General features: G+C 40.6%; 1 protein-coding gene across 3 annotated transcripts; it reads left to right on the top strand.

Annotated features, from left to right (window-relative positions):
- The first annotated feature begins 170501 nt into the window (after positions 1-170501).
- Positions 170502-287286, top strand: neurl1aa (neuralized E3 ubiquitin protein ligase 1Aa). Of its 3 annotated transcripts, none has more exons than XM_047365760.1 (6): positions 170502-170744; positions 243026-243276; positions 243375-243696; positions 270514-271236; positions 281644-281793; positions 283746-287286. In XM_047365760.1, the coding sequence occupies exons 1-6, from the start codon at positions 170663-170665 to the stop codon at positions 283985-283987; spliced, it is 1770 nt and encodes a 589-aa protein (XP_047221716.1). In that variant the 5' UTR covers positions 170502-170662; the 3' UTR covers positions 283988-287286. The 3 variants fall into 3 exon arrangements, with proteins under 3 accessions (XP_047221716.1, XP_047221718.1, XP_047221717.1); XM_047365762.1 differs by lacking the exon at positions 170502-170744 and adding an exon at positions 224388-224595; XM_047365761.1 differs by lacking the exon at positions 170502-170744 and adding an exon at positions 225138-227303.
- The last annotated feature ends 1072 nt before the right edge of the window (positions 287287-288358 follow it).

Below are 288358 nucleotides of genomic sequence, written 5' to 3'. Positions count from 1 at the left end.
TCTTGTAGCTGATGCCTTTTAGTCATGCAACAGTGTGGGTTATGGTTTGTCATATATCATCAGGATTAACACTCTTGCTGTTGGTTTTAAGCTTGTGTCTTATGTGCATTGATGTGGCGCAGTACACTCTGTTGAAGTGCAGAGCTCCTGGGTTCTTTGCCAGAATATTTTTCACATGTTTGAAGGAAAACTGTGTAAATGTGTCACTGAGTTTCACAGCTCTTCAAAAACCGTGTCTTATTAAAAAAAAATATTATAAACATCTTCGCTTTGATAGTTTTTAATTCATGAAAGGTGATAATATTGAAAGTGTAATGATGAACTAGTTAGTCTTGGTGAAAATTAGGAAAAAAAATATTATGTGCTGTGTCAAATATATTTAGCATATTTGTTGTCATCATCCAAATGTTTTTTTGTCTTCTGTTTGAAAAGGGTAACTTTTGCAGCTATTCTCTCATTAATTTTACTGTTTGACAGAACAATAAGGGTACATGTAGGTCACAACAGTCCCAGTATCTTAGAAAGGTATCGATACAATTTATCAACTTTTTCACATTTTGTGATCAACCCTAAATGTACACTGCTCAATAAAAAAGGGAACACTCAAATAACACATCCTAGATCTGAATAACTGAAATATTCTCATTGAATACTTTGTTCTGTACAAAGTTGAATGTGCTGACCACAAAATCCCACAAAAATCATCAATGGAAATCAAATGTATTAACCAATGGAGGCCTGGATTTGGAGTCACACACAAAATTAAATTGGAAAAACACACTAGAGGCTGATCCAACTTTGATGTAATGTCCTTAAAACAAGTCAAAATGAGGCTCAGTATTGTGTATGACCTCCCTACAACGCCTGGGCATGCTCCTGATGCGACGGCGGATGGTCTCCTGAGGGATCTCCTCCCAGACCTGGACTAAAGCATCCACCAACTTAACTATGCGGCCCTCCAAAGAAATGCCACCCCTCCTGTTCCTCCTTGCACAAAGGCGGAGGTAGCGGTCCTGCTGCTGGGTTGTTGCCCTCCTACAGCCTCCTCCACGTCTCCTGGTGTTCTGGCCTGTCTCCTGGTAGCGCCTCCAGGCTCTGGACACTACGCTGACAGACACAGCAAACCTTCTTGCCACAGTTCACATTGATGTGCCACCCTGGATGAGCTGCACTACCTGAGCCACTTGTGTGGGTTGTAGAGTCCGTTTCATGCTACCACAAGTGTGAAAGCACCACCAACATTTAAAAGTGACCAAAACATCAGCCAGAAAACATCGGTACTGAGAAGTGGTCTGTGGTCCCCACCTGCAGAACCACTCCTTTATTGAGTGTCTTGCTAATCGCCAAAGATTTCCCCCTGTTGTCTTTTCCATTTGTACAACAGCTGTGAAATTGATTGTCAATCAGTGATGCTTCCTAAGTTGACAGTTTGATTTCATAGAAGTTTGATTTACTTGGAGTTATATTGTGTTGTTTAAGAGTTCCCTTTATTTTTTTGAGCAGTGTATTTTATTAGGATTGTATTTGACAGACTAACACAAAGTTGAGCGTCATTGTAAAGTGGAAAGAAAACTTTAAACAGTTTTCCTTATGTTTGCAAAAAAAGCAAAAAAATGAGCTGGCAAAAAAGCAATTACAGCTTCAAGTGTTTTGGTTTAAGTCTTCAGTAGATTTGCACATCAAGAGGCAAGATCTTCTTAGCTCAAGCTCAGTTAGATTAAATGGAGAGTGTCTGTAAACATTTTTCGAGTTTTGTCTCATATTTCAGTTGAATTTAGGTTTGGACCATTCTAACAGATGAATATGCTTTGATGAACATGTTTTGATCTAAGCCATTCCATTCTTTGAAGGTACTTTGAGTTACAAATAATCCAAGCAGTTAACTTCCCTATTGGAACTGATAAAGTAGCTTTAAATGAACTTGGATTGAGTTAAACAGACATCTGTTGCTGTCTCTAACAGGTTTTCTTCCAGGATTAACCTGTATCCAGATGATGGATTGAACAGAGTTGTTGGGACTCCAGTACACACTTTTCTGGAACTTTCAAAATAAATTGCGTTTTACTGACTTCCAGCAACTGAGGGAAGGGCGGTAGCAACAGACATCCCATGATGCCTCTGTCTGAATAAGAGCACCCCCTCTCCAACAAGCCGACCTCTTCCACTGTTCCTCTTTGCGGGACCGGGATCGGAGAGGCAGCGCGCTGATGTCTCTTTGCTGGCAAACAGACATAAACTCTTTACCTGGATCCAAGAGTGTCATAAGATCACGCGATCATATGCACCAGTTAAGTAAGAGTGAATTACTGTTTGTGTCCCCAGTATTCATTCATAAAAAGGGGATATTAAGGTATAAGCATTCCCTGACTTTCTCTCTGAGGCCTGCAGAAGCAAACGGTGTTCCAGAGAAGCCCCTGCAGAGACGCGGTCTCCCAGTCTGGAAGGAAGACAGCAGAGACCACATCAACGTGCAGTTGGTTGGCGGACACAACGAGCTGTCTTTCATTCACAGCTACGGAGGTTAGCTGAAAGCTAACCGTTTGTTGACTGTGGACATTTCTTCAAACTTCACCACCTTGGACAACGGTCCTCACCACAGTTCATGAGGTTAAGTGTTTGGGCAGAGAAATAGAAGGATTTAGATTGAAATGATCTAAACGTTTTCCATTTTATGAAGTTTGGTTTTGTGTTAAACTCAGCTATCTTGGTGCTAGCAGAATATCTGCAGCACATGTGCTCAGGTTGTGTTCTTTGTTTGTATGTTTTTATAGTTAAGACAAACTTTACTTGAAGGGTGATTTAAACAGAAGATTGATCATAACGCACCGTCCGCGCTTATGCATTTTAACCATTTTATTAACGGTATATTTAAAGGTGTGTGTTTGATTCTGGTGCTAAGCTATCAGCTGTTTTGTTAGCTTTAAATGCTAACAGGTAATGAAACACCATTAAGCCCCATTTCTCCAGAAAGATTTGGCTCTTTCCCAAAGTATTCACTTAATAATATTTATTTGAATATTATTTCAATAAATAAAGGCAGCTAATTAGACACCGTTGAGAATTAGTCATCCAGAAGGTTGGTTTTATTCAGCAAATCACTCTTAAAGCATTATTTTATTTAAATAATATTTTATCTGATCTTGCATTGTGAATGGTTGTCTAAATGTTTGCTGATTATTGCCTAAGTTGGTTCCAAGACTAACTTAACTTCATTTCCAGATTCTTCAAGATAATCCTTGGTTCTCAAACATAAACATTGCATGGTAATGTTGCATCACTCTTTTGGTCATGATTTTCAATCATCTTTAATCAACTTGTTTTTGTTAATAAATTCTTGTATTTTAAGAAATTGTGTGAATTCATTCCATATATGTGCAGAGTTTATGCTGTTCAATAATGTCAGAGCCCGTCTCATACCTTTCGGTACCATCGCCTTACTGGGCTGGTATTCACAGGACAACCCTTAACAGACCGAAATATTATTTGTTAAAATATTAATATGAAATATTAAATAATATTCTCAGATTAATAATCACAACAGAGCTATGTGAGATGAGCAAAGCTTAGTATATTGTTTTAGAACCTAACCCTGCTTTATATTTCTCCACAACTTTCTCCCTGACCTGTCTGCTGCATTTCTTGGTCTTCCTGGTGCTGTCTGTTCTCTAATCTTCTCTAAGAAACCTCCTGGACCTCCTAGAACAGCAGTCACTGAGATCAAATTACACAGATGTGGGGTATACTTACTAATTAGGCGACCTATGGAGGGAACTGGTTGCACTGGGTTTTATTTAAGGGTAGAGTAAAGGAAACTAAATATAAAAGCACATCAAACTTTTCATATTTTTATTTATAAAAAGACATTTAAAAAACTGAAAATTTTCTGTCCAGTTCACAATTATTAACAAAATTGTCTTGGTCTGTAAAATCCCACTAAAATATATTGAACTTTTTGACTGTAACCTGACAAAATATGAAAAAGTTGAAGGCATACCAAAACTTTTGCATGTTACTTTATACAAATACTCGATCAGTCCAGAGCTTTACAAAGATAAAATCTGGCAATCATTGCATAATGTACAATACACTCAAATATCTGGTGCCATCTGGTTCCTCAGTCTGGTTTTAAAGGTATCCCTTACAATTAAAGCAGATCTTTTCGGGTCATTTGTGGCAGGAATAGTCTACTAAATCAAAGCTACAGCCTATTAAAAGTGTAATCAGACACACAGTGGTGAGATTGCAGACCTAGTTTGACCCCATCAAGTCTTAATGAGGTCCACTGAGTCGTTGACCTGCACATTTAAATAACACGCATCAATATTAACAGGTCATTAATGACCTTAAGCAATTATGCATAGAGCAAACTGGATGGAGGCTACTGAGTGGAGACACTGAAAGCACAACAGAGACTGAACAGTGGGTACTTTTGTCTGTCGATAATTTGATGTGTGTTTATCAGTATGAAGAAACCAGAATTTTTGAATGAAAAGCTATTATCTGTCTATAAATTGCAAATTTACATAGTGGTGAACCAACTAAAACACAAGCTTTGACAAACTGAATTTTTCTATATGGATTCCTGGGCTCAATATTGGCTTCACTATATCTTAGTTCTTTGCATGAATGTTATACTGTTTGCACAGTCAACTTAATGGAGTTATGAGCAAAACCTATTTGAAAAGTATAAAGTAGTGACACTGACAACAGTTGTGAGTTTCTATGTTTTTTCAGCCCATCAGAAGGAGTGAATAACTTCTGTTACATATTTCTGTTATTGTTTTGGTTTAAGTACTGCTTGATAATTGCAATTCCTTTTATGTGAATTTATTACCAAACTACTGTAAATAGAGAAGTGTTTTTACCCGAGGAAAAGAACCCAGTCTTCAACGTAAACCACCTGAAATGCAAGACTTTTTAAAATTAGTTTTACAAATCAAAGATGTCAGCATCTCCTCAAAAAATTATTTTCTCTTTTACCTGAATACAGCTTTACTCTTAGGAGGAACACACAAGAAGAAGGTTAATGGAGACTGAAGAATGTACGACAAAGCATGAAAGCAGATCTGCTGTTTGGTAAGCTTTAAAATTAATAAAACCATTTAGCTCTCCCACTGAAGACCGTTCAGTACTTCAGTCTTTTTCCCAAATTGTGGTAGAACGGAGTAGAAGAAGATGGAGGGATGGCGGAAGCATCTGTAACGGTCTGTCATGGTGAAGAAAGGGTGCGCAGAATAGTATTGAAAGGAGGCGGTTAAGATGGTTTGGGCAACTGCTATGAATGCCTTCTGAACATCTTCCTATAGAGATGGGTCAGAATGTCTCACTTAAAACAATGTGGCCTCAGGGATGACCCAGAAATCATAGGAGAGATTATGTCTCATGGCTGTCTTGGAAATGCTTCAAGGACATGCTACACGCAGTAGCTGGAGAGGTCAGTATGGAGATCTCTCAACAAGCTGTTGCTCCAATGATCTGGTCTTGCATACAATGCTATAAAAATGCATTACTCCTTAACAGATTTATGTTGTTTTAAACCTCATCATCATTTAAATAAAACCTTTCTGACAACATGCAGTAGGCTAAAAGATACCAAAAAACAACACATCATGCCATGATCTAAAGAAATTCAAGAACAGATGGGAACCATCAGTATGTACATAGTTAGGAAATTATATGGCTTTGAGGGCTATTATTCATAAAAAGAGAAAATATTGAACAATACAAAACAGTGATGAACCTTATGGTAGAACTAAACTAATATAATTAACACATCAGCAGGTCCACCTGTGAAGGGCACAAAAAACATTAAGGTTTTGGAGTGGCCTGGTCAAAGTCCTGACTTAAATCTGATTGAGATATTATGGCATGACATGAAACAGGCCAATGGTAAATAATTATGCAACAGAGATCAATTAGAACACAGGTTTACTTTGTAAAATGCCAATTCAATTTGCCAAAAGACTAAAAAGAGCATACTCTGTGTTATTTTACACTGATTACAGATTCACAGTGTATGCCTTGGGAAACATTTAGCATACTTGTAAAAATGGGTTTTCCTTGTTAAAATCTGATCCTCGTGAATTTAATATCCTGCATCATCTCACCTTTTGAGGTGGATGTAACATTACATCCCAACAGAAGGCAGATGGAAAGCTTGAAAATTTTAATTAGGAATTTTAATACGAATTCAATTACAGTAAAATGGCATCAAACATTTACTAGAAAATGTGAGTACTGGCTTGTGAAACAAAGGGATATTCTTAATCCTTACAATTGGAATGGGAAATCACTGGTCAGAAATCAATGTTATTCCCACTGACATTTTTGTTGCTCCTCATCCCACAAAAATGTAATTTCAATCCGATTTCAATCCCCATCATGAAGCCACCAGATCACTTTTATAGCACACTAGTCCTATTTCAGTTTAAGCATTTTTGAACCAATACAAAACTGTTGATAAAGCTGCAGAAAATGACTTTATTTTTAAAAATTCAATTAATAAAGAAGTTTTTAGACAAAAAAAGTGATATCTGGAAATTTTATTCAGTTTATTTATATAGTGCTAATTCACAAAAAATAAAATCTTTAGGCATTCTACAAGACAGATAGATCAAATCTATATGCATATTTCTGTAATCAACGTATTAGTGAAATCTTTCTGTCCCATTTTATCATTTCATCATAGACACAAATTTTATTTGTTGTTTCAGACTCAGTTTGAGCTTCAAGATGAGGAAATGTTCAATAAGTGAAATAGAAGGTATATTTTTAAATGAAATTCACCTGGTCTGACTATAAAGTCTCCTGTACAGAAACCAAGATCATAGGGAGCAGCTCGCTGTTACCTTTGTACAATGATTTGTAGGATCCGCACCTTGCTCATTGTCTCATGAAGTCGGTTAATCAAAGCAGATAGAATGCTGTCTGTAATATTCCTGCTCTAACATGACTTAAAAGATTCAAGTGAGTCTTGGGGCAAGCTGATCTGAAAAATTCTCTTTATAACCTGTGCTGTCGGGGGCCACATTTTTTAACCAGGTTCTTCGGTAATTTCCTTCCTCTCAGTTACTGGTGATAGATTATTTCTGAAAGGGGGTTCTATTCTCAACCATAAATGTGCTATATGCACATTTTCATCCTCAAAGCTAGTATTGTCTTCATGTGATTTGAAAGAAAACTGCAAGCCATGGATCTTAAATGCTAAGTCACCAATAAAAATTATTTTTTATCATATCATGGTAACCATTTTAGAATGGAAAACTGTCTAAAACAAAATTAGTTGGATTCAGAAAAACTTTGGTCTGTAACAATTATAAGAGTCTGGCTTGATACCAATAATTATCCTAATTAACAATAAGAAAAAAATCATTTTTGTGTTTTTTTGTATGCTAAAGATTAATACGCTTTATTAACAGTGTCTGAATAATTTGAAAGTGCACTTACAGTCATGATCCTGAGTTGTTTGAGTATTGATTTTCTTTTGTTTGACTATTTTTTGCTGCTTACTTTGTTGTTTTGGTCTTGCTTTCTTATGTTTATTTTCATATGTTACACATGCATTTTTGTTAGTTCATTCTTTTGTGGTTTATCCTAGTGTTCTTTACACACATCAAGAGTTTTTTCCTGTTAGATTCTTCCCTGGGTTTCTTTGTATTTCTGTTCAGCTTCTTCCTGGTGAAGTCTCCCTCCTACAGGCGCTCTGCCTCTCTCTCTGCCTCAGCTGCAACTTATTTCTTCTGATGAGCTCATTGCTCCACCACGCTTTAGTATATAAGATCACTGGTCATCATCGTTCTCTGCTAGATTCTTCTGCGTGACTGCTTTTCCATGCCCGGTCCATTTCTTGTTCTCCATGTCCTGTTCTCTGTGAGCAAGACCATTTCACCATTGTGTTACTTCTCCTTTTTTATTATTAAAACATTCAGCATCACCCTTAACTCATATGTGCATTAGAGTCCTTCACAATCTGGAACATGACACTGACCTTCTTGCTGCAAGGCAACAGTGCTACCAACTGCGCCACCGTGCATCTCATTCCAATTTAATACGTGCAGACTAGCAATAGGAAACATATGTAAGTAGAAAGGAAAATGTTAAGCACTCATAAAGAAAAACATAATCCTGAGTCAATTCAGTTTGAGATACAGGTACTTTTTAAAGTTGTTTTTCTAACTTGAAGTAGCCTCATAGATGCTGATGATGAGGTCAGATTCTCGCTCTGAACTCATATAGTCATGTCTGGGGGTCAGGTAGCAGTCAGCTCATTCATATGCAGGATTTTCACAGAATGACTGTTTGGAGCACACAAAATAGCCTTTCCCGCTGTAGCTGAGATAAGTGTGCTTTCTAAACTTTTTGTCTTCACAGCACTAAGGTAAATATAATAGTTCTGAGCAGCACGAGCTGGCAAAAAGTTCATGGGGATGGGGCAGTGGGGCTAAACACTTCAGACAGGAGAACATAGCACAGAAATCTCAAAAGCTGGTTCGAAGCAAAGACTTAATCCTTTTATGTGAGGCCTCTTTTCATGTTGTGTGTGACAGATGCATGTGTGAACATCTACTGTAAGCAAAGCCTTATTTTTAGTGGCACTTCAAAGTTCGGGAGCTCTTTAAATCTTTGTATATTTCTGCATAAATGCATCCCAAAACATCCTCAGATAATAATTAAATCAGATATTATTACTAAGAAAAACTGGTAGTTCAAGAGGCCTGCAGATGCAGGAAATCTGCACAGATCTATAAGGTCATAGGCCATTTGTCTTTTGTTTTGTTTTTTATACATTTTTTAGCATTTTAGTTTCACAGCCTACACTCAAAATAACTTGTTCATGGAACCTAAAACAAATATGGACATAGTTTCCACCTAATTAAAATGCTTTCATTTAGCCGGAAACAATTTTGTTGAGTGATCTAAATGTATGTTATGTTATGTTATGTTATGTTGGGCAAACATGATGGATGTGTTACTGTTACTTAATTACCAAGGCTCCATTCCACTAGATGTGGACGTGTAAATGCTCAATTCAATTCAATTCAGTTTTATTTATATAGCGCCAATTCACAACACATGTTGTCTCAAGGCACTTCGCAACAGTCAGGTTCATACATTCCTATTAATCCTAACCATTGAACAGTTCAGTCAGATTCAGTTATTTATTCAAATTGGATAACAAAATTTTCTGTCTAAGGAAACCCAGCAGATTGCATCCAGTCAGTGACTTGCAGCATTCACTCCTCCTGGATGAGCATGTAGAGACAGTGGACAGTCACTGGTGTTGACTTTGCAGCAATCCCTCATACTGAGCATGCATGTAGCGACAGTGGAGAGGAAAAACTCCCTTTTAACAGGAAGAAACCTCCAGCAGAACCAGAACCAGGCTCAGTGTGAGCGGCCATCTGCCACGACTGACTGGGGGTTTGAGACAACAGAGCAGAGACACAAAGAGAACAAAGAAGCACTGATCCAGGAGTACTTTCTATGGGAAGGAAAAGTAAATGTTAATGGATGTAGCTCCTTTAGTCGTTTCACCTAGAAAGAAAGAACAGATAAACTCTGAGCCAGTTTTCAAGGTTAGAGTCTGAAAGAGAGCACATAGAGTTAGTCACAGTAGAAGCTCAGTCAATCGCCATGTCTAGGAGAGAGAAAGGGTTAAACACTAAAAGACAGGGCCAAGTGGATCATCGGTAGAGGGTGAGCATTAAGTTGTTGCCAGCAGAAGCTCGGACGATTCCCCTCTCCAGGAAGGTGTCACAGGTAGACACAGAGTCAGGCCAGGTGTAACTTCTAGGAAGAGAATAGAGAGAACAAAGTTAAAAGTTGAAATAACAGCAAATAATGCAAAATTGGAGAGTAGTGTGAGAATGTAGCGAAGGGGGTGAAAGTGATCATTATGTCCTCCAGCAGCCTAAGCCTATAGCAGCATAACTACACAGATAGTTTCAGTTCAGATTATTTAGTTAAACAGCGCTTATTTACAACAATGTCGTCTCAAGGAACCTCACAAAGGGTCCCACTGATGGTCATTGTTATACTGAAAACCACAAGGATTGGGATACCTCTCTCTGTCAGACTGATTATAACCATTGGAAAAGAGAAGGGGTCATACAGGTAGCAGAAATGGAGGGTGTGTTTGCACCTCAACCATAACTGAGCCGGTTTAGGCTAAACCTGACTCCCCCTTACTCCAACCATCAGAGAGGGAGGAAGGCTCCCTCCCTGATAACCTATGCCACTCTAGCTATAAGCTTTATCAAAAAGGAAAGTTTTAAGCCTAGCCTTAAAAGTAGACAGGGTGTCTGCCTCATGGACTAAAACCAGGAGCTGGTTCCACAGGAGAGGAGCCTGATAACTAAAGGATCTGCCTCCCATTCTACTTCTAGAGACTCTAGGAACCACCAGTAAACCTGCAGTCTGAGAACAAAGTGCTCTGTTAGGAACACATGGAACAATCAGATCTCTGATGTATGAGGGAGCTAGATCATTAAGGGATTTATATGTGAGGAGGAGAATTTTAAATTATATTCAAATTTAACAGGGAGCCAATGAAGGGAAGCTAAAGTAGGAGAAATATGATCTCTCTTTTTAATTTTCATCAGAACTCTTGCTGCAGCATTCTGAATCAGCTGAAGGCTTTTAACTGCATTTTGTGAACATCCTGATAGTAAAGAATTACAATAGTCCAGCCTTGAAGTAACAAATGCATGGACTAGTTTTTCAGTGTCACTCCTGGATAGGATATTTCAAATTTTGGCAATGTTCCGGATATGAAAGAAGGAAATCCTAGAAACCTGTTTAATATGGGATTTAAATGACATGTCCTGGTCAAAAATAACACCAAGGTTTTTTACTTTATTATCGGAGGTCAATTTAATGCCATCCAGGTTTAGTGATTGACTAAGCAGTTTCTTTTTTAAAGACTCCGGTCCAAAGACGACAACTTCTGTCTTGTCTGAATTTAGAAGCAGAAAATTTAAAGTCATCCAAGTTTTTATATCTTCAAGACATGCTTGTAGTCTATCTAACTGGTTGGGTTCATCAGGATTTATGGATAAGTAAAGCTGAGTATCATCAGCGTAACAGTGAAAATATATTCTATGCTGCCTCATAATTTGACCTATTGGAAGCATATATATAGTAAAGAGAATTGGCCCAAGTACTGAACCCTGTGGTACTCCACAATTAACCCTGGAGTTTAAAGATGATTTATCATTTACATGAATAAACTGGAATCTGTCAGACAGATTAGATTTAAACCAGCCTAGAGCTGTTCCCCTGATCCCCACAGCATATTCCAGCCATTTTAAGAGAATATAATGGTCGACTGTATCAAATGCAGCACTGAGATCTAACAGAACCAGTACAGACACAAGTCCATTATCTGAGGCCATAAGAATATCATTAGTGACTTTCAGCAGAGCAAAGCACCTTTGCCAGGTTTTACAGGGTGAACGTCGCCACGCCGCATCCCCTGCAGGGAATACTGGAGCAGCCGCCTTCTGCGTCCCGCTGAGGTTAGTGGTGTTGCTGTGTTCCTTGGGGCCTCCGTAGGATCCCTCGGGACCCTGTTGGTATGCATAATCCAGTGCTTGAAGCACCGCCTCTGGCGGTCAGTAGGGATGAAATAGGATGACAGTTACGTATGTAACTATGGTTCTATGAATCCCGGATGACCGCCAGAGCGCTCGGTCCCTCGGTCTCCACGTGCTTGCGAGAAGATTGTCGGGACTGGGCTCCCGGTGTCATGTGACTATATAGACTCACGTGAGCCACCGGTAGGTCACATGTGACCATGTTGTTATTAATTTCTCGACCTGCGCATGTGCAAGAATGATCATTCAGTGCTTGAAGCACCGCCTCTGGCAGTCATCCGGGATTCATAGAACCGTAGTTACATACGTAACTTTCGCTCTGTGTTGGTGCGCACTGTATGTGTGTGTGTTTCTTTTCACCCTCTGCTCTAGAGCATTCCCTGGCAGGTGCTGCTGATCAGGGCCTAATCACTGGCCTTCTCAAGGTGCTTAAGCTGGGTCATCACTTAAGAACTAAGGAATAGAAAAGAAACTGCTGCCTACCACACTCATCCTGCCAACCTCCATCTCAGAGGAAGGACATACCTCCCCAGCTAAACCACTTCCACTCTGGCTGTAAGTCTCTGAATTAATCCTTCTGACAGAAAACATCTTTAAGTTCTCCTTGGATATCCATAACCCTGTCACTTTCCCTTCCAGAGAAGAACCTGTCTCCTGCTGTCGTTGCCTGGGTCCCTGTCTTGTCCTGTTCATTTCTTTTCAGTAAAATAAATCTGTTAAAACGCTGTCCTGAATTTGTGGTTGTGTTCTCCTCAGAGCTTAAAGAAACGTTACATTATCACACTATGAACATTTCTTTAGACTGGATTCTTGGATCATGACCAGGTAGACATAAAAGCTCAAGTTGCCGTAGAGAAATCAATCTGTAATATACAATTTCCTATTTATAGACACATAGGCACTTTACTGCCACCTACTGTTTTGGAGTTGTAGAAATGATCTGCAATCATAACCCACTGGAATTAAGATGTTATAAGATTTTCTGGTACACTTTAAATTGTTGTATTTTAAGCTAAAACTACATGTTGAAACACAAAATACAATTTCATATAGTAGAAGCTCCATATTAGACTTGGGATTAGGTAACTGACACCCAGTTTTCTTTTTGTGAGATAAATAAATTACACACAGACACTGTCACATTTGTTAAGTGTAAGACTATCACAAGCAACTATCAAGGACGCAGAAGAAAACTTTGAAAGGCTTATTGAAACTACTGTGCAGGAGGAGGGTTCTTCTGAGTTTATTGTGGAGGTCCAGATTGGCACTGAGGAGGAGAGGCCAGTGGTTATTGACATTGGAAATGATGAATAGTGTTGCATAATGGATGAAGAGAGGTTCTTATTGTTGGATGTAAAGACAAAGTTCCAGGGAAGGTAAGTCTGATCCACAGAGTCTGGGGCTGGCAGGTAGTGGTGAATGTCAGCTGGATTATTGTTTGCTTTCTCGTCTCTTCCCATACTAGGTGATCGTGGAACGCAAGAATGTTGAAGGGCGGACAGGCAGGTAAGTGAGCGAGGGTGTCGAAGAAATCTAACAGCTTTTAACATGAGGGCAACCAGGGAGCAATGAGGAGATTTGCGAGGAGAGCGTTGTGAGGATTTTTCTAATAATCACAAGGAAACACAGCACAGGTGGCGAGGAAGTGAGCATGACACGAAAGAACTGGTTCCACACATATGAGCAGAACAATCTACCTCAGGGAGTCTGTTTCCTTTAATGCTCCTCCTGATTAAGCTTGATGAGCAACAGCTGCAGGAGAACACTTGCTAGTCACACCCTGAAGAGATAGAAGGTAAAGAGAAACAAACATAAACACACCAACCTACACAAAGCTCTGTGGATTTGAGAGACAAACCATTTTCAAGCCTTTTTTTCTGTTAAATATGATGATTTTCTGCTTACAGCTAATAAAAACAAGGCATTTAAGATTAGAATATCATGTTGGACCAATGAAAAGAAACATTTTTAATACAGAATTGTGGGCCTAATGAAAAGTATGTTTAATACCTGTCGTTATTTTAAAAGGTACTTTTAATCTGACAAACGAGCCTCATCTTAACGCATATTCTAATTTATTGAATGTTACTTTATATGGCATAAATGTCCACTATATTTATCCTAAAGTCTGATAAATCCAACAAGTTATTTAGAGTACAAACATAAAAGTCTGAGTGACTGTTCTTTTAAATTCAGACAAGACACAGGTTGTAGTATTTGAATTACATTATCAGAAAAATAAACTGATTAATCAGAAACATACTGTGAATGGCAAAAAATCGGCCTACAGTAATAATGTAAAAAACGGTGTTACCTTTGATCAGAACTTGTAATTTTGAAAATATAATTTTAAACAGTTTATCTGACATCCTTCTTTCACCTTAGCACTTCTGCCAAAATTCTAAATATAGTTTCCCAGAGAGAAGAAAAAAAATATTGTTCATGCATTTATAATTTGAAGGCTGGAATATTGTAATTTTGTGAAGTCAGAAAGTTCCCCAAAATTGTTGGCTCACTAGTAAGACTAAAATGCAAGGGTTTACCCTGGATGGGATGCTAGTCCACTACAGGGCGAGCTTCATTATGTTCAATAAAGTGATGGTGATAAGAACATGTTGAAAACAATGCACGTAGTTAACAATGCAATAGTTATTTCTCTCTCTTATTTATAACTGTCCCAAAAATGTGATTATTCCATTTACACATATACATACATGTTAAAGATGTATTGATTTTCAAGAATAGCTGAACACATTGGCAAATTTAAGATGTTATTAAGTTTGAGAGAAGAAATTCAAGTTTTTTTTTACAGCTCATGTAAAAGCAGAGGGTACAAAGTACCTATGCTATATAAGGCAGACAATAAAGTCAGAGATGTGCATAAAAGAAAAAAATCAGAAGTCAGAAAAAATAAACAGCCATAGGTTGACACGTAGAGATGAGACACTATATGATAAGCTGTGTAAATGATCCTGCAAGAAGAGAGGCTGCCTTTTCGTTCAAAGCAAAAACACAGCTGCCTGCACAGATTTAATTGAGATATGAGTAACAGGGAGCTTTAGTAAAAGGCCCAGAGTCAAGTTGTAATTTCAACAAGAATGTAATAATGCTGAAATCAGACCAGAACTTTGAGATGTTATGAAAGTCAAAGAATAAAAAACAAAGATCTATTCAGAATTTTTGCAACTGTCTGGTCCCACTCCAAACACACACAACCTAAGTTCAGACAGGAAGGAGGTATGACCATAGTGATAGTTTAATAATAAAATAGAAAACATACAGAAGTTGCAAGGAGACCAGGACACGAAGCATGGATAGAGGAACAGGAAGATAAAAGGGTACTGTAACGGGTGGATTCAGCAAAGAACAAAACCAGTAAGAAACAAAAGCAAAAAACAGAATTCAGGCAGGTGACCCGTAGATCATCCTGAGGTGGCAGTGGTGTTGCGGAGGATGACCTGGAGGTCATCCAAAGCAGGCATAGAGGTCTTGTGAATGTCAGGTCCAACAAAACCCCAAGCTGGAATGGCTTGGGCTTGAGATAAAGGAATCGTAGAAGCTGACCTGGACACTGATGGCACAGGAGGTCTGGAGGCTAGCAGCACTTTGGCCACTGGAACCTTTAGAGGCATAGTTAAGGAGAGCCGCATAGATGCCGGAGGGACTCTCAATGTAGCCTGGGAGACCAGGGTGTCCACCAGGAAAACCCAGGATGGAAATTGGGAGAGTGGCAAGGAAGCCAGAAAGATCCCACAATGGAGCTCTGGAGAGCATTGTAGAAGCTAGACAGAGATAAATACAGAGACAAGCCCATGTAGACCCCCTTGTCTGAGATTTCTGGATCAGGAGACAGAGGCAAGCCAACCTAGACCTCCTTGTTGGAGAACTCGGGAACAGGAACACGAGGGAACCCTTTTGTGCCCCATCAGGAACGTGAGGGTTGAGTAGTGCCAGAGAAGCCTAAACAGGATTGACGATGATGATGGTGGAGTGGAAAAAGGCTCAGGTGCTCTGAGATAAATAGCAAGCTCTGGTGCTCGGAGGAGACTAGGAGCTCGCTCTGTTACTCTAAGGAGATGAGGAGTTGGCTCTAATGCATTGAGGAGCTGAAAGCTGCACAGAGGGAGTCGTAGGAGGCGCTGGAGAAGTCTGGGCCTGGGAATGCTGAGGTGTATCTCGTGACGCGGAGCCGGCTTGGGATCTGGAGGTCGAAGAGGATGTCAGTGAGACTCGGACAGGAGTGAAGGCATCGACTAGACTCTCCAGAACAGGAATGGAAGTGTGTCAATGACAGTGTCTGCAGTGGAAGGAAGAGAAAACAGAAGGCCCTGACACCGGTGGGGGAGAAGACTGAAGTGATGGCTGAGGCACAGAGATATGCTGATCCCGACAGAGGATATGCAGAGCATCAGGTAATGGTTCTGCCTGAAAGATATAGTGGCTTTGCTGGCGTCCTTGGGACTGGGCTAAAGGTTGGTCCAAGGAGTGGGATGCTCTTCAAAACACCTAGGACCGTAACCTGGTGGCGCCAACGCTGGCTTACATCTGTGAAAGGTCAAGTTACGTTCCATTTCATCCAACAGCAGCGGAGAAGGCATAAAATAGAAAACGTACAGAAGTTGCAAGGAGGAACTGATAGTAAAACAGGCAGAGTAACGGGTGGACCCTGCATAGAACAATGACAACCAGTAAGCTTAACATACTGAGGGAACATTGAAATATGACCTTGAATGCAGGTGAGTTAATCAGGGGATCATGAGGAGCAGGTGAGGCAGAATGAGAGCATGGCGACTGAGGAAGGGAGAATAATTAACACAAAGGGGACTAAACTAAGACAAAAATTAAAGTCTAACCAGGGGGAAAAGGGAGATGAGGAGGGCAAAAAGTGAAGGGAAGAAAACATTCAGGATCATCTCATCATTTACCCAAACAGCCCAACTTTGTCTCATCTAACCATGAAACCTTTCTCCAAAAGGCCTTGGGGTTGTCCATGTGGGCAGCTGTAAATTTTAGTTGGGCTATAAAGGTGTTTATGTTGTGTTAGGTTTAAACACCAAACACTTTCACAATTCTGCACAAAGAAAGACACAGAGAAGTTAGTTCATTTTAACCTGCAGGTGAGAGTGTCTCAGAGGCTGCTCAGTTACAAGCCTCCACACCACACTCTGAAACAGCCCCTGCTCTCTCTGCCTTTTATTCATAAGAGAAGAGGCCCTGGTTACAGAATGTTCCAAGCACAAAACAGGGAGAGATGCACACTCATATTGATTAGAAACAGCTGCACTGACAGAATGTTCTAGAACATCCTGTCTCTATCTTGCAGCTCTTGTACATATAAGATATAATCACTCTGAACAGCAAGCTTCACTTCTATTAAAGTTAAAACATATATAATCATTAATTAACCCTAACATTTTCCTCCTCTTTATAAATGTTTTAAACACTTGATACATCAATCATTAACCTTTTCTTCTCAGATTTTCAGTTAAGACATCATGGTGTGTTTTATCTGTACATGTCATTAAAAAAGTAGCAGGAGGTCTTTAAGTTTACTGTATACAACTAATTGTCGTTAGGGTCAGGATAAAGATCAGGGAAATGCAGAGAAGTCTCTTCTTCTTCCTGGTCATCATCATCATCATCACTGGCTCCTTCTGTCTCCTCAGGTCTCAGGAGGGCATACATCTCTGACATTTCTGTTTTGACTGGCTGAATAGCAGAGGTTATTATGCGAGTGCACAAAGCTCTTATACACGGAATACAGCAACATCCACACAATGTGAGAATAGCTGCAAAGACTGCTATTGACATAAGGATAGACAACACTAATTGTTTATATTTACCAAACATTTCTCCAAACCCATCCCACATTGTGGTGTCAACTCCAGAATGATCTTTCATTTTGCTGTTAAGTGACCTAAGGCCCTCCAGGGCCTTGGTGAGGCTCCCATCAGCTGCGGTGTTATTTGGAATAAATGTACAACATTGATGCCCAAATATTGAACATACTCCACCTTTTTCAGCTAAGAGCATATCGACAGCAATTCTATTTTGGAAAGCCATTAAAGAGGTAGCTGACAATTGTTCATGGATGGCTGAGAATCCTTCTTCAGTTTTATTTCCTAGTCGTTGCACATTGTAATGGATGTAATTTATTCTGTCAACATTTTTATTTATTGTGCACCACCAGCATATGGTGGATTCAAAACCTGCTGCTACTTGATCTGCTAATTTATATTCATCAGGAACTCCTCTTGGTATTCCTATGCTATCTATATAAGTAGGGTCGTCTTTACTCCATCCTGATCTTTTTTCTCTATTTTTCCAGGTGTGTGGAAATATGCTGGCTACTGTACCCAACAACTCTGCTACTGAGAGTGGAATAACAGACACGGGAAATATTAATGACACTGATGCACACAATCCAGTTGTGTTGTATGGCAACCTGTCATACAGTTTATCGTCTCCACACCACCACCAGATGTCGCTGCGTGCTTTAGGTTTAAAGCTGACACCTACTGCTATGATGGAGTGACATTGATCTTTATTGAGTCTGCTTATGTTTGATCCCACACCTGTTCGGTTTATACAAGAAAAATTTCCTGGAGCAACCTTATTTGAAAACATCGGTTTTTGTTTTTCGGCGGTAGTCAAAGGATAAATCTTATCCCACATAGTACAGTTTGTTGAGAGTCTTGTGCTGTTCATTACTTCTACTAAGCATTTTTCTGTCAACGTTGAGGGAACCACTTGTAGCAGGGGTCTGGCTCCCATGCATACTACACAATCTGTTTTTGCTGCCTGGGCAGCCTGTTCTGCCATTAAAAGCCAGTTGTTATCTATTTTAGATATTCCTGTAGATATTTTGAACCAGTCATCTGGGGTTACTGGTTCTGTCTTGAACTCCACTAATAGTTTTAGCCCCATATGCCATTTGTTTGTTTTGTTTTCAGGTGTGGCTGCATCATGCCGTATTACCGCAAGTGGCTCAGTAATGTTTTTAACGCATATTTGAATCTGCCAGTAATATTGGCCTTGGCTAGAATCTACATATGGTGCCGCCACAAAGTCTGTACATCCTGTGTTGTTGGGGGAGATTACAGTCAAGGTTAAGCCTCCTCCATCTTTTATCAGGGTCAATTGTTTTCTCCATTTAATTGCTGGACCTGTGGACCAATCAGACCAGTCCTGTCCTGTTTCTGCTACTAAGTATTTCCAACTCCACCATTGCACATCTCCATAGGTCAAATACCACTCCCATTTCTTATACATTGAGGCTTGTTCATTTGTGCCATCACGTGCTGTTCCAAGCGTTCCCCAGGGTATTTTTACTGTAGTGGTTTTCTGTACTGGTACACATAGTTTTGTGGTTCTGATGCTTACATCATTTGGGCAGGAATTAACATTTATTTGTCTTTTACTCAAATCTTTTCTTTCTTCGTAAAAACGTTCCCATAGTAAAATAGCTCCTACAATTACCACTGAGATTATTCCAGCTACTAGCACTATTTTCTTGTGTGTGGGGGTGTACATCTTACTTATAGATTGGAACCTTTCCTAAGCACCTTTAAACAGAGTTGTGGAGATCTTCACCGGTTTGAGACAATTGTAAACTATAATTACAATTCCCTTTGTAGCCGGACTTTCCTCTGTAGGTTTGTTGAAAAGTCACAATGCTACAGCAGATACCACAATGCTATGACCACAACACAAATTATGATGGTTAGAATATACACTGCTATTAAGAAACTTATTTTAGTCATGTTCTATTATTCTTTTACAATGTGTCAGATGGATCCATGAGTTTCTTTCTGCAATCTTAATTGCAGTTCCAGTGGTCAACAACACCTGATAGGGCCCTTCCCACTTAGGTGAATGCCAATGCTTCTTCTTTATGCTTTTTATCAGGACCCAGTCTCCAGGTTCAACTAATGGTTTTTCCTGTGTAGACACAAAAGGCTCATGGTCACTTGCGTGTTCATCTGTTTGTTGTTTTTGCTGTAACATTTTTCTCATGTAATCTGCTAGTGTGCTTTCATCATCAGTTTCCCATTTATTTTTAAAGAATGGTAATCTATATGGCCTCCCAAACAGGGTTTCATAGGGTGTTAGTCCTCCTGTGCTTGTGATGTTTATGTAGAGCTTTACTAAGTCTAAACATTTAGTCCATGGTCTTCCTGTTTCTTCCATGCACTTTTTTAATCGATTTTTTATTGTTCCATTCATTCGTTCTACTAGACCAGCGCTTTGAGGGTGATAAGCGCAGTGATGTCTAAGATCCATTTGTAGGGCTTCTCCTATTTTTTCTATCATTTGATTTACGAAATGAGTTCCATTATCACTATATATTTTTTCTGGAATTCCATATCTAGGTATGATATCTTTACATAGTGCTTTTGCTACGGTCAATGCATCAGGATTTTGTGTAGGAAATAACTCTATCCATTTAGAAAAAGAGTCTATTATTACTAAACAGTACTTTTTTCCTTCACTTTTATTTAATTCTATGAAATCCATATGTATGTGTTGGAAAGGATATTTTGCTTTGGGGAACTGTCCCCTTTTTGGTCTGAAGTTCCCTTGTGCATTGTGTTTGGCACAGATCAAACATGTTCTACAAAAATTTTTTGAATAAGAGTTAAATCCATATGTTGTGTATATTTTGTTCACTAATCCTACCATTCCTCCTCTCGAGACATGAGAAACTCCATGACTCGAAATTGCTGCCCATTTGTATAGGTTTTTTGGTAGGATAGGTTTATTTTCTGGTCAGGTGTATATCCCTTCTTTAAGTTGAGCTCTCTTTTTTAGCCAGGTTTGTATTTCATTTTGGGGTGATTGTTGTTGCATTTCCAGTAATGTTTCATCTTTTAGTTCCATTGTTACTAGGAGAAGACTACTTGGTTGTTGTTCTGCAGCTGCTTTAGCAGTTTTATCAGCAAAGGCGTTGCCTTTAGTCACAGTGTCTGTTCCTGTGGTGTGTGCTGCACATTTGCATATTGCAAGCTTTTTTGGCAGTTGGACTGCTTGCAATAGCTCTGTTAATAGTGCTGCATGTGTTACAGGTTTTCCAGTGGAGGTAATCATACCCCTATTTTTCCAATGTTGTGCAAAAGTATGCGTTGTTGCATATGCATACTGGCTATCAGTGTATATTGTTGCACTTTTTCCTGTCATTAATTTGCATGCTTCAGTTAAGGCTACTAACTCAGCAGCTTGCGCTGAGTAGTGTGAAGGGAGTGCTTCTGCTTTTAGTACTTTATTAAGAGTCACTACAGCATATCCGGTTTTTGTTTTACCTTTCTCATCCTTTTTGGAAGACCCGTCTACAAATAATATTTCTCCTTCTGTCAAAGGAGTATCTTTTAAGTCTTTTCTGCTTTTTGCTATTTCCTCAGATAATGTTTCACAATCATGAGTTTCTCCATCCTCCTCTGTGGGGATTAATGTTGCTGGGTTTAGTGCTGTACACCGTTCTATTTTGAGATGTGGTTGTGACAGCAAGATAGACATACAGGAAAGATGTCTTGCAGGTGACAGAAAACTCATTTTAGTTTGCAAAAGCAGTGCTGAAACTGCATGGGGTACTTTCAAAGTGAGTGGATGGAATAGTACAACATCTGCGCTAGACGTGACTGCTAGGGAAGCAGCCACCACTGCTCTAACGCAATGTGGAAGGGCACACGCCACTGCATCCATTTTGGTTGAATAGTAGGCTACTGGTTTATATTTACTTCCATGTAGCTGTGTCAACACGGAGGTCATGAAATTTCCTTTGCAGTCTACCATTTGTACAAAGTCTTTGTTGTAATCTGGTAATGCTAACACACAACTTCCCACCATAGTTTGTTTCAATTTACAGAGTGCATCTTCTGCTTCAGAACTCCATTTTAGGTAGTCAGACATTTTAAGTTCCTCTTTGTACATCAGGCTTTGCAAGGGTGCTGTTAGCTCTGCATAATTTGGCACCCAACTTCTACAGTAATTAGTGAGTCCTAAAAAAGACATCATTTGTTTCTTTGTCAATGGTTTTGGTGCTTGCAGAATTGCAGTTTTCCTTTCTTCCATTATTGTTTTTCCCCCTGAACTGAGCTGATGGCCCAGATATTTCACACTTTCCTTACAAAACTGTAATTTGTTTTTGCTGACTTTGTGGCCTTCTTTAGCCAAATGTTTCAGGAGTGCTATGGAGTCTTTTTTGCATTTTTCTTCGGTTTCAGATGCAACTAGTATGTCATCCACATACGTGAGCAATTGGCTCTGTTGTGGTGGGTCAAAAGTGGCCAAGCTGGATGTAAGAACTTGGGAGTAGATGGTGGGGCTTTCACAATATCCTTGTGGTAATCTGGTATAAGTGTATCTTTTCCCTTTAAAGGTGAAAGCAAACCAGTATTGACTGTCTTTGTGTAGTGGTACAGAAAAGAATGCATTGCTTATGTCCACCACAGTGAAGTATTTTGCTTTTGGGTTCAAAGAGTTTAATAACGTGTGTGGATCTGCTACACACGGAGATCTTTGTATTACTGCATTATTTACCGCTTGTAAATCTTGAACCATCCTCCATCCCACAGATGGGGGTGCCTTTTTTACAGGGAATATTGGTGTGTTACAGGGTGATTCAGCACACTCAATTAATACTCCAGCCTTCTTTAAATCTTCAATAACAGGTTCTATTCCCACCATTGCATCTGGTTTTAGAGGATATTGTTTAACTCTGGGTCTGTACTCTGTTTTTGGTCTTATCACAACAGGAAGTGCTCCTTTTACCAGGCCAACATCAGTAGGTCCTTGTGACCATAGTCTCTCAGGAACTTGTTTAAGTAGTTCCTCTTCTTCTTTTGTGAAAAAGATGTGTCATTTTTGTTTTGGGTCTAGGTGCACTCCAGCCTGGACAGTTACTGTCCAGAACAATGCCTTTTTGGTCATTTCAGTGGACTGGCTATACCATGTGTTCATGCCGGTTACCACCCAATCCCTTGCTCTTTCACCTCTGTCCACTAGTTTTGCTAAGTTTTTCCATTCTTCCTTTTTGTCTTTGCATAAGGATATGTGTGGCCCAGAAAGTTGTCTGAACAGTGGTTTGACAGTTTCTGGCAATATTACTGCAGCTGCTGCATTTGCTTCTACATCTGAGTACACATATGAGACTGTTATCTTTGTTGGGGTCATCCTGTTCAGTTCACTCATGTACTTGGTGTCTGGCTTTGCAGTATACCACATTGTCACATGTAATTCATCTGGTGACATAACATCTTGTGGGCTCCGCATTGATTGTTTGCCTTCATCCACTAACGATGCCCCTGTTGCAGTTGGCGGTTTGTTAGGGATGTCTAAAGTGTAGTAATAATTTGGTGTTCCCGTCCCTTGTACTACATAGACTTCCTCAGGTTTGCCTCTGACCACTCTCAAACCCTCTGGGGTTGGTGTTAGGCTTAGGCAGAGGGCTATTAAGCCATCTCTTCCTAATAGGTTCACTGGACATTCTGGTAACATCAAAACTGATAACTGACATGTTTTTCCTTCTGGATCTCTGATCCATAAGGGTTCTGTTTCATTTACTTGTTCGATTTTACCTTGTGCGGCCTGAACTGTGGTACATTTCCCACTGGGTCTCACATATGGTAATTGTTCTCTAATTGTTGTCCTGCAAGCTCCACTATCACAAAGAAACGTGATAGGTGTGCCTTGTACCAGCAGGGTTATTTCAGGTCTTATTTTTTCAACATAGAATAGGTCATCTAAATTTAGTATTTCCTCATCTTCTGAGGTGGTTTTCTCTTGTATTAAATTTTGATCCAATTCTGTCCCGTTTGTCTCACGATCTAGTCATGCATTTTTAGTTTGTGGGGGAGGACCTCCCCTACAATCCCTGGCTAGATGTCCTTCTTTACCGCAGGACCAACATGCTCTAGGATTTTGTGCTCCAAAGTGTCCTCTACCTCTTCCTCTACCTCGGCCTCTGCCTTTTCCCCTGCCCTGTGACTGTTGATAGTACACAGTGTTGTCCTCCTCTTGGTAAAACACTGCGTCTCTGACTGTGTCCTTTTTACCCTTTTTACTTTTTATAACTTTTTCAGCATGCAGCGCATGATTTATGTAGTCTGCAAGCGAGCCCCCACTCATTCCTATGTAGTGCCGGTTCACCCAGCCATGTATGTCGGGTGTTGAGCCTGAGTGGAGTGCATTTTTTAGTTGCTGCTGATAAGCACCATTTTCATCCTCGCTTGGTTCCAGTCCACTGTGAACTTTAAAAACTTTCGCCATTCTTACTCTGTATTCATCAAAAGGTTCATCTGGTTTTTGTTTACATCTTCCTATTTCAGTGTAATTTGCTCTCTTTTTATATTTTCCTTTTACTCTATCCAGGAGAGGATCTAACTGGGTTGTTAGCTCTCCGCTACCAGCTGCAAGAGGTGCTCCTAATGTAGTTGATGGATTATAACCTCCCTTCACGTGATACCAGTCAGGGCCTAGTTTGCACATCCATGCTTGTTGGACTTCCATTCCATTCAGATGGTAGGCTTTTCTAAGATCCTCCATCTGCCTCACACTCTCATCCACATCCTCTCTAGGGTGTGGGATTCCTTCTACAGCCTTTTTAACATCATCTTGGGTCCAAGTTCGATAAACTCTAATTATGTCTGATTGGCCTTCTGCGCCTGCTCGTGGGTTAGGGAGTTCAATGAGGGGAAAAGTTTGCACATCCCCTCCTTCATCTAGGGTCATGGGACTAACCCTAGGTAATGGAGATAATAAATGTCCCAATGTTGCAGACCATTTACCCACTGCACCAGTGCTTCGAGTAGCAATTGGTGTTCGTGGTGTATATCCAGGTGGTGATGGTGGTGGTGGAGCAGTGGGTGCATCTATATCATTTCTCCCCACTGCCCCTCCCTGTTGCTGCAGTAACTGCTGTTGCAACGCTAAGTAGGGACCAGAATATTCATTATCTTCCCTTCTGTGAAACATTATGTTCTCATGTCCTGCTTCTTTCCATTTTGATTCCTCTTTTTCTCTCTTTTGCTCTTCTTCACTTGCTTTTTTTTTCTCTTTATTTTGTCGCTTCCTTTCCTCTCTTTCCTGTTTTGCCAGTCTTTCTCCTTCCTCACGTTGTTTTGCTATTTTAACCCAGACTTGAGTCTGTGCATAACCTTCCTTTCTCATTTGTTTTTCATTATTTTTGCATTTAATTTTTATTTTATTCTGTAATTCTGTTAGGGCACTTGTAGACAGCTTTCCATTATAATTATAGGTTTTTATCCAATAACATAGGGGTTCTACTGCATCTTGATTTTCTTTTTCTACCGCTTTCCAATCTTTGCATGTAAGGTTATCAAGTAACTTTTGTTTCTCTTTACTTTGCCCCTTTCCCATTTTGAACTAAATTTAGATCCAGTATGTTTTTTAATACCTGGTGTATTCTAAATACTGGATTTATGTATTTGAAAACAGGATGGTGATCAAGAAGTCAGTTGTGGTAAAATCCACTTCAACCCTGTTCAGGTGGGATTTTCTTGCCTACAAGCATCCACAAAGGCTCACCATTTACTATCTGTTTTCAGTTTATATGAAAAGTAAGGACCTAATGGTCATTACGATTCCATTCACTCTTCCACACGTTTTTCAGTCACACTTTTTTACGCGTTTTACTCTTACTGTAATTACTTTCACAAAAACATAACAGAGGACTCCGCCGTCCTGTGTAGAGTTTAATTAGTCTATTTCAACTAAGGGAGTCTACCCTCCTGCGGAATTTAACTGTCTATTTTAGTTCAACAGAGGACTCCGCCGTCCTGTGTAGAGTTTAATTAGTCTATTTCAACTAAGGGAGTCTACCCTCCTGCGGAATTTAACTGTTTATTTTAGTTCACCTGATAGTGTCTAGAATTGTCAGGGTTTCTCTATACTGTACTATTTTAGGTCATTTGCATTTCATCACTCATTCCTTTTAAATGAAAGACCTACTCACTGGTTCTCTGTGTCCTCGGGAGTACCGTCAGCCGTCAGACCCCAGCCTGTCAGGGAGGGACCAGTCCCGGAAAGGGTATTAGTACTGTGGCCACAGATTTGTCTGGAATCTCACTCACCCACTGGGATCGTCAAGCGTCTTGGTATCCGGCTCGAAGGACCATTTATGTTAGGTTTAAACACCAAACACTTTCACAATTCTGCACAAAGAAAGACACAGAGAAGTTAGTTCATTTTAACCTGCAGGTGAGAGTGTCTCAGAGGCTGCTCAGTTACAAGCCTCCACACCACACTCTGAAACAGCCCCTGCTCTCTCTGCCTTTTATTCATAAGAGAAGAGGCCCTGGTTACAGAATGTTCCAAGCACAAAACAGGGAGAGATGCACACTCATATTGATTAGAAACAGCTGCACTGACAGAATGTTCTAGAACATCCTGTCTCTATCTTGCAGCTCTTGTACATATAAGATATAATCACTCTGAACAGCAAGCTTCACTTCTATTAAAGTTAAAACATATATAATCATTAATTAACCCTAACATGTTGGAAGCCTTTCTGTTGTTGTTGGCTCCTGCTCAACCCATGGTGATGTAAAACTGGCTTCAATATGGACAGTGACTCTAGTGTTCAGGCAGTTTACCCTTGATGGGTCTCTCTGATTCCTGGGTTGTCCCTGCTAGTTTTCAGTGGAGATCAGTTTGGGATCAAAGGTTGAAACTTGGACACAACTGGGTGTTCTGTCAGAAGAATGAGCCACAATTATGCTATTAGCTTATGTCCTAAAGGACATTTACCCAAATATTAACAGGGATGTATTATTTATTTTATGTTTCCAATATTTAGTTTTAAAGATTGCGTTGCATTTGCTTGTTGTGTACATATTCCACCCTGGGAAAGGAGCAGTTCAAATTAATCATTGAAAGCCCAATCATTAATATGACATTCATGCCTGTGATGAGTGGGTTAGACCTATCGCTGGAGCTGTGTATGATACAAGCACTTTAACTAAGAGATATCTTACAATGCATCTTCAACATTTTGTCAAAGGTTCACCATATACGTGTGGAAAACAGCCATTGAAACCAGCTTTATTACAATGCACTCTCTAAATCCAGGTTTCATTTAAATGATGTGGAAATCCAAAATGCAGAGATCTGATGTGATTTTCCTTGTCTATGCACTTTCTGCCTTCCAGAATACAAATGAAACTCAGTGTTCCTTCACTGCAGGGACAGAAATCCCCAACTTAAAAGGCCTCAGGGCAGGTCTTAACTGACAAGCAATTTCAGCACTACACAGATAAGCAAACCTGATTTTAGGTTTCATTCATATTTAGGTGATTTAGGATTGTACTTACTTAAGGTTGAGGAATAGCAGTTATTAACTCTCTTATTTTTCACCTTGCCTTAACCGCCCAATTTAGTCCTATTGTTTTTCTCATTGCCCCAACTACAAATCTAGGGATGTAAGGAGAAGGTAACTGTTTTCGACTGTACTAAGAAGCTTCAGAGGCACAGATCTGATTTCCTTTTCTTTTTTTTTTTTTTTGATTTTTTTGCAGCAAATTAGCCTTTATTTTTGTTATTTTTCGGAAGTAGACAGACAGGAAATGGGGTGTAAAGAGAGGAAAGATTTCCTGGACAGGTCTCCTGGGTTTAGGACTTGGACCCGAGTCAGCTGTCTAATTACATTGTTATTGTTGCAATTTATTGTTACAATGCAACAATGAAAATACCTTAAAGCTACTTGTTTTTCTCTAAATGCAGTTTTGGGTGTATTCTAACAGGGTGCATGGTTTTCCACTGATTATTGATAAGGACATCAGTAATTGTGAACATAATTTTTTAATAAAATGTAAATAAAAACAGTTTTTATTCTAAATTGACATTAATTGTACATTGTAGTCATTTCCTATCAGAGAGAATCTTCTGAAGATATTGATTGAATTCTAGATAGTGCCACTCAATGTGGCAGCAGGTTGGAGTAGCTCTGTTACTTTTCATTCCCTCCTTTGACCCACAGCTTTCCTGTCACACCTCAAATGTTTTATCTGCCACCACAGCCATGGACCTTTCTGCTTCTACATGTTTACCTTTCACCAAATCAGAAGATGCTGATGCTCCATTTGCCTCCCCTCTCCACCTATGTGTTTTTAAGGAGTGTTGGGCATGTTACTTTAAAAAAGTAATTAGTTATAATTACTAGCTACTTCTCCAAAAAAGTAACTGAGTTACTCCACTATAAAAATAACTACAGGGGTTGGACAATGAAACTGAAACACCTGATTTTAGACCACAATAATTTATTAGCATGGTGTAGGGCCTCCTTTTGCGGCCAATACAGCATCAATTTGTCTTGGGAATGACATATACAAGTCCTGCACAGTGGTCAGAGGGATTATAAGCCATTCTTCTTGCAGGATAATGGCCAGGTCACTACGTGATACTGGTGGAGGAAAACGTTTCCTGACTCGCTCCTCCAAAACACCCCAAAGTGGCTCAATAATATTTAGATCTGGTGACTGTGCAGGCCATGGGAGATGTTCAACTTCACTTTCATGTTCATCAAACCAATCTTTCACCAGTCTTGCTGTGTGTATTGGTGAATTATCATCCTGATACACGGCACCGCCTTCAGGATACAATGTTTCAGAATCAGAATCTGAATCAGCTTTATTGCCAAGTTCGTACATACAAACAACATACAAACTCCGGTAACCGTTGCTCTTTGGTTTTGTTTTTGTATTACAGAATATACATATTTACAACGTACAATATACAAATATGCACATATATAATAAAAAAGGTGCATTTGCAACATCTATATTGCTGTTGTTTTGTACTCTATTGAATGTTCAACAGAGAAACAGCCTGGGGGAAGAAACTGTCTCTGTGGCGGCTGGTTTTAGTAAACAGTGCTCTGTAGCGGCGGCCTGAAGGTAAAACTCTAAACAGTTAATGTGCAGGGTGTGTGGGGTCTGCAGAGATTTTAGCAGCTCTTTTCCTGACCCTAGACCTGTATAAGTCCTGGATGGAGGGAAGGTCAGCCCTGATTATTCTCTTTGCATTCCTGATTATTCATTGCAGTCTGGACCTGTCCTGTTTGGTGGATGAGCCAAACCACACTGAGATGGATGAAGACAGGACAGACTGAATGATGGCAGTGTAGAAGATGACCAGCAGCTCCTGTGGAAGGTTGAACTTCTTGAGTTGCCTCAGGAAGTACAGTCTCTGCTGGGCCTTCTTTCGAACAATGTCTATGTGTGAAGACCATCTCAGGTCCTCAGAGATGGTGGTTCCTAAGGACCTGAAGTGGTCCATGGCCGATACAGTGTTGTTGAGGATGGTGAGTGGGGTGTATGGGGGTGGTGTTCTCCGAAAGTCCACCACCATTTCCACAGTTTTGAGTGGGTTGAGTTCAAGGTAGTTCTGACTGCACCAGTGTACCAGCCGATCCACCTGCTGTCTGAATGCAGACTCATCACCGTCCTGGATCAGTCCAATGACAGTGGTGTCATCTGCAAACTTAAGGAGTTTCACGGACGAGTCCGATGAGGTGCATTCACTTGTGTACAGGGAGAAGAGGAGTGGGGATAGAACACACCCCTGGGGGGCACCAGTACTTATTGATCTGGTTCGGGAGAAGATGCTCCCCAGTCTCACCTGGACTCTCACCACAGACGTCAGGGCTACAGGCCTGTAGTCATTTAATCCTAGGACGGTGGGTTTCTTGGGCACCAGGATGATGGTGGATCGTTTGAGGCAGGAGGGGACCTCACATTTCTCCAGTGATTTGTTGAAGATCCTTGTGAAGATTGGAGCGAGCTGATTTGCACAGGCTTTCAGGCATGATGGGGAGACGTTATCAGGTCCTCCAGCTTTCTTTGTTTTCATGCGCTAAAAGAGCCTATTTACATCTTCCTCGGAGATCTTTAGTGCAAGCAGAGGATCTGAAGGCAGGGGGTTGGTTACTTTATGGGAGGAATTTGTTCCTGAATGGGATGTGGAGATGATTTGAGGTGTGAATGGCTTCCTGTCATGTCTGCAGTAGAAGCCATTCAGATGGTTGGCCAGGTGAGGATTCTGATCAGGATGGGTGAAGGGGCTCCTATAGGCAGTCAGGTTTCTCAGACCGGTCCATATAGCCGAAGCATCACCAGTAGAAAGGCTGTTCTTCAGCTTCTCACTGTAGCTTCTCTTGGCTGCTTTGATCTCCTTTGTTAGTCTGTTCCTGGCCTGCCTGTACCGCGCCCAATCTCCACTGCTGTGAGCTTCTTCCTTTTCCCTGCGCAGATTCCTGAGGTGTGGAGTAAACCATGACTTGTTGTTCCCAAAGGTGCAGAAGGTCTTGGTCTGCACACACATGTCCTCACAGAAACTGATATATGATGTCACCACATCAGTTAGTTGGTTTAGGTCAGTGGCTGAAGTTTCAAAAACAGTCCAGTCTGTGCATTCAAAGCAGGCCTGTAGCATCTGCTTTGATTCCTCAGTCCACTTCTTAACAGTGTGACCCGTAGGTTTGTAAGCTCTTAGTCTCTGTCTGTAGGTTGGGATGAGGTGGATTAGATAATGATCTGAAAAACCCAGAGCAGCCTTGGTAACTGCATGATATGAGTCCTTTAAAGCTGTGTAACAATGGTCCAGTGTGTTTTTGTCTCTGATGGGACACTTAATATGCTGTCTGTATTTGGGGAGTTCATTTGAGAGGTTTGTTCTGTTAAAATCTCCCAGTATTATGATGAAAGAGTCCGTGTATTTTTTCTCCACATCTGTAATCAGCTCAGCGAGATGTTTTTCAGCGGAAGTGCAGCCATGCGGTGGAAAATATGAGCCAATTATTCTAAACGAGGAAAACTCTCTCGGTGAATAAAGCGGTTTACAGATTATGGAAAATGACTCCAGATCCGGACTACATGTTTTTCCCAGCACTTTTACGTCTCTGCACCAACCTTCATTTATATAAAAGCAGATTCCGCCTCCTCGCCTCTTCCCCGATAGCTCCGCACTGCGATCCGCTCTCAAGAGCTGGAAGCCCGGCATCAGCAGTGCGCGGTCCGGGATGTTTTCACTCAGCCATGTCTCGGTAAAGCAGATAACCGCTGATCCACAGAGGTCCGTGTTTTTACTGGTGAGAAGAAATAGCTTGTCCATCTTGTTGTTTAGAGAGCAGACATTTGCCAGGTGGATTGAAGGCAGTGGTGTGCGAAGTCCACTTTTGCGGAGCTTTACCAGCGCGCCAGCACGGTTTCCCCTCCAACGCTTTTGGCGCGGTGTCCCGTAGTGCCGCAGCTCCGCTTGCCAGGAGCTCAGTGAACCTCGGATCAATGAAAGATGGTGAAAAAATCCCAAGAGAGCACTCTCTGATGTTGAGAAGTTCCTCTCTACTGAATGACACCACAGTACTGCGGCTCGAAAAACATAAAAACACACAAAATACAAAAACAAACAGAGAGCGAAGCTCCGAGGCTGCCATCGTCGTCGGTTGTTATCCAATGTTTGAACCATTGGATGCACATGGTCCTCAAGAATGGTTCAGTAGTCTTTGGCACTGACATGACCATCTAGCACAAGTATTGGGCCAAGGGAATGCCATGATATGGCAGCCCAGACCATCACTGATCCACCCCCATGCTTCACTCTGGGCATGCAACAGTCTGGGTGGTACGCTTCTTTGGGGCTTCTCCACCCCGTAACTCTCCCGGATATGAGGAAAACAGTAAAGGTGGACTCATCAGAGAACAATACATGTTTCACATTGTCCAAAGCCCAAGATTTGCACTCCTTGCACCATTGAAACCGACGTTTGGCATTGGCATGAGTGACCAAAGGTTTGGCTATAGCAGCCCGGCCGTGTATATTGACCCTGTAGAGCTTCCAACGGACAGTTCTGGTGGAAACAGGAGAGTTGAGGTGCACATTTAATTCTGCCGTGATTTGGGCAGCCGTGGTTTTATGTTTTTTGGATACAATCCGGGTTAGCACCTGAACATCCCTTTCAGACAGCTTCCTCTTGCATCCACAGTTAATCCTGTTGGATGTGGTTCGTCCTTCTTGGTGGTATGCTGACATTACCCTGGATACCGTGGCTCTTGATACATCACAAAGACTTGCTGTCTTGGTCACAGATGCGCCAGCAAGACGTGCACCAACAATTTGTCCTCTTTTGAACTCTGGTATGTCACCTATAATGTTGTGTGCATTTCAATATTTTGAGCAAAACTGTGCTCTTACCCTGCTAATTCAATCTTCACACTCTACTCTTACTGGTGCAATGTGCAATCAATGAAGACTGGCTACCAGGCCGGTCCACTTTAGCCATGAAACCTCCCACACTAAAATGACAGGTGTTTCAGTTTCATTGTCTAACCCCTGAAGTTAACAGGGAAAGTAACTATTGCATTACTTGTTTTAGGTTTAAATGAATCCTGTCATGATTTGGGGTTGTTTGGTTTTTGGTTACGGATTTTTTCCTTATGTTTTTCACTGTTCAAGTTTTGAATCATGTTTCTGTTTATTTTCCTGGTCATGCTTTTGTTTTGTCGTCTTGTTCATGTTTTGTCAAGTTTGGTTTGCGGATCTGGTTATGCTTTTGCTTCATGTTTTTCTAGTTTGTGTTCAAGAGTCTCTGTTTTGCTCCTGTCACGTTTTGTTCTGTTAATTAAGTTTATTCAGTTCACCTGCTTCAAGTTAATCTGTCTCCTTGCTCTGCCTGGTTTTCACGCCATATATTGACAACTGTTCTGTTAGTCGTCGCGGAAACATCTCTCATGCTCATGTCTTGCTCTCATGCTCATGTCTTGTTCTCTAACCAAGTCTTGTTTTTTTTGTGATCATGCCATGCCTGTCTTGCCTGCCCATTTGTTTTGTTCCTACCTCCTCCTAGTTTTATTACTTGCTACTAAAAAAAAGTAACTCCGTTAGTAAAGCCATTTATTTTAATGCCGTTATTCTCATCACAGGTCAGGTGAGTCAGGTGAGAGGCCAACTAGAGAGACTGAACCAGAATGAGGCCTGAGGTCCAGATGGTGTCAGCTCTAGAGTCCTGAAGGCCTGTGCAGAGGAGCTCTGTGGGATTCTGCAACACCTTTTCAACAATAGCCTGGGCCAGAAGAAGGTTCCAGTGTTGGGGAAGACCTCCTGTCTTGCTTCGATACCAAAGAAAACTCACCTATCAGTCCTCGATGACTATAAACCTGTTGCCATCATCTCCTGGGGTAGCAGCATCAGAGCCAGGGATTTAAAAAACCTCAACAAGCTAATAAAGAAGGCTGGCTCTGTTCTGGTGACTCCTCTAGATGCTCTGGAGATCATTGTGCAAAGAAGGATTCTTCATAAAATGAAGAACCTTATGGAGAACCCTGAGCATCCTCTTCATAAGACTGTCCTACAACAACACAGTGTCTTCAGTCAGAGGCTTCTTCACATCTGCTGTAAGACGGAGCGCTACAGGAGATCCTTCCTGCCCACAGCCATCAGCATCTATAACGACTCTTTGAAGAAACTTGTGTAAAAAGAGCTACAACAGCAATTAATTTCCCTTGGGGATTAATAAAGTATTTTGAATTAGAGTGAATGATAGGCCATTTTATTAAGTCAGATTTTAATTAAAATCAAAATGTCGTGTTTCAAAGCAGTGAAATTGTCAAAAAATCCTGAAGACATCAGGCACACCAGAGAGACAGGTGTATGTAAATTTACTATTATATCTCAAATTTGTGCAGGAATGAAATTGTAGAAAAATGTATACATGTTAGAGTCTGATTTATACAGACAACCGTAAAAATAAGACACAAGTGAACCAAGTCAATTTGACTTGCAAGGGAGAGACAGTATAAGCATGTCATGTCCAGAGAGTGATCCACTCCAGACCGCATTCCTTAACTTTCCACAAACCCCTTTACACACTAAAACCAATCACAGGAATCATCTTAACTAGAGTAGAACTCCAAACATAAACATAGTTTAAACTAAGCAATAATAACTTATATAAATTTTTCCAACAATACATACAACAAAGCTTTGCCTTTTTATGGTGCAGGTTTGCTGTGCTGTATTTACATGTTAATCATCACTTCAAGTCACAACTACAAAGATCAAAGCCTTTTGTGTAGATGTGTTGTTGTGTTTACCACCATAAAAGCAGCTTTATTGTTCTCATAGTGGGAGAGAAAAGTATATGGTCCTTGATGATTTAGTGTAAGTTTCAGACTGTAGATTTCTTGGAAGGAAGAGGGAACTGTAAGCTTTTACCATTATTTCCTCTGACTCACTGCCATTAGCATTTAAACTGTCGCTTCAAGCTCTGAAGGATATGGCAGTTACTAGAAAACTTTCCTCTTGAATTGTGTCCGGTCTCTAATTACTGCATACCTCTTGATGTTTACCAGCTGCATTTACTTACCTAACACCCAAACATGCTTAACATTATGTGTCGCCCTGGTTTGTTTGAGCTCTTTATCTCTGCGTTTTGTTTCTGGTTTTGGTTCTCTTAGTTGGATTTTCCTAATCAAGTCCAATTATCAGGCCTTTGTCTTTGATAGTCTTCCTTCCAACCATCCACTTTTACACAACCTGGAAAAGGTTTTTACAAGGTTACAAAGACATGTTTAAATAAAAAATCTTACAGAGATCTTTAAATCAACCATGCAGCTGAACATTGGACTCAGTCTGCTCATGTCAACGAAGAAATTAAACCAATGGACCACCACCAGAGTTCTGCCTTGCTTATAAGACAAAACTTAGGATGTAACAATACATTCTGTTCATAATGAAACAATGATATTAACAATATTTCTTAGAGAAACACACAATCCTTCCTTGTTTAACATCTTTCACCATCTGCAGATTGTAAGCACAACTTCACCTAAGCCTTTTATAAGGCAGCATAACAAAAAAGCTGGAAATATTTTCTGTGTTGTGTTTTTGCAGATAACAACCTGCATTTTTTAAACAAGTTTTGGAAAGTGTATAATTATCCACTTCAGGTTTTATCAGTCTCTTGAAATACTTTGGGTTTTCAACTTAACATGATTAAATGCAATGCAGATTCCTTAAAAAACAGTAAGTTAGCCCTTTAGTTTAGAGCTAAATTGGACACACATACAAGTGGTGTGACTGCATATCAAATCATAAAATTTGTTTAAAGGATCTGTGAGCAATGTAAAATAATTTAGGTGAGGCAGGAAGTTATCGCAGCAAAGTCAATGTCGCCATGGTTCTTTAGATTAAAAACATTTGACCAACTTGCATAATAAACTGAATTTGACTGCATTGTGTTGTATTATGACTGTGTTGTATTGTAGGTAATTTAATTAGTCTAAATTATTAGTATATTAGTCTAAATTATAACTGGGTAGTGTTTTTTTTAATTAAATCCCTCAATACAAGAACTATTGTAACACTTTCAAATGAACTTGTTACATCCAAAATGGGAACAAAAACAAGAATTAACATAGCAAAATGGAGTCAAACTAATGTTATTAAGGTGGAAGCTCAGGCTGTCATCACTGGCCTTTTAAACTCTGCTCTGTGAATCTCATGCAAAAAAATAAATATAACTTAGTAAAACTTTGTAGGCCCATACAAACTTATTCATTAAACAGAAATAAAACAGCAAGAACTGAATCTGGACTGAATAGTCGTTTACAATCTGGTATTAGCACAGCTAGCTACCACAAGAAGTTAAAATAGTGTAAGTTTAAAACTCCATGAACCGTTACTTCAAACATTTGTTTATTTATTTATTTATTTTATTTTAGGGTGAAAATGTATTTAAGTTTTGGAGTGTGATGGAACATGCATTCATGCCAAACCATCTCAGATTGCCAAGTATGTAAACGCTGTCACAGGTGATCACCACTCTGACAGAACAGTATGCACATACATTTGATTTTTATTACTTTTCTGTTACAAAGCATCAAATCTTTAAAGGGGACATATACAAAGTCCACATTTTTAGCCCTTAAATGTATTTTGTGCACTTAAGTGTGTAGGAGTGCCAGATAGTTGAATTTATTCTCTCCAGGTGCTGCACAGATATCTTTATATTCTGTTTGGGTTATATTTTTCAATCCATATTCTCTATCATCTGTTACACATTTTGAGCCATTATGTCACAGTATTTGCTTTGGAACTGCTAAACAAGGTCATGCACGTTTGGCTATCAATTTTGTGTATCCACCATTTTTGTAGTACAAGCCTATGTATGCTGAAGCTGCAAGTGGATAAGTCTTAATGTCCAGTTGTTCATTACACCGCCAGTATCAGAACCTCTTCAAAGTGCCCAGTTTATTTTTCATGGAAATGTTCCTACATCAGCTGAGCACTTTAAGGAGGAGTTCTTCTTCAACCTCTTCCAGTTTCAAGAAGGATTTGCTAAAAGACTTCATCTTATTAAGCGGTCAGTTCCTTCTGTCTATGGAAATGATGAACACAGCAAAGCGGTAAGCAAATAACGCTGATATGACAAAAAACTTTATTTGTGACATGAATTCATTTTGTGTTGAAATGACATCCTAGCCATTGTTCTGATAGCAGGGACCTTTGAGGACATAACCGTATGTAGTGTTTTGAATATTATTACATTAACATTTTAGCATTGTTTTTGATGTTTTCGCATTGGTTCTGCTACAGAAAACTACAAAAATGGTTGAAGGGCTTAAAGTGGAGCGTTCTTGGTCCTGGAGGGGGGTGGAGTGTGAAATACCTTAGCAGCATGTAAAGAGACAGCACCAAAATGAGTTGCTCTCAGACGCACCTCAAAACAGGGGTAAAAGAGGAGCCCGGGGATCTACAATATCAAGGAGTTCAGACCAAAGCTTTGCAGTTCACTTTATATAGACCACACCTGAAGCATTTAAGTGTGAAAAGAAAGGATATAAAAGCATTATATGTCACATTCAGGACTGGGTGCAGATTTCAGAGAGTCCAAAACAAGACAGACGATGACCATGTAACTCCTCCCACTGCAGCAGTGTTAACCAAGTTCTCATTCAGCTCTTGAAAGTAGGAAAGATGCTTCCATTACAGAAAGAAACATCATGATTTTATCAATAAAATTGTAATTAAAGATTCTGACAGAGCAATTACACTTTGCAACTTACTTAAAGTCACTACAAACTCCACAGAAAGGTGTAATTGTAACAAATTGCTTTTGAGGCCAAAGAAGTTCTGGCTATATATCTGTGAACATTTTACACCATTTACCCTGTAAAACTGAATTATACTCATTTAAAGTCAGATGAGGTTTGTAACTTTTACAGATGTTAAATAAGTCTAGCCTGAGAGATGTGTCACAATAGAGCACAAACCTTATTCAAAATCTGTTAATGATCCACTGAGTTTCTCGATGTTTAACTGTGTTTCTCAGAACACAAACATAAATATGGTTAGATGTAGCTTACTTATTTAAGGACTTACAAAAGAAATCCAGGATAATTACAAAGAAAGTTTGAGATTGTTTAACTCAGGCTAAACAAATGATATTCAGTGAGTTTTAAGGTTCTCAAATTTGCTAATCACAAGCGTGTGGCCAGATACATGTGACAGACCTTTCAAGACATCACCAATGAGTGTTGTCCTTTCCCACCTGGAGTTTAAACAGCAAAACTGCATGAGGGCTGACTTGACCATCATTTTCGAAGTGGAGGCTGGCTTGACCACAGTAAACAGTGGTAGCCACCATGGCAGCAACGTAGAGGTTTTTACAGCTGGTCTGGCACTGTGTGGCACCCTCGGACATCTTTGTGGCACCTTCGTGACCAGATCCAAAGCAGTTTCTGGATTTTCTGAAACCTTATTTACCTCAAACCACTTTATTTAAAGCACAAACTAAGAGGTCCCAGTGACATTGGATGGCCTGAAATGTTAAGCAAGGTGCTGACACTTCAGTCAGATTGGTGAAGGTGATCAATACGATATCAAGTAAAAGTTCTGTGATGCTGTCACGAATGCAAAATCCAAATCTTGTCTCTGCAGTCAATCTTCCTAGGAACTCTGATTTGCTCCTCATTGGAAGCCCACAATGATCTAGGCTGTCAAACTGTCAAAAGGAAAGCAATTTTCACAAATACATTTAAAATCTGACTAACTGCACTGCTGTTGCTTCTACAGGAGGGAAAGAGAAAAAGGAAATAAAGAAAGCAGCTGAGAGAATTAAACCACTGGCTCCATATAGACTGCCACTCAGAGAGGAAAGAGAAGAAATGAAAATATAAATTGCTGCATTGTAATTTAGTGAGGAGCAAACAATGCATTCAGAATATGAAAATGGCAAATATAGCTTGCACTGCATCCTCAGCAATCACAATTATGGATGTTTATAATCACCATAATGCATCTGGATGCCTCTTCACGCCTGGTGGCAGGTTAAGGGGATCTACATGTTGCCAGTTTGATTGATGATTTTAGTAGTGGACTTTGGGTAATCATGCCAACAGTTGCATATCACATATGACTTGTGTATGGCCATTTTTAGATCTCTCCAGAGATTTTTAATTCTATTGAAGTCTGGACTCTGGCTTGGCCAGTCCAGGACATTAACAGAAAGCTCTGAAGCCACTCATTTGGGAAATTGGCTTAGGTCGTTGTCCACTCTGAGGTCAAGAGTGCTCTGGAGCAGGTTTTCATCCAGGATGTCTCTGCCCATTGCCACATTCATCTGTCCCTATATCCTGACTAGTTTGCCAGTTCCTGCTTCTGAGAAACATCCCCATAGCATGAGGCTGCCACCACCATACTTTATTTTAAGAATGGTATTGGCCTGGTGATGAGCAGTGTTTGGTTTCTTTCAAACATGAAGCCTGACATTCAGAACAAAGAATTCAACCTGTCTCATCAGAACAGAGAATTTTGTTGGTCTGAGTCCTTCAGGTGCTTTTTGGAAAACCAGATGGGCTAGTATAGGCCTTTTGTCAAGAAGTGGCTTTTGTCTGGCCACTCTACCAGACAGACCTGGTTGGTGGAGTGCCGCAGAGTTGGTTGTCCTTCTGGAAGGTTTTGTGATAACTTGCAATTAATCTTTTCCAGTGCTGTGGAGGAATTTTGGCCTATTCATCTTTGCAGAATTGCTTGAGGTCACGAACAGGCAGATTTTTTGGTAGACAGCAGAATTCATGGTTCCAAAAAAGTTAAAGACCTTGCAAAGGGAATTCAGCCATTTTCTTTTAAACACATTATAAATGTCATAAATGTATTTTTCTAAATGTGTAAAAAGTTTCCCAACCATTGAGATGTTTTATTGTGGAGTTAGAATTCAGTTTGGGTTTCAAGATTTTTGTGTTTCATGATGTTGTGCTTGTGTCTGAAAGGGCGGCCATGTCTCGTCACGCAGCTGCCTTCAGCATAACCCCACCCCTGCTGCTCCAGCGGTACAAAAATGTAAAGTGCGGTAGTCTCAGTGGTTTTCGCAACCCCTAACATTGGCATCGCCGGTATCTCCGAAGGCGGGATTATACGCCCAACAAATGGAGTAAGTTTCCTTGTGTGCTTATGGTTTAAATATTGTAAGTGCTGCCAGCCTTCGCGAACATTGTCTTCTCATACAAGACACGGATGCGGGATCACTCCTGCGCGTTGGCTTAGTTTCATGACCTCTGGTGGACATGCCCCCAGTGTTTCACAGCAGAGAAATCTGATGTTTTCTCATTACTTTTGAGACCTTAGTGTTTTTAATCATTCAAATTTGGCTGGATGATTAATAACACATATTGCTTCGATGTGACAAACTCAGAACACAAATTTATTGCTACTTTACATGGATTTTAAACTTTTGTCTTACTTTTTTACACAGGGTCATGGAGGTTTGGATTTTTTTTCCTCTCCTAATAATAAAAATTTTCATTTAAAAACTGCATTTTGTGTTGACTTGTGTCGTATTTGACTAATATTTAAATTTGATTGCCAATCTCAAACACGTACAGTACAGACCAAAAGTTTGTAAACACCTTCTCATTTAAAGAGTTTTCTTTATTTTCATGACTATGCATATTGTAGCTTCACAATGAAGGCATCAAAACTATGAATTAACACATGTGGCATTATATACTGAACAAAAATTGTGAAACAACTGAAAATATGTCTTATATTCTAGGTTCTTCAAAGTAGCCACCTTTTTCTTTGATTACTGCTCCATACACTCTTGGTATTCTGTTGATGAGCTTCAAGAGGTAGTCACCTGAAATGGTTTTCACTTCACAGGTGTGCCCTGTCAGGTTTAATAAGTGGGATTTCAAGCCCTATAAATGGGGTTGGGACCATCAGTTGTGTTGTGCAGGAGGTGGATACAGTACACAGCTGATAGTCCTACTGAATAGACTGTTAGAATTTGTATTATGGCAAGAAAAAAGCAGCTAAGTAAAGAAAAACGAGTGGCCATCATTACTTTAAGAAATGAAGGTCAGTCAGTCCGAACAATTGGGAAAACTTTGAAAGTCTCCACAAGTGCAGTCGCAAAAACCATCAAGCGCTACAAACAAACTGGCTCAAATGAGGACCGCCCCAGGAAAGGAAGAACAAGAGTCATCTCTGCTGCGGACGATAAGTTCATCCGAGTCACCAGCCTCAGAAATCGCAGGTTAACAGCAGTTCAGATTAGAGAACAGGTCAATGCCACACAGAGTTCTAGCAGCAGACACATCTCTAGAACAACCGTTAAGAGGAGACTGTGTGAATCAGGCATTCATGGTAAAATAGCTGCTAGGAAACCACTGCTGAGGACAGGCAACAAGCAGAAGAGACTTGTTTGGGCTAAAGAACACAAGGAATGGACATTAGACCAGTGGAAATCTGTGCTTTGGTCTGATGAGTCCAAATTTGAGATCTTTGGTTCCAACCACCGTGTCTTTGTGTGGCGCAGAAGAGGTGAACGGATGGACTCTACATGCCTGGTTCCCACTGTGAAGCATGGAGGAGGAGGTGTGATGGTGTGGGGGTGCTTTGCTGGTGACACTGTTGGGGATTTATTCAAAACTGAAGGCATGCTGAACCCGCATGGCTACCACAGCATCCTGCAGCGGCATGCTATTCCATCCGGTTTGCGTTTAGTTGGACCATCATTTATTTTTCAACAGGACAATGACCCCCAACACACCTCCAGGCTGTGTAAGGGCTATTTGACCAAGAAGGAGAGTGATGGGGTGCTGCACCAGATGACCTGGCCTCCACAGTCACCGGACCTGAACCCAATCGAGATGGTTTAGGGTGAGCTGGACCGCAGAGTGAAGGCAAAAGGGCCAACAAATGCTAAGCATCTCTGGGAACTCCTTCAAGACTGTTGGAAAACCATTTCAGGTGATTACCTCTTGAAGCTCATCAACAGAATGCCAAGAGTGTGCAGAGCAGTAATCAAAGCAAAAGGTGGCTAATTTGAAGAACCTAGAATATAAGACATATTTTCAGTTATTTCACACTTTTTTGTTCAGTATATAATTCCACATGTGTTAATTCATATTTTTGATGCCTTCAGTGTGATGCTACAATATTCATAGTCATGAAAATAAAGAAAACTCTTTGAATGAGAAGGTGTGTCTAAACTTCTGGTCTGTACTGTAAGTGTGACAAACATGCAAAAAATAAGAAATCAACAAGGGGGCACAAACTTTTTCACACCACTGTACATAAATGTGATTTCTTATTTTTCTATTTGTGATAAATTTCCAACAATCTCAAGCAAATGTCTTTCACATTGTCATAATGGAGTATTGTATGTGGAAATTTAAAGAAGGAGATTAATTTGATACAATTTGGAAACTTAACTTAATGTGAATATTTTCCGGATGCACTGTAGGACCGTCTCAATAAATTAGAATATGATTAAAAAGGCATTTAATGTGCTTATTCAAGTAAAAAATTGATACATATGGATATAGTTAGAGCATTATTTTTGTGGTGGGATGTAATTATAAAAAGTTGGTACACAGTCCAGTAATTTCCCACAGTCCAAAGACATGCCTCTTAGGTTAATTGGTCTCTCTAAATTGCCGTTAGTTGTATGAATGAGTGTGTGCGTGGTTGTTTGTGTGTTGTCCTGCGATGGACCGGCGACCTCTCCAGGGTGTACCATGCCTCTTGCCCGTAGACTGCTGTAGATAGGCACCAGCTTTCCCGTGACCCACTATGGAATAAGCGCTAGAAAATGACTGACTGACTGACTTTGTATATAGAATTTATAAAATTTTATTTAATATTATTTTCAGAGTTTAACCTTTAACTCAGAATAGATGTTCCTGCGACACAATGAAGGACTGATATGTACAGATTTGTTCTCCCTGTGGGTTCTGTGATTCTTTAACTAATAAATTATTGAAGAACCTAAAAGCATCAAACACATATTCAACAACTAATCAAAAGGCGACACAGATTGTTTAAACTCAGTGTGTGCATACGAGAGGTTGGCCGGTGTTTTATAGCCTATAATAACTTCATATAAAATGGGATATTAAATGTTATAAGAAAAAATACATTCTGTTGGATGTTACAATTAGTACTGATTGCATTGTTTACATTACATACATGTTTATGTTCCCCCTTTTTGGTCCAAAAACCAATAAGTGGTGTTTCATGGACTATAAATATTTCCGGAGTTAGAAGTCAAACTGTGTCTTTAAATGATGGCGATTTCAGTCTAAAATGCCGACTTGGTCCGTTGAAGTAGATTCTACCTGATCTGATGACCCCAATAGGTATTTAACAATGGTAATTATTATTATTATCTAAAGGGTTTAATTGTTAATGGATTACCATCATATGTCCATATAATTAAAACGGGGTGGCACCAAGACTGCAAAACCTACTTTTCATTAACGACATGACAACAAGTTTAAGTATTTATATGAGGAACCAAAAATGCGTTAAAAGATCTAGTACCCTTAGACAAAACCTTGCCCTTTATTAACTCCAAGTTTATCAACTGCATGATGCATACGTTTTTCTGCACTTCACATCAGCTTGAATGTAAAATGTCCAAAAGTGCTGCTACCAGGAATTCAGTCTCCAATCTTTACCCCTTCACTCTGAGTGGGAACTTTACCCCTGTGGCTTCCATGTGTCATGCAACACATTTTAGAGGCGCAGCAATAAAAATGCATTGTGTTAGGGAAGTAGCTGAGGCTGTTTAACTTAATGGGATCTGGAGGTAGAAGGAGTGTGTGCTCAGCAGCTTTGACTGATGGTGTCATCTAAGACAAGTCAGGCAGTTATGTCAGTTCTGGACAGAAAATAATTGACTACTCAAAACCAGTCATGAACTGCAGAGCACAGCAGAGCGAGATGGAGGAGCACTAAGTTAAACTGCATGTTGTTGTGTTGATTTCCTGTTTTGGTAAACTGCTCAAACTCTTCTCACCTCATTGCATCTGTTTGTGCTAAAAAAAGGAATTTGTGTCCTTTGCATCTCTTCGTAATGTGTCCGTGAGAAAAGCAAACATGCAGATGGTGGCACTTTTTTCTGTCTGTCTGCGTGTGTGTGTGTGTGTGTGTGCGGGGGGATGATAGGGCTTCATGTTCCATTACTGCTGCCATCTTTTCCCTTTCATTTTCACTTTGGTCAAAGTCAAAATGAAGCTCTAGTCCAATTCCCACCACACGGCAACTTGTCAACCTTTCATGTCCATGTAGACATTTCATTTAGTACCTCCCCACCATCAGTGGGTTTTCACTTACTCCTGCTGCATGTTTTTGTTTTTATCCTTGTAGTCAGTCAGTTTGGCAAATCTCTCTATGGTGCCAATAACATGCTTGTTGAAGCTATTATGCTCTAGTCTCATCTCCACCGAAGCTAAAAGTTTTTCACAGCAACTAGTCATAGTCTGTAAATTATAGACAGATCAGATATGAATGATGAGTGAGTCTAGGAGAAAGTGTTTAAACCAGTGTATACAGTCAAGTTATTATGAGTGAAGCTGTGAAAAAGCCCAGCTCAAATCAGTCTCACCAGCAGACTAATATTTATAAAAGAGCAGTAGATGTGATGAAATCATTGTCTTTTTATGTTAGCAATTTTTACCTTCAAAGAAAGTTATGCAGTCATCATTGTTGTTTTAAAGTGGTCTCAAATACAGGAAACTGCAGGTTAGAATATTGCAGCAGAAAGAACAATTGTCTGGATCCTCATGGGTGTGGGAGCATTAAACACCCTTTTCCACCATCTCAGGAATAGTCAGGTCACTGATTTGTCTATCAGGAAGGATCAAAATGTCAAAAAGCCAAAGTGATAATAAAATGGATGTACAAAATCAGAACCATGACATTGTCTACTTGTGGTCCAGAAAGCTCCCATATCTAAAGAACCTGTGGTAATTTGTCAAAAAGCATATTAAAAGACAGAAGCTAACAAACTGGGATCATATCCAAACTCTAAGAAGACACAAATGGGTCAACACAAATTCAGATTTGCTTTAAAGGTTCATATCAGGCACATCAATGAGAATTATGAAGAAAGGATGATAAACCCCTGAAAGAGTCACTCTCCACACACGTTTGATGTATTTTCTGCTAAAACCACTATGGAATAAGCAGTAGAAAACTGCTGACTGACTGACCTTCTGGAACTAATACTATATTTTTTAGTTGTTCTTTCCTCTACCATTGAAATATGTAAAAAACACCTAAAACTGTTCAGGTGAAAGAACACTGCAAAAACACTGTCCAGGTCTTTAGGTATCAACCTTGAAACCAGCTGCAACAGAGCAACATAAGCAGAATAATTTTTTATCAATATCATAGTGTTTTGGCAGTGGCCAGTTAAAAATCTAAAATGACAAACAGAACAATCATTTTTGGCAGCAGAGAAATTAGTGATGTTGATGCAATCTGTTGCAAGCCTGTGGCTGAAGAAACCCATGAGCGAAGCGGCGTGGTCTCAGTCCAGCTGTGTATTTAAAATGATGATCTGCTCCAAACACACAAGAGACTATGGGAATAAACACACTTTGTTAGACAAGAAACATAAAATCTTGTGGGACACAAGTCATGTCAAAACAAAAAAAGGGATCCAAACCATGACTTTGAAGCTTCTGAGCTGTCCTTTGCCACCATCAGTGCAAAACAACACCAAAACATCATGCTTTGCTGTCAAAGTACTTCAACAAATAAAAATGTTTCCTACTATTCACTCTTCTGAGCTCTATATAACTAAATATGATCTAATTAATACTCCTTAATTAAAATATAAGATTTTAAATCATGAGTGTCATAACAGAGAACCATCATAAAATTGTGGTTCTCCTAAAGCCCGAATGGGATTTAAAACAGTCAACATGAGATCAAACATACTGTTTCCTAGTAAAATGCAAAGTGACTGAGGAGGTGAAAATCAAACGTTATTGAGCACAGACAGAAGAAGACAGCACAGAAACTTTTAAAAAGATGACCAAAATACTTTAGAAGTCCTTTGGATTTCACTTATCTTTGCTTGTTCCTCAAGCCTACAGCGGGATCACCCCCCTCTTCAAATCTCTACCATCAACTTCAGCACAGTAAGCTGTTTCATTCAATCATTTACTTCATAAATCACCTCTCATTGTTTTCCCCATGCCTATTTTTCCATTTTCACAGATGCTGCAGAACTGAACCACTGAAACCTCACAATTGTGTTTACAATTTGTTCTTTGTTGTAAAAAAGAAGATTTTACACACAATCTGAATCCTGATTTAATTCTGCATGTAAAAAAAAAAACATCCACCATGAAGTACACCTTGTTGTTATTAATAAACAAAGAATAACACAACAATGAAAAAGACAACTACAAGTTATGAAAAAAACATTACTTTTAGAAGGCGGATATTTGCTTTTTATAATGACTGTATATCTCATGTCTGGCACCCATTACATTAAGGAGATGAAATATGCAAACGATCAGTTTGATGCTGCAAATGTAAAATACAAAGAATCACTAAAGAGGATAAAAAAAAGACCCAAAGAAAGAAAAAAAAAGAGCTGTACAGACTAAAAGTATTTTAAAGGAAATAACCAGTAAGGCCTTAAAGGTACAAAATAACAGAACAGTTCAGGAACAGACAGTAAACACAAGCCACAAAGAGATAAAAAAAAAAAAAAAACTACAAAAAGACATAAATCACACCTGTGTCACTCACTCTGGGCGTGAGGTGCCGAGGGTAAACACCCACGACTGGAGCTAACTCTGACACTTGCATCAGGAGACTGTTGATGTAAAGCTGCAGAGAAACACACTGCTGGCTCCCTCCTGGATAAAAGTGATCGATGATGACCCAAAAAATAAAATAGAGAACTGGTTATGAAGTCTGACACAAAAAATATAATCCATCAACGTTTGGTTGGTTCAATGGATGCAGAAATAGGATTATTCTCTTTTTCTGGGGGTATCGTAAGGAAACTGTATGGCAGTTTGTGGAGTGGTGGATCTCATATGTGGAGCTTCTACCATCAGGAAAAATTGTTCTTTGTACACCAAGCCTTTGATCTTGGAAATAAAGTGTTCTCTAAACTAAATCTTAAAATTCCACCAGTTGTTGATCTGTAGTGGTTGTGCACAAAGTTTAAAGCTGCTGCTGCTGTTAAAGCTGAAATCTTTTCTTTTCTAATGGTTTTCTGTTCTGCTGCATAAATTCATTCTGTGGTTTTAAGAAATAGATGAACAGATCCAGATGCTTTTCTTTCTGTGGAGTCATATGCAAATATTTGCCATCAAAGCGATTCAGAGTGAAATTGAAAGCATCAGTGCTGGATGATTCTCAGGAAACTGAGTGATGTTGAAAGGTTGGTGGTTTGACCCCCTGTTAAATCCACATCTTAAAATGTGAGTAAATGTAAAGTTGGCAAGAAACTAACCCAGATTTTATCCACAACAAATTTATTAAATTTCTAGATACAAAATCGCAACATCCTGCCTCCTTCACTCTGGATGAAGAACCTGTTTGTTAGGTTGTTTTTTCATCACTGACTCCACTACAAGAATCACTCATCAATCAGTCACTTAGAGTGAGGAAAGCCACGTGGCTTGCCATAACACTGACCATCTTGTTAAAACTAAAAAAGGTGCAAAATTCACTTTTTAGACACTAAGTTAAACATTTTTCCCATTTGCAAAATAAACATAAAAAAATCCAAATAAATGCTTAAAATGCTTTCACACTGCATACTTTGTTGTGCAGCCTAACCATGTTTTTACTGTTCTGCAGTCTAAAGAAAAATTGAAATGTCAAATTTAAATTCATTACAATTTAAAACTGCCTTTACTGGTTTTTAGGAAATCAAGAGAAAATGATCCATGATTACAGTTTCGGGGTTTATATTTTATCTGCTTGGTTTTATAAGCTGGGTTTTTAGAGGATATTTGCTTCTAGGTTGCTCATCAGAAAGTGATGGACCAGCAAAATGAGAATTAGAGATGTAAACAATCACTTTTAGAGACATGAGTTATTTTTTGTTGTTGCAAATTGTTTCTCATACAGTTTTGATTGAAGTTGCTTCAAATCCTTGGATTTAAAGTCTTCAGGTGACTGTAAAGAAAACAAACTGAAATTACTGATCACATCCTATAGATTTTGTGCATCTTCTGTTGTTAAGAGGAGAATATAAGATAACTTGTTTAAGATGTAACAGGTAAGGCGTAGTAAAGTGTTCTGCAGGACCGATGTACAAAAACAGGAGTGTGGGTCCGCATGGTGAGTAGAATATTTCATAGCAGAACTGAAATGACCCACAACAGTGAATACAGGAGACGGAGCATGGGCGATGAGAACGGGCATGGAACGGACAGGCAGGTAACAGTCATGGACAGGCTGGGCATGACAAACAGAAGGGTCCAGGGGCAATTAATAAAAACCAGACTTTAAATACAGATGCAGGGTGGAGAAATGACCAATGAACTAGAAGAGCTAATCAGATGAAATGTGGAGCAGCTGGTGGCAGGGAGAATGCAGAGCCACTGAAGGAGGGAAGATAACGAACACAGATGTGCAGAAACACAGAAAGACTTGAAGGAATCTAACAGAACTCTAAATGTACAGGAATACAAGAAATATTAGGATGAAATAAAATCACATCTAAAGAACATAAACAGGTAAGTGCAAAAAATCCAACAAGAAGGAAATTCAAATACCCAAACAGGTGAATCATGGCAGTTCTAATCTGTAACTGTTCCTCCTCTTTATCATCATGGTCTGAGCTCAGGGAAATTGGTGGGATTGTGATTGAGACAGCAGCGGTGGTCCGATAAGTTGCTTTTTAAGATGCTGATGTTACACCCCAGGCATTTTAAATACCTGCCTCTGCCTCTGAGGGATTTCTTTTTCATGAAACATGCCTTCCCTGTACACCTTTTTCTGCAAAATGATGCATTGATGGTGTCAAGCTGCCATATGCAAACTCTTGAGAGGGAAACTCTCTCAAGCAAACAGTTGCATCTTTATTTTGGGTGAAGGAAATGCAGATTACAGTCAAACTACCTTCTATTTCATCATGATTAATCATAAAAATCTGAATTTCTGTTTTTACAGCTTTTAATTATTAGCAGGCTCACAAACTCCACCACACATCCAAGTAACTATACAAGAAACCAGTAACACTGGAAACATGCAGAGGCTGACATTAAATCTCCAGTAGATATCAACAGGAGTTTTCACAGTACCTTCTTGTTGCTCGAGGAAATAGAAGAAACTGATTTGCATGCAAAATGAGGATTTCTGCATAATATATATGTTACTCTTTTCTTCAGCTTCTAGCCTTTATGTAGACCGAGTGCTTTTGCTGTAATCATATGCACTCATTAGAAATTAGGTCTTGTGCTTGTGACACATGTAACTCAAAGTTGCCTGCTGAGGAAACACACCTCAAACTGATTGGGTAGATTTACTAGATGAGAAGAAAAAAATTAACTGTTTTGTTATTTATGTTTCTTCTTTCTTAAATCAGAGTTAATAGAATGTCAGACTTTTTTCTGTAAACAGTATGCACATACAGTACTGTGCAAAAGGTTTAGGCAGGTGTGAAAAATGCTATAAAGAAACAATGCTTTCAGAAATATAAATTTACAATTTTAATTAATTTACAAAATGCTAAGTGAGCGAACTCAAACATGCAGCCAAAGTCATTAAGAACTATCTTCAGGGTAAAGACCAAGACTTACTGGAAGTAATGGTATGGCCCCCACAGACCTCTGATCTCAACATCATGGAGTCTGTCTGGGATGACATGAAGAGACAGAAGGATGTGAGGAAGCTGACATCCACAGAAGATCTGTGGTTAGTTCTCCAAGATGTTTGGAACAACCTACCAGCCGAGTTCCTTCACAAACTGTGTGCAAGAGGACCTAGAAGAACTGATCCTGTTTGGAAGGCAAAGGGTGGTCACACTAAATATTGATTTGATTTAGATTTCTCTTTTGTTCATTCACTGCATTTTGTTGATTGATGAGAATAAATGATTAACACTTCCATTGTTGAAAGCATTCTTTGTTTACAGCATTTTTTCACACCTGCCTAAAACTTTTGCACAGTACTGTATGTTCAGCTTTGTCAGCTTTATTAAGGTGTTTAACAATACAATATTTTTTTCTCGGAGATCTTTCACACACAGAGGTTTTATTTTAAGAAAAAAATAAAAGCCAAATTAGAAATTGTTCTCTGCTGTCATTGGCAAAGTTTGTCTAATAGAAGGAGGATATCATACTTTTCAACTGCATACTTACAAGCCTTAAACTAAATAACAGGTTAAGGTTTAATTTATGCTTTAATCAGCCAGTCATATTCAGATTTGCCATCGGGGGCAGTTTTTTCACCAGCTTATGGTATTTTAACTAGCTTAGTGATGATTTCCATAGCAGACAGAGCTGTCTGATAGTAGTTTCAGGACAATGAAAATCCCATTAGGGTCTACAAAATGGTTAAAGGTTATTATTCTTCTTCTTTCAACAGTAATACACCATGAAGTAAATGTGTTAAAACGTTTAGACATGTCTGAAATATTAGGCCTGGATTTGTTTGTAACTTGAAAGGATCAGCTCCACTGCATAAAAAACTAAAACACAGGATGTTTTCTTAAGCTAACAATCACATTGTTGCTTTGGAGAACATATTGATGCGACTTTTCTCTTGGTCTTGGTGGAAGATACACGCGTTTTCTCTCCCTCCCTGCTGATCCCTGCTTCTGCTTTTTGTCTGTGTTTTTCTCAGAGCCTCACTTTGCATATCCTCCAAACTTTTAAATTATGGATTTGGTCAGCTGGACTCTCAACGTAATTGATCAAATTTTCTTTTCAATGGGAAGACAGGGTAAAGGAGACCCTCTTGACCAGACGGGACGTTCTTCTCTGGAAACACAATGGATTCTTGGCAGCAGTGGAAGATTGTGTGCTTGACTACGATGTCAGTTGAGGACATAGAAGATGTGTACATATTTGGACTTTTCATAACAGGATTTCTGCTTTTTGGAGTTGGTGGTTACCTGGCTTATCGAGTGATTTGCAAAACGTGTGCGGCTGTTCAAAGCATCCCAAAGCTGCCTGCGATGTTAGATGGAATCTTTAGAGCAATCAACACTCAGACTGAAATGTTAAGAGAGCAAAATTGCAAGCTGGACACAATTCTTAAACAAAATCGCAGCCTGGCAGCGGTTGGACTCAGAGGTTAAAGGATATAATCTTGGAGAAGTTGTACGCTCAAGATCTGCGGAAAGTACCAGAAATTTGGTTATTTGTATTCGCAATTGAGACATACCAGTAAAACTCTTACTTTAGTTGGAAATTCACAACTGCCTGAACCACAACATTTATTGTTTTTCTAAATATGGCTCCCCAATGTGGCCTTGGCAACTTCTGCTAACTGGCTATCGACAAAATATCTCCTGGATGTTATATAAACACGACACTCTTCCCCAGCACTCCCCTACCAGCTGTGTGCTGATAGGACTATGCGGCTGATTGATAAAACTTCCACCTCTCTTCTCAAGGACAATGGCGCTTCTATCAGTGTTGACAGTCTAATTCTTGCAAACACACTCAGACTTATATATATTCACACCCTCAAGATTCCACCGTACCCTTGCTAAATCTTTACTTATGTGTGTGTTGCTCACCCTGCTGAGGTTTTTTGTACTATTTCAGACTCTATTCTGCTAAGAATAGAGTCTGAAATATGATTTTTTTTCCTCCTATCTTACTTTACCTAAATGTGTGATTTCATTACTTTTCATAGATTTTCAGATTTCTCAGAAGGATTACCAGCAAAAGCCAATTATTATTAGTATTTTATTACTTTTTCATTGATTTTTAGTTTTATCTGAAGGATTACCAGCGAAAACAAAATATTATTAGTAATTTGGACTTTAGCTGCTCTTACACCAATGACTCAGCTTTTTTAATTAGACTATAATGGACTGTTATTACTTAGTTCAACTTCAGTACCAGTAAAAGTAATATTAAAAAAATGATTTAAAAAAATTATTAGCACCTGAAAATGTGGATTAAAGCTGTTTTGTACCAGTGACTCAGCTTCACTAGTTAGAATTCAGTGGAGTGATGAGACTATCAATATTACCATCTTCTTTTAGCATAAGATGCTTTATTATTAAGAGTGGCTTGGAACCAATTTCTACCAGTAAACCTGGAAGGATTATTAATTATTATTACTCCCAAGGATTATAAGTGTCTTTTGATTTGTTTTTCTGTGTTTATTTTCTTTGTGATTGTATTGTAATTGTTCTTCCTACAGCGCTTTGAATGTCTTGTTACTGAAAAACGCTATATAAATAAACTTACCTTGCCTTACCTTATTAACAGATTAATCCAAACAGACTGTCTGATTTGATTTCAAAACAGCATGTATGGTGAGCAAAATCGTTTATTTGTTTGTTTGGTTGTTGGGTGTAATCATTTTACTATGTTACTAGTTACAGTCTGTCCTTTTTAAACTGGGTTCCAATTTCTTCCCAGTCACAAAACATGTCTTCTGTTGGTTTTCATCTTGACTCCACAAATAATGACTTACTGTGATATGCAGCGATGACTGCTAATGTTCTTGTGTGACATTTAAGTAAATAACAGAAACTCTATTTAGTCTATTTGGGTGAAATATCAGCATAGAAACATCCAGCTGGTTGGGCAGTCAGTTTACCACAGACCTACGCAGTACATGGTTAACTTATGATAACAATGTTGTTCTAGTTAGAACTTAAAATGTTTGCAGTTTCAACTAGTGTTGGTGTTGGTGGTGGGGGGGTCTTGGGTTATGGGTATGCAGTTGAGAGGGATCAACTGTGGCCAAACTAATTTCTTGTCCATTTGGTTCTTTCAACTGTTGATGCAGGTCAGTTTTTGGTGTGGTCCTGTTTGACAGATCCTAGATCTGTTCAGTTTAGAATCTTTAAGAAATTCCTCCTGATTCCTTCAATGGTTTCATGATATTCTGCCCAAACTAAGAAATATGCAAACCCCTTGAAATCTTTCTTTGAGGGGCATTTTTAATCAGTTTAATGACTTGCATACGCTTATCTAAGATTTTTCAGATTTTAAATTGTCTGAAGAATATTGATTGAAGACAGGAGGAGCCACTTGGGTATTTTAGTTTTGTGTTAATGTTTTCTGCAAATAGCAACAGATCAAGAGACACAGAGTACATTGAAAAAGTGGATTAAAATTAGCCATTAATGTAATAAATATTGAGTTCAGAGGGATGCTTATGTTTGCATTAAAGGGATAATTCATCACTCTGCGGGTCAAAAGTGAGAATTGATAGCAATCCTATAAGTTTTTACTCTGCTGTTTGGAAAAGTAGATACAAACAAAGTCATTGGTGTTTTAAGATCAATAACCATGATTATCTGATACAGTTTGCTAATAAATGCAAGAAACATACAGTTTGACTCGACATCTTAGGCTATTCACTCACTTTTTATCAGCCAGACAAAAGAGACAATAATAGATCTTCTAAGCTCTGAAGCCCTCTGAAAAATTTGACATTTCTATAGAAGAGTGCAAAATAAAGAGGAGGCCGAACCCAGACAGGTGACGCAATATGGTCATTATCAACCATGAAACCTTCTACCATTACACATGCAACACTGTACCCATCCATCCACTTTGCACAGCAGATTGTGTTTTTCAACATGTGACGTGTTTATGCATGCACATATGCTTGCTTGTTTGCACATGTGAAAGTGTACAGGGGCATCTGGCGATCTCTGATAGTTCACATTTCCATTCAGGCCAGGAGCGGGCAGGCTGGCACCTAATGAGCCGATTACTGGAAGCAGCATATGGCGTGTTCGCTGTGGTTTCTCCGAGCTGCACCATTAGTGATGATGAGAGCCGGGAGAGATGTGGAGACAGGGTGGGTCATCTTATGGAGAAGATTCAAAGAGACACAAAGCTGTTTCTACAACAACACATTCTGCACAAAGAAAGAAGAAGCAGAGCTGTCCTGCACTTAGTGTTACATCGTTAGAAAGTCAACTTTAGATTAAGTCAGATGTGCTTCAGAATTTAAAGAAAGACTTTTTAATCAGGGATGAAATCCTTCTGTTGGTCCTCGCTGATGGCTATTTACAGGATTAATTAAAAGGAAGGACGTGTGTTTGAAGAAAAAATTATTTTGCTCATTAAAAATGATAACTACATTTTAATATTTTACAAAAAAATGACAGCTAATATAAGACTAATTAAGAGGTATCCATGGTGTTCAGGTAGGCTGCATAATGTCTTTTGAAAAAGGGAATTTATGCAAATTGTTTCATGGAAGATTTTTAATGAATGACTCACCTGAGGGAACTTAAAAGATTGCTCTACCTTATGGCAAGCCAACAAACAGCAGAGATTTGTAAACTGCTCTGCTGTATATTAACTTCTCTAGAATTTCATTATGTTAAAAACTTTCATGATTGTGAGAAACTTTGTGGGTCACTTTAAAGTCTTTGACTTTTTTGTAATGCTTTCATTGTTGTTTCTGCGAACAGAAGGGGCTGCTTTATGAAACTGCAACAGTCTCTTTGAGAACAGCTCTGTTCTCTGTGTGGCTCTTCTCCCTGATGAAATGATTTTATGAACACTTCTTTTTCTATGAAGAATCTATCACACTTTAGAAACATTTCATTTTTCATTAAGGGTGAGCTAAGAAATGCATTTCTCTTTTTGTTTCCAGTGACTTTTAACTGACCTGAGGTCTGTTCAGCAAAGCGGATAAAGTTTTACTCCTATTCTTTCTAACAGAACCCTGGCTGTTTTCTAAACTCCTTTCAGTCTGGGGACTGAGCATTTTGTATCTGTCAGACAAATAGTTTTGAGATGCATTTGAATAACCTTTAAAACAGAGTTCCAGTTATATCCACTCATCATGAGCATGAGTGTTATTATTTTTGCCTTTTAATGAATCACTTTATTTATTCCAGAACCCTAATGTAAGCCAACTAAACCAGTTTGGAATAATTTTCCTGGTGGAACTCCTATTTTTAAGCAATTTGTAATGATTTTTAAGATGAAGTTGAAGAAATTAAAGGTAGTTGTCTATCGTAATAGTATACATTGTACCAGTACCACTGGCATGAAACCAGCCCCACAGCGTGGTGTTCCCACCTGTATGCCTGGTTAAGTTTTCTTAGGTTTGAAAGCTTCATCTCAACTCAAGCCTTTTTGGTTCTAAAGCTGCTCTGGAATATCCTTAACAATTTAATTTACTGTGAGAGGGAACAATTTGGGTTAGATAGAGAAAACTTGGACAAAAATAAGTATTCTAAAACGATGACGATTCAAAATATATATCAAACCTGATTTTGTTAAGTGTGAACCAATCTCTGCCTGGAAGAGGTAGAAAATTCAACACTTCACTCCTACCGGGAACCGCAACTAGGCACTGGTTTAGATATATAGATGACTCCTTGATTAAATTCCAAGCCAAAGAAGTGGAAGTCTAACCTCAAGACATCAACCTACTGGAAAACAATGTCAGATTCAAAAGGAAGACAAAGTGGTGAGTTTGAGTTTGGATTAAAAAGTGTGACGAATGACTGGGGGTCATTGTGTGAAATAAAACCCTGTGAATCCAAGGCCCTAACAGGTAAAAGTAGGACCGCGGAGTCCTGAAAAAGTATTAAGAAGTAATACTAAAAATTCTGTATTTAAAGGACAGCGGAGTCCTGTTTAAGTATTTAAACAAAAATACTAAGAAAATTCCGTGTTTAAAATGTGTGCATGTGAGAAATGAATGCAGGATTTAAACCACTAGGTTTTGCCTCATACCAAAGCAGTAGGATTGTAAGTGACTAACTTTTGGGGAAGCAAAGGCAAGAATTTTCCACTCGAAAGAGTTGAAGTGAGAATTACCACAAAAGGAGATTTTTCTGTCAACCTACTGAGCAGAATAATCCAGCATTTAGAATACCCTAGGTATTTATATGCTGGACCAAATTTAAATAAAAAAAAAATGGTAAAAGGGTCGAGTAAAAATAAACTAAAAATAAATAACAATGCAAAGATTGGAAATTTATAGAAGCACAGGATCAAATAAAAATATTAAGATTCAAATATTTAGATAAATATATAACCACATATCATTATGATGGTCGTTTAAACTCTAAAAATCTGTTGATCTAGAGGATGCAATAATTAAAAGTACACTTGATTTAAGAAAAATGGACAAAGAAGGTTATGAGGATGTAGATTATTAGTTAAAAGTAACTAAAAAGAGAGAGATGTGATGCAGGAGATAAGAATGGACGTTTTTGTGGAAAGCAGAAAAGGTCAGAGGGCTAAGAAGTAATTTTTGATGGACTTGAAAAGTAGAACAGCAGGACAGAAGAAAGGGAGTAAAAAGAGTTGGTGGAAAGTTTTTGTTTTCTACCAAAGATCTGATGAGGTTTGACAGGATTGGATGGACTAAAATGAGTCCCTTTGGTGAATAAATCCATCCCCACCATGGCTGTACGTACGTTTTATTTGTGCTTATTTTTTATTATTATTGTTTTGAGACGCTGAAGGCTGTTGATACAGCGTGTCACGGAGGTTCATGGCATGACATGGGTTTTTTTTTCTCTGTGTAACCTTAGAAAATATTTTACTCTTTTTAACAGCAGAACAAACAGAGTGAGGGGATTAATCGATAGGCTAACAGTTAGATACAGACGCAGAGCTGACTACGCAGAAATAGCCAGAGTGAAATAAAAAGAGGAAGAACCTTTTGAAGAATATAGGATTAGACTGACAAAAGTGTTTAAAATACATAGTGGTCTACAAGAAGATGAAAACGAGCAAGGAGCTTATTAACAGCAGTTAAAAAATGCAATACAGGCTGGTTCCAGGGATGCAATTAATACCTGGGTAAGGAGACATTTTATAGGGTTCCCCACAGCAAATCTAGAAGACTATGTTAATCATGCCCTCAATGCAGAGAAAGTAATCAAGGATAAGAAACAGAAAAAGGTAATCAACACCTTTTTTCAGCATGACTAGGACAGAAAACAAGTGAAATTGTTCCTAGTACCTCAGACACCAATGAAAACAAAAAACCAAAAACACAGGGGCAGGATGTCCTCCTAAATTTCTAGGACCTTCTCTCCCTAGATAGCATAAAACCTGAAGTTACCTTACAGTTGAATGGAAAATCAATTACTTTTTTTTGTGATACCGAAGCATGCAGGACAACCTGTAGAGAAACAATCCCAAATTCCAGACTTAGTGATCAGCAAATAACACTAAGGTCAGCTAGTGGGAAATTGACACAAGTCTGTGAGTCTGAACCAGTTTGGATAAGAGATCCCAATGGACAGTCATGTCAGCTATCTATTCTAATGTTCCCTGAGTGTCCGGTGAATCTATTGGGACGAGATGGATTATTACATCTGGAGTTAGCATTAATTCCAACCTCAGAAGGACATATTGTAGTAAAGAGAAAAGCAGAACTCAGCCAAGGAGATTATTTCGTGTTAAAAGGAGTGGGACCATCTTATTACCACTATTCACTGGATGTTCCGAATAAGCCACCCCTAGACGTAGGGACAGATTTATTAACAGAAGGAAGAAATGTCATTACTCGACTACAAGATCCGATGACACCTAATACTCCTGGACCAGATAAAACGTATGAAGAAGCATTAACTAAAGTAACCCCTACAAAAGTCATGGTAACTTTTGTTTATGCAGATGGGAACAGTACGTCAGTTGCTGAAGTAGTGTTAGCGGAAGACACTAGGAAGCTCTGCAAAATGTGGACACCTCCACACATATCTTTATTCAAGGATAAAGAACTCAAGTGGCAGGATGTAGGTAGAATAGTGCAGAGGGGAACAGATGCCACAGACTGGTTTGCAACAATAATGAATACAGAAACTAGTGCATCCACAGGATTAACTAGAAAATTATTATTTTGGACAGTGACAGTACAGGAAGGGATACATTTGCATACAAAGAAACAATAAAAAATATTCCTTACTGAACAGGAGGAACAGTTCTTGAGTGAAGTCCCTGATAAGTTATGGTCAAAAGACCCTACTGATGTGGGTTTAGTAAAGGGAGTGTTATCTATCCAAATTAGAGCAAAAACAAAATACAGGCCCATTGTAAAACAATACCCTTTGAAATATGATGCACGTGAAGGAATAAAACCAGTAATAAAGGATTTAATAACTGCAGGGGTGATAATAAAATACGAGGACTCACCATGTAACACCCCCATTTTTCCAGTTAAAAAACAAGCTCCATCAACAGGATGGCGCATGGTGCAAGACTTAAAGGCAGTTAATAATGCAGTTGTTCAGAGAGCACCGTGTGTTCCTGATCCTTATACATTATTAAATTCCCTAAGACCAGATGCTAGAATATTTACTGTAGTTGATATAAGCAATGCATTTTTCTCTCTACCTATAGATAAAAATAGTCAGTTCTGGTTTGCATTCGCTTTAGAGGGACAAAGATATACTTATACCAGACTACCTCAGGGTTACTGTGAAAGTCCAACTATATACTATCAGGTAATGAGTGCAAGTATGGCCAAGTTTGACCCTCCAGGAGGTAGTCAGGTTTTACTATATGTTGATGATGTGCTATTAGCCTCTCCTGATGAGGAGACCTGTAAAAATTACACAATAGCATTATTGAAGCATTTAGCAGAAGAGGGACACAAAGTCAGTAAAAAGAAACGTCAGTTGTGTAAAAATGAGGTTAAATACCTAGGCCACAATCTGAGCGCAGGGGGACGCACAATTGTAGAAGAAAGAAAAACTGCAATATTACAAGCTCCAAAACCAGTAACAAAAAATCAAATGATGTCCTTCCTTGGACTAACTAATTATTGTAGAAACTGGGTGCCAAATTATGCAGAAATAGTAGCTCCATTAAACAAACTAATGTATGAGGAAGAGCTGAAAATGACATCTGAACTGAAATGGAGTCTAGAAGCTGAAGAAGCATTTACCAACATAAAACAAGTTCTAGTTTCCAGTACTGCTTTAGCATTACCAGACTATAGTAAACCGTTTGTTCAGATGGTAGATTGCAAGGGACATTTTATGACTTCAGTTCTGGTTCAACAACATGGAGATAAAATGAAACCAATAGCCTATTTCTCTTAAAAACTAGACAGTGTCGCGTGTGCGCAACCATATTGTGTTAGAGCTGTAAATGCTGCCTCCATGGCAGTTGAAGTCAGTGCTACAATAGTGTTGTTTCACCCTTTAACCTTAAGAGTTCCCCATGCAGCTTCAGCATTATTACTTCAAACAAATATGACCTTTCTATCATCTGCTAGACATTTGTCCTGCATGTCAATCTTACTGTGACAACCACACTTAACTATAGAAAGGTGCACCACTTTAAACTCAGCAACATTGTTACCCACACCTGAAGATGGAATTAACATGATTGTCAAGAATTAGCAGAAAAAGAAGCAAAAACTAGAAGTGATTTGCAGGATCAACCTCTGGTACAGGGCGAAATAGTTTGTGAATGGTTCCTCCAGAAAAGATGACAGAGGGAAGACACAAACAGGATATGCGTTGGTGACAAAAGATACATTGTTAAAAGAAATGCAACAACAAAGCCCACCACAGCAGATAGAAATGTGGAAAAAACATGGAGCTGCATTAAAAGATGAAATCTATATTTGACCAGATAATAAACCTGTCCTACCAAAGAACCTATATAAATGGGCGGCAATATTGAGCCATTGTGTTTCACAATGTCTCAACAGGGAGGAATGGTAGGACAGATATATATTAATATTATATAACATATGGATTTCATTCTTATTCAAAAAAAAATTGTAGAACATGTTTAACATGTGCAAAACATAATCCACAAAGGAATTTAAGACCACGAACGGGACAATTTCCAAAACCAAAATACCCTTTCCAAAAAATTCATATGGATTTTATTGAGTTAAACCACAGTGAAGGGAAAAAGTTCTGTTTAGTCATTATAGATGCATTTTCTAAATGGATAAGAACAATTTCCAACTAAACATCCAGATGCCTTAACAGTAGCAAAAGCACTGTGCAAAGATATCATTCCCAGATATGGAATTCCTGAGAAAATATATAGTGATAATGGAGCCGATTTTGTAAATCAAATAATAAAGAAAATAGGAATTATGTTTCACATAAATCTGAGAAACCATTGCGCTTACCACCCTCAAAGCGCTGGATTAGTGGAAAGAATGAATGGGACTATAAAGAACCGCCTGAAAAGGTGTATTGAAGAGACAGGAAGACCATGGACACAGTGTCTGGATCTAGTAAAACTATATATAAACATTACAAGCACCTCAGGGTTAACACCCTATGAAACGTTATTTGGAAGACCATACAGATTACCACAGTTCAAAACATCAGTGGGAGTTAGATGAAGAAGCTAACCTAGCTGATTATATGAGGAGTATGTTAGAAAAGCAACAGAAACAAAATCAAACTAATGAAGAATGTTCTATTTCTAGCAGGAAAATCAACTACTGGAACCAGGAGACTGGGTGTTAATAAGGAGTGTAGAGAAGAAACATTGGTATTCACCTAAGTGGGAGGATCCATATCAGGTATTATTAACCACTCCTACAGCAGTAAAAATAGCTGAGAAATCAACCTGGATTCACCTTACACATTGTAAAAAGGTCGTTTCGGTTGAAAGCTCCGTCAGGGGAAGTGATTTACAGACTGATAATAGGGTGGACCCAGACATTTAGAGGCTGGAGAGACCCGAAAGTCAGTGAAGAAAATGAACACACTGGAACCACTTAGAGGAGTCAAAATTTCAGCCAAAATGACTCTTAGCAATGCTTTCCGTTGCTGGGCATTTATATTTTTCCTCATATTGATTTCTTATTTTTCTGGTACCTCTGGGAACCAGTCAAGATAAATCAAAATGTAACAACATCTGCTATGAGTCATATGAAACAAGTAGCGCTAAACCAAGGAAGGCAAGATAACCCAACTGTGTACTGAACAAATTTCTTATACTTATGGCATTGAAGTGTGCGTGAAATCTAATACCACAGCTGTAGTGCTGATCCCACTCATTAGCTTGACCAAACGAGGAAGGAAAGGACAGGATTATAGAAGTTATAAATGGTACTTAACTAATGACTAAAAGAGATTGTGTTGTGTTTATGGGTCCCAGGCATTTATTACAAGTAATTCCAGCTGTGATACCACAACCCTGTGTGATGGAAGTAATGAATCAAATTAATCTTAATGAAAAGTGTCACCACTGGGATTTTGTTTTCCTGTAATTAGAGCAGATAAGAACAAATCAGTATTCCATAAACGGGTCACCACTGGAAACTACATATGTATAAATATGACAGAGAGAGGTAATAAATTGGGAAATCTCACTGCAGTATGGTGTACTACAACTGTACAAGTAAATAAGTATTTTAAACCAGTCTCTAGAGGAGACATTTGGTGGTGGTGTGGTGACGACAGGTTGTTTGATCAATTACCTTCAAAAGTAACGGGACTCTGTGCTCTAATTACTTTATTGTTACCAGTTTAAGGATATCTAGATGAAGTAACAGATTGACTATTTAGTGTTAAATCCACATGACTGGCATGATAGAAAGTGCAGAGCCGCAGCTTGGCAGACTGAGGGAGACTCTACGTACATAGATGTTATAGATGAAGATAAATTAACTGATCAAGTAGCTGCAAGATTTGAATCAAGTATCGGTTGGTGGTGTACGATGAACAAAAACATAGACAGGATCAACTATATTCACTACAATGTTCAAAAACTAATAAATTGGACACAAAGCGGGTTTAAAGCTGTCCATGACCAATTGGCTTCAACTTCCCTGATGGCATTCCAGAATAGAATTGCTTTGGACATGTTGTTAGCTGAAAAAGGAGGAGTTTGTGCCATTTTTGGAGAAAAATGTTGGACATTTATATCTAACAACACTGCTGCTGATGGCAGCCTAACTAAAGCTATAGAAGGTTTGAGATCTCTAAATGGCAAAATGAAGGAGCATTCTGGAGTAGACACCTTGATGTGGGACTCCTGGCTGGATGTGTTTGGGAAGTATAAAATTTTAGTATCATCAGTAATAATTTCCTTTGCAGTGTTTGCTGCAATTTTTGACATTGTGTGGATGTTGTTCCCTGTCTTCGTTCTCTTAACTGTCTCATCACCACAGCTATTACTCCTATGGAAGACAGAGTTATCCAACTCTATGCGTTACTTAAACATCAGGATGATGAAGATAATGATGATCCGACTGATCACTTTTCTGACCTGTACCCAGATCCATCTCTATATGAATCTGTGATTTAAATGTCAGTAAGTGTCTCTGAGTATAATTGTCTTTGTACTCATGAAAAATGATCTTACAGTTAAAGATCCAAAAGAAGTGGCTGTTTAAGTGATATGAGAATATGAACAAATATAAGATAAACAGGGGGAAAATGTTGGAATAATTGTATATAGTTTTATCTTTTATCTTATATTTTTCCTTTTCTTTAACTTTACTATTTGATCTTTATAACCTTCCATGCTGTATGTGTGAGTAAGGATGTGATGAGTTTGTCTGCAGGCAAGGATCAAATATGGAGCTGAGGAGGAAGCAGTCACAGTTGAGGAGGTTATAAAGATGATGGCTGATTGTGCTGAACAGAAGACACACTGATCTTAAGATGGGGGAGACTGTGGAAGTGTGTTGTTACAAGATAATGATGTATATGACCTGTTTACGGTGCAGCTGTTTTTCCCATCCTTCAGAACAGCAACGTTTATTGTAACTAGGGAACCCCCAAAGATAATAAAAAGAGAGGTGCGGACATGGTTTTCAGTACGGTAGGAGATTTGTAACTGAAAGCACATCCCTATCCGTTCTCCTCGCAGCAAGTAAAATAACTAATTCTTTGTCTTTCTCTTCTTTTTGTGATGATTATAAGTATTTCAGGTTGTTTAACCTGACACTTACAAACTTCTTCACGCCACTCCACCACCAGGATCGGATTCCCGGAGGGGAAGATTTACCTAATCCTAATCCTAAAATGGCCTTTCTAGCTCACGTCATCCTCAGACTACAGGTTTTCCTGGGTCCGAGCGCCAAAATAGATCATTTTCACTAATAAACCTGCTAATAATTATCTCGTTGTTTCTCCCTTTTTTGAGTCTTACCAGGTTGAGTTATAGTTGAATGTCATCACCACAAGAACTTAAATTAACACCACACACTGTAATGATTTTATGAAGTGAACGCACATATAAACCCCTGCAGTCATAGCTAACCCCCTGCATGAGAAGCAATTACTATTAACATCAACACACTAGAATATGTCAAGACAAATATAACCCTATTACTATTAGTCAGTCAATTGCATTAAACCTCTGACATTGTTAAATAAACCCTGTCTACTGCTCTTTCCCAAAATGAAAAAAAAATTAAGTTATCAAAGCACTAGTCTCTCTCACTAGGACTCTCAGCCTTTGCTTCAGGTTCTACCTGAACTCAAGCTCACATCTTGACAGTGTTGTGATTATTGATCAGAGAATATTATTTAATATCAATATTTTATCAAATAACATTTCGGTCTGTTAAGGGTTGTCCTGTGAATACCAGCCCAGTAAGGCGATGATATCAGGACAAAATAGAAAGGTGTGAGACGAGCTCTGACATTATTGAACAGCATAAACTCTGCACACATGGAATAAATTCACACAATTTCTTAAAATACAAGAATTTATTAACAAAAATAAGTCAACTCAAAGTCAAACATATTTCAATCAACAAACTCTTTACTTTGCTAAAACAATCCAACTAAACTACCAAGCAGAATGAAAGAATAATGAAGACTAATGGGCTATGTACAATATAAACAAGTTGATTAAAGATGATTGAAAATCATGACCAAAAAGAGTGATGCAACATTACCATGCAATGTTTATGTTTGAGAACCAAGGATTATCTTGAAGAATCTGGAAATGAAGTTAAGTTAGTCTTGGAACTAACTTAGAAAATAATCAGCAAACATTTAGACAACCATTCACAATGTAAGATCAGATAAAATATTATTTTAATAAGATAATGTTTTAAGAATGATCTGCTGAATAAAACCAACCTTCTGGATGACCATTTCTCAACGGTGTCTAATTAGCTGCCTTTATTTATTGAAATAATATTTGAAGAAATATTATTAAGGGAGTATTTTGGAAACAAGCCAAATCTTTCTGGAGAAATTGGCTTAATGGTGTTTACTTAGTTATCAAATCTAGTAAATGATGTTCAGGGACTATTATTCACTAGCTTGAAAACTAACAACCTTTCTGTTAAATACTCTTTAGTAGTTCTCACCGGTTAACAGTTGAGCTAACAAAAGAAGCTAATAGCTTAGCACCAGAATCGCTCTGTGAACAAAAGGGTTAGCTCCGGAGCTGTAGCTGGGCGGCCCGTCTTGTCCGCTGACCACACGGATGATGCGGTCTCTGCTGTCTTCCTTCCAGACTGGGAGACCGCGTCTTTGCAGGGGCTTCTCTCGAACACCGTTTGCTTCTGCAGGGCTCGGAAAGAAAGTCACCAATGCTTATTTATACCTTAATTTCCCCTATTTATGAATGAAATCACCAGGTACACAAACAGTGCTTCACTCATACTTAACTTGTGCATATGATCGCGTGATCTTATGACACTCTTGGATCCAGTTTGAAGAGATTATGTCTTTTTGCCAGCAAAAGACATTAGAGCGCTGGGCCTCTCCTGACCGGTCTCACTACAGGCCATGTGGAAAGAGAGCGGATGTAGCAACAGTTGTGCTTTTATTTTGGTAGTGGCATCACAGGAAGTCCGCAGTTATCCCGTTTCCTGGCTGTGCCGGAAGAAGGTTAATGCACTTTATTTTGAAAAGTTCCAGAAGAGTTTGTACCAGAGTTTAATGTTGAAATCCATGGCAAGGTCCCAACAACAGCATCAGACCCAGTCCTGACTTTTTTCTGCATCCCTAAGCTTCACTTCCAACTTACATCCTTGTAACCATTCCCTTGCTAGTAAGTTGTGTTCTTTCATCCACAGCCCCGAGTTACATCCTCGCAGCCCATCTCTGAATAGTATGAAAGCCTCCGTAAAAGAAATTTGTGACTGCACAAATTGCAGCACTGAGTCCCGGCCCAGTGGTACTCAGGCCTGGGACACCAGCATTGAGGACTCAGCACAGAAGAGCTACAAGCTCTGAAACATTTTTATAATGTTTGATACTAAATACTTTTAGTCAGAGAATTACTATTGAGCATATTATGTTGGGTTATTTAAGTTGCTTTTAGACATTAGACAATATAAACTCCTCACTTAATTGTCTGTAAAAGTTAAACCTGTAAAAACACCTTAGCATATAATTATTTTTATATTTAAAACTTTCTTCTTCTTTGTTGCAATGTCCATAAAATCAACAACTCTTTCTGTTTCTGATTGTTTTTGTAGAAATGCTTTGATCTTTGGGTGTTCTCATTATTGAAGTGAAAGAAGCAGGAATTAATCTTGCATTTTAGTTAGAAATTACCAACCTTTGCCTCTTATCTCTGTTTTGCTTGTGTTTCACCAAACAAAGTGGCTGCATATCTTCCATATCTGCTCCCAAATAAACAGGCATTTGATTCATCCTCCAAAGAATTGTCATCTTGTACATGGTTATTTGGCTTAGTAAATTTACTTTGTATGTCATAGTTTTTTAAAGCAGCAGATTGCAGTCACCAAGAGCAAAAATGAAAAGAAACATATTAGCATTGTTAACATACAGACAACCTGCAGTCATTGGACTAACGTGTGTTTTTAATCTCATTCCTCCAAAACATATTCTGTATAATTCCGATTCCATCCAAAAACTCTGTAAACAGCACACCAAACACCATAATACCGATAAAATTATCCTAAATCTGTCAGAACCAAGTGTCCCGACACAGCACAGAAAAACTTTTAAATTCTAAACTTGAAAATAAAATATTCCAGAATGAGCCATTTTATTAGTGCATAATTCAGGCCCATTCATTATTGAACCGGATGAGGACAGGCTGCAGTCTTAGAGGTTATACAGAAAATCTTTTAGCTGCAGAAATAACTCAGAGGTGGGAGGAATAATTGCACTGGGAAATAAAGGACAGCTTATGAGAAGAGCCACAGTCATTTTTATTATATTGGGGTTAATATTAATATTCCTCGGATCATGTTTTATTTTAGGACTTTAATTGATTATTATTTTTTTTGCTTCTTTTCTGAACTATTTTTGCCATAAACTCTAATTTGTTTCTTTTTTCAACATTTATTGTCTTATGTTTGTCAGAGATGGAGCTAGGATTTATAATTTTTACCTAAAATATAAATACAAACATGAATTGATGTGACATTGACTGATTTGGGCTCATTGTTCATAATTTCCAAAGAGCTATAAAATGATTTCTGTTCATTTTAGCATTTAGTGTATTTTGGTGTTTTTAAAGATTTAATGACCAATGAATACATGTCTAGAGGCCAAAACACATGCCAGCTGCATTGTATGTGAAAGGAATTGTGACCCAGATTTATAGGGGTTTGTGTGACGCAGGCTTTGAGCCTCACATGATGTCTGGGCATTAAGAACTGAAAAAATCGACAGATGGGATAAAGATTAACTCGAGGTAGAGAGGAGGTAATGTCTCATCTCCATGGAAGATGATCTGAAGTCTCACCCACAGATTCCAACCCTCACCTTTTAAACCAATCATTGTAATTTTGTATTGTATAAAAGATGTATGCACTGTATGATGACTGATAACTTCTCATTGGGATATCACATTGGGTTTTGCGATTGCAGTAGATTAAACAGGAAAGGGGACCTTTGCAACCAAGACTAGAGCCGTTAATAAAGAAGTGGTTTTGTGGTCTGTCTCACATGAACGAATGCACACAGTTCTTGTAGTCACAGCTGTCCCCATAATTATAGCCATAGTCTGGGCCCTGAGTTACATCTTTACAGCTACAGTCTGGGCCCCAAGTTACATCTTTACAGCTAAAGTCTGGGCCCCAAGTTACATCTTTACAGCTACAGTCTGGGTCCAGCTGGGTCCCGAGTTACATCTTTACAGCTACAGTGTGGGTCCTGAGTTACATCTTTACAGCTACAGTCTGAGTCCCAAGTTACATCTTTACAGCTACAGTCTGGGTCCCGAGTTACATCTTTACAGCTACAGTCTGGGACCCGAGTTACATCTTTACAGCTACAGTCTGGGTCCCGAGTTACATCTTTACAGCTACAGTCTGGGTCCCGAGTTACATCTTTACAGCTACAGTCTGGGACCCGAGTTACATCTTTACAGCTACAGTCTGGACCCCAAGTTACATCTTTACAGCTACAGTCTGGGTCCCGAGTTACATCTTTACAGCTACAGTCTGGGACCCGAGTTACATCTTTACAGCTACAGTCTGGACCCCAAGTTACATCTTTACAGCCACAGTCTGGATCCCAAGTTACATCTTTACAGCTACAGTCTGGGTCCCGAGTTACATCTTTACAGCTACAGTCTGGGTCCCGAGTTACATCTTTACAGCTACAGTCTGGGTCCCAAGTTACATCTTTACAGCTACAGTCTGGGTCCCGAGTTACATCTTTACAGCCACAGTCTGGATCCCAAGTTACATCTTTACAGCTTCAGTCTGGGTCCCGAGTTACATCTTTACAGCTACAGTCTGGGTCCCGCTGGGTCCCGAGTTACATCTTTACAGCTACAGTCTGGGTCCTGAGTTACATCTTTACAGCTACAGTCTGGGACCCGAGTTACATCTTTACAGCTACAGTCTGGGTCCCGAGTTACATCTTTACAGCTACAGTCTGGGTCCCGAGTTACATCTTTACAGCTACAGTCTGGGACCCGAGTTACATCTTTACAGCTACAGTCTGGACCCCAAGTTACATCTTTACAGCTACAGTCTGGGTCCCGAGTTACATCTTTACAGCTACAGTCTGGGACCCGAGTTACATCTTTACAGCTACAGTCTGGACCCCAAGTTACATCTTTACAGCCACAGTCTGGATCCCAAGTTACATCTTTACAGCTACAGTCTGGGTCCCGAGTTACATCTTTACAGCTACAGTCTGGGTCCCGAGTTACATCTTTACAGCTACAGTCTGGGTCCCGAGTTACATCTTTACAGCTACAGTCTGGGTCCCGAGTTACATCTTTACAGCCACAGTCTGGATCCCAAGTTACATCTTTACAGCTTCAGTCTGGGTCCCGAGTTACATCTTTACAGCTACAGTCTGGGTCCCGCTGGGTCCCGAGTTACATCTTTACAGCTACAGTCTGGGTCCTGAGTTACATCTTTACAGCTACAGTCTGAGTCCCAAGTTACATCTTTACAGCTACAGTCTGGGTCCCGAGTTACATCTTTACAGCTACAGTTTGGGTCCCGAGTTATATCTTTACAGCTACAGTCTGGGTCCCGAGTTACATCTTTACAGCTACAGTCTGGGTCCTGAGTTACATCTTTACAGCTACAGTCTGAGTCCCAAGTTACATCTTTACAGCTACAGTCTGGGTCCCGAGTTACATCTTTACAGCCACAGTCTGGATCCCAAGTTACATCTTTACAGCTTCAGTCTGTGTCCCGAGTTACATCTTTACAGCTACAGTCTGGGTCCCGCTGGGTCCCGAGTTACATCTTTACAGCTACAGTCTGGGTCCTGAGTTACATCTTTACAGCTACAGTCTGGGACCCGAGTTACATCTTTACAGCTACAGTCTGGGTCCCGAGTTACATCTTTACAGCTACAGTCTGGGTCCCGAGTTACATCTTTACAGCTACAGTCTGGGACCCGAGTTACATCTTTACAGCTACAGTCTGGACCCCAAGTTACATCTTTACAGCTACAGTCTGGGTCCCGAGTTACATCTTTACAGCTACAGTCTGGGACCCGAGTTACATCTTTACAGCTACAGTCTGGACCCCAAGTTACATCTTTACAGCCACAGTCTGGATCCCAAGTTACATCTTTACAGCTACAGTCTGGGTCCCGAGTTACATCTTTACAGCTACAGTCTGGGTCCCGAGTTACATCTTTACAGCTACAGTCTGGGTCCCGAGTTACATCTTTACAGCTACAGTCTGGGTCCCGAGTTACATCTTTACAGCCACAGTCTGGATCCCAAGTTACATCTTTACAGCTTCAGTCTGGGTCCCGAGTTACATCTTTACAGCTACAGTCTGGGTCCCGCTGGGTCCCGAGTTACATCTTTACAGCTACAGTCTGGGTCCTGAGTTACATCTTTACAGCTACAGTCTGAGTCCCAAGTTACATCTTTACAGCTACAGTCTGGGTCCCGAGTTACATCTTTACAGCTACAGTTTGGGTCCCGAGTTATATCTTTACAGCTACAGTCTGGGTCCCGAGTTACATCTTTACAGCTACAGTCTGGGTCCTGAGTTACATCTTTACAGCTACAGTCTGAGTCCCAAGTTACATCTTTACAGCTACAGTCTGGGTCCCGAGTTACATCTTTACAGCTACAGTCTGGGTCCCGAGTTACATCTTTACAGCTACAGTCTGGGTCCCGAGTTACATCTTTACAGCTACAGTCTGAAATTCTTTCACATTTTCCACAGTGTCTGACCTGTTCTCTCATCCCACAGAGTTACAAGTGATGAACCTATTCGTGGGTTTCCAGGTGGTTTCAATAAAATATTTTTACAGTATCTTTCAATCCTGTGTTGTGGCTGAAAATTTTACTCCTCGGTGTGATTCATCACACTCCATTATAACTAAACATGGATGGTTCCATGGAAGAGAACAGTCATCCACATCATTACAGGGACCCAACCTTAATCACTATCACTGGTGAAATGAGCAACAACATGCTGCAGGATTTAATAACAGATATTTATCGACCTCTAAAAAGTCCCTGATTACATTCACCTCTAAAAACCCCACACCATCCTTTATCTGCCTTTTTCCTCGCATCGTTTTGATCATATCTGTCTCTGTTCAGTAAAAAAACGGCAACACACTGCAATTAAAAAGCATTAGGGTGAGAGTGGAGATGCAAACCTAAAGCTTAATACAGCACACACAAAGCAACAATGATGAAATTACTTTGACCATAAACACATTTTTGCTTCTTAACCTTATTTTCAAAGTGTCAGGATCTGCCATTTTGGACTTTGTTTTGGTTTTGTTTGTTTTGACTTAGCAGTTTATTTAGGTTTATTTACTCCTGCGTTGTGCTTAGTTTTGTTAGTTCTTCCTCCTGGCCTTAGACTCCTTTGTGTTATTATTTATCCAGTTGCTTGTTCCCCTTAATATTAGTTGTCCCTTCCCCAGCCTTGCCTTACAGTCAAGTTCCCTCTTGATTAGTTTTTATAGTAATAGTTCTCTTCTTTTATCCCTCATGTTTTAGTTCCTGTCGGTCAGGTATATTCTGTTATTCAGTAAGTCTGCTTATTTACGTAGTCCCTTCCACATCCTTAGATTTAGTTCTTCCTAAAGTTACTTCTTACGTCAGCTTATGTTTAGGTTTTTCCCTGTTCCACCCAGTTTGGATTAGTGTTAGTTTCCCCTCCTGTCTCTGCATTTCCTAGCTCCAGTCACAATGGCAACCTCCATTATCTCAGTTCCCTTCACCTGGCCAGCACACCTATAAGCATTCATCTGATTAATACTCCTCTCGTTCCCATTATTTCACCATTCATCTTCCCTATATATAAGCTTACCGGTTTCATTTGTTCCCCGTCGCTTCGTCCTGCAAGTTACATGCCAGACATCTGGTATCACCTGTCATGCTCCAGCTTTGCTCCAGTATCCACATTAGTCTAGTTTCTGTTCTGTTTCAGTAAGTCCTATAAGTCTTGTTTTCTGCTTCTTGCTCTACTGGCCGAGTATCCTGTGCTGTTCAAACCTCATAAATAAATATGGATCAAAAACAAAAGCACAAAACATCAAAACTCCTGTGAAAAGCTGTAATCTGTAATGGGATGCTAAGCTCTATTCCAGGATCTATTGCACTCCCCACAGTTATTGGCAATCCTGGTAATGATGCATAAAAAGTTTTAAAAATGTTTTATTGCAGAAGCATGATTGTCAGATAGTGGTCAGGTGGCCTTGGGAACTGACCTTAAAAGGAAGTCCATCTCACCTGTTCTTCGCTCAGATATCGTTCCTCATGTCACGAGCTCTGATTTGTAATGTGTGTCACCTGAGCATCCTCTTCGGTACCATAAGTATCATCCTTCCTTTTTCTCTGCCATCCTCGTTGGTTTCCTGGACAATTTGTAACACTGTCTCCTATCCTAGGTCCATGTTAAGTCCTTAATGTGTTACTAGTTTAAACTGCTGATTTCCACCTACCCACTGCCAACTCCTACCGCGTTTGGGTATAACCAGCATGCAACATCCAAACATCTATGTCAGCATCCGTGTGTTCAGTCTCACTGCTGACAGGATCAAAGCTCGTGACATGAAAGAACAATGTCTGAGTGTGGACCAGTTGAGAAGGACTTTCTTTTAAGGCCAATCCCCATGGTCACCTGAACATTTTCTGACAAAGATCCTATATTAGAAAATTCAGAAAAATCCAGTCGTTTGACTATATTTATTCAACAGGAAAAAAAAAACTATATTGAAATATATAACAATGTACTGTATATCTCACCTTTTGCCATTGGCACTTAGTCTCCTCTAACATTTTAAAAGGTTGGAGCATACAGACAGAGGAATCTTTGACTATGAATCGAGATGAGTCGTGGATCCTCTATTTGGCTCTCTTCTCTTTAGCTGATCCAAGATACTGTTTAGGTTCTTTTGTCATGAGACACATGATTTTTTGTCCCCAAGGACATACCTGACATGTTTCAATGAAGACTTCCGTCTTCATCAAAGGTGTCACTAGTTGGTATGTGACGTGTCAAAATCAGCTGTTGTTCCCTGAGACTCCACAAGATTTTGATTTAAAAGGTTCTGGTATTTTAAAGAATTTGTGATGTAATGCTATCTAACAAGGTTGACAGGACCTTTAGAAGAGATAAAAGCCCACATCATCAAAGCGCCTCCACCAAACATAACCCTTGGTGCTTTTCCCCATATTCATTCTTTGTTTCGCTCAACACACAATTGGAGTGTCTGTTGTCAAAAAAAGTCTAATTCTGAAAAAAGCACATGGATCCATGTTAAGATTCAAGTACATCTTTGCAAAGTCCACATTTTTATGTTTGTGATGGTAGGACTGAAAATGATTTTCCTGCCACGCCTCCCATAAATCTTGTTTACAGGACCATGAAAAAGAATGTGTTATATATTTCTTCTGTTTTTCCTTGTTTGTTACACGTGGAAATTTCAAATGATCAAAGAAATGTTAATATTACACAGAGAAAATTGGAGTAAAAACAAAATGCAGTTTAACAAAATTTTTCCCATGACATGTTAAATCATTATTTTAAACTGCATTTTGTTTTTAATCCAATTTTCTCTGTGTAATATTAACATTTGTATTGTATTGGTCAACCTCTAGTTTTAACAAAATTTTTCCCATGACATGTTAAATCATTATTTTAAAACTAGAGGTTGACCAATACAATTGACACTGATATTTAAAATTCAGGGCATATGATTGTTGTGTCATGGTTGGTGTTGAGGTCAGACCAGGATGCAGAGAGACGCAAGCCAGTTAGATTGTAGCAGAGGTCATGGTTTAATGGAGGATGTGGATAACTTACAGGAGATGGTAACTTAGCATGAGACACTGGAATGAACTGGAGCATTACTGACTGGAAAGCAGATACATTGCCAGAGATACACTGGCTGAGAATCAGGAACATTGCAGACGTGGCGACAGGGAACACAGGGAACAGGTGAGTATAAATACAGGGGATGTGAATGATGAAACAATGGGCAAGAGAGAGGCAGGTAATCAGAGTGAATGATTGCAGGTGCGCAGACCTAAAGAAACCTATGTGAATAAAACCACTAACATAAAACACAAAACTAAATCTGGAAGAAACACTAACTAGACAAAGCAGGAACATGAAGAACTATACTAAAGAGCAAGCCTGGAAAAGAACAACCTAAAACAAATAACCTAACAGTAAACAAGCACAGAAACACTAAGAGAGAAACTAAACTAGAAAACCCAAAGAAGCAAAGAGAACTGTTCTAATAATAATAATAATAATAATAACCAGAGGAGAAAACCATTCTAAGTAATAAATAAATGAAAGGCAAACACGAAGGTTAGGCAAGGGGAGAAATAACTACTAAAACTGGGAGGCAGGAGAGAGAAGAAAACTATCAGGAAACACAAGGAATAAACAAACATAACTACTAAACCCAAAAGAATAGAAATATCCAACTGAATAGTAAACAAACACAAAACCAAAACAAAGTCCAAAACGGCAGATCCTGACATGTTGATATTTTGGGCAGATACTGTGTATTTTATTTTGTCGACATGATTTTTTGTCACTTAGTTGTTGACATAGTGAGCTGGTAGAAGCAGTGCCTCCTTTTTCCTCATCATTTTTCCATCCTTAAAAGATAAAGTGCCAACATAAAATAAGTTGTGTTGAGTATAAAAAACTCTGATCATTCATTTATGTGAGACAGACCACAAAACTACTTTTCTACATTGGGAATTTATTGGAGGCTCAAGGTTCGGTTGCACGAGGTCCCATCTCTTTTCAACCCACTGCACTCGCTAAGGCTCACCTATCTCAAACAGGAAGCCTCGATTTTATAGAGCTTACTTGTTTTATGGAGTGGATGATGTTACACAAAATTATTGGTTCTACACAGGTGAGTTGGAATCAGTGGGTGAGACTGATTGGTTATTAAAAAAGGTCGGGAGGAGTGGAATCTGTGGGTCAGACTTCAGACCTCCCTTCATTGAGTTGAAACATCCCTTCAACTATGCTCCAGGTTAATTTTGATCTGAGCAGGTCAGTCCGTTTTGTTCCCCTATTAAGATAGTTTGTTGATGCAGCAACCCTTGCATCAGAGCTTGCATCAGAGTAAGCACAAACCAATTTAGATCAAACTGTCTGCTATTTGACCTCCTAAACTAGTATTTAACTCACTGCTGATATTCACCCTCCGTTTTGACCGTTGATAACAACAGTTGATAACCCAAAAATGTAATTGTTTATCTGTATAAAAGTATATTTACATCCATTTGACATTTTCCTCTCAGTAAGCTTTTTAGTTGCTTTAATAACTTTATCAGCTGTTTTTAGCTCCTACTTGCACTACACAAGCCTTAAGGAGAACATCACAGAGGAGCTGACATTTTCCTGTGACTCACATAAATCTCAGTAAAGATCAGTGGTTGGAGCTCAGTTCACTTATTTAGCAAAACATGTCAGTAACTAATATGTTCCCCTTCATCTCATTCACACTGCAAGCTGCATTTATGTCAACATCTCCAGTCCAGTGTAACTAGCTTTTTACTATTTTTTAACTATTGTTCTGTTGATATATTTCATGTTTTCAATGACTTATTTATCTTACTGTTTTTCTGCAAAGCATGTTAAATGTCCCCGTGTAAGAACACTGCTTTACAAATAAGCATCCCTTACTTTGCCTTGCCTAATGGTTGTTATGGTGACTTGATGTCATTCCTTGTTGCAGTTTTCTAAAAAGAGCTTTAGGGATTCTTTTTCCTCATCTACCATCCTCCTCCATCTGCATGGTGGCAAGATAAACATGGATCCTTGTGAAGGTCTTGCAGACATTGCCTGACTTATGAAGATCAACTTGCAGTACAGACCAAAAGTTTGGACACACCTTCTCATTCAGAGAGTTTTCTTTATTTTCATGACAATTAATATTGTAGTTTCACACTGAAGGCATCAAAACTATGAATTAACACATGTGGAATTATATACTGAACAAAAAAGTGTGAAACAACTGAAAATATGTCTTATATTCTAGGTTCTTCAAAGTAGCCACCTTTTGCTTTGATTACTGCTCTGCACACTCTTGGCATTCTGTTGATGAGCTTCAAGAGGTCGTCACCTGAAATGGTTTTCACTTCACAGGTGTGCCGTGTCAGGTTTAATAAGTGGGATTTCAAGCCTTACAAATGGGGTTGGGACCATCAGTTGTGTTGTGCAGGAGGTGGATACAATACACAGCTGATAGTCCTACTCAATAGACTGTTAGAATTTGTATTATGGCAAGAAAAAGCAGCTAAGTAAAGAAAAACGAGTGGCCATCATTACTTTAAGAAATGAAGGTCAGTCAGTCCGAACAATTGGGAAAACTTTGAAAGTGTCCCCAACTGCAGTCGCAAAAACCATAAAGCGCTACAAAGAAACTGGCTCACACGAGGACCGCCCCAGGAAAGGAAGACCAAGAGTCACCTCTGCTGTGGACGATAAGTTCATCCGAGTCACCAGCCTCAGAAATTGCAGGTTAACAGCAGCTCAGATTAGAGAACAGGTCAATGCCACACAGAGTTCTAGCAGCAGACACATCTCTAGAACAACTGTTAAGAGGAGACTGTGTGCGCAGAAGAGGGGAATGGGTGGACTCTATATGCCTGGTTCCCACTGTGAAGCATGGAGGAGGAAGTGTGATGGTGTGGGGGTGCTTTGCTGGTGACACTGTTGGGGATTTATTCAAAATTGAAGGCATACAGAACCAGCATGGCTACCACACCATCTTGCAGCGGTATGCTATTCCATCAGGTTTGCGTTTAGTTGGACCATCATTTATTTTTCAACAGGACAATGACCCCAAACACACCTCCAGGCTGTTTAAGGGCTATTTGACCAAGAAGGAGAGTGATGGGGTCCTGCGCCAGATGACCTGGCCTCCACAGTCACCGGACCTGAACCCAGTCAAGATGGTTTAGGGTGAGCTGGACCGCAGAGTGAAGGCAAAAGGGCCAACAAGTGCTAAGCATCTCTGGGAACTCCTTCAAGACTGTTGGAAAACCATTTCAGGTGACGACCTCTTGAAGTTCATCAACAGAATGCCAAGAGTGTGTGGAGCAGTAATCAAAGCAAAAGGTGGCTACTTTGAAGAACCTTGAATATAAGACATATTTTCAGTTGTTTCACACTTTTTTGTTCAGTATATAATTCCACATGTGTTAATTCATAGTTTTGATGCCTTCAGTGTGAATCTACAATATTCATAGTCATGAAAATAAAGACAACTCTTTGAATGAGAAGTTGTGTCCAAACGTTTGGTTCGTAGTGTACATCTGTGTTACTTTAATGAGATGTTCTCTAGTCTTTCGTATTTTCAAAAGTGGCCTCTGTATCACTTGAAATTTCTACACTAGAGAACCAGGAAGTGACTGATTGCTAAATAAAAGTCCCTAGACAGTAAAGATTTTTAAAATGCTTCAGTTATATTCATTTTATTGAAATCATTAGCACAAATAATTTTGGTAAAAATGTTTCTTCAGGTTTTTTTCCTACTGAATATTTAAAGTAAAAGATTCATTTGTTTCAAAGCTTTATACTTCATTTATTACCAGGGGTACCGATAAATGTAGAAGGCTTTTACACATTTAAAAATATCAAACAGATTTTAATGAGACAGAAGTAAAAATATATTATCAGTCTCTCTCTTCATATTGGAAAGGTTGTTTCATTATCAGATATTAATTTGGTATATTTTTTGATTTGAAACAAATGTAATAAAATTATCAAACTAAATTGTAATAACATGACAAATAAATAAAACTATTGACAAAAGTAACAATTTAAATGTTTCCCTATGGATGCTGTGTTGTGATGTGATGCATATGTGTGATGGAGATCAATCACTGGAGAGTTTTATGTCCGAGGAATATTTTATTAAAGAAAGAGGGCAACCCTCTCAGCCTTATTATTGCTTATTGCATCAATCAGGTTCAAAGGCCTCAAGAGACCCTCTGACAGCACAGCATTAAATCTCAGCAGGCGAAACATTCTGGGTCTTTATGTCAGACACCAATGCTACTAGTGTGGCTGTGTTTCTATTGTCAGCGTTTACAGTCAAGATTCATTACCTAAATTAAGCAATGATTTAAGCCTGAGGAAGGAGAACATCGGGAGCCTCGTCAACACGCTTATATTTGGCTCTGTGTAAAAACTCTGCATCACAACTGCTCTGCTAATTGATGGGAATGACTTGTGCTCTTGCCATCTTCAAAGAGGAAACACGCAGTCAGTTACGCTCACAGTCGTATCCAAAATGCGGGTGCAAACCCACGCAGACAGAAAGCCAGAGGGAGGCCGGTTACAGTGACATTCAACATCAAAATCAACGCATCTCTGTAACTCTGCTCAGCCTGTTGTGTCTGTCTGGCTGGGGTGCCCTTGGTCAACGGCTGAAGCGGCACTCTGCATGACAAATGCCCCCTCCAGTGTGTCACAACAGGGAAGTTTGGAAGTTGATGCTGCGTTTGCATGGTGGAAAAGGCCTTCAGGCTGGCTCTGTGTTTAATGAGCTTGGAAAGAGCCCACACTTGGGTTTCTTTCATCCCTGTCATTGCTAATGCAACCAGTTAGCTCAGTAAAACATGAGCCCTCCCAAAGCTGTTCCATGTTCTTCACATCTCTGCCTCTCCTGAGTCTAACTGCACCTCTCGGTCTGTTTCCTCACCTGGTCCATTTGTTTTCTCTGTTGGATCCACTCCTCTACCTCCAGGCCATCAGTAATGCTCCATGTCCCTTCTGCTTCCTGCTTCATTAGCCATATTTCCCTCAGAATCAGAGTGTTCATATCCTGTGTGTGATTTCAGCTTCTGCCTCATTACAAACAAAAACTTCAAGTGTTGTATTGTGATTTTATGTGGTTGATCAAAACAAAGTAACTTATAATTAAGGAATTAAATGATATATGGTTTTTACCATTTTTTATCTAAAAAAAAAGTATGTCAGGCATTTATATTCAGACTCCTTTACTCTGATACTCTTCAATAAAATCCACTGTAGAAATCACATAACTACCTTTATTAAATATTAACTCGGTTTTTTCAAAGATATTTTTGTGCCACTAAAGGCCTTTATTTTTGTTATTTCTTGAAAGTAAGCAGGGAGAACAGAGGGGGAAGACGAGCAGCACAGGTCTCTGGGGTCGGGACTCAAACCTGGGAGAGCTGCATCGAGGACTGAGGCCTCAGTGTATGGGTCTCACTGTAACGTTACGCTACGCACCACATGCCACACGCAGGGTTTTGTTATCAAACTATATCCCAACTTCTGAAAATCACCTAATCATCAAACAATAGAACGATTACAGGTCATCTAAAATCTAAAAAAGAAAATGTGAAAATGTTTAATATTTTTAGTCACTTTTATCATTAAATGAAACTCATAGATTTATTTGCAAATAGATTGAACACCTTCCTCCAGTAAACAGCTGGAGGAAGATGTTCTGTTCAGATCCGAAAACAGTTGCATATTCTTGACTACATACAACATGGTAAAGATATCAAGCTGAGAGGGTGGCAGCGCTATACTCTTTTGTTCTGTGGGGATACTCTTCTTCAGCAGAGACAGGGAAGCTGGTCAGAGTTGATGGTAGGACGGATATAGCTTGTTAGAGGCTGTGGTGGAAGTGGAAATTACCTCTGTACATCCCCCTGACACATCATCCCTATGATGAAACCTGGTGGCAAAGAAGAATGGACAGAGAAAAATGTCTAGTCCAGGGGTAAGCAGCCTGCAGCTCCAAAATGCTCTTAATAACTTTGACTTAAAAATGATAAAGCCAACAATTTTTTTTTAAATATAGATATACTAATAAACGCAGGTTTTAGCACTTGTTCAGTTCATTTTCAGTTAATTCATGGAACTTTGGAATTAATCTAAAAGTATTAGTAATGTTTTTTCAGATGTATTTTTATTCTCATCATGTTTCTTTTTTTACATAATGTTTCCACCCTTTGTTTGCAAAACTTTTATTCATTCATTCATGTTCTATATCGTTTATTCCATAGTGGGTCACGGGGGAGCTGGCGCCTATCTCCTGCAATCTACGGGCGAGAGGCAGGGTACCCCCTGGACAGGTCACCAATCCATTGCAGGGCATGGATGGCGGAAACAATGTTTCCATCCTCTTTTTGCAAAACTTTCATATTTTCTTTATTTTCAAACTTAAAAATAGAAACACAGCTATGATTAATTGTGGTTAAAAATTAAAATTTTCCTATGGTAGATATTTATCAAAATTTATAAGTTGTCTTTATTCAAAATTTGAGGTAACATTTGTGTTTATTTAACCAGGCTGTGGGCAAAATTGCTTTTTGCATTGTAAAGGTTATATAACCCTGACCTTGATGAACAGAAATGCACACTACATTTGTAAAATATGTGAAAAAGCATTTAAAATTTTTCTTCCACTCCACAATTTTGCAATACTTTGTGCTGATCCATCACTTCAGCTCCCAAGAAAGTACAGTAAAGTTTAAGTGAATACTTTTACAAGGCACTGTAGGAGGTTTTGTATTATTTCCAAAGCTATATTCAACACAGTGAACTACAGCAACTTCACCAGGATTCCTTATTGCATATAAACATATTACAGAAGTAGCTGGTGTTTAAAAAATGTAGAATGGAACTTTAAAAACCATCTGCACTGAAATATTTAGCTTATTTGTTGCCTTTTTCCTTGTCTTTTTTCTTTCCTCAAATAAACCGTTCTGACATGTGATGCAGTTTGCAAACATCTGGAAAAAGTGATGCAAGAGTTCCTGAGACAGAGAAGGTGCAGATCAAACAGAGAGAGAGGAAAGAGGGTGATTTCCCTGTGTCTAATATGCTCCAACCCTTCCACTTTCATTCATCCATCATAAGGAAGCAGAGCGGGAGGCTGCAGGCATGAGACTGCCAAGCTGATAGAGCTAAAGCTCTTCGTTAATGCCTAGATCAGGTCAGATCCTGCTGGCTACCTGTGGTCAGACCGGGGATAGGGAGAAGGTCCAAGGCTTTAATCTTATCCGTTAGTATCAACCTTATCAACATTTTGATTTGCTCCACCCTGTGGTCCACCCTATAGAAGAAGCCAACATTTTTTCCTGAATGCAAAAAAGGATTTTGCAGTCGATTTGATCTGACGATACAAGCAGATACCCATTGCAGGTTTTCTTGCGAGCCTTTCTGATGCAAGCAATCATCCTTTAGTATTTATATCAGCAGTAGAGCCCACATCAAGCTGCATTACAGAGCAGTGGCTGTTATTGTGCAACAAAACGTTTGGTTTGGCTACGAAAATAAACAAGTGCCAAAGACAAATATTAATAAAGTTGGTAGTTTTAGTCAAACTTACCTAGTCAGGACACAGCTCTCAGTCTGTGTCAGATACTCTTTTATGAATACCTTTATTAAGAAAATCCTTCAACGTCCAGTTGAAATACTTTAGATAAGAAACTCTTTAACTAGGCTAGTAATGCCGGCCACCCCGTTCCCTATGCGGTGGGGTGGTGGTTTTGCTCAGAGTACCTCACAGAGTCGTGGAAATGCCACCCCACTCCATTACAGACCCACTGCCAAACCGGTTATGCTGAATGATGTTTCAGGCCGCAGATCATGTCACATCTGTCACATGTGCTCAGTGTGAACCTGCTTTCATCGGCAAAGAGCACAGGGCGGCAGTGGCGAATTTGCCAATCCTGGTGTTCTCTGGCAAATGCCAAGCGTCCTGCATGGTGTTGAGCTGTGAGCACAACCCCCATTTGTGGATGTCGGGCCCTCATACCATCCTCATGGAGTCGGTTTCTAACCGTTTGTGCAGACACAGGCAGATTTGTGGCCTGCTGGAGGTCATTTTGCAGGGCTCTGGCAGTGCTCCTCCTGTTCCTCCTTGCACAAAGGCAGAGGTAGTGGTCCTGCTGCTGGACTGTTGCCCTCCTAAGGCCTCTTCCACGTCTCCTGGTGTACTGGCCTGTCTCCTGGTAGCGCCTCCAGGCTCTGGACACTACGCTGACAGACACAGCAAACCTTCTTGCCACAGCTCGCATTGATGTGCCATCCTGGATAAGCTGCACTACCTGAGCCACTTGTGTGGGTTGTAGAGTCCGTCTCATGCTACCATGAGTGTGAAAACACCACCAACATTCAAAAGTCACCAAAACATCAGCCAGAAAACATCGGTACTGAGAAGTGGTCTGTGGTCCCCACCTGCAGAACCACTCCTTTATTGAGTGTCTTGATAATCACCAAATATTTCCCCCTGTTGTCTATTTCATTTGAACAACAAGATGTGAAATTGATTGTCAATCAGTGTTGCTTCCTAAGTGAACAGTTTGATTTCACAGAAATTTGATTTACTTTGAGTTGTATTGTGTTGTTTAAGTGTTCCCTTTATTTTTTGAGCAGTGTATATTGTCTTTGTAGCGGATTCAGTTGCATTTAGTGTCAGGTTTAAACAACCTACAATACTTATAACATCACAAAAAGCAGAGAAAGACAAAGACTTAGTTATTTCACTCGCTGCGAGGAGAACGGACAGAGATGTTTTCAGTTACAATCTCTCTACCGCTCTGAAAAACATCTGTCCGACCCTCTCTTTTTATTATCTTTTCGGGGTTCCCTAATTACAAAGAACGTTACTCTCTTAGGATGGGAAAAACAGCTGCATCGTAAACAGGTCATAAACACCATTATCTTTTAACAATACACTTCAACAGTCTCCCCCAATCTTGAGATCAGTGTGTTGTCCGTTCAGCACAATCAGCCTTCATCTTTTATGACCTCCTCAACTGCGGACTGCTTCCTTCTCATTTTTACACAACTGAAGTTTCTTTTTACTGACTTTGTGTCCCTCTTCTGCTAAATGCTTCAATAATGCTATTGTGTAATTTTTTCAGGTCTCCTCATCAGGAGAGGCTAATAGCACATCATCAACATATAGTAAAACCTGACTACCTCCTGGAGGGTCAAACTTGGCCATACTTGCACTCATTACCTGAGAGTATATAGTTGGACTTTCACAGTAACCCTGAGGTAGTCTGGTATAAGTATATCTTTGTCCCTCTAAAGCGAATGCAAACCAGAACTGACTATCTTTATCTATAGGTAGAGAGAAAAATGCATTGCTTATATCAACTACAGTAAATATTCTAGCATCTGGTCTTAGGGAATTTAATAATGTATAAGGATCAGGAACACACGGTGCTCTCTGAACAACTGCATTATTAACTGCCTGTAAGTCTTGTACCATGCGCCATCCTGTTGATGGAGCTTATTTTTTAACTGGAAAAATGGGGGTGTTACCTGGTGAGTCCTCGCATTTTATTATCACCCCTGCAGTTATTAAATCCTTTATTACTGGTTTTATTCCTTCACGGGCATCATGTTTCAAAGGGTATTGTTTTACTCTGGGCCTGTATTCTGTTTTTGCCCTGATTTGGATAGATAACACTCCCTTTACTAAACCCACATCAGTAGGGTCTTTTGACCATAACTTATCAGGTACTTCACTCAAGAACTGTTCCTCCTGTTCAGTAAGGAATATTTTTTATTGTTGCTTTGTATGCAAATTTATCCCTTCCTGTACCGTCACTGTCCAAAATAATAATGATTTCCAAGTTTATCCCGTGGATGCACTAGTTCCTGTATACATTGTTGTTGCAAACCAGTCTGTGGCATCTTTTCCCCTCTGCACTATTCTTCCCATGTCCTGCCACTTGAGTTCTTTATCCTTGAATAAAGATGTGTGGAGGTGCTTCCTATTGTCTTCCGCTACACTACTTCAGCAATTGACGTACTGAGTTCTGCTTTTCTCTTTACTACAATATGTCCTTCTGAGGTTGGAATTAATGCTAACCCCAGATGTAATAATCCATCTCGTCCCAATAGATTCACCGGACACTCAGGGAACATTAGAATAGATAGCTGACATGACTGTCCATTGGGATCTCTTATCCAAACTGTTTCAGACTCACAGACTTGTGTCAATTTCCCACTAGCTGATCTTATTGTTATTTGCTGATCACCAAGTCTGGAATTTGGGATTTTTTCTCTACAGGTGGTCCTGCATGCTTCGGTATCACAAAGAAAAGTAATTGATTTTCCATTCAACTGTAAGGTAACTTCAGGTTTTATGCTATCTAGGGAGAGAAGGTCCTGGAAATTTAGGAGGATATCCTGCCCCTGTGTTTTTGTTTTTTTGTTTTCATTGGTGTCTGAGGTACTAGGAACAATTTCACTTGTTTTCTGTCCTAGTCATGCTGAATCATTATTTCTCCTCTCAGGACAGTCTCTAATCAGATGTCCTTCTTTCCCACAACACCAGCACCCTGAGGTGTATTGTCTGTAATTTACTGTGCTTACTCCTCCTCTCTGACACCTGCGGTTTTGTCCTCTGCCTCTAAATCCTCCTCTTCCTCTGCTGTTTTGATAATAAATCTGTTCTTCTTCTTCTTGCTGAAAAAGGTGTTGGCTATCTTTTTTATTAATTTTTTTTTTTAATCCTTCATTACTTTCTCTGCATTGAGGGCATGATTAACATAGTCTTCTAGATTTGCTGTGGGCAACCCATATAAAATGTCTCCTTACCCAGGTATTAATTGCATTCCTGGAACCAGCCTGTATTGCATTTTTTAACTGCTGTTAATAAGCTCCTTGCTCGTTTTCATCTTCTTGTAGACCACTGTGTATTTTAAACACTTTTGTCAGTCTAATCCTATATTCTTCAAAAGGTTCTTCATCTTTTTGTTTCACTCTGGCTATTTCTGCGTAGTCAGCTCTGCGTCTGTATCTAACTGTAAGCCTATCGATTAATCCCCTCACTCTGTTTGTTCTGTTGTTAAAAAGAGTAAAATATTTTCTAAGGTTACACAGAGAAAAAAAAAAACATGTCATGCCATGAACCTCCGTGACACGCTGTATCAACAGCCTTCAGCGTCTCAAAACAATAATTAAAAAAATAAACACAAATAAAACATACATGAGGTACAGCCATGGTGGGGATGGATTTATTCACCAAAGGGACTCATTTTAGTCCATCCAATCCTGTCAAACCTCATCAGATCTTTGGTACAAAACAAAAACTTTCCACCAACTCTTTTTACTCCCTTTCTTTTGTCCTGCTGTTCTACTTTTCAAGTCCATCAAAAATTACTTCTTAGCCCTCTGACCTTTTCTGCTTTCCACAAAAACGTCCATTCTTATCTCCTGCATCACATCTCTCTCTCTTTAGTTACTTTTAACTAATAGTCTACATCCTCATAACCTTCTTTGTCCATTTTTCTTAAATCAAGTGTACTTTTAATTATTGCATCCTCTAGATCAACAGATTTTTAGAGTTTAAACGACCATCATAATGATATGTGGTTATCCATTTATCTAAATATTTTAATCTTAATATTTTTATTTGATCCTGTGCTTCTATAAATTTCCAATATTTGCATTGTTATTTATTTTTAGTTTATTTTTACTCGACCCTTTTACCATTTTTTTTTTTATTTAAATTTGGTCCAGCATATAAATACCTAGGGTATTCTAAATGCTGGATTATTCTGCTCAGTAGGGTGACAGAAAAATCTCCTTTTGTGGTAATTCTCACTTCAACTCTTTCGAGTGGAGAATTCTTGCCTTTGCTTCCACAAAAGTTAGTCACTTACAATCCTACTGCTTTGGTATGAGGCAAAACCTAGTGGTTTAAATCCTCCATTCATTTCTCACATTCACACATTTTAAACGCAGAATTTTCTTAGTATTTTTGTTTAAATACTTAAACAGGACTCCGCCGTCCTTTAAATACAGAATTTTCAGTATTACTTCTTAATACTTTTTCAGGACTCCGCCGTCCTACTTTTACCTGTTAGGGCCTTGGATTCACAGGGTTTTATTTCACGCAATGACCCCCAGTCATTCGTCACACATTTCAATCCAAATTCAACTCACCACTTTGTCTTCTCCTCTCTCTCAGAGTTCCGTCAGCCGTCAGATCCCAGCGGTCGGGCCGAGATCCAGTCCCGGAAAGGGTCTGTGAGTCTGATAACAACTGCCGTGCGCACGGTCTTACTGGTATCCACCAACCCGTTGGAATCCTCAGGCGTATTTGGAATCCGGCTCCGACCAAATTAATGTCAGGTTTAAACAACCTATAATACTTATATGGCAGAAATTGATTAGCTCTGGCTTCATCCTCTTTCCTTTCCTGCTGTTTTGGTTTAAACAGTAAAAGTGAATAGTAAAATACCAAAATAAAAACCTAATTCATAAAAAAAGCATTAGCAGAGCTTTAGCTTTAGCATTAGTAGCTGTGATAAGGGAGACACAATTTAGCATGCTTATATTGACTATATGGACATATGTTATGCTGGCTACTAAGAGGAGATGAATGGAAAACACAGATAAAATAGAATCAGGTCAAGTAGCAGCCATTAACTTTACAAAACACATTTTGTGGCAAAGTGTGTTTTAACTTGAAGTGTGTTTTAACCTGAATTAGTTTTCTCTACCCAGACACAATCTCCTACTGTGGACCCTTCTGATGAACAGTGGAAGGTTCCGCACATCCGATGGGCCAGTGTGTTGCATGGCGGCCAGTCTCTTACTTGCGCCCGTTCAGTGACAGGGCAACTGTGAAGGGGGCAAGAACTGCATGAACTGAGAATAATGAGAAGAGATAATCATCTGGGTAAATGTGCATTTCTTACATTGTATGAGCTTGTAGCTCCAAATGCATATTGATTTTTGCTAAATATAGCATTTTTGGCATTTCATCAGCTCAGTCTCTCTGTGCTGGAAGTAAGATTCATGCGACTTCCCCTAACTAGAGTTCGCTCACCTCACACACAATATTCTGCATGGAGTTTGCATGTTCTCCCCGTGCATGCTTGGGTTCCCACCGGGTACTCTGGCTTCCTCCCACAGTGCAAAGACATGCCTGTTAGGTTAATTGGTCTCTCTAAATTGCCCTTAGGTGTGTAAATGAGTGTGTGCATGGTTGTTTGTGTGTTGCCCTGCGATGGACTGGCGACCTGTCCAGGGTGTACCCCACCTCTCGCCAGTAGACTTTCACCCTCTTCGCTACATTCTCACACTACTCTGCAATTTTGCATTATTTGCTGTTATTTCAGCTTTTATGCTTGTTCTCTCTATTCTCTTCCTAGAAGCTACACCTGGCCTGACTCTGTGTCTACCTGTGACACCTTTCTGGAGAGGGGAATCGTCCAAGCTTCTGCTGGCAACAACTTAATGCTCACCCTCTACCGATGATCCACATAGCCCTGTCTTTTAGTGTTTAACCTTTCTCTCTCCTAGACATGGTGATTGACTGAGCTTAACTGTGACTAACTCTATGTGCTCTCTTTCAGACTCTAACCTTGAAAACTGGCTCAGAGTTTATTTGTTCTTTCTTTCTAGGTGAAACGACTAAAGGAGCTACATCCATCAACATTTACTTTTCCTTCCCATAGAAAGTACTCCTGGATCAGTGCTTCTGTGTTATTTTTGTGTCTCTGCTCTGTTCTCTCAAACCCACAGTAGGTCGTGGCAGATGGCCGCTCACACTGAGCCTGGTTCTGGTTCTGCTGGAGGTTTCTTCCTGTTAAAAGGGAGTTTTTCCTCTCCGCTGTCGCTACATGCATGCTCAGTATGAGGGATTGCTGCAAAGTCAACGGCAGTCACTGTCCACTGTCTCTACATGCTCATCCAGGAGGAGTGAATGTTGCAAGTCACTGACTGGATGCAATCTGCTGGGTTTCCTTAGATAGAAAAACTTTTTATCCAATTTGAATAAAAAGCTAACTTTGACTGCACTGTTCAATGATTAGGATTAATTGGAATGTATGACCTGACTGTTGTAAAGTGCCTTGAGACAACATGTGTTGTGAATTGGCGCTATATAAATAAAACTGAATTGAATTGAATTGAATAGACTGCTGGAGATAGGCACCAGCTACTCCCCCGCGACCCACTATGGAAGAAGTACGGAAGACTTTTTCTTACTTCATTAAACATTAAGTACCTCCATACCACATGTTTATTAGGACATGTGGTATGGATGACAATAAATCGTTTTTAGTAAAGGCTTTTGTCTTGTAAGAAATACCAAATAAAGTTTGCTAAACTGCTCTCTCTGCAGTCCAGAGCTGTCACCCACTTTGGAATGGGAAACTATATTTAAAAAGGGGGTCAGATCTATTAAGCAGCCAAAATGCCACATAAAGCACAAATGGAAAAACATGTTGCTTTGAAAACTGCAACTGTTGGTTTCCCCAATTCCCAAACACAACGTGTTCCTTACAGCAGGGCTGACGCAACAAGGTGGTAAGCATGCCGCTGTCCAAACATGTTAAAAAGATGCAGCTGGAATTAAAATATAATGTATATAAAGTTTTCTGTTTAAAGAGCAGGAGTCTTTTGTTGTATTTCTGTAACTAAGAGTCCTTCAGGATTTTTAAGAGGGGAATCTTAAAAGTTAATTATTTTTAAATTTGCCTTGTGTACAGTGACTTTCAAAAGTATTCATACCCATTAAGCCTTCACACATTTTGTCAAATTACAAACACAACCCACAATGTATTTTATTAGGATTTAATGTGATGGACCAACAGAAAGCAGTACATATGTGTGAAGTGGAATTAATATTGATACGTGGTTTTTGAACTTTTTTATAAATAAAAAGTTACATTTACTCTGATACCTCAAAATAAAAATCCTACGTAACTGTTGAAGTTCTCCATTTTGTTTGGACAGACCAACTAGGCTGCGTAGTTCGACATGCGCAGCTCAACAGGCGTTGCAGCTCTGACATCACCTGGGATTTTAAAACCTGCGGAAAACCAAACTTTTGTTGAAATTTCCAGCATGTCTCATGGGACGATGCAACAGAGGCGCATTTCTGGAGAGACAAAAACTCCCAGGCGAACCTTTGCTCCACAAGGCCATTCCCGGAAGAGCTTGAAAGCTGGAAATCTGTCTGATACAAGAAGGTTAGAAGATTCATAACCGATTGAAGTCCCCGCCGACACTTCGCCGCAGGTGAAAACACACAGAGTTTTGTTGCCAAGGAGATGAGTTTTCTTCTTGTTCATTCAGTCGACTGCAAATGTTCCTCATATTTTCCTGTTTTGGACGGATGAGAAGTGTACCGTTTTTGAGTTGATCACAGACACATGACACTCTTGTCCTCCCCCCTGTTTTTCTTCAGACCTACCCATCCTCACGCCGGTGAAGAGAAGAAGTCAATGTCAAAGTAATTTTGTTCTTTTTATATTAAAGCGGATAGGTATATTTAGAGGTCTGGGCAGTGTGAGGCATAGTTATTGTGATTTAGAATAACCAGTACTTAATCCAAGGTATCTACTTGTTGCATGCAATATTGATTGAAGTGTTATGCTTAGCAGTTTGATCTGCCGTGTAAGTGTTGCTTGATCGTGGAGCGCAGATGTGATCAGCAAGGTTTATGTTTTTGCCAAGCTGATCCCAAATTAGCCAGGAGTTAGAAGTTGGACTTTTAAAAGTTTTTCATTCAAAGCAGCTGCGGTGTGAGCTTTGTGGCCTGACCTCTCCTTTGTCCCAGTTTTATTACTGGCGTTTTTCCACCAAGTTCCTGCCTCAGAGTTTTATGACCCTTTGTTCGAGATTTGGGGCAATTAAGATATTAGCACACCAGGAGGGTTTTACTTTCCAAGTAAACCCAAATTGCACATTTTGTCCATGAAACTGCTGGTTTGATCTTCATAGACACCCAATGTGTCATATATTTTCCTTTGTTATTTTTTTTAGATAGTCATTTTACCCTCTTCTGTAGAATAGTGCATATTTAGTTAGGTGAATATTTTTGGTCCAGAATAGTAATTGTATTACAATATGGTCAATAAATGTTCGCATTTATGAAGAGAAGAGTTTGTGTTTATTCTGTGCAAGAGTGATTTATCTATCAAAATAAGGTCAAAGTTGGTGGAGCAGCTGATTAAACAGGGACATTTAGCGTGGTTTTGGTAAATAATTACCAATTGTTAATGAGAATCAACTAATTGTAATTATTAAGTGCTTCTGAGCCCATAATCACAACACCAGAGGACATCTGATTTCTATTCGTAGGCAATGATTGTTGGTTGAGAAATAATTTGTTTGAATTATGATTTTTAATAATAATTTTTGATGGATATTAATTAATCAAGAATCTTAATCCTTACATAACCAGTATATTAGTATATTAGTAAATAAATTAATTAGTGATTTACTGTCAGTATAATTCCAGCCGTCCTCTGAAGGCCACAGTGGTTTGTTAGAGGACATTGTTGAACAAATAGCATCATGGAGACCAAGGAACACAGCACATAGGCCAGGGAGGAAGTTGTAGAGGAGTTTAAAGCAATGTTAGATTCTGAAACTATATCACAAGGTTTGAACATCTCACAGAGGTCTGTCTGAATATGGAATATGGATATGCAGTTGGTTGGACCAATATCTACGGAGACATGGCCGTCCAACTAAACTTACAGGCAGGAAAAGGAAAAGAAGCCAAGAGCCATGATAACTCCGGAGGAGCTGCAGAGATCCACAGCTCAGCTGGAACAATCAGCCCCACCAGGCCCTCTTACAACCACAGGTGGGAAAGGTGGGTTAAGTGTTTTGCCCAAGGACACAACAACTGAGACAGACAAAGAGGGGGTTCGAACCTCCAACCCACTAGTTAAAGGACGAACCTGGGATAACAACCACAGTTGCCCCATAAGTTTGCCATGTAGGGGACACAGCAAACACGTGGTTGGTGTTCGGGTCAGATGAGGACATCTTTGAATTTTCTCACCACCTTCATGCAAACTATTATGTGTGATAGAAATTAACCCTCCACATGCCCCTGAGATACCATCCCTATGATAAAACATGGTGATAGCAGCTTTATGCTGTGTTGGTCGTAAGAAAACCTGTTAGAGGCTGCAAAAGATCAGACATTAGGGCAGAAGTCCACCTTCCAGCAGGACAACCATCTCTAAACATACAGCCAGGGCTACAATGGAATGGTATAGATCACAGCACAGTTACCAGAGTTGGACAATGAAACTGAAACACCTGGTTTTAGACCACAATAATTTATTAGTATGGTGTAGGGCCTCCTTTTGCGGCCAATACAGCGTCAATTCGTCTTGGGAATGACATATACAAGTTCTGCACAGTGGTCAGAGGGATTTTAAGCCATTCTTCTTGCAGGATAGTGGCCAAGTCACTACGTGATACTGGTGGAGGAAAACGTTTCCTGACTCGCTCCTCCAAATCACCCAAACGTGGCTCAATAATATTTAGATCTGGTGACTGTGACGCGCCCATCTAGCACAAGTATTTGGCCAAGGGAATGCCATGACATGGCAGCCCAAACCATCACTGATCCATCCACATGCTTCACTCTGGGCATAAAACAGTCTGGGTGGTACGCTTCTTTGGGGCTTCTCCACACCGTAGCTCTCCTAGATGTGGGGAAAACAGTAAAGGTGGACTCATCAGAGAACAATACATGTTTCACATTGTCCACAGCCCAAGATTTGTGCTCCTTGCACCATTGAAACCGACGTTTGGCATTGGCATGAGTGACCAAAGGGTTGCCCATTGCAGCCCGGCCGTGTATATTGACCCTGTGGAGCTCCCGACAGACAGTTCTGGTGGAAACAGGAGAGTTGAGGTGCACATTTAATTCTGCCGTGATTTGGGCAGCCGTGGTTTTATGTTTTTTGGATACAATCCAGGTTAGCACCTGAACATCCCTTTCAGACAGCTTCCTCTTGCGTCCACAGTTAATCCTGTTGGATGTGGTTCGTCCTTCTTGGTGGTATGCTGACATTACCCTGGATACCGTGGCTCTTGATACATCACAAAGACTTGCTGTCTTGGTCACAAATGCGCCAGCAAGACGTGCACCAACAATTTGTCCTCTTTTGAACTCTGGTATGTCACCCATAATGTTGTGTACATTTCAATATTTTGAGAAAAACTGTGCTCTTACCCTGCTAATTGAACCTTCACACTCTGCTCTTACTGGTGCAATGTGCAATCAATGAAGACTGGCTACCAGGCTGGTCCTATTTAGCCTTGAAACCTCCCACACTAAAATGACAGGTGTTTCAGTTTCATTGTCCAACCCCTGTATGTGCTAAAATGGCCCAGTCACAGTCCAGACCAAAATCCAAATAACAATCTGTGGCAAGACCTGAGAATTAAAGTCTACACATCCTGATCTGGAGTGACTGAATACCAATGCACCACAATTCTCAGGCTGAAATAAAAAAGTTTAAAACCAAGTAGTATTTTTCTATCCCTTTACAGTTACACATCAGAACCCAACAGCATATGCAAGTACACGATTGTATTGTGACGATGTTTAAAAAAGATAAAGAGGTATGAGTATTTAGTGCAGGTCAATGTAACCTATACAATCAGGACATGACTATAAACATTATAAAGTAGAACAAAAACATATTCTAGTATGTATGCTACTGAAAGGTTTGCCAAGAACAAACTCACATTTTAAAAAAAGTGAAGACAAAATCCTTCATTGAGAAAAACCAACTAAAACATCTTTGAGCCGAGCATCAACTGTAAACTCTTTCTGAACTCCCTGGGAACACACCATGCATAACTGAGGGAATGGCAATGGTAAATGCATCTAATACAGCAGAGTTTAAAATATTTCTTGTAAGGTTACACACATTGAGACCCACACACAGTGGGTCAAAAACATTAATATTAACATAATTAACTTAAATCAGGAAAGTATATTTCTGAGATTTTAATGAGATTGTTTGGCAGTTTTTTGTTAAGTTCCTTACATAACCAAAAGTCACAGTTTTTCAATTTCTTTAATTTGTAAACCTTTTCAGGACCCAATGAGCAGAAAGAAGCCAGGCAGTCTTGTAACTAACAAGACTGTCTGGCTATGGAAAGGAAGCCAGATGCGAAAAGGGCAAAAGTCAAGTATTTCAGATCTATTGTAGCATCAACTAATGTCTGCCATGACTGTCTTACATTATGAAAGTCTGTGCAACATTGAAGAGAATGAAAATCATTTTTGTGGTTTCAGAATGATTTACAGACCAGTTTGCTTTGCTAGGACAGTGTAAATGAAGCACGTGGGTGCTGTTGGCGTTTTACGACCACACAAGTGAACCTAAACTGTGTAACGCTCACTTTGGGGTAATCCACTTAGAGTTGAAGTGCTAGGAAATAACAAGAGCTTTCATGCAGGCTGAGAAAAACCTGCTGATGGGGATGCTCTCTGACAGCAAGGGAAGTCAGAGCACGCTGGAAATTGAGTCTCATTGGTTTAAAAAATAACAGGATAGTAAAGGGAAGAAGACAAAGGATATTTTCCTCACATTTTATTGGACAGCTAAAGGAAAAGTGTCCGAACACTGCTCTCCTGCTGGAGGGTAATTGCTAAGTGAAGAATGAAAGATGAGATGAGGGCATGGAGTGACACATGAAAAATTGGTGGGAAGGAATTGAAAAGACAGAAATCATCTTTTTGTATTAGCAGCCATGAAATGTCAATATCTACACTTACTGACAACAAAACTGTTAAGTACCCAGAGGAAATAGTTTGATTTGGATTTAAATTGGTACTCATGCAAACCAGCAATGGTCATGTAAGAGTGCTGCCAGAGGGCATCCCAAGTGGAGGCTGTTGCCATAGGGTCTGACCCTCAGATTCCACATTCTTCGTGTTTGCTCCGATCCGTTCATGTCCAACCGACGGAGCAGTTCCGGTGTTATGTTAAATAATGAGAACAGTTCTCCATGACTACTCCAAACGTAGTTAGTTCAAACGGACCCACTCTCCGTTGTTCATCGTCAAGTTACAGAACAACTCCAATTTTCGGTTCCGTTCCGGGCTGTATGGCTCTGGCCAGGTCAAGTTCCACAATTTCAAACATAGCAACCAAGAAAAAGAACAGCAACAACATCCAGATTGTCAAGTTAAATAGAGATCGTTAACCACATATGAAATATATTTCTTTATATTCACAATAAAGTTAACCATTTTATTTAAATATTGGATGCTCACCACTCTTTTTGCACCAAATAAGGAAGCAGATTTGTCATTTAAACATTCAATTTGAAACGTGGTAATCTTCTCCACAAAGATTTGCATCCTGCATGTAATTACGATGCCAAATAAACAATGGCTAAACTTACCTGCATTTGCTTTTTTATGGTCTATAGTTTGGTGGTACCTGGAAAAACACAATGTCTAATTATATATATATATATATATAGATCAATATATATATATTTTAATCTGAAAGGCTTACATTTCGTAACTCATGCCTCTCGCACATGCCCTCTTCGGGCTCCAAAGGAACTTGGAGTGGAGCTCGATGGAGTTACCACGGATGTAGTAGGTGCTGCTTTTCATGGACTCACGGAGGCGGTCTGGAACAGAATGGAAACGTACAGAAGAAGAGGTTGAGCAATTTTTGGGTGACAGTCAAAATGCGATGAAATATATAAAACACAGAAAATGAATAAGAGAACACTAACACCAAAGAGTTCCTTGAAAGTTGTATTGTTGTTTTGCATGAGATCATGTGTTCATATATTGCAATTCCCTACAATGTGGGGTTTACTCCTGTCATTGTGTCTCAATATTGGAACCAGTATTAAGCACAGCAATGTGAAGAGTTACAACAAAGTTCTTAGAAGTGATTTTGGCTCACTTCCCTTTGCAGAAACTTTCTAAATTCTTTGGGCTGCTTCATCGCATCTTAAAGGTTCAGATGCCTCCACAGATTTTCTGTAGGATAGAGGTCTAAAGACTGCTAGGCATGGCCTAATTGGGGTTCTCCATTAGCCACTCATTTGCTGTCTTCGTGGTATTTATTGACCTCAGTAAAGTCATCCTGCACCGTTACCAGGAAACAACTATAAAGCGTATTTCCACATCTGTACTTGACTATAGGGATGTTTTTTTGGGTCTTATTCAGAATTTATTTTCCTCCATAATGAGCAAATTGTATATTTCTTCAAACCTTCTCCAAAACCTTCTCCTAACCTTTGAGATTTTCAAAGGCAAACTTAAGAATGATATGACGTGGAGTTTCATACTGAGTGTGATTGATAGTCATTTTATGTTTTCCCATGTCCAAACAATCCCACCAACAGTTTATCACCTCACTTCTCACCAAGCTTCTTGATGAAGGCTTTACCCAGCCTTCTGTATATTTCCTTTTATGTCCCTGAAATCCTTTGAGAGCAATTTGGTTGTGCCCATGGTGGTGGAAAGGTAAAATCAATTTGTACTTGAGGGCAACCTGTGGCAGTTCTGGTTGCCTGGGAAAGTCTGGGACAGTGAGCAAATCTTTATGTTCAGCCAAAAACTGCAAGAAACTGCAAACACTGTAAAATAAGCTAGCAGTGTCAAAAATATTGGATGCTTTAAACACTATGCATCATCCTACAAAATGCCTTGATGGCACTAGTTATCCCACCCCATAACTAGGACATGGGAGTGTTCTAAGATGACTATTGTTTCTGCAACATGAATGACCATTGTTGTGACTATGAATCTGAAAATATTATTTAATATTAATAATTTAATATTTTATCAAATAATATTTCGGTCTGTTAAGGGTTGTCCTGTGAATACCAGCCCAGTAAGGCGATGGTATTAGGACAAAATAGAAAGGTGTGAGACGAGCTCTGACATTATTGAACAGCATAAGCTCTGCACATATATGGAATGAATTCACACAATTTCTTAAAATACAAGAATTTATTAACAAAAATAAGTCAACTCAAAGTCAAACATATTTCAATCTACAAACTCTTTACTTTGCTAAAACAATCCAACTAAACTACCAAGCAGAATTAAAGAATAAGGAAGACTAATGGACTATGTACAATATAAACAAGTTAATTAAGGATGATTGAAATCATGACCAAAAGAGTGATGTAACATTAACATGCAATGTTTATGTTTGAGAACCAAGGATTATCTTGAAGAATCTGGAAATGAAGTTAAGTTAGTCTTGGAACTAACTTAGGCAATAATCAGCAAACGTTTAGACAACGATTCACAATGCAAGATCAGATAAAATATTTTAATAAAATAATGTTTTAAATAATGATCTGCTGAATAAAACGAACCTTCTGGATGACCATTTCTCAACGGTGTCTAATTAGCTGCCTTTGTTTATTAAAATAATATTTAAAGAAATATTATTAAAGGAATATTTTGGAAAAGAGCCAAATTTTTCTCGAGAAATGGGGCTTAATTGTGTTTACTTAGTTATCAGATTTAGTAAAATAATTTTAGGGAATATTATTTACTAGCTTGAAAAGTAACAACCTTTCTGTCAAATATTCCCTAGCAGGCAAGCACGTGTTCTTAGCTTGTTAGCAGTGAATGCTAACAAAATAAGCTGATAGCTTAGCACCAGAATCAAACACACACCTGTAAAATACCGTCAATAAAAGGGTTAAAATGCATGAGCGCGGATGGCGCATTATGGTTAGTTCAACACAAACCAAACTTCAGAAAATGAAACTTCATAAAATGAAAAATGTTTAGATCATTTCATCCTAAATATCTCTCTATTACTCTGCCCAAACACCTAACCTCGTATGAACCATGCTGAGGAGTTGTCCAGGCGACGACGAAGTTTGAAGAAAGATCTGTGAACAAAGGGTTGGCTTCCAGCTAACCTCCGGAGCAGTGGCTGGGCGGCCCGTTCTGTCCGCTCACCACACTGCATGTTACCACGGTGATGCGTCCGTTGTCCTCCTTTGGGAAACTGCTCCACTCAGAGTCGTAGAGACAGCGTCTCTGCCGGGAACTCTTTATAACACAGCTTGATTCTGTAGGCATCAGAGAGAAAAGTCAAGCCAGGCTTGTACCTTAATTCCCGTTCATGAATGAATCAACCGGATACACAAAAAGTGATTCATTTGTACTTATCTTACTTACTTATCGTACTTAACTTTGCATATGATTGATGATCGCATGACACACTTGGATCCAGTTTGAAGAGTTTATGTCTGTTTGCCAGCAAAGAGACATTAATTAGCACGCTGTGCCTCCCCTATCCCGGTCCCGCAGAGGAGCAGTGGAAGAGAAAGGACCATTGAAAAGGTCGGGGTTTTATACGGCCAGTGGCATCATGGGAAGTCCCCTGCTACCCCCCTTTCCCCTTCTGAAGTTGTGCTGGAAATCGGTTAAATACAATTTATTTTGAAAGTTCCAGAAAAGTTTGCACCGGAGTTTTCATGTTGAAATTCATGGCTGTGGTCCCAATACCATTGTTCAGCCCCAGAGGGAGAACAATCCTCACCTTCCATGAAACATAGCCTTTCAACAGGACAAAGTCCTATACAAAAGGCAGGGCTAATGTGTCTATGGCATGCCTTGGTCATTGTGGGGTCCATGGCCAGCCATTTTTCATCTTCCTTCCCCAATAAAATGATTTAGATCAACTCAGAAATCAGCACAAACTCAGACCTAATCTATTGAATTTTCTGATGGCCAACCTGCTGCAGAGGACAATTTGAAAGTATGATTCAGTTTTGCTTCGATTTGGAAGTTGTATTCAGGCCTGAGGTGGTACCTCGCCTTCTGACAAGAGAACAATGGTGTGTCTGCAATGCCAATTCTGTTTAATCTGATATTGCAATCATCCCAATACTGTCCAATGACCTTTCAATGTGTCCAATGTCATTTCATTTGCACCACTGTGTGGGTACTTATTCTGTCAGAGAGTGTATTTTCATACTTCATGATATATGAATGTGTACTGACATGCATGTTCAACAGGTTCGCTGCTTTTTCATTCTAAAAACACTGGATTGCAACATGTCATTCTGCTTTCATACTTATATAATGCAGTTTGCCTTTTTATCCAAAGGCACAGTTAGAAAAAGAAAAAGCTCAGCAGAGCACAAATCTCTTGCTGGTTGATCAGCTTTTATGATAAGCTGTTTCTTTAATGCAAAATTCCCTTCTTTTTGCTGCGTTTTCTCCCCTACTGCCTCTACAAAACCAAGTCAGCCAACCTTGTCTGCACCAATCTCGTCTGAAGAAATGGTGAGACGGCTTCAAATTAAAGAGAAACAAAGCGAAAAATAGCTCAGGGTTACCCGCAGATCTGGCGGGTAACCATGAGGGGAACATGCCTCTAGTAGAAATTACAACTAGGTCATTCCTGCTATGACTGCTTATAAAGAACATTTAAGAAGAACTTTAAGTGAAGGTCAAAAGGTCAGCTGGACCTCAACAAGTTTTTCTGATCACAACTGAAGTTTAAAATTAATATAATAAAACAAATCCAGAATTTTTGTTGTAAGAGGCAAAAATCGAAAAATGCATTTATTTGTGTATCATCATGTTGCCCGCTTCGGTCAGGATGCACTATAATGTTTATATGACTGTAATTAATAATTTTAACTAACAGCAATCAGATGACACATGAAGATGATCCATTATTGCCTATGGATTCACGATGAGATGTTTGTAATATTAGAGTCAGGACATGACAAACAATACAAACTACAATTAATTTTCAGTTTAGACTGATTCTGCCTGAACTCTGTACCTGCTTGGGACGACCCCCTAGCCATCCCCCTAAACTCTGTTTTGTGTTTTGGGTTCTTGGGGAACCTTGCAAGTGATTGTTGTCGACTGATTTAAAGTTACCTGATGTTACAAAGAAGTCCTTGTCCTTCAAGTAAGACTCAAAACAGCCAAGTGGTGTACCAGAAAGCCCGACCCATTTCTCCAGTTGCTCCAATAATATACCGTGAACAACAGTGTTGAATGCTGCACTGACGTCCAATAATACCAGCACTGTGGTTATTCCACAGTCTTTATTTATCCGGATGTCATTGCACACCTTGACAAGGGCAGTCTGGGTACTGTGGTGAGCATGGAAACCTGACTGGAATACGTCAAAGCGGCTGGTCATTGTTAAAAAGGTATTTAACTTGAAACACTGCTTTTTTAAAAACCTCACTGATGAATGGGAGATCTGAGATAAGCCTTTTGCAATAGCAACTTGTCCAGCTTATTCTTTTTTTCTTCACCTGACATAAGGAACATGTTTATTGTTTGAATCAAATCAGACGCTGACAGGCAGAACCTTCTTAAAGAAACCTGTGGGTAAAATATCAACACCGCAGGAGTAGGAGGGCTTTGTTGATGTACAATTTCTTCTAAAGTTTTGTAGTTGATTTGTTAGAATTTTGTCATTTTCTCAAAATTGATTTTAGTTGGACACAACCAAGATATTGATGTAAAGTCTCGTCTTTTTTTTGGAATTTTGTCAGTAAAGAAGTTACTAAATTCTGAGAACAGAAAATGGTTTAAAGGTTGTCTCATCCTTCATTAACAGAAAGCCCTGTAGCCTGTAAATTAATCTGCTGAAAAACAAAATGATGATGATGATCTGCTCCTGGTTTACTGATGTGAATGGGACGGGTTTATTGATATACACATTTAGTGACCAAAATTTTAACACTTTGCATTTGGAGGTCATGGTTGTAACCAATGTCACCTGTTTCAAATGAAGACAGACCAGTTTGAAAACCTGCTAAACAGTAACTTCAATAAAACTGTTCTTTCTTTGTATTACATGTCATGACAAAGCATATACATTTACAAAATGAGGAGAAATGTGTAGAAACAAATATCTGCAAAACATAATATATTGAAGCAACATAGGAAAGCAGTTAAAGAAAAAAAAATCCTCCATAACAATGTCGGTGACTGATTGATTTGTTTGCTTATTTAGTTACTGCTGCAGTCAAAAGGGTTTGTAGGGCAGCACATTGGAGGAAATACGTATATTGTTGTGAGTATTCAGAATTTGACACTTTTCTGCCATATTTCTTCTGCTGAGAAATATGTAAATTTTCTTAAGAAATGTTATGCACAGATTGAAACAGCTCATTGAACTGGGTTGAAATAGATCCACTTTTTTGATAATATTAAAGCTTAGCAGAATTGCTGTCTCAGCTGCCAGACCAGTGATGAGAATCAGATGATTTTTTTGAATGAAGATGTTTTATGTATGCCATTTACCATAACCCAGTATCATAATTGTCGCCTGAAAGGGGTCAAACTGTGATTGACGGGTACAGAAATACAGGCAATAAAAATGAGAGTATGTCTTCTCAGATTGAACATCCAGAAAAAAAAAACAGATCAATGCAAACAAAGTTTCTACACATGAAAACAGAGGATAGGCTCATCCAGGATTAACTGTATCAAAGCCATCAGCAAATCAACAAATGGAGTCAGAATTCAAATGAATTTATCTGCATTAGCCTGAAATCATTTGCAGGAACAGCAATCTATAACAGTATCAGATGACTGAGGTTGCTTTTTATTCAGCACAAGCATCAAACAGATAAAGACTAAAAAGACAAGATTAATGGAAAACTTCAAGGTTCCTGTTTTATTTGCATATAGGAAAAAGAAAACTAAAGTTTAGTAAACAGCAGACTCTGTTTTACACGCTTTATCAGCCTTTTCATAAAGTTTTGCATTAAACTTCCTTTTACACAAACAAAGTAGATCCCTTGCTCACTTAAAGGTGTATCTACAAAAAGTAGCACATGCCTTGATTGGATTAATCCAATATAATCCACAGTAAAGTGTGAAAAGCTTTTATTCACACTTTGGAAAAGCTTTCAGACTCTGATAACCTGTGCAGCAGGAATTATGTGTTCAAACTGAAGTCACTTTTTACAATGCTTGAAGTCTGTTGATTGTACATAAAAATTTTTAAATGTCATGCAAATTTCAAGTATTTAAACACATTTCTGCACATCTACTTACACTGTGATGAAGGACAATTATAGTGGTTTCTGGTTGAGGAGTAACTGGCCTCAGGTCAGCCTCACTGCTAGTTTTATGTCCGGAGAGCATGAGCTGATAACACCAGAACTGCAGTTTATCAGTAGCTGAGGGTGCCTGGCTTGCTCCTGGCTTCCTCTTCAGTTTCTATGAGGGGTACATACATTACATACATACATTACAGATTTGCATGTATTATTCCAGTATTCCAGGATTTTCTCTTCCTGTAACTTATCCTGAGTTTCCCAGAGAGGTCATGGTTATGGTTGAGGTGCAAACACACCCTCCATTTCTGCTACCTGTATGACCCCCTCTCTTTCCCAATGGTTATGGTCAATCTGACAGAGAGAGGTATCCCAATTGTTGTGGTTTTTAGTATGACAATGGCCATCAGTGGGCTCTAGATGGACAAACTGTCTACTTTAAGGCGAGGCTTAAAACTTTCTTTTCTGACAAAGCTTATAGTTAGAGTGGCTTAGGTTATCCTGAGTTATCTCTGTAGTTATGCTGCTATAGGCTTAGGGTGTTGGAAGACATAATGACCACTTTCACCCTCTTCGCTACATTCTCACAATACTCTCCAATTTTGCATTATTTGCTGTTATTTCAGCTTTTAACTTTATGTTTTCTCTTTTCTCTTCCTAGAAGCTACACCTGGCCTGACTCTGTGTCTACCTGTGACACCTTTCTGGAGAGGGGCATCGTCCGAGCTTCTGCTGGCAACAACTTAATGCTCACTCTCTACCGATGATCCACATAGCCCTCTCTCTCAGTGTTTAACCTTTTCTCTCTCCTAGACATGCCGATTGACTGAGCTTAACTGTAACTAATTATATGTTAGATGGCAGATGGCTGCTCACACTGAGCCTGGTTCTGCTGGAGGATTCGTCCTGTTAAAAGGGAGTTTTGTAGGATCTCAGCTCCTCACCTCCTGTTTGGTTCTGGCAGCTCGTTATCAGCAGCTGCAGCTCATCTCCTGATGAGCTCACTGGGCTTCTTAAGGCAGCTGCTGGAACAGGTATTTGCTGGAGCATAACCTCAGTTATGTGGACTGCCTGTCTGCCTACCTGCCCGGCTACCTACCTACCTACCTACCTACCTGCCTGTCTACCTGCCTGCACCTTGTAAATACTCACCTAAGGACTGCACTGTAAATATACTCACCATCAGCACTCTCACCTTGGATTCCTGGATTCCGTCCTCCTCCCCTGGTTCCTGTACAACTCCAACCTTTTATCCTGGGCAAGCCTACACTAAGAATAAACTTCACTTACATCCTGTGTTTTGAGTGTGTTTTCATCCTCTGGTTTGTTCTACTTCGACTACTTTAGTGATTAATGATAAGTTTTTCCCCTCCACTGTCGCTACATGCATGCTCAGTATCTGCTCTGTTCTCTCAAACCCCCAGTCGGTCGTGGCAGCTGGTCGCTCACACTGAGCCTGGTTGTGCTGGAGGTTTCTTCCCGTTAAAAGGGAGTTTTTCCTCTCCACTGTCGCTACATGCATGCTCAGTATGAGGGATTGCTGCAAAGTCAACGCCAGTGACTGTCCACTGTCACTACATGCTCATCCAGGAGTAGTGAATGCTGCAAGTCACTGATTGGATGCAATCTGCGGGGTTTCCTTAGACAGAAACACTTTTTATCCAATTTGAATAAATAACTGAATCTTTCTACACTGTTCAATGATTAGGAATAATTGGAATGTATGTACCTGACTTTTGTGAAGTGCCTTGAGATGACGTGTTAATTGGCGCTATATAAATAAACTAAATTGAATTGAAATTGAATTTCAGCATTTCATATTTTCTGCACTTTCTTCTATAGGTAGCAAAATTATGCTGATAGCTCCTTTTTTTTTTTTTTGGCGAGTGAGCCTTAAAGCCCATCATATCTCTGGTATTGTTACTTCTGTGTAACTAGGTTCTGTTGCATCTGTGAAACGTTGTGAACTGAAAACTACAGAACCTGAGTTTCAGCTGAAACTTTTTTACTAAGGAAAACTTTTTTAACCTGTTTCCCCAAAGTGAGAGTTGTAAAAAAAATATTTGCTAACAGCCAAAACTTTTACTTCAAAGGTAAATTAAGCTTCAAGGACTCAGTCCTCAGTGGGCTTTTGCTTTAATCCATGTGAAGCACTGGAGGATTTTTGTATTGATCATTTATCATACTGATTGCAGGTCTACCAGAAAGCTGCATTTAAACATTAACTCTGGGTTCAAACTGTTTCCAAACATTCATCCCCTTAGGACAAGAGGCTCCAAACTTCCCCAAGAAGACCCAAGTATGTTCATGCTGAGTGTGTGGGCCCTTAATCTATAACCAAGTGTGCAGAGAGATCAGACACAGCATTGCACTCACTGAAATTCATAGTGACTTGACTTCTAAATGCTGCTTTTGTCTTGCAAAATGTTACAGACATGCAAACAAACCCAGACAAGAAAGTGGAATGTTTGAATATTTGGACTTTGGACTGATCAATAAATCCAGGCGTGGAAAACATTGTTTGCAGATATTATATGTTTTATTTACTCAAACCGACCATATTAGAGAATTTGGTGTTGAAACCTTACTTTTATACTGAGAAGTGTTCAACTAAAAGAAAAATGCTATAGCTTTTTCTAAAAATGGAACACCCTCATCAAATATTGACTCTCTTGTAAAGTTTGCATAAAATGCCTTGAAATAAATGTACCTGTTACCACAAGAACTTAATTGCACAGTTAAATATATTTTTAAATATATATCCTTTGAGTTGAGTACATTTATTCAGTTGTTGAGACCCACAACCATGGATTTCAACATTAAACTCCGGTACGAACTCTTCTGGAACTTTTCAAAATAAAGTGCATTAACCTTCTTCCGGTACAGCCAGAAAACGGGATAACTGCGGACTTCCTGTGACGCCACTACCCAAATAAAAGCACAGCTGTTGCTACATCCGCCCTCTTCGACACGGCCTTCGAAAGGGACCGGATAGGGGAGACAAGCGCGCTGATGTCTCTTTGCTGGCAAACAGACATAAACTCTTCAACTGGATCAAAGGATGTCAGATGATCATCGATCATATGCAAAGATAAGTACGAATGAAATACTGTGCGTGTATCCAGTATTTTCATTCATGAACAGGGGTAATTAAGCTACAAGCATTGCTTGACTTTCTCTCCGAGCCCTGCAGAAGCAAACGGTGTTCGAGAGAAGTCCCTGCAAAGACGCGGTCTCCGTGTTAACCCGTGTGGTCAGCGTACAGGACGGGCCGCCCAGCTACAGCTCCGGAGCTAACCCTTTTGATCACAGAGCGAACGCACCTTCAACTCCCCGCGAAGCTACCGAGCTAACCCTTTATTCACTGTGGATACCTTCTTCAAACTTTATCGTCTTTTGGACAACATTTCTTACAACAGTTCATGAGGTTAGGTTTGGGCAGTTAGGATGAAATTATCTGAACGTTTTCATTCTATGAAGTTTGGTTTTGTTTGTGTGAAACTCGGCTTTCCTAGTGCTAGCAGGCTATCTGCAGCACACGTGCCCTGTTTGTGTTCTGTGTTGGTGTGTTTTTAAAGTTAAGTCAAACTTTACTTGAAGGGTGATTTTAAACACAGAATATTGCTCATAACACGCCGTCCGCGCTTATGCATTTTACCCTTTTATTAACGGTATTTGTCCATAATGAACACGGATTGTCCATAATGAACACCATGTTCAAACATAAGGGTGTCCATCAGTGCACTTGGCACCAGGACACCCTAGGCAGGAGGTCGATGATCGACTTTGTTGTCTTATCATCAGACCTACGGCCGCATGTTTTGGACACTCGGGTGAAGAGAGGGGCTGAGCTGTCCACTGATCACCAACTGGAGGTGAGTTGAATCCGCTGGAGGAGGAGAAAGCCGGACAGACTTGGCAGGCCCAAGCGCATAGTGAGGGTCTGCTGGGAATGCCTGGCGGAGCCCTCGGCCAGGGATGTATTCAATGCATGTTGGACTCCGGCAGGGCTGCCCTTTGTCACCGGTCCTGTTCATAACTTTTATGGATTAAGGATTTCTAGACGCAGCCAAGGGCCGGAGGGGGTCTGGTTTGGGGACCAGTGGATTTTGTCTCTTCTTTTTGCAGATGACGTGGTCCTGCTGGCCCCCTCTAGCCAAGACCTACAGCATGCACTGTGGCGGTTCACAGCCGAGTATGAAGCGGCTGGGATGAGGATCAGCTCCTCCAAGTCCGAGGCCATGGTACTCGACCGGAAAAGGGTGGCTTGCCCTCTTCAGGTTGGAGGGGGGTTCCTGCCTCAAGTGGAGGAGTTCAAGTATCTTGGGGTCTTGTTCACGAGTGAGGGAAGAATGGAGCGGAAGATCGACAGACAGATCGGTGCGGCTGCCACAGTAATGGGGGCACTGTGCCGGTCCATTGTGGTGAAGAGAGAGCTGAGCCGAAGACTTGGCCCTGGCGTCCAACTTGGACCCAGGCAGAAACCCTGAAGACTTGGCCCTGGCGTCCGGTTCGGAGTCAGGCAAAGAGTCAGGCAAAGAGTCAAGCTCTGGTGTGTCAATCAGAGTCAAAAAGTCAGTCCGTATCTCCAGTAACACCCCCCAGAGGAAACTGAGCAGGAGGCCAATGATCCGGAGACCTGCGACGAAGTAGCCAGCGAAGTGGTTGATGATCCGGAGGCCGGCAGTGACGAAGTAGCCAGCGATGAAGGAGCCGATGTCTCGGAGGTCTGCGGCGAGAATGCAGGTGCCTCGGAGGTCTGCGGCGAGGATGCAGGCGCCTCGGATGTCTGCGGCGAGGATGCAGGCGCCTCGGAGGTCTGCGGCAAGGATGCAGGCTGCCTGGAGTCCGACAGCGGAGATGCCAGGCAAACCCACGAAGCGTGGAGTCAAGCAGTGTATGACGTGGCGAGATCCTCAGAGACTTGGCCCTGGTGTCCAACTTGGACCCAGGCAGAAACCTTGAAGACTTGGCCCTGGCGTCCAACTTGGACCCAGGCAGAAACCCTGAAGACTTGGCCCTGGCGTCCGGTTCGGAGTCAGGCAAAGAGTCAAGCTCTGGTGTGTCAATCAAAGTCAAAAAGTCAGTCCGTATCTCCAGTAACACCCCCCAGAGGAAACTGAGCAAGTGCTCAGGACCAGGTCTTGGAGACAGCCCATCCATGGGCTCCACCGAAGCATGGTGTGGGAATGGAGGCAGCCCGCCCACGGGCTCCTCCGTGTCATGACGAGGCTCTGTAGACCCGGCGGCAGCCGGCTGAGGCTCTGTAGACCCGGCGGCGGCCGGCTGAGGCTCTGTAGACCCGGCGACGGCCGGCTGAGGCTCTGTAGACCCGGCGACGGCCGGCTGAGGCTCTGTAGATCTGGCGATGGCCGGCTGAGGCTCTGTAGGCTTAGCTGCATGCTGTGAGTCCAGAGGCATGGCTGCCTTAACGGCCACGAGAAGAGGATCGAAGGGACCTCCAGCGGAGAGTGGAGCTGGAGCGTCTAGCCATCCCTCTGCAAGAAACTCATCTAGTAAAATGGTGTGCACATCAGCCAGATCCTGAGGATTGCTAATCAAGTGAGGAACACACTCTAGGCAACGTGACTTCATAAGTTCATTCTTCATTTCCTGCAACCCGTCCTGAAACCATGGCGGAGCAGGGGGTTGTACCGACAACCGGAGACCAGCAGAGGGCATGATGAGCTCAGGTGCTGCTGCTACTGCTGCGGACGTGACGAGCTCAGGCACTGCTGCTGCGGACTGCATGCGGCACCGGCGACATCTCCGACGAGGTGGGGCAGGCTCCGAACTGGGAGAGTGCGCTGCAGGCAACTCTGGCTCCGAAAACGAGGAGGAAAAGCAGACTGGAGCCAGTGACTTACTCCGGGGATGAGGAGAGGGTCTGTGGCGCAGCGGACCGGTACCCGGAAGAGGCCTAGCCAGTCTTGTGCCCCAAAACGGTGACCGCTGCTGTCTCTCCTCTGCAGCCTGACGTGCGTTCTCTGCGGCACGTCAGAAGTACTCAAACAAAGTAATCCTCTCATTGTCTGCTTGGTCCATCTGTTGGCTGGTTCGTAATGTCGGGGGAGGACTGTGGGTCGGACCAAAGCGCAGACAAGAGCTCGGTAGCCGCATCTTAGTACTTCCTTGTTTATTCAAAAAAAATCCAAAACGTAACAAAAACACTGCAGGGATGAATCATAAGTACAGTCCAAAACTTACATGAACTCTGCAGGTCACTTAAGGCAAAAACGTAGCAAAAACGTAGAATAGTCTCCAAACGAAGCATAGACAAAGCATAGACATGGTAAACGTAGCATAAAAACAAAGCGAAGCAAAACAAAGCATAGACATGGTAGGGAACGGGGTAGTAACAGAACGAACCAGCGAGGAACTAAGCAAACAGAACAACTAATATACACAGAGCACCGAGAGGGGAACAAAAGGCAGGTAATCAAAGAAACAGGGAACAGGTGTGACAAGGAACAGGTGAAACAAATACAAAGGCTGAGGATGGGTGAAAGGACTAAAACAAAAAACACAAACTAAGCAAGAAAATAAATCAGAGGAGGAAATAAAGAACTAGAATAACTATGAACTAAAGTAAACAGAGAAACTAGAAGGGAACATAGAAACAATAACTTAAGAAATAAACAAAGAGCCATAAGGAGAATCAAAATTACAAAATAAACCAACAAGTCCAAAATGTCACTCCATGACATAGCCAATCGAAGACGTGAGCTTAACACGTAACCACAAAAAAAAAAACACAGAGTTTCAAGGAGACGAATCGCCACCTTGTTTTGGTTCTAGTCGACTGCTGATGGTCAAGTCATATTTTTCCCTTTTTGCCAAGAAGGACAGAGGACGAAGATTGACTGCTTTTCCTGAAGTTAACTGTTGGAATAATTGAATATAGATTTATCTCATATATTTCTCCTATTCTTTAACTTGACTATTTGATTTTAGAACCTTTCATGATGCTTGTGTGAGTAAAGGATGTGATGAGTTTGTCTGCAGGCAAAGATCAGAGGTGGAGCTGAGCTTGCTGAGGAGGAAGCAGTCCGCAGTTGAGGAGGTCATAAAAGATGAAGGCTGATTGTGCTGAACGGACAACACACTGATCTTGCTGTTTTGCTTTATTTTGTTTAGTTAGATATTTTACTCCTTCTGTGTAGAACTTTGCATGTTTGAGTAGGTGAAGATTATTAAATCGGAAGAGCGGATTGTATCAAGGCTGTGATTTAATAAATGTTCACATAGATAAACAGAAGGCGTTTTGTGTTTATTTTGTGTAAGAGTGATTCGTCAGTCAAGATAAGGTTGAAGTTCCACACGTTTTGGCAGAAACGGTTGATTAAACAGTGACATCTCTGGTAATAGTTATTAATTATTACTGAGTATTTAACGGTTGTAATTATCAAAGGCGTTGAGCCACAATTACAACACCAGAAGACATCTCTGGTCTCGATTCATAAATGAAGATTTTGGTTAAGAAATTAATTTTGTCAAATTATGATTTTTAATTATAATTATTGATAAAGATTAATTAATCAAAATCATAATTCCAACATAGCAAAAAGAAAACTAAGTTAAAGAAATATCCAAACTGTTGTCAAAATGTCTCTGTAAGGACTGTTGAGAATTAAAATCATGTAGTTTCATGCTATTGGTTTAGTTTGCATGTGAGAACATTAAACTGAGATTTGACATGAGTGAGCCTTGAGGAGAGATCACAGATCACCGCAGGAGTCAGGATGAACGGGGCTGAAGCAGAGGTTAGAAAGATCTCAACATCTGCAAGCAGTGGCTGTAGGGACAATAAAGCAATAAAGGTCAACGTTTGGCCATGGTATAGATACCAAAAGGGAGCTTGGCTGATTTACAACACCAGACGGAAAAAGGGAAGGAACAGTCAGTAAGCTTTGAAGTCAACAGTATAAAGAGGTACTGGAACTTATAAATGACAGAGACATCTGGGTAAAGACAGCCATGCTTTGCTGAAAACCTGCAATCTCTCTCTGTAAGGCCTTATGTAAAATTTATTTCCATTTATGTAATGTTCTTTCTTGTGTTATTCGTATATTCATTTTGCATTAGAAATCATTGGACTTATTATCTTCCAAATTAAACTTGCGTTAATCTTAATTTCCTGCTCTTCATCTGTTCTTTCTCACGACATCCGGACTGGGAGAGGTTGAGGCCACAAGAATATCAGTGATAGCATTATTTTACCTCAACAGGACCTTTAGGCTTTGTCAAGCCCGCTAATATTAATCAAGCTCACTTGCATGGTTCATGCTTTGGGTGAAAGTCAGGAAATGGAAAGGTAGATCACTAACCCACCCATCTGAACAGTGAAGTAAATTTGCTATGATCAGATAATGTTTGTCATCCTAAGAATTTGGTTGTGCAGCTCAGGCCAAAACAAACAAAGTGACCATGTTGGCCCATTAACTGCAAGATCATCAGTAGAAGTGTCAGACTAGTCATGTTTTCTCTTGAGGGTTGAGGCAGAATCTTCCATCTGTGTGATTGTACAAGTCCAATAAAGTAGGGTAAAATGGGCCTGTTATTGTAGCCATTTCTGTTCGGTCACACCTCTGTTATTCACCTTCAACAACCGAAACTCCAGCTGTCCACATTAATGCTTTACCCCATAAAAGTCACATAACAAAATACTTCTCCCAGTCTTGTTGGTCTAAAAGGTTTTAAATTTCCTGAGGAGGCTCAGTAGATGAATCCTTTTTTTTATCTGTATTTAAAAGCATTTGTCCTGGTAATGTTTCGATATCTGAAGCCTGTCTCATCATATTTTCAGCTGTTATAGTTTTATCAAAAATCAGAAACTCATTTTGTCTGCTCTGTGATTAGCAGTTATGTGACTCAGATGTACAGATAGGCACCAAGTGAGTGATGATATGACACTGGATATATTTATGATTTTCAATTTAGCTCAGTTCATTTATATGGAACTAATTAACAACCAATATCATCTAAAGACAATCAGCTCCATTTTCAATGAAAACAACAACCACCTCATTAATTTTTAAAACAGACAAATAAACTTAAACACACTCAGCTCAGAGGTAGAAAATGAACATACCTCCTGACCTGCCCAGACATCACGGTAAAGCAGTGATGAATCGTCTGGGGCTTCAAGGTATTTTGAGAAGGCCCTAAGTTATCCCAGAAAAATAATAATAATAATGTTGTTATCATAATTATTATTAATATTTAAATAATTTTACGACACTAAATGTATTAACATTATCAGAGTAAAGTTTCTATGTAATGTAATGGTGTTAAAATAAACTTTACAGTGACTTTGAATTAGGAAAATAATAAACCAGTCAGAAATGTTTGTCTGTGGTTGCTAGGCAGAGTATCCAGTCCAGAGTTTTCTTCTTCCAGCCCGCATACCATCAGCCGCCTTGGAAGACAATATACCTGTGGCTAGAATATGTTTGTTAGCTATCTTTGGTTTCGTGCACCTGGGAGAAAAAAAAGATTAAAACCCAGGAATTTCTTATTGTAAGGCAATAGGGCTAACAACTGCGCTACATGCAGCTTGGCTCGGTGGAGCATAAGTGATGTGGTGGGAGCAGATTCACGATGTGGGAAAAGTTCGTATAACACTCTTTGTTTTGCTGCTGCTATATATAATGCATCCCATAATGCTCTAGTTATAAAAAGTAGCATTTTGTCTCCCAGCGCTGAATCTGTAATGACCAATAAATATAATCCACAAGCAAAACAAATACTGCATCATGCTCAGTTACTTTATTTTGCATTTTGCAAAACTGGACTCAGTTTTGAAGATGGCGCCACAGATGGTCGCCTCGGCGTGTTAGTGCGAATTGTTTTGCTTTGTTTTTTGCTTTAAAACGGTCTTCTGTGATAATACCTGGAGCTCTCTCACCAGAGAAGAACTCATGAACATCAAGGCTACTACACCAGAGGAGGTATTTCCCACTTTTCTGCCTACTGCTCTGGAATTTTTGGACATTCTACATTTACTCTCACTCACTTAAAACTGTGCACATATATTTATATTATATTGTAGATATGTTTATACTGTTTAATTTGTATTGTATTGCACCGACTACGCCAAAACAAATTACTTGTATGTCCAAAAACGTACTTGGCAATAAAGCTTTTCTGATTCTGATTTTGGGTGCAAAAGAAAGTAAGAAAGTCATGGAAACAATCTACTGCAGACATGATACCAATGGCTGTAGCCTCATGCTGGTGTGATGTGATTTTTTTAGCTGCATCTTGGAACAATCTGAGCGAGCCACTCCATGGCAGGACCCTGGGGAATGGTGCATTCATGGAGATATGGGATAGGATAGTTGTGGGAAGGTGATACTGATGAACAGGGCAAGTATGCAACTGAGGGTATCAGACATCTCGCTGTGATCCAGACACATTTTAAGAGGTCATGTTGTTTGTGGAAGGAGAAACAGGATCTTCCCTTGTAAGTCAACCTGTGAAGGGGGGCCTGTGGAAAAGGCAGTTGTAACACTGTAAGAGCAACAACATAATTTAGTTAGTGAAACAAAAGGAAAAAGTAAGAGACACTGCCTGATTTCAAAACCTTTCTAATGGTGACCAACAAGCTGCAATTATCAGTAAGCAGTGATTCAGCAGGGCCACTAGTTGGCAGCACAGCAGTGTGACAGTTTCAAAGCAGAAAAAACCAATAAAACAGCTTCTTCATGTCTACATATTGATTAGCGAATACAAGGAATGTAACATGTAGCAGGTGCTATTTAATTCTATTATTGCTTATTTATCATCATGTAGTTTTTATGATGAAGAACGTCATGATGTAAAATCATTATTTAAGGTCTAAAATACAGTTTTTTGGTATTTACATTTTCTTGTTTACTGTGTTGTTTTTTACTTCAAAGATTTAAATCTATATGGGAAGAAATTAAATGATTCAACAGAATTCTGATTTTGATTGAAAATGAAGAAAAACCTTGATTTATGTTTTGGCAAGAGTCATTCAGCAACCCCTGCACCCCTGGATTAGATGTTGGCAAACTGGAAATTATAACTCCCAAACCAGAATGAAAAACTGCCAGCATGTATTGTAAAATATTAGAATACATGAATAAAACGTTCTTACTGAAGAAGATCTGGAGTTTTTGTACACAATGTGAAACATTTTTGAGTGGCTGGAGAAAACAAATCAAGAAATTTGAATCGAGGAAGAGGCTTGACACTCAGTCCAGTCTAACCTGATTAATTTTCTTCTTTACTCTGCTGCTCGTCAAGCCCTTTTTGATTAGCTTTTTAATGTGTTTTGTTTTGTCAACTGCTAATGAATTGAACTGCATGGCTTAGGGCTCGCTCCTTATGGGGAATCACAGCCTCTCACAGAGCTCGAGCCCCAATGGAGCTCTGCCACTCACTAATTATTTCATACTGCTGCCGGCTGAGCTTCTTTTGATGGAAATCATATTTATTCCTTCCACATTTTCTCTGTCAGTGGTGGCAGTTTTCTCTCACCCGCTGTAGATAACTGAATGATGGATGTATACAGAAAGTACTGAACTTGACTTCACATGCTTTCTGCTAATGCAGCCAACAGCGCAGCGACACTCCATTTGGACTGAAACAAATTTTACTGGTTGGTGGCATTTTTCTATGATGTGCTTAGTCAGACACATCATAATTTCTTTTTCATAATCATAGCCTGCTGTTTGACAGCCAGAACATGATAAACACAAATCAAAATACAGAAAAGGCTAAATAAACCCTCCAGATGAATGGTTCAGTGGTTTAGTGTGGGGCCCTACACCATACTAATAAATTATTGTGGTCTAAAACCAGGTGTTTTTTCTTTGGTCATGATCCATATCTCATAACCATAGGTGACGGTCAAAAAACTTTGTGACCAAGGCCAATAAATCAGATTTTGCTTTAAATTGCCCATTTTCTTCTCCTCACCATAGCATATACGTAACCAATATTACAGCTGAATTTATGGTTAAATTTAGACATTTGTGCAGTTTTCTTTGTGCATGGACTGAAACTGACTTGTGTATATGTGTTCCCTGGTCTCATGAACACAAACGCTGGACCTTATTTAAGTACCATTGCTGTAATCACTCAGAAGAGCACCGAGGATCATTAATGTACTGCTGAGAAATAACTCCTAACAAGTGCTGCATTTCCTCCGGTCTGAAGAATGTTTGCCAGCCCATAATAGCTTCCACTCAGCCCAAATAACTCCAGGATTAGACTGCCATCAACATGTTCTGCACATTTTCTTTCCATCCTGTGATAATGAGATATTGATGACCTGAATACAGTTTTTCATCTACACCAGTTTAAACTGCACTGATGCAGAATCCAGACTCTGCTGTTTGTTATGGTTATTGTCAACGTATGTCCCACACAGTTTGACAGTTTATTTGGAATTTGACTGATTAATTGCATTGATCGGCTCCACCCTGGAGGTCCCTGCACAGCTTTGTATCTGGCTCTGTTATTAAAACTCATCCAGCTATTAGTTACGCATTGATTCTAAGGCTGTGATCCTTGCTGCTCTGCTAGGATTAAGATATTTGTGCTTCGCTCCTGTAACATCAGCTTTATCACTATAAATATCTAAAACACATTAACCTATATCAGCATCTAAAACATTTGGATCATGTGAAAAATACAGACGTAGTTACTGGGTAAAAATTGTACTGACTGTTGGTAGGGCATGAGGGTATATTTTTTTCATTTAGGAGATCTGGAAAGTTTTCTAATACAGTTGAATTGATGTTTTTGCTTGTTTTAACCTACAGTACACCCAAAAAATATCCACAATTGTTCACTTTTCACTTATTCCACAATGACCAAGTGAAATAGCCTCACAGCCTCAAGTCTTCTTGGATTGGTCTCTACAAGCATGGCACACCTGTTTTTGGTATGTTCATTCTTCTCTACAGATTCTCTCAACCTCAGTCAGCTTGAATAGGTAGCGTCAGCCGACAGCCGTATTGAGAGACTGTGGCTTATGGCAGTTGACTTGAAGTCGAAAGATTGTGGGTTCCATTTCAGCTTTCACCTGCCACATGTTGATGTGCCCCTTGGCAAGGCACTAAACCCCAAGTTGGCTACTGATCTATGTATTGGTGAATAAATGTGTGCATGTTTGTGAGTGCGATTGGGTGAATGTGACTCTGGTGCAGAGTCCTTTGACTAAATTCACTCCATTTAGCTCATTTACCATATTTAGGGCTTTCCAGAAACGTTCAATTAATTCTGACCTCTAGCTGGGCCACTCAAGGATATTCACCGACAGCTTCTGAAGCAGTCAATGTGTGTTAATATCGTTGAGGATTAAAATAATTTAGTTTCATATATGAGTTCAGATCATATGTGTAACCATAAAAACTGACATAACATGTATTGTGAGCCTGAGTGGGAGAAGTCAGAGGTCACAGCAGGCTTCAGGTTGGAGAAAGGGTTAATCTCAGGTTAAGATGTTCCCAGCAGCTGTAAGCAGTAAAACGGCGGCTGTATGGGCAGTAAAGCAATAAATGTTGGCTGTTGGGCATGGTATAGATAATAAAGTACTCACATGGGGTTGACTAATTTACAGCGCCGACGCAGACTTCGTAATAATTCTTGGAGGGGAGGCTCAGTCACTAAGCTTTGAAGCAAAAGGTATAAGAGGTTTTAACATTTATTGTAAGACAGACCACTTGGTTAAAGACAGCCTTGCTTTGCTGACCGAGTCTCTCCCAGAGGGCCCTGTGGTAAACTCTTTCTTTTTTGTATCATTCTTTTGTATTCAATATGCATTGGGAATTATTGGATTTATTATTTACCAAATTAAACCTGTGTTAATCCTAATTTCCTGCTCTTCATCTGTTCTTTCTCACGACATCCGGACTGGGGTGTTGAGGCTGTATTATTATATCTGGTGGAATTATTTTACCTCAACAATATCTTGACTGTGTGTTTCGACTGTGTGATGTGAGATTAATCTTCACTTTACCTTCAGGTCTAGAGCACTATGGAGCAGGTTTTCTTGAAAACAAAATCCCTCTGAATGTGACTGGTGTCATCTTACCTTCTATGCAAGCTATTCTCCCAGCTCCTGTTGCAGAAAGAAACATTCCTACAACATGATGCTCCCATCACCATACTTCACAATTGGGATGCCCTAAGTCAAGTGATGAGAAAATTCTTTTTTCTGGAGAAAAACCCACAGCTTGATGCTGCCGGACACAGAGTTGAGAATAAAAAGCTCAGAAATTTGGCTCATTACAAGGTATCTGCAGAGCTGAATGACATGCTTCTAAAAGTTGCAGGATGGTGGCTCTGGAGGACTGGACTCGTTTATCCCCAACCTACAGATTGGTTCTGTCTCCAAAAGGGAACATTGCTGCTCCAGCTTAATTGCTATTAGATACATGGTCAGTTTTCTGGCTAAAGCCCTTTTCCCTGATTATTCAGTTTGGTCTGGTGGCAAGATCTAAGAAGATTCCTGGTGGTTTCAAATGTCTTTCATTTTCAAACAATGGAGACCACACTGCTTTTCAGGACATCAAATGCTGCTAAACTGTTTGTTTGTTGTCTCTTTCCCAGATTTAGGCTTTGACACAATCCTGTCTGAGAGCTCCACAGACAATTCTTTTAACTTTGTTGCTTTGTTTCTGCTCTGCAGTGTCACCTGAGGGACCTGTTCATGTTCAATCAACTGAATTAACTACAGGCGGACTTTAATCAAGTTGTAGCAACATCTGAAGGATGATCAGTGGAAACAGCTTTCATCTGAGCTAAAGAGTGACATTTTTAGTCTTTAATTTTAAACAAACTTTTTTACTTTGTTGTTATGGTGGTACTTTGTGAAGTAGTGTGAGGGAACATTTTATTTAACCCATTTTGGAATAAAGCTCTAACTTTAAATAATGTGGAGAAAATTAAGCACTTTATTCTAAAGGAATTGTTATGGGTGCCATTTTTGTGTCACTGGTGATTTGATTAAAATCTACTTCTTGTACGCCGTCAAATAAATGTATTCCAATTCAACGCTGGATTTTTCTAAATCCTTGAAAGATTATGCTGCAGGGAAAGAGGATGAATTTATTTCAAGTTACTTTTCACATTTTTACCAAGAATGCCAATAAATGTGGCCAGCGCTGCATTTATCTTTTACTGTTTGGCCGCTGCGTGCTTTAGGAGATGAAGCTATTAGGTTGTATCAGGACAGAAAACACTGCCATTTTATAATGTTTGGGCAAAACTCTTGTGGAAACAAATATGCCAAACTTGCTGCACTTTTCAAGCAAAGACGCTTCAGGAACAATGAAGGCTCCAGCATAAGTCTTCTTCCTAAGCTCTGTCAGAGACATCAAACAAAAGGCAAAACTGTGAAGGATATCAAAAGGAGGCTTTGATTTAGAGGGCATCAGAACTCTGTGATAAACCATTTTGTCACATAAAAACCTTTCACACACCAACCTTTCGGTTTCACAGTGGCCGATATCGAGCATTAACAACAGCAGCCTCCATTGCCAAGGTCCATCTGTACTGGAACTGAGCTTTTAATGGGATGACACAAACAAACATTAGGAGTTAATGAGCTCAGGTGCACGAGTTGACCCGAATGAGGTGTGATTTTATTCAATTCAATTCAAAAATGCTTTTATTAATTCCAAAGGCAAATGAAATGTTCTTGTGGTTTTTAGTATAACAATGGCCATCAGTGGGCTCTAGTTGGACAAACTTTATCAGTTTATTATTTTACTTGGTGCCCCTACACGTGGCCCGTTCTGGGGTGGCCGGGCTCTGGAACTTGGTGGTTTGGTCCGGCCTCCCCGGCGGCCCCGTGTCGTTCCAGACCCTTTGTCGGGTGCCTTGAGACGACATTGTTGTAAATGAGCGCTATATAAATAAATAAACTGAAACTATCTGTGTAGTTATGCTGCTATAGGCTTAGATTGCTGGAGGGCATAATGACCACTTTCACCCTCTTCGCTACATTCTCACACTACTCTCCAATTTTGCATTATTTGGTGTTATTTCAGCTTTTAACTTTGTTCTCTCTATTCTCTTCCTAGAAGATACACCTGGCCTGGCTCTGTGTCTACCTATGACACCTTTCTGGAGAGGGGAATCGTCCGAGCTTCTGCTGGCAACAACTTAATGCTCACCCTCTACCGATGATCCACATAGCCCTGTCTTTTAGTGTTTAACCCTTTCTCTCTCCTAGACATGGCGATTGACTGAGCTTAACTGTAACAAACTCTATGTGCTCTCTTTCAGACTCTAACCTTGAAAACTGGCTCAGAGTTTATCTGTTCTTTCTTTCTAGGTGAAACAACTAAAGGAGTTACATCCATTAAAATTTACTTTTCCTCCCCATAGAAAGGACTCCTGGATCAGTGCTTCTTTGATCTCTTTGTGTCTCTGCTCTGTTCTCTCAAACCCCCAGTCGGTCGTGGCAGATGGCCGCTCACACTGAGCCTGGTGTTGTAGATGCCGATGGTTGTGGGCAGGAAGAATCTCTTGTAGAGGTCTGTCTTACAGCAGATCTAAAGAAGCCTCTGACCGAAGACTCTCTATTGTTGTACAACAGTCTCATAAGGAGGATGCTCAGAGTTCTCTATGTTCTTCATTTTATGAAGAATCCTTCTTTGCCCAATGATCTCCAGAGGTTCCAGAGGAGTCCTTAGATCAGAGCCAGCCTTCTTTATTAGTTTGTGAAGATTTTGTAGGTCCCTGGCTCTGATGCTGCTACCCCAGCAGATGATGGCAGAAGAGATCACACTCTCCACAACAGACTTATATAAGATATGCAGCATCTTGCTGTTTTATTCACATTGAAGAATTGATTATTGTTTCCACACCATGCCACAAAACAGTCCACCAGCTCCCTGAACTCAGCTTCTTGTTAATCTCTGATCCACCCCACAACTGCAGAGTCATCCAAGTATTTCTGCAGATGACAGGAGTCTGTCTTGTACTGGAGGTCTTAGGTGTACAGAGTGAAAAGGAATGTGGTCTCCTGTGGTCCTCCTGGTCTGCTGACTACCTGGTTAGACACACATCCCTTCAGTCTCACAAACTGTGGTCTGTTTGTCAGGTCGTCTTTGATCCAGGAGATTGTTGAGGCCTCCACTTGAGTCTTCTGGAGTTTCTGACACAGCAAAGCGGGTTGGATTCTGTTAAATGTTCTGGAGAAATCAAAAAACATGATCCTCACAGTGCTGCTGACTTTGTCCAGATGACAGTGGGTTTGTTGAAGCAGGTGTATGATGGCATCTTCAACTCCAACTCCACAGCGATAAGCAAACTGAAGGGGGTCCTGATAGTTTATTGTTTGCTTACTCAGGTGGGCCAACAGGAGTCTCTCTAGGACCTTCACGATGTAGGATGTTAGGGCAACAAGTCTATAGTCATTGAGGACTGATGGGTGAGTTTTCTTTGGTACCGGAACAAGACAGGAGGTCTTCCACAACACTGGGAACTTCTTCTGAGCCAGGCTAAGGTTTAAGAGGTGCTGCAGAATTCTGTATGGTGCTTCTGTATTCTTTGTGTGCCTCTGCTCTGTTCTCTCAAACCCCCAGTCGGTCATGGCAGATGGCCGCTCACACTGAGCCTGGTTCTGCTGGAGGTTTCTTCCTGTTAAAAGGGAGTTTTTCCTCTCCACTGTCACTACATGCATGCTCAGTATGAGGGATTGCTGCAAAGTCACCAGTGACTACACACTGTAGTCACTGGTGACTTTGCACTGGCGTACATCTACAGACTGCGACGGTCCGAGACGGGAGCCTCAGCGCTGATCTCTGTAATCATTCCTCTGCCTAAATTTAGATTGAAGGAGCTCAAAGTTAGAAACTGTATGAGAGTCGTTCATTTAAGAGTCTTTAGATAGAGTGTGTGATTGCTTCTGGGGACCAAGGACCGGAGGAGCTCCAAGACGTCTGACCACCAACAGGGTGCGGTAGCTTGGACAAATTGGTGTTTCTGCCCGTGCCCCGCAAGCGAAAACCACTTTTGGATAGGGGGGACCACGGAAGGACAAAACATCACAGCAGCGGCCGCAAACTAAAAGGTAGGGAGATTCCTATTAATAAATCTCCAGTGTTTTTTCTGAAAAAACACTCTGGCTGTGTTGTTAGTTCTGAGTGAGCGGTTTTTGTAATTCTTGGAGTAAAATAAATGGTTCAGAATAATTGTTGCGAACGCGTTAAACCGTAAGGCGTGTAGATAAGCGGTGCGACTCTAACGGTGGCAGTCCTGGAAGAAAAGTACAATCTTCTAAAAGAAACTAGAGACTAAGGGAGAAGGTTTGAATTTCCTTTATTGTATGCAAGGGAATATCGGGTACCCTCGCATACAATATAAAAGCGAACTCCCTGAATGAGGCATGCAAAAACTCGGTTAATGGTTTGTAGGGTCCCAACCCTTCCATAAGTTTCACCCACAAGTTTCACCCATAAAGATGCTTTAACAAATTAAAACAATAATTTGATGGAGCTTGTTTGGGTCCCGAAATAATTGTCGACTCACCAGAAAATGGTAAGAAATTATTTTTAACCATTAAGTGACACAAAGTGGTTCCACTCTAAAATTTGGTCTTTACAGGGTAATCGAACTTTTATGTGACCAATGTCTGTCCATTTTGTCTGTTTTTGTGAATTGAATGTCTGTTTCATGTCATGTAAAAATTAGGGTATATGTGGCAGGGTACATTTAGATTAAATTTTGGGTTTTTAGGTCTGGGGAAACAGTTCAAGCAAGACATAAACTGGGGAACCAGTCCTGACCAGGCCATGGACCGCCTGCTTGAAGGGTAAAAACATTTTAAACTGTCTGACGTTCAGTGTTATTTATTAAATAAGGTATTATCTATATGCCACCTAAGGGTTGCCACAATAATAATTAGAGACTACAAGAGCAGGTCTGATCCTCAACAGTACCATAATGATATTAGGTCAGTTCTTCATGATAAAATGAAAGGAAGAGCCAGAATGTATCACGTTAAGTGTTTGAATCGGACCAAAGTGCAGAAAAGAGCTTGGCAGCCGTATGATGAGTTAATCTTGAGGTTTTATTCCAAAACCGTCAAAAGCGTCACAAAAATCACTGCAGGTACATAACCGAGTTCAGAGCCAAAAACCTACATGAGTACTCAGTTCTCCAACGTAGCAAAAACTGAACATCAACAAGGGTAGTGACGAGGAACAGTGATGGAGAAACCAGCGGGGAACAAAGAACACAGATCAACTAATATACAGGGAGAAAACAAAGGCAGGTAATCACAGAAACTAAGAACAGGTGTGACAAGCTGGCCGGGAGGCAGAGGGGACAGGTGGAACTAATAAACAATAAAGGAAAACATAAACCTAAACACAGTTAACACAAAAACACAAACCAAGTCCCAGGATGTCATATTATGACAGAAAGGGACAATCTCTCCCCTCAAAACATGATTTTAACAGATGGCTTGACTTTTTCCAGTCAGGTTCAGAAAGATCAAATTAGACTCAAAATTAATACAAGATGAAATGCACCTTAACAGAATTACTGGACTGGACTGGACTGAAATGCAGAAAATTTGAGTTAACTGAAACAAACGTTAGTTACATGAAATAAATACAAAGCGTAATTAAAAGGGAAACTGTACAGTGTGTTTATAAAACTGGGTAAGACAAACTAAGTTTATAAGACATAACATGCCCTTCATTTTTGTGTTCATCAATTTCATTGAGCCTTCTAAACCTCTTAAAACTTGGTTTTCACCAAAAGAGGTAGCTGCATTAAATGATAGAGTTAATTTAATTAAAAACAATAAAATCCCAGGTGGATTATACATACCGATTTATGTCATGTCAAGTCAAGTTTATTTTTATAGCGCTTTTCAGCAACAAGGCACTCGGGGCGCTGTTCATAAGGAGGAGCATTGCAGTAGTAAAAAAATCAAACAACAGAGGTAAGAATAGAATAATACATAAGAAAACAAATGAAAAGTTGGATTGAAAACTTAACTAAAACTTATCTTATAATGTTTAGATGGCACAGTTATTATTTGTAAAGCTTATAGTTAGAGTGGCTTAGTTTATCCTGAGCTATCTTCCTTATTTTTTACCTCCGTCTTCTTCCCTCCCTGTTGGTTGGAGTAAGGGGGAGTCAGGTTTAGCCTAAACCGGCTCAGTTATGGTTGAGGTGCAAACACACCCTCCATTTCTGCTACCTGTATGACCCCTTCTCTTTTCCAATGGTTATAATCAGTCTGACAGAGAGAGGTATCCCAATCCTTGTGGTTTTTAGTATAACAATGACCATCAGTGGGACCCTTTGTGAGGTTCCTTGAGACGACATTGTTGTAAATAAGCACCGTTTAACTAAATAATCTGTACTGAAACTTTCTGTGTAGTTATGCTGCTATAGGCTTAGGCTGCTGGAGGACATAATGACCACTTTCACCCTCTTCGCTACATTCTCACACTACTCTCCAATTTTGCATTGTTTGCAGTTATTTCAGTTTGCAGTTATTTCAGTTTGCTGTTATTTCAGCTTTTAACCTTGTTCTCTATTGGGGGTAGAGGTTACAGGGAAGGACCCTAAAGGTCTAATTTAGGTAGATATAATCAAATTATCAATGCGCTTGAAAAGTAGGTCATCCAAAACACTGGACACCTTCATGGTAAATGATGCAAAAAGTTCTGGGGATGATTTTAAAAATTATTTCGGAAAATAACGGTTTGAACACATCTAACTTTGGCTACTAGTCAACGGACAATAAATTAGCAACTAACTGGGTTACAATATAAATATGATTTGTGGTCAAAAGTGAGAAGATGACTCTATTATAATATATTATATACATGTAAGATCTTCATAAAAACAAGTATTGGAGCATTTCCTGTTTCCCAACAAGCCCTAAAGGCAATTGCTATTGATTTTATGGGTGCTGACAACAGAGTGAAAGGATGTAGAGATGTGCTTGACACTTTCACCAGGGCAGCTGAGAGAGCTAATCACACAATCAAAAAACGATTGGTTAAAGTTTGTGCTGATGCAAAAATGAAGTGCGCTGAACATGCGCTGCCCTTGGTGATATTTTACATCAGATCATCACCCACTGAGCTCATGGGTTTAACTCACCATGAGCTGCTGACAGGAAGAACCATAACTTGACCTTTCACCTCCTCTCTTCAGTCGGGGTGTGCAGCCAGCCTGGATTCACAGAGAGAGCAGCTGACATGTTCAAAGATTTCAATCTGCTGTAAAGTTTTTGTCATATAACACACAGGAGGCTCTAACCAAAGAACCAACAGGAGAAACAAATGGAACTCTGGATGAGGGCAAAACTAAGGTAAGCAGATTATATTGCGGGAAGGGAGAACCATCCTCTGAAGGAAACCTCAGAGAAATCAGAAAGTACCTAAGGAAGAACATACGAATAGGTTTGATTGGATATCTTTTGACTTAACATTTCATTTCCAGCGAACACGTGAAAAATGTGCTTGTGAAACTAAATTAATTTATTCCAGTAACCATAACGTCAAACGGTAAGATTAACTCATCTTTTTGCTTTCAACTAACAAAATGCAATTATGTGGAACCTGCTTCATAAATGTTTGAGTGGGCTGGGTTACCTCAACAGAGGGAACGTGATAAAGAAATAAACAATAAAAATTATATTTATTGGGTTAATGGTTGAAGGAGTATGTCCCGATAAATTTCACAAAATCAAGAATCACTGAGGGAGAAGGATTTCTAAAGTAAAACTGTGAATACTCAACAAACAAATGTTTACCTCTGTGAATGTAGGAAATTGTGGAATAAATTGCATGAAGGGTTAAAGGAGTGTTCAACTATTTAATCAATTTGAATAACTTAATGAATAGAAATGATAACTTCCTATGTGCTTCTGAGTTGTTTATTTATGGATGATGTTGTTTGTAACGCACGCAGCTCAACAGACGTCGCAGCTCTGATGTCACTGGGCGTATAAACCGGCTGAGATGCAGAGTTTCAGGGCCATTTCCTGCCTGTTGCAGGACAGCGCATAGGAGGCGCATTTCCGGTGAGACAAGAGCTCGCCGGCAAACTTTTGCTCCACAAGGCCATTCCCGGAAGAGCTTGAAAGCTGGAAATCTGTCTGATACGAGAAGATCAGAGGATTTATTTGCCAATCGAAGACCGCGCCACAACCGGCGCAGGTGAAAACCTACAGAGGTTCTATGTCCAAGGAGAAGAGTTTCCTCCTTGTGTATGCAGTCGACTAAGGGTTCTTCATATTTTCCCCTCGTGGAAAAGTTGCCGTTGTGTTTTTCTTTAATTTGATCACGGATGCGTGATCCCCCTCCCCTCCTTTTCTTCAGACCTGATCCATCCTCAACCGGAAGAGAGCAGAAATCAACTTCAAAGTAATTTCGTTCTTTTCATAGTAAACCGGATAGGTGCATTTAGAGGTCTGGGCAGGATGATGCAGTTAAGGTGATGCAGGATCACCAGTAGTTAATCTAAAGTATTAACTTGTTGCATGCAATACTGATTGAATTATGTTATGCTGTGCTGTATTTTTACTTGCTGCAAAAGCGCTGCTGAATTGTGTGTGGTTAATGTTTTGTCCGACTGATCCCAAATCAGCCAGGAGTTAGAAGTTGGACTTTTAAAAGTTTTTCATTCAAGGCAGCTGCGGTCTGGGCCTCGCCCGACCACTCTTTGTTCCAGCTTTATTGCTGGAGATTTTCCACTGGGTTCCCGCCTCAGAGTTTTATGACGCTTTGTCAAGATTTGGGGCTGATCGCTGCGATTGAGACATCAACACAACAGGAGGATTTCTTTCCATTTAACCCAAATTACACATTTTGTCCATAAACTGCTAGTTTGATCTTCATAGACACTAAATGCATATATATTTTTGAGAGCAATTTTTCAGAATCAGAATCAGCTTGATTGCCTGTAAACATATGCATATATCTTAAATATACATATATACAAATGTGCATTTGCAACTTCAGGATGCAGTTGTTTGGTACACTATTAAATGTTCATCAGAGAAACAGCCTGGGGGAAGAAACTGTCTCTGTGGCGGCTGGTTTTAGTAAACAGTGCTCTGTAGCGACGGCCTGAAGGTAAAACTGTAAACAGTTAATGTGCAGGGTGTGTGGGGTCTGCAGAGATTTTAGCAGCTCTTTTCCTGACCCTAGACCTGTATAAGTCCTGGATGGAGGGAAGGTCAGCCCTGATTATTTTCTCTGCAGACCTGATTATTCGTTGCAGTCTGGACCTGTCCTGCTTTGTGGATGAGCCAAACCACAATGAGATGGATGAAGACGGGACAGACTGTATGATGGAAATGTAGAAGATGACCAGCAGCTCCTGGGGAAGGTTGAACTTCTTGTGTTGCCTCAGGAAGTACAGTCTCTGTTGGGCCTTCTTTCGAACAATGTCTATGTGTGAAGACCATCTCAGGTCCTCAGAGATGGTGGTTCCTAAGAACCTGAAGTGGTCCACGGCCGATACAGTGTTGTTGAGGATGGTGAGGGCGGTGTATGGGGGTGGTGTTCTCCGAAAGTCCACCACCATTTCCACAGTCTTGAGTGGGTTGAGTTCAAGGTAGTTCTGACCGCACCAGTGTACCAGCCGATCCACCTGCTGTCTGTATGCAGACTCATCACCGTCCTGGATCAGTCCAATGACAGTGGTGTCGTCTGCAAACTTAAGGAGTTTCACGGACGAGTCCAATGAGGTGCACTCATTTGTGTACAGAGAGAAGAGGAAAAAAGAAACATGTCTTGGCATCACCAATCATCATGTTCCTTAATTGCCCTTACACAGTTAGATGAGTTTAAACAGGGGATCTACACGTTTTGATGCAGAAATGGGAATAATATTGTGATACTTTCTTTTTTCTGCTCAATTCCATTGGATAGGATAACAGAATGAACAGCCCAGACCTCAAAGAATACAGAAAATCCAAATCGGCCAGTAAATGTGCACTGATACTTCAATGTGCTCACTGAACCTTTAAAAATTACAGTATTTTATAGAAAATAGTTCTAGGTTAGTGGAGCTGGCGATCCTGACCTGAAGCACCACAAGCTGTTGTGTTTGTTTTGTGATGGACTGACCACATAATTGCTTAAATAAGCAGACACTTAGACATGAGCTTCTAATAAAGTGCTTGTTGTGTTTGTTGATGCTCATCCTCCATGCCTGTGCACCATCAGCCATGTCCATCAGTCCCCACCTGACAGATTCCTACAACCAAGTTTTTAAAAGGCCTCCTTTTTATTTTTCTGGATCCTGTCAGATTTCTGCCATGTTGACAGCGCTGGAGGGAGAGAGCATTTCTAAACCGAGCAGTGTTGACAGCCTCAGTGTAAGCCTAACTGCTCCTGCTGCTGTTGGTTGACTTACAGGTGTGAGGTAAAGGCTGCGTTTAGGAGCTCAGGCTTGTTTCAATTTATATGAGATCAATGCTCTAACCGTCACTCTTCTGTTTTTTTTTTTATATACTTGTACTTCTATCCAGCACAAAGCAAGATAACATACCACACTTTCTGAAACTTTGACAATCAAATTAGATTTCTGTATCATACTGCTCCCTGGGCATTGGTCTTCTATTCCATTCATGGAGTGCAAAGACTCCCTCTTCCCACTCCAAGATAACATACACAGAATAAAATGTTTTTATATGAGACAGATGTATGAATGAAGCAATCACACAAAGGTTTCCTGATTCTGTTTTCTACAATCACATCCCAGTAACATTATACCATATTTTCTTTTACAACCTTTCCATTTCAAATGTCCAGGCTTGCAGCTCACAGTAGTTTTATTCATTATTATGTCTAAAACCAAGGAAAATGTAAAACATAAAACAAGGTTGCTTAGAACATGGCCAAAAGTAAGTGAAGAGTGAGGTTGTTACATTTACAATGTCAATCTTAGTAATCCATGCATAACACACAAAGAACATGTTAACAAGGAAAAGGTCAGGAGAAGTGTTGTCTGACAGGCTGTTGCTTGGAGACTTAACAAACCGCCACCCAATGGATAGATTACAGCCTACCTGTAATTTGCTACAGTGGTCATTGGCCCCTTGTGAACAACACAAAAACAAAAGATCTGGTGGGATTCAGTTTTAATTTCTACTGTGGTTCTGACCAGTACTCTATCTCCCATGTGTGCATCAGAATTTTGTTTCTTCCAAGCAGCTGTGATTATGTAGAAAACACAGTGGATCTCAAAAACAAAAGCAGAGTTGTCTGATTTCAAGAAATTAAGCCATGATTGTGATATTTTCTGAGTTTGTCCAGACATTATCGTTTTAATTGAATGGTATGGGGAGACCTTTGGAGCACAATGGATGTCTGGCATTGATGCAGCAGCACACCTCCTATCAGCCCGCACTGCCAGCTTTATTTGTGAAAGCTCACAGCTGTGAATTGCGTTTTTTTTTAATGAGCTCAGAGGTGACTGGTGTTTGTGGGTTTATAACTGAAATTTTATCTTTTGTATTTCTGACTTAAGAAACAGAGTCTAATACGGAAGCCTTTATTTCCAAAGAAAACATCTCTACTCGGCTATAATACTCTGATTGTTTGTGGGAGAATGTGTTATGGTCTGATGAAACCAAACTTAACTTGTTGGAGCTAAACTTTAAAAGGTACGTTTGACACAAAGAAATGCACTGCGCATCATGAAAAGAGCATATCCACAGTGAGACAAGGTGGAGGCAGCATCATGATCCACAGTTGCTTTTCTTCAGATGGTACTGGGTTTGTGTCAAAGTGAATGAAATTATGAAGAGAGATTTCATTTTTCAGCATCACAATGAGAGCATCTATCCAAATAAACAATAGAATAGCTTCAGAGGAAGAAACATTAGGTTTTTGAACGGCTTAGTCCTGAAATAAATTCAACCAGAAACCAGTCCTACTAAAGATATTTTATCAAAGAGTTTAATGGTGGGCATACTATGTAGTCTGTTTTTTGCAGCTCTTTTATCTTTTTGTAGATTTTACCCCCTAACAAATGTGTTTTTATGTTTGTTGAATTTTGTGGGATATATTTTTTTCATGAAAGGGCTTATGTTTTATTTTTTATGTCACAAAACCTGACATTTTCACAGGCATTTGGGAACCCTTGGGAAGCCTTTAGCAACAGTGGTGGAAGCAGCTGAAAGTCTTCTCTTTCTCCACGGTTAATTCAGGTCAACGCAACAGTTTTGGTGTATAAATGTCAAGTTAAAATGTTGATTATATAATCAGACAACAGCTGTAGTCAAACACTCTCATTTTATTTTTTGTCTGACACTAAAATGAAGAAATGACTCCAGCTAATTATTGTTTTTACTTTCACAAATCTTACATTTCCAGCTTGGAGAATATTTGGGTCAAGTAGGTATGCTCAGATGATTCTTTTTTTGTGTTGCCAGTAAGCAGCCACGCATTCGTTCGACAAATTCCCAATAGGTCTTTCAAGAAATAGGTTTCTGTTTGTAAAATATGATGATATTTAGGATTTAAAAGGAGAGTACTTTCCGTTTGTGAGCATGAATATTCAAGCTTCTGCCTTTCTGAATACCAACTAAATCGATTTTTGATGTTTTCTCAGATTCGGCTTGTCTGCAGACTTGAATGAAGTTATTATTATGCATTTTTTTATTTCAATTCAAAGGAGATCAATAAGAAGTATTCTAAATACTTGTCCAGCTGCTTTGGCAAAAGAAAAAGGACTTTAGCCGTCATCTAACTTTTTCACCATACAGCTGACCACTCCGTGCAATGAAGAAAAGGGAATTAATGCTGCTAAGAGATGATTGATTAAAGGAGGAACACTGGATTGAAATCAATAGCAGCACTGCAGAGCTCAAGTAGAATTTTATTGTTTTAACAATGTTCACCGCCCCCCAGCTACAGTTTGGGATTGATTTATCGAGCAGCCTTTTGTGCACTGAAGGCAGATTTTTAAGCAAAGGAAAATTCATGAATGTTTTCTGCTTTCAGGGACAGAAGCAGCTCATCTGATGTAAAAAACAATAAGAAAACTACTACTAGGAGGCTCTTTGCACAATCCTGCATGGCGCTTTATGACAGCATCCGTTGTGGTAGCTCAGAGTTGTAGGAGATGTTTTTCACCACCCTCAGCACTGTATCGCTTTAATGGCCAACATGGGAATACTGCCAGCCGGTTTAAAAGTTCAGACTGGAATATAGAGCTGTAATTTTTTTTTTCTTTTTTAACTTGAGTCAAAAGTGACACTTTAAAAACAAGTAGAAGTTTGCATGGTAATGTGCAGAGACATAAACAGGAGGCAGTATGTGAGCAGCAGACAGAGTTAAGAATCAAAGAGAAAGTTTGGCAGGAAGCAGAGGAGAACGTCGACTTTTGATACCACATCTGGAGAAGTGGAGCGAAACAGGAGATAAATACAGCTGAGATGATATTCCTAACAAAGAAAGAGAAGCTCTGCTCAGGTAATGGTGCGGTAAAAATAGGGGGGAAAAAAACACACTTTGAGTTTTTTTCTGTCCTGAAAGGTAGAGAGATGAGTGCTGCTTCGGAAAAAGATCATTGTATTGCTTTTCCTTTATTGTGCCACACAATGACACAGATAATAAAACCAATGAAGAACAGTAACACTGGTCCTGTTTGTAATTAGTGCATATTGACAGCTGTACAGTGGCCATTAGAAGCTGCAGAGCAGCTCTCTGCCATGAGGAATTAATGCTCAGGGCTGTAAAATTGCCTGTTACTGTTGTGTTTTACTACAAAGCCTTTCTGCAGACTGCAGCTTTGTTGAGCACTGTTCAATAGTGCTCTGGTTTCGACTTCAAAGACTGTCCTCCAGTAAAGGTTGATGCATATGTACAGGCAAAGTTAAGCCCCCAGATAGGATGGTCTGATTTCTTTCACATGCAAACCAGTACAGGGTACTGGTTTGTACATCTCCAGAAAGAAACCAGAGGGGAACAATGGCGTCCTCAGAAAAGGAATGATACTACAGGAACAGGCAGTAGCATCCGTCAGTCAGTTTGAGGTGAACCCCCAGCGCCAGTTGTCCACATTCTTGCACCCAGAATGGGCTCCTGGAGGTGGTGCAAACATTGGTACCTCCTAAAAGACTTCATGTTTTCCACAAAAACTTCTATTCTGAATGAGTCTTCTCCCTGCTCTGAACTTCTACCTCTGGGATTTACTTTCTTCAGTTGTTCCTGTGTCACTGCTAAAGGAGGTGGTCTCTTCTCTGTTTTTGAATCTAGCTTAACTGTACCTTGATACCATCTTACTGTTATTCTAGTTTTCAGCAACAGTCGATGTGGATAAACTTTTCTGCTCCTCCCCTCTGCACCGCCCACCAAAGTGACATTATGGCAGGACTTACGGTACAGTATGACCATATTTTACTAGGAGATGTTAACATCCATATGTTCTGCAAGGCTAGGCTATTGGTCAGAGCTTTTATGAAAATTATAAGACTCATTCACTAACATACAACTTCAATCACTGGTGCCACACCTCAAAGATGATATATTCTACACTATTCTGTAATAATTAACTTGTATTGTTCACAACTCTGATTTCTGGGAGGAAGGAATGCTCTGGATCTTGCAACCATAATGTGTGCCCAATAAATGCCACTAAAGTACAATGCATTTCCAGCATGTTTAACGCTGTGTCTAGTAACTCACATTTTAACCTTTCTTCCAGTGTGTAGTAGTTCACAGATCTATTGAATTCAACAAAACTATGAAAGGCTTGGTTCTGCTGGTTCTTTTTTCTCCCTTTGGGGAAGGAAAGGAAACCTAATCAGTTCTGTGCTGCACAGAAATATTAAAACACTTGTTGTTTTCTAAGATATCCCTGGCTAAAACTTTTGAGAGTAATTGGTTTTGTTAAACACATTTGCCTTGGCAAGACAAACCTTTAAAATGAGAATGAAAAAATTGGGTTATTTTTGAAGGTAAGAAAGATTCTGATTGGACAGTGGTACCACACAAAAATTAAACTAATCTCATGTTTCCTAAAAGACTGCATAGAAAAGGCCTTCAGAACTGTGGAGTTATTTCCCACCACAGTACCAAATTTTTAAGCATGCTTTTTCTTTATTTTAAAACAGATCTGTATTTTTTGTTTTTGGCTTTTTAACATGTTTGTCTGAAGCTTCTTATGAACTGAGTTAGAAGCAAATATGATCTGAGGTAAATTAGGGGCTGTGAACTAGTGATTTTTAAATCTGATTATTGTCCAAGCAGAAATAATACACTAACAGATCTGGGGATATTTAGCCAATCCTTTAAGAAAGCTAACATCATTGTTCAATGCAGCAATACTCAACCTGTGGTTCCTGGACTCCTGAAGCCCGTAAGCCATAGATTTTGGGTCCAAAAAATTATAATACTTAATTAAAGGTGGACCGATTACCTATTAAAACAGATCTAAGCCAATGATGAGTTCCAGTCATTTGGTGGCTTTGAAATGCAATAATACTCAAACTTTCTACTCTGGGGAACACAGATTGGGGTTGAAGAGTTTTGTTTTGGAACCAAGGTTAGGATTCTTTATAACGGGATAAAGAAAATCCTTCATTTTAGGAAAAGAAAAGAAATAAAGGCTCCTTGTTTGATTTCTTAGGGTTTAAAGATTAAAAGAATACATAGGAGTACAAAGGTACACAAGGTAATTTCAGATTATTAAATCATAAAATATTGGAACATTTATCAGCATTTGGATTATTAAAGAGGGGTTCTAGTAATAATTTTCTCCCCAACTCTCAAAATTTAAATAGCCAAATTAAGGAAAATTATGTGTCTTCCCTTTGAAACACTATGTGGAAAAAAGTCAAGTTTGGAGTCAAGTTTCTTATCTTAATTTCTGATTAAGTCAAACACTGCAGTTTTTGTTTTGTTTGGGTATACCATAAAAATGTCAACGCCGGCTTAAAATACTTCTTTGCATTTAACCTGAGCAGAGAAATTCTTGAATGCAGCTGCGATCAAATTGAGAAACAAAAAGAGAATTATAACAATAACTCTCAGGATTGTAGTTATTATTATTACAGAGTTACAGTACAAAGAATTGGCAAAAGGTTTCAGCATCAGTGAATTTGGATTCATTTAAGAGAAAACTGTTGCTGTGCTTCTAAATACTTTGAGATCTCTTTGGACTATGTGCACTCATCTTAAAAAGGATCCCGAAGATTGTCATAACAAAATTGATCAATTACAGCATTAAAAGATATGGTTGAGAAAACATATTCTGAAAAGAGATTGTTAAAAATTTATTTGAATTCTTGAAGCTTCAAATTTGGCCATTTGTTTGTCTTTGATGTTTTGTCTTTATTTTGTTGGAATTAATGTTTGTTTATATGTTGCATGAAACAATAATCCATGTTTAGAATAATGTTTCTAAATCCCAGATTGATTAAAACTTTGAGTTTTCAGGAGAGTTAAGAAGCAGCTTGTTTCTCAGGTAGGTGCATGTTAACAGTTTTGCAGTTTAAGGATCACTAAGATGGGTTGGAATGAAGAAACTGTGGGTCCGCCCTAAGGCTGCCAATCAGAGGTTAGTTCTGCCTGACTCCGCCCACCTACCAGGTTGGTTCATGCCTTTGTTGTCATGGTAACGCTCAGCACCTCCCTTCCTGAGTTTTAACATTGTTTAAGAGACAATAGAATCAAAATGCTTGTAGTGATTGTTACCTTAAAAACAGGTTTTTTGTGTAATAATTAAGGATGTAGCATGACATTTAGAGTTATGTGTTTTATTATTAAAAGGTTAATGAAATAGTTTAAACTGGTTTGAAGAATTAGTTTTGCATGCAGAATCATTGGTGATTTATTAGATTGAAAGTTTTCCCTGGTACCATTAAACTAGCTGACAGTTCAAGATATGCCAAAAGTAAGGAATATATTTTTGATGAAGGATCAGAGTTATGATTTCATACTTGACAGGAATTATTTATTAGATTAAATTTGTAGAGTGTATGCGTCAATATTACATTAGATTTCCATTAGTCTAATATTTATCTTCATACAAGACAAATCAGGATGATATGTGACTTATTTCTAAGTGAGATATTGATGAACTGAATAATTAAAGTTTAGTTGTTAATGGAACTGAGTTACAGTTAAAAACATCTTGATTTTCTTTATGTTGCTTTCATTAAATTCATAGTGACACATAGTTATGTCAGAATTCATTTCTTTGGTTCTATGTAATGTGATCTTGGTTACTAGAACATTCTTGTTTAAACCTTTTGCTGAATTGTCGCAGGGGTTGGACCCTGCGCCAGGAGAGGGGAATGTCAGAATAAAGTAACATGGGGATATTGCCAAGATCAATTTTTTACACATCTTTGTGTGAAGGTAGGGTGGTGTTCCCTCCTGGACTTAAACAGGAACTTTTTTCTGAGGCATATGGAGTAGGATACATTGGAATTAAAAAGATGCTGGAGAATCTGAAGGAGTGGAGGCATCCTTTTATGACAGACATGGTGAAACACTTTGTGAAATGCTGTACAGTGTGTGGGCAATTCAACCCAAAGAAAACTTTGACACCGTTGCAGGGAAAATTTCCTTTAATCCCAAGGCCAGGAAAGGAAATAATTATTGACTATACAGACATGGTGCAGTCAGTAAGAGGTTTCTGATATCTGCTTGTGTGTGTGGATGCTTTCACAGGATGGCCAGAAGCATGGCCAGCAAAAAGGAAGATAGCAAAACTGTGGTTAAATGTTTCATTAACCATTACATTCCCAGACACGGGTTTCCTGAAAAGATAAGGACTGACAATGGAACCCATTTTAAGAACCAGGAGCTGCAACAGGTGGAGTCCAGTTTGGGGTTGAAGCACAGGTGTTCAGTGAACTCAACCACAGGATACACTCCATACGAGCTGGAAACCGGAAGGAGTTTTCCGGGACAACGAGGAGTGTTTCTGACATCTACAGGTGATATACAGAATCTGTCACACAAAGTCTATTTTTCTCAGCTACAGACGGTGGTGGAACCCTACAACAAGGTTCTGGGATCTGAGAGATCAACAGGAGAGCCAACAACACCCCAGGTCGAGTGGGTGTGGTTGAAAGTCATCAAGCAAAAATGGGTGGAGCCAAGGTTCACAGGACTGTACCAGGTGACAGAGAGGACATCCCACGTAGTGAGGCTGAAGGGCAAAGGAGACACGTGGTTTCATTGGAGCCAGTGCGCCGAGGCACCGGAACAAGGGAGACCCCTGGAGGAGATTGGAGAAAACATAGCTTCATCACAAGGGGCAGAATAATCCCCTCAGCTGTGTCAGACAACTAGGCAGTCTACCTTAGTTGAGAAAGAAGACCGACAAACACCAGCGCACAAGATGTCACCTGAATAAGGGACCAACAAACAGCGAGACTGCGCCACCCAGAGGACAAAAGGACGAGAGAAAACAAACAAAAAAAAAAACAACATTTTCAATTTATGGTTTTTACTTAACAAAAGTTATATTTTATATGGTTTTGCATTTTTACTCTTTTATGATAGTCATCTATTGTTGTGCTTACTGTTCAGGGGCCATAAGGATTGTAGTGATTGAACCCAGATATTGTTTGTTTTTTAATGAAGAAACGCAATTAATTAATAGGACTGAGAAGACATCCTCCACTTAGAAGGGGTCAAGACATCCCTGCTGAGGATCAGAAGGTTTTAAGCACCCTGAGACTACAGAAGCAGGAAATGCAATAGTCCTCAGGCAAAAGGTGAGGTAGAGGCAGCAGGGCCTAAAGCATAGTTAATGTAAAAGAATCCGTCTGTCCCCTCTGGAGTAAGAGGTGTATATTGATATTGGTTTAATTCATTTTTATCTTCTCTCTGAAAGTCTTGATTAAAGTTCACAGGATGATTCAATTTCAGCGAGTTCCATTGCATTGTCGGTTCCAGGCATGCTTAATTACAGCACTAGCGGCCGCACTAATAACCAAATTGGAGGGCACCGGTGGGAGCACCAAAACTAAACAGCCCCCTTCTATAGTTATGCACTGTCTGACCCTTATGGCGCCAAATTGACCATTCATGCTAATACTAAAGGAATCACAGTAGCACAACTTGACTTATGTAACATTATTAATTGTGGAACCAACCAGGTGGGTTGGCGTGGTTATGACATCTATATGTGTGTGTTGAGAGGCCACCACAGTGAATTGTCTCGGAATCCGTGTGGAAGTTGGGATCAGGTAGTTACACTCATCATTATGACCGCAGGAACAACTTAGGACAGCTGCAAAAGAATATATCCTTGATTAGAGCCACACCAACACCTGGTGGACCTGTGAACCCCCTCATATTCACCACTCGATATCTGACATATGTCCAACTCACCCCATGATCTCTTAAGACAAGTAATGGGTATTATTTTGTCATAGGTGTCGACAAATCAGGAAAAGACCCTAAAGGCATTATTAAGGTACAACTAGTGAAACCTTCTGCCTCCCCTCAGCAAACAGTATTTAAGGACACGGCATCACCTACTCCCGGTCCTGGGCCGTCCCTTGTCCATTATGTAGATGTACATACTGTGAAGGACCTTATAACATTGGAAACAGGATTTACTGAAGCTAACCTATGGCTAGAATGGATGGCTGAGACTGCTCAAGAAAATCATATGTCTAACTGTGTAGCCTGTGCAGCTGCAAGACCCTCCCTTTACACTGAAGCTGCACCTCTGTACCCCTCTGATACGTGGGGCTATAACTGTATGCTAAATCTAACCAAGGCAGCTACACCCACTAGCTGTACCACACTAGCTACTATTTTTCCGCCCATTAACAATAAAACTCTCGCTGGACCATTTACCCCTTATAAAGGCAATGGAAGCTACAGATGTTTCAATTTTACATCTCTAAATGCTATTGTGCTTCTAGGTGAAATCCCACAGGATTGGTGTAACAGAATTGAACCTGGTTCAAACATTGGAAGGGGGGCTAGAGCTGGTTTATACTATTATTGTGGTGACAGGAGATTTTTGATTAGGATCCGTTAGGAAGCCTGGGGAGTGTGTGCTATGGTCAGATTACAGGCACCACTGATGTTAATTGGTGAAGCCATAAAAGAACTAATAGCACTCATCGACCCTCTGTCCTAACAGCTCAGAGGTGCAGACATGTGTTAAGGAAGCGTGCAACTAACTCCTTCGATCTCACGTAGAACTCTCCCACCTATATTGATGCAATCGGAGTGCCTAGAGGAGTCCCAGATGAGTATAAAGTAGCGAATCAAGTAGTAGCCGGCTTTGAAAATATCCCCATAATCTCAGCGTTTATTCCAATAACTCCTAACAAGAATGTAGACCGCATTAATTATATTCATTACAATGCACTACAACTGGCCAACTTAACCCAGGATGCCATTGAAGGTCTCTCAGAACAACTAGCCAAAGTCCAAAGTGGTCCAAAGTCCTGTTTTCAGATAAAAGTAAAGCTTGTATTTAATTTGGAAATATAGATCCCAGAGTCTGGAGGAAGAGTGGAGAGACACAGAAGTCATGTTGCTTTTAGCTGTGAAGTTTCCACAATTTGTGATAATTTGGGGTGCCATCATCAGCTGGTTCTGGTCCACAGTCAATACAGCTATCTGCCAGGAAGGTTTAGAACACTTTATGCTTTCTTCTGTAATATTTAATGTGTAATGAATCTATATAATATATAAGTTTAACTTTCTGAAATGAATGACAAAAAAATTAAACTGATATTCTTAAAATGATATTCTAATATTTTGAGACAAAACTGTAAGGAGGGATGAGACTGTTGGGTCTTTAAATTCAATGCTTAAGACTTATTTGTATTCCTTTGCTTTTTAGTCCAGCAGACTCTGAGACCTTGTAGAACATATGATGTTTCCTTACTTGTATTCTTCTAACGTCTGAGAGGTATAAAGCTTTTGGTCAAAGACTTTCATCTGAAACGGTCGCAGACAGGTCCGGCTCAAGTAACAAGACACACCTGTTCTGGTGCTGTCACATGGATTAGACAAAAACATTCTGAAATTCTGACACACAACAATTGGACCATCTTCCTGTGATAATTACTACTCTGATGGTCATTTAGACCAGGAGTGTCCAAAGTGCGGCCTAGTCACATTTGGGGCACCGAATGCAACTATAGGCAGTTCATAAGTTGCTGCAAGCATTTTTGAAGAAATAATGACCCCTATTCTGTTCTTGTTGCTGAGAAGAGTGCAAGAACTCTTTTATGTTGTGGATCGAGCATGAATTACAGATCAGTTTTCTGCAAAATTCTGACTTCTTAGTTTTTTGTTTAAAATATTCCATCTGTATGTCGCGTTATGTGGTTTAGAGTGACCAAGGCGCAGACAAGAGCTTGGCAGCACCATGTTGTAAAAATTTTCAGTTCTTTTTTTTAACAAGGTTTTCAAAAATGAAGCATGAATACTGCAGGTACAATCCATAACTCGAAAATCCAAAACTTACTGAAGTAGACTCTGCAGGAACATGGTTACACATAGAGGCATAGTCAAAGGTAATGAACGGGAGGAACCAGCAAAATACAATGAGAACCAGAGAGCTAATAAACAGAGGGGAGTGAGGTATGGACCATTGAGACACTGAGGCAGGTAATCAGATGAGAATGTAAATCAGGTATGCCCCAGGCTATAGAGAACTGAGTAAATCTGGATGGTTGCTAAGGTGACCAAACTAGAAGACAAAGGGAACACGAGGGAAGCTAGGCAATAACATAACCAAAGGAACCTGACTACAAAAACAAAACTATAAATAACAAAACTCAGGGAAACAGACCTAAGCAAAACTATGGACGAAGATAATAGACCAAAAGAAACATAAGAACCTAGAATAATCATTAGCTAAAGTAAACTGAGAAACTAGAAGGATAGAAGAAACACCAAAACCTAATAATTAACAAAGAACCCATAAAGGAACCCTGGCCGTAAATAAACAAAACCTAAAGCACAGAAAGGGAACCAGGATGAGGAGGAACAGATAAAATAAACTAACAAACTAAAGAGCGCAGGTGAACAAATACCAAAACATAAATAAACAGATATACTAAATGGGAAACTAAAGTAGAAACTACAAGGAAGGCAAGACTAGAACTAGAATAGCAACAAATATAATAATAGTCATAATCATAAGAAAACCATAAGAAATAGGAAAGTATAACAAGTAATAATAATAATAATAATAACAATAATGAGAAAACCCTACAAAGTAATAAGAAAGCAACCATAAAGAAAACTTAAGAACGAAAAGGAAAGAAAATGACAAAACACTAGGAGGCGGTAGAGGGAACAAAACTAACAGGGAGCAAAAGTAAATAAACAAACATGACTACACTACACTACATTCTGCTTCCGCCTCTCTGCCTGCTCAGACGCTTTTCTCCTAAGCCCCCTGCTTTCTTGCATTCTTTTACTCCTAACTTTTTATCTCTTAGCCAAAATTACGGAAATATTGGACTAAAACAACTTCTTACCAGCGACTCCCAAGGATTATTATTATAATTTTTTTTTTTTTAAGGATTTTGATGTTTTTATAAACAAACTCGAAAGCAGGACAAGTTGACACCAGCTAATCAGCACAAAATGCCTCCCTTCACCACAGAGGACGTCAACAAACTTTTACAGAAATTGGCTGTTTTGGAGATGAAAATCCATCGACTAGAAGTGAATGTGGAGGTGATTATGGGGTACAACGATGATTCAACTCTGCCTGTGATCCCAAACAGTGACAGCCAGCTCAACAACTCAGCCGGCAATCAGAACACTGAGAATAAACCTACCGGCAGACCCCCCTGGCATGTTTTAGGCGCATGCCCAAAAACTCAAGGTGGACGACTCACTGGAAGATCTCAGCAATTAAATAAATTAGAATGGCCAGAATTACAGAGAAATTCCCCTGGGAAAAGAAGACTTCGACAGCAAGCTGCTGTCACAACAACTGATAGGAGTGAGACAGTTGGAAATAATGGAATTCCCCTCCAAAACAGATTTGCTCCACTACAGAATGAAAACCAGGAAATGATCCATCTTCTGAGAACAATAAAAGGTTTGAGAACAACCTTCATTCTAAACAGTCTTCTCCTAAATTGCCAGAGAAAAAGCGCCCCACCAGACCAAGAACCCTAATAGTGGGCAACAGCTGTGGATGGGATTAAAAACTTCTGCAAAAAGAAAAACACAGAAGTTCTGATTGGTACCAGTAACGTGGTGTCTGATATCTCAGAGAATATTCTGGTATTCGCAGAAGAACACCCAACCCTAGAAAACCTTATCATACACTGTGGAGCCATGGATGATGACGTAGCTAAGAAAAAGTCAGAAGTATTGAAGGAGGATTTCATTCGTCTGCTGAATAAAGTTGGAGGTCTCAATATCAAGATGTTCCTCAGCAGACCCTTTGCACCAATCTTCTGTGGCGATGACATTTTTTCATGAATTCTGATCAATAAATGGTTGAAAAAAGCAGGTACTACTAGATCTGTGAACTTCATCGACAACTTAAATATTTTTTGGAAAAAAAAGACCTTTTCAAGCAAGATGGTTTCTGTTTGAACAAGCCAGGAGCCAGACGTCTCACATCTAATCTCTTCTATTCAGTAAATAATCCACCAGCAGCTTCAACCTTCAGCAGAGAACATGGAATATCAACAACAATGATAACACTGCCTCCATCAGCTCCAGCAGAAACAATTAGCCAGTTGGCTGAGAAAGAGAGGTCATCACAAAAGGTCTCCCTGCCGAATTCTACAGGAGAAGTGAACCCCCTTTGTTTAAAGATTTATTAGAGTGTAAAAAAGCATTTCTGGGCAAATTTGACTCTTTTGAATATTTGGCTCTCCGGGTAAAGAATCCGGTCCGAACCAGGTTCTTGAATATTTACAGGCCTCCTAAGTCCAAAACAAACTTTTTCAGTGATTTTGATGAGCTTTTATCTGTGATATGTGTTGATTATGACTGTTTAATTATTGTGGGAGACTTCAACATTCACATGGACAATCCTGAAGACAGAAGTGCAGTAGATCTATGTGACACTCTTAGAAATGTTGGTTTGACTCAACATGTTAAACAGCAAACGCACGAACAGGGACATATTTTGGACTTGATCATCACTAAGGGTCTAAACATTTCCAAGGTGTCTGTAACTGATGTTGCCCTATCTGACCACTTTTCTGTTATTTCTGAAAGCATCATCTGCAATGACTCAGTTTGCCAAAGAGACATGATAAGAAAACGCATCTTTAAGGATGGTGCTGCTGAAACCTTTAACCAGATTTACTCTTCTACCTCCACTGTAGATGAGCTGGTAGAAAACTTTCATTCTAAAATCTCGGACATCATTGATTCAATTGCTCCACTTAAAGTGAAAGTCGTTTCTGGGAAGAAAATGTCTCCATGGAAAAGTGCTCCACCAGTCAGAAGTGAAAAAAATGGAGTGTTGATAAGCTGAATGCAGGTGGAGAAAGACTGGACTCCAGGTTCACTATATTATCTATAAAGAGAGACTATACAGATATAACCTACAACTGAAAAATGCAAGAGAATCTTTCTTTTCTGACATCATCAGCAAAAACATTAACAATGCTGGTGCATTATTTGCCACGGTCGACAGGTTAACAAACCCTCCTGTAACTGTAGCATCTGAACTCCACTCTACCAGGACCTGCAATGGATTTGCTAAATTCTTTACTGATAAAACCCAAAAGATCAGAGAGGCAGTCAACACATCCACATCCACACCAGTACCAATGTTGTCTCCAACTAGAACTGATTTTGACAAAATTTCGCAATTTCACAAAATAAACAGCAAAATCGTAGAAGAAATCGTACAGCAACTAAGCTCTTCTTCCTGCTGTCTCAATGTTTTACCCACATCTTTCCTTAAGAAAATAATAAACACGTCCCTTTTGTTAGGTGTTTTCCTCCAGGCCCTGAAAAACAGTAATTATCAAACCTCTATTGAAAAAGAGCAACTTGGACAAGCTGCTACTACAAAACTACAGGCCTATATCAAACCTCCCCTTCATCAGTAAGATTATTGAAAAAGCTGTATTTCAGCAGTTAAACAACTTACTAACAACGAGCAACCGCTTCGATGTCTTCCAGTCTGGCTTCCTGCTCACCACAGTACAGAGACTGTTCTTGTCAAGGTGTTCAATGACATCTATATATAAATGCAGACTGTGGAAGAACCACAGTGCTGGTATTATTGGACCTTAGTGCAGCATTCGACACTGTTGATCACTCCATTTTATTAGAGCACCTGGAAAACTGGGTCGGCCTTTCTGGTACAGCACTCAATTGGTTTAAATCCTACTTGAAGGACAGGGACTTTTTTGTGTCAGTAGGTAACTTTACATCAGAGAGCACAAAAATCACATGTGGCGTTCCCCAAGGGTCCATCTTAGGGCCCCTCCTATTCAATATCTACATGCTCCCCCTAACTCAGATTTTAATAAACAACAACGTGAGTTATCATAACTATGCAGACGACACACAGCTATACGTTACGATGTCACCAGGTGACCATGAACCCATTCAAGTGCTGCGTAAATGCTTAGAAGAAATCAATGCCTGGATGGGCCTAAATTTTCTTCAGCTGAATCAAAACAAAACTGAAGTAATAATCTTTGGACCAAAAGAAGAGAGTATAAAAGTTAGCACACAGCTTCAGTTAACACAGCTAGAAACCACCAGTCAGGCTTGAAACCTGGGTGTAGTGATGGACTCAGACCTGAACCTTTAGAGGCACATAAAGATAGTAACAAGGTCGGCCTTCTATCACCTAAAGAACATCTCCAGGATTAAAGGACTAATGTCTCAGCAGGACCTTGAAAAACTAATTCATGCGTTCATCTTTAGTAGAATTGATTACTGCAACGGTGTCTTCATAGGTCTGCCTAAAAAGTCAATCATACAGCTGCAGTTGATTGAGAACGCTGCTGTCCGCGTCCTCACTAGAACTAAGAAAGTGGAGCACATCACCCCGGTTCTAAAGTCCCTACACTGGCTCCCTGTTGCTCAGAGAATAGACTTTAAGATACTTCTGTTAATCTATAAATCACTAAATGGCTTAGCACCAAAATACATCACAGACTTGTTGTCAGTGTATCAACCACCCAGACCTCTCAGGTCATCTCGCTCAAATCTACTCTGTATACCCAGAACCAGAACCAAAAATGGAGAAGCAGCTTTTATTTCTTATGCTCCACTAATCTGGAATAAACTGCCAGAAAACTAAAAGCACCAAAACCCTAAATTGCTTTAAATCAAGATTAAAAACGTATTTGTTTAGAGTGGCCTTTGACTGGGCCATCTAGGCATTGTTGATTACATTTTCAGTCCAGTTTTCCTTTCATTTTCTTATCCATCATTCTATTCTCTTTATTTTATTTTATTTTATTTAAATTACTTCTGTTGTTTGATTTTATCATTTGATTTGTTTTTCTGTGTCTGTATCTGTGTTTATTTTCTTTGTGATTGTATTGTAATTGTATGTACAGCGCTTTGAGTGTCTCGTTGCTGAAAGGCGCTATATAAATAAACTCACCTTACCTTACCTTAACTTACCTTACCTTACCTTACACAAACCCAAACTAAATAAAGTTTATTGTTGAACAAGTAAAAATAAAAAAGACTTATCACACTAAGTTAGAAATAGGTTTTTGCATTTGTGTTTAAATATTACGCTTTTGTGGCCTGCAAGTTCTTTTAACCTCACAGTTTCGGCCCACATGGCAAAAAGTTTGGTTTAGGAACTGGTTTGGAAATGTTACAACAGCCGTTTTAAAGAATGTAATTTATAAAAAGGTTTCCATTTGGGTCTTCTGTCAGCCAGATGTTGTGACAATAGTGTGAGACAGACATTTGACAGTGGAGAATGTCTGTCTAACATTATTGTCTAAGTAGACTTTTTCATGTTTATGCCGGTCCCGGCTTGTATATTTACTTTATTTTGCAGACCACAACATGCATTGTTCCCCTTGTACGAGTGGTTAATGTAAGTTTCCAGGTACTCACAGTGGTGAGTCGGCAGTTAATGCACATGTCCTTCTCTCTAACCTTGAAGAAGTAAATGTAGCATGACTCAACAGACTCACAGGGAAGTACAGTGCTTCTTCCCTCAGCTCCCCTGATGATCTTGCCGGTTCTCAGAGAAACGGTCGATCTCTTGTACGACCTATGCAGGCAATTAATACTGTAGAACATTTTGCCACCACTTTTAGAGGCTTTGACATTTGTGATCCAAAGATGTGCTCCGTTTCGAGGACTGAGAAGTTTTCTGACCTCTTTATTCCACCTGTAAGTTTATTTTGGACCTTGCTGCACCCCTGAAAACTAACTGGAAACCTTGGCACTTTCAAATATGAATTCTGGGGCACCAGTAGACAGTGGAATAAAGAAACCTTCAATGACTCTAAATACCAGAGAGCTGTTAAGTGTGATGAAACTGCCTATATATCAAACATGTCTTTGAACAACAGTCATAGACCTAATGTTCTTAGTGTTTTATTTAATCAGTGACAAATTAATGGGATTTCTGTCAAACTGCGGCATCGACTGCCCTCTGAAAGGTACTTGAATTTTTGCATGGATATCTGCTCTTGTCCATTCAGTCAGCCTAACATAGAACTGCTCCTTGCTCATCTATCTTTTAGCAGTTTGGGTCAGCTACCTTTTCTGTGTTAAAATAAATTAAATCTAAAATGCAGCCTTCTAACGCACCACTGGTCTGCCATTATCAAAGACGTTTTTTCACATCATTGGTCCTTGTATTGTTGTTTTGGTCAACATGTCTTTATTATCAGGCTCTGTGCTGAATGTTTTCAAAAACTCAACCAACTTTATTGATTGATTTGATTATTTTAGTCTCTAATTGTATTAGTGAAAAATTCCAGTGAACTTCTAAATCACATCACATCACAGAGACCACTCTTTTAGGAGTTTTTAATGACCTCCTTCTAAATGTTGACTAAGGTCATTCTGCTAGTCCTGTGCTTTTAGACCTGTCATCCGCCTTTGATACAGTAGATCCTAATATGCTTTTGGCCAGAAAAGAACGTGTTATGCAGCCCTGTCCTGGTTTAGATCTTCCCTTGCTAATTCTGATGTTTTGTCAGATTAGGGGTTATCTCCTCCTCTCTTGCTCCTCCCACCTGGATCAGTCCTAGCCCCGTTGCTTTTTTGTTATCTCCAATTTGCTTTTCGGGGTCAGTTATTAGCGAACATGAGATTTATTTTTGTAGCTCTGCAGATGACATTCAGATGTATTTCCCTCTTAAACTAGACTTCATTGATTTGCTAGAACTACTGCTTTCAGAAGCCCCATGAGCTGATCAGTTTAACTGAGAGACAGAAGTGAGCTGAGGATAGCTGTCTGTGTTTCGCCCAATAATGTGAATAAAGTGCCATCAAACAGCCAGGAGTCACTGATGATGAATCGCTGTATTTAAATCAAGATGACTCCTCGCTCGTGTTTTTTCCCTTCTGCCTCGTCCACAACACATGTAAATATTTTATGTTCACACCTCCTTCATGTTACAATTTATGGAGCACATCACTGCACTGTATGTTGGCAAGTGAAATGAATTCTAATGTGAAGACTGTTTTGTGTGAGCACACACAATGAATGATAAACTAAATTCATAAATCCAAGAGGCCATTTCTCACGGTTACTGCAGGTGATGAATGTCAAGCCCGATATTAGATTTAACTTCTAAAAATCTGCACGTAAAATAAAAATGGATGCACAGAAAGGAGCAGAACCAATTATTCCCAAATATTTAAATTTACCTCAGGTTTTCTGGTGTGATCCTGCTTCATTTTATGTTTCAGAACTTGTTAAAAATGAGCTTATTTTTAAGTTAGAAACACTATTTCAATGCTTGTGGTACACATAAGCTGCAGCCTGTTGTGTGGTGCTTTGGTGGCAGATGGAGGCTTTCTAACATATGGGTCAATGTTAGCCAAGAAAAGAAGAACAGAGAAACATGGAAAAGAATAACTCTGCTGTCACTGTTATTCTTAGATGCTGCAGACCCGTTATAAAACCTGTAAATGATTTTATTTTGCTTAACCTTGTGAATAACTGATGTGTTACAGATTGATCTTTCTCATGCACTTTTAAGCCACAATAGTCTTCAAATGATTAAATGTATAATAAATCAGCTGTTTAACTTATATTAAAACTCAGATGAAAACAGATATTAAGGATAAAACATATAATGGAGAATCTGATGAAATGACTACATATAGACACCTTACATTTGACACATTAGGTAAATCTAAAGTTAAGAGCCGATAGTTTAACCTTTATGTTACCAGGTAAAATGTTTCAGAACCACTTTTCACTCACAAACATGGCCTGCCCAAGAGGCCCTATACATTAAAAGCATTAACAAGCCTTCAACTTGTCCAGATTCTGTCTCAATGTTCCTACCTCAATGTGTTTTATTGGGATTTTATGTGAGAGACCAACACAAAGTAGTTCCTAATTGTGAGAAAGGAAAATGATTCATGCTTCGAGAAGATCAAATCAAATACAAATGGACTCTACATACCAGTTGGTGAAACCACACCTTTCAGATCAAGCATGATTTTCCTTTGACTTTTGTTAGTTACTCTTCTCAGTTAGTTGAGCTTCAACCATTGGTGTTCTAATCTGAATTTGTGAGGATCATGGAGATCTGAAAGTCGCGGTATCTGCTGGGATCCGTTCTACTTCAACAGGTGAATCTGTAAAGAAAACTTAGATTTATATTAATGTCCAGGATTATGCAACCATTCATATCTCTCAGCAACCCGGCTAGTGTCGCAACACTGCCTGAGCCAATTAAATATGAATGGCCACTTATCTCCTACTACACAACAACGATACAATATTGAACATTTGATGATCTGCGTCAGGAGGACTCTCCTCTGCCATGCTCCTCTCATTGGGCAATTAGGGCTCTTTTCGAGAGAGAACTGGGACCTTTAAGAGCTGTGTTGTAGATGTACTTCAGATCAAAGTCTTCCACTAACTGAGCTATTCTTTGGAATCCACCTTGTTTCTTGTCAATAAAATCTAGGCCACACTTGCTGTACTGCTGCAGTCACTGTATGCCTTCACAATGAAGAGAGAATGTGTCTTTATTGTGACTGCAACGCTTACGGGACAATTGGACGCAGTTCTATCATGGGCGTTTTGTTGCTGCATATTCTAAAATTGTAAAAATAAAATATAATCTAAGAAGAATTTAATTCCATGGTGGCTTGTGGGTAATTACTTTTTTAAGCTGTTGTTTTCTGTAAGCATAAAAACTGAAATTAAAGACGTAAACACTTCACTATTCTGAGCAAGACTGTTAAAATACCTTCAGGTAACATTACATTGATCTATATAATCTCCTATTCCACAAATTGTCCAAATGCAAAGTTCATGTTCTGTTGGAACAGCCGTGAAGGCATATTACCCTTTGGGTACAATAAAGTATGAATCTAAATCGGATCTGAATCTGTGATTATGAAGTTGCTATGATAGATTGTTATCTATTGTATTGAGATGCATTTGAAGACTTGTGAAATTAATGCTCCTTAAAGTTAAAGGTCAGGACACAGGTTTTAGGATTATTTTCACAAATAATCCTAAAACCTAAAGTAGCTCCTGGTGACGTCATTCTAAGAAAAATCTTCTATTTTTTTTAATTTAATTCTAAGACTTTTCTTAGAATTGTCCCACGGTAGGATAAAAATTATTCATGAAGCACCTTAGGCCTTAAGAGAGCTCCTAACGTGAGGGGATGTTGAGTAGTGAAGGGAACTTTTAGTGAGCTCAAGAGTGTCTTAAGCAGGCAATATGGCAGAAAGGAGTTTCTCCAAACAATGAATAACAGCGAATTAATAAAACGCTACCAGCTAGATCCCACAGGGATCCACCCCTAAACAGTCCAGTAAATAAGCACATAAACTTCTATAACAATCATACGATCATTAATACATTGATAAGATTAACCTTATCATCCCCCTAGGGGCAAATTAAATAGTTTCAGCAGCAGGACTTGGGTGGCAGCTGCAGCCTGTTTTCTTTGTTTTAGTGTGATCAGTGAAGCAAAACTGCAGACCATTCTACCAAAACTGTGGTGAAAACTTGTGGGTTGTGCTGCACGTGGTGGTCAAGACCAACGTTCAGTCTATGGTCTCCCATCTGTGATAGAAAATCAGTGTGAGAAAACACTGAGTACACAACTTTGACTACTGTGGCTAAATCAAATATCCAGGGTGGATTCGGACAGCTTGAATCTCACTCACGCCCGAGTGTGCAATGCACATTTTGTGACATAATAAATAATGCTCGCCTACATTTATTGTAATAATATTCGGGAAAGTAGTCTGCCAAGACTGTGAGCTGATCATTTGATTCTGAGCTGGGTGGCAGCACTCAGCGCTGTGACCTACTTCAGTAAGCTGTGATGTCACACCTTGATTTTTAAAACAATGGGGTTTTAAAACAATATATATATATATATATAAAATCACGAATGTTCATATCTTTGCAGTGAAAGCGCACATAAAATAAATAAAATATTTATCCATGTCAGATTATATTCGGATGTGTTGGTCGGGATCGGGTCAGGCTGTTATGGCCGCCGGCCCAGATCTGGTCGGGCTGGAATGTATAAGCTCGATCTATACTCAACCCCCAGCTCAAATTTATACCAGTCCACACATGCAACATTTTTTCTCATGCATAAATGGTCATCTACAACGCTCCTCGTCTGTGGGAAGTTCTCAGGTGTCCTGCTGTCTTCTGAATGCAGCAGGTACCAGAGCTGCTTCCATTCCAGGCTGGTGCTGAAGACAGAGGGAACAACGCATTGATCTGCTGGGCATGCCTGACTAAGATAGGAGCTCTCTGAGAGGACTGAAAATCTTTGAGAATATGGACCCACAGTTTAAGCGTTGTCTCTGAATTTCACAATGTTAAATCTCAAAAACAGCTAAATATAACATCTGTGTTTATTCTAAATCATTTCAGATTTTTTTTTCTTGGACAGATTTAATGTTTGGATGTTTTTTTTCGTTGAATATTTATCCATTTCATCCATCCATCGTCTGCAGTCGGTTGTTCTTGCAGGGCCGTTGGAGGGCTGGTGCCTATTTCCAGCAGTCATCGATTGAAAGGTGGTGTACAATGAAAATTTGTGAGAGACTATGGACCTGTTTTTTGGCTGAGGTCTGCTCAACCTCAGTAAAAGGTGAATCTGTTTGTAAAGACCTGTTTTTATGAACAGATCTGGGACACGCTTTCTGAAGGTCTTTCCACTCATTTCATAATCTGTTTTGTCTTGATTTAAAAGGTTTTTACTTCCACTAAAATAAAATTTTTAAATCACCTTACCTGTAAACAGTGGACTAAATTACACTGATAATTTAATGCTTGTTGTAGACAAACTCCTGTGGTAACGTATCCTGTGGTGCTGCTCTGTAGTCGGTGGGTTATGCAGATCTGAACACCGTGTTCTCAGCGGTCCCAGGTTTTACTCCTGGTTTAGGCCATTTAACTGCATATCTTTGACTTTTTTTCTCTCTCTCTCGTTTCCTGTGAAACCGCTGCCAAAAAACAGGCAACTAGTGACAAAAACTAATTTAAAAGATGTAATTCACATAGAGTAAAAATAAACAACAGGACAAAACTAATGAATAAAAACATGAAATGAAGTAAAATTATGAGTCCAGCCACGTCAATTTTGATCACAGGAAATTAAAATTTACTTCTAAGAAAGAAACTAAACGAAGTCTGAAAGTCAATATCTCATGCATCAGGTTATAGTTGCTCTTCTAAGCCAAGCAGATGCTTGTGACCTGAACAAAGTGTCAGATAAATCTTCCAACACTTCCCAGCACTTGAATAAATTCTGTGTTCTTTCTGAAAAACACATCTCACATGATTCTGTGCATGAGAAGCCAGGTACATCTGGTGGTAGAGCAGCAACTACATCACGTAACCTCAAGACTTGTGACCTTTACAGTGAAACCAGAATGGTCTTCATGTTAGCTGGAACGGAAAGAGGTAAATTGAAGTGACAAGTTGAGATATGTGGCTCTGCAGACTTCAGTAGCCTGCAGAGCAACTCAGAGCTGCTTCAGTGCCTCCTGGGCTTGCTTCTCTGAAGGCCTCTACTCTGCACAGAAAGCATGCATGAAGTTTGTACTGCAGTCAAAATATCTCAGAATGGCCAATTATTAATAATTTCTGCTTTTTTTCCCTTCCTAGTGGGACTATGAGTTGTACATTTATTATGAGTAGAATGCATGTGGAAAACCTTGATGGTCCAAATTAGAGACAACATTAAGGGACAAAGGGCAGAAGAGACAGGAAGGAACAGGGAAATTAGCCCCAGGAGATCCAGTCTTTGAAACCGACGGAAACAATTGAACATCTCTAAGTGCATCCAGTGTCAGAAAGCATGAGCATCCAGTACGTCATCAGAAATGGGCATTTCGTGTTTTCCCTTTGGACGCAGCGCAGCTGATTGTGGCTGCTGACCCCCGGTCAGGTTCTGAACTTCTGTCCATCAGGCAGACATATTAATGTGTTCTCATCTCAGCCTTGTCGCAGTGAGATGTGGTGAAGGCGCATATGCAGCCAACTTGGAGGGTGGTGTTCATGTCTGCACACTAAAGAGAGCGTGTCTGGTAAAGTCACAGGATTCAGAGGCGTGGCTGTAGGGTGAAGTCTAAATCACTCTCCGGGGGGGTGGGGGTGTAAGGTGAAAAGATGTAGAAGTTGGTTCTGGAATAAATTCCCAAACCTCTGCCTGATTATTTTAATGTCAGTTTTATGATGCTTCTTTTTTTTTTTTATTCTTTTCAGTAAATTTTTTAAATTCATAAAACTTAGTATGTTATTAGTTTTTTTAACTTTTGTTTTGTTTTTACCCCTTTATTCTCTTACTGTATTTATATACACTCACTGGCCACTTTATTAGGTACACCTGTCCAACTGCTCGTTAACACAAATTTCTAATCAGCCAATCACATGGCAGACACTCAATGCATTTAGGCATATAGACATGGTCAAGACGATTTGCTGCAGTTTAAACCGAACATCAGAATGGGGAAGAAAGGTGATTTAAGTGACTTTGAACGTGGCATGGTTGTTGGTGCCAGACGGGCTGGTCTGAGTATTTCAGAAACTGCTGATCTACGGGGATTTTCACACACTACCATCTCTAGGGTTTACAGAGAATGGTTCGAAAAAGAGAAAATATCCAGTGAGCGGCAGTTCTGTGGGCACAAATGCCTTGTTGATGCCAGAGGTCAGAGGAGAATGGCCAGACTGGTTCGAGCTGATAGAAAGGCAACAGTAACTCAAATAACCACTCGTTACAACCAAGGCATGCAGAAGAGCATCTCTGAACGCACAACACGTCAAACCTTGAGGCAGATGGGATACACCAGCAGAAGAACACACCGGGTGCCGCTCCTGTCAGCTGAGAACAGGAAACTGAGGCTACAATTCACACAGACTCACCAAAATTGGACAATAGAAGATTGGAAAATCGTTGCCTGTTCTGATGAGTCTCAATTTCTGCTGCGACATTCGGCTGGTAGGGTCAGAATTTGGCGTCAACAACATAAAAGCATGGATCCATCCTGCTTTGTATCAATGGTTCAGGCTGGTGGTGATGGTGTAATGGTGTGGGGGATATTTTCTTGGCACACTTTGGGCCCCTTAGTACAGACTGAGCATCTTGTCAACGCCACAGCCTACCTGAGTAATGTTGCTGACCATGTCCATCCCTTTATGACCACAGTGTACCCATCTTCTGATGGTTACTTCCAGCAGGATAACGCGCCATGTCATAATGCATGAACCATCTCAGACTGGTTTCTTGAACGTGACAATAAGTTCGCTGTACTCAAATGGCCTCCACAGTCCCCAGATCTCAATCCAATAGAGCACCTTGGAGATGTGGTGTGTTGGGACCACAGCCATGGGTTACCAATGAAAGGCCAGTAAGAACTTTTCTGAAACATTAACCTACTTCCAGCACAGCCATGGAAAAGGGGTAACAGCGGACTTCCTGTGACGTCACTGTCCGCATAAAAACCCCGCTTTTGCAACAAACTGACATCTTCGACACAGGTCCCCAAAGGAACTGGATGGAGGGACACAGCGCACTAATACCTCTTTGCTGGCAAACAGACATAACTCTTCAAACTGGATCCAAGAGTGTCACACAATCATGCGATCATATGCACTAAGTTAAGTAGGAATGAATTGCTGTTTGTGTATCTGGTATTCATTCACGAACGGGGTAATTAAGGTACAAGCGTTGCTTGACTTTCTCTCTGAGGTCTACAGAAGCCAACTGTGTTATAGAAGGTTGTAGAGACCCTGTCTCTACAACGCCGAGTGGAGCAGTTCTCCTGGTCTGAAGGAAGGACAACGGAATCGCATCACCATGGTTACACCTGTAACGCGCAATTCGGCTGGCCGACACAGCGAGCCGCCCCACCCCACAGCTACAGAAGTTAGCTGCAAATTAATCCATGTTCACTGTGGATGCTTTCTTCAACTTCGTCGCCCCAGACAACTTTTCCTCAGCACGGTTAACGTAAGAGGTTGTGTTTTGGGCAGAGAGAGAAGTAGTTTAGAGTGAAATAATCTAAACATTTTTTGTTTTATGACGTTTGGTTTTGTTTGTGTTGAAAACACAGCCATCTTAGTGCTAGCAGATTATCTGCTCAGCACATGTGCTCGGTTTATGTGTTCTGTGTTTTTTTTTTTTTTTTTAAGTTAAGACAAACTTTATTTAAAGGGTGATTTTAAACACAGAAGATCGGCCATAACGTGCCACCCGCGCTTATGCATTTTAACCCTTTTATTAGTGGTTGTTTAAAGGTATGTGTTTGATTCTGATGATAAGCTATAAGCTACTTTTGTTGGCTTTAACTGCTAACAACTAAGAACACGTGTTTGACCGCTAAAGATCATTTACCCAAAAAGGTTGTTAGTTTTCAATCTAGAAAATAGTATTTCCCTAAATATTATTTAACTAAACTTGAAAACTTAGTAAATACTATTAAGCCCCATTTCTCCAGAAAAATTTGATTCTTATTCAAAATAATATTTCTGTCATAAGTGCGGTATTTTGTGGTGGACCAGAGGCAGAGAAGCACGGAGGAAGCAGAGTGGGATCAAAAACTCCAACTTTAATAAAACGAGTTCACTCACATGAAGGCGTGGTGCAGGGTGACAAAATAATCCAGTAGACAGGGTATTTGAAAACAGAACTTAACAGAATCCAGAGCAAGGACAAAAATCCAAAAGAGACATCTCACGAGGACATGGAAGAGACATAACGACACCGCGTGGAACAAAGGACAAAGGCAAACTTATATACAGACAAAGGTGGACAAGAAACAATAGGGCAGGTAATCAGAGGAACAGGGAACAGGTGACACAAGGAGGCTGGGAGGCAGAGGGAACCGGTGAACCTAATGCAAGTAATTAACAAGACACCGAACAGACCTAAACAAAGCTATAAACAAAGAATAAATAAAACATAAGAATCAAGAATAACATGAACTAAAGGAAACTGAGAAACTGGAGGGAACACAACAACCTAAGCACTAGCAAACAGAAACCATAAGGAAACCCAGACTACAAAAGTAAAGAAACCTTACTAAACAATAACTAGAGCTAACCTATAAAGGAGAGGATGGAAACCATTCTAAGAAAATAAACAGGAAAGCAACGCCAAGGGAAATAGGAGAGCAAACTGGGGGGCAGAATATAACCTAAAACAAAAACCACAACTAACATAAATACAAAACACAAGTAAGAACATCTAATTAAAAGGTAAACAAAAACACAAAACCACAAAACAGAGTCCAAAACATCACATCCTGACAATTTCCTTATATATTATTTTACTAATCTTTCTTTAAATATTATTTTAATAAATAAAGGCAGCTAATTAAACACCGTTGAGAATTGGTCATCCAGAAGGATTGGTTTTATTCAGCAAATCATTCTTTAAAATATTATTTTATTAAAATAATATTTTATCTGATCTTGCATTGTGAAGGGTTGTCTAAATGTCTGCTGATTGTTGCCTAAGTTAGTTCCAAGACTAACTTAACTTCACTTCCAGATTCTTCAAGATAATCCTTGGTTCTCAAACATAAACATTGCATGGTAATGTTGCATCACTCTTTTGGTCATGATTTTCAATCATCTTTAATCAACTTGTTTATATTGTACATAGTCCATTAGTCTTTGTTATTCTTTAATTCTGCTTGGTGGTTTAGTTGGATTGTTTTAGCAAAGTAAAGAGTTTGTTGATTGAAATATGTTTGACTTTGAGTTGATTTATTTTCATTAATACATTCTCGTATTTTAAGAAATTGTGTGAATTCATTCCATGTGTGTGCAGAGTTTTGCTGTTCAATAATGTCAGAGCTTGGCTCACCCTTTTCGATTTTGTCCTAATACCACCAGCTTATTGGGCTGGTATTCACAGGGCAACCCTTAACAGACCGAAATATTATTTAATAAAATATTAAAGTATTAATATTAAATAATATATTGTCAAAATAAGGTGAGATCTTTCCATGTAATCCATGCAACATTTAGCAACTGCTCACAGTTAACTCCATAAAAATTACAATAAATACCCTTATGTGTAATCCATGCAATAGTTAAAGTAAATACACAATTGAAGCAGTAGGAAGTGAAACATGCATGTTCTCATATTCTAGAACTGAGAGACTGGAGAGGCCTGTGTGGAGCAACATATTATCTGCCACATGTTATCTGTCTTATCTTTTGCAAAAATATAAACAAGTATATTCAAAGAAATGATGCATGATGATTTTCTATTCTTTCACATGTATTAAATGAAATTAGTAACCTTTGTTTAACAGGTTAAAAGATGTATGATTGAAATGAGGGTAAGAACTGAGAATTAGAGTAAAAAACATTAAGGTTTGACATTCTCAATCAGCTATATATGAAAGATATATAACGTTAATCATTTATGAAGCATGAATAAAAAGAATGAAGTGAGGGTTTTGTAACTGTGTTTTAAAGTAAATGCAGAAAGCTGAGAAAGGAATGTGTAATACTGTGTAAAGTTTAAAACTGAGCAGATTACGGAAAGAACTGTAGGATGACTGGGAGTGATGAGAGCCAGCTGCATGCTGACAGCGAACCTTTTGAAGGATAATGGGAGGAAGGGAGGATGCGACTACAGACCAGCTCCGTGGCTATTACCGGCATCTCCAAGGCCAAGAAACAGCATCAGAAGGTCACGATGACCATGACTAAAGTATTGAGCAATAACCAAGAGGCTGAGCTGAATAGGTTGCGCAATAACTGAGAAGCCAAATAAGGGGCTGACTGGTGAAAGCATCAAGTGCTATAAAAGCAATGCTGAAGGAGGGAACGGGGTTGTTTCCTCGCAGAAGACCAGCGAACAAGATCGGACGGAGAAAAGAAGCTCAGATGGAAAAGGAACAAAGACACAGCCCAACTGATCGACTGCATTAAAAAGAGGATCAACCCATGTGCCTCAAGATTAAGAATCTGATTTCATCCAAAGCCTTTTTATCCACACAACAGAAGTTAACTTGATCGGTGAACAGCTGATTGCTCTAAGTTTCAGGCTTCTGGAAGTCCTGAATCAACCTCCTTTATGTCTCCGGGTTTCCTTCAACTCTTCAGCCTCTGGAAACTACTGTCTTCGGAGACATATAACAACAAAGATCCTGTTTAACCATCGAAGCCTGGAGCATCAGTGCCTGCCACTTAAAGGAAGAAAACTGAAGATTAAGTCATATTCCCTTCAAGAAATCACTCGTTGTTACCAGAAGAATCTTCTCCATCAGGTGCATGGATGAGCCTCCGTCTTCAAAGCCTCTCCAAACTCACTAGTTTCAGCATCAGGGAAAGACAGGTTGAGTTGATTGATTCATTTCTATTATTGAAATTATTTTGTGTTGCCGAATTGAAGCTGTTACTGACCCCTGCAAAAGCGTTACTAATTAATGAAAGCATATAAAATTCTAGTTAAATTGTGGACATTCAATTATTTTAGTCACCTTATTTTTGGTTTTTCATTGGTGGCAAAAAGTCTTGTTGCCTGGTTCTAAGATATTTTAGGAGGTTTTTATAGGTTGCCTTAGCCAAGTTTGTTAAAACAGCGCCCTTGGGGCTCATGCCGAGCCACTAAAATCAACCTAGTCCATATAATAAGAGCAAGTTGTAAAATTAGGGAATGAGCAGCCGTGAACAAAATGACTGTTGAAAGTGTGGATGACAGCAATAGGCTACTCAGACGTCCAGACCTCCAGTTGAAGAAGGGCGAGACTTTTGTATGAAGGCTGTCAGAGGCTAGGCGAGTTATTTCCTGACACCAGCTTAAACAGAACTTTCAGTAAACCTGCTTAGTAAGACCTTTCAGGTTTAGGGAAGTCCGGACCCATTGGATGGAGAGCTGGATTGAGCAATCCCTTTAGACATAGGGAAGTAGGAGTGTTGGACCACATGTTTGCTGAATATTGGACCATTTGCACGTTGCTGGACACCACCAGGCCTTCCGGCGTTTCGGCCATTTTGTATCCAGGACAGTCCATTACTACAAATCCCATCGGCCACTGCGGCTGATATGACGGGGTCGTCCCAAGTCTGACGTCACAGGAGATTATAAAGGAAGGTGACCCCCTTTAAAGAAAGCCTTCAGCTGGAGACCTTGACACGGTTACCACGCAACTGAAGCGTCCTCTGGAGAAGAAGAGGTCCCACGTGGAGTCTTCATTTATTCTCCTTCGTTGGCCAACGAAAAATTCATAAAAGAGGTTTCTGGAATAAGAAGGCCAGAAATTTCACTTTGCCGATCGAAGACGTGAGTTTAACACGTAACCAACAAAAACCACGGAGTTTCAAGGAGACGGATCGCCACCTTGCTTTGTCCAGTCGACTCCTGACGGTCAGATCATATTTTCCCCTTTTGCCAAGGAGGCCAGAGGACGAAGATTGACCGCTCTTCCTGAAGTTAACTGTGGACGCACATTAACTTCCAACTTCGCTCCCAAACTCCGTTCACCACCACATCCCTTTGTCATATTATAATTTTTGCCATAGCTGCTGGTTTGATCCCATACACACCCACTGCTGTTTTGCTTTATTTTGTTTAGTTAGATATTTTGCCCGTTTTGTGTAGAACTTTGCATGTTTGAGTAGGTGAAGATTATTAAATCGGAAGAGCGGATTGTATCAGGGCTGTGATTTAATAAATGTTCACATAGATAAAGAGAAGGCGTTTTGTGTTTATTTTGTGCAACTGTGATGTGTCAGTCAAAATAAGGTTAAAGTTCCCCACGTTTCGGCAGAAACGGTCGATTAAACAGTGACATCTCTGGTAATAGTTATCAATTATTACTGAGTATTTAACTGTTGTAATTATCAAAGGAGTTGAGCCACAATTACAACACCAGAGGACATCTCTGGTCTCAATTCATAAATGAGGATTTTGGTTAAGAAATAAATTTTGTCAAATTATGATTGTTAATTATAATTCTTGATAAATATGAATTAATCAATAATCATAATTCCAACAGGAGGGAGGGGTTAGCTCATCGGACAACGAAAATATTCATATTCATAATCACAACAGGGAGAACGGTAGATTCACATCATGGATGTGCAGCCAACAAATCTGCAGCATCTGTGTGATGCTATCATGTCAATATGGACCAAACTCTCTGAGGAATGTTTCCAGTACCTTGTTGAATCTGCCACGAAGGATTAAGGCAGTTATGAAGGCAAAAGGAGGTCCAACCCGGTATACTAGCAAGGTGTACCTAATTAACTTTTTGCTTATTTTAGTAAAATATTTTGTCTGAGAGACCTTTCAGAAAGAGTCATTCCTGTTGAGTTAAACTGGATCAGAAAGCAACACTGTTCCTCTGATTGTGTTCCTGATTTTATTCCAGACAGACAGATCAGTCCATAAAATTTAAATGTTTTCTGCCAGATGCAATGAATCCCTGTTGATGTCTGACAGTGAAGCCAAACTGAATGTGTCAACCCTAATGTTAAATGAGCAAAGATTTGCAGCCATAACTGACTTGTTTAAAACAGCAATGATGGCAAGTTGACTTTATAGTCAACAGTTATCAAATATCTGCCTCTGAAGTTGATCAAGAGCAAAATGCAGAACCGGTTTTTGGCTGAGGGGGTGTCTGAGTGTTGTGCATGAATAATTTCTTGGTATAAAGCCCAGAACATGAGGTCTTGCAGTTCCGTTCGAACCCTACATGCCTTCGGCTGCAGGAAATCTATAAATCAGCTTAGATGAGAAGCAACAAGGGATTGTCCTGGATGCTTTACTGTTCAACAAAGGTCCCAAACAACCAGGAAAATTCATCAGAGAAAATAACTGCACCACACCTCGGCTGTCCATATATTTACTTCTGGTTTTTTGCTCTACTCACACCCAACTCCTGCCAATTTCAAGCAAGCTCTGCACTAGTGGTAACATGGCTCTATCGGAGGAGACACTCCGTATGCAGAATACTTTAGGGGTCCTGATGTTTTTTTGTTTTTATTTTTTATTTGTTGTTTGTTTTGTTTTGTTTTTTACAGCAGTTGAAGCTCTCATATTTGGGCTCTTGACTGCTCCTTTATCAGCTGTATCCTTAGCATTAGCTCCCAGAATGTGAGGTCCTGGTGATGCAAAGTTATGGTGTTTTTCTTTAAGGTAACCATTCCTATCAGAAGTAGACAATGATTTCAGATCTGGCCTTCTTTGATAGCAATCAGTCTGATAAATACCGTTATTTCAGCTGGACTTGACAGCTTTACCTGTACTGTTGATATGAATATGCATAATTAAAGCCTGAATCATGCTTTAGTAATGTGATTAAGACCCATATGCAGTGCAGGAATCTTTTGAAAGAACAGAAGTCCAGATCTGAGGAGCACAAGTGAAAAGAAAGCTAAACCACAAACCAAGAGACCGGAGCAAAAAAATGCATAGCAGGAGTTTGACAGGGGGAGCTGACAGTCAGAAGGCTTTCTGTCCATTCAGGTTGTGTTTTTTAGCTTCATTGCTTCATTGTTGTTTTGCATATGATGCTGTCCTTCCATCCATCTATTGTCATCCTATTCTGAGGGATCCCCAAAAGGAATATGTAGTGCCTACAGCGTCTTTCCATCTCCCATTCCATCCTACCACCACTAGTGACCAAGACCCCCAAATACTTGAACTGTTCCCTTTGAGGCAGAGAATGACGCTGGACACGAAGAGAGCAACCCTCCTTTTTCCCATTGAGAAATGTCAGCACAAAAGTTAAAGTTCAAAAACAGAACAGTTGTGTTTCTGCAACAGCTTTGGTCATAACTAATGGATAAATATTGATTGTGAGTGTGTGTGTGCATGGTTGTTTGTTCTGTGTGTTTATATGTAGCCCTGATGGACTGGTGACCTGTCCAGGGTGTACCCCACCTCTCACCAATAACTGCTGAAGATAGACACCAGGACCCTCCACCACGACCCTCCATGACCCTTTTTTACTACCTACTCTTCATAGCAGCAGATCAGGAGGGAATCGTTTATGCAACAATATTTCTGCCTATGGATAAAAATGTTCATGTTTGAAATAAGATATTTCTGATTGTTATCTTCTAAATTTTGTTAAGATTTTATTCTTTAAGATTAAATAGTAAAAGATGTGATGAAAGATTTGTCAAAAATCTGATGATCTGGATGACTGTCTCAGTGTTTTGTTTCTGTCTTCCAGGATTATTGCAACTGTGGTATTAACTTGTAAAATCACAAGCAGGGTGACCTTTCTCAGATCTTTGGTTTCCTGGAAACAGCAGCAGATGTCAGAGGAGCTTCTTGTTGTGAACAACATAGAATGGTTGTGGTGATGCCCTGGTTAAAGTCATCCCATCTTTGTTTTTGTACCTTAAAATCACATCAGATCAACAGTAAAATGAACTTATCAAAGCAATGTTTGCCTTCACCACGAATGAGATGATCATCCTGTTTCTAAAGTGATTTAGTGAGGAACAGTGGTGCTTCTCTGCTTTAAGAGATTTAATTTCCTTTATTTCCCCATCCTCATTTCACCACCTATTACTCCTGACTGTCTTTAACTTTGTTAGATTTGTTGTCCACTTTGTACCCCCTTCAGAGGAAACGACTGAAATCCAGCAGCAGCTTAAAAAGAGCAACAAAAGTGAAATTAGAATGCACATCAGGTGGTGGCACATCAAAAAGCACTTTAGGTTTACACGCTCCTCCAGCACACCTGAAACATTATAGATGCTCGGATATTTCCAGTGGCTGATGCATCCAGATGAAATTTAAGCAAAATTGCAAATATTTTAGATGAGAAATGACCTCCCATCTCCAGACAGAGGAATGCATGAGCAGAGGAAGGAGTGTTAGCCTAACATATACAAACAGTGCCCCCTTGTGGCTGATCTGGAAACAAATTTCTAATGATGAAGAAGCACTTGGAGTTTAAGAGGTGACAAACAGAGTCTGTACACATTTATTTACAGAAGCTTCACATTAGTTTTGTTGAGGCAAAAAGCTGAAGATGGTTCAGAGCTCAGAAAGCAGAATTAAATTTGGGTTTGATGTGAAATCGGGGGACGTGGGGGTGTTTGGACACAAAGGCTGGACCTAAACATGAACTACATGAAGCTGCTCACGGATCTGCTACTCTTTGTCTGTCAGGCTGGTGCATCCATAAGCATGCATGTGTGCATGGGAAGCATCAGGCGCCCGGTGGGAGATCTCCTGCCACCATGTTTTTCGCTGAGCAGGGTTTACCTCTGGGTCATCTGCTGACATTCCGGGAGAGCAGCTCATTGGTTGACGTATTCATAAAGCGGTAGTGAATTAAATTCTGTCAGGTACAGAGCAAGCAAGAAGTGAATTAAATGAAGACCGTTTTCAGGTGTCAACTGTGCCTGCTTGTGAAATGTCACTTCAAGCTGTGGCAAACTGTAAATGTCAACAGCAAGAACAACAACAATAAAAAAATGACTTTGGCTCTCTTAGTCTGACTGTGAACCTCCAAACGATTGAGGCAACAGCTGAGCGTTTATCACCCATCATGCCAGCGATGCTTTGGATTGGCACGGAGAGAACATTTGGCTCGGCTGCACCTCAGCGCTGCCACGGGAACAGCCGGGGGGGCAAGAATTATTGGTGGGATGGAGAGGGAAAGCACTAGGCGACACACTGTGCTATCGGAGCATGTCTGACTGCATGTTTTTATCTGAGCTGAGCAACAGTCATTTCCCCTGGTTTTGGTCCTATCTTTGTGCAGCGACTGGTGGAGATAGGGCAACTGGGAGAGGTCAGTAAAAGATTTTCCGTCTGTTTTCCTTTTACTTAGAAGATACACTTGGCCCAATGATTCTTTTAATCAGTGTTTCCTCGCCTACTAATTGTTAGTTGTCAGTCATTTTGGTTTGCTGCCATAGCCAAATAACGCTCCCACATCACCAATGTAGTTTTCATTGTAGTAAATAGTTTCATCACCAGCTAACACAGATATTTTTGGACAAAAAACTTTCTTTCACACCCTATTTACACCAGACATAAATAAGCCTGAAGCTGCCAGCACTTCATCGGCTGAGTGTTAACCTACAGTGGTACATTCTCTAGCCTTGATCTAAGCTTGTATCTCGTGGTGTCCAAGACTTACCTTCTCGTGTCCTCCTTCTTAGGTTCCAGACCTGTTTGATCCAGCTTCCAGTTCTGGTGTTAAGCCTACTCTTGACCTCTGGATCTAAGTACCTTTGATGCTCCAGGATTTTCAAGATTCAAGTCTTGAGTTTCCTTCTCGGATTAACTCCTGGCCGGCAGCTACAGGATCGACAACAAACCGGACCAAGTCAGCAGCAAACCCTTTCCACCCTACAACGTGGTCTGAGGCAAGCTTCTCGGAGGGTTCTTCATCTCTCAAAGACCAAGTCATCTGGATAAAGGAATCATGGCAAGGAAACTCCCGTGCTGAGCTCCCAGACTCCACATCTCCATTCCCCCTGGCAGTTTCACTCCTCATCCCTGTAAGACAGATCTTAGTAAACTACATTCTCACCTCATGATCTCATACTCACCTGTTCTCTCTCTTCTCTGTGCACTTGGCGGTTTCCCAGTGTAAAATAAATATCTTAAATTATTGCGAGTTCTCCTGAGTGTTCTTCTGCATGTGGGTCAGATTCGGGCCTAAAACCATGACAAGCAATGGAGCACATCAACAGTCATAAAAACTTGCAAGACATGATAGAACTTGATATCCCACAAATTCCCTATTAATTATCTTACATTTAACCCCAGGTACATATTTTTTCAAAGCAACAGGAAACGTGCCATAGTGACAACAGATTCAGTGTTTGATTCTGTTTAATGTGTTTTTCCAAGCTTAGTTTCCCTGATCCCAGTGCTTCCTTGCGTATTCATTCTGTGTCAGTCTTATTTCCTCAGCGACCCACTCAGCTCCAGTGCATTTAGTTAATTCCACTCACCTGTTGCCTGCTCTGGTAACCATTGTTTCATATGTTCGCTTTCAACCAGCCTTTATTGGGTTCTTCTGTTGTGTCTGTTTTAGTTTGCAAGGTCTCATTTTCATTCCATTGATCCATAACAATTACAAATATGACACTAATAAATCTATTGTCATCGGTGTACTGTTTTTTTCTCCTGGACCAGTGCTTCTGTATTTTCACTCTGTTGCTTTCTTATCTCTGAATCTCCCAGTTGGTCAGCTGGTTCTGGAATTTTGCATTTAGAACTTTGACAAAATGTTCTATAAGCTCACATCTTCGAGAACTTTGAACGGAACAATGTTAAACTAAAGGTGAGTATAGCTCATCATGATGTCATTAAACTGTGTAGACTGTGTTTTTAAGAGGCAAACTTTGAATATTTAAAAAAAAAAGACTCGCAACTTGTAGCGGATGTGCCAGTATTTCTTGTCACCTTTCCGAAGACTCATTTTGGTAAAGTAGGTATATGAGTCACCCCACAACTTACTCTTTGCCGCCTTCAAATGTAGCTCAAGCACCAACTCTCAAAACGAATTAATCAAACTAAGTTGTTTTGCTCCCTGACTTTATTATGTAAAAGGAGATCCAGCAAAGACGAGTTTTTGTCCAAGTTCAACGTTCAGTATCTGGCAGTTATTCAGTATTACCTGTGTTTTAGACTGTGCAATAACAGTTTAAAGGGCAAAACAACAAACTCATGCCAAATCTCATCTGTGCTGGTAGTAAGTGGGTTAAAGGTGACCGCAACTACAGAGTCTAAATGAATTATGTTTTAGTCCAAATTATTAATCCTGAAATCTGACAATGAAAGGATTAAAATATTTAAATGATGCAAAGGCATAATCAGTATGCTAATTTCTGAACGATATCTTTCTTTCAGACAAAATATAATAAATGAACTAGAACTAGTTCAAGTTGGAGCTGTGAACTTAGTTCAGAATGCTTAACTTTTGAACTATGAACATACATTAATTCACTTTAACCTGCCTGAAATTGGAAAACGACTGGGTGGGAGCCTAACACTGCACGTCACCCTGGACACACCCTGGAGCTCCACCACCAATATTGGTCCATCACATAAAATCCCAGTAAATTACATTGTAGGTGTTGGTTGTAAAGCAAAAAGATGTGAAAAAGATCATTGGGTATGAATGTTATATGGTGCTGGATGTCAGTAAATCTGTGGTGAAATATGTTCAGGGGTTATTTGAGTCAAATCTTTATTTGTTCAGTGGCTGCTCCACATTATTTGCATCAAAATGGATGGATTTTAAGGTTGAGCTGCAGCCAAATTCAGAAAATCTGAACATTGAAAGGCGTACGTCACCTCGGCTGTTATATATATTCTTGTGATTGGCATGGACCTGAAACTCTGCTCCCTTTGTACTTGTACCTTTCTCACTTCACGCTTTCCAAAGCAGCATTTAGTTCCTCTGCACCAGCATTCAGCAGTTACTCATGTCCAAGGCAACATTTCCCTTATTGATCCCATCAGTTTGTTTAACAGAAAGCCCACTGGCCTTTTCTTTTATGTACTTCTTTTTAAAAAAAACAATAAACCCAAGGTGAGCACTTCTATAGAAGTGAAGGTACAGCAGAAAATGTGACTCAGTGTATCTAACACACGGCTGTGAGTTCAGGCTCATACCAATGTGCTATGACGATAAAAGAAAATGTACTGCAGAATGCTTTGTCTCTGTCTCTTGTCAGGAGTATTTTGAGTAAAAAGGAGCTCTCACCTCAGGTGATGTCATGTTCCATCATACTGCCAGTTTGAGCTTTTAATATCTTCAGTTGAAGCTGTTGGCTGTTAGGTACAAGTCCATGTTGTGAAATAAGAAATGTGTATTTAATAAATAAAAAAAGGGGACACTTCAGATAAAACATCTCATAACTACTCTCTGAGAGTTACTTCAGGTGTCTACCATGAACTGTTAATAAAGAGACAAAACAGAGTTCTTGCATTACAGTAACTGTATCTCATTAGCTGAAACTTTTCCAACATGTTCTACATGTTTGTCTTTTGTGGCTACACCAGGGGTTTGCAACCTGCAGCTCCGGAGCCTCAAACAGCTCTTTGGCCCTTCCAAAAATGGCTGCTAATAACTTTAGTTATAAATGATAAGGGATCAACTAATGTTTTTAATGATACTCATACTCATCGTCTTCCGCTTATCCGGGACCGGGTCGCGGGAGCAGCAGACTCAGCAGAGACACCCAGACGTCCCTCTCCCCAGACACCTCCTCCAACTACTCTGGGAGGAGCCCAAGGCGCTCCCAGGCCAGCCGAGAGACATGGTCCCTCCAGCGTGTCCTGGGCCATCCCCTGGGCCTCCTCCTGGTGGGACGTGCCTGGAACACCTCCCGAGGAAGGCGTCCAGGAGGCATTCGGTACAGATGCCCGAGCCCCCTCAACTGGCTCCTCTCGATGTGGAGGAGCAGCGGCTCTACTCCGAGCCCCTCCTGGATGGCCGAGCTCCTCACCCTATCTCTAAGGGAGTGCCCGGCCACCCTACGGAGGAAGCTCATTTCAGCCGCTTGTATCCGGGATCTCATTCTTTCGGTCATGACCCAAAGTTCATGGCCATAGGTGAGGGTAGGAACGTAGGGTGACCGGTAAATCGAGAGCTTCACTTTTCGGCTCAGCTCTCTCTTCACCACAACGGACCGGCACAGTGCCCCCATTACTGCGCCAGCCGCACCGATCCGTCTGTCGATCTGTCGCTCCATTCTTCCCTCACTCGTGAACAAGACCCCGAGATACAGGAACCCCCCTCCAACCTGAAGAGGACACGCCACCCTTTTCCGGTCGAGTACCATGGCCTCTGACTTGGAGGAGCTGATCTTCATCCCAGCAGCTTCACACTCGGATGCGAACCGCCCCAGCGCATGCTGTAGGTCTTGGCTAGAGGGGGCCAGCAGGACCATGTCATCTGCAAAAAGAAGAGACGAAATCCACTGATCCCCAAACCAGATCCCCTCCGGCCCTTGGCTGCGTCTAGAAATCCTGCCCATAAAAGTTATGAACAGGACCGGTGACAGAGGGCAGCCCTGCCGGAGTCCAACATGCACCGGGAACAGGTCCGACTTAGTGCCGGCAATGCGGACCAAACTCCTGCTCCGCTCGTACAGGGACCGGATGGCCCCTAATAAAGGGCCCCGATTCCATACTCCTGGAGCACCCCCGACAGGGCATCACGAGGGACACAGTCGAATGCTTTCTCCAGGTCCACAAAACACATGTGAACCGGTTGGGCAAACTCCCATGAACCCTCGACTACCCTGTAGAGCAGGGGTGCTCAGGGGTGCGAGCTACTTATAAAACAACCGAGTCAAAAAGATCAACCTACCCACAACAAAAATGCAAAACATATAACTATTTTCAAATTTATTAAGGATTCTTTGTATGTACAATGTATGTTGATGTATATATTGCACAACACACATAATAAATAATTATTTAAATTTTTTGTAATTACCTGAATTACTTGAACTTTTAATGATGGCGTGACTCACCCAGAACGATGCTTCGGTGGCCGCTTTCGCTTTTGACGTTTGTTGAGTGAAAAATGACTGCTGTCCGGACAACTGGGATTTTAGTTCCTACACCTTTCTCTTTCTCAGCTGGCTTTTTGGCGGAAAGTCCATGTCGTATTTTCCATGAACAGTCCGAAAATGCCGCTCCACATTTCATGTCATCTGAATGGTTGCACTGTATGTCAATCAAGTGACGGGATGTTTGATAGGCTGATAAATATTTTTTTTTAACGTCACGCTGCAATCGACCAGTAGATCGCGATCGACGTAATGAGCACCCCTGCTGTAGAGGGTATAGAGCTGGTCCAGTGTTCCACGGCCGGGAAGAAAACCACACTGCTCCTCCTGAAGCCGAGGTTCGACTATAGGCCGGACTCTCCTCTCCAATACCCTAGCGTAGGCCTTACCGGAGAGGCTGAGGAGTGTGATCCCCCTGTAGTTGGAACACACCCTCCGGTCCCCCTTCTTATGAAGGGGGACCACCACCCCAGTCTGCCAGTCCAGAGGCACTGTCCCTGACTGCCACGCAATGTTGAAGAGGCATGTCAACCATGACAGCCCCACAACATCCAGAGATTTGAGGTACTCAGGGCGGATCTCATCCACCCCCGAAGCCCTGCCACCACGGAGCTTTTTAACCACCTCGGTGACTTCAGCCTGGGTGATGAAAGAGTCCAACCTCGAGTCCCCAGCCTCTGTTTCCACCAGGGAACGCGTGATGGCAGGATTGAGGAGATCCTCGAAGTACTCCTTCCACTGCCCGATAATGTCCTCAGTCGAGGTCAGCAGCCCACTATAAACAGTGTTGGCGAAGCACTGCTTCCACCTCCTGAGGTGCCAGACGGTTTGCCAGAATTGCTTTGAGGACAACCGGTAGTCCTTCTCCATGGCCTCACCGAACTGCTCCCGAACTGCGGCCGAAGGTCTGATGAAACGACAACAAAGTCGATCATCGACCTCCTGCCTAGGGTGTCCTGGTGCCAAGTGCACTGATGGACACCCTTATGTTTGAACATGGTGTTCATTATGGACAATCCGTGACTAGCACAGAAGTCCAATAACAAAACACCACTCGGATTTATATCGGGGAGGCCATTCCTCCCGATCACGCCTCTCCAGGTGTCACTGTCGTTTCCCACGTGGGCATTGAAGTCCCCCAGCAAAATAATCAAGTCCCCGGGAGGGGCACTATCCAGCACCCCCGACAGGGACACCGAGAAGACCGGGTACTGAGCACTACTGCTTGGCCCGTAGGCCGACACGACAGTCAGAGACCTATCCCCAACCCGAAGATACAGGGATGCAACCCTCTCATCCACTGGGGTAAACCCCAACACGAGACAGCTGAGCTGGGGGGCAACAAGCAAACCCACACTAGCCCGCCGCCTCTCCCCGTGTGCCACTCCAGAGTAGAAGAGAGTCCAACCCCTCTCAAGGAGATGAGTTCCAGAGCCCACGCTGTGTGTGGAGGTGAGCCCGACTATTTCTAGTCGATATCTCTCGACCTCCCGCACAAGCTCAGGCTCCTTCCCCCCCAGCGTAGTGACATTCCACGTCCCTAGAGCCAGCCTAAGCATCCGAGGATCGAGCCGCTGAGGTCTCCACCTTCGTCCGCCACCCAGTCCTCTTTGCACTGGTCCCTCACGGTTCCCCCTGCAGGTGATGGGCCCACTGGGGGATGGCCTTGCGTCTCTCGTTTGGGCTTTGCCCGGCCGGGTCCGAGGAGCAACCCGGCCACCAGGCACTCTCCGGCAAGTCCCGACCCCAGGCCTGGCTCCAGGGTGGGACCCCGGCTCCGCCGTACCGGGCAATGTCACGTGCCTCGATATATTAGTCCTCATGAAGGATTCTTGAACCGCTCTTTTTCTGACCCGTCACCTAGAGCCTGTTTGCCATGGGAGACCCTACCAGGGGCATTTAAGCCCCAGAAAACATAGCCTCTAGGATCATTCGAGCACTCAAACCCCTCCACCACGTTAAGGTGGCGGTTCAAGGAGGGGTGTCCTGTACTGAGCTGAATATTTTATGATAGATATAATAAAATATGCAGGTTTTACATGAGTTTAGTGTTTTCATTGATTAATTGCATTTATTTTCCACAATGGAATGAAACTAAAAGGACCAGTAATATGTTTTAGATCTATGCTATCTATCTAGATCTAACTTTGACTCTTTCTTGTCTTTATGGTTAAAACTTTGCTTTTTTTTTACAGAATTTCCCAATGAAGAAAATCTAGCCATCCTCTTTTTGCAAATGGTTTATGTTTTTCTTTAGGCTAGGCAAGGCAAAGCAAGCTTGTTTATTTATGTTGCACATTTCAGTAGCAAGACATTTCAAAGTGCTGTACATGAAAAAAAAGAAAAAGAGACATAATAGGAAAAGTACATTACAGCGGCATAGAGGTAATTCAAAAATTAAAGAGCATATAAAATGAATAATAATAATTGTTGCAGTCCCTGGTAGAGTGGAGTTCAGATGCTACATTTACTGGAGGATTTTTTTTACCTGTTGACCGTGGCAAAGTAGGCACAAACATTATTAATGTTTTTGCTGATGATCTCAGAGAAGAAAGATTATCTTAGGTTATATCTGTATAGTCTCTCTTTATAGATGTTACAGTGAACCTGGAGTCCAGTCTTTCTCCACCTGCGTTCAGCTTTTTGACACTCCTTTTATTCACTTCTGACTGGTGGAGCACTTCTCTATGGAGACTTTTCCTTCCCAGAAACGACTTTCACTTTAATTGAAGCAACTGAATCAATGATGTCTGAGATTTTAGAATGAAAGTTATCTACCAGCTCATCTACAGTGTTACAGGGCAAAGTGGAGGTTGAAGAGTAAATCTGGTTAAAGGTTTCAGCAGCACCGTCCTTAAAGATGCGTTTTCTTATCATTTCTGTTAGGCTAACTGAGTCATTGCAGATGATGCTTTTAAAAATAACAGAAAAGTGGTCAGATAGGGCAACATCAGTTACAGACATCTTGGAAATGTTTAGACCCTTAGTGATGATCAAGTCCAAAAAATGTCCCTGTTTGTGTGTTTGCTGTTTAACATGTTGAGTCAAACCAACATTTCTAAGAGTGTCACATAGATCTACTGGACTTCTGTCTTCAGGATTGTCCATGTGAATGTTGAAGTCTCCCACAATAATTAAACAGTCATAATCAACACATATCACAGATAAAAGCTCACCAAAATCACTGAGAAAGTTTGTTTTAGACTTAGGAGGCCTGTAAATATTAAATTATTTATTTTAAAAACTAACAATAAAAATAAACTGGAGGTTCCTTAAAATGACAACAAATTCCCAAACAATTTTTTTTAGCTGGACTGACAGTAAAAATAGCTCTTTGGATTGTGAAGGCTGCAGACCCCTGGGCTAAACCAACACAAAGAAGCACAAAAATGATACAAATTAAAATAGAAATTGAAACGTGTGGCATGCATTTGTGACCAAATAATTTGTTAAAACCACTTTTATAGCTCTGGACATCTACATTCTGAACACTTCTACCATTCTTTTTTCTTTTTTTGGATGGAGAGAGTCTGTGAACAATTTTTAAGCTATGCCACTGATTCTCTTTTCGATTTAGCTCTGGAATTTAACTGGGCCATTCTAGTGCATTAATATTTCACATTAGAAGGACCGTAAATCAATTGCAAGGCAGAGTGGATTCAGATATAAACATAATCTAGGTTTAGGAACATAGAAAAACTGAGGAGAGGAAAAAACATGGATGAACCAGGACTCTCGGATGCACAATAGAAGAATCCAAGCAAGGAGTGACAGAAAACAAAGTGCTTCAGTTTTGGAGTGATTACTGGAGAACCTCACGAGTGAGATAATTAGCAGAATGCATGTCAGTTGTGAGGGGAAATGGAACTGAGGCTGGGGGAAAGAAATCAGAAAAAATTACAAACCAGAACACAACCCAGCACAAAAATTCAAACTAACTACAAGGTCATAAAGAAACTAAGAAAGAGAACTAAGAGGGAAACAGGAATTGAACAGAACGCATCACTCAAATAATAAAACTACAACAAAAATAGGAAGTGAAATGCTTAAACTGAACATAAATCCTGGAATTTTGAAACCAAAAGATAAATATGGAGTGACAAAATTGATAAAACCAAATAATCAAAACACAAAGCCAAAGTCCAAAGTATCATGACAAACATGTTTTAATCCAAACCAGTTTATTTGAGTTCTGACTGAATGTTTTGGGTCGTTGTCCAGCTTGAAGGTGAACCAACAGCCAAGACTCAAGTCTTCTGCTACCTCTAATATGTTTTCATCTCATGTTGCCCTGTACTGAGCTTTATCCACCTTCACATCAACTCTGAGCAGCTTACCTGTCCCTACAAAAGAAAAGCATCCCCACAAGATGATGCTACCACCACCATGTTTCACAATGGGGATGGTGTGCTCTGGGGGTTTTCTTGCACACATAGCAACATTGCATATTGACCAGAAATTCTGGTTTTGGTCCCATCTGACCAGAACACCTTCTTCCACATTTGTGTCCCATTGATGCCTTATGGCAAATTGCAAACAGGATCTTTTGGGGCTTTCTTTCAACAATGGCTTTTTTCATGACACTCTTTCATAAAGACTGAAATTGTGGAGTGCATAACTAATAGTTGCAATGTTGTCATGTCAACATGTCATGACATGTTGCAGTTGTGCCATACTTTTTCCTTGTTCAGATGACAGACAGAGCTCTGTGAGATGTTCAAAGCTTGGGATATTTTTTAGAACCTAACCCTGGATTCTATTTTCTTCTTAGGTGACTTAGAAAGCCATATTGTTTTATTTAGGGCTAATAGAGTTAAGGGGGTGAAAACAAAACATCCCACTTTTAGATTATTATTTGCCAGATAATCTGAGAAACATGTACAATTTTGTGCTAAAACAAAAGTTGTACCCAAGTTTCACTTTAAAAAATTTGCAGCATGCAGCGCTCATCCTGCAGCCTCCAGGGACCGGGAGGAGATTTTTCTTTGGATTGTTGCACTTTGAAACCTTAAAAACAGACACTACAAACTCTGTGGTAGAGGATACATTCTAAGAAGCAACAACACAGTAATCTGCATCTGGAGATTAAGGTGTTTAAACGGCTGACTCCGTGAAGTGCTGTCACTGATTCTTTTACATGAGCTTCAAAATAAAGGATTAAAGATGAAAAATGTACTGAACCAAATCCTTTGCATTGTTTCACCAAAGCTTTTCATTGGCAGGAAAACACTTTGTGATTTTGTAACATATAGAATGTATCTATGTCTCATTTTACTGCTGTGCCTGAATCACAGCTGTTCATCATGGAAGGAAAAATGTTACAGCAGTCTTCCGGTGGTAAAGGCAGTTCTTGAAGTCAGGAATCATCACGTTTAGGCCCCTGCCTTCACCTGCTCCTTCTTACAATGCCCCTGACCTCAGCATCTCTCTCCACAGGCAGTGGAGTCTGTGAATGTGGGTTTTTGTAGTTTTATCTAGCTTAGTTTAGATCTAAAACCTGCTTGCCTTATTGCAGAAGGAGTGATCTGTTTGTTTTTTTTCTTCCGGGGTCCTGAATTATTTTGGTCTCCACCTGCCCTGAAGCTTGTTTACAGTGGGAGATCAAACTGGAAATATCAGCCTCCATAATCAAGTGCTATGAAAAGGGGGTGGTTTAGCATGGAAGTCTGAGTCTGTGGTTCCCAACTGGAAAAAAGGTGGACTATCGCCTCTGGGTTGGGGTGCTGTGTCTGTCTGAAAATGAAGGAGTTCAGGTATGCTAGGATCTTGGTCCTAAATGATGACTGGATAGAGTGGGAGATGTATAAATGGATCAGAGCTTGGATTAATGAGAGAATTTCTTTCTAGTCGTAAGGCTGAAACAGGAACTGAGCTAAAAGTTGAAGCTCTGTATTTACAGACCCAGCAATATTCCAATCTTTACTTATGCTCATGAAATATAGAATATGAGATGAAGAGTGAGAGCCTGTGTGTGAGCATATACCCCTATAGTGTAGCCAGGCTTATATTATCGGGCGGTGGAAGGAGTACTTCTCAATCTCGATCTCCTCAATCCTGCCATCATGCATTCCGTGGTGGAAACCGAGGCTGGGGACTCGGGGTTGGACTCTTTCATCACCCAGGCTGAAGTCACCGAGGTGGTTAAAAAGCTCCACGGTGGCAAGGCTTCGGGGGTGGATGAGATCCGCCCTGAGTACCTCAAGTCTCTGGATGTTGTAGGGCTGTCATGATTGACACGCCTCTTCAACATTGCGTGGCGGTAGGGGACAGTGCCTCTGGACTGGCAGACTGGGGTGGTGGTCCCCCTTCATAAGAAGGGGGACCGGAGGGTGTGTTCCAACTACAGGGGGATCACACTCCTCAGCCTCCCTGGTAAGGCCTACGCCAGGGTATTGGAGAGGAGAGTCCGACCAATAGTCGAAGCTCGGCTTCAGGAGGAGCAGTGTGGTTTTCGTCCTGGCCGTGGAACACTGGACCAGCTCTATACCCTCTACAGGGTGCTCGAGGGTTCATGGGAGTTTGCCCAACCGGTTCACATGTGTTTTGTGGACCTGGAGAAGGCCTTTGACTGTGTCCCTCGTGATGCCCTGTGGGGGTGCTCCAGGAGTATGGAATCGGGGGCCCTTTATTAGGGGCCATCCGGTCCCTGTACGAGTGGAGCAGGAGTTTGGTCCGCATTGCCGGCACTAAGTCGGACCTGTTCCCAGTGCATGTTGGACTCCGGCAGGGCTGCCCTTTGTCACCGGTCCTGTTCATAACTTTTATGGGCAGGATTTCTAGACGCAGCCAAGGGCCGGAGGGGGTCTGGTTTGGGGACCAGTGGATTTTGTCTCTTCTTTTTGCAGATGACGTGGTCCTGCTGGCCCCCTCTAGTCAAGACCTACAGCATGCGCTGTGGCGGTTCGCAGCCGAGTGTGAAGCGGCTGGGATGAGGATCAGCTCCTCCAAGTCCGAGGCCATGGTACTCGACCGGAAAAGGGTGGCTTGTCCTCTTCAGGTTGGAGGGGAGTTCCTGCCTCAAGTGGAGGAGTTTAAGTATCTCGGGGTCTTGTTCACGAGTGAGGGAAGAATGGAGCGGGAGATCAACAGACGGATCAGTGCGGCTGCCACAGTAATGGGGCGCTGTGCCGGTCCATTGTGGTGAAGAGAGAGCTGAGCCGAAAAGCAAAGCTCTCAATTTACTGGTCGGCCTACATTCCTACCCTCACCTATGGCCATGAACTTTGGGTCATGACCGAAAGAACGAGATCCCGGATACAAGCGGCTGAAATGAGCTTCCTCCGTAGGGTGGCCGGGCACTCCCTTAGAGATAGGGTGAGGAGCTCGGCCATACGGGAGGGGCTCGGAGTAGAGCCGCTGCTCCTCCACATCGAGAGGAGCCAGTTGAGGTGGCTCGGGCATCTATACCAGATGCCTCCTGGACGCCTTCCTCGGGAGGTGTTCCAGGCACGTCCCACCGGGAGGAGGCCCAGGGGATGGCCCAGGACACGCTGGAGGGACTATGTCTCTCGGCTGGCCTGGGAACGCCTTGGGCTCCCCCCGGAGGAGCTGGAGGAAGTGTCTGGAGAGAGGGACGTCTGGGCGTCTCTGCTGAGTCTGCTGCCCCCGCGACCCGGTCCCGGATAAGCGGAAGACGACGAATACGAGTATTATTCAAATTATTATAATTATTATTTAATTTAATGTTTTAACAAGTTAAATGTTTATATCTATGTAATTGAATTCCACTTGCAGTAACTTAGATTTGAACACAAACACTGTTAATTTAGACAGACAGACAGACAGACAGACAGACAGAGAGAGAGAGAGAGAGAGAGAGAAATGTCATGGACTTTTTTCCTCCACAACCTTATCTAAAACAAGGGCGGATGCATGGATGGCTGGATTGATGGCACGCAACAAGTTCATGATAAATCAGATGAGAGCTCCCCATCCTACCATGAGGAAATTATAATTCACATCCAAGACGCAGAGATGAAAGTGTGAATAGCTGACATAAAAAAGAATAAAAGTGTTGAAATGTTCCAGGTGTGTCCCATATAATTTTTCATCAGACAAACGAGCTCAAGCTACTGCAAATAAAGTGATGATGATGATTGTGGTCATTACAGGAACTGCGGACTGAAATAAACACAATTCTAAAAAATGTGCAGGGTGATTTCTAAGTCAATTTTGCAGTATAAAGGTTTTTAACTCTGATGTCTATAGAACCTGCTAAGAGAAGTACAATATGAAAATAAAACCGTTCTGCGAAATGTTGGCTTGAGGCAGGAATAAACACAAATGCTTTCTGAGGTGCTGAATTACATTTTAGTTGCAAAGTGAGTTTTTAACCTAAATAGTGATTAATTCCTGCTGTTTCGATGTTGATTTACACTAGATGGCAGCTTCACACAATCCGTGGATCATAGTGTGTTTGGCTCTTTATTCCAACATATCTATGCAGTAAATAGCTTCTTCCAACTGTGAGCTGAAAGAGCACGCCTGTTATTGACAATAAACCACCTCTTCAAATTGAACCTTCTGACAGGGTAATAAACAGAATAAAGGTGCAACAATTTATTGAAAATGCTGGAGTTTTTACCGCTGAGCTGCTTTTAGGGAATAATGTTCTAAAACCGGTCCAGCCGCCGTTGTCTTTAGCGGATTATACAATCATCAAATCTCTCTGATGAAAATCAAATCTGCTCAGTTTCTCTGCTCACGTTTTATCCGCTCAGACTCAGCACACCTTTGCATCTCCTCCGCTCCTATGGTTGGATGAAGACGAAGGACGTCATTCTGAACACGACTGCATGTCTGGGTGTAAAGGGGAGAGTTCATGGTTTTACTTCTAGCATCATCGGTCGGATCGTTAACTTGGAATTTTCCAGCATCCCGCCATGGGGAACAATGTGTCGGGGATATCGGCGCTGCAGAGATCCCAGCAGCAGGGTTTTCACAGACTCCGGAACTCCCAGAAAGGTCAGTAACTAAAGGCTCAAACACAGCGAGCTAGCGGCAGTTTATGTTTCCTAAGTGTGTTGTAATAAAACGTATATTAAAAGCTCAGAGGGGATATTTAAGGCCGGATTATTCCGGTTTGTTCCCGCTGCTCTGGGATCAGTGCTCCGGTGGTGCTGAAGAACAGCTCCCGGACCGGGCTGCAGGAGACGGGCCTGATGTTGGGTCAGACTGAAGCAAAACTGGGAAAGTGTTAAATCATAAAGTTTGACTTGGAAAAACCTCCGTGTTTATTACACACTAAACTGTCATTTCCAACGATATATATGTTTTTTATAGAAACATAAAGGCACAGAGATATTTGTAAGAAGATATTTCTAAGTATGAGATGCCCTGTCGTCAGGTCCTAATAAGTTGTGTGAGAGAATTATCTGACGTTTAAGAAGTAATCTAATACAAAGGGGGAAACATGTTTTTTTTTTTTTTTTTTTTTTTTGTTATTTCCAAGCAGGTCGTCAAGATATAAAATACAGTATCTCATGAAGAAAAAATCAAAAAGATCAAAACCAACTATTTTGGCATGAAGAACGTGAAGCAGAGGCTCAGACATGATACCTATGGGTTTTGTACTTAAGTGTACATATTAGGATCTTTGTGAAATATGCCGCTGATGAAAGCAGTATATTGGTGGTACTGGAAAGGGTCTTAGGGTGAACTAATACCCCCACTAATCTGTATCTGCCCAGCATTTCGGTGACATGTTTAAGTAAATAGCCATCCAGCATAGCCTTCCTATGCATCGGATAATACACTATATGTAATTTGATTGTTCAGGTGAACCTGGCTGTTAAAAATCCCGCTGTTTTTGTCATGTGTACCACATGTGCGCCACTGCTACACAAGCAGCGCTCCAAACAAGTCTCAGCAATGATTTGATCAAAGTATTACTTGATTTCATGTATGAAGGCACTCAGTCTACACTGATGAAGGTTAACTCGCCTCAGCATACTTAATGTTTGGAGCGGCCCCAACTAATCTGTTCAGTTTAGAATCAGAATCACCTTACTGTGTGTGCACACAAACAAGGAATTTGACTCTGATACACTTTGCTAGTGAGGATCTGCTGGGAACATCTGTCGGAGCCCTCGACCAGGAATGTATTCAACTCCCACCTCCAGGAAAGCTTTGACCAGATTCTGGGGGAGGTTGGAGACATAGAGTCCGAGTGGACTCTTCCCCCTCCTGAGGAGTGGACCATGTTCTCCGCATCTATTGTCGATGCTGCCCCCTGTAGCCGTGGCCGTAGAGTCTGCGGTACTTGTCGTGGCGACAATCCCCGAGCCGGCGGCAGACACCGGCAGTAAGGGATGCTGTCAAGCTGAAGAAGGAGTCCTATCAGCTGTGGCTGGCCTGTGGGACTCCTGAGGCAGCTGACGGGTACTGTCAGGCCAAGCGTGCCGTGTCCCGGGGTGTGGCAGAGGCAAAAACTCAGCCCTAGAAGCAGTTTGGTGAGGCCATGGAGAAGGACTACTGGGGACATTATCGGGCGGGGGAAGGAGTACTTCAAATATCTCCTCAATCCTGCCGTCACGCATTCCCTGGTGGAAGCAGAGGCTGGGGACTTGGGGTTGGACTCTTTCATTACCCTGGCTGAAGTGGTTAAGGTGGTTAAAAAGCTTCATGCTGGCAGGGCTTCTGGGTTGGATGAGATCCGCCCTGAGTACCTCAAGTCTTTGGATGTTGTGGGACTGTAATGGTTGACACATCTTCAACATTGCGTGTTGGTCAGAGACAGTGCCACTGGACTGGTAGACCAGGGTGGTGGTCCCCCTTCATAAGAAAGGTGACCGGAGGCTGTGTTCCAACTCTAGGGGGATCAAATTCCTCAGCCTCCCTGGCAAGGCCTATGCCAGGGTATTGGAGAGGAGTCCAGTCGATAGTCAGACCTCGGCTTCAGGAGGAGCAGCGTGGGTTCCGTCCCAGCCATGGAACACTAGACCAGCTCTACACCCTCTGCAGAGTACTCAAGGGTTCATGGGAGTTTGCCCAACCTGTCCATCAGTGTTTTGTGGACCTGGAGAAGGTCCACAAAACCCCTCGTGGTGCCCTGTGGGGGGTGCTCCAGGACTATGGAGTCAGGGGCCCTTTATTACAAGTGGAGCAGGACTTTGGTCCACATTGTCGGCACTAAGTCGGACCTGTTCCCAGTGCATGTTGGACTCAGGCAGGGCTGCCCTTTGTCACTGGTCCTGTTTCTAACTTTTATAGACAGGATTTCTAGGCACAGCCAAGGGCCGGAAGGGGTCTGGTTAGGGGACCAGTGGATTTTGTCTTTTCTTTTTGCAGATGACGAGGTCCTGCTTGCCCCCTCTAGCCAAGACCTACAGCATGCGCTGGGGCGGATCGCAGCCGAGAGTGAAGCGGCTCCTCCAAGTCCGAGGCCATGGTTCTCGACCGGAAAATGGTGGTTTGTCCTTGTCCTAATGAGCTTCCTCCGTAGGGTGGCCGGGCACTCCCTTAGAGAAAGGGTGAGGAGCTCGACCATACGAGAGGAGCTTAGAGTAGAGCCGCTGTTCCTCCACATCAAGAGGTGCCAGTTGAGGTGGCTTGGGCATCTATACCGGATTCAATTCAATTCAGTTTATTTATATAGCGCCAATTCACAACACATGTTGTCTCAAGGCACTTCACAAAAGTCAGGTACATACATTTCAATTAATCCTAACCATTGAACAGTGCAGTCAGATTCAGTTATTTATTCAAATTGGATTAAACGTTTTTCTATCTAAGGAAACCCAGCAGATTGCATCGAGTCAGTGACTTGCAGCATTCCCTCCTCCTGGATGACCATGTAGAGACAGTGGACAGTCACTGGCGTTGACTTTGCAACAATCCCTCATACTGAGCATGCATGTAGCGACAGTGGAGAGAAAAAACTCCCTTTTAACAGGAAGAAGCCTCTAGCAGAACCAGGCTCAGTGTGAGCGGCCATCTGCCACGACCGACTGGGGGTTTGAGAGAACAGAGCAGAGACACAAAAAGAACACAGAATCACTGATTCAGGAGTCCTTTCTATGGGAAGGAAAAGTAAATGTTAATGGATGTAGCTCCTTTAGCCATTTCATCTAGAAAGAAAGAACAGATAAACTCAGAGCCAGTTTTCAAGGTCAGAGTCTGAAAGAGAGCACATAGAGTTAGTCACAGTAGAAGCTCAGTCAGTAGTCATGTCTAGGAGAGAGAAAGGGTTACGCACTGAAAGACAGGGCCAGGCCATGTGGATCATCGGTAGAGGGTGAGCATTAAGTTGTTGCCAGCAGAAGCTTGGACAATGCCCCCCTCCACAAGGGTGTCACAGGTGGACACATAGTCAGGCCAGGTGTAGCTTCTAGGAAGAGAAAAGAGAGAGAACATGAAGTTAGAAGCTGACATAACAGCAAATAATGCAAAATTGGAGAATAGTGTGAGAATGTAGCAAAGAGGGTGAAAGTGGTCATTATGTCCTCCAGCAGCCTAAGCCTATAGTGGCATAACTACAGAGATAGCTCAGGATAACCTAAGCCACTCTAACTAGAAGCTTTATCAAAAAGGAAAGTTTTAAGCCTAGCCTTAAAAGTAGACAGGGTGTCTGCCTCACGGACTAAAACTGGCAGCTGGTTCCACAGGAGAGGAGCCTGATAACTAAAGGATCTGCCTCCCATTCTACTTCTAGAGACTCTAGGAACCACCAGTAAACCTGCAGTCTGAGAACAAAGTGCTCTGTTAGGAACATATGGAACAATCAGATCTCTGATATATGATGGAGCTAGATCATTAAGGGCTTTATATGTGAGGAGGAGAATTTTAAATTCTATTCTGGATTTAACAGGGAGCCAGTGAAGGAAAGTTAAAATAGGAGAAATATGATCTCTCTTTTTAATTTTAATCAGAACTCTTGCTGCAGCATTTTGAATCAGTTGAAGGCTTTTAACTGCATTTTGTGGACATTCTGATAGTAAAGAATTACAATAGTCCAGCCTTGCAGTAACAAATGCATGGACTAGTTTTTCAGCGTCACTCCTGGAGAGGATATTTCTAATTTTGGCAATGTTGCAGAGGTGAAAGAAGGAAATCCTAGAAACTGGTTTAATATGGGATTTAAATGACATGTCCTGGTCAAAAATAACACCAAGGTTTTTTACTTTATTACCCGAGGTCAATTTAATGCCATTCAGGTTAAGTTATTGACTAAGCAGTTTCTTTTTTAAAGACTCCGGTCCAAAGACGACAATTTCTGTCTTCTGTCTATCTAACTGGTTGGGCTCATCAGGATTTATGGATAAGTAAAGCTGAGTATCATCAGCGTAACAGTGAAAATGTATCCTATGCTGCCTCATAATTTTACCTATTGGAAGCATATATATAGTAAAGAGAATTGGCCCAAGTATTGAAGCCTGTGGTACTCCACAATTAACCCTGGAGTTTAAAGATGATTTATCATTTACATGAACAAACTGGAATCTGTCAGACAAATAAGATTTAAACCAGCCTAGTGTTATTCCACTGATGCTTACAGAATATTCCAGGCTTTCTAAAAGAATATTATGGTCGACTGTATCAAATGCAGCATTGAGATCTAACAGAACCAGTACAGACACAAGTCCATTATCTGAGGCCATAAGAATATCATTAGTGACTTTCAGCAGAGCTGTTTCAGTGCTTTGATGAGCTCTGAAGCCTGACTGAAACTCTTCAAACAGGTCATTGCTGTATAAAGGCTCACACATTTGATTAGCAACTATTTTCTCAAGAATGTTAGATAAGAATGGAAGATTGGATAAAGGTCTGTAATTTATTAAGTCATCTTGATCAAGCAAAGGTTTCTTAAGTAAAGGTTTGATTACAGCTACCTTAAAAGCTTGTGGTACATATCCATTTACTAAGGATAAATTAATCATATCTAAAATGGGGCTGGTAATCACAGGGAACACTTCCTTAAATAATTTGGTCGGGATTGGGTCTAACATACAAGTTGAAGGTTTAGATGAAGCTAATATTTCTGATAACTCAGGAAGCTCCACAGGATCAAAGCAGTCCAAATCCAGATCAGGTTCTACAGTTACTTCCAATGTTGTCTCACTTGCTAAGGATGAAGTAATCATCTTCGGGAGTATGTCAAAGATTTTCTTTTTAATAGAATACATTTTATTTAAGAAGAATATCATAAAGTCATGACTGCTGAGAGCTAAAAGAATGGATGGCTCAACAGAGCTATGACTGTGTAAGTTTAGTGTTAGGATTATGAATCTGAGAATATTATTTAATGTTTAATATTATTATTCTAATATTTTATCAAATAATATTTCGGTCTGTTAAGGGTTGTCCTGTGAATACCAGCCCAGTAAGGTGATGGTATTAGGACAAAATAGAAAGGTGTGAGACGAGCTCTGACATTATTGAACAGCACAAACTCTGCACATATATGGAATGAATTCACACAATTTCTTGAAATACAAGAATTTAGTAACAAAAATAAGTCAACTCAAAGTTAAATATATTTCAATCAACAAACTCTTTACTATGCTAAAACAATCCAACTAACTACCAAGTAGAATTAAAGAATAGGGAAGACTAATGGCTATGTACAATATAAACAAGTTGATTAAAGATGATTGAAAACCATGACTGAAGGAGTGATGCAACATTACCGTGCAATGTTTATGTTTGAGAACCAAGGATTATCTTGAAGAACCTGGAAGTGAAGTGAAGTTAGTCTTGGAATGAACTTGGGCAATAATCAACGTACCTTTAGACAGCCATTCACAATGCAAGATCATAAAATATTATTTTAATAAAATAATAAAATCATTTAAGAATAATCTGCTGAATAAAACCAACCTTCTGGATGACTAATTCTCGGCAGTGTCTCATTAGCTGCCTTTATATATTGAAATAATATTTGAAGAAATATTATTAAGGGAATGTTTTGGAAGAGAGCCAAATCTTTCTGGGGATATGGGGCTTAATGGTGTTTACTTAGTTATCAAATTTAGTAAAATGATGTTAGGGACACATTATTTACCTTTCTGGGTAAATGTTATTTGGTAGCAAGCACGTGTTCTTACCTGTTAGCAGTTGAAGCTAACAAAGGAGGCTGATAGCTTAGCACCAGAATCAAAACACACACCTTTAAAAATACCGTCAATAAAAAGGTTAACATGCATAAGCGCGGACGGCGCGTTATGATCAATCTTCTGTTTAAATCACCCTTCAAGTAAAGTTTGTCTTAACTATAAAAACATACAAACAAAGAACACAGCCTGAGCACATGTGCTGCAGATATTCTGCTTGCACCAAGATAGCTGAGTTTAACACAAACAAAACCAAACTTCATAAAATGGAAAACGTTTAGATCATTTCAATCTAAATCCTTCTATTTCTCATCTCAAACATTGTCCAAGGCGACGAAGTTGGAAGAAACGTCCACAGTCTTTAAACGGTTAGCTACAGCTAACTTCCTTAGCTGTGGGGAGTGGCGGCTGTTCTATCAGCCGGCCAATCTGCACGTTACCATAACCACAGTGATGCGGCTCCTGTTGTCCTTCTCTCAGGCAGGGAAAACTGCTTCACTTGGCTTGCAGAGACAGCTTCGCTACTGGGACTCCTCTGGGACAGTTTGCTTCTGCAGGCCTCAGAGAGAAAGGAAGCAATGCTTATACCTTAATTTACCCCTTTTTATGAACGAATACCGGATTCTTTCAACAGTAATTCATCAGTACTTAACTTGTGCATATGATCGCGGGATTGTATGCACATCCCGTATACGATCCAGTTTAAGAGTTTATGTCTGTTTGCCAGCAAAGAGACATTAGCGCGCTGTCTCCTCCTATCTCGATGATCACCGGCGTGGAAGGGGTTGGACCATTGGAAAGGGGGGTGCTTTTATACAGCCAGTGGCATCATGGGAAGTCCGCTGCTACCCCCGCTTCCTCAGTTGCTGGAAGTCAGTTAAATGCAATTTATTTTGAAAATTCCAGAAAAGTTTGTACCGGAGTTTTAATGTTGTTTCCATGGCTGTGTGGGTCCCAACATTAGCAACTGTACTTAAGAGAAACTTAGGATTGTTCTTGTTCTCTTCTATTAATGATGAGAAATAAGCTGTTCTAGCTTGGCGAAGTGTCATTTTATACAACAGTAGGCTATTTTTCCAGATTAAGTAGGAATCCCCTAGGTGTGTAGAGCACCATTTTCTCTCCAATTTTCTAACATTGTGCTTTAAAGTACGCAGTTCTGAATTAAATCAGGGAGCTAGCCTCCTATGAATAATTACCTTCTTTTTCAAGGGGGCTGCATTGTCTAATGCACCACGCAATGATGAAGAAACACTATGAACAAAATAATCAATTTGTGGAGGGGAAGAAACAAAATCATTGCCCTCCACTGTGTTTCTCTGTGATAATGAGGAAATTAAAAGTGGAACAAATTCTTTAAAGGTTGTTACAGCATTGTCTGATAATGATCTACTATAATGACATTCTCTTTCAGGTATGGAGTACTCGGTTAAATTAAACTCAAAGGTTATTAAAAAATGGTCAGACAAGACAGGGTTATGAGAAAATATTGTTATGTCTTTACACTCAATGCCATATGTCAGCAGAAGGTCCAGAGAATGAAGACAAAGGTGGGTAGGTTTGTTAATGTTTTGAGCAAAGCCAATTGAGTCTAAGATAGCATTAAAGGCTATATTTAAGCTATCACTTTCAGTGTCAACATGAATGTTAAAATCCCCCACTATAATAACCTTATCTGTACTGTTGGACCACTTGTTTGCTGAATATTGGACCATTTGCACATTGCTGGACGCCACTATGCCTTTCCAACGTCATTGGCCATTTTGTACCGCAGGATAGTCTGTCCTACAAAACCCAGCAGCCACTGCGGCTGATATGACGGGTCCATCCCAGGTCTGACATCACAGGAGGCAGTATAGGAAGGAACATTCGAAAGAAGCTTTGCTTTTCACGCTGGAAGCCGGTCCAGCAACTGAAGCGCATCAATTTCTGGAGAAGAGTCCCAAGTGGATTTCATTTATTCTCCTTCGTTGGCCAATGAAAAATTCATGAATGAGGTTTCTGGAATAAGGAATAAGGCCAGAAATTTCATTTTGCCGATCGAAGACGTGAGTTTAACACGTAACCAAAACCACGGAGTTTCAAGGAGACGCAACTTTCCCTCCTTGCTTTGTTCTAGTCGACTGCTGACGATCAGATCATATTTTTCCTTTTTGCCAAGGAGGCCAAAGGACAAAAATTGACCGCTCTTCCCGAAATTAATTGTGGACGCACATTAACTTCTAACTCCCCCCCCTCTCTTCCTCTCTCCCTCTGCTCAGAAGGAAGACTTCAACAAAGTAAAACCCATCCTTTTTACTTTTCTTTTATTTCTTCATTAAGGATAGCGTGGGCAGGATAGAGTAGGAAATTTTAGTACGATTAGAGTCGCCATTTAGAGCCTAATGTGTTCTGAATTGTATGTGTTCTGAATTGTATATGCATGTCATTGCTTTGAAACTTGCTGGTACTTTCAGAGACCGCCATGTCTTGCAAGTGTGTCTTTACCGTGCAAACACCTGCATGCAGGTGCGCTGTGAAACTGAACTGTTATAATAACCTCATGGGGAAATTCACCGTTTTCTTTGTCTTCAACTTTGCTGCTTACTAGCTTGCCGCCAGAAGTTTTATAACTCTTTGTGTGCTCACCCCCGCCCAGAGTTGGGGGATGTTTTATGACTGTGCATCTCACTGAGCTACACTTTCTGGTGGGCTGCGCTCCCAAAGCTTCAACACCATATTCCCTTGTCATATTATCACTTTGGCCATAACTGCTGGTTGATTCCATACGCACTCACTGCTGTTTTGCTTTATTTTGTTTAGTTCGATATTTTACCACCTTTTTGTGTAGAACTTTGCATGTTTGAGTAGGTGAAGATTATTAAATTGGAAGAGCAGATTGTATCAGGCTGTGATTTAATAAATATTCACATAAATAAAGAGAGTTATTCGTCAGTCAAAATAAGGTTAAAGTTCCACACGTTTCAGCAGAAACGGTTGATTAAACAGTGACAACTAGTAATAGTTATCAATTATTACCGAGTATTTAACGGTTGTAATTATCAAAGGCGTTGAGCCACAGTTACAACACCAGAAGACATCCCTGGTCTTCAATTCACAAATGAGGATTTTGGTTAAGAAATTAATTTTGTCAAATTATGATTGTTAATTATAATTCTTGATAAATATTAATCAATCAATAATCATAATTCCAACAGAATTTAACACTAAATCAGATAAAAGGTCTGAAAATTGATCTAAAAATTGAGACTAAGGGCCTGGTAGACGGTACAAAAAAAAAAACAGAAGTGGTTTTAGTGTTTTGCAATTTGGATGAGGAAAACTAAGGATTAAATATTCAAAAGAGTTGTAGCTATTGATTGGTCTGGGACTAGTCAATAAATTGGACTGAAAGATGGTTTTTACTCCTCCTTGCCCAGTATTTCGAGGAATGTGGAAATTTAAATAATTAGTAGGAGTTGACTCGGATGCCTCCTGGACGCCTCCTTGGTTTAGTGGTTCGGGCACGTCCCATGGGGAGGAAGCCCAGGGGACACGCTGGGTGGACTATGTCTCTCAGCTGGCCTGGGAACGTCTTGGGCTCCCCCCGGAGGAACTGGAGGAAGTGTCTGAAGAGAGGGATGTCTGGGAATCTCTACTGAGTCTGCTGCCCCCGCAACCCGGTCCTGGACGAAGCGGAGGACTTTGACAACACTTTGCTCTCAGTGATTTTTTTTTTTATATATATATTTAATGGAAATAAAAAAATTTAAAATAACTTCAACATCTATACAAAAGTGACTTAACAAGAGAAGGTAATTTGAGATCAGTCCAAGGATGCATGGTGTTGATCTGGAACTTTGACTGTGTTCATCAGAGAAACAGCCTGGGGGAAGAAACCCCCTGTGACGGCTGATTTTAGCTGACAGTGCCCTGTAGCGCCTCTGTCTAGTAAAAGTCTAGACAGTTTATGTGCAGGGTGTGAGGGGTCTGCAGAGATATTAGCTTACATGACCCTAGATCTGTACAAGTCATAGATGGAGGGAAGGTCAACCACAATGTTCCTCTCTGCAGAACTAATTGTTCATTGCAGTTTGGACCTGTCTTTTTTTAATATTATAATCATCTTATAATCATCTTTTATTGTACATTGTACATTGTACATATGTACATTACAACAAAATTTGTCCTCTGCATTTAACCCATCTATTATAGGGAGCAGTGGGCTGCCATTGTGCGCATAGCTCCCGCCCGGGAGCATTCTGGGGCTAAGGGTCTTGCTCAGGGACCCAGAGTGGCAATCTGTGGGATACGAACATGGTCCTTTGTGTCCTCTCTGGAACGCAAACCTCCTGTTCTAACCGATAGGCCCTTAGTTTAACAGAACAAACAGTGGATGAGTTTTGTGGATGAGCCAAACCACACTGAGATGGACAAAGACAGAACAGACTGAATAATAGCAGTGTAGAAGATGACCAGCAGCTCCTCTGTAAGGTTGTACTTCTTGAGTTGTCGCAGGAAGTACAAACTTTGCTGAGCCTTCTTCAGCTAATTATTTGACTACTTTTATCCCGAAATGGTTTGTAGATCCCTAAAGATGGAGAAAACAATATCTGACATCACAACAAAAGTAATCTATCTGTCTTGTTGTAGTAGCACATTGAATTTTACACCATTTATCCCAGTGAACATGCACTATGCAAACCAAGAGAGATGTCATAAGCAACAGAGATTATTCCCAGACATGACTTAAAGTTACACAAAATCTGCTTCCTTTTTTTGGGATTAAAGCAAAGTGACAAAGGTCTTTCGATACACTGAAATACGCGACAGAATGAGATACAAGGAGAGCAATAGTGTGATCTGTATCCAGTGTGAGGGGTAGTGGTCTGTGTTGAATGGTTAAACATAAACACAAAAGCAAAACACAAATAATTCCAAAAATATGGAGCCAAAAATAAGATTTTAAAAAATTACAAAAAAACTGTAATCCTCAATTAAGCCCTAAAATGTTGGGGTTTCTAATTTATAGTCAGTCTGTCATTTTCTACCGCTTATTCCATAGTGGGTCGCGGGGGAGCTGGTGCCTATCTCCAGGAGTCTATGGGCGGGAGGCGGGGTACACCCTGGACAAGTCGCAAGTCCATCGCAGGGCAACACACAAACAACCAAGCACACACTCATTCATACACCTAAGGGCAATTTAGAGTGACCAATTAACCTAACAGGCATGTCTTTGGACTGTGGGAGGAAGCCGGAGTACCTGGTGAGAACCCACGCATGCACGGGGAGAACATGCAAACTTCATGTAGAAAGACCCCCGGCTTGGAATTGAACCCAGGACCTTCTTGCTGCAAGAAGGTCCTGGGTCCTGGGTAGCAAGGCAACAGTGCTACCAACTGCGCCACCGTGCAGCCCTTCTAATTTATATATATCCTAAAATTCTCTCTTTGGTTGTGTTTTCTTTGTTTATAATTTTCCGAACAGTAAGAGATATATGATCTAGCCTAAAGGCTTTTACTGAGGATTGATCATTGGCATGGTGTTCTAATAAGGGTTAGGCTATAAAAACAGTTCAGCAAATCACAGTTTTTCACTGTTGTCTGCTGCCAGATTCTCTGTTTTCATATTTGCAAACCTCGTACTCGTACTTGTACTCGTCGTCTTCCGCTTATCCAGGACCGGGTCACGGGGGCAGCAGACTCAGCAGAGATGCCCAGACGTCCCTCTCTCCAGACACCTCCTCCAGCTCCTCCAGGGGGAGCCCAAGGCGCATAGTCCCTCCAGCGTGTCCTGGGCCATCCCCTGTGCCTCCTCCCCATGGGACATTTAGAATTGTGTTTATTTCAGTCCGCAGTTCCTGTAATGACCACAATCATCATCATCACTTTATTTGCAGTAGCTTGAGCTCGTTTGATGAAAAATTATATGGGACAAACCTGGAACATTTCAACACTTTTATTCTTTTTTATGTCAGCTATTCACACTTTCATCTCTGCGTCTTGGATGTGAATTATAATTTCCTCATGGTAGGATGGGGAGCTCTCATCTGATTTATCATGAACTTGTTGCGTGCCATCCATCCAGCCATCCATGCATCCGCCCTTGTTTTAGATAAGGTTGTGGAGGAAAAAAGTCCATGACATTTCTCTCTCTCTCTCTCTCTCTCTCTCTCTCTCTCTCTCTCTCTCTCTCTCTCTCTCTATCTATCTATCTATCTATCTATCTATCTATCTATCTATCTATCTATCTATCTATCTATCTATCTATCTATCTATCTATCTATCTATCTCTATCTCTCTCTCTCTGTCTCTGTCTGTCTGTCTGTCTGTCTGTCTGTCTAAATTAACAGTGTTTGTGTTAAAATCTAAATTACTGCAAGTGGAATTCAATTACATAGATATGAACATTTAACTTGTTAAAACATTAAATTAAATAATAATTATAATAATTTGAATAATACTCGTACTCGTCGTCTTCCGCTTATCCGGGACCGGGTCGCGGGGGCAGCAGACTCAGCAGAGACGCCCAGACGTCCCTCTCTCCAGACACCTCCTCCAGTTCCCCCTGTCCAGTTCCTCCAGAGGGAGCCCAAGGCGTTCCCAGGCCAGCCGAGAGACATAGTCCCTCCAGCGTGTCCTGGGCCGTCCCCTGGGCCTCCTCCCGGTGGGACGTGCCTGGAACACCTCCCGAGGAAGGCGTCCAGGAGGCATCCGGTATAGATGCCCGAGCCACCTCAACTGGCTCCTCTCGATGTGGAGGAGCAGCGGCTCTACTCAGAGCCCCTCCCAGATGGCCGAGCTCCTCACCCTATCTCTAAGGGAGTGCCCAGCCACCCTACGGAGGAAGCTCATTTCAGCCGCTTGTATCCGGAATCTCGTTCTTTTGGTCATGACCCAAAGTTCATGGCCATAGGTGAGGGTAGGAACGTAGACCGACCGGTAAATTGAGAGCTTTGCTTTTCGACTCAGCTCTCTCTTCACCACAACGGACCGGCACAATGCCCCCATTACTGTGGCAGTACCATGGCCTCGGACTTGGAGGAGCTGATCCTCATCCCAGCCGCTTCACACTCGGCTGCGAACCGCCACAGCGCATGCTGTAGGTCTTGGCTAGAGGGGGCCAGCAGGACCACGTCATCCGCAAAAAGAATAGACGAAATCCGCTGGTCCCCAAACCAGACACCCTCCGGCCCTTGGCTGCGTCTAGAAATCCTGTCCATAAAAGTTATGAACAGGACCGGTAACAAAGGGCAGCCCTGCCGGAGTCCAACATGCACTGGGAACAGGTCCGACTTAGTGCCGGCAATGCGGACCAAACTCCTGCTAGGCTCGTACAGGGACCGGATGGCCCCTAATAAAAGGCCCCGATTCCATATTCCTGGAGCACCCCCCACAGGGCATCACGGGGGACACAGTCGAATGCCTTCTCCAGGTCCAAAAAACACATGTGAACCGGTTGGGCAAACTCCCATGAACCCTCGAGCACCCTGTAGAGGGTATAGAGCTGGTCCAGTGTTCCACAGCCGGGACGAAAACCACACTGTTCCTTCTGAAGCCGAGGTTCGACTATCGGTCGGACTCTCCTCTCCAATACCCTGGCGTAGGCCTTACCAGGGAGGCTGAGGAGTGTGATCCCCCTGTAGTTGGAACACACCCTCTGGTCCCCCTTCTCATGAAGGGGGACCACTACCCCAGTCTGCCAGTCCATAGGCACTGTCCCCGACCACCACGCAATGTTGAAGAGGCGTGTCAACCATGACAGCCCTACAACATCCAGAGACTTGAGGTACTCAGGGCGGATCTCATCCACCCCCGAAGCCTTGCCACCGCGGAGCTTTTTAACCACCTCGGTGACTTCAGCCTGGATGATGAAAGAGTCCAACCTCGAGTCCCCAGCCTCTGTTTCCACCAAGGAATGCCTGATGGCAGGATTGAGGAGATCCACGAAGTACTCCTTCCACCGCCCAATAATGTCCTCAGTCGAGGTCAGCAGTCTCCCACCCCCACTATAAACAGTGTTGGTGAAGCACTGCTTTCCGCTCCTGAGGCGCCGGACGGTTTGCCAGAATCGCTTCGAGGCCAACCAGTATTCCTTCTCCATGGCCTAACCGAACTCCTCCCAGGCCCGCGTTTTTGCCTCTGCCACAGCCCGGGAAGCAGCATGCTTGGCCTCACGGTACCCGTCAGCCGCCTCAGGAGTCCCACAAGCCAACCATAGATGATAGGACTCCTTCTTCAGCTTGACAGCATCCCTTACTGCCGGTGTCCACCACCGGGTTCTGGGATTGCCACCGCGACAGGCACCGCAGACCTTACGGCCGCAGCTACGGGCAGCAGCATCGACAATAGATGCGGAGAACATGGTCCACTCGGACTCTACATCCCCCGGGATCTGGTCGAAGCTCTCCCGGAGGTGGGAGTTGAATACATCCCTGGCCGAGGGCTCCGCCAGGCGTCCCCAGCAGACCCTCACTATGCGCTTGGGCCTGCCAAGTCTGTCCGGCTTTCTCCTCCTCCAGCGGATCCAACTCACCACCAGGTGGTGAGTGTCCAAAACATGCGGCCGAAGGTCTGATGATACGACAACAAAGTCAATCATCGACCTCCTGCCTAGGGTGTCCTGGTGCCAAGTGCACTGATGGACACCCTTATGTTTGAACATGGTGTTCGTTATGGACAATCCGTGACTAGCACAGAAGTCCAATAACAAAACACCACTCGGATTCAGATCGGGGGGGCCATTCCTCCCGATCACGCCTCTCCAGGTGTCACTGTCGTTCCAAACGTGGGCGTTGAAGTCCCCCAGCAGAATAATGGAGTCCCCGGGAGGGGCACTATCCAGCACCCCCGACAGGGACGCCAAGAAGGCCGGGTACTCTGCATTACCACTCGGCCCGTAGGCTGAAATGATAGTCAGAGACCTCTCCCCAACCCGAAGGCGCAGGGATACGACCCTCTCATCCACTTGGGTAAACCCCAACACGAGACGGCTGAGCTGGGGGGCAACAAGCAAACCCACACCAGCCCGCCGCCTCTCCCCGTGGGCCACTCCAGAGTAGAAGAGAGTCCAACCCCTCTCAAGGAGATGGGTTCCAGAGCCCACGCTGTGCGTGGAGGCGAGCCCGTCTATTTCTAGTCGATATCTCTCGACCTCCCGCACAAGCTCAGGCTCCTTCCCCCCCAGCGAGGTGACATTCCACGTCCCTAGAGCCAGCCTAAGCATCCGGGGATCGGGCTGCTGAGGTCTCCACCTTCGTCCGCCACCCAATCCTCTTTGCACCGGTCCCTCACAGTTCCCCCTGCAGGTGGTGGGCCCACTGGGGGATGGCCTCGCGTCTCTCGTTCGGGCTTGGCCCGGCCGGGTCCCGCGAGGTGCAACCCGGCCACCAGGCGCTCTCCGACGAGTCCCGACCCCAGGCCTGGCTCCAGGGTGGGACCCCGGCTCCGCCGTACCGGGCGACGTCACGTACCTCGATATTTTGGTCCTCATGAGGGATTCTTTAACCACTCTTTGTCTGACCCATCACCTAGAGCCTGTTTGCCATGGGAGACCCTACCAGGGGCATTTAGGCCCCAGACAACATAGCCTCTAGGATCATTTGAGCACTCAAACCCCTCCACCACGTTAAGGTGGCGGTTCAAGGAGGGGTATTTGCAAACCTAAAGTAGTTCAATTAGATGCCTTTTAATGTAGCTCTATAAGAAAGACCTTCTGATATAAACTTGCAGAAATACCAAAGAATTTTTAACCAGAAGATTCTGCCTTTGCAGTTTGCACCAGTTCAGAAATGCATTGCAGCTCTATCTAACTGTTTTACATCGAAATGTTGCCGGGAAAATTAATCTGTTGGAAACAGACGCATCCTAGTTGATGCGTGATTGGTCACAGCACCTAGAATGCAGATTACAATGACTTAATAACATGTTTTAAATCCTCATCGGAAGAAGTAATACAGGTGTTTACAACTACAAAGAACATGTCAATGAAAAGCAGTTCATCAGAGTGCTTTATTCAAAAGCTTAGCTGCCTGACATATTATTCCTGCACACTCGCTTTGCTCCCTGTATAATCTGTTCACATAAAAAAAGGAACAAAAATTCACCTCTGCTGTCCCCATCTTTACTTAGTTGTTGTATCTGTATAGCAGAGGGCAGTGGGACCTTGGGGGAAGATTTTAAATCTGAACTGTCACTGGAATGATCCACATAAGTACACGGCTTGCCATTTTACATCCACTCAATGAACAGAAACACAGCACAAGAACAAGTGTGTCAGGGAGGGGGTAGACAAGGAGGCGCACGAGACAAGAGGCATGGTTATTCAACAAGGTTGCCTTGACGACCACCAGTAATGTGTGCAACAGTTCCCATGGTGATGGTTGCCATGATAGAGAGAGCCATCAGGAGGTCGGAACGAGGACCAGGTGACGTCAACAGCAGCAGTGTGGTAAAGAAAAGACGAGGATGTGACTCTGTTCAGTTTGTTAGGTCACTGTCTGATTGTGTGATGTGATTGGTTAGATCTGGAACAGAGACAGGAACGCACACCCACCAAACCCTACCCCCCACCCTCACCTCCCCAACTGCTGAAGCAACAGACAATCCTCCTAAGGCTGCAGTTTTTCATGTTACAGTATTTGTCCATCCTTTTCTAACACCTTTTCCTTCAACTCAATTTACTAATAATATGCCTAGATACAGCACTGTGTGAACAACTAATAACTTTAGCAATGACGTTTTGGGGTGTATCTCAGTCTGCTGGACAACTATCAGTTGTCCCCATAATTGTGTAGGTCACAACATGACAATAACATCACACTTTTGTGTAAAACAAAAAAAAAAAATTTAAGTTTAATATTCAAACTTTCTGAGAAATTGAATTGGCTGTAAATAATAATCATCTGATAGTTATTTTAATAATGAAGCAAGAAAGAACTGTAATTTCACATGACTTGAATGTTTTCTAGTACCTGGCCACAATTTTGACCAATATGATCATAGATAACATACTAGAAACATATTCAGTTAACCCCAACATCAATAACCCTAAGTAGACCAACTGTATAAACTCCAGAGCCATTTCAGAATGACATGATCTACCAGTTCTTCTTGTTTGTCTTCTGTGGGTCTTTCACTGACCAATAACTCAACTGTCAAAATAAGGTGAGATCTTTCCATGTAATCCATGCAACATTCATTAACTGCTACAGTCAAATCCATACAAACTACAATAAATATCCTTTTGTGTAATGCATGCAATAATTATTAAAATACACAGTTGAAGCAGTAGAGAGTGAAACAAGCATATTCTCATATTCTAGAACTGACAGACTGGAGGCCTGTGTGGAGCCACATATTTCCTGCCACATGTTATCTGTCTTATCTTTTGCAAAAATATAAACAAGTGTATCCAAAGAAATGATGTATGATGATTTTACATTCTTTCACATGTATTAAATGAAATTAGTAATCTTTGATTATCAAGTTAAAAGATGTATGATTGATGTGGTTAAGAACTGAGAGTTAAAGTAAAAAACATTAAGGGTTGACATTCTCAATCAGCTATATATGAAAGAGATATAACGTTAGTCATTTGTGAAGCATGAATAAAAAGAAAGAAGTAATAGTTTTAAACTGTAAATGAAGTGAACACTGTAACTAAAAGTTTGAGCAGCACCGATGTAAGAAGTAAAGCCTCTGTTTAAGAGGAAGTGTAATGTTGAGTGAGACAGGAATAGAGCAGATGTTCAGGAATTGGGTAAGTGAGAGCTGCAGCTTACAGCACAAGGCTGATAACTGAGGCGGGGGTGCAGGTCAAAGAAGAGGCCAGCAGACATCTCAGGACTGAGGTGATGATGGCATGTCTGATATGGACACGACTCGGGAAATTCCAGAAAATCACCTTATGTCATGGGTGACCAATGGGACAGCCATGGCAACAACCACTGGCCAATGAGCACAAAGAGTATGGTGGAAATGCTCTATAAAATGGGCAAGAATAGAGGAACTAGTTGGTTGTTTCCTCGCAGAAGACCAGCGAACAAGATCAGACGGAGAAAAGAAGCTTAGATGGAAAAGGAACAGAGACACAGCCCACTGATCGACTGCATTAAAAAGAGGATCAACCCGTGGGCCCAGAAAGGACTGTACCTCAAGATTAAGAATCTGATTTCATCTAAAGCCTTTTTATCCAGACAAGAGAAGTGAACTTGATCAGTGAACAGCTGATTGATCTAAGTTTCAGATTTCTGGAAGTCCTGAATCAATCTCATTTATGTCTCCGGGTTTCTTTCAACTCTTCACCCTCTGGAAACTACTGTCTTCGGAGACATATAACAACAAAGATCCTGTTTAACCATCAAAGCATGGAGCATCCGTGCCTGCCACCTAAAGGAAGAAAACTGAAGATTAAGTCGTATTCCCTTCAAGAAACCACTCGTTACCAGAAGAATCTTCTCCATCAGGTGCATGGATGAGCCTCCGTCTTCAAAGCCTCTCCAAACTCACCAATTTCAGCATCAGGGAAAGACAGGTTGAGTTGATTGATTCATTTCTATTATTGAAATTATTTTGTGTTGCCGAATTTAAGCTGTTACTGACCCCTGCAAAAGCGTTACTAATTAAAGAAAGCATATAAAATTCTAGTTAAATCATGGACATTCAATTATTTGAGTCACCGTATTTTTGGTTTTTCATTGGTGGTAAAAAGTCTTGTTGCCTGGTTCTAAGATATTTTAGGAGGTTTTTATAGGTTGCCTTAGCCAAGTTTGTTAAAACAGCACCCTTGGGGCCGAGTCACTAAAATTAACGTAGCCCACATACCAAGAGCCAGTTGTAAAATTAGAGAATGAGCAGCCGTGAACAAAAGTGACTGCTGAAAGTGTGGATGACTGCGATAGGCTACTCAGTCGTCCAGACCTCCAGTTGAAGAAGGGCGCGATTTTTGTATGAAGGCTGTCAGAGGATAGGCGAGTCATTTACCGACACCAGCTTAAACAGAACTTTCAGTAAACATGCTTAATAAGAACTTCCTGGTTTAGGGAAGTCCGGACCCGTTGGATGGAGAGCTGGATTGAGCAATCCCTTTAGACATAGGAGACATAGACGTAGGAGGGAGGGGTTAGCTCATCGGACAACGAAACAACGTTAATTTCATCCTCAACGTAAAATCTCAGAGCAGCTAAGTGTTCATAATACCTTCACTAAGCTCTGCCCTGACCGATTCTTTGAGGGCGAAGGGAAAGGCAAGAATTGACTCCTCATGTTGAAGCAAATGTCAGAAGGAGACTCTTTTGGGAACAAGAAATTAAATGGAAAGCTAACATTAGCAATCGATTTGCAGAAGAACTACAAAAAGGTTATGCTTTAATCATTGCAAAGTAAAGCATGCCAACAACAAAGTGTAATTTAATATGATAAATAGCCGTAGTTAATTTGAGAAAGACAAGGGTCAGACCTTGTAGAAATACTCCACATGAACCTAAAATAGGAACATGGATGGAAACTAATCAAGATGTGCATAAATAAATCAAAGCCATGGAAAAATCAAGTTATGACCGTTGAAACTTTGGCCAGCCCTTCTGTTAGACATCAGCCTCATTGTGTATGGGACGTGCCTGCTCAGCATCAACTGAGGTAATGGTCAAACAAAATGCATTCTTGCTGGAAGTATAAAGATTTTGAATTATTTTGGAATGTAAAACTGAAGGACAGTTGACCAGTTAAAAAGTAATCACTTCATGGTGCTCAGCTGCCTCAGTAAGTAAGAATTTTTTCACAACTTCTACTCTAAATCCAACAAAGAAAAAACAAAACCAACATTTAAGTTATGAGTAAAAGTCTGAGTGTAAGGTCCCCTTCTTTCATACACATCTTCAACACGTTTTTGTTAAAATGGACTGTTCTGTCTTGGTGATCACCATACAAGTTAGCAAAAAAGATAAACATGAAAACTGACTTTAAATTTTAAAAAAAAGATATTGCAAGAAATTCAAACAATGTTCAAAATAAATCTAAGGGGAAGGTGAAGAATTTTTAATTTTTCAAGCTAAAAGAGAAGCTCCATCTGGACAAAAGAAACCGTCAAAATGATTGCTACTGAGAATTCCATACTTATTTTAGTCCCTATCGATACGTTTCTCTTTGCATATTTCTTTACACTACATAAACCTATTTCTAGATTCAGTTGACAAAATAAAATGCCGAGAGTTTGGTGTGTTCCTCAAATGAGAAGGGAGGCCTATCCCTTCAAACTCTAAACATTATTGTTTGACAGTCCAGTTATATGCTCTACCTCCATGGATAAATAATTACCATGAAAGGGATTGGGTCCAAACTGAACAAAACTCGCTTCAAGAGAATAGTGTCTCCATCTTAGCTTTCTTAAATAATAAACTCTTGAACAAAACAAAAACTAAAAAATGGCTAGGTCTAATCAGAAAGAGACTGGGAGGTCCACGTTTCCTATCATGAGTGATTTCAGTTCCTGGTAATATGGACTCCATCCCCTCAATGTGGGATAGCTGATTTAAAAGGTGGCAATCTATAGACCTGTGCACAATTAATTAGCTTTTTGAGGGCGAAATTTAAAAAGTCTGCAATTACTTTAAAATATCTATTTGTTTAGACTCACATAGACCAAGAAAAACTAAACAGGGAGCCATCAAGTATTAAACAGCACTCTATTATGCTAACTGAAAAACTGCTGCCAACTAAAACTCATATTTCACATATTTATAGGAGGCTACAGAGACAACACCTTAAATATAAAAAATAGGAGATGGAGTTCAACACTATGATTAAAGATAGAGAATGGGAAGACATGAGTATGAGTTGCCACAAAGGTTTTTATAGGAATTTACGGAAGGAATTAAACTGGAAGGTTAAAATAAGATTTCACATGATGTCTCTTCTAATTTCATCCAAAAGGATCAGTGTTACCCTAGTTTTGGATGCACATCTTTCTTGGGGTTGTCCAGCACTGTTGGAATATTGAGGGACATATGAGGGCAGATTGAGAAAACGTTAAATACTGCTAGTCCAGTGGAGCCTTCAGTTGTTTGTACTGGAAGCACCGCCCCAAATGTCTAAAACAGTAACCAGAGATGCACATTTGATATAGTTGCATTATTGCAAAAAATCATAACTAAAACTGGGGTGAAGTATTCCACCCAAAGCTTGCACAGTGGATTGAAAGACTTAAACAAGTCTACACTATGGAGTGCCTGAGAACAAGACTACAACTGAACATGGATGCTTCCCTCTCAAGATGGACTCCAGTAATGTTATATTTGAATCTATAAGCTATGCACTGTTAAAGGCAAATAATAAGGCCAGTGTCATGGATTCTTCAACAAGGTTTTTTTTTTATTAAACTCTCAGAAATACAAATAAACAAAGTTCCAAATGAAACAAATCACCTACCCTGGTTTTAGTCTACTAATTACTTCCTGCCTAGCCAGTTCTTGATGCTAGTTAATGCATTTTAGGAAAACACTTAAAATGTAATAAGATAATTTTCTCAAAATGTTTCTATCAAATTGTTTTAATCCACCATTATTAGAAGTAATAATTATCACCATACATGCTAATTAGTGAGTGGTTAGCTTGCTAGATAACAGCTTACTAGCAGGTTAGCCATTTAATAACCAAGATGCTTTAAAAATAATGGCATCCAGGTCCTTCTCAAACAATTAGCATATTGTGATAAAGTTCATTATTTTCCATAATGTCATGATGAAAATTTAACATTCATATATTTTAGATTCATTGCACACTAACTGAAATATTTCAGGTCTTTTATTGTCTTAATACGGATGATTTTGGCATACAGCTCATGAAAACCCAAAATTCCTATCTCACAAAATTAGCATATTTCATCCGACCAATAAAAGAAAAGTGTTTTTAATACAAAAAACGTCAACCTTCAAATAATCATGTACAGTTATGCACTTAATACTTGGTCGGGAATCCATTGGCAGAAATGACTGTTTCAATGCGGCGTGGCATGGAGGCAATCAGCCTGTGGCACTGCCCAGGTCAGGCGTTTCTGCCGCTGTCTCTGGTTCAAAAGTGGCTTGACCTGGGGAATGCGGCACCTGTAGCCCATTTCCTGCACACGCCTGTACACGGTGGCTCTGGATGTTTCTACTCCAGACTCAGTCCACTGCTTCCGCAGGTCCCCCAAGGTCTGGAATCGGCCCTTCTCCACAATCTTCCTCAGGGTCCGGTCACCTCTTCTCGTTGTGCAGCGTTTTCTGCCACACTTTTTCCTTCCCACAGACTTCCCACTGAGGTGCCTTGATACAGCACTCTGGGAACAGCCTATTCGTTCAGAAATTTCTTTCTGTGTCTTACCCTCTTGCTTGAGTGTCAATAGTGGCCTTCTGGACAGCAGTCAGGTCGGCAGTCTTACCCATGATTGGGGTTTTGAGTGATGAACCAGGCTGGGAGTTTTAAAGGCCTCAGGAATCTTTTGCAGGTGTTTAGAGTTAACTCGTTGATTCAGATGATTAGGTTCATAGCTCGTTTAGAGACCCTTTTAATAATATGCTAATTTTGTGAGATAGGAATTTTGGGTTTTCATGAGCTGTATGCCAAAATCATCCGTATTAAGACAGTAAAAGACCTGAAATATTTCAGTTAGTGTGCAATGAATCTAAAATATATGAATGTTAAATTTTCATCAAGACATTATGGAAAATAATTAACTTTATCACAATATGCTAATTATTTTAGAAAGACCTGTACATTGTCCAAAATATTTGTATTTTTGTCATGAAGCAAACAAAGCAGCATCATACTTATTGCTTATTGAGTGACTATCTGCCAACTAGCCAGTTTGACATACATGCTAAAAATAAGTCAACATATGGCGAAATGTGTGTATTTCTTCATGATCTTATTGCATACAACAGCATTGTGAGGTTTTGCATGCATTGTTTTCCTTATATTCCTTTAGCTCAGACAAAAACAATGACAATACTTGAGGATGACATGCTGAATATAAAAAGCACATATTGGAGGCGTCTATTACATTTGAGCTTCTTGAGAGGCTGTTTGTTTTCAAAATAGAATATTTTATGGGTAGTAACCATAAGATCAAAAATTAAAAGTTGTTCAGTTGCTTTTCATTGAAATCATCTCATGGCACCAATATCAGACAGAAAATAGATGTGAAGCATTTGATCGTTCATGGGGGTTTGCTTCATTGCATTGTGACACAGCTCATTTAGACTGAGACATGAGTGAAGAGCCAGTCTCAGCTGTACATCATCATGTTTTCATTAGTGTGGGCTGGCAGCAGATTCCAGCTTGTGATGTTACTGCGAGGGCATCACAAGGACATTCATTTTCTTCATAGCAGCACAGACTCCCACACATACAAAATACATAAACTTGCCAGTCCAACCAAAACATAAAGTTAGTTATAAAGGAGGACTTAAATGCTGCTCCTAATTTTATAGAAAACAAGACATATTCTTATTAAAGAGTAATACCTTGTCGGGTCCATATAGGAAAGCCATTTTGTACAATAAGCAATCATTTATTGCTGATTTTGAATTAAAGTACAGTTAAAAACATACTTGTTTCATTCCTCTTTTCGTAAATTGTGAAGTCTATTGTGAAATTCTGTTATTTTCACAAAAGCTTTGTCATTGTGGAACAATGATTTTTTGTATTATTTCATTTTAATTTAATAGTGTATATATGCTTAGCTGTAGTGTTAAAAACTTGAAATTACACAAAAAACTTTGAGACCACTTAAAACTACAGTCATGAACATAATGTCAGGCAAGGAAACAAATTATTTTCTGGGCGATGTCCTTGGAGTTGGGGGCCAGTTTTTAGCTTTTACCAGAGGAGTGCAGTCTTTACAATTACGCTAAAATACATGCATCTGAACTAAATGAACATAAAGAATTTTAAGGTTATAGGTTCAGTTGGAATTAAGAAGGATGTCCAAGAGTGACAAGCAAGCTCAAGAGCCCCCCTACTTTAGGTTGGTGCTACAGAACTGTGTTGTCATCCAATGCAGAGCTTGCTCTCATTGGGCAGCATGTACATTGTTTTTATATAAATTTTCCCAATTCTTGCAGTTGTCCTGTGGTTCCAGCTGAATGTCTGAATGCTGAATTTATGAGGGTTATTTGGAGCGGACTATACTCCCAGACCATTTTTAGGACAGTATGTAAAGTCTGAGTGAAAACACCTGAATGAAGTTCAAAATCTGCCTTTTGGTAATTGCAAGTCATCTTGTGGTAGAAGGTAATTTAATCATTCAGGTTGAATGGGGCAATATGTAATGCTTTTGGGCCATTTCTGTCATATTGTGGTTTGCGGGCAGACCAAAGTGCAGACAAGAGCTGGGCAGCAACATGTTGTAAAAGGTTTTCAACTTTATTTCCAGAGGTTTTCAAAGAAACCAAGCAAGGCACTGCAGATACAAACAAAAGTCCAGATCCAAAAACTTACAAGAGGTTCTGCAGGAACATGGAAAAACTCAGCACCAATACGTGAGTTGAGAACGGTGTATGACAAACACAAGGAGCCAGCAACAAACAATGACACAAAACCAGCTAATATACTGAGGGATAACAAAGGGCACGTAAGCAGAGAAAACAGGGAACAGGTGTGACAAGGAGGCAGAAGGAACAGGTGAAACAAATACAAAGACTGAGGATGGTCAAAGTAACTAATAAACAGAAACACAGACCAAGCAAACCTATAGACAAAGATAAATAATCAAATGGGGAATAAGAAAACTAGAATAATTATGACTAAAGTAAACAGAAAAACTAGAGGGAACATAAGAACAACAATAACAACCTAAGAACAAACAAAGAACCCATAAAGAAAACCTGAAAACAAAAGTAAACAACCTAACCACACTGACTGAAATAACTGGAAAGGAAACAGAAAATAAACTAGTAAACAAGAAGAGTGCAAAGGAACAAATAATAAAACACAATTAAACACAAAGATACTAAAGAGAAATAAAACTAGAGAATCCAGGGAAGATCAAGAACTATAATAATTACAATAATAATAAACCATACCAAGTAATAAGAAAACTATAAAAGAACTTAAGAAGAAAACACTAGGAGGCAGAAGAGGGAGAAAAGAAAAACATGATACAACAACCAAAATAGAAACATCTAAGCAAAAGGTAAACAAACACAAAGCCACAAACAAAGTCCAAAAATGTCACTCCGTGACAATTTCGTCCTGAAGAGATTAGTACCTTTGGTAAAATTATTGTACTTTAGAGTTTGTGCGTAAAAGGAAACTTTTAGTCATATGAACTTAAGACATAGCCTAATGAGAACTAAGCACATGCATTCTTTAGGGATCATTAAATAACATTAGACTGTTGGTTTTGAAATTAGGGGCCCACAGACCATATTTCAAAGTTTGGCTGTCAGACTTGAGTCATATCTGAAAGTATTTCTTCCATTTTCTTCACCTCTCTGACCGCTGTCTCTTCCTCCTATGTAAGTTGACACCAGCAGTGCAGCTCCCTGCCTTGGGGTGTGCTCCAGCATCTTAAACACCTGCCTAAAAAAGAAACACAAACACAGAGAGGAGGCACAGTATCGCTCCTGCGAGGATTAAGGCTCCTCAGGCAATGTACCGCACCGCTCCACTCAGTCTGTGCGAACATAAATAAAAACCAAACAGTCATCTCTGCTTCCTGAGCTCATCAAGTTAGACGGTGTGTCATTTTATATAAAACGACACAATGGCGAGCAACAATCACTGCATTGTTATTAAAGTGCAGCAAGAAGCTTAAGGGTGTCTTAGTGATGATGATGCATTGTTGTGCTCTTGAAAACAACCTGTTATATAATGTTTGTCTGTCTCAGGAGTATTGGATGACATTGATAAAGTGCAGCATTTTATTCTTGTAGCAATGAAATGCTGATAAATGTATTTGTGCCCTGTTTTGGGGACAGAATTTGTCTTCTTTCCCTTTCTTGATGGTAACCAGGACAGAATCCAAGCACCTTCTTTATCTCAGCTACTGCAGCTGTCATACAAGCTCATGGATATATTGACTTTCCCTCTATAAAGAGTGGAGTATTGCCTGTTTGTGCACACAGTGATAGATGTTTATTTTAATGGTCTTTTACAGTCGGAACAAGCAGTTTGGGTTGTGTTCTCAACGGCCCCCAAACCTGGAAGTGGAACAATTAAGCCTGCTGCAATCAAGTGTTTTTGAACATGCAAAGTTAGATCCATTTTCTACGGAGAAGCATGGAAGGTCACATCACCTTAACCAGTTCTTAATGATGTAATAAACGCCTATTAGCCACTGCCTGCTTTCTTGCCTTCCTACTCCTAACTTGTCATCAGCAGTTTTCCTTTGCTAGCCAGACAAGTAAATTATATAGAAAAACTGACCACTTCCTCAGTCTACCAACAACCAGAATAGCTAAGCATATGGGCAATTTGGAGGTGTGTGCCTTTCTCCCCTACTGATAGCCCTAATCCAAATTTGAGCCCTACACCTATAGATTGTATTGTTCAAGGAGCAAGTATTAATGGGTGCATAATGAAGAGTCCGTTGCATTCTTAATATTTCAGAATCAGAATCAGAATCAGAAAAGCTTTATTGCCAAGTACGTTTTTGGACATACAAGGAATTTGTTTTGGCGTAGTCGGTGCAATACAGTACAAATTAAACAGTACAAACATATCTACAATATAATATAAATATAAGTGCACAGTTTTAAGTGAGTGAGAGTAAATATAGAGCAGTATAAGATGCAAGAGCAATACAACAGTGCAGGTGATCATTGTGCAAGTAAAGCAGGAGTCCAAGCTGAGCGTTAATGTAACGCATAGTTACAGGTTACAAGTGTCCTGTCAGCAAAAAAAGGGGGGGTGTGGGGGAAAGGGAGAGTGTCAGTGTGGTTTCCGGGCTTTGTTAACCAGGCTGGTGGCAGATGGGAAAAAACTGTTCTTGTGGCGTGAGGTTTTGGTCCGGATGGACCGCAGCCTCCTGCCAGAGGGGAGAGTCTCAAAGAGTCTGTGACCGGGGTGGGAGGGATCAGCCAGAATCTTCCCTGCCCGCTTCAGGGTCCTGGAGGTGTACAGTTCCTGGAGCGACAGTAGACTGCAGCCAATCACCTTCTCAGCAGACCGAATGACACGCTGCAGCCTGCCCTTATCCTTGGCTGTAGCAGCGGCGTACCAGATGGTGATGGAGGAGGTGAGGATGGATTCAATGATGGCTGTGTAGAAGTGCACCATCATAGTCTTTGGCAGGTTGAATTTCTTCAGCTGCCGCAGGAAGAACATCCTCTGCTGGGCTTTCTTGATGAGGGAGCTGATGTTTGGCTCCCACTTGAGATCCTGGGAGATGATGGTTCCCAGGAAGCGGAAAGATTCCACAGTGTCAATTGTGGAGTCACAGAGGGTGATGGGGGCAGGTGGGACTGGGTTCTGCCTGAAGTTCACAACCATCTCCACTGTCTTTAGAGCGTTGAGCTCAAGGCTGTTCTGGCTGCACCAGTCCAACAGATGGTCCACCTCCCATCTGTATGCGGACTCGTCACCATCAGAGATGACGATCCATTATTAGACGATCCATCCATGTTTTGGCTGAAAGTGGAAGCACAGTTTGAATCCTATGTGATCAGGCACTGATTGACTGATGACTGAGATAATGCATTGCTTATTGAACCAAAGGCCCTGACTATGAAGCAAAATTAGAGGCTTAGCAAGTTAACTTTAGGTATACGTCCTACCTGGGACTGATGCTGGAAACCAAACCATCAACCAATCAGTTCTCTGGGAAAAAAGAAGGATTTCTGTCTCGGGTATTTTTTTTTACCTGGTATAATCAAATCCACAATTTTCACATCAAACACATCCTGAGGTTGGTTTGTATCATATACAGTATGCATAAGTTTTAAATAATGTTTTAACAAGAACTGATAGCAGCTTAGTTCGCATTAGATAAATGGTATTACTCACAAAGGACCTAATTAAATAAAACCTAAGGGAATTCTGGTCTGCAGAGTGAAGCTGTTGTGGTTGGAAAATAAACAACAAGTACCTTGTCCTTGTATGACCTGAATTAAGATATTTTAAAAAACACAAACAGAATGTTGTTTCATTTCTGTTTTATGTTCTGTGCAGACCACCACAAAATGCACTGTTTTAGGTTCTTCTGGATCAAAAGGAGCCTGTCAGACATTTATAGTTCTGATTAGAAAAAGGGAAGCTGTTGAAGTGAAAGTCATGAATGCTAGCAGAACAACAAGTCAATCAGCATGAAAGGCAACACTTTCTTTCATGCTAACACTGACAACACCATAAAAAAAAAAAGGTGGTGATTATTTTCAAATTAAATTAGCAATACTGCCATTTGCATATTGTTCCATGCTACAAAAGTTTCAAATATGACTATGGTGCTAAAACCTAAAAGGGAAAACATGAAAGGAACACATGAGAGCAACCTAAAGTTTATAAAGATTTTGTCACACAGAAGGCAAATAGAACCTTCTTCTGCAGCTTAATCTTCTGTCCATTTGCATAAGAGGAAGAAACTTTGGATAGAAAATCGTGCCTGAAGTTTCTCAAAGATTCAGTTGAGCTTATTTATAAAAAGCTTTGTATACAAATAATATTCACCAAATCAATAACAATCCATTTTGTTTTGTTTTTATTTGATTTAATCCAGTTTCATATAATACAAACCAAAAAACAGTTGAGTTGAAAGTCAAATGTGAATCAGTGAGATGTCGCATTAAAAAGGAAACCAATGGGTTGCATTAAATCTCCACTTCAATAAAATCCCTCATCCTGGGGAGGAATGTTGGGACAGCAGAGAGGAACAAATTCCTTTTATCAAGAAGAAAGCTTCATCTGAACCAGAATCCAGTTCAGTATGAACAGCCATCTGTTTTGGATGGCTTAATAATGAGAAACATGAAAGAACTGGGCCAGGTTACTTTTTATGGGAAAGACATAACACAACCTTAATCTCAATGAAACACTAATTAACATACAAAAGAAAAGAAGAGAGAGTACAGATAGCAGAGTGATGAAAAGTAACCAGTGTGTCCTATAGCAACCTTGGTCCAGCCAAGGTTCACCTGTTTTCCCTTCATGCAGAACACTGTGTGGTGGAAAGCAAATGAGGCACATCACCCTCAAAACACCATCCCCACAGTAAAACATGGTGGTGGCAACATCATGCTGAGGGGGTGCTTGGTTTAGTAGAATGGTTTAGATCAAGCAGATTTATATGTAAGAATGCTCCATTTAAAGTCCAGAAAGAAATTCAACTGAGGGTCTGTGGCAAAACCTGAACTTGGATGTTCACAGATGATCTAGATCCAATCTGACTGGGCCTGAGCTGCTTTGGAAAGAAGAATGGGGACAAAATTCAGTCTGGTAGAGACTTGCAGGTGTAATTACAGTGAAAGATGGTAATACAAGGTAATGATTGAGTGGGCCTGGATGCAAATATTGGCCACACTTTATAGATTTTATTTGTAAAACAAAATGTAATTCAAAATGCTGTATAATTTTCCTTCCACCTACTACTTATAAGCAACGTTGTGTTGGTCAGTCAAATAAAATCCCAATTAAATACAGGGGTTTGAGGTTCTGATAAAGTCTGAAAAACATCCAAGGAATTTAAACCCTGGTAAACTGATGTGTAGCTGACTTTTATGATGTTTAGTCAGCATTTATCATCCCAGTGACAGTCAGTGATGTGGGAGAAGAAAGTTCCTGTCCCTGGACAAATTTTGGAGTGTTTGGCTGTACATTTGTGAATATATAGTGTCAATATAAACACTACCAGTAATATAGTCATAGTCATAAATATAGTCATATATATATCTACAATAGAGACCAAACGTTTGGACACGCCTTCTCATTCAAAGAGTTTTCTTTATTTTCATGACTGAATATTGTAGCTTCACAATGAAGGCATCAAAACTATGAATTAACACATGTGGAATTATATACTGAACAAAAAAGTGTGAAACAACTGAAAATATGTCTTAAATTCTAGGTTCTTCAAAGTAGCCACCTTTTGCTTTGATTACTGCTCCATACACTCTTGGCATTCTGTTGATGAGCTTCAAGAGGTAGTCACCTGAAATGGTTTTCACTTCACAGGTGTGCCCTTTCAGGTTTAATAAGTGGGATTTCAAGCCTTATAAATGGGGTTGGGACCATCAGTTGTGTTGTGCAGGAGGTAGATACAGTACACAGCTGATAGTCCTACTGAATAGACTGTTAGAATTTGTATTATGGCAAGAAAAAAGCAGCTAAGTAAAGAAAAACGAGTGGCCATCATTACTTTAAGAAATGAAGGTCAGTCAGTCCGAACAATTGGGAAAACTTTGAAAGTCTCCACAAGTGAAGTCACAAAAACTATCAAGCGCTACAAAGAAACTGGCTCACATGAGGACCGACCCAGGAAAGGAAGAGCAAGAGTCACCTCTGCTGCGGACGATAAGTTCATCCGAGTCACCAGCCTCAGAAATTGCAGGTTAACAGCAGCTCAGATTAGAGAACAGGTCAATGCCACACAGAGTTCTAGCAGCAGACACATCTCTAGAACAACTGTTAAGAGGAGACTGTGTGAATCAGGCCTTCATGGTAAAATAGCTGCTAGGAAACCACTGCTGAGGACAGGCAACAAGCAGAAGAGACTTGTTTGGGCTAAAGAACACAAGGAATGGATATTAGACCAGTGGAAATATGTGCTTTGGTCTGATGAGTCCAAGTTTGAGATCTTTGGTTCCAACAACCGTGTCTTTGTGCGGCGCAGAAGAGGTGAACGGATGGACTCTACATGCCTGGTTACCACCATGAAGCATGGAGGAGGAGGTGTGATGGTGTGGGGTTGCTTTGCTGGTGACACTGTTGGGGATTTATTCAAAATTGAAGGTTTACTGAACCAGCATGGCTACCACAGCATCTTGCAGCTGTAAGGATTATGATTATTGATTAATTAATATTCATCAAATTATTAACCAAAACCACCAACTGTCACTGTTTATTCAACCGCTTCACCGAAGTTGGGGGAACTTCGACCTTGTTTTGACAGATAAATCACTCTTGCACGAAATAAACACAAACGTTTCTCTTAATTATGCATATAAAGATTTATTGAAGCCGAATAATCCTGATATGCCATTATTCTGGTCCAAAACCATCACCTAATTAACAAGCAGTATTCTACAAAAAGGGAATAACAATGATTACCTAACAATAATAATAAAATAAAAACATATATGCGTATTTAGTGTCTATGAAGATCAAACCAGTAGTTTTATGGACAAAATGTGTAATTTGGGTTAAATGGAAAGAAATCCTCCTGTTGTGTTGATGTCTCGATTGCAGTGATCAGCTGATAAAACGGTGGGGCCACGACCCTTTAGCCACAACCAGCTGATCGTTCCAAATCTTGACAAAGGGTCATAAAACTGTGAGGCGGGAACTCAGTGGAAAATCTCCAGTAATAAAACTGGAACAAAGAGTGGTTGGGCGAGGCCCAGACCGCAGTTGCTTTAAATGTAAACTTTTAAAAGTCCAACTTCTAAATCCTGGATGAATTGAGATCAGCCGGACAAATATTAACCTCACACAATTCAGCAGCAAATCAAAATACAGCTCAGCATAACAAAATTCAATCAGTATTGCATGCAACAAGTTAATACCTTAGATTAACTACTGGTGATTCTACATCACCTTAGCGGCCTCATCCTGCCCAGACCTCTAAATGCAACTATCCGGTTTAAGATGAAAAGAACGAAATTACTTTGAAGTTGATTTCTGCTCTCCACCGGTTGAAGAGGGATCAGGTCTGAAGAAAAAGGAGGGGAGGGGGACCACGCGTCCGTGATCAAATTAAAGAAAAACACAACGGTAATTTCTCATCCGTCCAGGAGGGGAAAAGATGAACCGTAAGTCGACTGCATACACAAGGAGGAAAACTCATCTCCTTGGACATAGAACTCTTGTGGGTTTCCACCTGCGCCGGGTGTTGGCGCGGTCTTCGATCAGTAAATAAATCTCCTGATCTTCTCATATCAGACAGATTTCCAGCTTTCAAGCTCTTCCGGGAATGGCCTTGTGGAGCAAAAGTTCGCCTGCGAGCTCTTGTCTCTCCAGATATGCGCCTCCGTTGCGCTGTCCTTTGAGATAGGCGGGAAATGGCAATGAAACTTCATCTCCTCTGGGTTTTACACTCTTGGTGAAGTCAGAGCTGCGACGTCGGTTGAGCTGCGTGTGTCAAAATGTGCAAAAAAAAATGGATGGCCCCAACATCCCCCCTAGGTTCGAAGGGTGTGATTAATCGCAGTCTTTGAAGCTACCGGGTCCATCCATCATAGGAGCTGAAACTCAATGATCCATGATCCATGAAGAAGCAAAAATAAAAAACAAAAATACTGTCCCTGTGTTCCTCTTGGCAGGAACGGGAGTTCACAGTTCAGCTTTAAAGGCCTATGACTGGGCAGGACAAGGTTAGCCTGGGCAGGACTAAACTCTGACTAACTCATACCTGTCTATGTCATTCAATGAGAAAAATACAAAAACAATACATTCACATCATCATCAACATTCTTTTGGTCATCAGCTCTGGTAACCCTGAGACAAAGTGAAACAACAATAAAAAGAAAGAAGGAAAAACAAGATAACCAAATAATGGGGTCATAGCTTTGTCGTCCAATTCCAGTCAGGCACGGGAATCAGCCTGTGGCATTGACAAAGTTAGCACTATGAACCAAGGGAAAATCAATATGAGGGAGTCAGTCCTGGTTTGTAACTAACTATGCAGTGTGTTATCTTAACAGAATCCAATGTTTAACATGAGTTTAGGTTTAAACAAATTAGCTCTTTAAAATGATGCTGGGATTTAACATAACTCCTGAGACATTTTAGATCGGAAAAAGGGGAGGAAAGAAAAGTAATATAATAATAATGGAACTGCACTATTTAGGCTATCAGCCAGGTGTGTTTGTGGAGGTTGCAAGGTGGACTTTAGGATTTTCTCTACTAAATCCAGCAGAACTCGTCAAGTAGGTATCCATGCCTCGATGGGGCTGTCTACTGATGAACCAACCTGATGAACCAACCTTAATAAGACTTTGCATGAAATCTCTGGCAGCATGTGTCCATTAAATCATTCTTAATCACTTCTGTGAGGGTCTGCACTGCCTGCAGAGGTTAATGGAAAAATAGAGTGCAACTTGTGTATACCTGACAGGTAGTTATATTTTTAACAGTTCCTGTTGAAGAAAGTTGTTAGTGGTTAGTGCATGTTAGTGTGAGTTTAGGAAACACGCACCTATTTAAACTGGTCCTACTCACTGGTCTATCCTTTCCCAGACATGGAGACAAGCTCTGTTCTTGGGGAGTAGTCTAATGTGTTCTGAATTGTATGTGCATGCCATTGTTCTTTTGAAACGTGATTACTGTTGTTTTCTGAGGCCGCCGAGTCTCTCAAGATTGTGCTTTTACACCTGAGAGCAGGTGCGCTGTAAAACTGGACTGCTATAATAACCTTATGGTGAAAATCAACCATTTTCTTTGTCTTCAACTTTCCTGCTTATTGGCTTGCCGCCAAAAGTTTTATTATCCTTTGTCCTCTGGGTTTACAACCTTGCTGAGGGGAAGGTTTATGACTGCCTGCATCTCACTGAGCTACACTTTCTGGCGGGCTGCGCTCCCAAAGCTTCGTTCAACACCATATTCCTTTCTCATATTATCACTTTTGCCATAACTGTTGGTTGATTCCATACACACCCACTGCTGTTTTGCTTTATTTTGTTTAGTTAGATATTTTACCTGACTCACTGACTGACTGACTAGATATTTTACCCTTCTGTGTAGAACTTTGCATGTTTGATTAGGTGAAGATTATTGAATCGCAATAGCGAGGTGGATCAGGCTGTTGATTCAATAAAGATTAACGTAGATAAAGAGCAGTCGTTTGTGTTTATTTTGTGTAAGAGTGATTTGTCAGTCAAAATAAGGTTAAAGTTCCCCACGTTTCGGCAGAAATGGTTGATTAAACAGTGTCATCTCTGGTAATAGTTGTCAATTATTACTGAGTATTTAACGGTTGTAATTATCAAAGGCGTTGATCCACAATTACAACACCAGAAGACATATCTGGTTTTGATTCATAAATGAGGATTTTTGGTTAAGAAATAAATTTTCTCAAATTATGATTTTTTATTATAATTATTTGTAAATATTAATTAATCAATAATCATAATCCCAACACAGCAGCATGTTATTCCATCCAGTTTGCGTTTAGTTGGACCATCATTTATATTTTAACAGGACAATGACCCCAAACACACTTCCAGGCTGTGTAAGAGCTATTTGACCAAGAAGGAGAGTGATGGGTGCTGCGCCAGATGACCTGGCCTCCACAGTCACCGGAACCCTGGAACCCAATTGAGATGGTTTGGGGTGAGCTGGACCGCAGAGTGAAGGCAAAAGGGCCAACAAGTGCTAAGCTTCTCTGGGAACTCCTTCAAGACGGTTGGAAAACCATTTCAGGTGACTACCTCTTGAAGCTCATCAACAGAATGCCAAGAGTGTGTGGAGCAGTAATCAAAGCAAAAGGTGGCTACTTTGAAGAACCTAGAATATAAGACATATTTTCAGTTGTTTCACACTTTTTTGTTCAGTATATAATTCCACATGTGTTAATTCATAGTTTTAATGCCTTCAGTGTGAAGCTACAATATTCATATTCATGAAAATAAAGACAACTCTTTGAATGAGAAGGTGTGTCCAAACTTTTGGTCTGTACTGTGTATATATACAGTATATATGTATATATATATATTTTTTTTTATTTTTATTTTTTTTCAGAAACATAAAGACAATAGCAGCTGCCTAAAGGTAAATACAGTTAGAAGGGATCCAAAAGTTCCATTTGAATCTGCAACCTTCATTTAGTATACATAATGGGAAACATTTTTTCACTTAATCTCAACTTTGCAACAACTTAAAAGAACTTGTAAAACACCAAAAATGTGGAAGATTTATTATCGAGTCATACTGGATACACATAGAAAGCAGAACTAGATGGTCATCAGTATAATATAATTTGACATGGACTTTTTGGCCTGAGCTGTAGGTTGTGAAAAACAAGCATTACTCTTTATTACCACTGTGTCTCTGTGATAATTGGAAAAAGTGAGTAGGTGAGGCAAATTGTTTTCACTTCCTCTATTTCTATAAACTCTAAACAAACAGAGGGATGTTGGTTCCTCTTTTACAGAAATATGTCATTAAACCATACCTGTCATTTAGGGTAAAAGCAGAAGCAGAAAATGCTGCTTTGCTCTTTTAGGCAAGGCAAATAAAAGTTTTTGAAATTATATGACATTTGGAAAATCCATAAAGAGGCAGCAGTATATAAGAAGCAAAATCTATCATTACTATATGTTACTGTGTTGATACAGAATATTCACAATGAATTCCCCTAACATGTTATCTATCAGAACTTGAAGAATAAGTAAATGCATTAGACTGATATCTAAAGTGTATCATTCCACTCACACGCACATTCTTTAAAAAAATATCACAATCCCTCAGTGGGCAGACTCTCCCTGCACAGCCTGCTGATCTGTGGATCTGTTGTTCATCATCCAATGGGATAATCTGGGCATTGTGCTTGGGTCCATGTGAGGAAGGGATTACATATTTATCTGGGTGAGTTTTCATCCCTCCTTCACCATCTGCCGCTGGCCTCGACACAGTCACATGAGCTTTCTGGAGATGTTATGGGATGACAGTGGATGTAGGATAGACAACTAAGAGTGAGAAAGTGAGAAAAATATAAGAAATGAAAAAAATAAGCATTTTGTATTTTCATTTCCTGCTTTCCTGGCATGTTTTTTAATCTTATGTACTACTTTGTATTTCGGGTTTTCAGTCTACCTCCAAATCAAAAACATAATGTCTGTGGTTGGCTTGATAACAATTTAACATGACCTCTGTGGGCAAGTTAATACTGTGTAAGATATCTGCAAGAATGTATACTTGTAATAAAATCCAACTAAACTTTAAAATTAATTATCTTTGCTAACTAATCCGAGGCTTTGTAGGACATCTTCTTTTAACTCTCTTAAAATTTAGAAATGTACACACATTCCCTGATATTTAAAACTGCCTTTTGAATTGCATGACTTAATCGAAGTGTTTTGGGTATCTTCAAGTTTCTCAGAGAGATTTTCTGGAATTTTGGCCCGTTCCTCCTGACAGAACTAGACTTCCTCTGATTACTTTCTGCTTCGTTTAAATCATCTCGTCCCCAGCTTTCTGTCTGAACTACCGCACCCTGCTGCCAATCAGACCTCTCGGAGTTCCTCCAGTCCTTGGTCCCTAGAAGCGATCACACTCTCTAACACTGGCTCTTAAAGGACGATTCTCAAACAACTTCTAACTTTCTGCTCATTTATTCTAAATTAAGCAGAGGAATGATTACAGAGATCAGCGCTGAGGCTCCTATCTCGGATCATCGCCGTATGTGGAAGGTTGACAAAGAGCCCCGAAAGAAGGTCACACGTGGTTTTATCTGGCACTCTAAAGCAATAGATGTGTTCTCCCCCAGTGTTTATAAGTAGATTACGTGTCACCATTGCGGTGTCTGTCTGATAGGTTGTGTAGTAGCTGGTGTCCATTTTTAATCTAAGTGTGCTGCTACATTTTAATTAAACAGTTATCGGCTACTCCCTTTAAAAAACCCAGTCTCCCAGCCACAGGTCATTCATGTCAAAACTTTAGGCCATTTATCCCCGTATGTGTGTCAATGTGTATTCTTATCTTTATGGGATGTATGGACGAAATCAGCTAAGCTTAATATTATTAAAGATTCTCCCTAACATTTCTTAGGATCCTCTTTTGGTGCTCAGCCGTCTCTAGGCATTCAGAGTCGCCAGCTGCATAGTTTCACCCGAGCATAGATAATTCAATACTTTCCGTCTCTCATCGTTGTCCTATTTCTTATTTGGCTGCTCGTTTTTCATCAGTATCTCTAGTCCTTCTCAGCCTTAGCTGCATCCACCCTCGCTCAATCAAGAGCCTGCTTAGACTGCGCTGTTCTTTCCACTGACATTTATACTGCAAGCCACCTTCTGATTCCAGCAGCTTAGTCGGCCATCAGAGCGCTTTGCTCTTCTCTTCCTTTTTCCAGAACTTCTGCACGGTCACAAATTGCCGGGCTTTCCGCTCCGGTCTCCTTTCTAACTGGAACGGTATCTCCTTCTCTTCCAGCGTTGCCGTTCGCTCGGCTGACTCGTCTTAAGTTTTACAGTCTGTAGCATCCCAGTCTAAAAGAAGGTCTCTCAGCGGATGGTTCACAATCCTTTGGTGCAAAGAGCCTTGCAGGTGATCACATTGTAAGATCTAAGGATATGCAGAATGTAATGCCTTTTAATAACTCAATCTTTATGCTGCTTTTAACCTCTTTGCCTCATTACCTTACCATAAAAGACTTATTTATCTTTAATTATTACAACCCTTTCGTCCTTGACAATCTTTCCCTTGAGTGCTTTTACCACGTTTCACCATATTTATTAAACATCTCACCTCCCTATATATTTCCCAGTGCCATGAAATGATATAAAATATATATTTCAACTGTCTGTGACTTTACTTAGTTTATGATATCGAACCTAATAGATTTTTGTATTGCGATTAAGCGTGCATAACATACTAAGAATATTGGCACCCTCTACTAAAAAAAAAAAAAGAAAAAAAAAAGATTTTATAAATAATGTAACTTGGTATTCACATGTCAAATAAGCTCAGCACATGACCTTGCTGCACACCTTCTCTTCTGTTTGTCTTCCATTTAAAAACAGAGTTGTAAAGGAAGAGCTTGTGTGTGCTTCTCCGTGACTTAACAAAAATGAAATTGTACTTGCGCAACAAATCTTTGTCCTCGACGCAGCTTTTAATATGTAAGCACTTATTTTTTCTTTGCTGGAAGCAGCCAGATTTTTAATTGATGAGAAAGGCTCGTCTTAATGGTCTTATTCCCAAAAGGATTTGAGAGTCATTTTAACAGCAGAGTTCAGCTATAAATTCATTTAGGTGTTTATCATCTGAGTAACATGAGATGTTTCCTTAGTGCATGGCTAAGAGATCATTGAACATTTAGTCTTTCTTCCTGTCTGTGGCAACCAGCACCATGCTCCACCGTAACCTGCGAACAGGTGGATATGACCTGCCAGGGGTGGAGCTAAGCAATGTGCCTCTCATTGTCTACCAACCCTTATCTCCTGATGGTGGAACCCCAAGCAGCCAGTCAGGGATTATCAACCAGGCGCTAAAACTATTTCCTGTTACGATATTCATCATAACTATCTTTTCCCGTGATGATTGTAAAGCACACTTTCTCTCTGCATACAGGGTTGGCACTGCTCTGTTCAGTGGTTTACAGCATCTCCCCGGACTATACGTTTCAACATAAGCACTAATCGTGCTGCTGCCGCAGAAGCTTAACAAACTCTTATGAAACAATTTATGAACAGTCAATTTTTAGTAAGGTTATTTACACGGACGTAGCTCCGTCCGTAGGTTTCGGGGGGTTTCTCAGGGCAATTCGTTTCTGCTGTAAGGCCTTCTTTCTTCCCTGATCTGAATCCCCAGCTTTCTATGAGATCATCCCATCACTATAGCCTGCTGCATTTGGGGCATTTCTGGAAGAAGCGCATCACCGCTTTTCTGATAATGCAGCAGTGGTCGATCCCGTTAGTCAAAGCCGCTCGTCCTCTGAGGCATTATGCCTTACCTCCTGTGCATCCTGGCAAGCCATAACTCATAACTTCATCATTCCTGCCCATCATGTTCCAGGTTATTCTATTTAGTTCCTAGGTCTTCTGTTGTTTCTCCCCATCAGTCTACTTCAATTTATCTTTTTAAAGTCTAAGGTCGATTGAATCCATCTCTTCATCCTTGCTAATATCAACCTGCATTCTATTATTTATCAGGTTTAACCTACTTTCAAATCCTTTTCCTTCGCATGCCCCATTTCTCACGCTAGAAGGAGCCCCATGTGCGCATCCTGGTTCCTCAAATATTATAGGCATGTCCCAGTTCAATGCATTACGCCCCATCCAGTTTTCACACCATTCCTTCAGAATAGGAGCAGCCACTACTGCAGTGACCCAATGTCTCTCCCTCAGCCACTCTCTAGCAATTGGGTCGTTGGTCTTCTTCATCCTTCTCTTCCTATGTTCGCCCGGATTTCCACTCCGTTCTATCTGCTCAATGTTTTATCAGCTCTAAGGTAAGAGCTCCCAACAATTCCTGGTGGTGGTTGGCTTTTATCCATCATTGGCATTGTTCAATCGTCATGTTACTGTTTTGCAAGTCTCTTCCCCTCAGCACCTGCCTGTCTTGTCTAATTTTCTCCCTCACTCTAGCTCACCTATGTTCTTCGAAAAGTACTTCAATTTGTTTTGCCCTTCCTTAATTGGAGGCTGATTATTCCTTGTCTTTTCATGCTTTGTGCATTACTTTACTCATCTTCCTGCATTTATGTTTTTTGGATACAATCCGGGTTAGCACCCGAACATCCCTTTCAGACAGCTTCCTCTTGCGTCCACAGTTAATCCTGTTGGATGTGGTTCGTCCTTCTTGGTGGTATGCTGACATTACCCTGGATACCGTGGCTCTTGATACATCACAAAGACTTGCTGTCTTGGTCACAGATGCGCCAGCAAGACGTGCACCAACAATTTGTCCTTTCTTTTGATTTGAAGAAGGACTGATATGATAATCTGTAGCTTAATAATATACTGTAAGTGTGCTGTGACTGCAGAATGGACCTATAGAGTGAACGTTGCTTTTATAATTATTATATGTATTTATTCTTGGCCTTTTGAAGGTGTTCCCTCAAGGAGCATATTCAGTAAAAAATTCTTTCATAATCAGACTCCGTTTCATTTTTAGTCAAATTTGTAGCTTTAATTTGAAATCTTCTATTTTTCACATTTTTCAGGCTGGATGCTGTAATGCTAATATGAGTCAACCATTCTGGTTCTTCAGGAGATGTCTTCCTGTTAACTGGATGTTTTCCTCAACACTGTCACCCCGTGTTTGGTTAGAATGAGGCATTTTACGGATTTAGGTTCAGTTCTAGAATTTGACCAGGCCACTGCTGGTCTTTGATTTTTTATCAATTCCAATTTCCGGGTTGCTTTTTTTTAAAGGACTGTGAAACAAAAACTAGAAAAAGAAATGTGCTTCAAATTGTTTCAGGGATGTAGTGGTTTTGAATTCATCCAAAAATGAATGAATTACAAGATAAAACTCATTAACCACTCAAAGCATTTCTTACCTCTATCTGTTTTTTATTCATTCAAAAAGGGCATCAGAAGCAAGCTGTTGGAGGATGAGTTTATTGGCCAAAACTGGTGGGAGTTCTTGGTCTTTTTTCAGCTTTTCAGCCATTCTGTTTCAGATTTGCTGCTGTGTTTGGGTTGTCCTGGTAATGAGGAAGTTTGATCCAAACTTCGGTTGTTGGACAGATGGACTCACATTGGATTCTGGTACTACTGTATTCTTTGGTCAACAGAGGAGTTCATGGCTGATCAATGACTGCAAGGTACCCATGTCCCTTGGCTGCAGAACAGCCCAAATTATCAGTCATCCACCACTGTGCTTGAGAACTGACGGTCATGTTTGTGTTGATATGCTTATTTGTTTTATTGCAAAACATGATTCTGTCCATCGTGCCCAAATAAAAATCTTTGATTTCACTTGTCCACTTTCAGAAGCAACTTTGCAAATGTAACTTGTGTGGCTTTCTCCTTCAACCCTCTTCACAAAAGTAATTTTTGCTAAATCTTTTTCTAATTGTTCTGTCATAAAAACATCAAACATGCTAACACATATTTAACATGTTTTTTGTCATTTCTCTGAGCGTTGCATGCTTTGACATTTGGATGAATTTCATGGGATGTTTTGATGGCATTTGTCTGCATGTAAGCAAAAATGCAAGACACTAAATACTTTCCACTGATATTTACTAAAATGCTCTTTATGCTCTTTATATTTTTGCTTTAAACTTTCTGACCTGCTCTCAATCCTGGGACTTTCCTTGCCTTTTAGTCCTGCAGAGCAAAGAATCAGACATCTTATCTGATACTTATCTCTGTTATGTTCCCAAGAAAGAAGATCAACAGATTAGCTGCAGTTAATATCTCTGGTGGCCTCTCCTGTGTCTAATTAGAAAACTCTTGTTTTGGAGAGCATACATGAAGCAGCAGTTAAAGGTGATTTTCATCTGTGCTGTGTCTGTTCTTTGAAACAGAGATGTTAAGAACTGTAGTTTCCTTTAATCTGATTTCAGGGCCCTAAAGATCTAACACAACATAAAACCCCAGAGCAGCACAGATTGTAAGTGTGATAAAGGAGAGCAATGAGAGGTGAGAGCCACAAAAATGGATAAAAGAAAGCTCAAGTAATCAGTCTTTGTGTCTGAAGGTATTCTTTTGCCAAACGTGACAGGAGACAATGAGAGCCAAGAAGGATTCACCATATCCACAGGCTGTGCTTCATAAACCACTTAAGCTGCAGGGCCGCTGATTGATGGCGCCAAACATCTATGCAAACGCATTCATTTGTTTCCCCAGGCAACAGCTGCCCCAGATAAATCTAATGTAACGAACAATAAACACCCATCATGATCGGAATTGCAGTTTAAAAGTCTCAGAGATCTGCTTCGGGAGGAATTACAACCACATGTACTCCTGCCAGTAAGAGAGGGCTGAGCTACAGGAAACAATGACTTTGCTCATAAAATGTTTCTTGGACACATGTTTTTAGTCACTTTGTGGCTTCAGAATGAAACAGAGCGCCACGTTGGTACAAAATTCAACATCATGACTATTTTAATAAAACTTTGTAGATGTTCTGCATTAAGTTGGCCCTACAGATGCTGATGATCACATGAACTTCCCCATAACTGTGTCAGTGTGAGGTCAGCTTCACAAAATGACTTAATGCAGGTAAAAACACCATTCCTGGTCATGAGTTACAAGTTCCCGTCACTAACAAACACAATTGTACTACTCATTTCCAGTCACCTGAAAAACACAGTCAGCAGGGGCCGAAAGAAGTCAGTGCATCAGAGGGCCACTCGACAGAAACAATAACTACTTTTGCAGCAAGTTGCTTTATAATTGATGATATAAATTAATAACCCAAAGTAGTCTAGATCCTTGCAGGAGACTGCTCTGCAACGTGTCGCTGACCGCGCTGAAAAAGTGTTACAATATTTGCAAAACATGGCAGAAAATAGTTCAAAACAAAAACAACAAAGAGTTTCTCCTTAAAAACATATTTGGCCCAACTGCAACCAGGCTGGTGTAGAAGATCCTACCACAACAATAACCTTTCAGAACTGATGTTTTTAGGGGCTAGTACCTGAGAATAGGATGGAGCAACACCTTGAAAACATATGCAGAGACCTCCCTCTCATCACCTCCTCATGTCACACCTGGCCTTCCCAAGCCAGGTATGACATAAAATCTCTCCAGCATGCCCCGAGGCCTCTTAACAGTGGGACATGTCCAAAACACATTCCTAGAAAGGTATCCAGAAGGCATCCTTATCACGTCAACTCAATTGACTTCTTGTGATACAAAGAAGCAGGAGCTCAACTCTCTGCTCCTCCTGAATAGCCCGACATGGGTTTTAAATTGTGACCTTATCAAGTTTTTCAGAGGCCTGGAGGTTACGTCGCCTGGGGCAGTTGTGTTCCTGTTAGGTTATTTTGTTTCAAATTCTCAATTTATCTAATTTCTGCTCATGGGTAACACCTTGAAGAGAGATGTCAAGACCACCATCTGCCAGGTTACCTGCTACAGCTTATCTGGAGGGATTACAAGCATTCCCAAGACAACCAGGATCCCATTTCTCCGGGCCTTTCCCAAGGCCTTCTCCCGGTCAGGTCTAGATAAATTTTGATAGAGATGATTCTTTTGGTTAAACTAACAGAGAAGAAGAATATAACAGAATATAATTTAATCTGGCTGTTAAAAGGAAGGGCTTTCCAGAACCACATTTCACTGCCTTGTAAAAGTATTAACACACCTCAGTTAATACACTTTCAGATATTTATTTGTAAATTGTTTTGCAAATCATTTGCTTTCAACTTCACAATATCTCTGATATTGTTTTGCTGGAGCTTGCTCTCCATCTTCTTCTTGTACACCTCCTTGCTGTCTCTTATCTTGACTTTAATTGGCTTCTGTAAACTCCTCAATAATTCTCTGTCTCCCTCTCTGAAGGCTCTTTTTTTCTTGTTAAGCAGGTCCTTCAGGTCACTGTTGATCCAAGGTTTGTTATTGGGGAAACATATCGCAATTGTTTTGCTACATGAAAATATGGGCCATTTATTCTTCCAGAAAGGAGAGTATCTTACATGCAGATCATTCAGTCAGTTTAATTAAACATTTACTTTTGTTCTTCCAAGCAAATTATTCTGGATGTCACATTTATGAAAAATGTTGTTTACCTCAATAAAAAAATCTTTTAATATGAAGAAAGCATTTGCACCACAAACATCTCCTACTCTGTTTTATGTTACCTGTTTTACTGATAACAACCCTTCCATATCCTTCCACAGCAGCACTGCTGAAAGCTATCACTCCTCACCAACACATTTTGCAACAGCAAATAAGCCCTAAATGGAATTTTTGGATCCTCGGCACCAGAGACAATAAGGCATTTCTTTGCAACAATTCAGCCCAAGGCCAAGCAGTTCTCAGAGATATTAAAGCAGAGTGACAGATCTAATTATCACCTCCCCACTTCTTTTGCTCCAACTCTCTACTACATTACAGCAGACGTCATATGCCCTCAAACTAACTTTCACCTTTACTAACAACTAAGAGTGTAGTTATCTGGAAACCTGCTGGGGGCATGTCTCTGAATTGGTGGAAAGAGATTTGCAATAAGGCTGGATTTATAAAAGTGGGAGATGATCATTATTTCAGAGCCTGTTGCAGAGACTGTAAGAATGCCCCCTGCATGCCATTGCTCACCTTTACTTTCCACGTTTCTCATTTCTCTTGACATAATGATCCAATGTTCCATTTCATCAAAATTTAAGACGATGTCACACAGGTCCTTTCTTTTCCTTTTCTTTTCATTGTCCATTACCCTTATTGCATATGGCTCCAGATGGGGCTCCAGAGGCTTCACTGAATAGAGGGTTTTGTTTGCACACACTTTCCAAACGGTGGTCAGATAATACTAACTGCAGGAGACCGACTCCGTCGACCTCTCTGCCACTTGGCGTCTGTTGACAGATTCTCTTTCACTCCGACACAAAATAGTCAGAATGAGGCAGCAGGCCCCACTCTGTTGGCAGGATGTTAGGTTGTTTTCAAGGATTTGCATACTTGGTGTAAAATTCCCATCACTATACTCCGGGCTTTTGTGTTGGATACTATTTGTGTCAATGTAACAGTGTTGATCAGCCTTTTCAAATAAATAAACTGGGATTGAGCTGTAATTACGTGTTATAGGAAAACCTAGTGAGGTCTGCTCTCAATTTGCCTTCTAATATTTTACAGGATTGGTCATAAAAACAAATTCCTTGTATGTCCAAAAACGTACTTGGCAATAAAGCTATTCTGATTCTGATTCTGAAATCCGCCTCCATTGTGGATCTTCAGCCAATCTAAGGTTCATGTTTGCACTTTTTAAGATGCATAACAATACTTTTCATTATGTACCTGTGATTACTAGCAAGAATATGTTTTTTGGTCCAGCAATTTAGGAAATGATGCTGCTTGGAAAATACCCCTGTAACTTTTTCACAAACTTCAGTGTATTTCATTGGGATTTTATGTGACAGACGAATACAAAGTAATTCAGAATTATGAAAAAGAAAAAAACGTAATACATATATTTTTGACAAATTAAATCCTGAAAAGAATGGCATTGATTTTTATTCAACACACTGAGTGATTAATTTGTGGAACCATCTTGCTGAAATTGAAACTGCAAGTTTTTTGGGGTATGTTTCTGCCACCTTTTCACATCAAGAGACTCAATTTTTTGTTCGTTCTTCTGTGTAAAATAATCTCAGTCTAACTGGATGGAGAGCATCTGTGAAAATCTGTTTTACCGCTGTTGAGTTTTGATCTGGACTTTGACAATTTCATTTTAACATATGAGTATGCTTTGATCTGAGCCACTCCATTGAAGCTCTGGCTGTATGTTTGGGGTGGTTGTGCTGCTAGAAGGTGAACTTCCACCCACTCTCAAGTCTTTTAGAGCTTCTTGCTGGGTGTGCAGGATTGTCCTGTATTGGCTCCAATCAATCTTCCCATCAACTCTGGCCAGCTTACTGGCAACCACGTTTCACTTTGGGGTTAGGTGTCCAGGATAATGTACAGTAATAGTTTTTCCACAACTTATTGCATTTGCATTTATGTCATGAAGCTCAGTTTTGATCACACCTGACCAGAACACCCCATTTTATTTAGAACTATCAGAGTAAGGACGAGTGACAACAAAAGCAACTCACACTTTACAGATTTTTATTTGTAGAAACTGTTGAACACTGTGTGTCATTTTCCTTCCACTTCACATTTATGAGCTACTTTGTGTTGGTCTGTCACATATAATCCAAATAAAACACAGTTTGTGCTTGGACCAAGAGAAAACATGGGACGAGTATTAATAATTTGCAATTAATTATACAGTCCAGACGTTAACCAAAACTGTTAATACTTGGAAACATTATTGATGGCTTTAAATGCTGCATATAAAGCATGTGTATTGCGTCATAAAGACAGAATATAAAGAAACATTTTTTATACCTTATTCGCACTGAGCCCAGATGAACTGCAGTGAACCATGAGTCCTGCTGCAATTTCTGAGTAAGTTATGTAATGCCATTTTAGATACAAACTCAAAGAGATACACCTCAGTCAAACTGCAGAGAGGACTGCAGGCCAGAGAAGGCTTTCTTTTTTAACGGCTGTGTCCAACTGAGTGGTGGCTGCATTATTTAAAACAGGAAGCCAAAGGTACAGTACAAAGGAAGGATGTTCCAGGAATGCATTAATGTCCAGCACCGATGTCAAGCAAGAAGGGGAAGCGCACTTTTCTTCAGGGCTTCCTCTGTTGAGCATCTCCAAGGCTGCATGACGCAACAGTCTAAAATTTCCTCCTGAAACCCGTCTGGCAAGCCTCAAGTCACTGCTTTTATTTACAGACACAGACATCTATACATGCAGTGATGTCATCGCTGAGGAGAGCTTAGAGCTGCTGTTTAGTGGGACTATAAATGAAAGCAAAAGTATAAACTTCAGGCTTTTGAGATTTTCTGTTCCTTATTTGAATAGTTGATGGCCTCAGTTAACTGACTTATCAGTGCTGACAAATGCAGTCATTATTCGGCATTAGAAAGCTATTTGCTAAGAATAGAGAACAGTCCTTTGGTTCAAGTCAGTTCCAGATTTTTACAATTGTCAGAGTTGATACATGAAACCAAACGTGGCTAGTCTTTCATTGTGCTCTAAGCACTCTCCAGCAACTGTTTTCACCTCAAATCTGCACACCATATGTGCCTCAACAGGCTCCCATTTAGGAAACTAAACCTTGAGGTTGTGATTCTGGTTTCATTTTGATCAACATCCCAGCCGGGATCGGGTGTTTGTTATAGTTACATGGTGGTAATCATTAAAAATGATGGGAAAATGGGGTTGTGTAAAATTTGGTGTTTAATCCTTTCAACATAAACAGCAACACAGAACTATACAGATGGTTGGTTTAAACTCAATAACATGCTCTAGTTTGCTCAAAAAAACCTCAAAAGAAAATGACATCTTCATGACTATAGCTGTACATATTTAAAATATCTTTAAAGGAATAAAATGTCACTTGTATTGTGTATTGTTGCAATAAACATTATTTCTTGAACTTTAACTAACTGACGATGCATTGGCTACAGTTTTTCTTCGCAGCAAGAATATGCTGTGTTTTAGTGCTGACCGGGGCCTTTTTGTGGAGGTTGCATCTGCCTCTATTGTAGGTTCTCTCTGGGTACACAATACAGAAACATGCATGCTAGGTTAACTCTAACCCATAGGTTAACTGGCCACTCTTGTGTGCATGCTCTTCAGTGTTGCCCTGACTGCTGACTTATTTTTAATGTGTTGGGACATTCCTCTATGAGTGTCAGTAGGGAGAGGGATACCTGGGTTTCCCAGATGGATGGATGGATGGACTTATTTTTCAACGAGCAAACCATAGAGGCTATACAGAGATGTATCATTTATATTTAAAAAATGTAATGTATATAATTTGAATAGAATTTGTCTTGGTGAGCTCCTGTAATGATGTAAAAAAAGAAACCATTTAATAAGTTAGACAAATTACAGAAGAATGCAACCCAAACACAGTATTTTTCCATAAAGTGATAAATGTCTTTATTGTATTTCAGATATCTTATTTTCCCTTGTACTACCCTTCATACAGGGGTTTTATCTACATTAAAATTGGTCTATATATATTTGTAAATTATCACATGTTTTGTATTTTTACCTGTTTACTGAAACAATAATATGAAGGACATGTACATGTGGAGAATCTCAGCTTTCATCTGAGGGTTTCCGCATTCAAACTGGATGAAGGGGTTAGGAGTTTCAGCTCTTTCACATGTGCCACCCTCTTCTTAAAAGGACCAAGTGTAATTGGGCAATTGACTCAAAGGCTATTTCATGGGCAAGTGTTGCATTTTTGTTCATTAGGCTATTATCAATTAAGCGTATAAAGACGGGAGGGGCTCGGAGTAGAGCCGCTGCTTCTCCACATCGAGAGGAGCCATCGAGAGGAGCCAGTTGAGGTGGCTCGGGCATCTATACCGGATGCCTCCTGGACGCCTTCCTCAGGAAGTGTTCCAGGCACGTCCCACCGGGAGGAGGCCCAGGGGACGGCCCAGGACACGCTGGAGGGACTATGTCTCTCGGCTGGCCTGGGAATGCCTTGGGCTCCCCCCGGCCCCCCGGAGGAGCTGGAGAAGGTGTCTGGGGAGAGGGACGTCTGGGCGTCTCTGCTGAGTCTGCTGCCCCCGCGACCCGGTCCCGGATAAAGCGGAAGACGACGAGTACGAGTACGAGTACGTACCTTGAGTTGATCTAAGGTGTGTTGCTTGCTTTTGGAAGATTTTGCTGTAAACAGACAACATGTGGTCAAAGGAGCTCTCCATGCAGGTGAAACAAGCCATCCTTAAGCAGCAAAAACAGAAGCACAAAAACACATCTACAGTTTGGTACATCATGAGGAAGAAAGAAAGAGGTCAGCTCTTTGGTCAAACAAGAATGAGTAGAAAAACATTAAAATTTGAAACAAATATAATGATTAAAATAGAAATAAAATCTAAGTAAAAGTAACAAGAAAATACAACAGACAGGAAATTAAAAAAAATAAAAATTAACAACTTAGACTAGGTCGGAAGCCAGAGAGAAGAGGGGGGTCCAAAGAGCAGATTTAAAAACAGCTAATGAAGCAGCTTTGAAATTTGCAGTGGCAACGCATTTTATAGTTTGGGCTGCAATGGCAAAAGCCTGATCTCCCATGATCTTCCGCCGTGTCCTTGGCACCTCTAGTAGCAGCTAAACTTACTGGCGGAGAAGGGGAGTGCAGGTCCAGTTGGTAGGGAGGGACATGACCATTTAAAGACTTAAGAGCAAATAAGAGTTTAAAATGAACTCTAAAATGGACAGGCAACCAGTGGAGAGAGGATAAAACGAGAGTAATATGTTCTTTCAGCCATGTTCCAGCTAAAACCCATGCAGCAGCATTTTGCACCAACTGACAACCCAATAAGGATGCCTTACTAACTCCAAGTTACAAAGAATTACAGTAATCCAGCTGAGTTGTAACAAAGACATGGATTACTGTGTTGAAGTCATCTTTCGACAAGATGCTTTTTATTCTGGCCAGTTGCCTCGGGTGAAAAAAGCTGGACTTTGCAAGTGCACTGATCTGCCCACCCAGTCTAAAATCACAATCAATTTTAAAACCAAGGTTTGAGACAAAAGGTTTTTTTATAATCCGCACTCTCCAGGAGGTAGGCATGTGAATATCCAAGTCTGATATAGAGAGAAGACTGTATGAAAGTAAATACAGAGAGTTCACTGCAAGGTGCAAGCCACTCGTAAGCCTCAAGAATAGAAAGGCTAGATTGGACTTTGCTAAAATAAAAATAAAAAAGCCAGCACGGTTCTGGAGAAATATCTTTTGAATAGATGAAACCGAGTTCAACCTCTACCACAATGATAGCAAGTAGAAAGTTTGGAAAAGGCGTTGAACAGCTCCCACAGCAGTGTGATGACTTGGACATGCATGGCTGCCGGTGGAACTGGGGCACTGATGTTTATTGATGATGTGACCCAGGATAAAAGCACCCAAATGAATTCTGAGGTGTTCAGAGATGTACTGTCTGCTCAAATCCAGCTAAATGCAGTCAAACTGATTAGGCAGTACTTTATTATACAGACAGACAATGACCCAAAACATACAGCCAAAGCAACCCAGGAGTTGTTTAAAGCAAAGACGTAAAATATTCTTGAATGGCTAAGTCAGTGACCTGATCTTAACACAATGGAACATGCATTTCACCTGTTAAAGACTAAACATCAGCCAGAAAGGCCCACAAACAAACAGAAACTGAAAACCACTACAGTAAAGGCCTGGCAGAGCATAAAGAAGAAGGAAAGCCAGCCTCTGAGTTCAAGACTGCAGACTTGCATGGCCAACATAGGGTTTTTAACAAAGTATTAGAACATTTTATTTTCAGTTAAATAATTTGTCCACTTACTTGAAATTAAGTTATTGTGTTAAAGAAATTATTTCGTTCCTCAGATTTTGAACCAATTTTTTTAGTTCAACCCACTGAATTAAAGCTGAAGGTCTGCACTTCAATTGCATCTGGGTTGTTTCATTTGAAATTCATTGTGTTAATGTACAGAACCAAAATTAAAAACAGTTGTCTTTGTCCAAATATTTATGGACCTGACTGTAAATGTCTAAGCAACTTCAGGCCTGTAGCAAGCGCTGAAGTGTGAGTCTAAACTCAGCCAGCATAAGTGATGATGGCTCAAGTCAGAGGCCCGACTCTTGAAGGGTCAAACGGTCTCTTGCCAGAAGGCCTGAGATGAATGAGGAGCGATGGAAGGTGAAAGACTGGGTGCTGAGAGTAAGGAATGTGACCACTCACTCTCTGAGGAAGAGCTTCCATACTTAGCTTCAGGCTTGTGTCTCTCATTTTTTAATGGATCAATTTTCTTCTAATTAAAGGTATTATTTGATTCTTTTTTGGAGTATTCACCGGTATTAGATACTGTCAGAGAAATCTAAATTTGGGTAATCGAAGCCCATTCTGGAACAGTTTTTTTTCCATCTAATTATTTTCACATCCACTTTTGTTTAATTTGTCACTATTTTCTGAACTGTTGTGCTGTTGCATGCATAGTGACTGCAGAATGTGCCGGTCCTTTCAACGGCTGTGAAGCTAATTCTTTCAACCTTAGCAAACCTTTGCGGTAACCAGATCTAACAGTCAGCATGTGTTTAGCTGTTACCTTAGAAATGTAGTCTGTCAATTGCTCTGCAATTCTCTAAATTAAATGTTGAGGTAGGCTGACCGTATCCTAAGTTTAGATTGCTAGCACCAAACCTCAGTTTCATACATTTTTTTCAGCGGAGTTCCACAGAGACCTTCCTAAATGTTGGGTTCTTCAGTTTTGCATGTTTTTCTTTTAATAAACTGTTGGCATTTGAGTTTAAAATGCTTTGCGGCTGTAGCTGGAGTTGTGAAAGGAAAAGTGTTGCTCTTTAGCTGCTTCATCCCAGTTGGCTAACAACAAGTTTGAGTAAATATTTTATTAGTTGTTTTTAATTTCTTCAAATCTCCATTTAAGTTGTGTATCCACCCAGAATGTGAACCTCTAACATTACAGTTAAAAAAAACATCAACGGTTTTATCAAGTAATGTAGTCACAGTGAACATTATCATATGCTGTTGCCTCAGTAGCTTAGAGTGATAAAAACCTCTTAGTGAAAGCTTCTATGCTGTCTTGGCTCAATGCTAATTTAACATGCCAATTCAAAGAATCTACAGCCAGTTTAGTTGGAAAATAGGGGAAATCTTCATTGTAACAGACTGAGACTGCATGACACCTGCATCTGTTGTTACGTCTCTTTGGCAGCCTCCATCTGAATAGCTCGCTGCAGTGCTGTGCGCAGGAAGGATCTCCTGTAGCACTCTGTCTTACAGCAGATCTGAAGAAGCCTCTGACTGAAGACACTTTGTTGTTGTAGGACAGTCTGATGAAGAGGATGCTCAGGGTTCTCCATAACGTTCTTCATTTTATGAAGAATCCTTCTTTGCACAATGATCTCCAGAGGTTCCAGAGGAGTCCCCAGAACAAAATCTGCCTTCTTTATCAGCTTGTTGAGCTTTTTTAAGTCCTTGGGTCTGATGCTGCTACCCCAGCAGATGATGGCAAAAGAGATCACACTCTCCACAACAGACTTATAGAAGATATGCAGCATCTTGCTGCAAACACTGAAGGTCCTAAGCTTAGTCAAGAAGTACAGTCTGCTCTGTCCTTCTTGTAGATGGCTTCACAGTTGCATTTCCTCTCCAGTCTGTTGTCTAGATGAACACCAAGGTCCACTTAGTGTTTGACCCATTAATCTTTCTCTTAAAATCTACAACCATATCCTCTGTTTTATTCTCGTTCAAAATGAGATAATTGTTTCTAAACTGTGCCACAAAGCCGGCCACCAGCTGCCTGAACTCAGCTTCTTGTCCATTTCTGATACATTCTGCGACTGCAGAATCATCCAAGTATTTCTGCAATCTGAGGTGGCCTTTCTGGAAGTCTGAGGTGTACAGAGTGAAAAAGAATGTGGTCCCCTGTGGTGCTCCTGTGCTGCTGACTACCTGGTTAGACACACATCCCTTCAGTCTCACAAACCGTGGTCTGTTTGTCAAGTAGTATTTGATCCGGGAGATTGTTGAGGCCTCCACCTGAGTCTTCTGGAGTTTTGACAAAGCAAAGCAGGTTGAATTGTGTTAAATGTTCTGGAGAAATCAAAGAACATGATCCTCACAGTGCTGTTGGCTTTGTCCAGATGGCAGTGGGTTTGTTGAAGCAGGTGTATGATGGCATCTTCAACTCCAACTCCACAGCAATAAGCAAACTGAAGGGGGTCCTGATAGTTTATTGTTGTCTTACTCAGGTGGGCCAACAGAAGTCTATCTTGGACCTTCAAGATGTGGAATGTTAGGGCGACAGGTCTATAGTCATTGAGGGCTGATGAATGAGTTACCAGACCAAGACAGGAGGTCTTCCACAACACTGGAACCTTCTTCTGGGACAGGCTAAGGTTGTAGAGGTGCTGCAGAATCCCACAAAGCTGCACTGCACAGAACTTCAGGACTCTAGGGCTGACACGATCTGGACTTGCAGCCTTATTCTGGTTCAGTCTCTCCAGTTGCCCCTTTTCTATGGGAAGAAACTTGTGCCATCAGAAACTGAATTTGAATTTCTCAGACTGAATCTGTATTTGTGTAATTTGAAATTAAATGCACTGATTTGAAATTGAATTTCACTTAATTGAAACTGAATTTAATGGTTTGAAACTGAATTCATTTGCTCTGAAAATGTATTTTGTTGAATTGGAAATTCAGTTTCACTACTTTTACTTTCAGTTCTAAAATTCAATTTCAGTTCTAAAATTCAGTTTTTTGTGTCACACATCCAGGTCCTTGAAACCACAGATTAATCAAACACAGATTCACCGATTCACGGATGTCATTCACTATTGCTGTGTCCAAATTGAGGGGCTGCATTCTTTGAAGGACGCATTTGTTGGCCGATTACGTCATTGTGAGGCAATGAAGTCTACAACTTTGCAGGCTCCTCCAAATAGGGCCGACAAATGCGTCCTTGTTTTCCCCAGATATGAAGGATGGGTCCGGTGTATCCTTCGTGGGCCACCCTATCCCATGATTCATTGCGGGTCAAAGTAGATTGTGCTAACGGAAGTAGCAAAGCCTGGAGGAGAGGGACAAGCTGTGAACAAAGTTGGATATATTGCGCTTTCTGTGAAACAAAATAACTTGTTTTTAGACTAGAATGTAGCTGTGTAAACCTGAAATATCTGCTCGGTTTATCAAGATTTCGCTTAATTCCACATGTGCTCCGACGTGTTCGGAGACGTCCTCTTCTGCTGCCTTGACACCAGGCTCACAGCCGGCTCGCCTCGCCAGCGCACAGCTGACCGGGGGGTTGAGGTGCAATGAACCCCGAGAGAACAGCTGACTCCCGGCACGTTGTTTTCAAGCTCCTGCTGGGTTTCCCCAATGGATGGAAGTTAAACACAGATAGAATTCAGTCAGATGATACCCAATGTTAATGTTTGGTTCTTTTATTTTTATGCTCTACAAATAAACTGATTTAAACATTGTTCCTAAAGTTAATATGTTAGTGTTTTAATTGTTAAATTTTTACAAATAGATTTACAAATTTTTTTTTATCTATGAACACAAAACTTTAACAATTTAAATGTCTGAATAATGAACAAGATTATAAAACAAGAAAATAAGCCATTAGGGCTCCATTTGTTTGGCTTCACAGCTCTGTGCTTCATGCTATCCCTGTTGCTAGGCAACATAAGTTACGCTGAGGTAAAGGCGGGAAACCCAGACCTACGTAACACCGGCCGCACCATGCTGATCAGGTATGTTTAGCTAATAGCTACAGGTAGCATAAGTGTTACTGTTTGACCGTCATTTGTCTCCATGATTTCCTACATCATTTGACTTGGTGATTGACATCCACTAAGCTCATGTATGCTGCACTGCCGCAGCTCAACATGCCGTAAATGAAGTTTAACGTGATGTGAAACGTAAATCGATGAATCTGTGTTTGATTAATCTAAGGCTATCCTCAAGGACCCAGATGTGTGACACAAAAAACTGAATTTTAGAACTGAAAGTGAAAGTAGGCAAACTGAATTTTCAAAACAACAAAATACATTTTCAATGCAAATAAATTCAGTTTCAAACCAATAAATTCAGTTTTAAACTGTTAAGTTCAATTTCAAATCAATGCATTTCATTTCAAATTACACAAATACAGATTCAGTCTGAGAAATTCAAATTCAGTTTCTGATGGCACAAGTTTCTTCCCATACTTTTCCTGACTTCTAGAGACACACATATAGACATACATGTAGAAGCAGAGGAGTCCATGGCTGAGGTGGAAGATAAAACATTTGAGGTGTGACATATATAAAAATATATAAAATATATAAAAAGACAGAAACATTCATGTACACATAGGATGAAGGAAGGTTTGCTCTTAAGAGGTTTGTGGGTGGTTTTGAGAAAAGCTGTTGAAATATAGTCCTGAAAAGGACTGTTCAATAAGGCACACATGAATTTGTGAGGCACACATGTGGCCTTCACACACAGCTTTCTGTTGAGCTGATATTTATTTACTCCCCGAAGACAGATGGACAAGTGTTCTGCAGTGGGGATACAACACCTGTAGTTAGTGTCCTGGTGGCTAATTCGTCCTCCAATGTGGGACAGCAGTTCCTCAAACAGGGCCCTGGATAGACAGAATTACCACTGAGAGCGACCCTCATCCAGACGCAGCTCTTGGAGTAGGTGATGGTACTCTTCAAACTGCTTCCAACTCTGGAGAATCTGGTGAACCCAGAGACGTTGACGCCAGCGGCGTTGTTGGGTTTTCCATAAATAAAGCATCGTGACTCGCTCTGTAAAATTCAGGTCCGCCATGTTGAGTTGAAACCGGCAAGCAGCAGATAGAAACTCCTCCTATTTAATGACGTGGTGAGGTGAGCAGAGCGTAGTTGCCCACTAGCCACGCGAATTGCTGGCGAAATGTCAGGCGAGCGACAGCACGCGAATGAGGCAAAAAATTCACTTAATTTAAATACAAACAGAATGAAATCCTGCTCTTAAATTGAAAATATGCGCTCTGGAACTTTGGGAGGAAGACTCTATCAGGTTTTGAGCCAGTGAAGAGTTGCGAGGCAACAGTACGTGCAGTCCCTGAACAGTATATAGGATTTCATTGTGATAAAGGATTGCTTGTACATGCACCTACTACGAATATGTTCCATAATGTTACGGTTAATGTTGTTGCCACCTACTGGTGTGAGACAGCCCATACAACAGAGACTGGGCATTAGTTGTTTAAAACAATGAGCCAAATTAAGACTGAAAATACAACTCTTGCAACACAAAGTTTACCCTTTGTGAAACAAAATTTCACAATCTGTTTATTATATGTTTTGCAATTTGTTATTAATCTTGATTTGACTGGATGACTAAACAACTTGAGATGTCATAGTAGGTTTTAACTTGAAGAATAAGCCATTTAGTCAGTATGGCAAGCATTCAAAGTATGACTACCTGTCTTTTTAAGACTAAATGCTTTTTAAGTCATATTTGTTATTCAGAGGTGTTTATTTGTATTGTATATGGTTGCAGAAAAACCCTGAGCCAGACGTTGAAAACACTACAAGGTTTCTGCACATAAAATATACATGGAGTTGGGCAATGAAGAGGACCAGGGTAGGCTGAAATGGAAAGATTTTACTTTTAAGTACGAACTATAGAAGCAGCAAAACAACCGCATCATCCAACAGGAGTGCCAAGAAGCTGTTTTTCCTGTTTTTGTGTGTTTTTAGCGACTTTTGAAAAACTTCATATTGGTAAAATCCTCCATTGGAGTTCCAGAATTTTTTTGTCCTGTTAATTTTAGTGCGTTTACTTCAGTTGACTTGAAAAACGAGTCCTGCTTTGTCGTTGTTAGCCTGACTCTTCCATTAGAATTCCTAATTAATTTTCTACACTGAGAACTCTGTGACTGCTGTTTGCAAAATACAAATGAGGTCTCCTTATAAAGTAGAAAGAAACTATTGCATTGAATGTGAACGCATAAAGGTTGCCATATTAGTCCCTTTAGATTGTTCCACTGTGACGCCTCCCCCTCATGACCCATAAATATCCCCTCAGTGCGGCACCGACAGTGTTAAAGAGGGCTCAGCTCCGAGTCTCCTCCTTCTATGTAAATATCAGTGTAAGTGAGCGGGACCCGAGGCGGAGAGAGCGCTCCCTGAATGATGAGGAGGAGGAGGGGGGGGGGGGGGAGTTGCCTTCACGGATGTGCGCCCCTCTGCTGCTCGCTACACGGAGGTGTGCGGTTCTCTCTCTCTCTCTCTGTTCCAGCCTTTGTATCTGCTCGGAGAAGAGAATCCACAGGACACCTTTGGATGCAATCATGTCACGAGCCCCGTGCCGTGCCACGAGAGCATCGTCTGAATAATACAGGCTGTTATAACCCACGCAGGCGACAAAAGGACATTAAGGAATAAAGCTATGGGTGGGCAGATAACGCGAAATGCCTTGTACGGTAAGCATTGAACCTCCATATTATTATTTTAAATAAATGCTGAATCGATCATGCTTGGGGCTAAAATGGTTCATTCATGTGAGCTTGCAGCACAGGTTAAGTCGGCAGGTACCATGTTGCCACCACAGCCTATTATTTGGTCACAGTGACGTCACTCCGGTGACAAGAATAATGGTCTCGAGACGCACGGCGGTCTCTTTTATGATCCATCACGACGTCACCTCCTCCTCAAACTGTCGAGTGTTGCAGCCATGAGGTGTTTACCCTGATCCGCTTTGTTGACGAGCAGCTTTGTGGAAGATGGGAAGTTGTGGGGTTTCCCTCTGCTGTAGTTCCCCTCGTTAATAACAGGCGCTCAGAGCGCTGCAGCTGCGCTCCGAGAGCCAAACTGCGCTGTCCTCTATGCTGAGAACACCAACCAAACGCTGCTTTCAGGCTATTGGGTTTGATTGGTGCTGTTCCATATGAGGAGCTCCTATTCAGTCTGCTCATTGGAGATCAATAATGTGGCTCCTGCGTAAAATGTAGGCCAGCATTAGGCCTTATGTGGTGTCAAACAGCAACACAGGAAATGATCATTGCCTTGCAGAGCTGAACTGTTTAGGTGATAATACTCTATATATCACTTATTTAAGTGAATCTACAGGTTAAGCTGTGACCCTACTCCTGCTGCTTCTAGTGGTCTGGACCACCTGATCATGTCTAATTAAATCCTCAGGATGAATCCAATTACTTTAAGAAGGACAGCAGGAAGAGCTCCTCTACTGCAGGATCCAGGTTAAACACCACAGAATGTTACTGTTTGTTAGGGTTTGTTCTCTATGTAAATAATTATTGGTAAAAGCAAAGAAACTTGCCTCACAAAGAATTGTTAGGAGCAGAAAACAAGCCTTCTTGTTCTTCTTTTTTTTAATAAACAAAACCTTGTAAACATGATGCGTGACTGCTTACATACTTTAAATTAAAAAGGTCCATTTAATTTGACCAAATCTGACTTTAAAAATAATTTCATAAGAGCTGCATAATATAGTAATTACAGTTGTCATCACAATATTAGAGTGTGGAATCCAAAGGACTGCTTTGAGGCAATATTTGGTAGGATGTTATATTTCAGGTGTCAAGCATTCACACTCTGCTCACTGATGACATATTTGGCAGGTTGGAGGGACTCAAACTGCCCTTAATACTCATATCTGATGTTTGTCTTGGCTGAGATGCTAAAGCTCAAGCTAATGCCTTAAAGACAATGGTTAATCCTAGTTAACATCATCACAGATTTTAGCATTACTATTGCAATAAAACATTATTATTATTATTATCATTGTTGTTGTTGTTATCAATGTTGGTTTTATTATTATTATTATCACTATTAAGAATATTATTATTATTATTAAGGATATAGTTATTATTAATAATGTATATCTATAAACACCAGAAGAAGAAGAGTGCTTAAAAGTAGAAAGAAGCATTTGTGCCCTTATAGATTTCTTTTTGTTTTTACTTTTTTTGGTCACACTTAAATGTTTCAGATTATTAAACGTAATGTATTTTAACATCAGACAAAGATAACCTAAACAAACACGCAATGCAGTTTTTAGATTCTGATTTTATTTACTATGAGAAAAAGTTATCCAAACCCACCTGGCCCTATGTGGAAACAGAACTGCCCCCAAACCTATTTACATTGGAGGGTTTTCAAGCAGGAACTAATCTCCATCAAATTTAGTCCTGCCTTTGACTAGGCCATTCCAAAACCTTCATTTGTGTTTTTTTATGTGGGAATAAGAGGTGGGTTTTTTGAGGTCTTTTGGTTCCCTGCTGCATGACCCTAGTGAGTTTAAGGTCACGAACTGGTGGCTTGACATTTCCTTTAGGATTTAGTAGAATTCATTGTTCCAGCCATAATGACTAATCATCCAGGTACTGAAGCAGCAAAGCAGACCCTGACCATTACACTACCACCACCCTCTTAGACTGTGGGTATGATTCTATTATTGTGAAATGAAGTTATTTTTACACCAGATGTAATGGAGCATTGTTCGCCTATAAATAAAAGGCCTTTATATAACTTTTTAATACTCTGAATATTGACACTGTGTTTTCTTTGGTAAATCATCTCCATGGTTTTGGTTTAAAGCAAACATAGTCTGTGCTAGTGAGGAGGAGAAGAAGAAGAGTGGGTTCAACTAAATTTAAAATTAAACAGCAACTGTTGCTATGACAGCCAACTGGCCATTGAAATAAAGCATCATATTTCTTCAACAGTTTTTTAATCCATTTGATGCTGTGAAACAAAAAGAAAAACAAAAAAATGAAACATTATTTAATTTACATCTTAGCTTGAAAAAAATGCGAGTTGCTGGGAGGGAATTGGGTTTGTTTTACTGTTAAACGTCCTCTCTGCAGGTTGCTTTCCTTCATACAGTGTAAGCATGAAGCAGCAGAGAACATCTGAGTGGTGTTTGGATGCTGAGTTAGTTGGTTGGTAATTGCGTAACCACTGAGTGTGTGGGAGCTCCAACTTGTGGTCCAATTGACTGAAAGTGGGCCAGCGTCTGAGGCTGATTCCATGAAGCGTCTGTCTGTGTTTGTACTGAATTCGACTCAGTGCCCAAAAATGCTAAGCTGATACCAAGGGAACCAGATACACATAACGAGATAAACTGCTATTGATTCGCTTCAGGATGTTTAATGATAACTAAAAGCTACAAATAATTCTGTTTGATATTGCTTATATTGATGCCGTGGTGTATCAAGTTGGGATCATTTTTGCTGCTCTGAGCTGCTTGAAAACTTCTGTGCACTTATGTGTGTGCATCCAGGTCTTTAACTTTAGGACAGGTCACCTTTAATGCAGCACCCACATAATGACTCGAGTCAGTGGCTAATAACATCCTGCCTGCGTTCAGTCTATAAACACTGCATATGATTACGCCTCCCCCAAGCCTGCTGCCATTGGCTGCCAGAGAAGCATCACTGGGCTTCATTGTGCTCCGCCGTCAGCGGCTCTGAGATATCATTATTTATTGATGGCCGTTGCATAATCCTGCGCGTGAAGAGAATACAGTAACTGGAGCAAAACTGGTGGGCCGTAGGGGGCAACGTCAGCTGTAACTCATCAGTGCAGCATCTCAACTTTCGTTACCAGGTCAGCGCTGTGTGAATTATTGAGGACACAGTCAGCTGAGGCCCATGGTAGGCCATCTTTATTGCATTACTGTTTTCAGGTTTAGTGCATTATTTTACAGCAATATGTGTTATGTTTGTTTAAACTGCACAAACATAAATAGGTCGAGATATAACTGTAAACTCACTGCAAACAATCTCTCAGACATTACACTGCAAGCCTGGTAGAGGTTTAAGCCCATTCTGCTTACATTTATTTTACATTCATTGAATTTATTTTCGCCCTGCGATGGACTGGCGACCTGTCCAGGGTGTATCCCGCCTCCCGCCCATAGACTGCTGGAGATAGGCACCAGCTTCTCCCCAACCCAATATGGAAGAAACCGTAGAAAATGACTGACTGACCTTATTTATTTTCTAGATTATGTCAGGCTGTAATCAGGCCTGGGCTTGGCCTGTGAAATTAAACCCAAAACTGTGGTTGATTTTAGTAAGACATGACTTATCAAAGGGGGCAGGGTGGCAAATATTTTTTTTTACATGATGACTTGCTGGTCTGGATTGGTTTTACTTTTAATATACGAAAACCTTTATTTGTGTTTACTCAGTTTATTTGGGGCTGATACTAATTAGTTTCATGATCATTTATATCATTTTGGTTTGACAAAAAGGAAATCTGTGAAAGGACATACTTTTCACAGCACTGTATCTCAATAGTCTTGTTGGTTATGTTTCCTTAGTTGGTGTTTTATTGTGGATTTAATACTTACTTATGCTTTCTCTCAAGAACAGTAGAAATATTAATGTGAATGATCGCAGGATTATTAGAGTTTCGGCCAAATGAAAATTGAGTTTATGTCAGTAAAATATAAGAAGCAAAAGGACTTAAATAATTAAGACAGAGACATGATTAGAAATACAATCTGATGGTGAGACAAGTAATATGAGAACGGGCTGACATTACCGTTTCAATCTGTAACAGGTTTTTGTAAAAGACTTGATTTTATAGGAAAACCCAGAAAAATGAAGAGACCGGGAGAAATTAGCTGAGAAATTAAACATTCAGGCACGTAACAATGAACATAAAATAATTCAGTTTTAATCTATGTGAACTGAATTTAGAAGTAGTTAAACTTTCCTAGCAGTGTTTATCCTACTTGCCACATGCATTTTAGACCTGTTGAGTTTCAATTTATCGCACATGGAAAAGTCTATTTTTGTATTTTAGTTGTATGTCACAGTGATGCTAACAAATGTTGAAACATTTAAAGGAAAATGTAATTATTAATATTACATGGAAAAGAAGGGTCTCTCTCTCTCTCTCTCTCTTTATTATTGCTATTATTATTATTATTATTAACCATTATTTAGGGGCTGCACGGTGGTGCAGTTGGTAGCACTGTTGCCTTGCAGCAAGAAGGTCCTGGGTTCAATTCCCAGCCTGGGGTCTTTCTGCATGGAGTTTGCATGTTCTCCCTGTGCATGTGTGGGTTCTCTCCGGGTACTCCAGCTTCCTCCCACAGTCCAAAGACATGCCTGTTAGGATAATTGGTAACTCTAAATTGCCCTTAGGTGTATGAATGAGTGTGTGCGTGGTTGTTTGTGTGTTGCCCTGCGATGGACTGGTGACCTGTCCAGGGTGTACCCCGCCTCTTGCCCATAGACTGCTGGAGATAGGCACCAGCTCCCCCATGACCCACTATGGAATAAGTGGTAGAAAATGAATGACTGCCCTTTATTTAACCAACAAAAACAAACTGAGATTAAGAATCTCTTCTACAAAGGAATCCTGCACAAGACTGGCAGCAGCACATAGAGTTACATGACATTCACAACCAAACATAGAATACATAAGTTAGAAAAAATTAAACACCAACATAAACAGAATAATAAAATATCCCTCAGTTAAAACATTTACAGACACATGACTCCCTCTCAGGATCTTTAAGAGCAACCTTAAAAACATTTAGTGACAGCAGCACGTTTTCCTCTAAGTGGTTCCGTGCAGATGGAGCAGAAAGCTGAAGAGATTTCTTTCATAGTTCAGTTTGGACATTAGTCAATGATAAGAGTCTACGGGTGGCCAAGACTGTCCACCCAACCGTCTGTACAACGCACATTAAAGCTGTTATATATCTTAAAGCTCCATAATAAAAAGTGTCCAGTGAAGACATTTAAGGTAAGCATGCATGTATAAAATTTCACCATAATTCAGCACAGACGCTTTTTAGCCTCAAATGAGAGACATGATCTGATCCTAAAATAAAGCCCCAATTTTAATTTAAACTTTCTCACCAACTGTTGAACATGGGGTATAAAAGAGAAGGAATTACCAATTGGAAAGCCTAAACATTTAAATTGTGACATTTGTTCAATTTTCAAACTTTGAGCCATAGTAATGACTGGCAGATCCTTGCTTTCATAATTCGCATTAGAAGACAGAATCATCTTAGATTTATCTGCATTTAAACAGACTGAAGGTGATAAAGATTTGTTTGGAAAACATTATAAGCTGACTGTAATTGATTAGAAACACTGTTTAGGGATGGATCATGCCTGCTCAAGCTGTTGTAACATGAATAAGGGAAGGAGTGCCCTAATGCTGACTGAACAAACTGATCTGTCACTGTGTTGCTTAGCAGCATTTGTAATGAGTGATGAGCCTGCAGTGAATCCCTGCAACCTGTGCCCAGGTAGAGTAGCAGCTTTACAGCTTCAGTTACTGTCAGTAACACAGGCGATCTGCATATTGGGTTTCTCACCAACTACCTGTAGCGTCTGTCACACGTGAGGAACATAAGCAGCACACTAAAAGGCTCCATAGACAAGCTGTGAGTTTGAGGCTGTGCATTTGTACAAACCCTAAATGAGGTATGCAAGCCTGAAATGATGATGTGTGTGATTAATAGTGCTTATTATACCATGATTCACTTCCCGGCTGATTTTGCATCAGACTGAAATGCCTTTTTGTCATGAATCAGTGGGGCTGAATACATCATGCAGACAGCGCTATGTAAACATCATTAAGTCATTGTTTGTCTCTGCCCTGCAGGCTGCTTGGCATCTTATAAATAATGCTTCAAGTCAATTTAAAAAAAAAAAACAATCCAATTTTAAATGAAAAGTTTTAAATGAGCACCATGGTTTAGTCTTTGTCCTAACGAGTTTGGAAAAGACTGGCCTTGCACCTTACAGCTGTTCTAGCATTCAGGATAATTTCATGGAGCTCATTCTGATGAAGCAGCTCTTCTGAGTCTCCAATTACTTTTTGATAAGAAGACATATTCTGTTCCTCTGATATTGGATCTGTTCTCAGCTTTTGATGTTAGCCAGCACATTATGCTCTTTATTTTAATAAACTGGTGGGTGTTTGGAATTCTGCTTTGGAGAGATTTTCTTCAGTCCTTGTTGTTTTGGGTCTAAGTTTAGGTCTTCTGCCACTTCTCATGAGTACTGTTTACCACAAAGTTGTGTTTGGGGCCTTACTATTTTGATTATATTTGCTCCCACTCCCAGCAAATCTTAAGCATATTTAAGGATATTTTATATCATTTATATGCAGATGATATTCAGGTATATTTCTCTATTCTGTTCTTCTAAGTCCTAAGATGTTTTTAAAGTACACATTACACTGGTGCACAGATTGTATTAAGGGTTGGATGGCTGACCACTTTTTCCAACTTAACAAAAGGGGAAAGTGAAATCCTTGTTTAAAGGGTAGAAAACTCATGGTCCCATTGGTGTAACCTTCGACTCAGCTTTCTTTTCAATCACCGAGTATTTAACACAAAGCCTCAGGTTTGCAGACTTTAAGGTGTGCTGTTGTTAGTTGCATAATTTTCTGTATAAAGGACCTAGTACAAATTGTTCAATGATGCAGTGTGGCTTTTTCTGCAATTACAGACAGTTGCAGACTTAAATGCTATGATCAGATTCTTGCTGTTTATATTTATTGTGAATTTCATGAGCATTTAGTGTTATAAATCAAGTGTACACTGATATTAAATAAGTTTAGTTTCAGAGCAGATCTCGAGGAGATAGTTCTAGTTCTATTCTCTATATACATTAGTCCTAATCTCTGAAACATCAGTTGGTGTTTGAGATTTAGTGCAAGTTATTCACCACATACATTCTAAATTTTCATTCATTTATAATCACACTGCATTTTCATTCATCAAATTTAACCTTTTTATTATATAATTTTTGTTTCATTTTACATTCCTATAAAACTCATTTGCAAGTAATATGTTTGCAACTTTTATTACATTTTAGGTCTTTTTGGAGCTTTTTTCTGTTATTTTTAGGTCACATTCTCAGTAAGTTACACTTAAACAAGTGCTAAGCAGTGATGAATGGACTTTGTTTAGCTGCTAAAGGAAAACCATAACTGACTACAATGTCCTGATGATGTGGACTATTCTATCATTTTTTTATTTGCTTTTAGATCCCCTGAGCAGCATGTGTCTAGTATTTGATAGAAATATCAGTCCAAGCCTGCCCTTTTGTTTTTATTCTTAACCCGGCTAGTTCTGGCTGCCTATGTTAAGCAAGTTCTCTATTGAACTAGTCCTAAATTCACCTTAAAACTAAACCAGTTCATGTTCATAGTTCATCACTTTAAAGTTAGTCAAATTCAACCTTCCAACAAGAACTAGGTCACATTTATAGTCTTTTTTTTAAAAGTTTTTAAATGTTGATCAGTTACCAACATTACCACATCAGTTAATTAAGAATATTTTTGATCTTACTCATTTTCAGATGACTGAACGTGATGCTGTACTTGAATAAAATCTGGATTTTATTTAAACATAATGTTTGCTGATTAATTGTCCACTCTGGTATCTGAAAGACGTCACATGTTTAAGAATAACGGCAGCATAAAGGGTCCTCAAAGAACACCATTGGGGCTGTTTTCCCAGAAAAGTAAGCAAAAGTTTTTCCTCAAACAAATATATTTCTGAGCCAGAATGTTCAAATACATTTTGGCTTCTAACTCACTAAATAATGTCTGTGACCCCAGCTATTCTTGGTTGAAGAACACAAGCATTGTTATTAATTCACTTAAATATCAGTCATACATGGAACAAACAAATACAGGATAAATGCTCTGCCTACAAAAATCCTGATAAATTGGTTTCCCCACTTTCCTTTGATTATAGATTAGGGATTTTTATCACCAACAGACCATAGTATGTCAAGTAGCTAGAAGATGCCCAGGAGAATCCTTAACACAGGAGTAGCGTGGGGTCATGTGCTCAGCCCAGTTCTGTTAATCGTCTTCATCCAGGGCTGCAGCTTCTTCCATCACTCCCAAATCATTATTACATTTTCTAACGACACTACAAGACCACCATTAGTAACAATGAGACCCACAACAGGCAGGAGTTGCATCCGGTGTGTGTTGAGTGTTGTTTAGAGAACGACATTAACCAGTCAACTAGGAAAATCTTAAATTATAGTGACAATAAACTTCTTTTAATCTTTGTATTTGAGGACCTAATAATTTAGAAACCACCTAAGCAACTGTATAATCCATAGTTTTTAAATCTGGTTTATTTTTAGAGATCATTTAAAGACCGCTTACTTGATATTTCAGGACCCTTAGGGGAACCCCAACCCCTACGTTGGGAAACAAGGCTCAGTTCTGCAATTCTGCTTTTTTTGGTCCCACAAGAGTTTTTTTACATAGACTAATTGTTAGTGTACAACTAATTATGTTTATGTACTCATGAATAAATCTGCCACAGTCATTTAGAATGTGTCTTTGGTTGATTAAAAGTAAAATATTATAAACTGATTAAAGGAGATGCTTCTGCTCTGTAAAGTGGTCCTGCTTCTGTTGACCAGACTCCATGAAAAACAGGCAGAGAATCTGCAGATGACCAGATTATGGGTCTATAAATATATTTTCATGGTGCGAGTAAACAAAAGGCATCTGTGTCCTAACTGATGGCTGCGGAGCGAACCAATTGAGACGTTCAGATACGAGACGGTTGCTAAGGAACACGAATTCACACATAGCCTGTTTTCCTCCACAGCAGCTGCGCCTCTTTAGAGGCCGCTAATGCATTCAGCTCAATCTGCCCGCGCTGCGACCACGTGTGCCCACCACATTCAGTCCATGCATACAGCTCCTTGTTGGCTCTACTTAAGACAAAAGGCTTCAGTGGTGTTTTTTTTAATTATTATTATTTTGGGGCCAGATTGGAATGTAGACATGGTTACGGGGTGTAAACCTGGAAAGGGCCATTACTACATAAACACAGGAGGACAAAGAGAAGGAGAGGACACAAAGCAAGCTGTATTCTGAGACCGTTGGCACCGTGGTCTTATCAGGTCTCCACAGGACATCTGCTCCAACCACCGTGCTTATTCTTATCTGCTCATGGTCTGTTAAAATCAAGTAGTCCTCTGTGATAAGCAGACCAAGGCTGGACTGAATCCACACAACCATAAACGCCAAAATTTAACCTTGATTCTTTCTACTCCAGTTTTGTTTTTGTAGGCAAGCTGCTGGAAATAGTGGAATAAAATCCCAGCCTTCACAATAATAAAGAAGAAACATATTATCTTTGATTTAATCTTTCTGATTTATGATCCACATTTTCTTCTTCCCATAAATGGTTATCCAAACATGTGCTGGAATAGTTTTGACAGAGGTTTGATTGAGAAGAATAAAAGACTGCTTTATGGGATATCCAAGTTCAACATCATGTTAATGTCAAACCTGACAGTTTTCCACACAGCGATCACATGGAAATTAACCAATCAAAAAGAGACAAAACAGGATGACGGTAGCCTCAATAGGCCTATAATCCAGAGCAGTGAGAGAACTTTTAATATAGACTAAACTCTTCTTAGAGTCACAATATCTTTTTATATTTGTACTTGGAGTGAGTCAAATGAGAGGCATGTCCATCACAGTTTTGTAATCCGACCCTGATTTTTGGGTTTTTATGAAACTCTGAATCTGACGTGTCGGTACAGATTTTGTCTGCGGTAAATCATACAGAACCTTTCCTGTTTTAGGTTCCTTAGAATTATCATATTTATTTTCTTTTTTTGTGTGTGTATTTGCCACCGGGTAAATAAACCACAATGTGGCAAATTTGTTCAACAAGTTTTCACTTTTAAACATTACCGTTACATTAAAAACACCTAAATCTGGGTCCTCCTCACAGAGTAAAAACTCAGTTAGCCATGGTGTGTTCACTGACCGGGGAAGTAAGAATATACTGGTCAGCTGACTGGTCTGTCTTGGTGCCTCCATTAAAAAAAATAAATCATGTTTAACGTTTTCAAACACAGATTTTGTAGCTTTGTGCTTCCTTTGACTTCACACTGATTTAACACAATTACTTATAATATTATAAAAACTGCTACTTTGCTCATTACAGATACCATTGAAAAGGGATCAAAATTAGGAAACATGCCAATCACATAAAATAAAAATACACCTGCGTTTCTCTTTCTCTAATTTGTGAATAATATAATAAAAAAATCATTCAAGGAGTCATTTAACATTCCAGGATGAAATGAAATAGGAGACTTCCTCTAAATTCAGATATATAATTTAGTTATTTAAACCTGAAAGGTAAACGCTCCAAAGATTTGCCCCAGTGCAGTGTTTCTAACAGCTGCATGAGCGCTGCATCTTCTATGACAGATTAAACTTCTAAAGGCCTGATCTTATCCTCATTATCACAGAAAAACACAGTGGAGGGCAATAATTTTGTTTCTTCCCCTTCACAAATTGATTATTTTGTTCATAGTGTTTCTTCATCATTGCGTGATGCATTAGACAATGCAGCCCCCTTGAAAAAGAAGGTAATCATTAATAGGAGGCCGGCTCCCTGGTTTAATTAAGAGCTGCGTACTTTAAAGCACAATGTTAGAAAATTGGAGAGAAAATGGCGCTCTACACATCTAGAGGATTCCTACTTAATCTGGAAAAATAGCCTACTGTTGTATAAAAAGACACTTCACCAAGCTAGAACAGCTTATTTCTCATCATTAATAGAAGAGAACAAGAATAATCCTAGGTTTCTCTTTAGTACAGTTGCTAAACTTACACAGAGTCATAGCTCTGTTGAGCCATCCATTCCCTTAGCTCTTAGCAGTCATGACTTTATTAAATAAAATTGATTCTATTAAAAAGAAAATCTTTGACATATTCCCAAAGATGATTACTTCATCCTCAGCAAGTGAGACAACATTGGAAGTAACTGTAGAACCTGATCTGGGTTTGGACTGTTCTGATCCTGTGGAGCTTCCTGAGTTATCAGAAATATTAGCTTCATCTAAACCGTCAACTTGTATGTTAGACCCAATCCCAACCAAATTATTTAAGGAAGTGTTCCCTCTGATTACCAGCCCCATTTTAGATATGATTAATTTATCCTTAGTAAATGGATCAGAACCACAGGCTTTTAAGTTAGCTGTAATTAAACCTTTACTTAAGAAACCTTCGCTTGATCGAGATGAGTTAATAAATTACAGACCTATATCCAAGCTTCCATTCTTATCTGAAATTCTTGAGAAAATAGTTGCTAATCAAATGTGTGAACATTTATACAGCAATGACCTGTTTGAAGAGTTTCAGTCAGGTTTCAGAGCTCATCATAGCACTGAAACAGCTCTGCTGAAAGTCACTAATGATATTCTTATGGCCTCAGATAATGGACTTGTGTCTGTTCTGGTTCTGTTAGATCTCAGTGCTGCATTTGATACAGTCGACCATAATATTCTCTTAGAAAGGCTGGAATATGCTGTAGGGATCAGGGGAACAGCACTAGGCTGGTTTAAATCTTATTTGTCTGACAGATTCCAGTTTGTTCATGTAAATGATAAATCATCTTTAAACTCCAGGGTTAATTGTGGAGTACCACAGGGTTCAGTACTTGGGCCAATTCTCTTTACAATATATATGCTTCTAATAGGTCAAATTATGAGGCAGCATAGGATACATTTTCACTGTTACGCTGATGATTCTCAGCTTTACTTATCCATGAATCCTGATGAGCCCAACCAGTTAGATAGACTACAAGCATGTCTTGAAGACATAAAAACTTGGATGACTTTAAATTTTCTGCTTCTAAATTCAGACAAGACAGAAGTTGTCGTCTTTGGACCGGAGTCTTTAAAAAAAAAACTGCTTAGTCAATCACTTAACCTGGATGGCATTAAACTGACCTCTGATAATAAAGTAAAAAACCTGGTGTTATTTTTGACCAGGACATGTCATTTAAATCCCATATTAAACAGGTTTCTAGGACTTTGTTCTTCCACCTCCGGGAACATTACCAAAATTAGAAATATCCTGTCCAGGAGTGACGCTGAAAAACTAGTCCATGCATTTGTTACTGCAAGGCTGGACTATTGTAATTCTTTACTATCAGGATGTCCACAAAATGCAGTTAAAAGCCTTCAGCTGATTCAAAATGCTGCAGCAAATGTTCTGATGAAAATTAAAAAGAGAGATCATATTTCTCCTATTTTAGCTTCCCTTCATTGGCTCCTTGTTAAATCCGGAATATAATTTAAAATTCTCCTCCTCACATTGTTGAAGCACCCCCCCAAGGGGTGTTCTGCGTGTTTGTTTATTCACCGTAAGCTGAAAGAATTCACACCCATTGAAATAACACACTCAGACACCGTTATATTGAATTCAAAGTACCTGGCCCAGAGAAGCTCTCTGTGGGACACACACCGAGACGACTTCGGAGCTTCTCACTGGGCACATGGCTTTTATTAAAACACATGAAAATGAACAGCGCCCCTGTTTACAGTTTTTTCACATCCTCTCCCTATCCCTACAGTTCTTCAGTATTTTCTGCTTCACCACACTCAAGGCCAAGTTTGTGCAACAACACTTCTGCAGGCCACAATGTCTTATACTGACACAGGTTATACATTTTATTTCCCACACTGTTTATGAACATAATAATAACACACTGGTTATGAACATAATAATAATTAATGCACACACATAATATATTTCCACAATTTCCCCCTTTTGAAGTCACCTATGTGACTTCACCACTACTTGGAGATGCTAAATAAAAGAGTTTAGCAGTCATTACAACCTGTGGAGCAGAAGGAAATGTTTGTCATAATGCTTTTTGACCCTGCCTCCAATGCCACGCCCTGTGCCCAGGGACTATTGCCTGTCGGGCCTTTGTAGTCCCAAGGATGCTTACAACCTTCTAAATCTTGACAGGGAGTATTGACCCCTCTAGCTGGAGGGTGTCCATCCGTGCTTTATTCCGTAGTCTATCAAATTTTGCCAATATAATATTCTACCATCCTTCTGTTCCCTAGACAGTAATCATTTAGTACCCTACAAAAAGTATTCACACTGTCAAAAGTTTTTACACCCTACAAAAGTATTTGCACCCTAGACAGTAATACATGTCAGACAAGGTTTAGCACACAAAAACGTATTAGCACTCAAAAAGTATTATCACTCAAAAAGTATTAGCCCTGCGACTTACTCTTACGTGTTACTCTTCGTCCTCCTCCTCGTTAGCATCAACCGCAAGCAAAGGCATCATATGGGAAGGAGGAGGTGCGGTTTTCCCTTCAATGGTTGTAGTAATAAAGCGAACAATCAAAGATCTTATACATGGTACACAGCAACATCCACAGGTAACCATAATAGCTACGAAAACAGCAATGGATATGAACAATGACATAATCAACCCTTTCCAGTGTCCAAACATGCCCGTCATCCAGTCTTCGAACGGATTGTCTATTCCTGAGTACTCATGCATAGTGGCTGAAAGTGTTTTTAACCCTTCTAAAGCTTTTGAGAAGGAACCATCAGGGGCGGTTTTATTGGGTATGAAAGTACAACACATGTCTCCAAACATAGCACATACGACCCCTTTTTCAGCTAACACCATGTCCAGGGCCATCCTATTTTGTACTGCCATAAGGGATGTGGGGCCAGTTTGTTCAGCTAGGCCCTCCACAGCATCTCTAGTGAGGTTGGCCATTCGAAGAACATTGTAATGTACAGGGGTTGGACAATGAAACTGAAACACCTGTCATTTTAGTGTGGAAGGTTTCATGGCTAAATTGGACCAGCCTGGTAGCCAGTCTTCATTGATTGCACATTGTACCAGTAAGAGCAGAGTGTGAAGGTTCAATTAGCAGGGTAAGAGCACAGTTTTGCTCAAAATATTGAAATGCACACAACATTATGGGTGACATACCAGAGTTCAAAAGAGGACAAATTGTTGGTGCACGTCTTGCTGGCGCATCTGTGACCAAGACAGCAAGTCTTTGTGATGTATCAAGATCCACAGTATCCAGGGTAATGTCAGCAATACCACCAAGAAGGACGAACCACATCCAACAGGATTAACTGCGGACGCAAGAGGAAGCTGTCTGAAAGGGATGTTCTGGTGCTAACCCGGATTTTATCCAAAAAACATAAAACCACGGCTGCCCAAATCACAGCAGAATTAAATGTGCACCTCAACTCTCCTGTTTCCACCAGAACTGTCTGTCGGGAGCTCCACAGGGTCAATATACACGGCCAGGCTGCTATAGCCAAACCTTTGGTCACTCATGCCACTGCCAAACGTCGGTTTCAATGGTGCAAGGAGCGCAAATCTTGGGCTGTGGACAATGTGAAACATGTATTGTTCTCTGATAAGTCCACCTTTACTGTATTCCCCACATCTGGGAGAGTTACGGTGTGGAGAAGCCCCAAAGAAGCGTACCACCCAGACTGTTGCATGCCCAGAGTGAAGCATGGGGGTGGATCAGTGATGGTTTGGGCTGCCATATCATGGCATTCCCTTGGCCCAATACTTGCGCTAGATGGGCGCGTCACTGCCAAGGACTACCGAACCATTCTTGAGGACCATGTGCATCCAATGGTTCAAACATTGTATCCTGAAGGCGGTGCCGTGTATCAGGATGACAATGCAACAATACACACAGCAAGATTTGATGAACATGAAAGTGAAGTTGAACATCTTCCATGGCCTGCACAGTCACCAGATCTAAATATTATTGAGCCACTTTGGGGTGTTTTGGAGGAGCGAGTCAGGAAACGTTTTCCTCTACCAGTATCACGTAGTGACCTGGCCACTATCCTGGAAGAAGAATGGCTTAAAATCCCTCTGACCACTGTGCAGGACTTGTATATGTCATTCCCAAGACGAATTGATGCTGTACTGGCCGCAAAAGGAGGCCCTACACCATACTAATAAATTATTGTGGTCTAAAACCAGGTGTTTCAGTTTCATTGTCCAACCCCTGTATGTAATTTATGCGGTCCACATTTTTATTGGGAGTTACCGGAAAAAAGGCTCCAAAAATGGGAAGGTTTTCAAAGCCTGCTGAGACTTGGTCCGCCAATTTATACTCATTGGGTACGCCTCGGGGGACTCCAATTGCGTCAATGTAGGTGATTCTGCTTTTAAAATGTTTGTAAATGCTTTTTGATTTGTAAAAACTAAAACATTTTGGATTTTGCTTGTATTTTGATAAATTTTAAAATAAAAACCAAACTTGACAGCCTGGTTCAAATTATTTATTTCATATTTAAAACTTTTGTTTTTGTTCTGGTTCTTTTGCCTCAGACACCCTTGGAGGCCCGTTCCCGTCCACGTCACACCGATGTCACCACAAACCCAAAAGGTGTCTGCCCATCCAGTGTGGCAGTGTTGGCGGACCTTTTCCGGTCAGCCCGCTACTTTTCCATCCAAACACCAAGGGATCCCAAATAGTCATGGACCTGGCCCAGAAGACCGTCAAGAGGCAGGCCAGTTTTTGCAACGCCATCACCTTCAGCAACAGGCCCATTGCGCTGTATGAGCAAGTCCGCCTCAAGGTATTGTTTGACCTCTTTTATAACTATTTGTGTTGAAAGTTCAAAAGAGATATTTTTATAAAAAGCATCAATAAGAATGAATGTAATTCTTATCTCAGATCACTAAAAAGCAGTGCTGCTGGAGTGGAGCTCTGCGTCTAGGCTTCACTTCCAAAGACCCCTCCAGGATCAACCCAGAGACCCTGCCCAAGTATGCCTGCCCCGACCTGGTCTCCCAGAGCGGCTTCTGGGCCAAAGCCCTGCCTGAAGAGTTTGCCAATGAGGGAAACGTCATCGCCTTCTGGGTTGACAAGAAAGGCAGGGTCTTCTACCGTATTAACGAGTCCAGTCCTATGCTGTTCTTCAGCGGAGTCCGCATAGCTGAGCCCCTTTGGGCTCTCATTGATGTTTACGGGCTGACCCGTGGAGTGCAGCTGCTAGGTAAGTTGGCCAACAACAATACATGCAAACAGACTTTACAAACTAAAAATCTTTGTTCTAGGTGTTCTCAAACCCTCATTAGTCTTTGACAAAAGATAGACTATATGTTGGGGAAAGACAGGCTTCTCAGCCTACTTTTAGTGTTTCTGGTTGAGTTCCTAAAGACTGAACCTTGACTAAATAAACATGATTTTTCACCAAAGTGGTTAGACTGAGACCAGTTTAACTTGTTTTCATGACCAACTTTCTAGCTTCAACCATGACATAAATGATGATACAGCTCGCGACTCCAAGAGGAGGAATGTTAATTTCTTTCTGCTCTCTCATCCGTTTCTTGTTTTTTTTTCCAGCACAGGCAGAAGTACAACTTCTTCCGTGGTTGTTTTTGACAATTCTGCACATGTCAAAGTGATCCTATTCTGAAATAGGCATGGTGAATGTAACCACAGTTCATGGTCGGATTATTGGATTTTACGCCCACAGAAACGGCGTATTCAGATTTATTTATTTACGTTCAATTTGAGCAAAACATTTTGCGGTCATAAAGATAGCTACTGTTGATCCTGCTTAACAAGCACAGCATCAACCAGTATTACAAGAGAAATAACTAGTTCCGTGTTCAGCAATTATATTTTAATTTCATGATTTGCTTAGCTACACGTGAATTATGAAACTGTAAACCAATATTATATTGGACTTAGCTGTTAATTGTTAGAATCAATCTGTGAATGTTGGATAAGTTTTAGTCATGGGGCTCTAATATACCATCAAGTAACCTGCAAGACATGTTTGGAGCTGTGAAACCTGAATAATTAGTATTCATTCTGATTTTGATTATCTGTTATTTTCCAAGTCTGTGTAGGTCTGATGATATTTAAAGGTAACCTCTCACCTTGTTGCTTCCATTTTCCACATTTTTGCAGTTGACAAAGCATGTTTTTCTCTTCTCATGTTGACAGTAAGAAAATCCTTCTCTGGAAGTGACCATCCTTGTGTACAGTAAAACCTTCCATGAAGCTGCAGCTGAGCTGTATCTGACCGATTCGGCTCCAGTGTTTACTTAGAACCAGCATGGAGGGGCTTTACAGTGTATCTTAGTATTCATATCGCAGAGGCTTTCATGTATACATTATCTACTGCTGTGAATTTGGACCAGAGGTCAAATTTTCTATTGATAACATCCATTGTAATGCATTGTATTTGTTTGTTAGTTGCATCTGATATGCAGAAGCTGTTGAAGAAGCATACAATGCTTTGAAAAGTATTTACCCCCTACTGTGTTTGCTTTTTTGTCACACACAAAAATATTTCAGATTGAATTTCTTTATATCAAGGCATGGTGTGTTGCTTTTCAAGGTCTGTTAGCCTATTTCATGTTGTCAGACAAGTTCTGTTTAAGGACTTTTTTGATTCTACAGGTGAGGCCAGTCATCAGGCTTGGGTGTGGCCAATGAAACTGAACCATAGAAGGTTGATCTCAGTTAGATTGTGATTTAACAAATGGGAGCATTTTGTATTTACCCGGGTTGTTTTTCTCTAATGTTAAGACTGACAATCTGAAACATTTAACTGTGACCAAAAAACAAAGGAAATCTGTAGGGATCTATCTGTATGTAGGGGTTGGACAATGAAACTGAAACACCTGTCATTTTAGTGTGGGAGGTTTCATGGCTAAATTGGACCAGCCTGGTAGCCAGTCTTCATTGATTTCACATTGCACCAGTAAGAGCAGAGTGTGAAGGTTCAATTAGCAGGGTTAGAGCACAGTTTTGCTCAAAATATTGAAATGCACACAACATTGTGTTACACAGCTTTAAAGGACTCATATCATGCTGTTACCAGGGCTGCCGGGATTTTCGGATCATTGTCTTATCCACCTCATCCCAACCTACAGACAGAAACTAAGAGCTTCCAAACCCAAGGTTCACACTGTTAAGAAGTGGACTGAGGAATCAAAGCAGATGCTACAGGCCTGCCTTGAATGCACAGGCTGGACTGTTTTTGAAACTTCAGCCACTGACCTAAACCAACTAACTGATGTAGTGACATCATATATCAGTTTCTGTGAGGACATGTGTGTGCAGACCAAGACCTTCTGCACCTTTGGGAACAACAAGCCATGGTTTTCTCCACACCTCAGGAACCCGCGCAGGGAAAAGGAAGAAGCTCACAGCAGTGGAGATTGGGCACGGTACAGGCAGGCCAGGAATAAACTAACAAAGGAGATCAAAGCAGCTAAGAGAAGCTACAGTGAGAAGCTTAAGAACAACCTTTCTACTGGTGGCACTTCAGCTGTATGGGCTGGTCTGAGAAACCTGACTGCCTACAGGAGCCCCCCCACCCATCCTGAACAGAGTCGTCTCCTGGCCAACCGTCAGAATGGCTTCTACTGCAGACATGACAAGAAGCCATTCACACCTCAAATCATCTCCTCCACATCCCATTCAGGAACAAATTCCTCCCATAAAGTAACCAACCTCCTACCTTCAGATCCTCTGCCTGCACTAAAGATCTCCAAGGAAGATGTAAACAGGCTCTTTCAGCACATGAAAACAAAGAAAGCTGGAGGACCTGATAACATCTCCCCATCATGCCTGAAAGCCTGTGCAAATCAACTCGCTCCGATCTTCACAAGGATCTTCAACAAATCACTGGAGAAATGTGAGGTCCCCTCCTGCCTCAAACGATCCACCATCATCCCGGTTCCTAAGAAACCCACCATCGTAGGATTAAATGACTACAGGCCTGTAGCCCTGACATCTGTGGTCATGAAATCCTTTGAGCGGCTGGTGTTGAAGCACCTGAAAGACATCACAGGCCCCCTGCTGGACCCCCTGCAATTTGCTTACTGAGCAAACAGGTCGGCAGATGATGCTGTTAACTTAGGTCTACACTTCATCCTGCGACATCTCGACCACCCAGGGACCTACGCCAGGGTCCTGTTTGTGGACTTCAGCTCGGCCTTCAACACCATCATACCAGACATCCTCCACCAGAAGCTCACCCAGCTCAACGTCCCAGCCTCCACCTGTCAGTGGATTAAACAGCTTCCTGATGGACTGACAGCAGCAGGAGAGACTGGGGAGCATCTTCTCCCGATCCAGATCAATAAGTACTGGACTTTCGGAGAACACCACCCTCATACACCCCCCTCACCATCCTCAACAACACCGTGTCAGCTGTGGAGCACTTCAGATTCTTAGGAACCACCATCTCTGAGGACCTGAGATGGTCTTCACACATAGACACTGTTCAAAAGAAGGCCCAGCAGAGACTGTACTTCCTGAGGCAACTCAAGAAGAACAAACGTCCACAGGAGCTGTTGGTCATCTTCTACACTGCCATCATTCAGTCTGTCCTGTCTCCATCCATCTCAGTGTGGTTTGGCTCATCCACAAAACAGGACAGGTCCAGACTGCAATGAATAATCAGGGCTGACCTTCCCTCCATCTAGGACTTGTACAGGTCTAGAGTCAGGAAAAGAGCTGCAAAAATCTCTGCCGACCCCACACACCCTGCACACAAACTGTTCAGAGCTTTACCTTCAGGCTGCCGCTACAGAGCACTGCTTACTAAAAGCAGCCGCCACAAAGACAGTTTCTTCCCCCAGGCTGTTTCTCTGATGAACATTTAATAGAGTACCAAACAACTGCATACTGAAGTTGCAAATGCACCTTTATATATATGTATATTTAAGGACATAAAGATATATGCATAAATGTATTTAAAAACCCAGAGAGCAAAGTGTGAAGGAGTAAGATTCCTAGCTTGTATGTACAATCTTGGCAATAAAGCTGATTCTGATTCTGATTCTGATATGATCCAAATTGACACCACTGTCATTGGACTGATCCAGGACGGTGATGAGTCTGCATACAGACAGCAGGTGGATCGGCTGGTACACTGGTGCGGTCAGAACTACCTTGAACTCAACCCACTCAAGACTGTGGAAATGGTGGTGGACCTTCGGAGAACACCACCCCCATACAACCCTCTCACCATCCTCAACAACACTGTATCGGCCGTGGACCACTTCAGGTTCTTAGGAACCACCATCTCTGAGGACCTGAGATGGTCTTCACACATAGATACTGTTCGAAAGTACAGAGGCTGTACTTCCTGAGGCAACTCAAGAAGTTCAACCTTCCACAGGAGCTGCTGGTCATCTTCTACACTGCCATCATTCAGTCTGTCCTGTCTTCATCCATCTCAGTGTGGTTTGGCTCATCCACAAAACAGGACAGGTCCAGACTGCAACGAATAATCAGGACTGCAGAGATAATAATCAGAGCTGACCTTCCCTCCATCCTGGACTTATACAGGTCTAGGGTCAGGAAAAGAGCTGCTAAAATCTCTGCAGACCCCACACACCCTGCACATAAACTGTTCAGAGCTTTACCTTCAGGCCGTCGCTACAGAGCACTGTTCACTAAAACCAGCCGCCACAGAGACAGTTTCTTCCCCCAGGCTGTTTCTCTGTTGAACATTCAATAGAATACAAAACAACAGCATACAGATGTTGCAAATGCACCTTTTTATTATATATGTGTAACGATGAAGCAACTCAACCAGAACCCAAAACGCAGCCAGACAAGAGAATGGTTAACCAAAAGTTTTAATATAAAAAAATAATAATAATAATTGGGTAGAAGAGGTTCCACTGAAGCGGTCAGACAGGAAGGACAGGAATGGAGGTTTATCAGGGAACTGAAATCCAGCTGGGGAGGAAGGGGAAGTGGACAACAGGAGGTCTTGGGGGTTCCAGGAACAAACAGGGGACAGAGAATATTTCCACCAACCAGATGCAGAAGCAGGAGACAATCCAAGGTAAAGCACTGGAGGGTTTCAGGCAGGGGTAGTCCAGTAATCCAGAGACAGTCAGAAACAGGCAGGTTTCAGCAACGTGACGTCAGGATTTTCCCGAACAGCAGAAGGACTAGGCAGAAATCTGTGGTCAAAAAACAGGCAGGATCAGATAACCAGAAAAAACTCTCTTGAAACATGAATCAAGGCTTGAAAGCTGTGACAGAGGCAACAGACGATCTCGCACTGAGCTGGTGACGAGCAGCTGATTAAATAGGAGCAGCCCAGTGCAGGTGAAGGCAATGAGTAATCAGCACAGTCAAGGTGGAGCTGAAGGGCTGGAATCATGACAATATGTGTATATTGTACATTGTAAATATGTATATTCTGTAATGCAAAAACAAAACAAAAGAGCAAAGTGTACCGGAATCAAATTCCTTGTTTGTATATACGAACTTGGCAATAAAGCTGATTCTGATTCTGTTTATGGGTGACATACCAGAGTTCAAAAGAGGACAAATTGTTGGTGCACGTCTTGCTGGCGCATCTGTGACCAAGACAGCAAGTCTTTGTGATGTATCAAGAGCCACGGTATCCAGGGTAATGTCAGCATACCACCAAGAAGGAGGAACCACATCCAACAGGATTAACTGTGGACGCAAGAGGAAGCTGTCTGAAAGGGATGTTTGGGTGCTAACCTGGATTTTATCCAAAAAACATAAAACCACAGTTGCCCAAATCACGGCAGAATTAAATGTGCACCTCAACTCTCCTGTTTCCACCAGAACTGTCCGTCGGGAGCTCCACAGGGTCAATATACACGGCCGGGCTGCTATAGCCAATCCTTTGGTTACTCATGCCAATGCCAAATGTCGGTTTCAATGGTGCAAGGAGCGCAAATCTTGGGCTGTGGACAACGTGAAACATGTATTGTTCTCTGATGAGTCCACCTTTACTGTTTTCCCCACATCCAGGAGAGTCACGGTGTGGAGAAGCCCCAAAGAAGCGTACCACCCAGACTGTTGCATGCCCAGAGTGATGGTTTGGGCTGCCATATCATGGCATTCCCTTGGCCCAATACTTGTGCTAGATGGGCGCGCGTCACTGCCAAGGACTACCGAACCATTCTTGAGGACCATGTGCATCCAATGGTTCAAACATTGCATCCTGAAGGCGGTGCCGTGTATCAGGATGACAATGCACCAATACATACAGCAAGACTGGTGAAAGATTGGTTTGATGAACATGAAAGTGAAGTTGAACATCTCCCATGGCCTGCACAGTCACCAGATCTAAATATTATTGAGCCACTTTGGGGTGTTTTGGAGGAGCGAGTCAGGAAACGTTTTCCTCCACCAGTATCACGTAGTGACCTGGCCACTATCCTGCAAGAAGAATGGCTTAAAATCCCTCTGACCACTGTGCAGGACTTGTATATGTAATTCCCAAGACGAATGGACGCTGTATTGGCCGCAAAAGGAGGCCCTACACCATACTAATAAATTATTGTGGTCTAAAACCAGGTGTTTCAGTTTCATTATCCAACCCCTGTATATGTACATACTTTTTATGGGAACTGCATATCATTGTAGAGCTGGAATAGGTCTAAATCAAAAATGGTCTTTCATTTGTTGTTCAAAGTAGACATGTAATTTTAAAAACACTTTTTGAACCAATAGGGGTCTACTAAAACAGGAGCGCACTACCATATATGCATCATGACATTGCATCCATAATGGCACCATCTTGATGCCTGCTTCTCTCTTAAGCTGTAGACAGATAACATATTGTTTTATTGTTTATTGTTGTATGTTGAAGGGATTATTGGCAGCTTATTGGTGACACAGAACAAGGTGTACAGTTTAACCCTCACAAGTAAAACAGACTGATGGTGTGAAGAAATGTAAGACTCGTACAATCACAGCATTAATTACTTGACAATATAAAACAATCCATTTTGTTGTGAGGAATGTGCTAACGCATACCTGTGGACATCAGAAAAATAATGTTGGTAAGAACTGGAGTAGGCTTTGTTACCTGAATACTGCAGTTTTAGGTTTTGGAATTACAGCTTTTTTACTAGTAGTTAGTTGCCACTGGTGAATTTCAAACAGACTGAGGTCATCACAAAACGATTTTAATTTCCTTTGTAGGGTTCCTGTTTGTTAGGTTTCCAAGCTACTCCTCTCAGAACACATTTATCCTGACTTCTCCCTCCTCACTGGACAAATTACCATGTAAACCTTCACTTTATAAATTTAAATTCAAGCTGACAAATGTTGCGATCACATTGCGATAAGCAATGAAATGCAAATGTGGCATTAAATTCATGACATGATGACTCTTTGGCAGCTTCATCTGCATTCTCAGTGTGTCTTGTGCTCTTGCATGCATTTGTTTCTGTTCAAGCTACAAAGTTGAACACAATTGACAAAGGAAAAGTTCTAAAGATATTGCTATATGTTCTTTAATGTTTATTTTCTAAACTATAACTTCGTAATCTTTGCCTTTGTTTCGATGACATTCCCCCAAAAGCATACTTCTAACAACTGTGGCTGTGAGAAACTGCTTTCAGAAGAGCGCACTGCCCAAATATTTTGCCCAAAACCTCTGCAATGTCTAATCCCTGAAAGAAAAACTGAAGAAACAATTCAATTCTGAAGAAAACCAGGCCTTTTTGTGTTATTTATACTGTATTTTACAATCAGGCCATATGCCGGGCAGTCTGCTGAAAAAAAGGACTCCTTTTCCTCAGGAGGCATCTAAGTGACATCTGCCCCCACAAACAGGGGCCTGTGCAGAGCAGCAAAGCGCTACCAAGAACTGACAAAGACTTACATCATCTAGAGCAGCCTTAACCTCTTTGTAATACTGGAAAATGAGCTGCATGAGCTCTTTGCATCACATTTCTGTGTGTAACGCTCCATGAACGTTTCCCTTTCCTTGGAAAAGCCCTCAGGCTCTGACATTTGATGCCATATTCATCAGTTTCACCCTTTTCTTCCTCAAGCACTTAAGGAGATCTGATCTCTGCCTTAGGTTTTTTAATAAAAGGCAAATCAAACATATTTATTCCCTTTATTTGTGTATCTTAAAGGTTCAGGACCATTTTGCTTCTTTCTTACTAAAGAAAAATTATTTTAATAAAAAAAGTATTTTCCAGCTGTAGCTAAGAATAGTCATCAAACTATCTTAGACGTTAGGTAGTCCTCACTACGTAAGATGGAATTAGATTGAAGAGCTAAATTGGGTTTCTCGTGCTGTTTATACTGCAGCCCTCTAACTATGTAAATTAGCGGTTGGGTTGTAGCTGAGCCTCCATTCAGTGAGGACAATGCAGCACATGAGCACTCAAACACACACGGGCCTCTGAAAGCCTCATCTGCCAGTTCCCATCAGCCATTTCACTTACAGCGTCTTCCTCCCGTTGAACGATGGGTTTGTTTGTCGTTTCGGTTTGCATTTAGAACAAAATAATAAAGAGAAATAATAAAACTGAAAAATAGATTTTTTTGCCCTTTAATTTTAAAACATTTTCATCCACTTAAGAAAGCAGTAAACAGTTTAAATTCTTAAGCTGGGCCCCATGTCAAAATGCACCTCCACTGTTTCCTATCACACCAGCCCCAGTGCCTCTGTTTGGTGTTATCAGGTTTCTGAGTTTCTGTGGATTATCATGGTGTAGGGAGTTGGTTTGACCTTGCAAACATCACCAGTCTGATTTATAAATGTGGTTTTAAAGTGTTTTTGTAAACACTCCTTACGTTACCAACCAGCATTTCTAAAATCTGACAGGGTTATAAAATTGCAATACAAACTGGAGGAGCAGACGCTCTCTTACCTGGATTTATAAACACCGCTTGGTGATGTTAAAAGAGAGGTCAGGTTGTCCGTTTGCATAATCAAACCTCCATATTGTACCAATGCCATTTTCTTGTTCTGACCACCCATTTCATACCTGTAACCGAGCAATTTAACCATGGCACACCAGTTTGTTTTCTTTTGTTCAGTGATTAACAGATTAATGTGATAAATAATCACACAATGCTAAAATCTCAATCGATGCAACCAACTTGAATATGATATTATATCCTGAAGCTTCACTGATCCCTGAATAAACCAGATGTTATTTTTTAGGAACATGACCCCTGATCAAACCAAAATAACTAGGAATGACATCCTGCTGGTAACCCAAACAGCAAAGGTTGAAATTGTCCTATCACACCAACTCCTCTTAAAGAACCAAAACTGGTAATTGTGAGCGCACCTCATTGAGCTTCCCTCAGTACTTGATGGGAGATATTAAAATAAGTAGCAGTAAGATCAGAGAACATGGTCACGGAACATGTTGTTCCAAGGTGGATCTGACTTGAATCACTTTCAGTCACTCCCTGACTCTGCCTCCAGCTGCGGAAGATGTTCAGCACCAAACACTGGTTTGGATCTTAGCTCCACCTCTGTGCCAGAGGAAAGAACATCTTACAGCTGCTGTAAGATGTTCTTTCCTCTGGCACAGAGGTGGAGCTAAGATCCAAACTAGTGTTTGGTTCTGAACCTGGTGCTAGTGTTGCCAGAGCAAGTACTGGCACTGGATGAGTGCTGAAATGGGTCTGATGGTATGAAACTCCAAATTTAAAAATTACAATCAGCAGACTTCTTATCAACGTCTCACAGGACTGCTGCATATATGCTATTACACTGATCAGGCATAATATTATGACCACATGCCTATTAGTGTGTAGGTCTCTTGTTTGCTGCCAAAGCAACCCTGACCCATAAAGATTTGACTTCTCTAGAACCCTGAAGGTGTGCTGTGGTATCCAGGACCAAGATGTTGGCAGCAAATCAATTTAAGTCATGTGAATTGTGAAGTGGGGCCTCCAAGGATAGGACATCTCTCTGATGCCAGACTGGATTGAGATCCAGGGAATTTAGAGGTCAAGCCAACACCTCTTGGCTTGGAGGTCAAGTTGTTGTGCTCCTCACACTATTCCTGAACCATTTTTTCTTTTTGACAAGGAGCATTATCCTGCTTAAAGAGACCACAGCTAGCATGGCTTGCAGATTTTCTGCTTCTAACACATGAACCTAATGGACAGAATGTTCACTTGCTGCCTAACACATCCCACAAACTAACAAGTGGATAAATATTTATTGTTATTCGCTTTACCTGTCAGTGGTCATAATGTTATGCCTGATTGATGTATATTCCTATTGCCACATATTCAGTTTCTGCACACTAATGACATATTTGGCCAGTCGCATGGACTCTAGGTGCCCTTCATGCCCACAACCACTAAGATGAAGGTATTCAGATGCTGAAGCTCAGAGACTAACATTAACTTATGTGAACTGATTAATATTTATGATCAAAATCTGATAATAATGGTGAAGGTACCAGGATATAATTTCCACTTGTGATTGTGATCCGATGTTTCTTTGATGATTCATTACCTGTTCTCCTTACTGAGGCTGTTCTGAGGTCAATACAGGAAAACAGGTGAGCGATGAAACACTCCGGGCAAAATTTCTAATGTGTTTGATGTCGAAAGACTGAAGCAGGAGCAGAAACTTCTCAGGAACCATCAGAGGGATTTATTATATATGACAGGAGCTCATCAAAGGGTAGGTGGGAGGAGCTGATTTGATTTAGTTCTTTCACACCTCTACAAGCTTGGTGGCAGGAGTTACAAGTTCCCCTCTGAGAGTTAGGAGAGGTATGCAGTGTATTTGTTTTTCCTGGATCCTGCTTTGCTGTGACCAGTTTAGAATCTTTGCAATATATAGCCATGCTTTTAAAGGTGTCAGGTATGGGAATGTCTAAGTCGCCTTGGGTACCTGGTGATTGATTATACTTTGCCTTAAATGGAGCGAATCAGGGATTGTGGATGTTGGCAGCAGAGTGTTTTGGACTGACTGAAGCTGTCCCCACAGGCCTGAAATCCAACAAGCCACAAAGGTCGTTTAATATATCGTGTTCCCTGGGTTAGCTGTCACTCTCACAGTCACACACTTGTGCACACAGCAGGACTTTGCCCGACCCAGGGAGCGAGGTTGAGCAACTGAGTAATTCCAGCTGTTGTGAAGCCTGCAGGACTCGGATTGTGTGAGTCAGTCACAGCGGAGCTTTAATCAAGAAGGGCGGCCTCCGCGTGGGTCTGTCCTAGAGGACGATGGGATGAAGGCTGATTGGAAAGCCTCGAGGCTGCAAGTACCTCTCCAATGGACCACTCCGGGTGGGAGCAGGTCTAATCCAGCTGTCACCACAACGAAGCTGGAGCAGTTAGTTTAGTTCATACGAAAACATGGTCTGGGAGGAGAGGCAATCTCTGTCACTTATCAGGAACACTGATGTTCAGTCATTTGGTGGAAACATCAAAGAGCTGCTGCAGAGCTTTTCCTCAGGGATGGATTTGATTTTGTGGTGGCTCCTGACAGGAAAATAACATATCATTAAGCCACCTGAAAGCCACTGTCGCTCTACAAGACTGACAGAAGAAATCAGCCAGAAACTATAAAACCTTTACTGTCTCTGAAGGATCTGATAACTGCTTTATCTACGATGTGACTGCACGATGATAAAGGATGTCACCTTTGATAGAATTAGTAGATTTTCATGTTGATTCAACAGTCTTGCTTCATTTGTAATCTGCTCTTTATTTAGTTTTCTTCTCTCGTCACTAAAAAATAACATTGTGAAACCCATGATAAAGCTGCTCTCATTAACCCCTTCTCCTATTTTTGTTTGCAAAAATCTAAAAATCGCAGAAATTGTGAAGAAGTAAAATAAGTAATAAACAATGGTAACTGATGAGATTTATTTTCCAAGATTTTCAGAAACTAAACACTGAATTCCCTTAAGATTGGCAGGAATTTACGGATTATTAATTAAACTTTCTCGACTAGCAATATATTGATTTACAAATCCCAGCAGAACTGTTTAAAAGTGCAAATACATTTCAGTACAAGTAGAAAATAATGCAAATAAAGTTCACCCCTCTGTTTGCATCTCCTCTCCATCTTGTAAAAATGGTTAAATAATGGTGGCCCTACATATCGCATGTTAGGCCACATGTCTTATTGAATTTTATCGTTTTATTGATAGTTTATTGAAGTTGTTTTATTGCCCAGTGCTAATTACAAGAAAGTCATTTAACATTTATTCTGACCACTTAAAAGGTCAGTCACTCATCAGAGATAATCTGCTGAAGGTTTATTGCAAAATCTAAACATTTGTTTGAAATTAAACATTAGTTTGAGGTTTTGGGGTTCACAACAAAGTGTTGTTATATTATTGTTATCGGGAAAACAGAAATATGAAAATATGATATTTGTCAATATATATAGCAACAGAAGGATATATAGAAGTGCAAACAAAGCTCAGAAATAAGGTAATACTAAGAAAACGTTCCAGTTATCTCAGGAAAACCACATAAAAATATATCTATGGCTTCCCTAACAGGCTAGCACCAAATGTATGGTTTTTGTCTCAAGGTATTTTACATCAGTATACAGATATTATTATCTTCTCAGTTTAAAATGTTATAATATGCAGGATTTTAAAAAATATTTAAATATTAGACATATTGAAGTAATTTATTTTATATGTGAGAGTGCAGTTCATTTTAAGGCTTATAGGTTGTTTCAGTGAAGAGTTTAGTTTGGTTTTGCCTTGATTGGTATGAAAAGCAGCAGTTCACACCTCAACCCATCTCCTCCACATCCCATTCATTCACAAATTATTTCCATACACCAACCACCCCCCTACCTTCAGACCGCCGTCTGCAAGTAGGATCTTAGAAGAAAATGTAAATAGGATTTTTCCTTCACCTGAAAACAAAGAAGGCCTCAGTACCTGATAATGTCTTCCCATCATTCTTAAGAGCCTACGCCAACAAACTGGCACCCATCTTCACTCAGATCTTCTACAAGTTTGGAGCTGTGTGAGGTTCCCTCCTGCTCCACTATCATCCCAATACCCAAGAAACCCACCATCACAGGATTAAATGACTACAGGCCCGTCGCCCTGAATTCTGTGGTCATGAAATGTTTTGAGCAACTGTTGTTGAAGCACCTGAAGGACATCACAGGCATCCTGCCGGACCCCCTGCAATTTGCTTAGTAGGATAACAGGTCAGCAGATGATGCAGTCAACTTGGGACTATGCTTCATCCTGCTACACCTCGACCACCCAGGGATGTACATCAGGATCCTGTTTGTGGACTTCAGCTCGGCCTTCAACACTATCAACCCGGACATCCTCCACCAGAAGCTCATCCAGCTTAAAGTCCTGGCCTCCACCTGTCAGTGGATCACCAGCTTCCTGAAGGACTGGCAGCAGCAGGTGAGGCTGGGGAGCCTCTTCTCCCACACAAAAACCATCAGCACCGGCGTCCCCCAGGGGTGTGTTCTCTCCCCACTCCTCTTCTCCCTCGACACAAATGACTGCACCTCAGCAGACTCGTCTGTGAAACTCCTGAAGTTTGCAGATGATACCACTGTAATTGGTCTGATCCAGGAGAGTGATGAGTTTGCATACATACAGAAGGTGGATCGGCTGGTCCACTGATGTGGTCAGAACCACTCAAAATTGTGGAGATGATGGTGGACTTTAGAGGAACACCACCCCCACATAACCCGTCACCATCCTCAACAACACTGTCTGCTGTGTCAAGTCAAATTTATTTACAGGAACAAGGCACTCAAAGCGCTCTACATGAGGAAAAACATTTATAATTATACAGAAAATCAAACACAGAAAAGCAAATCAAATGACATTAATTACCCTTGGGAGTTTACTGGTAAGAGCTGGTCTAATCCAATCTTTCTAATAGAGGTAATTAGATCATTAAGTCCTATGTGGTAAGGAGTCATCCTCTGTTAGAAGAAAAATGATAATATTAATCCTTGAGGTTGCTGGTATGAGGCAGTTGTGGTCCAAATTTTCAAATACTAATAATATTTGGCTTTTGCTGGTAATCCTTCTGAGAAATCTGAAAATCTTTGAAAAGTAATGAAATCACACATTTAGGTAAAGTAAGATAGGAGGAAAAAAATCATATTTCAGACTCTATTCTTAGCAGAATAGAGTCTGAAAAAGTACAAAATAACCTCAACAGGGGTAAGCAACACACACATAAGTAAAGATTCAGCAAGAGTACGGTGGAATCTTGAGGGTGCGAATATATATAAGTCTGAGTGTGTTTGCAAGAATTAGACTGTCAACACCGATAGAAGCGCCATTGTCCTTGAGAAGAGAGGTGGAAGTTTTATCAATCGGCCGCATAGTCGTATCTGTGGACTACTTCCGGTTCCTAGGAACCACCATTTCTCAAAACCCGAGATGGTTCTCACACATAGACAATGTTCAGAAGAAGGCCCAGCAAAGACTGTACTTCCTAAGGCAACTCAAGAAGTACAACCTTCAATGGGAGCTGCTGGTCATCTTCTACAATGTCATCATTCAGTGTATCCTGTCTTCGTCCATCTCAGTGTGGTTTGGCTCATCCACAAAATAGGACAGGTCCAGACTGCAACGAGCAATCGGGTCTGCAGAGAGAATCATCAGAGCTTGTCTTCCCTACATCCAGGACTTATACAGGTCTAGGGTCCAAAAAAAATAAATAAATAAAATAAAATAAAACATCCTAACTCAGAGCAAAGTGTACCGGAGTCAAATTTCTTGCTTGTCTGTACAAACTTGGCAATAAAGCTGATTCTGATTCTGATTGCTTATTCAGACATTAATGCAGTAAATGGCTTGATATAAGCAGTGGACTGGAGTAAAAAGGATTATTTTACTAAACAGAATACAAAAACTAATTACATCGAGAAACTTTGTGCATGTCTAATGACAAGTTTCTGGTCTGTTTTAAAAATATCTCAAATTTTAGTTTTAAGTTAAAGTCGCTTAAACCATCCTTGTCCTTCATAAAGTCCTCTTAGACTGCTGACATCCAGTCATGTGGAATGACAGAAATCCAGGTCGGAGTGGAGAAAGCAGCCATGATTCCCATATTTGATTAATACAAGCTGAGTGTTTGACTTGGCAAGAATTATTCTCCCACTTAACGGCAGCATGCTTCAAACGGGCCCTCCAATAAAAACACACAAAGATGAAAATGTGGCGTTTTTTGAGGGAACGTTTTCAGGAAATGTAAAGTTGTAGAAACCCCAACACATCAGACAAAACAAATTTAACAGTTTGTGTTTCTTGACCACTGAAGGACTTATGTTTGGAAAGGTCAAACATAGATGACCCATCAGAATTTGTATTATTTGGCATTTGGAATCAGTTTTAAATTACTTTAAATGACTGTAGTTGTATTTGAGTAACCACGGCAACTGATGAAGAACTACAAACTGTTTCCTGTTTCTCTAAATTTCTTTGTGATCAAAAGAAGCGATCCCAAAGGGACGATCCTGAGAAGCATCTATAGAGGGAATCCTGCTGGATGCTTCAACACCACAAAGTTATCCCGTCCTATATTAGACACTGACCAAAACCCATTAGGAATCACAAACAGGGTGTAAATAATTTTTTTTGTGACACATCTCATGAGAGAGGGTGGCAAACAGCATGCTGGTACATAAATTATATTCTAAAATTAGACAGCAGGAACTTTGATAATCCCCAAAAAGAAATTGATTTTTAGCAGTTGTTCCGGATGGTTAAAGATCTAAAATTAGATTTAAAATGATTAAAACGTTTTATAACTGGATCATCAGTGTATAGAGAGAGAGAGGTGTGTCATGGTAGCTTTCTTCGGAATATAAATCTGTAAAAACCAAGAAATGCGATTTTTATAAATCTGCACAGCATGCACAACATGTCAGCAATGTTTAATTAACTTAAGCAAACATGGAGCAGTTCCTGTTGTATCTTGCTTTTGTTTTAGCCTTTTGGATAGTGTGTGTGTAGGGACTAAGTGGGAGAACTTCACAGTGTCTTATTGTATTAGGACAAGGTGCGTTACTTGCTGTGACGTCACTGTCTTGGTGTACTTCTTTTTTTCGGTTCTAAATAAACTGGAGATTGCTTGTTGCCGCCAAGTTTTCAAATAAATATTAGCTGAACTAATCAGAAAGAGGGTCAGGTGTTATTAGTTCTGAACTTTTCAACCTCTTGCCACATTTCAGGCTTCAAACATAAAGATTTAAAATTCAACTTTTTTGTGAAGAATCAACAAGTGGGACACAATCGTGAAGTGGAATGAAATTTATTGGATGTGTCAAACATTTTTAACAAATAAAAAACTGAAAAATGGGGCGTGCAATATTATTCGGCCCCCTTGCGTTAATACTTTGTAGCGCCACCCTTTGCTGCAATTACAGCTGCAAGTCTCTTGGGGTATGTCTCTATCAGTCTTGCACATTGAGAAACTGAAATTCATGCCCATTCTTCCTTGCTAAACCGCTGGAGCTCAGTTAGGTTGGATGGAGAGTGTTCATGAACAGCAGTCTTCAGCTCTTTCCACAGATTCTCGATTGGATTCAGATCTGGACTTTGACTAGGCCATTCCAACACCTGGATACATTTATTTGTGAACCATTCCATTGTAGATTTGGCTTTATGTTTTGGATCATTGTCTTGTTGGAAGATAAATCTCTGTCCCAGTCTCAGGTCTCTTGCAGACTCCAACAGGTTGTCTTCCAGAATGGTCCTGTATTTGGCCCCATCCATCTTCCCATCAATTTTGACCATCTTCCCTGTCCCTGCTGACGAAAAGCAGGCCCAAACCATGATGCTGCCACCACCATGTTTGACAGTGGGGATGGTGTGTTCAGGGTGATGAGCTGTGTTGCTTTTACACAAAAACATATCGTTTTGCATTGTGGCCAAACAGTTGGATTTTGGTTTCATCTGACCAGAGCACCTTCTTCCACATGTTTGCTGTGTCTCCCAGGTGGCTTGTGGCAAACTTTAAACGAGACTTTTTATGGATATCTTTGAGAAATGGCTTTCTTCTTGCCACTCTTCCATAAAGGCCAGATTTGTGCAGTGTACGACTGATTGTTGTCCTATGGACAGACTCTCCCACCTCAGCTGTAGATCTCTGCAGTTCATCCAGAGTGATCATGGGCCTCTTGGCTGCATCTCTGATCAGTCTTCTCCTTGTTCGAGATGAGAGTTTAGAGGGACGGCCGGGTCTTGGTAGATTTGCAGTGGTCTGATACTTCTTCCATTTCAATATGATTGCTTGCACAGTGCTCCTTGGGATGTTCTCTGCGCTTTGAACAGAACCCTGAGACTATCACAGAGCAGGTGCATTTATACGGAGACTTGATTACACACAGGTGGATTCTATTTATCATCATCAGTCATTTGGGACAACATTGGATCATTCAGAGATCCTCACTGAACTTCTGGAGTGAGTTTGCTGCACTGAAAGTAAAGGGGCCAAATAATATTGTATGCCCCACTTTTCAGTTTTTATTTGTTAAAATAGTTTGACACATCCAATAAATTTAATTCCACTTCACGATTGTGTCCCACTTGTTGATTCTTCACAAAAAATTAGAATTTTATATCTTTATGTTTGAAGCCTGAAATGTGGCAAGAGATTGACCACTTCAAGGGGGCCGAGTACTTTCGCAAGGCACTGTATGGCGTATCTAAACTTTGATGCTCATGCTACATCCAGAGAATGGATTGGGTCCTGGGTTTTTGAGACTCATCCAGTCTTTGACTGGACCCTTTGTTTGGGCTAAGTTGCCTCTGCAGCATGCTGCTTTTTCCTTAAACCAATGTTCAAAGCTTGCCCTGCCCAATCAGGGACCCTAGATTGGACCAAAGCACAAAGACCCTTCTGAGTTCATTTATTCCTTTCCAACATCTCTCTGTCTGCTCCTGCTTTATCCGTTCAGTGCAAAAGCTCCCCGGATATCCTCCACTACCTTCTGCCTCCTCGGCTAATCCCATCCGAACACTTCCCTTCGCAGCTACACATACTCTGCTCATGTCATCTCCTTTTCCCTCCTATCTCAGTTAGATCACTGTTTTCTCTGCAGACATCAGATGAAACCCTCCAGAGTTGGATAAAGATAAACCCTGTGAGATAGACTGTGAGCGTGAGAGAGAGTTAACCCTCCCCCAAACCCCCAGCCAGTCTCAAACACTGGCTCAAACCCCTGGCACGTTCCGTCTGCTCAGGCTCGCAAAGCCACTAAAGCCAGCCAGCCTCTCCCTCCATCCAGCATTAACTAAACTGCTTCACTGCTATTCCCCAATCAAAAACATTTAGAGTATGAGCCAGAGCCTCTACTGGCCAAAATAGACATGCTGCTCCACCCAAAAATCCCTCTTGTCCATGTATTTGCTGCGGATTAACCCAACAGGTGCCTAATTACTGTAATCATGAAATGCTCACAGGAGAAGCAGAAAAAAACAAACTGGCTCCCTCTGCTTTGTTGGGGTTTAAAGCTGAGTTGCATGTTGAATGAGCACACAGAGCTTTTAAGTAGCTCCTAGAGACTGTGTCCCTGGCGAATGAGATTGAGCACCTGCAAGTGTTTAAATTTGAAAGGGACCAATAGGACCAAAGGGATTGTATCGGCTAAAAAGGCAGGTGCACCAACAATTAGTGGGCAGCAGCTGGTGAGGTCATACATGTGCACACTGTGTGCACCAACAAATTCCTTTTTAGTGCAGAGCAAATGTTCTGCAGCCCCCTTTCTGAGCTGGGGAACACTTTGCTCATAAAGCAAAGTGTTCCCCAGTCTCAGACAGATAAACGGGGTTTGAAATGACATCCATTTGAAAAACCAAAGAGGAAAAAGAATAAAGGAAAATATGTAAAAAGGCGACATAAAACCTCATAGAATCTTTTGAGAAATAAGAGACTCATCAAGGCTTCGTTTGGTTTGTGTTCACACAACCTAAGTTTGACTTAAAGCAACGCTGACATGCAGAAAGGACAGGGAGACAATTTGTGGCTCTTCGTAGAGTTCTGCCAGCTCTTTTCAACATAAATCCAGGATTGGGAATGGCAGCACCAGCGCCCTCATCAGAGGATTCATCTCTCCATCAGATATGTCGTCATCGCACATTCAGTCCCTGCTGCGAGTCCTGGAGGTCTCTGACTAACTCGGTCCCATCATAATTCAATTTAGGACGAAGAGACGGGCAGCAGAGTGATGGCAGGCTCTGCAGGACTCACATCATTTCTCCTGGTGATGTCATTCTAATCTTCTAAGGAAGGAGGATTTATGCCATGCCTTACTATACCACCCATATTTATAGAGCACTTTAAGATAAACCTAGGTCCACAAAGTGCTGTACATATGCAAATGACATAAACAAAAAAATAAATAAACTAGCTAAAAATCAGTTGCATGTTGACTGAAAGCTTTTGCTCATCAACAGAGGTCACTAAGTTTTTTTTTTCTCTTTCTATAAATGACTCATTTATCAGTAATACAGCACTTTGCAAAAGTATTAAAACCTGAACCTACATTTTGTTGTGTTACAACCACAAACTTTACTGTACTTTATTAGGACTTTGTGTGATTGACCAACCAAAGTGGTGCATAGTTGTGAAGCAGAAGAATAAATACGTTTTTACCTATTATTCTAAAATAAGCTCTGACAGATTCGATAGTTTTGTCTGTAAACATCTGTTTTCAAGTCTTGCAATAGACATATTTTGCAGTGTAGGATCAACATAAAAAAGTGAAATGAAAGAAGATATCCTTTATTTATTTAGGTCTGGACTTTGACTAGACCATTCTAACACATGGACATGCCTTGATCTAAATAATTCTATTGTATCTCTGGCTACAATACAATTCAACCTGGAAAGACTCACATAACGGAGAAACAACAAGAAGACGGTTAAAGAATTTATTAATGACAGATTATTTCTTTGGCGCTCGTACCCCTGAGGAAGACGTAAACGCTGAGGCTGAAGTAGGTTTGAATAAACATTTTAGGATTATGATTAAGTACATCTTCCCCCAAAAGGGCCGAGGCCAGGCTGAGGCTAAACTGAAGGAGATTAGTTATTGATTATCTGAGATGAGCGGGGAGTAAAATGCAGACCAAAATTTTATAATGATTAGTCTCGAATGGGCTTACCCTGAGTTGTGATTGATGATGCGTGGATGGCCGATGCCATGTCGGGTGAAGATGGGCTGCACCTGACAGTGTCAAGGTGGTTAAATGAATGCCTGACAAGGCTTAGGATTGAGATGCTTGCCAAGGCATGTTTGTAAATGCCTGCCAATGGCGTTTGAGAGCCCGATGGCTGCATGAAATGCCTGCCAATGGCGATTGAGCCCGACGGCTGAATGAAACGCCTGGCAATAGTGTGTGCGAGCCCGACGGCTGCATGTAAGCCTGCCAATGGCATGTGTGAGCCCGACGGCTGCATGAAACGCCTGCCAATGGCGTTTGCGAGCCCGACGGCTGCATGAAACGCCTGCCAATGGCGTGTGCGAGCCTGACGGCTGCATGAAACGCCAGCCAACGGCGTGTGCGAGCCCGACGGCTGCATGAAACGCCTGCCAATGGCGTGTGCGAGCCCGACGGCTGCATGAAACGTCTGCCAATGGCATGTGCGAGGCCGACGGCTGCATGTAAGCCTGCCAATGGTGTGTGCGAGCCCAACGGCTGCATGTAAGCCTGCCAATGGTGTGTGCGAGCCCGACGGCTGCATGTAAGCCTGCCAATGGTGTGTGCGAGCCCGGTGGCTGCATGAAACGCCTGCCAATGGCATAGATAGTGATGAGCCTGAAGAGGCTGAATGAGGAGCATGACGAGGCTGGTTGGAATTGCCTGCCAGTGGCAGAAATCCAGGTGCATCTGAAAGAGAAAACTAGAATAAAACTATCTAAAAACATGGTACATGAATAAATAGGAGAATAAAATATGCAAATTTAAAATGGTTAGATAAGAGAACCAGGAATAGAGAAGGAAGATTAATAATTGATCTAGCTAGAGGAAAGGATTGGATAAGGCCAACCACCACCAGTAATTGTGAGAGTTGTTACCCAAGAACTGATAAATCATTGAGTGTATAAGACACATTGGAGGTCAAGGCAGACATACGAAGAGAACGCTGAGGAGACCAGCGGCCGAGTTGTTTGAGTGAAGAAATCGAAACTCCTGATGAGGCAGCTGAAGTGACCGCCCCGATTCGAAATGAGTTTGTGCCGTTTGATGGCGAATTTAGCATGACATGAAAAGGGCAGGATGGACCGTTAAAATGAGCAATGAAGATAAAAGCAAGGACCTTTCTTTTAGAATGTTTAACATAAATTTAAAATAATCGGGATAGAACTTTGGATGAGGAGTAGTTAGGACTCTAGCAGAATTGGATGAGCTTGATGGTGTAGTAAATTCCCCTACTCTAAGGAAGCTATAAAAGCTAAAAGCCAGGCGCTAGAAAGAAGAAATTTTAAGTGAGATGAAGAAGGGCCTGAACGGAGCACTAGGAGAAGAACTTTTAAGATGGGAGGAGTGATAAGTCTCCTCGGATCTGGCTTAGGAATGTTATGATTTTATAGACCTTAGAGTAAAAGTTTAATGGAATGATTTGAGAAAAGGCTTGGAATGGGTTCAAAAAGTGGCCCTTAGAAGAGAAGTTTATGCCGGCTAATAAACTCTTAAAGTAAGGGAGTTTGAGATGCCGGACATCGAAGCAATAAGTAATAAAAGCTAAGAAGGTAGGAATGCAAACGGGGTAAAGAGGAGTATTATGAGCGATGCAAAAGTTCTAAAAAGTTTGCTAAGCGAAGGAATCAGACTTGAGCGGAGGGAGCCAAGCCTGAATTACAATAATTATTAGCTGACTAGAATAGAGGAATGAGGGATGAATTTAGTGGAGTAGCAGGTCTTCAAGGTGGTATCTGGCATGATTGACTTAGAAGAAGAGCGGCCTTTATTTATTTCGACTACGGCTGCATTGTTGCATAAAGCAGCTATGCGTTCCTTCCATTAATTGCCCCAGGTGCAGCATGCAATAGAGATGGAGATCATCTCATAATGGTTGATGGTTCGGATTGGGGAAAGAAAGTGGCCAGATGGCAGCGAACCATGGACCCTGAAGAAATCCCCCAAAACCCACGGACGAAGCTGCGTCCGTGCAAAACTGAATGGAGTCTGCTGACGTGACGACGGAGTAGAAGAAGACGTCGGAGCCTGGGGAGCGGGAAGATTGGTTTGAGAGACGAGATCGGAGAAGGCAGGGCGACTTCAGCAACACTTAGTAGATGGATTGGAGGAGTTCTTAAGGCGCTTTCCACATGCCCGGAGCTGAGATGAGGGGAAAAGGGGCCATTAGGCAGGAGGCCAGTCAAACACTCCTACAAGCGGAGGAGGAGGAAGGAGGGCGGGATTCGTCACAAACAGTACGAGGAACCGCCAAGTCGCCAGAAACTAGTCGGACATGTCACAGCTGATCGTCGAAGCTCAGCCGAAGAGCGGTGTTTTCCATGCAGAAGGTCTTTAAAAGTGATGCCCTGGGAGATGATTGGCTCAAGAGGAGTGAAGACCTGCCGTTGAGGAGTGATTGGACGAGACGGGGTGGTGAGTCTTCCATGTTGAATTTTCGTTTAAACTCCATAAAAATCGTGCTGTAGGTAGCATGATGCCGCCACCACCATGCATCACCAAAATCGTTCAATTTTGGTCTTGTCTGACCAGAGCACCTTCTTCCATGTGTTTGCTGTGTTCCCTACATAGCTTGTGGTAAACCTCGAGCTGGACTATGGCTTTTTTGCAGCAGTGGCCTTGCCACTGCCTGCTGCGTTTCTTGGTCTTCATGATGCTGTTTGTTTACTAATGGTATATAATAAACCTCTGCTGTCTTTATACTGAGATTAAATCAAACACAAGAAGACAACTTGTATCGGAGTTAAGGGGGGGTCAATACAAACATTGAGGTTTGTGGTTTTATAGGGACAAATTGTGTAAGGGGCAGGACTGTTTTTGTCAAGCATTATGTTTGCAGGTAGAACTTGATCAAGTTTTCATCTAATATGAACTAGAGGTTGCTTGACAGTAGAGGAAATACATGAAATTCAACCCAGTAATGTTCTGCTTGCCTCTGGGAGTGTTATTGGCTGCTCACTTCAGAGCAGAGAGGTGTTTAATGGTTGATTAGCAGTCTCTGGGAGCTACCCTGTGCACCAAAGGTACCGTCCTCTCCAATTAAAGCCTCTCGGAGTAATCTGTTAACACAATTAAAAGGCCTGGGTTCCATCAAAAATTAATCACAGAGTTTGCAGCTCTGGGTTAGCTGGGTTGTGCAGCCCAACATTTAATGGCGACCAACATGACTTTGATGGAGCATTGCAGCCGTCTAATCTCTTCAGCAAACAGGATTTCATCAGAATTACAGCCACGGTGCATAAAAATCCGAGGATAAAACACAGAGGAGAATGCTGTCAACTCCAGCTCAATTTTACACATTTAAAGCTTTACCCTGGATATAAGTCACCACCTTTTGGAGAGAACTGAGGGATCGACATGAGCTGAATATTTAGACATGGTTCTAGTTAAGGTGGCGACATGTAATAACATTTAGCATTCAGTTGTCTTTTATTTTTCTGTCTTGGAAACTCTGAAAGTTCTCATATTATTCTGACGTACTGCAGATTGTTATGTACTACATTACCCATCAGTCTTTTCTGTAGTAACAACAAACCAAAAGTGAAAAAGCCAAAATATTTGAGCAAGACTAAATATGAAATGATTTATTCTTTATGTCATCAGCCACATACAGAGTCAACGCTGATGAGTTGATCTGAAAATAAACAGTTTGAAAGAATTATGTCAGAAAACAAAACTCATCCTAAAGTCAACATTTCTGGTCTGATGTTAAGCGTTGTTTATCTTTTTTGGGTCACTTTAGATTATGAGGCACAAATCTTGTTTTGGTTTTGAGGCAAATAAGGAAAAATTTAAATTTACAATAATTGTGGCAGATGGCTGACTTTACTAAGCCTGGCTCAGGTTCTGTTGGAGGTTTCTGCAATTTAAAAGGAAGTTGTTTCTTTCCGCTGTTGCCCAACGCTTGCTCATGATGAGCAATTGCAGCAAAATTAGCATAGCAGCTGTCTAAAATGTCTCCTATTATGAATACTAGTTCCTACTGTAGAAGGATTGAGTTTAAATAGTTTACCAGATTGATGGACGGCAACAACTGCTTCTGATGTCTTCCCACCTTGGTATTGTGAAAACACATATGCTTCAGAGCGGCAAACAGCTACTTTTATTAACTTAACGTAAGATTTAGATAATTTACGCCAAAGTTCTTTCTTCAGAAAGGTAAGGAATGAAAGACCAACGCATATAATGTCAAATATTTAGGAATAATTAGTCACTACATACAGCAACAACATCTAGTTACCAACTATTTCCAGAAACCGCAGATTACAGTTGTTGAACAGATGTTCTTTCAGGAAGCTGTTTCTTTCAGTCTGGTTTTGGTTTGTGTCTCAAACAGCTGCAGGACAGCATCATAAGTGGCTTCCTGTTCTGTTCAAACTGCTACAGTTTACAAACCATCCTGCGGGCTATGCAATGAAGCTAAGAGGTTTATCTGGAGTCAGGCCACTCAGGTCCTGGTCAGATAGAGAGGCTCTGACCTGACCCGGTCTGGAGAGGCTCTGCAGAGATGATCAGTGGCTGTTTCTGCAACCCCTCCTCATCCCCCTTCACCCTTCCCTGCTTTACTTTAACTGTTTATCCTGTGCCACACTTCCTACAGCGACCAGTTGTCTCAGTGTTTTTGTGATTTTGTGTTTTTCTGCTGAATCCTTGTTGCCCTGACTCTGAATCCTGCAAATACAGATATCAGGCTGGCCTTGATAATCTTATCCCACCCAAACTCTTACAGACCACTCAGTCAGGATGGCAGGCTAATTTTACCACCCAGCAGGCTCAGGGGAGGTTATTAAAGGCGTGTTATTTAAAGCAGCTACATCTAGAAACTGTAAGCAACCTCTAGGCAGCTTATCAGACACAAATTAGACCCACACAAAATACTGGCATACTGGTTATAAATGGCTCTCGGCAGTGAGATCCTGGGATAGGAAGTGAAGAAATTTAATTTGTTTGGATGTATCTGAGACTTTAAATCATTTTAGGTTAAAGATAAGCAAGAATACTTTATATACATACTTTATTGTCCAGTTATGGCTTGCAGCATATTTGTACTAGCATAAAAGTATTCAGTTCAGAAACTGAAGTTTTAATTTTGTCATCGTTTTTAAGGCCGATTTGACCCACATGTAGAGAACACTCAAACAGAGAAACGTTTAAAGAATTTATTAACAATTTGTGAAATGTACAAGTAGCGAAGTTTCCAGGAAGGCCGTCCGACTGGAAGGGAAAACAACAAGGTGAGTTCAGATCGGGATACAGACTTGCTAATTCTGTGGTTAGGCTTACTATTTGGGTGGTGGGGATCCGCCAGGGGGGAGATGGGGGGAGATGGTTGCAAGTCTGGGACAGTGAGGTGGTGCTGATTCCGTTGGGGCTTCTTGATGATCCAGGAGGAACCATAGGAGGGTGGACAGGGCTCGCTTAACCAGATAGAGAGGTATCCAAGGCTACTCGCTGCATGGAATGAATCCAGAGTCCAGACTGTGATCAGACGTTTTCTTGAGATCTCCAACAAGGAGCAAGGCTGAGGTGCCTAAGACAAGGTAAACAGACTGTTAGTAAAAATCCTCATAAAACAATCACAAGATACAAGGTAGATGGCCAGGGAGTACTACCACGAAGGGCAAAAACACTCAGGCGCAGAAGTGCAGGTGAGCTGCCCTCATATAGTCCTCTGAATTGATGAGTCAATGAAGAACACCTGTCACACCTTCAGTCCTCCAGCTCCGCGGCCCCTAGAGGTGGAAAAAGGAAGCGGTAGGCACGGAGACAACCGGACTTTGAAAAATTTAGTTTTTGTCTTTAGGCAAACTGTCGGAATTTTTCACAGAAACAGTGTCTCCAAGTCATACCTGCCACATTTTGACCATTACAAACACAAACTTCGAAGTAGTGCAGTACATCATAAGCAGCAGGAGGATTTCTTCACATAAAAAAAAACAAAAATAGTTTATGCATTCGTATTCAGCCCGTCTTACTCTGAACCCCCTAAATATAATCCAGTGCAACCAGCTGTCTTCAAAACTCCCCTCTGCAGTTTGCCACAAGACATGTAGCAGACGCAGCAGACATGTGAAATGGTTGCTCTGCTCAAATGAGACCAAAATTTAACCCACCATGAAACATGTTGGTGGCAGCATCTTTCTGTGAGGATGATGTCCTTCAGCAGGTAGACGGAAGGTGGTCAGAGTTAATAGAATGATGAATGGGGCTAAATACAAGACATTGCTGGAAGAAAACCATTAGAGGCTGTAAAAGCATTGAGACTGGGTTGAAAGTTCACCTTCCTGCAGGACAACAAGTCTTAACATACAGGCAGAGCCACAATGAAATAGGTTACATAAAAGCATATCCCTGTGTTTTGATAGGCCTAGTCAAAGTCTAGACCTAAATCTGTGGCTTGACTTGATAACCGATGCTCACAGAAGCTCTGTATTCAAGATGACTGAGCTTGAGCTATTTTGCAAAGTGGAATGGGCATTTTTGTCACTAGATGTGCAAAACTGATATAGACACCATAAAAAAGCTTTAATGGCAGTGATGGTTCTACAAAGTATTTACTCAGGGGCTTAAAACAAAGGACACCTCACCTGTAAAAGATTTAAAACACTTGTATTATTTTCTTTCCACTTCACAGTTACTCACTACTCTTTTTGTGGTTGTTACGTGACAAAATGTATGAATATGTTTGCATATAACTCATGCATCTGGAATGAAAAGAGTATTGGTGCCAGTGTGTTTCTACATTCAGCCTCTCTGTGCACTGCTGTGATTCAGCTGACAGCAAACATGAGTGCTGCAAGCCTCAGGCAATCTGCTAATCAAAATAAAAGGCAATAAGAGCACTTTTAACTGCTTCTCTCTGTCATGCTGTTTCATGTTTTTCTTGTTCTCTTCTCCTCCAGACAGTGAGATCGTTCCTCCTGACTGTCTGCGCCCACGGTCCTTCACCACAGTGCGCTCCTCCTCCCTGCGGCGTGAGGTCGACGACTCTCGCCTCTCAGTCAGTCTGTGCGATCTTAACCTGCAGCAGGAGGACCGAGGCCCCACCCACTCTCACCGCCACACCCTCCACCTAGCCGCGGCATCCTCCTCCTCTACCTGCCCCATCCCCCAGAACTCCCTAAACTCACAGCAGTCATCTCTGCTGCCATCTGCCCTGGAGAGCGACCTGCACTTCCACCAGCTGCGTGGCGCACACATCAAGACGCTCGATGAGCAGACAGTGGCACGGTCTGAGCACGCCCGGGAGGAACGGACACTGGTCTTCACCAACCGGCCCCTGCGCACTGGAGAGACAGTCTTCATCAAGGTCACCAAGTCCAGCCCGGCACGCTCGGGCTCACTGTCTTACGGCGTGACGTCCTGTGATCCAGCGGTGCTGCGCCCCAGTGACCTGCCGTACAACCCTGAGGCTCTGGTGGACAGGAAGGAGTTCTGGGCCGTCTGCCGTGTGCCAACTCCTCTGCAAAGCAGCGACATCCTCGGCTTCCTGGTCAACCAGGAAGGGGAGGTCATCCTCAGCCACAACGGGACCAACGTGGGGATGCAGGTGTGTGTGGATAACTCCCGCCCTCTCTGGATGTTCTTTGGCCTGCATGGAGCTGTGACGCAGCTGAGGATTCTGGGTGAGTCTTGGAAGCACAAACTGATGTCAGAGGTTCAGGTCAGTTTACAAGTAAATGAGGAGTAAATTAATCTAATACAAAGACCATTCTTATTAGATCACATTACTTATGTAATGGTTTTGACTCATGGAAACTCCTCTTTAAACCTTTTGATGCATTAGATGCAGGCACAGATGTTTTATCTACATGTTGGTAAATCTCTCTAGCTTTAGTAACAAGTGCAAAAATACTGTGCCAAAAGGTAGAAACATATAACAAGATAAAAAGGAATACAACATCCTATTGCTAAGGAAACATATGAAAGATAAAACAGAAGTCCAAACTATATATAATCCTTGAAACAGTAGAGAGACTTGCACTCATCTTTATCAGCCTGCCATGTCTCACTAACTGGAGAAAATTCCAGTTTGTATCTTTTATTCCAGACTTCCTCTGTGGATAATCCCACTTTGGAGCTATAATTGATGTGAGAAATAACCATCCTTATAGCTGTGGGACATCAGGAGCTCAAAGATCAATACATTGATCGTCATTTAGCCCAGCGCTGTGGTGATGAGACCTCCATCCTTAATTAATTTACTTACCCCACAGGTTAAAATGGATTTCTGTTAAGTGAAGAATGCTCCGACAGCGCGCCAGCTGAGGAACTCAGAGGTCAAAAGTGAATGAGCGCACTCTGTTTATTTGCCACAATATTTACAGCACCTCTTGAGGAGGAAAGGATGTGAGTACATTCAGAGAAGAGTAGTGATCTATCCTGACCTGGAAAAACAGGATGTGAGCAGAGGTGGAAAGAAATGGAAAAAAGGTAGCGAGGTTGGCTTAGATATTTTAGGGGTTATGTTTTCCAAATGATTCTAACTATGATGAGGAGGGTCTGAGGACTCCTGTGCAACCGGCCTACTTCATGAGTGTCAGCAAGATAAACGCATCCAAGTCTGCAACATTATATCAGAGTCAAAATGATTTGCCAAATGCTCTAATTATCAGTAGCGTAGGATGAGTCATGAAGCGTGAAACTTTAAAGGTACCTCAAACAGCAACAAAACTTGCAGAAGTGTCTCAAGTGTTTGACTGCTGGGGAACTAAAATTACGTCCTGCTTTCCTCCAGTGAAGGCAGCGGAAAAGGAAGCAGAGCTTGAAAAGGTTCAGAGCAACAGGGTAGGCCCATTGTGTCCTTTTAATTAGTATATAAATGTATGTTCAGGGTGCCACTTTGAAGCTCCATAACTCACCCAAACTTTACATTTAAACACCATATGAAGCTTATACAGGTTTCACAATGTTGGACTTCACCTGCTGGCATTTTAACATTGACGACAGGTTTTTATGCAATCAGTTTAATTTCAGTGACTTCTCTTAGAGATGTTCAGCTTAGTGTGTAATGATGTCACACATGGTAGATTTTGTTCCTGGAAGGTTTTTGGAAAGTTTCTCATAACCTCTGATTATATTTAAGCTTTTTAACCTGGCACATGTACACTGAAGTTAACATGTTTGTCCACCAGAGGGTTCTTCTGCACACAGTTCAAGATTCGTTTTGGTACGACTTATAGTCCTTCTCATTTCAAACTGTAGCACACACAAATGGACGACCAGCTGAACCAGTCACCCATGTATTGTTTGAATGTGTCAGAAACTGATAGATGCACCACATGTGCACCACCGCTACAACATTGATGCCAGTGATACCTAAACGTCACAATAATGACCAAATAACATTACATAATCTCATGCAAAGCCAGGCAGATGCTGTGTTGGCACTAATGATTTACTCACTGATGTTTTGCTTGGGTTGGCTCCAACTGACTGAACGACTCCTTCACTGCAACCTGCCTCCCGATTATTCCTGTTTAGTTTTCTTTTTTAAATTTCTAGGGAACCCTCAGAGCATCTCTATGCACACACAGTATACACAGCAAGTTCATTCATAAGCCGACATACATGGCAAGATAGGAACACACTGTGAAAACGTTCAATCTCTCTTTTCTTACATTAAAATATTGTGGCTGCCAATATTGATCCGGTATAATTGCAGCAAATATGTCGGCCGTAACAAGAACTCAGAGGTCTGTAAATACTGTCCTTTAATACTTAAGTGCAAAGAGAAAATAATTTACTTTGATTTAAAATGTACAGTTGGTGTACGTATTACTTTTGAGCTTCCCTTTAGAATTTATCATAACATTTTCTATTGTTACTTCTCACATTGAGCTCCTTTAGTGCAGACCTGTGTGTGTGTCCACTGTGTTCACCCTCATATCTGGGTATAACCCCCCCCCCCGACACACACACACACACACACATCAGCTGACAACAAAGCAACAGACAAGCCTGTCGATAAGTAACGGCGAACCTCAGTAAAGCTGCACCCTGTTGACAGAGATCAATTCAGTAAATGCCAGAACAGCAGACAGTCAGCCTTTATGGACTTTATTGTCGCCCTGACTCTCTCTCATTGTTGGCTGTGCTCACATTAATTTCTCTTTTTGTTGTTTTTGCAATCAGGTCCAAAGGTTTAGCGAGTACACTCTGTGATAATTTACGGCTAAATTAGTGTTTGGCTGGAGCTCAGCTGACCACCTGGTCTCCCTGTGTGTGTTTCTAATAGTGGTTTGCTAAAAACAAAAAGCCTTGGTAGCGCAGCACAACAGGAACCACAGAACAATGAAAGATGTGAGGCATGTCTCCTTATCATCTCCCATCTTTGGAATTCCCAGTGAAGTGTGACTCATCTTCACCTTTCAGCTGCTTCAAATTAGGAAGCTGTTCTAGCTCCTTATCTGCTGATTCGCTCTGAGCGGTTCAGCCTAGGGTTGAGCTGAATCAGTTGGAGTGAGGGATGTGAACCAGGGGGCCCAAGCTCTTCCAGATGGAAAGATATAGCAGTGAAAGTAGTAATGGACCTCTCTGATAAGATCAGAAATTCATGTTGCCGTGCTTTGGACATAGTAATAGACTGGGTGGATGAAATCAATAACCATCAATTTGATCAGCAGTAAGATCCAGCATTCAGTTTGGCACCAAATCAGTCAGAACACAATGCAACACTGGGAAGATATGAATGGAAACCCTCTTTAAAACCATGATAAACATTTGGTTAAAAAAATGCTTAGAACCAAAAAGAAGCACAACCAGAAAGGCCATTATTGGTTTTGTGGTTGTTTGTTGTTTGTGTTTATCTTTTGTTTTACTTATACTGTCTTGTGTTCAATTAATTAATGATTTTGGTTGGTGGATGCATCTTAAAGGGGAATGGACTGATAGGCTATAAATGAATTACCCATTAGGATGAATTAGGTTGTCTAAATCTAAAAATGTAGGATTTGATTTTCAGCGAAATAAATGTGACGATGTCAAGACAAAGTTGCTCTCTTACAGATTTCTTTTGTAACCACTTGCTTTTCAAACTTAAATGTTTCAAATGTTAAAGCAAATGTTAGTAAGAGACAAAATAACCTGAGAAAATACAGAATGTACTTGACAGATGATGGTTTCATTCATTAAGTTCCCTTAATCTATCATCATCATGCTATTCAAACAACCTGGCCCTGATGTGAAAAGTAATTATCTCCACCTGTTAAATCACGAATTAACAGTGATTAACCATGTTTTTTGGTTCAATATGACTAGGCACACCCAGGCCTGAGTATATCTAACCTGGAAAATCAAGAAACATCTTAATAGAATTAGTGTGAAAACATGAAGTAAGTTAAAAGATCTCCAAAAGCAGCACATCACGCGAAATTCTAAACAAATCATGTTATTGACATTTATCAGTCTGTCGGCCATTTCTAATGCCTTCCCGGGAATGATCTGCTCTTGGATTACTCCATGGATGATTCATTCAGAAAGTCACTGAAGAACCTAGAACGACATCTACAGGTCTGCAGGCCTGAATTGCATCAGTTAAGGTCAAAATTCATGATCCAGCAATAAGAAAGAAGCTGAGCAATAATGGCGTCCATGAGAGACTTCCAATGTCAGAACCACTGCTGACCCAAAAGAACATAAAGGCCCATCTTACATTTACCAAAAACATCTTGGTGATCTTGGAGATTATTTTCAAGCAAAAAAAATATGTATATGTAAACTGTATTTATGAAAACATATGTAAACTGTGTTATCTATTGGTTCTTGGATTCCTGCTCTTTGATTGTCCATGTACCTAGTCCAGCTGGCAGCCCTGCCTTGTGCTTTAACTTCAGTGTCTCTGGTGACAGAGCAAAGTATGACCAAAACTAAAAGTTACAAAACTGGGCCTCTCAAAACGTAGGTATTTGTCTTTTAGGATTGAAAGACTAATGGCAGAATAAAGGAATACAAAAATAAACTTTTTCTCTTCTGCCTTGTGGGGCATCCAAATATAACCACAATGTTAATCGTTTTAAAAATGTTTGTTTCTTTTGTGAATTAGAATTGAACTCCTGCCTGATTTAATGAGGTCTGAACTAGGCTCAGTACTGGAAGATTTCACAGCTTTTGACTGATATTTTATCTGACATGAAATCAAACAGTTTTCCAGCAGAAACACTGAATAACCAGCTGACCTTTGTACAGCAGCTAGACTCTGTGTGCGGGTGGTTCAGTTTGACGAGCTAAACTTGACACAATCGGTTTACAGAGACGTGTCGCCTGCAGGTTTAAAATCATGTTTTTGGTCAGTTCCATTCAAAAATCTCCAAATTTCCATTCAAAACGAGCAGAAAGCAGAGCAGTTAAACCTTCAGACAGAGATGTTAAGGAGACTTGGTGCCTGCTGGCGTTGAAACATGACCCACAGCCACCGACCCACTTCGCTTGTATTATAGATCCTGTGCTCAAGTGAGGCGGTCACCATCCATATTCTTGTGTACTGCAGCTGCCATGTTCCTGATTTTCTCCTGCTCATTTCTTCTTCTCTTCTTTTCTCAGTCCACTCCCTTTTCCACATCATTTGGTCATTTTTATTATGTTTACACACTGTACAGGATGTAAAAATACGTGCTCTAATCATTATGTGGTGCAGTGAAGAGCCTTTTTAAAATAAGACAAACAGTGAGAGGAGCTGACAGTCTTGTTAAGATTTCCTGAGTTGTTCATATCTTGAGTTTAAACACTTTAAATAAGGCAGAAATCGGAAGACGAATTTGCTCACATATTGGACTAGCTATTTAAACAATATGTTCATTTATTTAAACTTAAAAAGTATACGCCATCAATTCCCATCACTTTCAGTTGCTAAGAGATCACTGCAGGTTTAAGCTTCAGGTGGTTGCATATCTTTGTTGTGGCTGAATGACACGGCTGAGAAGCAAATCCTGCACAACATGTTATTTTCATCTGTGTCTGTGTTTAAATGCAACATGTTCCCACAAAAATTAACAAATTTTATGGATTCTGTTTTCATAAATGCTACTGTCTCCACTAGGTGCTAGTAAATTCGCCCCTTCCTCTGTTCATACCTTTGTAAATTTGGACGTTCGTACTTGTTTGGTAGGAATCGTCCCTCCCTGGATGCCAGGGCAACATTTCGCTGCTCTTCCTCTCTTCTTTCTGCCATTTTCCTTCTTTCTGTAGCAGTCACTCCAGAAGGAGGGAATGCTGCAAGTCACTGACTGGATGCAATCTGCTGGGTTTCCGTAGATGGAAAAACCTTTTATCCAATTTGAATAAATAACTAACTTTGACTGCACTGTTCAATGATTACGATTAATTGGAATGTATGAACCTGACTGTTGTGAATTTTTATGTGCACCAACCTTTCAAAACATAAGTGTACTGTTCAGCCTTTTAATAGGGCCTGTATTTTTGCAGTGTAATCTACCCAAATAATCAAAAGAAATTGCAATTAGGATGCTTTTGTGATCGTTTTTCCAAATGATCACAAAAATTCAAATAATCTAAATAAAAAAATAAAATAATAATTTAACAACAGCAATCATTTGACCTGTGTCTGAACATCAAATCAGCGCTAACCTTCTGTTTAGGACATATAAATCAGAGCAGTGTTGAAATAAAATAGTACCCATATTAGCAGCATTGCTATCAGTTCATTAACAACAAGCTTTTTTCCCAGGACTAAAAGATCAGACGTGGTCAAAGTTTTGATGATGACACTCTTCAAAATAAAACTCTAGCTCAGTGAATGGTTAAGTTATAAGATACCCTGGTTCCAAATAGGGCCACAAGTAGCAAGTGGGTCTGTTGACTTGTTGAAATTTGACTATTTTGAACCAATAAAATTACTCAAACTGTGAAAACAGGAAGTGCAGGGTGTTTCTCATTCCTTGTTTCCTGATTATAATAAATAAATAATATTTCCTATTTTATTGGATTTTCTGGCACTGTTTAAATGTCTGCACTCTGAGCCCATTTGTCTCTCCTATATTTAATACCAGGCATGTTTCTACAACAGGATTTAAAAAATGTACATTTATTGTCTTGCATCTACACGGACATGAAGACAAACACTTCAGGGATGTATGAGCGTCTCCTCCCTGCAGAACAGCCTCTTTGTCTCTAAAGATAAAATCTCCTGCACAGACAGAAGAAGAACATTAACATTTTATGCAGCAGGGTTGTTCATGACCTTAAACTTCCATCTACTGAGCTTTCCTCTCATATGTCCCAAACATCAGCGTTTTTCCACACTAAAAGCTCCTAAAACAAGAGCTTCTCTGTTTTTACTTTAAGAATCATTTCTCCTGTTGGTGGCTGTTTAGATATCACTGTTCACACAGAAAAAAATTGTATATAAACTATTTACAGCACTCTTCCGCTTCCTATTTTCAGTTGTTTTTATAATTTCCAAAAAGATGATTCCTTTTTTTCATCCAGATAGAAGGATGGTTGGACTGATGAATGAAAGCTGCAGCAGCAGGGACGTGGCCACAGCCTGCTTCTCACAGCTGTTCACAACCATCAGTTTAATCCGGACGGGATCAGGGCGAGTTCTGCTTCAGTGTCCACCCGCTCGTCCCCCGGTGGGGATTAACAAGAAGAGAAAAACACAGGGAAACAGTCATGCTAAAATGCAGCAGGGTGACAGCGCTCTGATAATCCGATGTAAGGTGACACAGTCACACCTTTTTTGGAGACTCATTGGAATGTTCTCAACTTTTCCTTTACACTTAAAGTTCGGAGTGCTCTGTAAAACGCCAGGACAGTATATGAATGAGGAAGGTTCAAATCCCAGCAAGCTCTGAGGGCTTTGCAAGTTTCCTTTTTGCTGGTACTCCAGCTTTTTTACACAGTCCAAAAGCATGCATAGGTTCATTGTTCAGTCGTCGAACATTTCGGTCATTCATAGGCTGGTGACCTGTACAAGGTGTACCCTGGCTCTTATTGATTTAATCCAAGCAGCCACGCTCATATGAGAGCTGTTACTCCTCCACATCCAAGAGTCAGTTGAAGTGGTTTGAACGTCTGATCAGGATGCCTCATTGGCACCTTCCTACGGAGGTTTTAGGGGCAATAAGAGGGGAGACAATGGAGCAGTCCCAGAAGCTCATGGAGGAACTACATTTCCTTTCTGGCCTGAAGAAAACCATGAGAGTGAGCTGGAGACATCTTGTAAAATAATGGGTGTTTTTTTTTAAATCCTCAAAAAAACTATTTTAGCTTAAAGGAAAATCTGACACTGTGTTCACCGCAGGTTGCTTCCACATCATCATGTTACCTATCACACCTTCTGTCAAAATTGCCATGGTTACTGGAGTATCAAACAAGACTGCCCCCCTCTGGAAAAGAGCTGAAGTGCAGCCATGGAGGAAAATGAGAGAGTAAAAGCTGTTTTTTTTTTTTATTCTACCTTAATCTCTGGAGGCTTTTAAAGGTCAGCATTAGTCTGAAATATGGCTTTAAGATGGCTACATTTTATTATTCCTGCATCAATCAGAATGCATTCAGGTGATTTTGTGTGTTTATAGGTATAGAAGTGGGAGAAGCTACTCCTCCTAATGCTGTTCCTCCCCCTGCTTCTTTAGATGACCTGGCATGTCTTGTAAAACACTCCCACTACATCACAGTAACACTCGTATACATTGTTGTTGGCACCAAAGGGCTTGGGAGCACCAGGCAAACCCCCCGGCATGCAAACAAAAGAGATTCCATGTCTTAACCCGAGCCCTTCCCCATCATGCCACATCAAACAGATCCTGATTTAGAGCCATGAGCTGCAGGACAGAAATACTGACCTAGCTCCAAGGGGACATTAACTCCATTAAAGAGACAAATGTGTGTGTGATGGCTCTGTTCGGATTGGTCTGGCTGCAGATTTCTGGGATAGCTGTTAGTTCGGAGCCGTCATCCTGATGTTCTCGGTTTAGTTTACCTATCCAGAAGAACCACCACACCTTCAAACGTGCATTAATAGCATGTTCAAAGAAAACAAAGCAGTAGTCTCTGGTTAATTATCCGAAATGCACACAGCAGCTGACTTCCAATGGTAACTTAAGTTTTTTGGCAGGGAGCTCCAGGGAAGGTAATTAAAGTAATCTGCACTTACGTGTTGAAGCAGCAAAGCGTTTGATGGGAATGCTTCACGGATGATTAGATGTTCCCTCTGTGCAACATTGTATTTGCATTTAAATGTGTGGAGCATATTCTGTTTTCTTGTCTTACTGTGATTGTAAACTGGTGTAAATATCAGAGCAGTGTGAGAGAAGAGATTTGTGACGCTATCTGGAGTAGTCTATTGTTTAAATTACATTATTTGCTTGTTTATTGGACAACTTGAAGAAGAAGAAAAGTCCAAACGCCCATTTAACAAATAATCCCCTTCTGGCTGATGGTAATGTCTGTTTTCTACACATCTGGTAAGCACAGAGTGATATTAACTGATTCTTACAGCTACTGAGAGAATGTTAAGAGCTGCGGATAGGAACCAAATTAAGAATTTATCAGAAAGCACTTTGACCTGTTGCCTCAGGGTGGTTACAACCAAACTAATGAACTAGCAGAAGTTTAATAAGCCCTTCTGTAGGATCTAGCTACAATGCTACAATACAAACCAAGCTGGGTCCTTTTAATGCCTCTGGTATCCTGGTTACTGAATTTTCTTTTCTTGCTTTAACTGAATTTTGTACAGATGCCTACAAAAACATTAGATTGTTTTTTATTTAAATACTGAAAAAGTATATAACATGTAAATGCATTCAATTCAAATGGAAGTGAGAATAAAACCATAACCAACCAGACCGCAGTGAACAAATGTGCTGTGTGTGTGTGTGTGTGTTAATATTCTTAAGTTAGGTATTTGAAGTTTGGCCAAAATATGATGCACATTATTTGATCAGAAGAGAAGCAGACAGATGTAAACAATCTCTCATGGATCAGATTGCAAACACTACAGGCTGGCGACACCACCTAACAACATTTATCAGGTTATTTTAGAGGAGTAACGTGTTCAGAAATGTTTCGGGTTTTACATCCTGTTTGTCATGCCGGTTATACAGCTGCCTCCCAGCTTTCCAAACATTACTGGCTTTCCAGCATGTGTTCCCTAAGCTTCCACTCGGAATTCCCATTTGTCTCTTCTGTGTAAAATAAATTCAGCATGCAGACTGGAAGACACCTGACTGCGCCCGTTCCTCTTTGTAGAGATGAATCTCTTGGAATTTCTAATCTTTCTGCTTTCATGGTTGTAATGCTTCGACTCCTGGGAAAATGTAGATACTGCTTTTGTTCAGGGTCTGTACTGTTGTCCATGAGTGGTGAAGCGAAGGCGAACGTAAAAGAGCAGCTGCATGCAAACTCTATGCAGAAACACCCCAGTCCAGATTCAAACCCCGGATCGTCTTTCTGCAAGACAACAGAGCCACCAACTGCATCACCATCCAGCCCACCTTAGAAATGTAAAAAAAAGACATATATTACCTAATTAGAAAAGCTGTGCTAAAATACAGATGCATTGTTGAAAAACCTCACTCTAACTTCCTTCCAAATAAATCAAGAAGGTTTATTAATTCATGATTTACAGAAGTTGTGTGAGTTTGCTGCTGTAGATTATTCATATCTAATTATGCCAGGGTGGAAAGATACCAGCAATAATCTTGGAAGTGTAAGACCAAAGTGGCGATTTGTTTTTGTCCATATTGCACAGAACCTCCTCAAACCATATACGGTGGTGGTGGGCTTGTTTTACAGAGACAGAACCTGAACACCTTGCAGTCATAGAGTCAGCCATGAACCACTATTTACTGTATCTGTATTTTTATTATTAGTACTTAAAAGTTGAGATTTGTATAACACAATGCACCTTTAATTTGTCTGTAGAATATTTTAAACCAGACAAACTTCCCCTTCTCTGCACTTTTCATTACTCATTAAACCGTCATGTTATCCAGCGGAAACAACCAAACTGAAAAGAGATTTTCTCTAATGGCGAACTAAAGGAATTTATCTGCTGTGTCTCATTCGGCTAGGCTCCACTCATGTCGGGGATCCACGGGCCACATCCAACCCCAGCTCACCCTCCTCCTCTCCACACACTCCCAGCGCCCTGGGAAGCGGCATCTCTGACCCGGTTCTGAACGGAGGCTTGTGTTCTGCCGCCTACTGCAGCTCAGCGGGAGGTAAGTCTGCCCAAACGGGCCGGTACATTACTATTCCAGAGCTGGGGAAGGAAACCAAGCAAACGTCTTTATGGGATAGTGAGCATATTTCATCCCGCTGCATTTTGGAAAAAAACAAACTTCACAGTATCAGGAAAATGTTTGATATGTGATGTTGTGTCACATTTAACCATTACATAAAACATAAAAACTGGTAGATTCACACCTAATTCCATTTGAGGTTTTATGTCATGCCGTCCTCTGGATTTCACTTTCATGTTAGTTTTGCCTGTTTGAGATTTTTTTCTTTCTTTCTCACAGAAATGTGGGACCTCTGGTAACCACTGGAGGTTACAACAGAGCTGCAGAATCTAATTTATCCAAAAGCAAAATAAAACATGACGTGGACTCAAAAAGAACATCTACAGTGGCTTTCAGAAGTTTACACACCCCTTGAACTTCAATACATAATGAGAAATTAAAGCCTCAGACTTCAGTATTTATTATAGAGTCTTTATTCCACAGTTGAACATAAGTAGTCCATAATTCTGAAGTTGAAGGAAATGAAACATGGTTTTTAAAGTGTTTAATGTAAGGTGTAGCAAACATTTATATTCTGCCCCCCTGAATGAATACTTTGTAGAATCACCTTATTGCTTAATTACAGCTGGTGCAAATATGTCTGCTATTGATCTTGGCACTCTCACTGTTAAGTGTTCATCAGGGTGAAGGTCAAAGTCTAGGTTGTGTCCAGGATGTGTGGGGTCTGCAGAGGTGTTAACTACCCTTTTCCTAACCTGTACAAGATTGGATGGAGAGCATCTGTGACCATACATTTTGAGGTCTTTCCACAGATTATCAGTGGGATTTAAGTCTGGACTTTGACTGGACCGTTTTTACACATTGCTGGAAGTTGAACCCCTGTTACAGTCTCATGTATGCATGGGCCAGTATAAGAATTCTACTGCATTGAAAACCCTGAGTAAAAATTATACCGTTTCACCTTCATCAAAAACATTTTAAACAAAAATGGAGAACAAAATCTAACTGTTTTAAAAATAAGAGGACTAATTGCTAATAGTTAAAATAATATTGAATATTACAAATATATTAATGTCACCTCTGACATTTATTCGTTGTTGAGAACACAGCTCTGAATGTTAACAGTGAGCTGTTTGTGTGCTAAATCGTTTGTTAAACTTAAGTTTTATTTAAAAGTCAAGAATGAAATTCTAGTTCAGTCAGAAGTTGTCAGCTGAAATTAAAGTTAGTGTCAGCCTAAACAGCAGGTCATTTTAGAAGAGTTAGTAACACATGTGTACAGACTAAAGCAAAATATGGAATCTGGAACATCAGCTGAATCTGGCAGAAGGGTTAGCTTATTGCACAGAATATTATTGCTTCTAGCTATTCTGCTCTTTATGAAGAAACGCTGAAAGACTTTATTTGCTTGCTATTTAGCTGGGATCGGTTAGCTAGCTCTGCTCAACAGATATACTGCATTAGACGTTTAGTACGCCAACTCCAAAGATTTGAGATATTTTATAAGCTCACTTCTGAATACAATCAGTTGCGCTGGATTTTATTTAAGCGATCAGAGAAAATCTAGATGAGTATAAATGTATTCTGCACTTCTCAGATTTTCAATTGTAAGCTACATTTCCTTCTGTGTCCTTTCTTCCTTCTTCAACCCTTCTTAGTGTTGGTCTATCACTTAAAATCCTCCAAAATACAATCAAGTTTGTGGCTGTAACAAATGTGAAAATGTTTGAGTGTAATTACAATTGCATGGAACTTTATGTTCTGGTAAAAAAGCAGCATACTGTATATTAGGTCTTCTTGCTGCCACTTTGCTTTTAGGGGTTCGGCTGATATCAGTTTGATTCGGCCTGTCAGTGCAGTCAGAGTCTAGCTGAGATGTTCTCAAAGTGTCTGTCTCTCATGTCAACATTTCCTCTCTGTTCTTACTACAGGAACGACCCCCAGTTCCCCGGTCAGCCTCCCCAAGTCGCCCACGTTCCCATCGGGCCGGGGGCCGTGGTCTGACGAGTGCTCCATCTGCTACGAGAACGCAGTGGACTCGGTCATCTACACCTGCGGACACATGTGTCTGTGCTACACCTGCGGCCTCAAGCTCAAGAAGATGTCCAACGCCTGCTGTCCCATCTGCAGGAGACAGATCAAAGACATCATCAAGACGTATCGCAGCACGTAAAGAGAGCCAACGTGCGGCTTCGCCTCAGTGTTTAACTAAGAGTACTTTGACTTATGACCTTTTCCTTTTTTCAGGAAGGTCTCTGAAAGTGGCATGATGTTGCAGGTTTCCTCCTCTGGGATTGTAAAAACCTTTTAGTGAGGAGGAAGCAGCTAAACTGATCTCTCGTGTGGAGCCTCACTCTGTGATTTAGGACCTGTTTGTGCTGAAGCTAACGAGTCGCTTTGGGGCTAATTGTTTAACGGCTTCTCTACACGATGACCGAAGCTCAGCCTGCTGCAAGTCATCTTCCCAGTATGTCACAACTTGTGTCTGTGATACTGGCCGCAGTTTGGCTGTTTTTAATCATGATTTTCAGTGTGTTCAGAGACATCTGGCAGGGTTGAGTTTCCAAGTAGGATTGTTACCTTTCTTGTACTAAATAATCTATTGTACCTTGATGGTAGTTTTATTTCAAATGTCGATAGCTGTATCGTCATGCTAGCTAGCTGCTTGCTCTGCAGTGTAGTGCGATGCACTGAAATCAGTGTTTATTGAGACTCGTCTGCTGAAACAATCTCAAACCTGCAAACTCTGCAGCTCTGATTTCTGAAAGAAAACACAAACGGTAATTTGGTTACTCCTCAGGGCCAGCTGCCATTTCTCAATAGAATCCTTTTCCAAATTCTACCTATAAAACTCTACCTGACACACTGTGAGTGTTGACTATAAAGCGTCCTCCCCATCACAACAGAGTCGAAGGATTGTTGCCATCTGCCTCCTGCCTTAACACACAGAACCTGTTCTGTGTTTTGTTTTTCCAAAATCCCAGATCCAGAACCAAATGATGCTGCTTTATAGCACAAACTGTCACTCAGAGGAGAAAAAAAGCACACAAAATCAAACTATTTTTGTAGAAATCCATTTTCCTTATCAGTCATTTTAAATGTAAGATAAATGTAACACTTTGTGACAGAAGATTCATCAGCAGCAGAGATCCTTCACTGAAACTTAAGAGGAAGGAAAAAGAAAAGGAGAAACTGATTATTTCTTTGAATATGTCAAGGATTTATAGCCCTGAATTTTTAGTATATCATTTATATTTATTGTAAAATGTAAATGTAGTAATAATTCCAAGATTTAATAGCTCAGGAAACAATAAAAGATTATCATGCAGTCTGTCTTAAATCTATATAAATACAACCTCCTAGAGACAACAAAGCACCAAAATGGAACAGTTGCACATGATTTTCGACGGAAAGAAGCAGCCAAGTGCTGCTAATCAGATGCAGTGAATAACTGGTCAAAAGCAGACATTAACTTTTTTTTAAATATAGAACTTTTGGTGGTTCTGGAGTGTTCACTGGCTTTTTAACACAATGCCAAGACGAAAAGACATCAGCGACAACTGAGGTTGTCCATGAGTTTAGAACTGTAAGATAGTTTCCAAACTATTTTATTCTAAAGAGAGATATAATATTCAAATGGAGAACAATTTGGACAGCTGCCAATCTACCCAGGAGTGGACATCCAAGCAACTTCATCCCAAGGTCTGACGTTCCAGTGGACAAAACATCCAAGAGCTCCGTCTGAGACTCTACATGCCTCAGATGGCCTTTTAAAATTTATAACAGAACAATCAGTTCCTGAAAGGTTAGAAAGCTGCAACTGAATGAATAAAAAGGGTTCCAGAGCAATGTCCTTTGGATGGATGAGACCAAAGTAGAGATCTTAACCCATAATGCACAGCACTGTGTTAAAGAAAAAGATTACGCAAATCAGCACAAACACCTCACACCAGCTGTCAAACACAGTGGTGGTGGGGTAATGATCTGGGCCTCTTGCAGTGAACAAGTTGATCATGAACTCTTCTGCACATGAAAGTATTCAAAACTAAAATGTAAGCTCCTCTGTCCAACAGCTGAAGCATTGTCCAAACTAGGGAAACCAACAGAACAATGATCCCAAACAGAGCAGTAAATCTAGATCAGTGATGGAAAAACAGAAGCATCTAGGTGTCGAATTCAGATGAGAGTAACATGGTAGATGTTGTAGTTAATCTGAGGTTGCATTTACTTCCTTTTAAGACCCTTTGAAGGCCAGAAGATTATAAGTTCTGACATGTAAAATTGTAGAACTGAGGGAGTGGACCATGTCATCTCTCAAGAAGCTCTACGGCTGTGTTTTAGTTTCGTTTTGTAGATAATTAATTAATGGGGCTCTAATTTTTTTGCTGCTGATGGGAATATTTTACAAATCCCTCCCACGTTATGGTTGGAATTCGCTACTGCTTGAAGTGTTAATTCACATTTGAATGTTAATTTATGAGTTCAGAGAAATGTATTCATTTAAACTGAGGAAAAAACCTATTTGTGTTATTATTTTTAAGTTTTCCTGGATTGATTATTATTCTCCTAAGATTTCTCCTTTTTTTCTCCTTTATTGAAACCATGAGATCCAAAATGTATTTGTTTGTACCTGATGCTGTGGAGAGACGTTTGCAGTACAATCAAAACCAGATTTCAGGTGTTCTTTTGCTGTAATTGAAGGTGTTTATTTAGCTGCGTTAGGGACCCTTACTCTCCGCCTCTGTGTTTATAGCACCTATTATATCAGTGTATGGATATGGAAATGTCACATTATGAGGCTACTGATTGTAATCTTGTGTTTAGGCCAGCGTTGCTCTCTCCTTATTCTGTGCAGACCAAATCAAAACAAGGGACATTTTTAGCACAGTTGTGTTTGGAGCTGCCCTCTGTTGGAGTAAAACCCGAAACTGCAGTCTGCCTGTCAGACATTCACCTGTAACTGATTTTATACTTTCAGTGTGATGCTGTTTTTCTTATCCTTCATGCACAGAACTCAAGACGCTCCTTGAATGTTATGAACCTGTAATGTAATATTTATTTGTCCATCACTGATGTGTGGACTGCTTTTGTTAATGTGTGTTTGCTTTTTTTCCTGCATCTATTCGATGGTGATGGAGATCGGCTGTGTCCACTCACTCACACCGCTGCACATTTACACTTTCTTTAAATCTCACCATCACACCTGAGATGAAAGTTTCCTTTTGTTCACTCAGAGGGAACATCGGGACCAAACGTAGTCAAGCGTCAGAGCTTAACACTGTAGGCGTTCCTGCAGAAAGGGAACCAGAGGCTGAAAAAAACAACGTACATGCACTCTGTTTGGCTTTTTCTTAATGTGACACAGCGGCTGAAATCATATACAAAGCTGTATTTTGTTTCTTTTTCATTTAAAGCAGCAGTGTGAGTTGGATGATTGTGGTTAATAAACTTTCCAGATGTGTTTGAGACAAATATGTTTGACTCGTTATTAAAATCCTGTATGCGCCAGACAGCAGTAACAGCGAGGTTATAACTTGATAACACAGATGCAATAATTAGAGAAACTGTCTGCCAGCAAAACGTCTGGGGATGGGGTATGCAGCCCCATACTGTACTAGTACTCGTACTCGTCGTCTTTCGCTTTATCTGGGACCGGGTCGCGGGGGCAGCAGGCTCAAGCAGGCTCAGCAGAGACGCCCAGACACCTCCTCCAGCTCCTCTGGGGGGAACCCTGAGATACTTGAACTGCTCCACCTGAGGCAGGAACTCCCCTCCAACCTGAAGAGGACAAGCCACCCTTTTCCGGTCGAGAACCATGGCCTTGGACTTAGAGGAGCTGATCTTCATCCCAGCCGCGAACCACCCCAACGCATGCTGTAGGTCTAGAGGGGGCCAGCAGGACTGGTCAGGACAGGTCATCTGAAAAAAGAAGGGACGAAATCCACTGGTCCCCAAACCAGACCCCTCTGGCCCCATACTGCTCCCACAAAATTTGGAGCACAAAATTGTCAAAAATATCTTGGTATAGTGAAGCATTAAGAGCTCCTTTTACTGGAACTAAGGGGCCGAGCCCACTCCTGAAAAGCAGCCCCACACAATAATCCTCCCTCCACCAACCTTTACTTAGACACAACTCCCAAACCCACACTGCCAAATAGAGATGGCTGGTTTGTGAAACCAGGAAATACGTCTCCACTGCTCTAGAACCTGGTCTGGTGACAGGTTTGGATGTAGTTCCTCAGCGACAGAAACCCATTTCATGAAGCTGTCTAAGACTTGTTCTTCAGCTAATCTAAAGGAGGTCTATAGCTACTGACTGTAGAAAGTTGGGGACCTCTGCACATTCTGCACCTCTGTCAAACTACTTCATGGGTTAGTCGATGTCATCCCCAATTGCTTCTACTTTGTCATTATACTACTAACAGTTGATAGTAGCAAGAAAATTCACAAGTGGATTTATCGCATCCCATCACAGTACCAGGCTGAAATTCACTGAGTGGGTCACTGAGAGTGACCCATTCTTTCCTTAATGTTTGCAGAACCA

This window comes from Girardinichthys multiradiatus, chromosome 5, assembly GCF_021462225.1.
Source record: "Girardinichthys multiradiatus isolate DD_20200921_A chromosome 5, DD_fGirMul_XY1, whole genome shotgun sequence".
Taxonomy (NCBI): domain Eukaryota; kingdom Metazoa; phylum Chordata; class Actinopteri; order Cyprinodontiformes; family Goodeidae; genus Girardinichthys; species Girardinichthys multiradiatus.
This window is presented reverse-complemented; position numbering and strand designations above follow the sequence as displayed.

Coding starts and splice junctions, on each gene's coding strand:
- neurl1aa (XM_047365760.1), top strand. CDS start 170,663: ATGGGGAACAATGTGTCGGGGATATCGGCGCTGCAGAGATCCCAGCAG. Junction 243,277..243,374: donor ATGAGCAAGTCCGCCTCAAG/GTATTGTTTGAC, acceptor TTCTTATCTCAG/ATCACTAAAAAGCAGTGCTG. Junction 243,697..270,513: donor CCGTGGAGTGCAGCTGCTAG/GTAAGTTGGCCA, acceptor CTTCTCCTCCAG/ACAGTGAGATCGTTCCTCCT.